Raw genomic sequence first — 288,358 nt, 5'->3', positions numbered from 1 at the left:
TAATGCAGTTTTATTAGCAATGCAATTATTTTTTCATTAAAATCTTTAGCATTACTTTTAAAACATTCATGCGACATGCCATTTTACAATGATCCTCACTTGTACAGTACATTTTGGGAAAGTTCGTTTTGCAACTTGTCGCAATAGTTGCAAGTTGAACTCTTGCGCTGACCGCGAAATAGCCTGCTCAAAGTCTTACATTGCCCCATTGATAGCCATACAGTGCTGTCGAATGTGCTTGCAGCATATATGGGAACCAGTCTGGAGGGCCAGCATGCCCTGGTTCTATCTATCAGCCCAGTTGTAGTGGTGTGGTAGGCAATAGCAATCGGCGAACCAATGTATTCATTATTGGATAATGTATTTTTGGATTGTTGAATTTTCAAGTGTGATACAACATTAAAAGAGAAAGATATAACATCTTTGATTAAGAAACTCTTAAATAATTCTTAAAACTTGCATATACACAGTGTATTTGATTACAACCGACAACATTCTCATATAAATATCCATACTCAAGAATAAAATAGGTTGTACGACCAGGGAGACAAATCCTAGTATACCAGTGCGATTATCCTAATTGTCTTGAAATTATTATATTAGTACTTGTATCATGGCCCTGGCAATAACTTAACTGGATCCATTGTTTATCTATTAAAACTATGTTTCTGAATTTCTTTGTAAGAATAGGTGAAACTAAAGGTGCAATGATAACAATAGTTCATGGCGAAGCTCTCTTTTCCATCTCAAACCTAATTAAAACCATGACAATGCGTGCAACTAGTCCTATTGTCGATCTGGCAGATTGCCAGCATAGGCTCCTTTCCAGGGTCATTATATAGAGCTCTTTTTTATGAAAACAGCAACAAAGCTTAGCAAGGCTACAGTCAACACCTGGCAACCTAATACATTGATTTATTATTCATATATAAAATACTTCTAAAGCAAAATTTAAGGAAGGCCTAAAAACAAAACTAACATTATTGGTTAATTATAGTTTTTATTTTCTACTCTTGGTCTTTTCTTCCACTTTGCATCTCCTCGAGGTGCTGCCGAGCGTGGTATTTCTCCGTAGTAGATGACGGCTCAGTGGAGAAAGCTGCATCTCTACGAATGTTGGCTGCGCTGCCAGGGAGCGAGACGGGGACAGAAGTGGATGGCTCAGAAGCATATGGCCGAGCGTAAGACTATGAAGAATTGACCTTTGAGTCAGCTCTGTTGCGCCTCGCATTTTCATATGGCTATGTAGTGTGTTAAGTCTCAAATAGAGACTCAGCTGCTAGTCATTTGTAATAATGTCTCTCCACATGTCTTTACACAACGACCTTTATTTTCGTGACATTTACTGTAGTCTCTGGTATTAACAGTTCAGCTTGTAGAAGATGACCTCATCGCTGCTATATTTAGGTACAAGGAGAGTAGAGCCAGACACCTCTAAGGAGGGCACACTACCTCCAGCTATATCATCATGTGCCATCTGAGAGACTATATTCCCTACAATATATAATAATAAATACACAGTCAAACTTCCACATATAAATATTAGCTCTACATGGACACTGCTGTCAGGCAGCTCTTCTTGATAGAAACATAAAATAAACATGGAAGCACCACCAAAGCTGACACAAAATTTTATGGAAAACTTCTAAGCTGTAGATACTTGGCTCTCTCATAAACCAATAATAACCACTGTACCATGGAATGACACAAGGGCAGGGCAGCAGGCCCTCCCCTAGAATGATACGAGCATTTCTATATTTATCTCAGGTGTGATAAGAGCTGGGAATGCTATTTTATAACACACAGTACACTCACAAGTGCACTCAGAAGTACTTGATTAGGAAGAACATAGTACAGGATTTCTACAGCAAAATAAAATTCATCACTGCCATCTTACATAATGATAAGGTACTGATACACACTTTCTTGTTGTTAATATAACTCACTGCTTTAGTAGTTTTCATCTTATTTTTCATTAAAAATTATGACAAATTCTGTAAAATTTCAGTTTGGTGTTATGAACATTTCAATAATTTTTAAAACAGTTTTATTCAAATTTGCCTACACTGTGAACTCAGACTAACTTTTGCGAGAGCTCAGTCTATCAACCAATTTTGCTAGTCATATTTAAACTGTACAAATATTGGGCATGCTTCCTTATAACCATGTACACAATTTAACTATAATATATTCCTGCATAATAGCAATACATACAATAATAACCCTGCATCATGCTAATAACTAACCTGTAGTAGAATTAATAATGTATACAGTATTGTTTTTGCATGCAGCCAGTAGAACATATTCACCATAGCTGACCAGCCCTTCAGGGTACTTCACTTCAGTGAGAGTCCACATGACTTCATGGGTGGCCGTGTCTATTTTAAATACTTTGGAATGTCCGAAGGATGATAAGATGAGAGATGAGTTATCAGGGGCGCACATGGTGACATTGCTGCTATTAGTGAGAGGAGGACAGGGAATATGATGTAGAACTTGACCATCTAAGGAGTAGGTAGTGATCCTGCTGTTGGGTGGGTCAGCGATATGAGCCTTGTCTTTAATTATCACCAGCATGTCAGAGCAGTAGCCATGATATGGATGCTTCCAGCTGGTGATGAGTTCTCCTTCCATGCTGTAGACACTGACTGTAAGAGGACTAGTAAAGGACAGAGTGTAGAGTCTGTCCTTGTAGCAAGTGACAGACTCTACTGGACCGAGGGTACGGATGAACTTGTTGATGTTATTATCAATGTCTACTCTGCTGACTGTGTTATCCAATAGTCCAATATAAGTGTTACCCTTATAGTGGCAGATGGAGAGGGGACCGGATGGCAGTTGTATGCTGGACAGTCTGGTGAGGGACTTGGGGAGTGGAACAGGTGGAGCTTTTTGTTCTTCAATTGTGATGTCAGGAGAGGAGATAACTTCTACCTCAATATCTCTTCTCTCACCTGTAGAATATAGAGTGTACATGTGAGAGGCAACAGTTATTAAATATTTTACACAGAAATATTGAATTTGAGAGAAAGATATTAGCTCATAGAAATCAAGTTTCATGTTTTATCACCATCTTCACATTCCTCTGTAGGTTATATTTACACAATAAAACACTCAGAGTTCAGCCAATATGCCAGCGCTGCCATACACCAATGTACAACTATAAACTAATAATTAGTTATATAATACTAATATCAATTGCTATCAGCAGTGTCCAATATTAAGCATTGTTATAATGATTACTTGGAAGCATGCCAACCTGGCTCTTTTTACCCAGCTATTTCTCACCTAAACACCAGACTGTTAACTATTGATATGACTAAAGGTGCTCTATCATTCCATGTAACAATGATAATTATTATGTGAATATGTTGATGGAAGCTCATACAGTGGGACCTGGTTGGGCAGCATAAAGTATAAAATACACTGAGACTGCACATTATTGACAATAAAACCACCAAACTCAGTTAACTGCTACATAAGCTATATTTTAATCACTGGACCTGAGGCTAACTGATCAGTTTTAGCAAACCAAATAACTTGTCGATCAATTTTCAACAAAGAAACGGAGGGTAATAATTATTAATATGGTTTATGACTGAAGAATCTTTAAATATTAGACTTAAAGTTCATCACACCCAATGTTGACCCTATTTCCCAGAAGTTATTTTGCAGACCCTTATAAAACAGGAATTTACCTCAAAATTGAAAATAGGATTTTGTTAAGTAAGATCTGTAATTTCAACAGTTCAGAACATTGAGACTGCTTCCTAAACTCTGACAATTACTATACATGTAAATACATATACACGTCCCTCATTGTACATGTGGTAAATTTGTATAGTAAAATGCATATACAGTGATCCATTAAGGTCAGTTCACACTAAATCAGCGTATGACATAGTGAAGGCAACATAGACTGATGCCATTACCAAGGATATGTCAGGAACAATTGCAGCTGTCAAAGTTGCCCCATATTTTGCTAAACATCTATGACAGCCTGCAACATGTGCAACAATCACTGTTCACTATGTATTAACAATGATTGACTGTCACGGAATGTGTAGTCTACAGTATAGTTGCTGCCTGACTAGTATTTCATCACTTCAATCACTACATTGTGTAATGTGAACATTATGTCAGGGAATATTCATGTTGATGTAAATACTGAAGTTCTAGAGAAAGTGTGAATAATGTTGCAACAAATAATCACCATGTAGTGTAGGATTAACACAGACATACTGTGATACAGTGTGAACCAACCTTTAGAAATCAATGAGAGCTAAACAGTAAAGTGTGGCTGGGTTAAGAATTGACCAGGCCAAGTCAATGACTAATACTGTTCTACCAATCAGGGTTAACATCGCGATGTCACAGAAATTTACCACAGCTGTCTAACATGTTGGTAAGGCACATATAAAAACTTTCTTGTTAGTATTATAAAGCCTGGTTTCCATATCGATTGCGAGACACCTGCAGTGATATTGCGCAACCAAACTACGCTACGCTCGGCAGTTTATGTTTACATGAAGCTGCATCGCTAATAACGGCATAAAAATGTTCTTTCACCACTCCGCTTTGATAAGGCTGACCTTCACCTCTTCAGTGCATTTCGGGAGAGTTTTGCCCACGGCTCATCGCGAGATTAGAACAGCGCTAAACTCTTGCGTTGCCGCCGGCAACCATTACCCGCGGTACTCGGTGCACAGGTTCCCATATCACCGCTAATAGCCTGTGATGCTGTCGCCGGTGCTTTGCGTCGTATTTAAACCTTTAAATTAAAACAAGGGGTCATATTTTTCCTTCTCAATGTCATGTGTTACAAACTGTGCTTGCTGATGTGGCACTGGTTTAATGTACTGTAAACTTCTGTGAGCAAACCACATCCAACTCAACTATGTGAACACTCATTGGCCGATTGCCTTTTAGACGCACAGAATACATTTGGTAAACAAATATTGTGGCTGGGTTAAATTAATGATTGTGAAAATCATGGGTGTTGCTTAGACAGGCTGCATTCCTGAAACTCACAAATAACCTCAAAAAAATTGGTGGGAGGCTTATACATGACGGCGGCAATTGCATGAGAAGTTACATTGCAAAAGAAAGATTTAGCTCAAAGACCTACATGATTATGATTACACCCTCTGAAATGATACCAATATATACAAATGACATCTGTATATATTTACTCAGGGAAATGTGTTTGTTTATATATGGAAAGCTGTTTGTTGTCAGGGAACCCATCAATTGAAAGGTAATCATGAATGCAACCATCACGTATTACATATTAATTAAGTAGAATGAGGGTAATATTTACTATTTCATCCAATTACAGACATACTAGTTTACTTTCTATACTCATTTTCACTAAGATGTCCCTTAAACCATAACTGCCACGAACAACTTTTATCGTATTTACTAGGTAAATCAGACATGCTGATTCCGATTTTGTACTTAAAATAAAGATTAGGCCACTAACTTTCAGAGTAATAAAGGATTTTTTATAGCGTTTTAATATCGGTCTCGAAAACAACACGATCGGCATAACAAGCTCCGCCCATAAATACTTGACGTAACCTAGCTTTTTAGGAACAGAAGTTACATAGAGATGTTTAGACCGATTTAGAATAATAGAGATGGGTGTTTTAAAATCTATTAATATCTAAATCCAGCTTTAAAAATAATATCAGTCTTTTCTGAAAGGTAGATAAGCTATTTAGCATTGCATATTTAAAAAGCGCGATAACAACGCTAGCTCGTGATAAAACCGCGCTTTTTGAGCTCATTTTTCTCGGTGTCCAGCCCATTTAAACGTCATGTAACAAGCTGCGAGCAATTTTAAATAGTTTATATCCCTTTCATAAAAAACTGAAATTATTTTACAGGCTGGATTTAGATAATAATGGGTTTTAAGACACCCATCTCTATTATTCTAAATCGGACTAAACTTTCCTAACTTCCGTTTCTGAAAAAGCTAGGTTTCGTCACATATTTATGGGCGGAGCTTGTAATGCCGATTGTGTTGTTTTCGAAACGGATACTGAAACGCTTTAAAAAAGCCTAGATGACTTTGAAGGTTAGTGGACTAATCTTTATTTTGAGTACAAAATCGGAATCAGCGTGTCTGATTTACCTAGTAAATACAATAAAAGTTGTTCGTGACAGTTATGGTTTAATAAATGAAACATCCACAAGGCATCACCAACACATTGGCAATGTAACAAATTCACTTTGATGGCATATGTGTAGCGAATCTTTAAATCATACGGTCACTGAATGTCACTTGATAACAGCTAATCCCTGGAGTAACGCGATAATTTAACCAAAAATAGATAAAGGGACTGTATAGCCTCATGTTATACCATCAGTACATTAGTAGCCATGCTACAAAACATGACCTTCAGCAGTACACTGAATCATTTAACTTGTTGACACATTCTTTTAACATTTTATGCAGAACCACTATTTTTGAATAAAACCTGAGCTAAATGTACACACTGTACTTGTACTACTGTACAGTGGACCCTCCCCATATGACTTTGATTAGTTCCAGTGCTGACATCAAAAGGTGAAAATGGCGTATAGAGAAGTATAAAAACCTGTAGTGATTATCCACTACCAACACACCCTGGTAAAAGTCGTAAAAACCTTATATACGTACATATTAACATTTGGTAACAAAATAGTATGTTAACCTCAGTAACCATGGTTACCTACAGTTAGTTTAGTGGATTTAGTGGATATGATCCGCAATAAAATGTAACATTACAAAGCACCAGGTGCAGTAGCAGCAGTGCGTACATAGGAATGTCTAACCTTCGAGACAGACGTATAACTCAGATGTTGAATTTAACATGAAAAAGTTTAGCTTACTAGACTTACATAATAAAAGCTAAGGTTCAGAATTAACTTCGCAAAACTTCAACTATTTCAGCATCTAAAATATTATCACCTATTTGTTTCCGGTTTCATTTTCACTCTAACTATTAAAGAATAACCCTGAGCTGAGAGAGATCGAGCATCATATCTCATTCAGGTGTTGTGAGAGGGATTTCAGCGAGTAACATTTTACTATATTTGTTATTACTGTGTATTCAGCGCATAAAATACCTAGTTTTGTTGCTGTAGCGGAAATCAGTCATTGTGTTCAAGTTGCATGTTACACAGTTTAATTCTGTCAGTTTCTTTGAAACTATGAGACAGCAAAAAGGCACCATATTTTGATCTGAATGTTTTGTCAATTTTAATCTTAAACATCCCTGTAAGAAATCACAAGTACTGATACTTTCTGATCAAATCTGTTAGGAACTTGAGTAAGTTCATCTGCAAGAAGAAAGGCAAACGACTGCTGGTATCACTTAAATATTCGATTGAATGAAATGGCAACCTATTCGATTGCTGTTGCCCAAAAGTCCTCAAAATTAATTGTCTCGTGGTAGCAAGGGAGTAATAGCAAATGAAGTTACAACCTTCTGTAATAGAGTTATCTTCAATCAAATATCTAACCTTACAATTGTTTAGCTTCCAGCAAACCATAAAATGCTGACTCCATATGTCATCTGCTAACTAAAGTGGTGTCAACCTTATTAGGAAACATGCGGTGTATCCAGCCCTTTATGAGGGTAGAAAACATATCCATTTATAGTTATTCATACCCGTCTGCTTTAACTGTAGCTGATCTGTGAGTTTGACTTTTGGTAAATATTCTTTAGCAATTCTGTCCAACTCTGCCTTCAACTCTTTGAATCCTCTCACAATTGCAGCCTAAACATAGAGTGATATTAATAAAAAAACTCATATAAAATGACAAATAAATTCCATGTGTTGTGTCAATAACTAATGATATGGTCATCGTATACAGTCATATATCTAAATACGAGTGCCCCAACATATGAGAACATGGAGATGCGATCAGCACTTCAAACAGGCTTCTTCTTGGCGATACGACTAATCTTTGAAATGCGAGAAAACAATATATTTTTCAAAGCCACCGTATGGCCAAATATGCAAGAGACTGGTCTTAAGAACAACATCCCGGTTTCTTCTCGAATCATTTAAAAAAAAAAAGAACTGAGAGGTTCGCTAATGGCTATTTGAAGTTGATTGAATGCATGAAGTTTATTTGTAAAAATATTTCGACGGATGGGGGTGCATAAAAGTGTAAACAACAGCACATTGTGTTCAATTGTATCCCATTCGAACAGTTTTGGAGAGGGATTCCAACCAACAGCGTTTTCGTGATGGCTGCGATTACCTGTTGGCGTTTTGGCTTTAAAGAGCTTAGGACGAAAACATATATATTACACAAACACTAGTACACAAAGGTACACAAAAATATACACACTACACAAGCACTACTATGCATTAGTATACACAAATATATACACTACACAAACAATAGTTCACACAAATATGCCAAAATACACAGACTACACAAGCGCTATTACACGCATATATACCAAAATATACACACTACACAAACACTATTACACATTGGTATACCAAAATATATACACTACATAAGCATTAGTACACATTGGTATACCAAAATATATACACTACACAAACAATAGTTCACACAAATATGCCAAAATACACAGACTACATAAGCACTAGTACACCCATATATACCAAACTATATACACTACACAAACATTAGTACACACAAGTATACCAAAACATACATACTACACAAACACTGGTACACATTGGTGTACCAAAATATGTACACAACAAAAACACTAATACACACATGTATACCAAAATATATATTGTACACAAGCACTAGTACACCCAGGTATATCCATATATACCAAAATATATACAATACACAAGCACTAGTACACCCAGGTATACCAACAGGTATACACTACACATACACTAGTTACTACATGTATACCGGAACATATATACTACACAAGCACTAATACACAAAGGTATACCAAAACATACACACTACACAAGAGCGAGTACACACAGTTATACCAAAATACATACATTACTCAAGCAGCAGTACATACAGGCATACAAAATATATATACATTGCACAAACACTAGTACACTTAGATATGCCAAAATAAATGCACTACAAAAGTACCTGTACATACAGGTAAACTAAAATATATACACTGTACAAGCAGTAGCACGCACATGTATAACAAAATATATGCCCTACACAAGCACCGATACACACATGTATCCCAAAGCATATTAACGACCCAAGCACTAGTACACACAGGTATAGCAAAACATATACACTACACATGTAATTGTATGCAAATGTATACCAAAAAATACATTCTAAACAAGCACTATACACAAAGGTATACCAAAAGATTTCCCCATATACACCAAAAGACAAACATGTACACCAATATATATATATATATATATATATATGAAGTTTATTAAAAACTACAGGTTAAAATCATTACTACTATTAGTTTCATGCAATCGTGTTGCAATCTTCAGGTAGAATGACTAAAATGTATAATGTACAAGCTATAAAATTACTTAATAAAGCTGAGGGCCTAATACTATAGTGTGATATATATATTATAGTATACAGCAAATTATGTAATACATAATTTGCTGTATACTATAATATATATATCACACTATAGTATTAAGCCCTCAGCTTTATTAAGTAATTTTATAGCTTGTACATTATACATTTTAGTCATTCTACCTGAAGATTGCAACACGATTGCATGAAACTAATAGTAGTAATGATTTTAACCTGTAGTTTTTAATAAACTTCATACACAGCTCTAATTGACTCAATTATTGAGCACTTTACTTTACAGTGTAAACCACATATACTATATATATATATATATACATATATTATATATGTATATATTATATATATGTATATATATATTTATATATATATACATATGTATACATATATACCGTATACATTTATATATAACAGGACTAGTCCAAACAGCCATAAACAACACAAGCACTAGTACACATATCTTTCCTAACTATGCACACTAATCAAGCACTAGTACAAAAAAGGCCTACCAAAATATATACACCACCAACCACTATACACAATCACTACCACAGTTTTACAAAAGCGTATAAACTACACAATTACTAGTACACACAAGTATACCACAAAATATACACTACACTAGCACAAGCGGGTACACCCAAACATATATATATATCTCATAAGCACTAGTGCACGCAGGAATTTCAAAAATATACAGTAGAAAAACATCAGCACACAGGTATACCAGAACATACACACTACACAAGTGCTAATACACAAGGGTATACCAAAAATATACACTACCCAAGCACTAGTACACAATCAAAATGTTTTCATGATGCGCAGTATTTCGGAGTTGCGCTATCTTCGAATCATGAAAACGGCATCTTCCCAGTGAAATCACTCCACACTGATCAGTTCGAAGCCAGTGCAAATTTGCAGCAAGGAAACGGCAATTGTGCAGTGACTGTGCATAACTCTCATGCTGTGGAGGCAGATTCATTGTGGCCTATAAACTAGTAGAAAGGTTATCCCACTATCTTTTTTTCAATTCTTCTGATCTTCTTTCACTTAAATTTAATTATGGTCTTCACCCACGAGGATGATGAGATGATTAATTTCCTGGACTTTGTTATCGATACAAACACTTCTAAAAATAGGTGGGAAGTCCTGAAGTAACATTTAAATAATATATTATTTAAAAATACTTCTTAAAAAATATATTACTTAGTAAAAATTGTGCCAAGGGTGATAAAACCTTGTGAATATGTATTGTAAATAAAGGTATAACGACGAAAAAGCATAAAAAGATCGTTTCGGACATTCGGTATACATGATCGATTCCATGTATCCACCCGGTGATTCGATTTGTACAAATTCTCATCTTTGGCTAATTTGCTGAAAACCACTGCGCCGCATGTAAATGTACAATCTCCTCCACTTCAGAGGGAACTGCTTGGAAGTATTGTGCATCATGGAAACATAGTGATAGGTATACCGAAAAATACATACTACACAAGCGCTAATCCAAACTAGCATACCAAAATATATACACTACACAAGTACTAATGCCTACAGGCACACCAAAACACATACAGTACACAAGCACTACTACACTATACCAAGGTATATAAACTACACACATTAGTTTACACAAATATCTCAAATTATATACACTGCCCATGCACTAATATACGCTGGTGTACAAATATATATACACTACAACATCACCAAAATATTTACAAAACAATATATACTACGCAAAGAGCAGTACACATGCGTATACTAAAATATATACACCACACAATCATTAGTGCCTAGGTATACTAAAATATGTACACAACCTAAGCACTAGTACTCACGGGTATACCCAAATATAGAAAGGACCCAAGCACAAGTTCACAGAAGCATACCAAAAGTATATATAATACACATGCACTAGTACGCACAGGTACAAAAAAAACATATACACTACACAAGCAGCAGTACATGCAGGTCTACCAAAATATATACACTGCACAAGTACTAATGCCTACAGGTATACCAAAAGGTATACAGTATACAAGCACTAGTACACTATACCAAGGTATATATACTACACACATTAGTTTACACAAATATCTCAAATTATATACACTACCCATGCACTAGTACACACAGATATAGCAAAACAAATACACTACACAAGCAGCAGTACATGCAGGTCTACCAAAATATATACACTGCACAAATACTAATGCCTACAGGTATACCAAAAGGTAGACAGTATACAAGCACTAGTACAGATGTGTACACTAAACTATATACACTTTACAAACACTACTACAAACAGTTTCTAAAAAATATTTTTGTTACAGAAGCACAAAATGGTATACCAAAAGACATATACAAAACAAGCACCGGTACATACAGTATTGCTAATACATACTATATATAAAATGCAATATAAATATAGTATTGCTAAAATATATACATTGTGCAAGCACTGGTACGCACTGGTATATCTCGAAGTATACACTACACAAACACTGATAGAGGCAAGTATACTATAATCTATACACAACACAAACACTAGTACACATAAAAATACCAAAAATATGATATATTCCAAACATGTAATAGTACAACACAGGTTTTACGAAATATATAGAGTATACGAGCACTAGTTTATATTGGCATACAAGAAAATACCCAGCACACAAGCATTGATGCTTAAAGTTATACAAAAACATAGACGCTACCCAAGCACTAGTACAGTCAGGTATACCAAATTACATATACAAGACCAGCATTAGTACGCACGAGTGTACCAAACTATATATGCTACACAAGCACTAATACTCACAGGTATACCAAAATATATATACTACACAAGAACAAGTAGAAACAGGTATTCCAAAATATATACACTACACAAACGCTAGTACACACAGGTAATACCATAATATATTCACTACAGATGGACTAGTACACACAAGTACATAAATATATACACCACCAAAGCGCTGTTAAGAACAGTGTTAGTAGAATATATACACTACGCAAGCACTGGTACACACATGTATACCAGAACATATATACTACACAAGTCCTAGTACACACTAGTGTATCGAAGTATATACAGTATACTCGCGCTAGTAAAAACGAACACTAATACACAAATGTGAACCAAAATATATAGAGTACGAAAGCACTAGTTAGGACAGGCATATAAAAATATATATACTAGACATGCACTAGTACACACAGGTACACCAAAACACACATAATACACAAGCGCTAATCTACACCGGTAAACAAACATATATACACTGCACATGTACTAATGCCTACAGGCATACCAAAAAGTATACAGTACCAAAGGACTACTACACCCGTGTCTACCAAAGTATATATACTACACACACCAGTCTACACAGATATATCAAATTATATATACTACCCATTAACTAATACGCACTGATATACAGAAAAATATACAATACATCAGCTCTAAAAGGTATAAAACAATATATATACTACACAAGGATTAGTACAAACATGCCTGTATACTAAAAGAGGAATACCGACACAAGCGTTAGTGCCGCGATATACTAAAATATATACACTACTTTAGGCCTAGTATTCACAGGTACAGAAGCTCCCTTACTTACGAACATTCGAGTAACAAACAACGGTACATACGAACATGTATGCGCGTATGTGCGCCGCTAATACTGATGCTATTAGCGGCGGAAAAAGGCGCTACTTGGAAGCACCACCCAGCATCCACCTTCCTCTGCCCAGTTCGTTGCAGTGCATAAGTGCGTGAACATATCTCCAGTGGGCAAAGAAATTTTTTATCTTTACTGTACGTATTGTAAATTAATTTAAAATAAATAAAGAGAAGAGAGTGCGTGTAGTTTCATTCAGCTTTTTATTAGCGAAATAAATTTCACTAGCCGAGGGACGTACAGCTATCTGCTCTGCTCTACTAAATGAACACGCTCCTTTATATACAATATTATCAACCGTTCCGGCTAACGGCGACAACACTGGCTAACGAGGTGAATAAATAGGATCGCTAGTGTGTTGGTATGACAACAATATAAGTGACGAACAAACCAGTTTTTCAGTACAAACCAATACAAGTTACTTATACAAGCCTTAAACGTACTTATATAAACCTTCAAATACTTATATAGGCCTTAAAGATAAATTATAATACAAAATATAGCACTGAAGTAACTTACGAACAAATTCACCTTACGAATGATCATTCGGAACGTAACTCGTTTGTAAGTTTAGGAGCGTCTGTACACCACAATATATAAAGTACACAAGCAGCAGCTGTACACATAGGTCTACCATAATAAATACACTGCACAAGTACTAATGCTTACAGGTATACCAAAATGTGTACGGTATACAAGCGCTAGTACAGATGTGTACACTACAATATACACACTTTCGAAACACTACCACAACGAGTTTCACAAAAATATTTCCATTAGGCAAGCAAAAGTACAAACTGGTATACCAAAATACATATACAAAACAAACACTGGTACATAGAGAATTACTAAAATACATACACTGTGCAAACAATGGTACACACTGGTGTATCTCGATATATATACACTACACAATCATACACAGGTATACCAAAACAGATACCCTACACAAACACTGATAGACGCAAGTATACTACAATCTATACACAACACAAGCACTAGTACACACAAGTTTACAAAAATAAATATATATGACAAACATGTAATGGTACAACGCAGATGTACCGGAATATAGAGTACATAAGAACTACTCCAAACTGGTATACAAGAAAATACCCAACACACAAGCACTAGTACACAAAGTTATACAAAAACATAAACGCTACCTAAGCACTAGTACGACCAGGTATAACAAATTACTTATCTAACACCAGCACTAGTACTCACAGTTTAGTTAAAATATATACAATACACAATCACTAGTACACACAAGTATACCCAATTGTATAAACTACCCAATACGAAAATATATACACTACACTAGCACTAGTACCAACAAGTTTACAAAAAAATATACACTAGATTAGCAATATCACTCAGGTTTAATAAAACATCACACTACACAAACGCTGGTACACAAAGGTATACCAAAACATATACACTGTGCAAGCAGTAGTAAACACTGGAATACCTAAGTATATACACTACTCAAGCGCTAATACACACAGGTATTCCAGAATATATATACTACACAAGTATAGTACATACAAGTATACCAAAATATACACAGTGCACAAGCGCTAGTACACACAGGTATACCAACATGTATACACACCACAAGCCCTAGTGTACACTGGTAAACCAGAATATACACACTACACAAGCATTTGTACACACACAGGCATACCCATATATCTACAATATATCTACAATACCATCATGTCCACGAAATCCTGAACATTATTGAACTTCTGAGTAGCAATCCTGGCCAATAGCTTACCGGGGGATGGCTCTTAGTCCCAGTTTCTAGCAACTCCTTATTGGTCCTCAGGCTATTCCACTGCCTGAGCAGCACATCTTCTATGAAGTCAGCAATTTTAGTCTGTGACTGCTGTCGGTTTTCCAGCACATGTTTCTTTAATGTGTCATATTTAAGTTTAATCTCATTTAGCTGTAACAGGAAATGGTAGAGGAAATACAAATCATAGATAAGCAAACATTCAGGAGTTGTACTCCCTCTTCTTCTCTTTCTCCAATTTTTTGGATATAAAGTTAGGAAAAACAATAGCTGGAGTAAGATTACGTAGCTTATTTTCATAAGTTTCATGAAATTGTAGCCTCTTCCTCATATTACATCAAATGCTATTACGTCACAGCAACTAGTTGAGTATAACAAAATAAAGAAGGCAGCCAGAGTATTTCAACATGAACAATAATTGCAAACCTGACTATCTCTAGTGTCATGGATAAGTAGAAGCATGGCTTGTGTTTCATCATCAAAGTCTGCCTGTAATTTGGATACTTCCTTGAAGAGTTTTTCATATTCCTCATCCTTGGTTGTACACTCTTCTGTTATTACGGTGTTCAACAGGAAGGCTGCCAGATCTTCCAATGGCTGGAAGTCATGTGGTCCACCTGTGCAAGATTACCTTGATTGTTGGAATGGAATAAATACATGAAACACTAGTAGCAAGTGATCAGTAGAAATGTGTCTACAAATTCATACTAATAATAACTTAATTACATCAATAACAATTAATTTTTACACTGTTTCTATTTGTATCAAATTCCGTTCTCCAACTTCAAAGCTTTTCAGCTTTTTCGGTGAATTTTTAAAAGCAACAGCTTAGAAATAATTAGTAACTGCATTAGGCTGATAATCAGGCTGATAGGAGTTGTTTGTTCAATGCAGTCTTGGTATGTCCATTTATGTGAAAATACTCTTTACATTTAACTAGTTTAGCAGGGCGGAAGAAGGGTTGAGATTAGAAGACATTGTGGAAAGTATTAGGCAGCCAAAAGAAACTGTTTGTGCTATCAAAAGTAACAATCAGAATGCAGCTAGCCATGCAAATGATGCAATAATTTGTTTCAAAAAGCTAATTTTTGTTCCTACAGGTAGTATAAGGTATTATAAATATGGCTAATTTTTGCCACTTGTTCTTGAATATGTTTGTAGCATGTGATGGACTTTATATACATAATTTATGAGCTTGCAGATTTATAACATTATTTGATAGTATCATTATTGTTATCTTAACTCAGCTTACAAACGGTCGACACTCATAACTCCACTTCTATTGCACATTAAAAGCTAGTTTTCATTGCAAACTGTAGCAAACATATCAATGAATGCAATGATCTTTTATGCAACCCTGTTAATTACCGTTGTTAAACGAGAAATGTCTTCGAGTTAAAAAAGAAATACATTGAAAGCTTCGGTGCATTACACCGCAAAGCACAGGCTATCAAAATATTGCAGGTTAATTGTAACAGCAGATATCAACTTGCAGTGAGACTCCTCAGATTCCCAATGCATATTTATTTAGAGAGTATGACAAGTTAGAAGTAAGTTAGCAAATTTTATTGCATTCAAAATGGTTAACGTCATCCGCTCGAAGGAGAGTGCAAACTATAGGCAAGATTTGCTTCACACATAGAAGGGTTTAAACAATCACAATTCAGACGAGCTGGTTAAAAATAAAAGGGCAGCCTCTATTTGACCGCCAGCCTCTATTTGACTGCCAGCCTCTATTTGACCGCCAGCCTCTATTTGACCGCCAGCCTCTACATATTTGACTGCCAGCCTCTATTTTACCACCACCATAGGGAAAGGGTTGAAAAATAAAGCACCATGGCATTCAAATAGCCATTTTATGGTACAAACATATTCTCAAAAAGTGAATCAAGTAATTTGATATTGTTCAGATTAGGCAGAAGATAATCTAAACATCTTTGTTTTTAATAGCTTTATCTTTATAGGACTAATTTCAACTCTATAATATTATGTACACTATGTCAAAATGACTACAATAAACACAATCAAACTGAGTAGAAGGGTGACATAAACTGAAGGAAAAGTAGGAGTAACTACTAAATGTTAGTACTAGTGGCAGACACCAGAACCATCTACTTTCCTTTGAAAGGGATGTCAGTCCTCTACTCAAACTAGTAAGACCAACTGGCCAAAATCTGACTGAAGAAAAAATGACCAGTCAGCCGAGCCTGAACCAGAGGGGCGCACCTAACAGAGGAGCGCTCCAGCAAGACAGTTGTGCAATATTGTACTACTCTTACTCTAGTCTGATGGATTTATTAAATACATTCAATCGTAACTAGTAGTGGTGGCTGGTATTGTTAGTATGGAGAAGCAAAGAGTTGCATCAGATCCTTTACACCTTATCAGTTGTATTCTAACACTTGCATTCTGAATTGTACATTTTAGGTACTGGTAATGACTTGACTAATGAAATAATTTTTTTCAGTTTTAATTTATTTATTATCTTAGAGCAGTTCATGTTTTCACATAAAATACCTTCTCAATGATCAGCCTGCTAACCATGACAAAGCAGCAGGTGTAAATATCAAGCACTCTTTGTAGACACTTACCAGCAATTACTACTTAGCATTTACCACCTACATCAGCCCGGCTTGTGAATTTTCTTTTTAATTCTTTCAATGTTTCTCCTGTCTACTTCAGTATGTAAATGTCATTCTGTTATCCACAATAAGTATGGTGTTTACTCAATAAACTTACCTGTCTCACATTTGGTTGAATCCGCTACACATTTCATACAACTGATGGTATGGCAGACCTTACATCCCAACACTAGCGGCTGATTCTCGTGCTTTGTACAGATATCTGGCAGATGCTGGCTCTCTTTTGACAAGTACTGGGTCATGGATATTGTGTGATGACCATCCAGGGCATTGTCGTGGTGCTAAAAAGCAAAACATAATTACAGTATTATTATGAAACAAACCTAGTTACAGCAAAATCTCTGTGCCAGTGGTGTATCTGGCAGTACAAAAATTTAAATATGATGACTGGATTTTCTTATCAAGTTTTATAAGATATTCTACACGTGGAAGGGGAGAAGTTGGAAATCCCATGAGGTAATAAACAAGTTGAGTAGGATCGGTATAAAGTACATAACAGCATGAATGTTGCTGCATCCTTAGAAGCCATAGTGCTAATATTACCATCAAAACTCTTGCAGCAATCTTGTACAGCAAAACATTGCAGAGCAAGGATGGGCAGTTTGCGTTGATAAAATGTAGCATTATAAGTAAAAGCATGTTCAAACTGCTACAGAGAGTGAAGATCATATATAGAATATGACTGTTCTCAACAGAAGTAGATAACCCTGGCTCTTAAAGCCTGGTTCCCATAGCGATTGGGAGACTCCAGCGGTAACTTGCGCAGCAAAACACTTGCAATGCTAAGCTCGGCGGCATGATCGCATAATCAAATAAAATGTTTGCATGCCATGCCATTTCTATAATGGTGACTTTCACCTGTGTAATGCATTTCGGGAAGGTTTCGTCTGCGGCCTTTCGCGAAATTCGAACTGCGCTAAACTATTGCGTTACCGCCAGCAAATAGCGGCGGTAACCCGCGCGTAGGTTCCCAATTCACCTCTAATAGCCTGCGGTACTGTCGCCATTGCTTTGCGATGTATATGAAAACCAGGATTTACAGTACTGACTGCATATTATACTTGCAGTTTCATGGAATATTGTGACATGTACTGACTAGTGAATCCTTTGCTCTTCTACTAATCAGGAGAATCTCAGACAACAGGAGTCACTGTGATTTACAAGGAAGACAAGGAAATAAGAAAATGTGAGATTCATAGTAAACCTCAATGTTTACACTTAGTGTAAACAGCTTGGCCTGAGTGTGACGGTTCCAGTAATAAATGATAAGCATTATCACCTGATGGATTCAACGGTATAACTAAGCGTAAACTGCATAGAATGAGTTCCAAAGTTCAAGTGCTGAATGATCAGCCCTGATAAGCCTCACTCCTTATTACATTAAGGCTACTAATTTGGTAAGTGAATATCTAAAGAGAGAAACATTGCAGCTAGTTGATACAAGTAAACAACTAGACTATTATATTTAAATCTAATGAATAACATAGACAAACAACAGTAACTATGCTGTCATGTTAAATAAACCTGCGCATGACAGTTGAACTCTAAAGCTATGAATGACAGCAGCAACACCCAAATCAACTATATATCTGACATACCTCCAGGTGTTCTTTACAGAATTTCCGAGAGCAATCTGTGCAGTAAGATGTGGCTTGGCGTTTGTGTTGTCCTCTTTTGGTACAAGTGTCGCAGAGCCTTGCGGCATCAACATCATAGTCGGCCAATGATTCGGGTGACATTTTATACACCTTCCTAAAAATCATAGTTTATACATGACAAAATGCAATAACATGTACACATAAATATTATTTAATCATTAAATTACGTGTTATTACATATAAATCTCAATGTTTGTCCATCTGTTATTCCATCTGTCCAGCTCTAGCGATATAGTTTGAATAATAAGATATCAGCTTCAAACTGGATTTGAACTCACAACCAACAGTTCTGCAGAAATACATTTATCCAATATACTACACCGTCCAACTGGATGCACCGTAGAAGATTATGTGGTACACAACATAACAGCTACCGTTAAGCGTAAAGCCATACCAGAAAAAAAAATCCCTGAAGTCATATCAGCAGAAAGATACATGACCACAAATGAAGGAAAAGGTGTAAACTCATAGAGCCAACCAAACCGATGCAATCAGTATAGATATGTAGTAGCCACTGAAGTCGGTATAAATTACCCAGAAATAAAAACCGTTTACAGAAATAACACACTACACAGAAATAAACAAACACTTTCACTTAAAAGTTAGAATCGTAAATCTTGATATTGAATATGTGGATTGAAAGTAAGTTTTCTATACAAAAACCTTTCTACTACCCGTGCCACGCCGGCCATCTATCTAGTATCTCCATATAAGGTAAGTGCTGACGTAAACATGCTAATGTAATAAAATAATACAGAGCAGCTCATTTCTCTTCAATTTAGATTAATTATATGATGAAATATTCTCAATTATCGAGAGTTTTATTGGTCATTGTCCATCTATCTGTTAACTTATTCTGTCAGAAAGCACTATTTATAATTATATAAGCACAATTATTGTTAGATTTTGTTGTTAGAAGAGTTAAACTAAGAAACAGAATTGAAGGAATTTGAACCCTGTATTGACCAGAATTGTAGTCGTGTTATTAAATGTGAGTAAAGAACGTTGTGAGAGCATATTTAAAGCAATTATTATCATAATACTAAAAAATACTGACATACATAATACATTTCCTCAAGTTTAACAATTCAGCTTTGCTTTATAATCCCTGTATTATTACCGATGAATATGTTAGTCACTTTAAATGAATCTCAAATGAAACTGATTTCAGACCACAGTTGTGATGGAACTATGAAGGTTGTCAACTATGAAGGTGTGTGATCGCGTATAATTAATGTTCTCATCAGTTGTTATTAAAATATCTGAGAGAAAATTTCAATAAAAATGGCCTGCTAAAACAGTAGCAGGGCCCAAGGGATGAATGATTCGTACCACCTTATTCCCAAACATATTAAATATTTACAATGAAAGCATCAAAATACTGTTAAATATGACTTACCCGCAGCTTTGAAGGCCGCACCAGCAAATCTTGTTCTTTTCATAGTGTGATGTGAGACACGGCATACAGTGAATGTGGCCACACGGAAGCTGTTTTGGATCCACTATCTTCTCATTCCTCACTCCACAGAATTCGCACTCGATATCATCTGGTGTAGAAGCCATTGCTTCAATGAAACAACAAAAATATGTGATATGAATAAAGTTTAAAGTTTTTTGTGAACTTACATAGTTACAAGCTAACTGTTACAATATAAGGTGACAACAGTATGAATGCTGTAGACTAGCCAATGCTTAAACGCAAGTACACATTTATCGTCGCCCGCATTACGGTTCATCATAAAAAGCCTATCATCTCATTTAATCTTAACTCAAATAAAATTTTTACTTGTAAAATAAGCAGTGTCCTATTATGACTTGTCATTCTGCAGTTAAAAGGTTGATGATTGGTTCACTACATGATAAGACCAAGTCAATGACTCCAAAAATCCCATATCTTCAAATGTGCCAACTAAGCAATGTCTCTAAAATGAGGTTGATTTAAAACTTCAACTTTTCTGTTCATCCTCTCCAACGTAATACTGTAATATACACCTACATCATAGGAAGAGTTCTATTAGCAAAGCAAAGTTTTACTGTGAAAGACAACTGTCCTTAGCATAAGTTTATGGCATCCCTTAGCTGACTAGTAGTCATGCTAATTACATGGTTTATACTTGACATTCTTACTGCTTGAATTGAGGAAAAGTCTGTCTTATCTCCTAGCATAGAGTGATGTAATAAAGAGTAATAACAAAGATCTTATTACACTTCTAACCACACGTCGTGGCCTTTTTGTGGTCAACAATATTCTACTGAAATATTAACCACAATTCTTTGCTCTCAGGCATGTCATCGGGAGTATCACGTATTACATTAGGCAATTGAGCAATCTAGGATAACTTCAGGCAGAGCACGCAAAAGCTGGTCATTGGTTCAGAAACGATCTGCTGTACCTAATAATAATTAGTTTGGTTGAAATTCTCTTACGATGTCAAACAAAAGGCTCCAATATACTTTTTTCGAAAGTGCAGTTTGATTCGAGCCAGGGCGTGTGCCAACTTTGTCAGCAAGCAAAAGTGATCATAAGGGAATGGCCAACATTCCCGCTTATTAAACATTAAATGCATGTTACATAATCGGCCTAAACCACGCTCCACTGAGTAAACAAGCTCTATTAGCTACATCTGATTAAATTTCCCTATCTTAGTACATAATGAAACATACAAATCACTCACCATAAAATTCTCCAACGTTAACTGATGGCGACGAATGCGTAATTGCCGGTGAACTGGAAAGTTACTAGGAGCAGCTCCCTTCTCCGCATGCATTTCACTGCGCACTAGCAACCTCCGGCAAATTATGGTTTGATAGCGCATAGTAACGGTAACGACGCAGTATAAAATCTGTCAAGCTGAAACAGCGCCGGTCTCTACGAGTTTGCTCTTTGATAAGAGCAGACAACTACAACTTTTACATGCTCACAGTTTGCAAAAGGACATTTTGCGCGTTGTAAAAAGATCGATGACTTTATTTTGCCGTTGCGGTTTTCCGAACGTAAGATTATCTTAGGTGGTAGGGTGTGCGGTACACAGTGCCGCTTCCGATTACTTTCAGGTGATGATATTTGCTACGCAGGAAACATATAAATTCAGAAAACGATAAAATATAGTGGAAACGCTAGTATGGATAGCAAAACTCTTTGAAATTCAAGGGCTTCCACGTAGGGCTCGACTTTTACGTAGCTTCTTTAGGAGATTTTACAGCCGAGCCAAAATAGATTTTCTTACAAATTTCTTTGTAAGAATTTCTTTGAAGAAATTTGTAAGAAAACCTATTTAGCTCGGCTGAAAACAAATATTTGAAAACATTTTTGCTACGGTGCCTACGCAATAGATGCATATATAATGCTGGTTCTTGTTAACACAGGTTGGTTGTTAAAGTGTGGATCCATGTGTTTTCACGTATTTTGCTAAGTGTTTATTGCTGCATATCTGTTTTGTTAATACTGCGCTTTTATTTTTGTTCTCTCTCTCTCTCCCTCTTTTGCGGTTTTTATTCCGGCCAAATGTATTTTCATTCCGGCCAAATGTATTTTCATTAGCACGTTATTAAATATTATTGTTCATGCGGAGGTAATACAAGCATATTGTTGAATCAAATCATAGTTTTTAGCTTTCTTTTTGCTAGTTCTGTTTGTCGGAAATAATCGAAGTTATTAACTACTCAGTGAGTAGGAGCTCATTATTAAAGTAGCTATATTCCTGTAAATGTTTCGAGTATACATAAATTTCTAGTATACCATAGTGAGCATTATTTATGCACCTAATAACTCATTTGGATTGGTTTCAACAAATGTTTGTAATAAACCGTGTACTTAAAGGCCGGCTCATAATTTTTATCTTTTACAATAAAGAATTACTAGGTCATGTACCAATGCGCATGTACCAAGAACATGCCAAATTACTGCAATCATATATGTTCTGTTTTTCAATTTTTAGTCATTTATTGACTCAACGTATTTATGCTTTCAGCTCAATGTAAATATCACAGTCCTTTCGTTTAAAGCTGATGAACGGATGTGTTCTGCATCTCTCCATATTTCTCTGTATGGCTTATTTTGCTGTCGCTGATCAACTCTAATCAGTCGAGGATATTGAGAATTATGACATAAAGGGCAGAGGCAGCAACTCATGAAAGTGTGAGCTAATTATGTATCATGTCATTACTTTCATTTGTTTTAGCACCATCTTATCAGTTCCCTTGTTTTCTTTAGATTGTTGTTTCATTGTTTAAGTTTTTGACAACTATGATAATGATTTACTTTTTTGTGGAGGTCAGTATGTTTTAATGACTAATTTCTGCATTTGATGTTTCATTTCAACATCCATGTTTATGAGGAATTTGAACACAGGGTGAACATAATGGATGAACACAATGGATGAAAAGGATATGAGAAAGAACTACAGATTCATCACTTGAAGCTGCATGATTTGGAAAACAACAGCCTCCTAGATACCTCGAGATTATGAAGGAACTGCAAGACAACCATGAACAAGGTAAGTTGCTAGATTTTTGCTCAGGTAAAGATTGCTACACGTAAATGATGAAAATCAGTCGTTTTCATGAAATGATTCAGACTCAAAATACTTGCATATTACCGGAAGAAAGAACTATCTAAAATGTTTCATAAACATTTTAAATTTATGCTAGTAGTTTTCATATATCTGTTACAAAGTTGAATACCCTAGGACACCTATGTATTCACGTGATCTAACGTTCGCATTTTTGCGGAGTCATCCTCTCGCAAAAATTTCATGAGCGAAACTAAACTATCATAACGAACGAGCGAAAACGCGAAGTTAAATGGCTTTATTCATTGATATATACAAGAAAATCGTTATAATAAAAATGCAAACAATTGTCGTGTGTGGTTGGGCTCAATGGGAAATTTCTGGTAAACTCATTATAGCTAATACACCGACTGAGCAGCATGGCAAAGCAAATTAAGAGGATAATATCAGTTTAGTCACCAAATTTGTAACTGATGAGGATGAATGTCTGGTAGGTGAAGTCATAAATTTAAATGATAATTGTTGTAGCGATGAATTTTATTACCAACCAAAAATGATATCAACCCTCACCAGTTATGTAGTTTTGATTGTGAAGTTGGTTGTGATTTATTTTTTTCTTTTTGGGATTTGAGTGTGAAAGATATGTGGAAGTCACGGCGAAAAGGACCTAGACGTCATTGATAGTCCAAGAAACAAATGGCAGCAAGTGATCAAATTGAGTTATCGATCTCGCCCACACATTTCAGCCTGCGGTTTACAAATACGAACTAGTACCAAATTGAAAAATTTGTCTCATTAGCAAACTGGACCTGAGGAATGTAATCTGTGTTTTCCACTGCATTTATTTTCACATCACGGTATTTTCGCACTCATCAGAGCCACGAAATTAGGTTGCAGCGAAATTTTACCCTGCATGCTACACACAAATTTAAACACTAGCGAAATAAAAGTGTCCTAGGGTGTCTGTTCTCTTATATAAATAGTTATTTATGTTAAATGCTCTCATCATTGGGTATCCCAGTATTCATTGTTTGAGAGTGAAATTCAAATACAACTTGCTTTTGTCTAAAATGTTATCCCACTTTTTGGAGCTCATTTTTTTGGTGTTCCGTCTATTAAACATCTTGTAACAAGCTACGAGCAGTGCTCAGTAGCTTATCTACTTTTCATAAATTACTGAGGTTATTTTGAGGCTGAATTTACATAAAAATGGGTTTAACTATGAACACTACTGTACGATTTTACATAGTGGCTAATGGCAGTCTGCGAGACTTGATAGCGACGCGTTTAAGTCTCTCAGACTTTCTCGGTACCAAAAACATTCGTGACGCTACGTAACAGAAACTGAATTTAACTTAACTAGCTTTTTGAATACATTTACAAAACTGAGTTTTAATTATTTACTAAACTTGCTGTCGTTTTAACTTTTTGTTAGCTCATTTCTGTTTGGCGCTTTCTGCTTCACGATTGCTATGACCTTCAGCAAATATTTGAACAACTCTTTCAAAATGATTAGAGAAGATAGATCGAGCGATACTGTTCTCGAATTTGGTCGCTCACATATTTGGCTATATTGTGGTCATCGAGAAATGGGTTGTATGCTTGGATGTGAAAATTTTCTTGTATCTCCAAGAAAAAACTTGTTCGAAATGCTCATCACATCTCTATTTCCTTGTATGTTGGGGCACTTCTTATTAGTGATATTACTGTATACAACGACCATACCCTTAGTTATCAACAAAACTCATAGGATTTATTTGTCACTTTCTATGAGTTCCTCTATTAGGATCACTCTATGTTTAGGCTACAGTTGTAAGGGGATTAAAAAAATGAAGGCAGAGTTGGACAGAATTGCTAAATAATATTTACCAAGACTCAAACTCACAGACCAGCTAGAGTTAAAGCGGACGGGTATGCATAACTATAAATGAATATGTTTTCTACCTTCACAAATGGCTGACTAAACTGCATGTCTCCTCATGATGCTGACACACATTTAGTTAGAAAATGACATGTGGACTAAACATATTAGGGTTTACTGGAAGCTAAATGATAATAAGGCTAGATATTTGATTGAAAATAACTCAATTTCAGATAGTTGTGATTTCCTACTGCTATCACCGTCTTGCTACCACAATATAACTGAGTTCAAGGACTTCTGGTCAATAGTAGCCAAATAGCTTGCCATTTCATTCAACCGAATATCCAAGAAATAGTAGGAATTGTCTGCTTTTCTTCTCCTTAAAGATGAACTTACACAAAGTATTGATAGATCTGATCAGAAAGTATCAGTATTTATTATTGATTTTGGTGTTTGAGGTAATCTGACTTTCAGGGATATTTTAACATTAAAATCATTTAAACATTCATATAAAGAGACTATAGTTCGTTCAGCAGTTCCATGCGCCTTAAGCAACCGTAATGAGTAATCAACACATGTACAGTTAATTCATGAAGTGGTGAGGTGGCTGAAGGGTGTACTGGTTAGAACTCCGAAGCATAAACTGGAGTACCCTTGTTCAATTCCAAGGTGAGGTAACTTTTTTCTAACTCTCTTCGTGTGTCTGAGGACAAACGGGCGCACACTGGTCTTATTAAAATCAATATTCTAATAAATGTAAGGTTGTTGTTTCGAATTACATAAAATCTTCCATATAACGCAAAAAAATCATGTCGGTGCAAGTTTTCAAACTCAATTGGAATAACTATAATTGCAAAGCTAGATTAAAAATATTTTTTTCTGTCTCACTAAACAAAGAGAAAACTACAAAAAACTGTTCTGAATTAAACATCTTGAATATGCTATTAATAATAAGTGTATAGCAATCTATAAATATTTACATTAAAATGTGTGAAAATGTGTTAATACAAAAAAAACAATGGGCAGTTGTATTAAATTATTACTGAATTATTATATTAATTGTCTGAATTTAGTCAAAATTATGCTACTACAGTTACTGTAGTAGCACAATTTTGACTAAATTTTGACACATATATCTGCATAGTAAATCGCTGGCTGTGCTACTACAGTAATACTTCAACTTATGTGTGCTCCAACATACGAGAAACTTGAGGTACGAGCTAGCTTCTAAGCAAGTTTTATCACTAACAGACGAGCCATGATTGAGATACGAGCATGTGAGTCAGTTGCCAAGTATGTCGGAGGTGTTTTATGAGAATAGCATCACTTTGTATTTTTCAACTGCTCTGGTTATATTTTTGTACCGTGCTTTTTGTGTGCGATTTTCAGTGCAGAATTATGTGAATTAAAAGTACTGTGCGTAGCCTGAAATTTTGCCAGTAAAATGAAAGATAATGGAAAAAAAGCAAATAATAACAATTGACGTTAAATGGAAAATTATTGAAAAATATGCAAAACTAGCTTTGCCACCTGGCGTTGCCCATGTAATAGAAAAGTATTTGGACAGAAAATTGATTTTTATTTAGCATATAACAACATTTGCCATTCTAACTTTCAAAGTACTTATCATGAAAAAAGTTTTTTATCTTATAAACAATGAGAAATAGTGAGAGTTTTGCTATTAGCTAGTGTAATAATGTGAGCGAACAGCTTCTTGTGACATTACGCTCTGACCCGCGTATTGATCTGATATAATGACTTATACTGGCAGGCTAGAACTGCGACTTCCGCAGTCCAGTGGTGAGATTGGTCCAGATGAGTCCAGATTGGTGAACGGCTAGGTCCGGGATTAAATCATCTTCGGTACGAATATTTATTCCAAGATTTTAAGATCTATAGCCGGAGTCCTGACGGACTTTGAGAAATATGTATATAGTGCAATTTCCGCATATTTATGGTTCCAAAGAGACGGACAGAATGGAGTCGTGTAACCCTTAATATTTAACACAATAGCAGATTTCAACTATAGCGACATTAGCAATTAGTGACATCATTTCATGCGCCTTTTCATTACAAGTATTTTAACCGCTCTAAAGTTTTGGTTGATTTCAGCCTTGGAATGTCTTTGCAGTCAGATTACCCCAAACATCAAAGATAATCACAAGGGGTAGACAATTACTAATACTTTTTTATAAAAACTTTATCTTTCAAAGCGCTTATTTATTTGGTTAGATTAAAGACAAAGGTTATATAACCGTAATAAAGACAGTGCGCTCCTGGGTAATGATGTCCCTCGTATTCGATCTTTTCTCCTTATGATGGCACACACAATGTTTGTTTGTCCCAGTCATTGAACAGTTTTTTGGCCGCATTATATCAACAAAAATTACTATCGAGATTAAAATTTGGCAGTTTGTCGGCTGGGTTGTACTGAGTTGAACGGAACTAGTTTTTTATGCTAAAGTTTGATACTGCTTAGCGCAGTTGAGACATTTGCACATAAGACACAGGTAATGCCTTTGATGGAAACTTTACCGAGATATAATTGTGTTCCAGGACTATTTGAAAGACAGGTTGATCCATGACACGGCGGATAAGAGAATGCGATGAAATGACTATAGAAATTGTTGTCTTAACACCCATTATTATCTAATTCCAGTCTGTATTATAATCTCAGTCTTTCTTAAATGGTATATACGATATTTAACATTGCTTGTAGCTTGTCACCGGATGTTTTATGCGCTGGTTGCCGAGAAAAGAGAACTAAAAAGACCGCGATTGTATCATAAGCTAGCGCTGTTATTGGGTCAATTGTAGGCTAGGTTACGCCACTGAATTAACGATATCCGCTAAATAGCAACGCGTTCTAAATGACATCGCTTTGGGACTAAATGCAAATTAATTTCACAACTGTTTGGAATGTTTTTTATTGAGGCAATAAACATGAGAAATAGTGTAACCCTAGTGATCAACATAGTTGATTTAGTATTAGAAAAGCTTCTACTCATGATGGTGGGAGTTATGGTTTAACTACTCAGTGAGTGTTAGCTCTTAATTAAAGTGGCTACATCTGTGTATATGTTTCCAATTGGGGAAGCATAAATTATGCACCTAGTAATTAATTTTGATTGGTTTTCACAAACGCTTGCAATAAGTAGTGTACTTAATGGCCGGCCTATAATTTTTATTTTTGTATAATAAATAGTTACTAGGTCATGTACCAATGTGCATGTACCAAGAATACGCCAAATTACTACAATCGTATACGTTATAGTTTTCATATTTTCCCTTTATTGGTCTAACGCATTTATGCTTTATGCTCACTGTAAATATTACAGTCCTTCCATTTTAGGTGATGAACTGATATGTTCTGCAACTCTTTGTATGGCTCATTTTTCTGTGGCTGATCAGTTCCATCCAGTTGAGGATATTGAGAATCATGACATAAGGCAGCAAATATTGGCAGTGTGAGTTAATTATGTATCATATCATTACCTTAATTAATCTGTTTTAGCACCATCTTAGCAATTCCCTTGTTTCCTTTAATTTCAGGTTTCTTTGTTTAATTTTTTTGCTACTGCTAATAATTTACTTTTTATTGAGGAGAGTTTTGGTGTTGCATGAATTTCAATACCTAAACATTCAACTTCAGCTAGCAGTTCTTACTAGTTTATTTGAAGTACAAAATCATATATTAAATGCTATTATGGTATTGCAAGATATAGAATGCTATTCGCCGAATGCCTCAGCTCTCTCCCTCATTTCTGCATTATTCGTCATAAGTTATACTGGAAATGAGACTGTGTACAGTTAGGAGATAAATATATGGCCAATGACAAAGTTAAAGTTTAGTAAAATCCATATTAAAACTTAACTTTGGGTATGTGTTTAGTAAGCTGAACTGATTTAAGTTAAATTCAACATCTATGTTATACGTCTGCCTTGAATGTAAGAACTCTGTACGGTATGTACTGCTGCCACTGAACATGGTACATTACAATGTTACATTTTATTGCAGATGAAAAATAAATATTGCAGACAATAATCACTAAATACACAAACGTTACTGTAGGTAACTATTGTAACTAAGATTAACTCAGTATTTTGTTTTACTTTCAATATAGGCCTACCACGTACAGCATAGCATGTTTATCGAATTTTGATGATTTTAATGGGTGTGTTTGCATTAGATAACTACAAATGACTACATTTGTCCAAATAGGTAGAAAAATAACTGGCATGTCTGTATATGGATGAAATAATAAATTTTACCATTTCCATTTTACCTTATTTTTTTAGTAAGCTGAACTGATTTAAGTTAAATTCAACATCTATGTTATACATCTGTCTTGAATATAAGAACTCTGTATAGTATGTACTGCTGCCACTGAACATGGTACATTATAATGTTACATTTTATTGCAGATAAGAATCATTAAATACACTAAAGTTACTGCAGGTAACTATAGTTACTAAGATTCACTCACTATTTTGTTTTTACTTTTGATGATTTTTACTGGGTGATTTTGCATTAGATAACAGATTACAGACGAATATCTTTGTCAAAATCAGTAGAAAAAAACTGGAATGTCTCTTAATCGGATTATTGTTATTAATAATCAATTATGACTATTATTATTAATTGGATTAAATAGTAAATTTTACCATTTCCATTCTATTTTATTAATTTCTAATACCTGCTGGTTGCATTCATGATTGGCTTCTGATTGATGAAGACAATATGGCTTCCTTGACACAAAGAGCTTCTCATATAAGTAAAAGCATATTTTCCCCAGTAAATATACGTATATACATATGTAATTAATGTAAAAGTAAAAAGATCATTTAAAAGTCAATCATAATAATTCATTTGGTAGATCATTGTGTAAATCTTTGAGGTAAATCTTCTTTCGGTACCGTATATCCTCATGAAAATGCTGCCTTCGTGTATAAGCCTCACACCAAACTTTAGAGGTTGTCTTTGAGTTACAGGAATACAGCATATATAAACTGTACTCATCATTTTCACAGTCATTTAGTTTAAACCATAACTGCCCCAATCCCGAGTAGAAGTTTTGCAAATAGCAAATCAACTATGTTGATCACTAGGGTTACACTATTTTTTATGTTTATTGCCTTAATAAAGATATTGCAAACAGTTTTGAGATAAATTAGCATTTTTTCTCCAAAACGATGTCATTTAGAATGCGGTGGCTATTAAAGGCTGGTTCACACTATATCGTCATACTTCGGTGTTGATGCCACAATACTTCAGCCATCTTCGACGATAAACATGTTCACCCTATCACAAACCCATCCGCGTTTGCATAAGGAAATAGTTTGTAACATTTGATTTTTAAATTTTCACGAAGAAACCTCTTTGTTTTTGCATGCGGAAATAAAAAACTAGTCCCGCAGCCACTATCATAAATGGATATGAATAGATCATGCTATTCACCACTGTGAATTACCATCACCATAATGGTTCCCACTTTAAAGGCAGTCGTCAATGCTTGGCGAAATCAAAAAAGTTTAACAGCTGCAAACTTTCCTGACGTGTCTGCGATGCTTCGTCAATGACATCAATTCATCGTTCAATAATCGACGATCGAAAGACAATGACCAAAATGACAAGCCGAGACATGGCAATATAGTGTGAACCAGCCTCTAGCGCATATCGTTAATTTTGTGGAATATTCTAGTTTACAATTGACCCAATAACAACGCTAGTTTATGATAAAATCAGGCTTTTTGAGCTCATTTTTCTCGGCTTTCAGCTTATTAAACATCATGTAACAAGCTCAAGCAATGTTAAATAGTTTATCTACCTTTCAGAAAAGACTGAGATTATTTTGAAGATTGAATTTAGAGAATATTGGGTTTTAAAACACCCATCTCTATAATTCTAGATCGGACTAAACATCACCAACTTCTGTCCCTAAAAAGCTAGGCTATGTCACATATTTACGGGCGGAGCTTGTTGTGTCAATTGTGTTGTCTGCGAGACCGATATTGAAACACTGTAAAAAGCTTTCATCACTTTGAAAGTTAATTGAACAATCTTTATTTTATTTTGAGTACAAAATCGGAATCAGCTCTCTGATTTACCTAGAAAAGGTCATAAAAGCTGTACGGTGCAGTTCTGGTTTAAACCATAACTGTCACGAACAATTTTTATCGTACTAACTAGGTAAATAAGACACGCTGATTCCGATTTTGTATTCAAAATAAAGATTAGTCCACTAACCTTCAAAGTCATTTAGGCTTTTTTAAAGCGTTTCAATGTCCGTTTCGAAAACAACACAATCGGCATTACAAGCTCCGCCCATAAATATGTGACGAAACCTAGCTTTTTCAGAAACGGAAGTTAGGAATGTTTAGTCCGATTTAGAATAATAGAGATGGGTGTCTTAAAACCCATTATTATCTAAATCCAGCCTGTAAAATAATTTCAGTTTTTTATGAAAGGGATATAAACTATTTAAAATTGCTCGCAGCTTGTTACATGACGTTTAAATGGGCTGGACGCCGAGAAAAAATGAGCTCAAAAAGCGCGGTTTTATCACGAACTAGTGTTGTTATCGCGCTTTTTAAAAATGCAATGCTAAATAGCTAATCTACCTTTCTGAAAAGACTGATATTATTTATTTATGATATTTGAATTTATATATTAATGGATTTTAAAACACCCATCTCTATTATTCTAAATCGGTCTAAACATACCTACGTAACTTCTGTTCCTAAAAAGCTAGGTTACGTCACGTATTTATGGGCGGAGCTTGTTATGCCGATCGTGTTGTTTTCGAGACCGATATTAAAACGCTATAAAAATCCTTCATTACTATGAAAGTTAGTGGCCTAATCTATATTTTGATTACAAAATCGGAATCAGCGTGTCTGATTTACCAAGTAAATACCATAAAAGTTGTTCGTGGCAGTTATGGTTTAAGCTTTCATTTGCTGTAATATACAGTAATTGCTGCTCTAGTAGTTGCCTCTGGTTATTTACAATGTTTACTCCTTTATAGGCTGTCTTCTGGCAGGGCAAGTTGAAACTCTAAACTCTGACATGGTCTGTTGACTGGCATCACTACCTCTGTTACAGCTGATCAACAGATACAGTCCTTTGATGTTGATGTCACAGTAATTGGCATGGAGGCGCTTGTTAATGATTACGTAAACAGATATGTGTAAGGGATATTATATGAGTTTATCAGTGGGCAAGAACCTGTATCGTGTTCTGTCAGAGCTTGGTTATTGACTCGTTAATAATACTGTATGTTTGACATTGAGAAGTGTGTCAAAGGTAAGACAGTCACAATGCTTCGGGTTAATCAGTAGCATGTTAACACATTGTTATCACTTCCTTTTTGTTGAATTGTGTATAAAATTATGTACAAAATGGAAGTCACACCATATGCTAAAGTTGATGCAGTTGTTAAGTGTGTAATGGTTCATGTAGTGGGAATGCCTTTCAGACTTTTTAATATAGTCACTCCATTTAATTGATTATTTGTTGTGTGAGCCGTAATTCAGGTTAATTATTTATTCCTTTTTTCTTTTCTATTTTTAATTGCTGTAGCTTCAAATTTATTTAATTATTCTTTTTCCACCACTTACCTTATTAGACAATCAAAGAAATGCTCAACTAATTGTTTTTCTGTTTATCAAAATCTTGTTACTTGTATCCGCTTCAATGATTGCACTCTCTGCAAATATATTTCATTATTTATAAGAATATACATGTATTATTGCTTCTATTGTGGTTGAAGTAAGATCGTTGATTTTTCATTCGTATGATGCCATGCTGGGTAGTTCAGGAACAAATATCGATGTCTATGGTATTTGAGCTCACAGTTTCTGGCTTGGTAGACCAACATCCCACCACCTATGACAATTGACTGCCTTGCCATGTTATGGAATAGTTTTTCCTTTAGCTATTACACCTGAGGATATCTCGTGGAACACCAGACTGCCAGAGTGTTAGTTCCACCATAACAACAGTGTCCGTCATTTTATAGCCACGGTTCAAAGTTTGGAAAAAATCCAGGGCTTGAGATTTGAACTCATCACCTTCAGCATTATAAACCAGATTGCTAATACATGTGCCAGTCCATCATCACCCAGCCTCTTTTAACAACTCTACATGAAGTTTTTACACTTGACACTGTCTCACAGAGCACTAGACTGCCAGAGTATAGCTATTGGAGTGAACTTTGTACCAGCCTCTCTCACTAATGAGATACACTGACAAGCTTTGCTAGCATCATTAGTATAAGGCTGATGAGCTTGGCAGGTGTCACTAATCAGATACACAGACAGCTTTCACAAGAGCCACTTTGCAAATATTTTGACACGCTACATGTATGTGGGTGCTACCAGTAAATATAGATAAGTTTGGTAGGTGACATTTTTAATATGTAGAAAAGTTATATAGGCTTCAGTAATAAGGCTTGTATAGCTCAGTTGTCAAGCGCCTGGTTTGAAACTTCTGATTGCAGTCTTGAAATTGAATACCAATATTGTAATAGCTATAGCTGGACTTACTGAAAGACATACACAAATACATACAGACATTGAGAGTTATAAATATATTCATTACATTTATATATGAGTATAAACATGCAAATAATTTTTTGTTGGAAACAGAAGAAGTTAGTCCTAGTTGCTTACATAAATAATAATATATATCTGATCAGAAAGATATATTTTTCTGAGAATTATTTTATTGGAAATAACCATGATAATCCACAATCATTACTAAGCCTGAAAAAGTGTAATTTTATAATTTCATAGCTATAGAACAGTAAAAAAAAACTAAAAAGTTTCACAGTAATGTTTTAAAGCATCTACAAGCAATGCACATCATCAACTCACTTAATCTTCTTTCTAGTATCAAACAGTGTTAATTAAATATTACTGGTTTGGTTGACAAGCTGTCCGTAAACACTTCAAATATATACTTTTTAAACATAAGAATCCGTTTTCTAAGTCTATTTTTAGACTTGCATCACTTTGCTGTCAGTCACAAATAGGTCAATGATTTTATTTTTCCTGTCACTAATAGCTCTAGCCAGTTACAAGCACATTGATATTAGTATATGTAGCTAGTATAAAGCTAATTATACACTAATACACTAGATGAGGTTCATTCCTTCCCAGTATTTCCCCAATACAATCATCGGAGAACAAAACTACTATAATCTACAAGTTAATAATACAGTGTTAATAATACATTAACATAAATTGTTAGCTAGCCATTGTTGTTATTTTTACAGGTATATTTTTAATAATTATATTGTGTTTATTTCAGTTTATTTATTGCCTGAAGTACTAGAAATGCAACATTAACATAAAATGCAGAATAATAAATTATAAAATATATTATTAAGGTTGAGATTGATAGCAAAAACTATGAAAACTACTGCAATCCCCAACCTCATAAACCACTTTTATATACTTTAATACTTCAGTCGAATGGCATTAGTCCATTGTAATTTACATTAACTCTTGTTTAAATGTGACACTCCCTAAAATCGCTAAAAAGGTACCAGGTCTGTTTGTTTCTCCATAATCAAACTTACTGTGTTAAGAAAAATGCACGGTGCAAGATTTGAACTCAAATATTAAGTTTTGCAGAATGGCAAGCCAACCCCTGCAACAGTCAGCCACCTTGTATCCGTATAGTATACTTGTGTGCTTAGTTATTACACAAAGTAACCGTCACGCCGCTCGAAATTGGCAGAATAGTAGTATATGATAATAAACAGTCAAATTCATAACCATTATACTGGCAAAGTGCCAAATTTAGAGTATTCCAATTCCCAATTACTAATTCCTATATCAGCTATACATTTATGTATACATGAAAATAAATAAGCCCATATTTCAATCAGAAGCATGATAGGAAATATTATGACTATCTTATCAACCTTATTATAGTTGAGATGAGTGCTTCATAGACTATTATATTACAAGTGAGCTCTTAATAGTCAGTGTGTCTTAATGAACACATCCTGCTCTTGTTTACCTCCTACTAACAACTTTAAACTTTTATTAAAATAAACATAGACAGCTGGTGATACTGCTGCTCCTACTAGAGTGAAAATTTATTTTTATCGCTGCAGTTGTAAAATTTTTATCACTTTTCAAAATAAGTATTTATAAAACTTTTGATTTAAAGCCAATGTGTAAATGAGACTAATTTACCGAAACGAAAAGCTGCCGATGAAACAAAGTTTGGTATAGCCAGTAAACGGTTACTATTCAGGAAGTGGAATAATTCTCCTGAGTGAAAATACATTTTATCACTGCAATTGAGAGCATATTTTTTAAATAAATACTTACACTAGTTTTAACTTAAGTTTATTATGTAAATGTGACCGATTAACCAGGGAGCTAATATTATTTCTCTTAAAAACAGTAGAATAATTTTCACTCAAATGTTGAATACACGTAAAACACCTGAAAGATTAAGTATTGGTATTTTTTGTAGAGATTAAAATTATTAATGAAATATTTGGTAAGGTTTTCATGAAAAAGCTAGCTAGCTTAGTTTAGGCATTTCATTTGTAAATCAGGAAAGTTTCTTATTCTTATTATTGTTTATTAAACATATAATTTTGACAAACTAAATACAAATTAAATAAACTAAAAAAATTACATGGTGTAGTACTAGATCACATTTTAGTTTTAATGACAAACAACATTTCTTGGAAGTTGTGTTCTCCTGCATAGCGAGAATAAATATAGATGGAAAAGTTTTTAGTTACTAAAGTTGTTTAGCATAAGCCGTGTTTTGTTCAGAAAATAATTACAACGTAGTATAAGTAAATGGGCCAGGTTTTGGAACACTGACACGCATAAAGGGCTAATATTAATTGAACCTGCTTTTTCCTAGTCCAGTTATGAAACTAAGCAACAGGAGAAGAAAACTTCTGTTGGGAGCAAAGCAAATTTTTGTAAAATTTGAACTGATGATGTTTGTAAGCCCTTGGTGGAATTTGCAATTTATAGTATTAACTGGGAATACATTGCTATTATTTCACTGTTAATGTTAAGTTCTGTTAATTATACCAACTCTTTAGCAAAGCTTGTGTTCTGTGGTGTACACACCAACTGCTGATAAATATACTATAAAGTTACTTGTGCACTCTTTCATTATGTATTGTGTTTATTTTCAGTTAACAAATTTTGAAACTGTAATAAATTGTAGTTGCAACCTGTTAATGCTTGGTTAGGATATTCAAGTGCGATTTTATCATTCAGTGAACTTAGTTATGTATTTACCTAGGTTCAACTTTTTACCTATTGAGAGGTTTTGCCTTGTGCATTTTTAAATGCATCACTATTATCAGCAAACTTTGCAGTTGTTTAAAAAAACGTTTAACAAAACAGATTTACTGCTGATACAAAAATTTATTTGTTTACTGTAAAACTAATTGACACTTTCTTCTTTCACTAGTATGGTTCATAGCCTGGAAACTGTGATGCTTTAGGTCTGTATTGGCCCTTTATGCCATTTTTCTATTCAGCTTTCAGCCTTATTGCGCTTTTGTTCTTTCACAAAGTTATTTACCAACAGATTATGCGTAAATTTGGACAATTTTTATTATTATTATTAAAATGCAAATTATAGTCTATAAAGCTTTGAATCTTTCAACCTTGCTAGTCAAAAAGAACTAGTCATCGTATTTCAAGGAACTGGAAAGAAGAGAGTTTGTAGAGACTCTTAAGAGACTCTTAATGAGGATTAAAAGTGCACTCATAGAGACTCTGTATTTTTCAAGTGTTACTGTCTATCAGACCTTAACTTATAGCATTTCTTACTATGATAAGACTAAGATATTCTTTTATCTGCAAAAAAACAAACTCTAAGACCATTATGAGAAAAAAAAATGAACTGCACTGAAATCAGACCGGGGTATCAATATTCCCAAACAGCCACACTACCCGCTACACCGCTGAATCACACTGCTGTAACATGACATAATTGTGCATATAGGTATTACACATGATATTATACAAACCACATATTTATTGCTACTGTACCAGCTTTCATAAAAAATTATCGTTTCGTTATGATTAGTTTTATTTATATCTCATTAAATACATGCAGGGACAGGACATGCAAAATATTTTTATTGTAGTTTTGCCAAATGTATGAGTTAGTCAGATTATTCCCACATACATCCATCAATACACAGAGACATGCTAATAAGTATGGCTAACTTGTTTAGGAACAGAAATGTGAGCACCACACTAACAATAAGTACTACCCAATAAAATCAAGCTGTTTATTTGTTACGGCTCAGATGATGAATGCCATCTTCAAACTTAAATACCTCAGTTTTGATTGATAGTTGGATATATTAGTTGTCAAACATCGAGCTTAGACTCCATCCTCGACTATGAAATGTAAAATGAGTATTTTAATTGAAGTGATGGTTTAATGCAGCAGAATAGTAAAGTAAACATGCATGCTTACAGTGCATCTCACTATTCTCCTATTTAGAAAAAATAAGGCTAACTTCTGCACAGTGAAAGTTTTGGTCAATGATCTTAATTGACAGAACATGTATAAGCTAATTTTGATTTAAAATGACCGGAAAATTAATATTCTATATGCATTTCTCCATACTTGAAAATGCACAATGTGTTTTCATGATAGGTATTGAAAGCATTTGGTGTTTCTATCTGCATGTTTATTTGTATGTAATTTGGAGCATACATTAAACTACCTTTGATGAGATGTGGTCAACAAGTAATCTACTTTCTTATCTTCAATTAAGTTTGCAAAATTCAGTAAAAGAAATGGATTATTTTATGTTCCTATTAAATATGATATATTAAAATACCAATGTATTGTTGAATACATTACTTGATTTTGGGTCAAACTTGTGTTTGGATTATTAGTAGTGCTATTTTTTCGTCTTAACTTTTAAAGACACAAAAGGAAGTAGGATCCGGCAAAATTTTAATTAAATTCATTGGAGATACTGTAAGGCTTGTGAGAGTTTACTTTAAAGAATCACTTTAATAATTGATTATTATTGATTATTGGTTAATTATGACAACTGAATAGGACCTTCAAAATTGTTTATGAATGTTTGCTAGCACATTTATTAGTGGTTGTCCACTATGATAATTGGAATTTGGACTCAACTTTCAAATACTTTGCAGACTTGTCAGCAAGTCAACTTTAGGATGGCTGACACATTGAATTCTTTAAAACTGGGTTTGAGCTTTCCAAATGGTAAATCTCTTATATAAATAGTTATTTATGTTAAATGCTCTCATCATTGGGTATCCCAGTATTCATTGTTTGAGAGTGAAATTCAAATACAACTTGCTTTTTTCTAAAATGTTATCCCACTTTTTGGAGCTCATTTTTTTGGTGTTCCGTCTATTAAACATCTTGTAACAAGCTACCAGCAGTGCTCAATAGCTTATCTACTTTTCATAAATTACTGAGGTTATTTTGAGGCTGAATTTACATAAAAATGGGTTTAACTATGAACACTACTGTATGATTTTACATAGTGGCTAATGGCAGTCTGCGAGACTTGATAGCGACGCGTTTAAGTCTCTCAGACTTTCTCGGTACCCAAAACATTCGTGACGCTACGTAACAGAAACTGAATTTAACTTAAATGACTAGATTTCTAAATACACTTACAAAACTGAGTTTTAATTATTTACTAAACTTGCTGTCGTTTTAACTTTTTGTTAGCTCATTTCTGTTTGGCACTTTCTGCTTCATGATTGCTATGAGCTTCAGCAAACATTTGAACAACTCTTTCAAAGTGATTAGAGAAGATAGATCGAGCGATACTGTTCTCGAATTTGGTCGCTCACATATTTGGCTATATTGTGGTCATCGAGAAATGGGTTGTATGCTTGGATGTGAAAATTTTCTTGTATCTCCAAGAAAAAACTTGTTCGAAATGCTCATCGCATCTCTATTTCCTTGTATGTTGGGGCACTTCTATTTAGTGGTATTACTGTATACAACGACCATACCCTTAGTTATCAACAAAACTCATAGGATTTATTTGTCACTTTCTATGAGTTTCTCTATTAGGATCACTCTATGTTTAGGCTGCGATTGTGAGAGGATTCAAATAATTGAAGGCAGAGTTGGACAGAATTGCTAAATAATATTTACCAAGACTCAAACTCACAGACCAGCTAGAGTTAAAGCGGATTGGTATGAATAACTATAAATGAATATGTTTTCTACCTTCAGAAATGGCTGACTAAACTGCATGTCTCCTCATGATGCTGACACACATTTAGTTAGAAAATGACATGTGGACTAAGCATATTAGGGTTTACTGGAAGCTAAACGATAATAAGGCTAGATATTTGATTGAAGATAACTCAATTTCAGATAGTTGTGATTTCCTACTGCTATCACCGTCTTGCTACCACAATATAATTGAGTTCAACGACTTCTGGTCAATAGTAGTCAAATAGCTTGCCATTTCATTCAACTGAATATCCAAGAAATAGTAGCAATTGTCTGCTTTTCTTCTCCTTAAAGATGAACTTACACAAAGTCTTGATAGATTTGATCAGAAAGTATCAGTATTTATTATTGATTTTGGTGTTTGAGTTAATCTGACTTACAGGGATATTTTAAGATTAAAATCGTTTAAACATTCATATAAAGAGACTATATTTCGTTCAACAGTTCCACGTGCCATAAGCAACCGTAATGAGTAATCAACACATGTACAGTTAAATCATGAAGTGGCGAGGTGGCTGAAGGGTGTACTGGTTAGAATTCCGAAGCATAAACTGGAGTACCCTTGTTCAATTCCAAAGTGAGGTAACTTTTTTCTAACTCTCTTTGCGTGGCTGAGGACAAACTGGCACACACTGATCTTATTAAAATCAATATTCTAATAAATGTAAGGTTGTTGTTTCGAATTACATAAAATCTTCCATATAACGCAAAAAATCATGTCGGTGCAAGTTTTCAAACTCGGTTGGAATAACTATAATTGCAAAGCTAGATTAAAAATATTTTTTTCTGTTTCACTAAACAAAGAGAAAACTACAAAAAAACTTCTGAATTAAACATTTTGAATATGCTATTAATAATAAGTGTAAAGCAATCTATAAATATTTACATTAAAATGTGTGAAAATGTGTTAATACAAAAAAAACAATGGGCAGTTATATTAAATTATTACTGAATTATTATATTAATTGTCTGAATTTAGTCAAAATTGTGCTACTACAGTTACTGTAGTAGCACAATTTTGACTAAATTTTGACACATATATCTGCATAGTAAATCGCTGGCTGTGCTACTACAGTAATACTTCAACTTATGTGTGCTCCAACATACGAGAAACTTGAGGGACGAGCTAGCTTCTAAGCAAGTTTTATCACTAACAGACGAGTCATGATTGAGATACGAGCATGTGAGTCAGTTGCCAAGTATGTCGGAGGTGTTTTATGCGAATAGCATCATTCTGTATTTTTCAACACCTCTGGTTATATTTTTGTACCATGCTTTTTGTGTGCGATTTTCAGTGCAAAATTATGTAAATTAAAAGTACTGTGCGTGGCCTGAAATTTTGCCAGTAAAATGAAAGATAATGGAAAAAAAGCAAATAATAACAATTGACGTTAAATGGAAAATTATTGAAAAATATGAAAAACTAGCTTTGCCACCTGGCGTTGCCCATGTAATAGAAAAGTATTTGGACAGAAAATTGATTTTTATTTAGCATATAACAACATTTGCCATTCTAACTTTCAAACTACTTATCATGAGAAAAGTTTTGTATCTTATAAACAATGAGAAATAGTGAGAGTTTTGCTATTAGCTAGTGTAATAATGTGAGCGAACAGCTTCTTGTGACATTACGCTCTGACCCGCGTATTGCTCTGATATAATGACTTATACTGGCAGGCTAGAACTGCGACTTCCGTAGTCCAGTGGTGAGATTGGTCCAGATGAGTCCAGATTGGTGAACGGCTAGGTCCGGGATTAAATCATCTTCGGTACGAATATTTATTCCAAGATTTTAAGATCTATAGCCGGAGTCCTGACGGACTTTGAGAAATATGTATATAGTGCAATTTCCGCATATTTATGGTTCCAAAGAGACGGACAGAATGGAGTCGTGTAACCCTTAATATTTAACACAATAACAGATTTCAACTATAGCGACATTAGCAATTAGTGACATCATTTCATGCGCCTTTACATTACAAGTATTTTAACCGCTCCAAAGTTTTGGTTGATTTCAGCCTTGGAATGTCTTTGCAGTCAGATTACCCCAAACATCAAATATAATCACAAGGGGTAGACAATTACTAATACTTTTTTATAAAAACTTTATCTTTCAAAGCGCTTATTTATTTGGTTAGATTAAAGACAAAGGTTATATAACCGTAATACATATAAAGACAGTGCGCTCCTGGGTAATGATGTCACTCGTATTCGATCTTTTCTCCTTATGATGGCACACACAATGTTTGTTTGTCCCAGTCATTGAACAGTTTTTTGGCCGCATTATATCAACAAAAATTACTATCGAGATTAAAATTTGGCAGTTTGTCAGCTGGGTTGTACTGAGTTGAACGGAACTAGTTTTTTATGCTAAAGTTTGATACTGCTTAGCGCAGTTGAGACATTTGCACATAAGACACAGGTAATGCCTTTGATGGAAACTTTACCGAGATATAATTGTGTTCCAGGACTATTTGAAAGACAGGTTGATTAATGCCACGGCGGATAAGAAAATGCGATGAAATGACTATCGAAATTGTTGTCTTAACACCCATTATTTTCTAATTCCAGTCTGTATTATAATCTCAGTCTTTCTTAAATGGTATATACGATATTTAACATGCTTGTAGCTTGTCACAGGATGTTTTATGCGCTGGATGCCGAGAAATGAGAACTGTAAAAACAGCGATTGCATCATAAGCTAGCGTTGTTATTGGGTCAATTGTAAGCTAGGTTATGCCACTAAATTAACGATATCCGCTAAATAGCAACGCGTTCTAAATGACATCGTTTTTGAGACAAAATGCAAATTAATCTCACAACTGTTTAGAATAGTTTTTATTGAGGCAATAAACATGAGAAATAGTGTAACCCTAGAGATCAGCATAGTTGATTTAGTATTAAAAAAGCTTCTACTCAGGATGGTGACAGTTATGGTTTAACTACTCAGTGAGTGTTGGCTCATAATTAAAGTGGCTACATCTGTGTATATGTTTCCAATTGGGGAAGCATAAATTATGCACCTAGTAATTAATTTTTGATTGGTTTTCACAAACGCTTGAAATAAGCAGTGTACTTAATGGCCGGCCTATAATTTTTATTTTTTATAATAAAGAGTTACTAGGTCATGTACCGATGTACATGTACCATGAATACGCCAAATTACTACAATCCTATATGTTATAGTTTTCATATTTTCCTTTTATTGGTCTAACGCATTTATGCTTTATGCTTTATGCTCACTGTAAATATCACAGTCCTTCCATTTTAGATGATGAACTGATATGTTCTTCTGCATCTGTTTATACAGCTCATTTTACTGTGGCTGATCAGTTCCACCCAGTCGAGGATATTGAGAATCATAACATAAGGCAGCAAATATTGACAGTGTGAGTTAATTATGTATCATATCATTACTTTCATCTGTTTTAGCACCATCTTAGCAATTTCCTTGTTTCCTTTAATTTCATGTTTTTTTGTTTAATTTCTTTGGCAACTATGCTAATAATTAACTTTTTTGTTGAGGAGAGTTTTGGTGTTGCAGGAATTTCAATACCAAAATATTCAACTTCAGCTAGCAGTTCCTACTAGTTAATTCTGAAGTACAAAATCATATATTAAATGCTATTATGTTATTGCAAGATATAGAATGCTATTCGTCGAATGCCTCAGCTCTCTCCCTCATTTCTGCATTATTCATCATAAGTTATACTGGAAATGAGACTGGGTACAGTTAGGAGATAAATATATGGTCAATGAAAAAGTTAAAGTATAGTAAAATACATATTAAAACTTACCTTTGGGTATGTGTTTAGTGAGCTGAACTGATTTAAGTTAAATTCAACATCTATGTTATAAGTCTGTCTTGAATATAAGAACTTTGTACGGTATGTACTGCTGCCACCGAACATGGTACATTATAATGTTACATTTTATTGCAGATGAAAAATAAATATTGCAGACAATAATCACTAAATACACAAACGTTACTGTAGGTAACTATTGTAACTAAGATTAACTCAGTATTTTGTTTTTACTTTCAATATAGGCCTACCACGTACAGCATAGCATGTTTATCGAATTTTGATGATTTTAATGGGTGTGTTTGCATTAGATAACTACAAATGACTACATTTGTCCAAAATAGGTAGAAAAATAACTGGCATGTCTGTATATGGATGAAATAATAAATTTTACCATTTCCATTGTACCTTATTCATTTCCAATACACGCTGGTTGTATTCATGATTAACTTTCGGCCGATGAAGACAATAGGGCTTCCTTGACACAAACAGCTTTTCATATGTGTACAAACATATTTTTCTGAGTAAATTTATACGGAAGTCATTAATGTCAATTGGTATCATTTAAAAGTAATCAGAATAATTCATTTGGTAGATCCTTGTGTAAATCATTGAGGTAAATCTTCTTTCGGTACCGTAAATCTTCATGAAAATGCTGTATGTATAAGCCTCACACCAAACTTTTGAGGTTATCTTTGAGTTACAGGAATACAGCATATATAAACTGCACTCATCATTTTCACAGTCAACTAGTTTAAACCATAACTGCCACCATCCCGAGTAGAAGTTTTGCAAATAGCAAGTCAACTATGCTGGTCACTATGGTTACACTATTTTTCATATTTATTGCCTCGGTAAAAGAATTACAAACATTTTCGAGACTAATTTGCATTTTGTCTCTAAAACAATGTCATTTGGAAGGCGGTGGCTATTGAAGGCTGGTTCACACTACATCGCCGGGTCTTGGTGTTTGCGCCACAATACTTCAGCGATTGTCAATGATAACCATGTTCACATTATCACAAACCTATCCAGGTTTGCATCAGGAAATACTCCATGACATTTATCTTTTTAATTTTTTGCGAAGAAACCTCTCCGTTTTAGCATGTGTGAATCAAAATGTAGTCCCACAGCGACAATCATAAATGGATGTGAATAGATCACGCTATCCACTACCGTGAATTACCATCGCTGAAATAGTTCACATTTGAAAGGCGGTTGCCAATGCTCGACGAAGCATTGGGAAAGTTTGTCAACTGCAAACTTGCTCTGCGTTTCCGCGATGCTTCATCAATGACATCAATTCATGGTTCAATAATCGACGACCACCGTCAACATGACAATGCCGAGATACCTTTAGCGCAGATCGTTATTTTTATGGCATAGCATAGCTTACAAGTGATCCAATAACAACTCTAGCTTATAATAAAATAAGGCCCTTTGAGCTCATTTATCTAGACCTTCAGACTATTAAACATCATTTAACAAGCTACAAGCATTGTTAAATAGCTTATCTACCTTTCAGAAAAGATTGAGATTATTTTGAAGGCGGAGTTTAGAGATTATTGGGTTTTAAAACACTCTTATCTATAATTCTAGATCAAACTAAACATCACCAACTTCCGTCCCTAAATAGCTAGGCTAGGTCACAAAGCTGTGTCAGGAACGTTTTTAGGAACTTCCGTTCCTCAAAACGTCCCATATTTATGGGCGTAGCTTGTTGCGTCAATTGTGTTGTCTGAGAGACATATTAAAACGCTGTAAAAAGCCTTGATGACTTTGAAAATTAATGGACCAATCTTTATTTTGAGTACAAAAGAGAAATCCGTGTGTCTGATTTACCTAGTAAAGATGATGTAGTAAAGATTTAAGGTGTCGTGTGCTGTGAGCTACAGTAATTGCTGCTCTAGTAGTTGCCTCTGGTTATTTACAATGTTTACTCCTTTATAGGCTGTCCTCTGGCAGGGCAAGTTGAAACTCTAATGGTGCGTTTACACTGGCCGACACCGACTCCGATTAGGTGCCAATACCCCGACTCAGACAGGTACCTCCGACATTTCACGCATGGGTGCCGACACCGACTCCCACTTTACATTGCAACGATCAAACGATTTTTGTCGGTACCAACAGCCAATCACAGCGTTTCGCCGTTCTGACCTTCACCCGACCACGCGAAGACGAGTACACATAAAAATCAACGCGCTTGATGTGGAAAATTATATACTAGTACTACACTACTACTACTGCTCCTACTACTACTGCTAGAAGCAACTACTGAATTCCAAGCAATGAATGAATGATGAGGCAATGAAAATCCGAGCAAAGAACTGTACGTACAGTTCTTTCGTTCGAGTACTTATAATAAATAAAATGAATAATGAAGAAGATTGAATGGTGAATGTATATTTGTGGTAGTAGTAGTGTGATGGACGCCGGACCAACACTTTACACTTCTTGTAATTATTTGTTTGTATATATTTTATATGTCTGTAAATATTTTATTATATGAGTTGTCCTTTTTATTCTCTCTTTATTGCCTTTTTATTGTTGGCCTTGTTACTCGTTATGCTATCTATTGTCGTCGTTTATGTTGTCATATCAACGCACTAGCGGGCCTAATTATTGGTCATTTAAACATTGCTAGCCGGTGTTCTCACTCGGTCCCGTTAGCCGGAACGGGCAATTTTATTGTATATAAGGGAGCAACGCTCACTTAGTAGACAGAGCAAATGGCCGTACGCTCCTCAGCTAGTGAATTTCCTTCGCTAATAAAACATTGAATGAAATTACACGCAATGTATTTCTGTATGACATAATCTAAATCGTGCCAAGTAAGGACCGGCAAATTTCTTTACAGTGGTATTTACAGTAGTACTAGTAGTAGAACTAGTAGTAGTCGTACAACTGGCTATTCACTTTTAATTAAATTAAAGAAAAAAACTTGATTTTTGGGTACTCTCGCGTTCACATCGTTGCTAGCCATGCTGGTTCACAATTAAAAAGAGAACGAGGGAAATTTTAATAACAGTCTTCTAGCCTCTCATTAAACCTAGCCCTTTCGTTTCATAAACTTAGCACTGTCATTAAAGCCTAGGCTCATTTAACTAGAGGCTCCTAGCTTCTGATTGGCTGATGAGCGTCCGACTTGTCGGTGCAACCGGGCACTGCTGGGTAGCTCCGACACGGACTTTCAGATCGGTGCCGACACCGATTTTTCTGTTCACACCTACCGACACCGACTCATCAAATTTGTCTGTGCACGAAAAAATCGGTAACAAAATCGGCCAGTTTAAACGCACCATAAATTCTGACATGGTCTGTTGACCTGCATCACTACCTCTGCTACAGCTGATCAACGAATACAGTCCACTGATGATGATGTCACAGCAATCGGTGAAGACGTGCTTGTCAATGATTATGTAAACAAATGTGGGTATGGGAGATTCTATGAGTTTATGAGTGGGCAGGTACCTGTAAGGTGATCTTTCATAGCTTGGTTATTGACCTGTTAACAAAACATTATGTTTGACCTTGAGAAGTGCAACAAAGGCGAGACAGTCACGATACTTCTGGTTATTCCATTGCTTTATAACACATGCTCGTCACCTTTCTTTTGGTAAATCGTGTATAAAATGACTTACAATTAGAAAGTCACAAGGTATGCAAAAGTTGATGGAGTTGTGAAGTGTGTAATGATTCGTATGATTTATGTAGACGGAATACTTTTTAGACTTTTTGACATAGTCACTCCGTTTAAATGATTATTTGTTATGTGAGCCGTAATTCAGGTTAATAAGTTATTTGTACTTTTCTGTTCTATTTTCAATTGTTGTGGTTCCAGATTTATTTTATAATTCTTTTTCCACCACTCACCTTATTAGATAATCAAAGAAATGCTCAACTAATTGTATTTCCGTTCATCAAAATATCGTTACTTGTACTTGCTGCTATGATTGCACTCTCTCTCTTTCTACAAAAATCTTTCATTATTTATAATAATATATTATTGATTATATTGTTGCCAATGTAAGATCTTTGATTTTTCATCCGTATGATACCACTCAGGAAAATTCAGGAAAATATATTACTGTCTACAGTATTTGAACTAGCAGCTTCTGGCTTGGTAGACCAACACCCCACCACCTATGACAACCTACTGTCTTGCCATGGGATAGTTTTTCATTTAATTACTACAGATGAGGATATATCATGGCACAACAGACTGTCAGAGTGTTAGTCTTCACCATAATAATATCAGTGTCCATTCTTGTAAAGCCTCAGTTGAAAGTTTAGAAAAAAATCCAGGGCCTGAGATTTGAACTCTTCACCTTCAGCTTGATAAACCAGATTGCTAACACATGTGCCAGTCTACCATCACCAAGCATCTTTTAACAACTCTACATGAGGGTTTTACACCTGACAGTCTTTCACAGAGTATTGGACTGCCAGAGTATAGCTATAAGAGTAAACTTTGTACTGGCTGCTCTCACTAAAGAAATACACAGACAAGCTCTGCAGGTTTCACTATTACAAGGTTGATGAGCTTGGTAAATGTCACTAGTCAAGTAGTCAAATACACAGGCAGCCTTCACAAGTGCCAATTCAAAAATATTTTGATTTGTCCTATGTATGTGGAGGTCACAAGCAAGTATAGATGAGTTTTGTAGGTACCACTTTCACTATGTGGACTAGTTACATGTATAAAGGCGTCACCAATTACGGAGACAAGCGGTGCAGGTACTACTATAAATATGCACATACATGTAGAAGCGTTATGTGCTGCAAAAGACCAAATTTTTGCACCTGAGTTTTTCATCTCCCTAGTAAAGTAGGGCTCAGTAATAATAGTTTACTACCTGATCAAGTTTCCTTTTTATGTTACATATTGGTTATTCAACCTTTGGAGTTATCTTTTCACTCAACTTTTTTGAGGTAGTTGTTCGGTTGGGCAAATAAGTTCATTATCATGCCCAAAGCAAGAAGCATTGCCAGAAACAGGCTACCAACAGTGTTAGGTGCACTCGATTCTACAGTTGCTATTCAGTAATTTCAACCAGCCACCGATCAGATAAAACTTAAGGTTCAGAACAAATGTAATTGCTGACTTTAACATTTTATACACAGTGATTTTGCCCGACAAATCAAAGTTCCACTTGTCATTTGTGGGTTTTTTATAGCATGTCCTCTCAGTCTCTTTAAATCTATTTTCAATATTTTCTGATCGCCTACCTCTGACTGTATTACAGGAACTACAGTAGCTTTGATCTATATTAGAGAATACCAAGTCGGACGGGGGCTATCGACAGCAGCTAAACAGATAAGCATCAGCACTAGCATCAGCACTATAGCCTGAGATCTTCATGACTAATTTAAAGATGACTAAACACTTTGCTATGATGATTGAATACTTGCCTTAAAAGAATATGGTTTAGTGTTTGCTAAGTTCTTTGTGTCAATTCTCAGGTAACTGATAAAATTATTACTGTTTTGAAAGCAATTCACTGTAACTGCAGGTGTAGAAATCTCGAAGTTTGTGGGTATGTGTGTGTGTGTGTGTGTGTGTGTGTGTGTGTGTGTGTGTGTGTGTATGTGCGTGCGTGCGTGTGTGTGTTAGTGTTCGAGATATAGTTATTAAAATTTAGGATTGAATTATTTGTTTCATGCTGGATTTGATCTTAGATCCTCCCATTTCCAAGCCAATATTGTCCCAATCAAGCTAAGCGAGATTGAATGATTCATTGGGTGACTTATGATGCTATTTGGGTAAAATTTGCATACCGCTCTGCATGGCACAATGTCATATAATGCTTGCTCTTGCGGTGTTATTAGTACACGCCCCAACTAGCCATTGGCTATAGACTAGGCTAATGGCAAATGGACGGCAACCACATTACCTGTCCCTGTTTGTATGCTGATTTTAAAGACTCGTGCAATGTTTGGCATTCCGCTAGCATCTATATATAAAACTAGATGTACCAACCGGCATTGCCCGGGTAATAAAAAAGTTGTTGGATCACAAATTGACTTGTATTTAACATATACCAACGTTTCCCATTTTTACTTTAAAACTACATATCATGAGGGAAGTGTTTTGTGTAGTTGAAATAAATTAGGAGAAAAACAATAAAAAACAACGTAAAGGTTTTCAAAATTTGTCAAGCAACTGTGCCTTTCAAGCTTGTAGCATGACATATTGCCATCGGAAAATTCCACTAAGCTAGGTAATAATGTTAGGCTTCTAATGACCTTAAGCCATGACTTTAATGCCGGAATGAGGATCAACAGACCAGCATATATACAGACATACTGTGAAAAATACATAATATATAGATGAATGTATGTGTGTGTGCATGTGAGTGTGCTTGTGTGTGCGTGTCGGTTTGTTTAGCTATAGCTATAAAGATCTAGGAATGAAATATCTGTTTAATGCTAGATATGATCTCACAGCCCTCCCTTCAACAGGCAAATATTTTACCAAATAAGCAACGGTAGACGTTGTGTGCATCTCACTCTATGTGAGATGCATTGAATTTTGAGGCAATATGAGCTGTTATGTCAGTTAATATAGGCATAGCATTCTTTGTTGCTCAATGTGACTATAGCTTGTTCTCTTGGTTTATATTGGTAAGTTTAGTGCTACTGATAGTAGCATAATCAAATTTTTTTTGGCAATTTGTCAGGCTAATGGCAAGTGGCTGGCAACTAAATTACTTGTACCTGTTTGTAAGCTGGTTTTTAATACCCGTGCAACGTCGTCAGGCATTTGGCTAGTAAATATAGTTGTAAGTAAATATATAAGTATAATTATATCCACTTATTGCAAAACTTTCAGGTAGAATGAAGCTAGTCAAAATACCATAAGAATAATATGATATGTAAATCAAGAATGTTGTGACAACTTTCAATAGAGGTTAATAAAATGACCAGGTCACCATCTGATTGTAGGTTGGCTAGTTGCCAATAAAGCAAAATATGGGTATGAAGCTGATCCACACAAGTTCTGCTTCAGCAAACATCAAGTCTTAGAGTCATTCATATGCCAACTTCAGCTCTACGAGTTTCACAGAAAGACATTGTGGGGTACCGAGTTTCAGGGATTTTAGCAAGTGTATGAATAGGGGAGGCGGAGGGGGTCTTAACCACACCCCATGGGGAGCCCTATCTATTATGATGATTTGCTTTCTGATTCATCTCCAGTTTCTGTGTGTTCCGAGTCTTTGGCTAGCAAAGAAAATGTCGGTCTCTATCAGGTCTTTTCTTTACAGGTATTATATTCTCTAGACTTGCATCTGCTTACCATAAAACCTCTAATTGATTGCCTCCTCCGTTCAACCACCACATTGATGTTCTATAATATTTAAAAACCAGTAAAAACAAGTGTCCAATAGAAAAAGATTCTACAAAATCATATTAGTAATGACTCATATCTAAGTCTCTTTTCCAACTTTAAATCATTTCAGTTTTTTGCTAAAATGCTAAAGCAACACAAAAGACATAATTAATAACCATGTCAAGCTAATAACAGTTCCTTGTTTGCTTTGACATATTTAAAAACAGTTTATATTCACGATGGCATATGGAATGACTCACTTTAGGCTAAAGGTTGTGCTGCATGAGTGTGCACATTTCTAAAATTGAGAATCATTTGTGCGAAATGCAACCAGCAAAGATTTGATCTGCACAAAAGTAGTTTAGATATTATTATCAGCTAATTCAGCAGTGTAAAAATGAGCTGAAATCATGAAACATTGTGGATGGTATTGTGCAGCTACAAAATTGTTTGTTTCATTGTATTGATCAGCTGTAGCAGAGGTAGTGATGCAGGTCAACAGACCATGTCAGAGTTTAGAGTTTCAACTTGCCCTGCCAGAAGACAGCCTATAAAGGAGTAAACATTGTAAATAACCAGAGGCAACTACTAGAGCAGCAATTACTGTAGCTCACAGCAAACGACAGCTTAAATCTTTACTACATCATCTTTACTAGGTAAATCAGACACACGGATTTCTCTTTTGTACTCAAAATAAAGATTGGTCCATTAACTTTCAAAGCCATCAAGGCTTTTTACAGCGTTTTAATATGTCTGGTTAGTTTGATTGTTTGTCTGTTCATTACATGTTAATTGATTGCTTGTTAGTTGTTTGCTTGTTAGTTGTTTGCTTGTTAGTTGTTTGCTTGTTAGTTGTTTGCTTGTTAGTTGTCTGCTTGTTAGCTATTTGTTTGTTAGTAGTTTGCTTGTTAGTTATTTGCTTGATAGTTGTTTGCTTGTTAGTTGTTTGCTTGTTAGTTGTTTGCTTGTTAGTTATTTGCTTGTTACTTGTTTGCTTGTTAGTGGTTTGTTTGTTGTTCGCTTCTTGCTTGTTAGTTGTTTGCTTGTTAGTTGTCTGCTTGTTAGTTATTTGCTTGTAAGTTGTTTGTTTGTTAGTTGTTTGCTTGTTTGCTTGTTAGTTGTTTGCTTGTTAGTTGTCTGCTTGTTAGCTATTTGTTTGTTAGTAGTTTGCTTGTTAGTTATTTGCTTGATAGTTGTTTGGTGGATGTCCTCTGATTGATGCTCTCAATGAATTCTTCTGTCCTTTGCTTAGCTCTACACGAGTACGGGTACCACCGGTAGTTGCCGGCAGCATCGCAATAGTTTTGCGCTGTTCAAATTTCGCAAAAGTCTGCTGGCAAAACCTTCCTGAAATGCGATGTACGGGTGAAGGTCACCATTATAGAAACGACATGGCTAGCGAACATTTTATTTGATTACGCGATTATGTTTAGCAATGCATCTTTTATGTGAACATACGCCTCCGAGCCTAACGTCGCAAAAGTTTGCTGCGCAAGTTACCGCCGGAGTATCGCAATCGATATAGGAACCAGGCTTAAGCCTGGTGATAATCTTGCACAGCAAAAAACTTGTGACGCTGAACTCGGCGGTTTCTCTCTACTTAAAACTGCTTTGCTAATAATGCAGTTTTATTAGCAATGCAATTATTTTTTCATTAAAATCTTTAGCATTACTTTTAAAACATTCATGCGACATGCCATTTTACAATGATCCTCACTTGTACAGTACATTTTGGGAAAGTTCGTTTTGCAACTTGTCGCAATAGTTGCAAGTTGAACTCTTGCGCTGACCGCCGAAATAGCCTGCTCAAAGTCTTACATTGCCCCATTGATAGCCATACAGTGCTGTCGAATGTGCTTGCAGCATATATGGGAACCAGTCTGGAGGGCTAGCATGTCCTGGTTCTACCTATCAGCCCAGTTGTAGTGGTATGGTAGGCAATAGCATTCGGCGAAGCAATGTATTCATTATTGGATAATGTATTTTTGGATTGTTGAATTTTCAAGTGTGATACAACATTAAAAGAGAAAGATATAACATCTTTGATTAAGAAACTCTTAAATAATTCCTAAAACTTGCATATACACAGTGTATTTGATTACAACCGAGAACATTCTCATATAAATATCCATACTAAAGAATAAAATAGGTTGTACGACCAGGGAGACGAATCCTAGTATTCCAGTGCGATTATCCTAATTGTCTTGAAATTATTATATTAGTACTTGTATGGCCCTGGCAATAACTTAACTCGATCCATTGTTTATCTATTGAAACTATGTTTCTGAATTTCTTTGTAAGAATAGGTGAAACTAAAGGGGCAATGACAACAATAGTTCATGGCGAAGCTCTCTTTCCCATCTCAAGCCTAATTAGAACCATGACAATGCATGCAACCAGTCCTATTGTCGATCTGGCAGATTGCCAGCATAGGCTCCTTTCAAGGGTCATTATATAGAGCTCTTTTTTATGAAAACAGCAACAAGGCTTAGCAAGGCTACAGTCAACACCTGGCAACCTAATACATTGATTTATTATTCATATATAAAATACTTCTAAAGCAAAATTTAAGGAAGGCCTAAGAACAAAACTAACATTATAGGTTAATTATAGTTTTTATTTTTTACTCTTGGTCTTTTCTTCCACTTTGTATATCCTCGAGGTGCGCGATGGCGGCTCAGTGGAGAAAGCTGAATCTCTACGAATGTTGGCTGCGCTGCCAGGGAGCGAGACGGGGGCAGAAGTGGATGGCTCAGAAGCATATGGACGAGCGTAAGACTATGAAGACTTGGCCTTTGAGTCAGCTCTGTTGCGCCTCGCATTTTCATATGGCTATGTAGTGTGTTAAGTCTCAAATAGAGACTCAGCTGCTAGTCATTTGTAATAATGTCTCTCCACATGTCTTTACATAACGACCTTTATTCTCGTGACATTGACTGTAGTCTCCGGTATTAATAGTTCATCTTGTAGAAGATGACCTCCTTGCTGTTAAATTTAGGAAGGAATAGGGTGGAACCAGACACCTCTAAGGAGAACACACTACCTCCAGCTTTATCATCATGTGCCATCTGAGAGACTATACTCCCTACAATATATAATAATAAATACACAGTCAGACTTCCACAAATAAATATTAGCTCTACATGGACACTGCTGTCAGGCAGCTCTTCTTGATAGAAACATAAAATAAACATGGAAGCACCGCCAAAGCTGATACAAAATTTTATGGAAAACTTCTAAGCTGTAGATGCTTGGCTCTCTCATAACCAAATAATAACCACTGCACCACGGAATGACACTAGGGCAGGGCAGCAGGTCCTCCCCTAGAATGGTACGAGCATCTCTATATTTATCTCAGGTGTGATAAGAGCTGGGAATGCTATTTTATAACACACAGAACACTCACAAGTGCACTCAGAAGTACTTGATTATGAAGAACAGAGTACAGGATTTCTACAGGACAATAAAATTCATCACTGCTATCTTACATAATGATAAGGTACTGATACACACTTTCTTGTTGTTAAAGGTTGACTTGCAACAAAATTCACATTACAGTTATTTGGTATCAAAAGATTCGCCATGTCTTACACTATTGTGTTGTAAGTGCCAAATATGTGGGAATGTGATTACAAGCTCTTAAAAGCTCAAAAACGAACAGAAAATCGCAGCCACACGAGACCGCCCTAGTTTGGATTCGTTTTCCAAAACGGCTAAAATGTGACGTATGTGTGCTAAAACGGCTAAAATGTGTGCGAGATAGTTTATGTTTACACTTTCATGCATCCTTATTCGTCGAACTATTTTCACAAATATACTTCACGCTTGCGATAAAAACCATGTCTATTGTTCTTACGCGTCTATCTTATCGGCATCGTAATGCTGCAACTTTGAGCACTGATATCTCAAAACATAGCATAAAAATATGTTTAATTTTTTAAGCTTAGCTTGAACGATTGCATATCATTCTCTGATAAAAATGATGAGCTTTTTGGTCCGCTATGATGGTTGAAAAATGCTGTAGAAATTTTTCGCGCCATATGGCGGGAATTGTAAGTCACATGATCAGATAATGTTAGTTTCAGTTCAAGTTTGATCTATCGCAAATGGCAAACACGCTATCTCATATTAAACTTGTTTATTTCAATTCGTCATAATGTCTAACGCGCCACATAGTGTTTGTGCAGCTGCCAAACTGAGAAGCACCTTTTTTTGGCCAAGAGCTGAGAAAAGACTAGACCTTCACCGGGCGTGGAGCAACTGGGTGAAGCTGGATGTGACAAACTTTATTTATTCGTCTGCTTACTCTTACCTTTGTTTTCGCCAGTTCAAAGACGACATGTTTTCTAACCTGTTTGCATACTCCACATATCACCAAAGCACGTGAGTAATTTATTTTATGAACTACTTGTATTAGTAGTTGTAACTCGGGTTATTATCTAGTATTCTCCTAATAGTACTGTATTAATCTATATTTAATATAACAATATTAATGTCATTTAATTGTAATATTATATTATTAGTATTTTATCTTTTTAATTACGTGTATCATTCTTATTATAATAACAAAACTAATTCATACTGCATATCTATCTGTAAAACGTAATATATTAATATATAATTGATAAAATAATGTTGTTTCACGATTAATTTCGCCAAATTTCTTAACCCCACTCACTTATAGATATGTTATATAAAATAGTTATTGTCATTTTCTGGTATCATCGTTAATAGCATATTAATATTATTAGTTGATTATTATTAGATGAAGAGTTTGTGCCAACCACTGAAGACTGGGAAGAGTTTGAGCGCTATGTTGGCCAGCGTCAAACGCTCTCCAATTACATGTAAGATAGAGCTGAACTAAACCAAACTTGACAAAATATAAAAAATATCCATAGAGTTATTACTCACATTTTATGTTTACAATATCATGGATTCTGATAGGGTTTTGTAAAATCTGTGTCATGATTGCATGGCTATATATTTATTCTTTTTCTGATCAAGCAAATATGATATAATAACAGGAAATGATGTTGTACAAATCTTATTGCAAGTCAACTATTGTGTTGTGATTTCAGAACCGAATCCTCCTTCAAAGAGGAGAAAATAATATTAAGTGTGACAGCACTCCAGCCACTATTTCACTGTCACACCTGCGCCCTCCCCTGCTCATTCACGATGGTGCGAGAAGGCGGATGGGTAGAGTTCAAGGTTACATGTGCCTCCTGTCACCGATCGTACACTTGGGAAACAACTGCCAGGGTGAACAGAGCTCACGTCATCAACCCCCTGCTGGCAGCTGCATCACTCTTTTCTGGCGGATGCCTTACACAGAACCTCCGTTTTCTGTCGCTCCTGAACATCGCAATACCAAGCCACAGCGTTTGCCTCTACCAACAAAGAGAATACTTACATGGTGTGAGTGTTAATATTTACTCATAAACTTGAAAAATGTGAGTAAAAGCTTGGCACACTAATTGAATAACAACATTTAGAAACAATTTTTTTTTGAAATGAAAATATGTCATCCTTCAAGCAAAATATATTATAATTCAAAATTCTGATTCATCATAATATAGCACAAAAAGGGGGAAGAGGATTCTACATTCTTAGACTAATGATAATGATACAAATTAATCTTGTATAATGAAGTTTTACAATATTTTACAGTGTATTGCTGAGCAGTACACCCTGCATAACGAGGGATTGATGGCAGCAATCGATTGGGAGCTTGATTTGGCAGGTGACGGTAGATGCGATAGTCCGGGGCATTGCGCACTATACAGAGCCTACACTATGATGGATCAGAGCTGCGGTTTAATAGTCAGCAGCCATCTTGTCAAGGTAAAACTTTGACAGTTTTTACTTCACAGCCTGACAAAAACCCAAATTTTTTAGTAGTTATCAATACATAAACATGAAGTTGCTCATCTAGCTAAATAGTTCATTCAAATAATGTGAAAGTAATTGTTGGTCGTAACTTTCTTTACATTGCAGTCAACAGAGACCACCAGCTCTAACACCATGGAGCTGGAAGGCTTCAAGCGATGCCAGTCCGATCTAATTTCCCACGGCCTGAGAGTGAGGTCCATTACAACGGATGTTGTTACAAAGGTTGTGTGCATACTGCAAGCTTGTGTTTTGGCTTATGCCGCAAATTTGTCGCCGTGAGCGACGGCCTCTACCTGCATGCTTGGTGTCTAAGATTCGGGCTCTTTTCCCACCAACGAATGATGAAGAAGAGTTTGCAGACTTGCAAACAAGATTTGCGGCATAAACCAAAACAAGATTGCGGTATGCACACAACCTTTTCCGAGCATTTGGCGATGGCTCTCCAAATGGGAATAGATTATCTACCAAAACAACTATTGAAAAACAATAATTGCTGATCATCAAAATAATCTCGATCTTTATATAATAAAATCATAAAACTAATACACTCTCTACTGTAGTAAGTGTACAAGCCAAATATACCAGTTCTCGTTGTGTTCCACGAGTTCAGAATATGTGTGTTCAACTGATGCATTAAATGTGTAACACAAGAATTGTAGACAATGCTTGACACATTAGCATAACCTTGGTGTCGTTGGCATTAAATGAATATCCAACTCACTATGATATCGCAGGTAATTATTCCACCTCAACTCAAGGGGTGCAGACGCCACAAATTCGTTTACACCAGGATGCATACGCAGGCATTCATGCTCCCCTCGGTGAAGGAGACAATGCGCAAACTCAGCATAATGGCAGCACAAACATTCAGGAAGAGATGGCATGTCTTGACAACGCTCGCAGGCACAGCACTCTGTAGCCGGTGGTATTAGCTCCTAAAGAAATGAACAGATATGTCTATGCAACCATAGCTAATACATCAGGTCGATGTTATCCAACAGTATGTCAGTGCAGCACTAGATTTAAATATTAAAATTGTTAATGTTGTCATTCGAGAAAAATCTGTAATTATTTTTTCGCAATATTGAAGCGATAATTATCATCATTAAAATCATATATAATAATATTCGTTCTATCACTCTCAAGCTAAAACTATTACTACTAGCTAGCTTGGCACATAAGAGCTGGCTAGTGGCGGTGCTTACTTGCTGGGAGGTTTTATTCTGTTGAGGATTTTCTTCAGATAGAGCGTCATGCTCGAAACGCCAGGGTCTTAACTCTTCAGAATTTGACATTTTTTATGATCGCAACTCAGACATGAATAGTCGAACGGAATGGCCAAGCCGAAACTGTAAAGTAGCGAGCATCTATATTTGATACGGGGTCTTAGGTAAAACCCGAAGTGATTATCATAAACTATTGCTACGATAAGTTTGATATTGAGCTTTTTATTGGCCTTTCAATTCACGCGAGAACATCACGTGACAAGACAATAACCATACAGCGCGGATGCGTCATCGAAATCAAGAGATTCCAATCTACGGCGGCTTTTTGTTTTTGAGCTTTTAAGAGCTTTTAATCACATTTCCACATATTTGGCACCTACCACACAACAGAGTAAAACATGGCGAATCTTTTGATACCAAATAACTGTAATGTGAATTTTGTTGCAAGTCAACCTTTAATATAACTCACTGCTTTAGTAGTTTTCATCATATTTTTCATTAAAAATTATGACAAATTCTGTAAAATTTCAGTTTTGTGTTATGAGCCAATCAATAATTTTTTAAAACAGTTTCACTCAAATTTGCCTACAATGAGAACTCAGACTACCTTTTGCGAGAGCTCAGTCTACCAACCAATTTTGCTAGTCATATTTCAACTATGCAAATAATTGGCATGCTTCCTTATAACCATGTACACAATTTAACTATAATGTATTCCTGCATAATAGCAACACATACAATAATAACCCTGCATCATGCTAATAACTAACCTGTAGTAGAATTAATGTTGTATATAGATTTGTTGTTGCGTGCAGCCAGTAGAACATATTCACCATAGCTGACTAGCCCTCTAGGGTACTTCACTCCAGTGAGAGTCCATAGGACTTCATGGGTGGCCGTGTCTATTTTAAATACTGTGGAATGTCTGTAGGATGATAAGATGAGAGATGAGTTATCAGGGGCGCACATGGTGACACGGCTGCTATCAGTGAGAGGAGGACAGGGAATATGATGTAGAACCTGACCATCTAGAGAATAGGTAGTGATCCTGCTGTTGGGTGGGTCAGCGATAAGAACCTTGTCTTTAATGATCACCAGCATGTCAGACCAGGAGCGATGATACGGATGCTTCCAGCTGGTGATGAGTTCCCCTTCCATGCTGTAGACACTGACTGTACGAGGACTAGTACCAGACAGAGTGTAGAGCCTGTCCTTGTAGCAAGTGAGAGACTCTACTGGACCGGGGGTGCAGATGAACTTGTTGGTGATGTTATTATCAATGTCTACTCTGCTGACTGTCTTATCCAATAGTCCAATATATGTGTTACCCTTATAGTGGCAGATGGAGAGGGGGCCGGATGGCAGTTGTATGCTGGACAGTCTGGTGAGGGACTTGGGGAGTTGAACAGGTGGAGCTTTTTGTTCTTCAACGATAATATCACGGGATGAGATAACTTCTAACTCAATATCTCTTCTCTCACCTGTAGAATATAGAGTGTACATGTGAATAGCAACAGTTATTAAATATTTTACACAGAAATATTGCACTTGAAAGAAAATATATTAGCTCATAGAATTCATGATTCCAGTTTTATCACCATTTTTACATTCCTCTGTAGGTAATATTAAAGTCATTTTTATTAAGATTACATTTTTTCTGAGCGATCCAAGAGCATTGAAAAACAATTATTTTATACCATAAAACACTCAGAGTTCAGTCAATATGACAGCGCTGCCATACAATGATGTACAACTATAAACTAATAATTAGTTATATAATACTAATATCAACTGCTATCAGCAGTGTCCAATATTAAGCATTGTTATAATTATTACTTGGAAGCATGCCAACCTAGCTATTTTTACCCAGCTATTTCTCACCTAAACACCAGACTGTTAACTATTGATATGGCTAAAGGTGCTCTATCATTCCATGTAACAATGATAATTATTATGTGAATGTGTTGATGGCAGCTCATACAGTGGGACCTGGTTAGGCAACATAGAGTATAAAATACACTGAGACTGCCCATTATTGACAATACAATAACATAGCTTAGTTAACTCCTGTGTACGCTATATTTTAAACAGTGGATCTGAGGCTAACTGATCATTTTTAGCAACAGACTAACTTTTCTATCAATTTGTAACCAAAACACCGGGTTATTAATTATTAATATGGTTTATGACTGAAGAATCTATAAATATCAGACTTAAAGGAGTGGTTCATTATACCCAGAAATTGACCCTATTTCACAGAGGTTATTTTGCAGACCCTTATAAAACAGGAATTTACCTCAATATTGAAAATAGGGTTTTGTTAAGGAAGAGCTATAATTTCAACACTTCAGAACATTTAAACTGATTCCTAAACTCTCACAATTACTATACGTATAAATACATGTACGTGTCCCTCATTGTACATGCAGTACACTTATATAGTAAAATGCATATACTGGGATCAATAAAGGCCAGTTCACACTAAATCAGCGTATGACATAGTAAAGGCATCATAGACTGATGCCTTTACTAAGGATATGTCAGAAACAATTGCAGCTGTCAAAGTTGCCCCATATTTTGCTAAACATCTATGACAGCCTGCAACATGTGCAACAATCACTGTTCACTATGCATTAACAGTGATTGACTGTCACGGATTGTGTAGTCTACAGTATAGTTACTGTATGACTAGTATTTCATCACTTCAGCCACTACATTGTGTAATATGAACATTATGTCAGGGAATATTCATGTTGATGTACATACTGAAGTTCTAGAGAAAATGTGAATAATGTTACAACAAATAATCACCATGTAGTCTGGGATTAACACAGACATTCTGTGATACAGTGTGAACCAACCTTTAGAAATCAATGAGAGCTAAACAGTAAAGTGTGGCTGGGTACAGAATTGACCAGGCCAAGTCAATGACTAATACTGTTCTACCAATCAGTGTTAACATCGCAATGTCACAGAAATTTATCACAGCTGTCTTACATGTTGGTTAGGCACATATAAAAACTTTCTTGTTAGTATTATAAAGCCTGGTTCCCATATCGATTGCGAGACACCTGCAGTGTTATATCCAATGCTACACTCGCAACTTTAACCTTTTGAACCCTGGCTGTTCTTGTCAATGCATGTCAGTAACCATGGGAAAATTTTTCCACCCATCAAGAGTTTTTCAACTTTTATTAAGTATATTCAAATGTACTCATAATACAATGGTATTTGGTAAAATACTAGTAAAAAAAAGTCGAGCGACCCACAGTAAATTTCATCATACAGAAAAAATGGTACTTCACCATTATTTGGGCTAAAAATATAAAAGTTAACACGGGTTTTGAAAAAATTAAAAACTCTAAATTAAAGCAAGGCATCATACTTTGCCTTCTTAATGGCATGTGCTACAAAATGTGCTCGCTGATTTGGTACTTGTTTACTGTACTGCAATTTACTGCACGCGTACCACATTTCACTCAAAGGTGAGCACACTCATTGGCCGATTGTCTTTTAGTCAGCCAAAGCATGAGTGTAATGAGGGACACACAGAGTACATTTGTCAAACGACTATTGTGGCTGGGTTAAACTAAAATTATTTTGTGAAAATGATGGGTGTGGCTTATATATGCTTTAATCCTGTAACTCAAAAATAACCTCCAGAGTTCCGTATGAGGCTTATGCAAGATGGCAGCATTTTCACTAGGATTTACAGCGCCAAAATAAGATTTACTTCAATGATTTATAGCCGGAAAACACTATCGCTCAAATCGACGATTAGCGATGCAATAGACTGCAACGATGGACTGCTATGATGTCATTCTGTGATGAGCGGCGTACGCAATCGTTGTTGGTAACTCGTTGCTGGTAACGATGCGATGGACTTTCAACGTGTTGAACTTTGACACCGATGACAGCAACTATTAGCATATTGATCAGCATCAGATACAATCTCAACAGTTATGAAGATTTGTGTCAATTAATAATTGTAAGCATGGCGAAGAACTACGCTCGTAATGAATTGCGTAATCAGATAATTAAAGATAACATAAGGACTTGCAATATCACTGATACAACTTTGTAATTTCTAATTGGCTGTTGGTTAGCGATCACATACAGCTCATCGCTCAAAGTGTGTACACCTTATTGTTGGTGATGACGTACAAACAGCTAATCGTTGTAGTCCATCGCACAGCTAAACATTGATTTGAGCGATAGTGTATACGGGAATTTACACACGAATCTACCAAATAAATTATTCTGAATGAGGTTTAATAGAGACCAATTTATATCAATGATTTTTGTATATATTTACTCAAGAAAATAGGTTTGTACATATATGAAAAGCTGTTTGTGTCAATGAAACCCTTTTGCCTTCATCAATCGAAAGTCAATCATAAATGCAACCAGCAGGTATTGGAAATTAATAAGGTAGAATGGAGATGGTAAAATTTACTATTTCATCCAAATACAGACACACAAGTTCTTCATCTACTGATTTTAACCAATATGACCGTTTAGAAACGACACATACACAAGGCATCACCAACACATTGCAAATGCATTAACAATGTAAGCAATTCATTTTAATGGCATATGAGTAGCTGGTCTTCACATGATACCATCACTGAATGTAACTTAATAACAGCTAATCTCTGAATTACCCAGAGTGTTTAACAAAAAGCTTGGGTAAAGGAACGGCTGTATCACCCCATCTTATCCCTTCAATGTACTAGTAGCCATGCTACAAAAACATCACCTTCAGCACTGCCTACACTGAATAATATTTTTCTGATACTGTTTGTCAACAATTTATGTGGAATCAATATTAGCAAATAATACCTAAGCTACTTATACATACTGTACTTGTACTACTGTACAGTGGACCCCCCAACATACGCATTCAATTAGTTCTAGTGGCAAATTATAGACGAATACTGATACTTTCTGATAAAACTTATTAAACATTCATGTAAGTTCATCTTTAAGGGAAAAAAAGGCTAATAATTGCTTGTATTACTTTGATATTCGATTGAATGAAATGGCAAGTTATTTGGATACTATTCACCAAAAGTCTTTTTGATGAAAAACATATCAATTTTTTAGTGATAAGAAAATGTCTTATATAAAGGTGGTAATAGCAAAAGGAAATCACAACCTTCTGAAATAAAGCTGCCTTCAATCAAATATCTAACCTTACAATCATTTAGATTCCAGCATACCCTAAAGTGCTGACTCCATATGTCATCTGCTAACTAAATTTCTGTCAACCTTATTAGGAGACATGCAGTGTATCCAACCCTTTATGAAGGTAGAAAACATATTCATTTATAGTTATTCATACCCGTCTGCTTTAACTGTAGCTGATCTGTGAGTTTGAGTTTTGGTAAATCTTCTTTAGAAATTCTGTCCAACTCTGCCTTCATCTCTTTGAATCCTCTCACAATTGCAGCCTAAACATAGAGTGACATTAATAGAAAAACTCATGTAAAATGACAAATAAACTCCATGTGTTGTGTTAATAACTAATGATATGGTCATCGTATACAGTAATATCTCTAAATACGAGTGCCCCATCATATGAGAACATGGAGATGCGGTCAGCGCTTCAAACAGGTTTCTTCTCGGCGATACGAGTAATTTTTGAGATGCAAGAAAACAATATACAGACGGTTCCCAACCTACGAACGAGTTACGTTCTGAACGATTGTTCGTAAGGTGAATTTGTTTGTAAGTTGCTTCAGTGCTATATTTTGTATTATAATTTATGTTTAAGGCCTATATAAGTATATTGAAGGTTTATATAAGTATGTGCAAGACTTGTATAAGTAACCTGTATGGGTTTGTACTGAAAAAAACATTTAATAAAATGGAGATAATACTTTGGTGGACGCCGGGCCATGACACTGCATTTCTTATTTATTGTATGTCTTGTCCTTTTTATTATATCATTGTTTAATCGTTATGCTATCACTTATCGTTGTTGTCTTATTTTTTGATTGTGTTGTCTGTTTATTATATCGTTGTTTCACTCGTTATGCTATTGTTATATCTGATATACCGTCATAACGCTATCACTTATCGTCACTTATATTGTTGTCATACCAACAACTTGCGGTCCTATTTATTCACCTTGTTAGCCGGTGTTCTTACCGTTTGCCGGAACGGTTGATATTATTGTATATAAAGGAATGCGCTCATTTAGTTGAGCAGAGCAGATGGCCGTACGCTCCTCGGCTAGTGAAATTTCCTTCGCTAATTAAAAGCTGAATGATACTACACGCACTCTCTTCTCTTTATTTATTAGTATAGAACGTGCCAAGTAAAGGTCGGCAAATCCCTTTATAATACGTCCAGTAAAAATTAAAAAGGTCTTTGTGCACTGCAGATACGTTCACACATCTATGCACTGCAACGAACTGGGCAGAGAAAGGTGGATGCTGGGTGGTGCTTCCGAGTAGTGCCTACACGCAGACCTGTTCGTATGCACCGTTGTTCGTAACTCGAATGTTCGTAAGTAGGGAATCGTCTGTATTTTTCAAAGCCACCGTATGCCCAAATATGCAAGAGACTGCTTTTAAGAACAACATCCTGGAGGCTTCTTCTCGAATCATTTTCAAAAGAACAATTTGAGAGGTTCGCTAATGGCTATTTGAAGTTTATTGAATGCGTGAAGTTTATTTGTAAAAATATTTCGACAAATGAGGATGCATGAAAATGTAAACAAAAGCACATGGTGTTCAAATGTATCCCATTCGAACAGTTTTGGAGAGGGATTCCAACCTAAGGCGTTTTCGCGATGGCTGCGATTACCTGTTGGCTTTTTAGCTTTAAAGAGCTTAGGACGAAAATATATACCTTACACAAACACTAGTACACAAAGGTACACCAAGATATACACACTACACAAACACTATTACACATTGGTATACCAAAATATATACACTACATAAGCATTAGTGCATACAGGTACAAAAAATATATACACTACATAAGCATTAGTACACACAGGTATACCAAAATATATACACTACACAAACAATAGTTCACACAAATATGCCAAAGTACACAGACTACACAAGCACTAGTACACCCATATATACTAAACTATATACACTACACAAACATTAGTACACACAAGTATACCAAAACATACATACTACACAAGCACTAGTACACATTGGTATACCAAAATATACATACTACACAAGCACTGGTACACATTGGTATAGCAAAATATATACACAACAAAAACACTAATACACACATGTATACAAAATACATGTACTACACAAGTACTACTACATCCAAATATACCAAAATATATACAGTACACAATCACTAGTACACCCAAGTATACCAACATGTATACACTACACAGACACTAGCTACTACAGGTTTACCAAAATACATATACAGTATATGATATACTACACAAGCACTAGTACACAAAGGTATACTAAAACATACACACTACACAAGAGCGAGTACACACAGTTATACCAAAATACATACATTACTCAAGCAGCAGTACATACAGGCATACAAAATATATACCGTAAGTCCTTATGCTCAAGCCGCGCGGCTTGTCGATGGGCGCGGCTTCTGGTTCAAAGTCATAGGCCGCGGCTAAAGCCAAGTGTTTAAAACTTATGCAAGTCTTAGGGCAGCTTCTCGATAAATGCGCTCTCTGCTCAGTCCCGCGCTATAACCATAGAGTGACAGCCATGATACACTTTTATGTACGGGATTTTGGCCAGCTACTCGTTTATTTTCGAGGTCATGTTTATGGAATACTTTAGACTAACGAAGAATTTATTGCTAATGTTTAAATCAACACAGTCGTAGGTCATTAAAACCGTTGCTTTCCTGACCGTTTCTTTCCTGACCGCATCTTTCCATAAACGTGGAGCCTCTAACAGTGCAATAAAACTCTAGCTGAGACATGGCAAGTAAGATCTTGATGCAAGGGTTTAAGAATTTTAATTCGAACTTGGAAGTAAAAGAAAATTTTTTCACGAGTACTGATGTAGCCTGTTTTCTTATTCAAGAGAATGGGGGTATAGCGAAACTCTTCTCAACACGCTCCTGAAGGGGGTCAAGGACAACGAAACCTCAGTCATTAGCGGGCATACGCGGCTTGTTGGAGAATTATTTTTTCTTTCGTGAGTCATCTGGTTTTGAGCACAAGCCGCGCGGCTTGAGCATGAGGACTTATGGTATACATTGCACAAACACTAGTACACTTAGGTATGCCAAAATATATGGACTACAAAAGTACCTGTGCAGACAGGTAAACTAAATTATATACACTGTACAAACAGTACCACGCACATGTATAACAAAATATATGCCCTACACAAGCACCGATACACACAGGTATCCCAAAACATATTCACTACCCGAGCACTAGTACACACAGATATAGCAAAACATACACACTACACACTACACAAGCAGCAGTACATGTAAGTCTACCATAATATATACACTGCACAAATAATAATGCCTACAGGTATACCAAAAGGTATACAGTATACAAGCACTAGTACAGATGTGTACACTAAACCATATACACTTTACAAACACTACTACAGTTTCAGAAAATATTTTTGTTACACAAGCACAAATTGGTATACCAAAATACATATACAAAACAAGCACTGGTACATATAGTATTACTAAAATACAGTCAAACATGGATAACTCGAACTTCAAGGGACCGAGCAAAAGTGTTTGAATTATCAGAGCATTCAAGTTATCAGAGCACTGTCACAAGTCCATATATTTACTTATTTATTAGTAGATACATGTACCTATACAGACTATAATATAAATCAAAAGCACAAATGGCTTGTTTCAAATTAAATGCTTCTAATGTAAAGTTTAAAACGTTTTTATGAAAAAGTATAGAGATTTTTCTATCACTTGAGATTGGTTTGTTGTTTGAGGTGATGTTATTGGCAGGACATTTTTCAAATTGACATTGGCAAAACTTGATCGTTGTTGAAATGCTCAAAAGAAAAGATATTTTTTTCTTTTGGGGTTTTACCCACGATCAATTTTGCCGTTTTTTCTTGAAGTTTATGCTAAGATTACCTTACTTTACCTAAGATTCGTTAAGAGCAACACTCCGAGGCAGTTCAATTAGAAGTCTTACGAGGTTTTACGGTACATTCTATATCACTCACGCTTTTTTAATAGATACTTATTGAATGTACACACGTATTCTGTGTTTAGGTCAAACGATGAATAGTTTTTTGTAGCTCAGACAACGTATACGTTTAATTACAACAATTTTTAAGACGTTTTAAACATTCAATATTCCGACGTTGATTCAACACGGAATCAACGTCGGAGAACTATTCATCACGGGCTAGCCGAGTCACGCACTCAAGGATTTTCGCCACGCACATACAAAACAAAAACAACATGTGATTTTTGTTTAGTATGTGCGTGGCGAAAATCCTTGCGCGCGTGACCCGGCTAGCCCGTGCTATTCATCGTATAGCAGTATAAATCAAATTTCACCAAACCTTTAGAAAAGTCGTTGACAAAAATATTTAGCCGATGGTGGTAATAACGACGCTTATGAATTACGAAAAGATAAAGTTTACCTCTATGGCTTTGAATAAAGTGATTTTCTAAAGCGATAACAACCGTTTCGGTAGCCGTTGGGCAAAAAAACAGTTCGAATTAACAGTGTTGAGTTCGAGTTATCTATAGCAATTTATCATTTCGTGGGAACGGACCAAAGGAAATGTTCGAATTAACCATGTGTTCGAGCTATCCGTGGACGAGTTATCCATGTTTGACTGTATATACATTGTGCAAGCACTGGTACGCACTGGTATACCAAAACATATACATAACACAAACACTAGTACACACATGTATACCAAAAATGATATATGGCAAACATGTAATAGTAGAACACAGGTGTACCCTGTACACCTGGAGTACACCAGTACACCAGGAGTACACGAGCACTAGTTCACATTGGTATACAAGAAAATACCCAACACTGCATTGATACATAAAGTTATACAAAAACATAAACGCTACCCAAGCACTAGTACAGTCAGGTATACCAAATTACATATACAAGACCAGCACTAGTACACACGAGTGTACCAAAATATATATACTACACAAGCACAAGTAGAAACAGGTATTCAAAAATATATACACTACACAAACGCTAGTACACACAGGTAATACAATAATATATACACTACAGATGGACTAGTACACACGAGTACATAGATATATACACCACAAGAGCACTGTTAAGAACAGTTTTAGTAGAATATATACACTACGCAAGCACTGGTACACACAGGTATACCAAAATATATACACAACACTAACCCTAGTACAGACAGATTTATCAAACTATATACACTACACCAGCAGTAGTACACACATGTATACCAGAACATATATACTACACAAGTCCTAGTACACACTAGTATATTAAAGTATATACACTACACTCGCGCTAGTACAAACGAACACTAAAACACAAAGGTGTACATAGAGTACGAAAGCACTAGTTAGGACAGGCATATAAAAATATATATACTACACATGCACTAGTACACACGGGTATACCAAAACACACATAATACACAAGCGCTAATCTAAACCGGTAAACAAACATGTATACACTGCACAAGTACTAATGCCTACAGGTATACCAAAAGGTATACAGTATACAAGCACTAGCACAGATGTGTACCCTACAATATATACACTTTACGAAACCCTACTACAAACAGTTTCACAAAAATATTTCCGTTACGTAAGCAAAAGTACAAACTGGTATACCAAAAGACATATACAAAACAAACCCTGGTACATAGAGAATTACTAAAATATATACACTGTGCAAACAATGGTACACACTGGTGTATCTCGAAATATACACTAAACAAGCATACACAGGGATACCAAAACATATACACTACACAAACACTGGTACACACAAGTATACCAAAACAAATATATATGAAAAACAAGTAATGGTACATCACAGGTGTACCAAAATATAGAGTACACAAGAACTAGTCCAAACCGGTATTCAAGAAAATACCCAACACACAAGCACTAGTACACAAAGGTATACCAAAACATAAACACTGTGCAAGTAGTAGTAAACACTGGCATACCTAAGTATATACACTACAAAAGCGCTAATACACACAGATATTCCAGAATATATATACTACACAAGTATAGTACATACAAGTATTCCAAAATATACACAGTGCACAAGCGCTAGTACACACAGTTATACCAAAATGTATCCACACCACAAGCCCTAGTGCACACCGGTAAACCAGAATATACACACTACACCAGCATTTGTACACATACAGGCATACCCATATATCTACAATACCATCATGTCCACAAAATCCTGAACATTATTGAACTTCTGAGTAGCAATCCTGGCCAATAGCTTACCGGAGGATGGCTCTTAGTCCCAGTTTCTAGCAACTCCTTATTGGTCCTCAGGCTATTCCACTGCTTGAGCAGGACATCTTCTATGAAGTCAGCAATTTTAGTCTGTGACTGCCGTCGTTTTTCCAGCACATGTTTCTCTAGTGTGTCATATTTAAGTTTAATCTCATTTAGCTGTAACAGGAAATAGTAGAGGAAATAGAAATCTTAGAAAAGCTATTGTAAGCTATAAGGGAGTTGTAGTCTCTTTCTCTCGCTAAAACTACTGCTTCAATGTCATAGCAACTACTTGGATAAAAAGTTAGGAAACACATTAGTTGGAGTAAGTTGATGTGGCCTCTTTCTATATTACCTCAAATTGTAGCCTCTTTCTCATATCACAGGAAATGTCACTATGTCACAGCAACTAGTTAGGTATAACAAAAGAAAGAAGGCAGCCAGGTTATTTCAACATGAACAATAATTACAAACCTGACTATCTCTAGTCTCGTGGATAAGTAGAAGCATGGCTTGTGTTTCATCATCAAAGTCTGCCTGTACTTTAGACACTTCCTTGAAGAGTTTCTCATATTCTTCATCCTTAGTCGTACTCTCTTCTGTTATTAGCGTGTTCAGCAGGGAGGAAGCCAGATCTTCCAATGCCTGGAAATCATGTGGTCCACCTGTACAAGATTACCTTGGTTGTTAGAATGGAAGAAATTCATGAACCAATAATAGCAAGCGATCAGTAGAAAAATGTTTACAAAAAATACTAATAATAACTTAATTACATCAATAACAATTTTTGCGTTGTTTCTGTTTGTATCCAATTCTGTTCTCCAACTTGAAAGCTTTTCAGCTTTTTCAGTGAAATTTTAAAAGCAACACCATAGAAAGAATAGAAAGAATTAGTATCTTCATCAGGCTGATAGGCGTTGTTTGTCAAATGCAGTCTTGGTACGTCCATTTATGTGAAAAAACTCTTTACACTTTACTAGTTTATCAGTGCAGAAGAAGGGTTGAGATTAGAAGACATTGTGGAAATTATTGGGCAGCCAAAAGAAAATGTTTGTTCTATCGAAAGTAACAATCAGAATGCAGCTAGCCATGCAAATGATGCAATTAATTGTTTCAAAAAATGCTCATTTCTATTCCTACAGGTATTATAAGTATGGCTAGTATATGTCACTTGTTCTTGAATATGTTTGTAGCATGTGATAGACTTTCACTATGTTTCCATGGTGCGCAGTACTGCAAAGCAGCCCCCCTCCGAAGTCGAGGGGATTGTACGTTTCCATGCTGCGCAGTGGTTTTCAGAATTTCAGCAAATTAGCCAGAGAAGAGAAATTGTATAAATCGAATCGCCTGATGGAGAAATAGAATCGATCACGGATACCGGACGTCATAAACGGTCTTTTTAAGATTCTGTCGTCATTATACTTTTATTTACAATACACAGTCACAAGGTTTTACAAACTTTAACACACTTTACAAAGTAATATATTTTTAATAAGTATTTTTAAGTAATATATTATTTATACGTTAATTTAGGACTTGCCACCTATTTTTCGAAATGTGTTGGCATCGATAACAAAGTCCAGGAAAGTAATCACCTCATCATCCTCGTGAATGCAGACCATAATTAAATTTAAGTGAAAGAAGATCGGAAGAATAAAAATAACAAGATTAGCGGGACAACCTTTGTACTAGTTTATGGCCTTCGAAGAATCCGTATCCACGGCATGAGAGCTATGCGCAGCCACTGCGCAGTCGCTGTTTCTTTGCTTCGAATTTGCACTGGCTTCGCACTGATCAGTGCGCAGTGATTTCAGTGCGAAGACGCCGTTTCCATGATTCGGAGATAGCGCAACTCCGAAGCACTGCGCATCATGGAAACATAGTGTTTATATATATAATTTATGAACTTGCAGATTTATAACATATTATGTGATAGTATCCTTATGTTTATCTTAACTCGGCTTACAATCGGTCGACACTCATAACTCTTTTTCTACTGCACATTAGAAGCTAGTTTTCATTGTAAACTGTAGCAAACATATCAATGAATGCAATGATCTTTTATGTAACACTGTTAATTACAGTTGATAAACAAGAAATGTGTTCGAGTTAAAAAAGAAACACATTGAAAGCTTCAGTGCATTACACCTCAAAGCACAGGCTATCAAATCGTTGCAGGTTAATTGTAACAGTAGATATCAACTTGCAATGAGATTCCTCAGATTCCCAATGCATATTTATTTAGAGATTATGACAATTTAGAAGTAAGTTAGCAAATTTTATTGCATCCAAAAGGGTAAACATCACTCCGGTTGAAGGAGAGTGCAAACTATAGACAAGATTTGCTTCACCCATAGAAGGGTTTCAACAATCACAATTCAGACGGGCTGGTTAAAAAATAAAAGGCCAGCCTCTATTTGACCGCCAGCCTCTATTTGACCACCAGCCTCTATTTTACCACCACTATAGGGAAAGGGTTGAAAAATAAAGCGCCATGGCCTTCAGATGGCCATTTTATGGTACAAAGATATTCTCAAAAAATGAATCAAGTAATTTGATATTGTTCAGAGGCAGAAGAAAATCTAAACAACTTTGTTTTTAATAGCTTTGTCTTTATAGGAATAATTTAAACTCTATAATATTATGTACAATATGTAAAAATGGCTACACTAAATACAATCAGACTGAGTAGAAGGGTGACATAAACTGAAGGAAAAGTAGAAGTAACTACTAAATGTTAGTACTAGTGTCAGACACCAGCACCATCTACTTTCCTTTGTAAGGGACGTCAGTTCTAGATTCAAACTAGACAGACCAACTGGACAAGGGCTGACTGGAGAAAATATGATCAGTCAGCTCAACTTGAACCAGAGGGGCGCAGCTAAGAATATGTAAGGTCCAACGGCAATTACTACTTAGCATTTACCACCTGCATCAGCCCCGTTTGTGAATTTTCCTTTTAATTATTTCAATGTTTCCCCTGTCTACTTCAGTTCTTAAATGTCAATCTGCTATCCACAATGAGTACAGTTTTTACTCAATAAACTTACCTGTCTCGCATTTGGTTGAATCTGCTACACATTTCATACAGCTGATGGTATGGCAGACCTTACATCCCAACACTAATGGCTGATTCTCGTGCTTTGTACAGATATCTGGCAGATGCTGGCTCTCTTTTGACAAATACTGGGTCATGGATATTGTGTGATGACCATCCAGGGCATTGTCGTGGTGCTAAAAAGCAAAACATAATTACAGTATTATTATGAAACAAACCTAGTTACAGCAAAATCTCTGTGCCAGTGGTGTATCTGGCAGTACAAAAATTTAAATATGATGACTGGATTTTCTTATAAAGTTTTATAAGATATTCTACACCTGGAAGGGGTGAAGTTGGAAATCCCATGAGGTAATAAACAAGTTGATTAGGATTGGTGTAAAGTATATAACAGCACGCATGTTGCTGCATCCTTAGAAGCCATAGTGCTAATATTACCATCAAAACTCTTGCAGCAATCTTGTACAGCAAAACATTGCAGAGCAAGGATGGGCAGTTTGCGTTGATAAAATGTAGCATTATAAGTAAAAGCATGTTCAAACTGCTACAGAGAGTGAAGATCATATAGAATATGATTGTTCTTAACATAAGTAGATAACCTTGACCATTCACAGTACTGACTGCATATTATACTTGCAGTTACATGGAATAATGTGACATGTTCTGACTAGTGAATCATTTGCTCTTCTACTAATCAGGAGAATCTCAGACAACATGAGTCACTGTGATTTACAAGGAGGACAAGGAACTAAGAAAATGTGAGATTCATACTAAACCTCAATGTTTACACTTAGTGTAAACCATAGATATATATACCACATATATATAGTATATATATCTATGGTGTAAACAGTTTGGCCTGAGTGTGACGGTTCCAGTAATAAATGATAAGCATTATCACCTTATGGATTCAACGATATAACTAAGCGTAAACTGCATAGAATGAGTTCCAAAGTTCAAGTGCTGAAAGATCAGCCCTGATAAGCCTCACTCCTTATTACATTAAGGCTACTAATTTGGTAAGTGAATATCTAAAGAGAGAAACATTGCAGCTAGTTGATACAAGTAAACAACTTGACTATTATATTTAAATCTAATGAATAACATAGACAAACAACAGTAACTATGTTGTCATGTTAAATAAACCTGCACATGACAGTTGAACTCTAAAGCTATGAATGACAGTAGCAACACCCAAATCAACTATATATCTGACATACCTCCAGGTGCTCTTTACAGAATTTCCGAGAGCAATCTGTGCAGTAAGATGTGGCTTGGCGTTTGTGTTGTCCTCTTTTGGTACAAGTGTCGCAGAGCCTTGCGGCATCAACATCATAGTCGGCCAATGATTCGGGTGACATTTTATACACCTTCCTAAAAATCATAGTTTATACATGACAAAATGCAATAACATGTACGCATAAATATTATTTAATCATTAAATTACGTGTTATTACATATAAATCTCAATGTTTGTCCATCTGTTATTCCATCTGTCCAGCTCTAGCGATATAGTTTGAATAATAAGATATCAGCTTCAAACTGGATTTGAACTCACAACCAACAGTTCTGCAGAAATACATTTATCCAATATACTACACCGTCCAACTGGATGCACCGTAGAAGATTATGTGGTACACAACACGGCAGCTAGCGTTAAGCGTAAAGCCATACCAGAAAAAAAAATCCCTGAAGTCATATCAGCAGAAAGATACATGACCACAAATGAAGGAAAAGGTGTAAACTCATAGAGCCAACCAAACCGATGCAATCAGTATAGATATGTAGTAGCCACTGAAGTTGGTATGAATTACCCAGAAATAAAAACCGTTTACAGAAGTAACACATTACACAGAAATAAACAAACACTTTCACTTAAAAGTTAGAATCGTAAATCTTGATATTGAATATGTGGATTGAAAGTAAGTTTTCTATACAAAAACCTTTCTACTACCCGTGCCACGCCGGCCAACTATCTAGTATCTCCATATAAGGTAAGTGCTGACGTCAATATGCTAATGTAATAAAATAATACAGAGCAGCTCATTTCTCTTCAATTTAGATTAATTATATGATGAAATATTGTCTCTTATCGAGAGTTTTTTTGGTCATTGTCCATCTATCTGTTAACTTATTCTGTCAGAAAGCACTTTTTATAATTATATAAGCACAATTATTGTTAGATTTTGTTGTTAGAAGTGTTAAACTAAGAAACAGAATTGAAGGAATTTGAACCCTGTATTGACCAGAATTGTAGTCGTGTTATTAAATGTGAGTAAAGAACGTTGTGAGAGCCTGCATATTTAAAGCAATTATTATCATAATACTAAAAAATACTGACATACATAATACACTTCCTCAAGTTTAACAATTCAGCTTTGCTTTATAATCCCTGTATTATTACCGATGAATATGTTAGTCACTTTAAATGAATCTCAAATGAAACTGATTTCAGACCACAGTTGTGATGGAACTATGAAGATTGTCAACTATGAAGGTGTATGATCGCGTATAATTAATGTTCTCATCACTTGTTATTAAAATATCTGAGAAAAAGTTTCAATAAAAATAGCCTGCTAAAACAGTAGCAGGGCCCAAGGGATGAATGATTCGTACCACCTTATTCCCAAACATATTAAATATTTACAATGAAAGCATCAAAATACTGTTAAATATGACTTACCCGCAGCTTTGAAGGCCGCACCAGCAAATCTTGTTCTTTTCATAGTGTGATGTGAGACACGGCATACAGTGAATGTGGCCACACGGAAGCTGTTTTGGATCCACTATCTTCTCATTCCTCACTCCACAGAATTCGCACTCGATATCATCTGGTGTAGAAGCCATTGCTTCAATGAAACAACAAAAATATGTGATATGAATAAAGTTTAAAGTTTTTTGTGAACTTACATAGTTACAAGCTAACTGTTACAATATAAGGTGACAACAGTATGAATGCTGTAGACTAGCCAATGCTTAAACGCAAGTACACATTTATCGTCGCCCGCATTACGGTTCATCATAAAAAGCCTATCATCTCATTTAATCTTAACTCAAATAAAACTATTACTTGTAAAATAAGCAGTGTCCTATTATGACTTGTCATTCTGCAGTTAAAAGGTTGATGATTGGTTCACTACATGATAAGACCAAGTCAATGACTCAAAAAATCCCATATCTTCAAATGTGCCAACTAAGCAATGTATCTAAAATGAGGTTGATTTAAAACTTCAACGTTTCTGTTTATCCTCTCCAACGTAGTACTGTAATATACACCTACATCATAGGAAGAGTTCTATTAGCAAAGCAAAGTTTTACTGTGAAAGACAACTGTCCTTAGCATAAGTTTATGGCATCCCTTAGCTGACTAGTAGTCATGCTAATTACATGGTTTATACTTGACATTCTTACTGTTTGAATTGAGGAAAAGTCTGTCTTATCTCCTAGCATAGAGTGATGTAATAAAGAGTAATAACAAAGATCTTATTACACTTCTAACCACACGTCGTGGCCTTTTTGTGGTCAACAATATTCTACTGAAATATTAACCACAATTCTTTGCTCTCAGGCATGTCATCGGGAGTATCACGTATTACATTAGGCAATTGAGCAATATAGGATAACTTCAGGCAGAGCACGCAAAAGCTGGTCATTGGTTCAGAAACGATCTGCTGTACCTAATAATAATTAGTTTGGTTGAAATTCTCTTACGATATCAAACAAAAGGCTCCAATATACTTTTTTTCGAAAGTGCAGTTTGATTCGAGCCAGGGCGTGTGCCAACTGTGTCAGCAAGCAAAAGTGATCATAAGGGAATGGCCAACATTCCGCTTATTAAACATTAAATGCATGTTACATAATCGGCCTAAACCACGCTCCACTGAGCAAACAAGCTCTATTAGCTACATCTGATTAAATTTCCCTATCTTAGTACATAATGAAACATACAAATCACTCACCATAAAATCCTCCAACGTTAACTGATGGCGACGAATGCGTAATTGCCGGTGAACTGGAAAGTTACTAGGAGCAGCTCCCTTCTCCGCATGCATTTCACTGCGCACTAGCAACCTCCGGCAAATTATGTTTTGATAGCGCATAGTAACGGTAACGAAGCAGTATAAAATCTGTCAAGCTGAAACAGCGCCGGTCTCTACGAGTTTGCTTTTTGGTAAGAGCAGACAACTACAACTTTTACATGCTCACAGTTCGCAAAAGGACATTTTGCGCGTTGTAAAAAGATCGATGACTTTATTTTGCCGTTGCGGTTTTCCGAACGTAAGATTATCTTAGGTGGTAGGGTGTGCGGTACACAGTGCCGCTTCCGATTACTTTCAGGTAAAGATATTTGCTACGCAGGAAACATATAAATTCAGAAAACGATAAAATATAGTGGAAACGGTAGTATGGATAGCAAAACTCTTTGAAATTCAAGGGCTTCCGCGTAGGGCTCGACTTTTACGTAGCTTCTTTAGGGGATTTTACAGCCGAGCTAAAATAGATTTTCTTACAAATTTCTTTGTAAGAATTTCTTTGAAGAAATTTGTAAGAAAACCTATTTAGCTCGGCTGAAAACAAATATTTGAAAACATTTTTGCTACGGTGCCTACGCAATAGATGCATATATAATGCTGGTTCTTGTTAACACAGGTTGGTAGTTAAAGTGTGTGTTGACTTAGAGATTATAAATATACACATTTATTAGAGACTATATCAGCGAGTCAAGTAAAGCATTCATTCAACAAGACCATGGCCATGGCGTCTGCATTAATATGAGTTACTACAATTCTACAAATACAAATCTACAAGCATCGGTGAGTTAAACCTACCAACAGTTTATATGGTGTCAGAAGAACGAACCTAAAGAAACATGGAACGACTATTTGTACCTGAGCAGCTGAAAGATAGTAACCTGGCAGAAGGATGGAGAAAATTCAAAAGAGAATTTGAGCAATTTTTAGAAGCAACAGAAAAAACTGAAGCTGCGGGTAGGGTAAAAGTAAATATACTGTTGAGGGTTATAGGTGAGCGTGGGAATGATATTTATGAAAATTTTCCGCTCACAGGGACAGACAGGCTAGATTACGCAAAAGTGCTAGCCGAATACAACAAATTTTGTGAGCCCCAAGATGAAAGTTTCATATCTAGACACAGGTTGCTGTGCATGAAACAAGATGGCCTATCGATAGAAGAATTTGAAACAAAATTACGCACACAAGCACGAAAATGTGTGCTCGGTGAACTGACAGACGATCTGACATGTCATGCTTTTGTGGAAGGTGTGGATGAGAAAAAGCTGCGCGACAAGCTGCTAATGAAAGCAATCGAGGGAGGACTAACGCTAGTCAATGCTATCAAAATAGGAAGAGAATATACAGCGGCAACAGAGCATATGAAAGATGTTGGAAAGGAACTAAATGAAGGAGTTCACAAGGTGTATGTGCGCAATGACAAACCAACAGGGACGAGACAGAGCACCGAGCCTGAGCGACAAGACAATGAGAGAAAAGACCAATTGCCATGCAAATTTTGTGGACGAAACCACAGAAGAGGAGCATCTAATTGTCCAGCATGGGGTAAGCAATGCAAATACTGTGAAAGAAAGAACCATTTCGAAGCCGCATGTATGCAGAAAGCTCGGGATCGGAAAACTGGAGACCAGTGTATGACAATGGGAGAACCTACCCGAGAGTATGATGAACTCCTAGCAATCACGGTAATCAAGGATGGCAAGAAGCTGATAGCTAAACTGAATCTGGATGGCAGAGAAGTCAGATGTCAGTTAGATACAGCAGCAGCGAGAAATATTATAACATCGGACTATTATCGGAAGCTGGGCCGGCCAACCATGAAGCCTAGCCCGGTCACCCTTGTGACATATGATGGCACCGAAATACGCAGTGAGGGAAAGGTGCTACTGACGTTTGATGGACTCAAGAGCATAGAATTTGAGGTAGTGTCACCCAAAACGTCCCAGATACCAATTGTCGGATTGGAGACATGTCTGCAATTAGGCCTAATACATACGGCAGCTGAAGTCAAGACAATGCAACAGAAAATTAACATGGAGTGGATAACACAGCACTACAAAGAAGTTTTTACAGGACTGGGGGAGATGCCGGGGGAATATGAGATTCGAATAGATGACTCAGTCAATCCAGTACAACACCGACCTAGACGAACACCAGTAATGTTAAAAGAGGACATCATCGACAAGATCAAAGAACTGGAGAAGGCAGGAGTAGTGTCAAGAGTGGCTGAGCCCACATATTGGATTTCCTCACTGGTGGCCTTTCGAAAACCAAACGGAAAAATACGACCATGTCTAGACCCAAAGGACTTGAATAAAGCCATAGTGAGAAACCACTACCCTATACCCACATTGGAGGATGTGCTGCCAAAGCTGACAAAGGCGAGATGCTTCTCACTGTTAGACGCCAAAGATGGCTTCCTTCAAGTGAAATTAGCTGAGATGTCCAGAAAGCTCACGACATTCTGGACGCCACTGGGGAGATACTGTTGGAACCGCTTACCATTTGGACTAAGTTTGGCGCCTGAAGAATACCAGCGACGATTGCACATGGTGCTGGATGGTCTAGATGGAACAGAAGTTATAGCTGATGACATACTGTTATATGGAGTTGGTGACACCGTTGCAGAAGCACGTCAAGATCACGATGAAAAGTTAGTGAAAGTGCTAGATAGACTCAAGGAGAAAGGTGTTAAAATAAATCGAGACAAGATGAAGCTACACTTGTCTGAAATCAAATACATGGGCCACCTGCTAACGACGGAGGGCATCAAACCTGATCCTTCCATAATCCAAGGATTGCGAGATGTGCCATATCCTAAAGACAAGCAGGATGTGAAGCGATTCCTGGGAACAAAAAACTATCTGGCAAAATTCATACCTCACTTGTCAGAAATGGCAGAGCCCCTAAGAGATATAGCGAAGGAAAGTGCTGAATATAAATTCACAGCGGTAGAACAGAAGGCATGGGACAAACTGGTAGCTACGTTGTCTGAGGACACGCTGCTTAGATATTATGATCCCAACAAACCAGCCGTGATAGAATGTGATGCCTCCACCCAAGGACTGGGAGCCGTACTCCTGCAGGAGGGCAGACCAGTTAGCTTTGCGTCAAGAACCTTGAATGGGACAGAAGAGAAATATCATCCCCTAGAGCTAGAATGTTTGGCTGTTATATTTGCATGCACGAAGTTCGACCAGTATATATATGGAAAAAAAGACATAACTGTGTTGTCAGATCATCGACCTCTGGAGACAACCTCAAAAAAGAGATGAACAAGTCCCCACTAAGACTGCAAAAGATGTTGTTGTCTTTACAGAGGTATGGCCTGGAGCTAGAATACCGCCCGGGACACGAACAGGTGGTAGCTGACATGCTATCAAGGGCAACGCTAAATACGGAAGATGACACAGCCTCTCAAAACAACAAATCAGAAGTATTTCTAATGGGACTTGAAAACAGTGATCCCACCGAATACACAGATATGACAGATGTAAGACTGGACAGAATGAAAGTCAGAGGAGCTGAAGACCCGACATATATACAACTAATGAAAACTATACTAGAAGGATGGCCCAAACGACGTGATTACTGCATCAAAGAACTGCAAAACTATTGGACCTTTCAGGAGGAACTGGCAGTGCGTGGACAGCTGGTATACAGAGGCATGCGGCTTGTAGTACCAGGGAACATGGTGGAAGAGATATGTGACGCACTACATGGTGCTCATCAAGCAGCAGAAAGCATGATGAGAAGAGCTAAAGACATCCTCTACTGGCCGGGCATGGCCGAGAACATACAGAAGACAGCCGAAGCATGCAGACCATGTCAGCTGAACAAACCAAAGAACCAAAGAGAAACTATCAGAATGCATGAAGTTCCGGTGACACCATTTGCTAAAGTGGGGACAGACATACTATATCACCAAGGAAAGCCACATTTAGTTGTGGTGGATTATATGTCAGACTACATCGAAGTGGCCAAATTGGAAGATGAGACAGTCGAAACAGTCATACAGGCGTGCAAAGCAATCTTTGCTAGGCACGGCATCCCCATCTGGGTACAAAGTGACAATGCTCCATATTATGCGAGCAACGAATTTAAAAGGTTTGCTGAAGACTGGCAATTTAAACACACCACTCCATCACCGACGCACGCCCAAAGCAATGGGAAGGCAGAGTCGGCGGTCAAGATAGTCAAGCACTTATACAAGACAGCGGCAGATCCTTGGAAGGCATTGCTGGAGTGGAGAGCATCTCCCAACAGAGACTTCTGTAGTCCCAGCGAACGATTATACTCACGAAAGTTGAGGACCCTGCTAGTGCAACCCGAAGAGACTTACAGGCCCAAGATACAGTCAGGAGAGGAAGTGGCACAAGCAAGAGACATCCGGCAACGGCGGATAGCCACAAGCTACAACAAAAGAAGTCACGACCTAGATCCTCTAAAACATGGTCAGTCGGTACTAATCCGGACAGTGAATGACCGAGCCCAGAGATGGAAACCGGCATCGGTACTAGAACCCCTATCCGATCGGTCGTACTTACTGCAGAATGAGGGTGGACATGTCATCCGGAGAAATCGAGTGGCTATACAAGCAGTACCAGGGGAGACACCCTCTCCTAAACAGAATGCGCCACCTGAAAGACAAGCAAGCAATCACCCACAAGGAAAGAAGAGAGGGGAACAGAGTATCGTACCTGATCAAGATACCCCAGATACGCCAAGGATCGCTAGGTCTGGACGACTAATCAAGAAGCCGTCCTATCTGAGCGATTATGTACAGTAAATCGCACAACGACAATCATTTATATTAACCGCATTTAACCAGATACGAAGGATGGATTTCTTCAAGCTATTATCACAACTACCGAACATTATATTATCACGCGCAGACCATCATCTACACGATCTGCACACATAATCACAAACATTATATGTAATAACACACTTCAAAAAGTGATGGGATGTTGACTTAGAGATTATAAATATACACATTTATTAGAAACTATATCAGCGAGTCAAGTAAAGCATTCATTCAACAAGACCATGGCCATGGCGTCTGCATTAATATGAGTTACTACAATTCTACAAATACAAATCTACAAGCATCAGTGAGTTAAACCTACCAACAGTTTATAGTGTGGATCCATGTGTTTTCACATATTTTGCTAAGTGTTTATTGCTGCATATCTGTTTTGTTAATACTGCGCTTTTATTTTTGTTCTCTCTCTCCCTCTTTTGCGGTTTTTATTCCGGCCAAATGTATTTTCATTAGCACGTTATTAAATATTATTGTTCATGCGGAGGTAATACAAGCATATTGTTGAATCAAATCATAGTTTTTAGCTTTCTTTTTGCTAGTTCTGTTTGTCGGAAACAATCGAAGTTATTAACTACTCAGTGAGTAGGAGCTCATTATTAAAGTAGCTATATTCCAGTAAATGTTTCGAGTATACATAAGTTTCTAGTATACCATAGTGAGCATTAATTATGCACCTAATGGCTCATTTGGATTGGTTTTAACAAATGTTTGTAATAAACCGTGTACTTAAAGGCCGGCTCATAATTTTTATCTTTTACAATAAAGAATTACTAGGTCATGTACCAATGCGCATGTACCAAGAACATGCCAAATTACTGCAGTCATATATGTTCTGTTTTTCAATTTTTAGTCATTTATTGACTCAACTATTTATGCTTTCAGCTCAATGTAAATATCACAGTCCTTTCGTTTAAAGCTGATGAACGGATGTGTTCTGCATCTCTCCATATTTCTCTGTATGGCTTATTTTGCTGTCGCTGATCAACTCTATTCAGTCGAGGATATTGAGAATTATGACATAAAGGGCAGATTCAGCAACTCATGAAAGTGTGAGCTAATTATGTATCATGTCATTACTTTCATTTGTTTTAGCACCATCTTATCAGTTCCCTTGTTTTCTTTAGATTGTTGTTTCATTGTTTAAGTTTTTGACAACTATGATAATGATTTACTTTTTTGTGGAGGTCAGTATGTTTTAATGACTAATTTCTGCATTTGATGTTTCATTTCAACATCCATGTTTATGAGGAATTTGAACACAGGGTGAACATAATGGATGAACACAATGGATGAAAAGGATATGAGAAAGAACTACAGATTCATCACTTGAAGCTGCATGATTTGGAAAACAACAGCCTTCTAGATACCTCGAGATTATGAAGGAACTGCAAGACAACCATGAACAAGGTAAGTTGCTAGATTTTTGCTCAGGTAAAGATTGCTACACGTAAATGATGAAAATCAGTCATTTTCATGAAATGATTCAGACTCAAAATACTTGCATATTACCGGAAGAAAGAACTATCTAAAATGTTTCATCAACATTTTAAATTTATGCTAGTAGTTTTCATATATATGTTACAAAGTTGAATACCCTAGGACACATATGTATTCACGTGATCTAACGTTCGCATTTTCGCGGAGTCATCCTCTCGCAAAAATTTCATGAGCGAAACTAAACTATCATAACGAACGAGCGAAAACGCAAAGTTAAATGGCTTTATTCATTGATATATACAAGAAAATCGTTATAATAAAAATGCAGACAATTGTCGTGTGTGGTCTGGCTCAATGGGAAATTTCTGGTAAACTCATTATAGCTATTACACTGACTGAGCAGCATGGCAAAGCAAATTAAGAGGATAATATCAGTTTAGTCACCAAATTTGTAACTGATGAGGATGAATGTCTGGTAGGTGAAGTCATAAATTTAAATGATAATTGTTGTAGCGATGAATTTTATTACCAACCAAAAATGATATCAACCTTCACCAGTTATGTAGTTTTGGTTGTGAAGTTGGTTGTGATTTATTTTCTTCTTTTTGGGATTTGAGTGTGAAAGATATGTGGAAGTCACGGCGAAAAGGACCTAGACGTCATTGATAGTCCAAGAAACAAATGGCAGCAAGTGATCAAATTGAGTTATCGATCTCGCCCACACATTTCAGCCTGTGGTTTACAAATACGAACTAGTACCAAATTGAAAAATTTTTCTCATTAGCAAACTGGACCTGAGGAATGTAATCTGTGTTTTCCACTGCATTTATTTTCACATCACGGTATTTTCGCACTCATCAGAGCCACGAAATTAGGTTGCAGCGAAATTTTACCCTGCATGCTACACACGAATTTAAACACTAGCGAAATAAAAGTGTCCTAGGGTGTCTGTTCTCTTATATAAATAGTTATTTATGTTAAATGCTCTCATCATTGGGTATCCCAGTATTCATTGTTTGAGAGTGAAATTCAAATACAACTTGCTTTTGTCTAAAATGTTATCCCACTTTTTGGAGCTCATTTTTTTGGTGTTCCATCTATTAAACATCTTGTAACAAGCTACGAGCAGTGCTCAATAGCTTATCTACTTTTCATAAATTACTGAGGTTATTTTGAGGCTGAATTTACATAAAAATGGGTTTAACTATGAACACTACTGTATGATTTTACATAGTGGCTAATGGCAGTCTGCGAGACTTGATAGCGACGCGTTTAAGTCTCTCAGACTTTCTCGGTACCCAAAACATTTGTGACGCTACGTAACAGAAACTGAATTTAACTTAAATGACTAGATTTCTAAATACACTTACAAAACCGAGTTTTAATTATTTACTAAACTTGCTGTCATATTAACTTTTTGTTAGCTCATTTCTGTTTGGCGCTTTCTGCTTCACGATTGCTATGACCTTCAGCAAACATTTGAACAACTCTTTCAAAATGATTAGAGAAGATAGATCGAGCGATACTGTTCTCGAATTTGGTCGCTCACATATTTGGCTATATTGTGGTCATCGAGAAATGGGTTGTATGCTTGGATGTGAAAATTTTCTTGTATCTCCAAGAAAAAACTTGTTCGAAATGCTCATCGCATCTCTATTTCCTTGTATGTTGGGGCACTTCTTATTAGTGATATTACTGTATACAACGACCATACCCTTAGTTATCAACAAAACTCATAGGATTTATTTTTCACTTTCTATGAGTTCCTCTATTAGGATCACTCTATGTTTAGGCTACAGTTGTAAGGGGATTCAAAAAATGAAGGCAGAGTTGGACAGAATTGCTAAATAATATTTACCAAGACTCAAACTCACAGACCAGCTAGAGTTAAAGCGGACGGGTATGCATAACTATAAATGAATATGTTTTCTACCTTCACAAATGGCTGGCTAAACTGCATGTCTCCTCATGATGCTGACACACATTTAGTTAGAAAATGACATGTGGACTAAACATATTAGGGTTTACTGGAAGCTAAATGATAATAAGGCTAGATATTTGATTGAAGATAACTCAATTTCAGATAGTTGTGATTTCCTACTGCTATCACCGTCTTGCTACCACAATATAACTGAGTTCAAGGACTTCTGGTCAATAGTAGCCAAATAGCTTGCCATTTCATTCAACCGAATATCCAAGAAATAGTAGGAATTGTCTGCTTTTCTTCTCCTTAAAGATGAACTTACACAAAGTATTGATAGATTTGATCAGAAAGTATCAGTATTTATTATTGATTTGGTGTTTGAGGTAATCTGACTTTCAGGGATATTTTAACATTAAAATCATTTAAACATTCATATAAAGAGACTATAGTTCGTTCAGCAGTTCCATGTGCCTTAAGCAACCGTAATGAGTAATCAACACATGTACAGTTAATTCATGAAGTGGTGAGGTGGCTGAAGGGTGTACTGGTTAGAATTCCGAAGCATAAACTGGAGTACCCTTGTTCAATTCCAAAGTGAGGTAACTTTTTTCTAACTCTCTTCGTGTGTCTGAGGACAAACGGGCGCACACTGGTCTTATTAAAATCAATATTCTAATAAATGTAAGGTTGTTGTTTCGAATTACATAAAATCTTCCATATAACGCAAAAAAATCATGTCGGTGCAAGTTTTCAAACTCAATTGGAATAACTATAATTGCAAAGCTAGATTAAAAATATTTTTTTCTGTCTCACTAAACAAAGAGAAAACTACAAAAAACTGTTCTGAATTAAACATTTTGAATATGCTATTAATAATAAGTGTATAGCAATCTATAAATATTTACATTAAAATGTGTGAAAATGTGTTAATACAAAAAAAACAATGGGCAGTTGTATTAAATTATTACTGAATTATTATATTAATTGTCTGAATTTAGTCAAAATTGTGCTACTACAGTTACTGTAGTAGCACAATTTTGACTAAATTTTGACACATATATCTGCATAGTAAATCGCTGGCTGTGCTACTACAGTAATACTTCAACTTATGTGTGCTCCAACATACGAGAAACTTGAGGGACGAGCTAGCTTCTAAGCAAGTTTTATCACTAACAGACGAGCCATGATTGAGATACGAGCATGTGAGTCAGTTGCCAAGTATGTCGGAGGTGTTTTATGAGAATAGCATCACTCTGTATTTTTCAACTGCTCTGGTTATATTTTTGTACCGTGCTTTTTGTGTGCGATTTTCAGTGCAGAAATATGTAAATTAAAAGTACTGTGCGTAGCCTGAAATTTTGCCAGTAAAATGAAAGATAATGGAAAAAAAGCAAATAATAACAATTGACGTTAAATGGAAAATTATTGAAAAATATGCAAAACTAGCTTTGCCACCTGGCGTTGCCCATGTAATAGAAAAGTATTTGGACAGAAAATTGATTTTTATTTAGCATATAACAACATTTGCCATTCTAACTTTCAAACTACTTATCATGAGAAAAGTTTTTTATCTTATAAACAATGAGAAATAGTGAGAGTTTTGCTATTACCTAGTGTAATAATGTGAGCGAACAGCTTCTTGTGACATTACGCTCTGACCCGCGTATTGCTCTGATATAATGACTTATACTGGCAGGCTAGAACTGCGACTTCCGTAGTCCAGTGGTGAGATTGGTCCAGATGAGTCCAGATTGGTGAACGGCTAGGTCCGGGATTAAATCATCTTCGGTACGAATATTTATTCCAAGATTTTAAGATCTATAGCCGGAGTCCTGACGGAGTTTGAAAAATATGTATATAGTGCAATTTCCGCATATTTATGGTTCCAAAGAGACGGACAGAATGGAGTCGTGTAACCCTTAATATTTAACACAATAGCAGATTTCAACTATAGCGACATTAGCAATTAGTGACATCATTTCATGCGCCTTTTCATTACAAGTATTTTAACCGCTCTAAAGTTTTGGTTGATTTCAGCCTTGGAATGTCTTTGCAGTCAGATTACCCCAAACATCAAAGATAATCACAAGGGGTAGACAATTACTAATACTTTTTTATAAAAACTTTATCTTTCAAAGCGCTTATTTATTTGGTTAGATTAAAGACAAAGGTTATATAACCGTAATAAAGACAGTGCCCTCCTGGGTAATGATGTCCCTCGTATTCGATCTTTTCTCCTTATGATGACACACACAATGTTTGTTTGTCCCAGTCATTGAACAGTTTTTTGGCCGCATTATATCAACAAAAATTACTATCGAGATTAAAATTTGGCAGTTTGTCGGCTGGGTTGTACTGAGTTGAACGGAACTAGTTTTTTATGCTAAAGTTTGATACTGCTTAGCGCAGTTGAGACATTTGCACATAAGACACAGGTAATGCCTTTGATGGAAACTTTACCGAGATATAATTGTGTTCCAGGACTATTTGAAAGACAGGTTGATCCATGACACGGCGGAAAAGAGAATGCGATGAAATGACTATCAAAATTGTTGTCTTAACACCCATTATTTTCTAAATCCAGTTTGTAGTATGATCTCAGTCTTTCTTAAATGGTATATACGATATTTAACATTGCTTGTAGCTTGTCACCGGATGTTTTATGTGCTGGATGTCGAGAAAAGAGAACTAAAAAGACCGCGATTGTATCATAAGCTAGCGTTGTTATTGGGTCAATTGTAGGCTAGGTTACGCCACTGAATTAACGATATCCGCTAAAAGCAACGCGTTCTAAATGACATCGCTTTGGGACTAAATGCAAATTAATTTCACAACTGTTTGGAATGTTTTTTATTGAGGCAATAAACATGAGAAATAGTGTAACCCTAGTGATCAGCATAGTTGATTTAGTATTAGAAAAGCTTCTACTCATGATGGTGGGAGTTATGGTTTAACTACTCAGTGAGTGTTAGCTCTTAATTAAAGTGGCTACATCTGTGTATATGTTTCCAATTGGGGAAGCATAAATTATGCACCTAGTAATTAATTTTGATTGGTTTTCACAAACGCTTGCAATAAGTAGTGTACTTAATGGCCGGCCTATAATTTTTATTTTTGTATAATAAATAGTTACTAGGTCATGTACCAATGTGCATGTACCAAGAATACGCCAAATTACTACAATCGTATATGTTATAGTTTTCATATTTTCCCTTTATTGGTCTAACGCATTTATGCTTTATGCTCACTGTAAATATTACAGTCCTTCCATTTTAGGTGATGAACTGATATGTTCTGCAACTCTTTGTATGGCTCATTTTTCTGTGGCTGATCAGTTCCATCCAGTTGAGGATATTGAGAATCATGACATAAGGCAGCAAATATTGGCAGTGTGAGTTAATTATGTATCATATCATTACCTTAATTAATCTGTTTTAGCACCATCTTAGCAATTCCCTTGTTTCCTTTAATTTCATGTTTCTTTGTTTAATTTTTTTGCTACTGCTAATAATTTACTTTTTGTTGGGGAGAGTTTTGGTGTTGCATGAATTTCAATACCTAAATATTCAACTTCAGCTAGCAGTTCTTACTAGTTAATCTGAAGTACAAAATCATATATTAAATGCTATTATGTTATTGCAAGATACAGAATGCTATTCGTCGAATGCCTCAGCTCTCTCCCTCATTTCTGCATTATTCATCATAAGTTATACTGGAAATGAGACTGTGTACAGTTAGGAGATAAATATATGGCCAATGAAAAAGTTAAAGTCTAGTAAAATACATATTAAAACTTAGCTTTGGGTATGTGTTTAGTATGCTGAACTGATTTAAGTTAAATTCAACATCTATGTTATACGTCTGTCTTGAATATAAGAACTCTGTAAGGTATGTACTGCTGCCACTGAACATGGTACATTACAATGTTACATTTTATTGCAGATAAGAATCACTAAGTACACTAAAGTTACTGCAGGTAACTAAAGTTACTAAAATTGACTCACTATTTTGTTTTTACTTTTGATGATTTTTACTAGGTGATTTTGCATTAGATAACATATTACAGACAAATATCTTTGTCAAAATCAGTAGAAAAAAAACTTGAATGTCTCTTAATCGGATTATTGTTATTAATTATTAACTATGATTATTATTATTAATTGGATTAAATAGTAAATTTTATCATTTCAATTCTATTTTATTAATTTCTGATATACCCTACCTGCTGGTTGCATTCATGATTGGCTTCCGATTGATGAAGACAATATGGCTTTCTTGACACAAAGAGCTTTTCATATAAGTAAAAACATATTTTCCCGAGTAAATATACGTATTTACATATGTAATTAATGTAAAAGCAAAATGATCATTTAAAAGTCAATCAGAATAATTCATTTGGTAGATCATTGTGTAAATCTTTGAGGTGAATCTTCTTTCAGTATTGTATATCCTCATGAAAATGCTGCCTTCGTGTATAAGCCTCACACCAAACTTTAGAGGTTGTCTTTGAGTTACAGCAGTACAGCATATATAAACTGTACTCATCATTTTCACAGTCATTTAGTCTAAACCATAACTGCCCCAATCCCGAGTAGAAGTTTTGCAAATAGCAAATCAACTATGTTGGTCACTAGGGTTACACTATTTTTTATGTTTATTGCCTTAATAAAGATATTGCAAACAGTTTTGAGATAAATAAGCATTTTTTCTCCAAAGCGATGTCATTTAGAAGGCGGTGGCTATTAAAGGCTGGTTCACACTACATCGTCATATTTCGGTGTTGATGCCACAATACTTCAGCAATCTTCGATGATAAACATGTTCACCCTATCACAAACCCATCCGCGTTTGCATAAGGAAATAGTTTGTAACATTTGATTTCTAAATTTTCACGAAGAAACCTCTTTGTTTTTGCATGCGGGAATAAAAAACTAGTCCCGCAGCCACTATCATAAATGGATATGAATAGATCATGCTATTCTCTACTGTGAATGACCATCACCATAATGGTTCCCACTTTAAAGGCAGTCATCAATGCTTGGCGAAGTCAACAAAGTTTAACAGCAGCAAACTTTCCCGACGTGTATGCGATGCTTCGTCAATGACATCAATTCATCGTTCAATAATCGATGATCGAAAGCCAATGACCAAAATGACAAGCCGAGACATGGCAATATAGTGTGAACCAGCCTCTAGCGCATATCGTTAGTTTTGTGGAATATTCTAGTTTACAATTGACCCAATAACAATGCTAGTTTATGATAAAATCAGGCTTTTTGAGCTCATTTTTCTTGGTTTTCAGCTTATTAAACATCCTATAACAAGCTCAAGCAATGTTAAATAGTTTATCTAGCTTTCAGAAAAGACTGAGATTATTTTGAAGATTGAATTTAGAGAATATTGGGTTTTAAAACACTCATCTCTATGATTCTAGATCGGACTAAACATTACCAACTTCTGTCCCTAAAAAGCTAGGCTATGTCACATATTTACGGACGGAGCTTTTTGTGTCAATTGTGTTGTCTGCGAGATCGATATTGAAACACTGTAAAAAGCTTTCATCACTTTGAAAGTTAATTGAACAATCTTTATTTTATTTTGAGTACAAAATCAGAATCAGCTCTCTGATTTACTTAGAAAAGGTAATAAAAGCTGTACGGTGCAGTTCTGGTTTAAGCTTTAATTTGCTGTAATATACAGTAATTGCTGCTCTAGTAGTTGCCTCTGGTTATTTACAATGTTTACTCCTTTATAGGCTGTCTTCTGGCAGAGCAAGTTGAAACTCGAAACTCTGACATGGTCTGTTGACTGGCATCATTACCTCTGTTACATCTGATCAACAGATACAGTTTACTGATGATGATGTCACAGTAATTGGCATGGAGGTGCTTGTTAATGATTACGTAAACAGATATGTGTAAGGGAGATTCTATGAGTTTATCAGTGGGCAAGAACCTGTATCGTGTTCTGTCAGAGCTTGGTTATTGACTCGTTAATAAAACTGTATGTTTGACCTTGAGAAGTGTGTCAAAGGTAAGACAGTCACAATGCTTCGGGCTAATCAGTAGCATGTTAACACATTGTTGTCACTTCCTTTTTGTTGATTTATGTATAAAATTACGTACAAAATGAAAGTCACACCATATGCTAAAGTTGATGCAGTTGTGAAGTGTGTAATGATTCATGTAGTGGGAAAAAAAATGCCTTTCAGACTTTTTAACAGTCACTCCGTTTAATTGATTATTGGTTGTGTGAGCCGTAATTCAAGTTAATCATTTATTTCCTTTTTCTCTTCTATTTTTAATTGCTGTAGCTTCAAATTTATTTAATTATTCTTTTTCCACCACTTACCTTATTAGACAATCAAAGAAATGCTCAACTAATTGTTTTTCTGTTTATCAAAATCTTGTTACTTGTATTCGCTTCAAGGATTGCACTCTCTGCAAATATATTTCATTATTTATAAGAATATATTATTGCTTCTATTGTGGCTGAAGTAAGATCGTTGATTTTTCATCCGTATGATACCATGCTGGGTAGTTCAGGAACAAATATCACTGTCTACGGTATTTGAACTCACAGCTTCTGGCTTGGTAGACCAACACCCTATTACCTATTACAATCGACTGCCTTGCCATGTTATGGAATAGTTTCTCCTTTAGCTATTACACCTGAGGATATCTCGTGGCACACCAGACTGCCAGAGTGTTAGTTCCACCATAATAACAGTGTTCGTCATTTTATAGCCACAATTGAAAGTTTGGAAAAAGTCCAGGGCTTGAGATTTGAACTCATCACCTTTAGCTTTATAAACCAGATTGCTAACACATGTGCCAGTCTATCATCACCCAGCCTCTTTTAACAACTCTACATGAAGTTTTTACACTTGACGTTGTCTCGCAGAGCACTAGACTGCCAGAGTATAGCTATTGGAGTGAACTTTGTACCAGCCTCTCTCACTAATGAGGTACACTGACAAGCTTTGCAAGTATCATTAGTATAAGGCTGATGAGCTTGGCAGGTGTCACTAATCAGATACACAGACAGCTTTCACAAGAGCCACTTTGCAAATATTTTGACACGCTACATGTATGTGGGTGCCACCAGTAAATATAGATAAGTTTGGCTAGAAGATAAGATATATAGGCTTCAGTAACCAATTGCGTAGACAAGCTGTGCAGGTACTACTATAAATATGCATGTAGAAGCTTTCTGTTTTGCAACACACCAAAATTTTGCACCAAAGTTTTTATGTTTCCCTAGTAAAGTCGGGTTCAGTAATAATAGCCAACTACATGATCAAGTTATTTTACACTATGTCACATATTGGTTATTCAACCTTTGGAGTTGTCATTTCAATCAGCTTTTCTGAGGTAATTGTTTGGTTGAGTGAATGAGTTCGTTGTCATGTCCAAAGCTAGAAGCATTGCCAGAAATAGGCTACAAACAGTGTTAGGATCACTAGATTCTGAATTCGCTATTCAGTAAATCCAACCAGCAACTGATCAGCTCAAACTTAAGGTTCAGAACAAATGCAATCACTGACTTGAACACTTCATTAACAGTGATTCTGCACGGCCAATCAAAGTCCAAACTCATTTGTAAGTTTTTTATAGCCTTTCTCCTCAGACTCTTTTAATTAGTTTTAATGTTTTCTGGTCAGCCACCTCTGACAGTTTTAGGGGAACTACAGTAGCTTTCATCTATATTAAAGAATGCTAAGTTGGATGGGATCTATCAACTGCGGCTAAACAGATAGACATCATCACTAGCTTTAGCCTGAGATCCTTATGACTAATTTAATGATGGCTAAACACTATGCTATGATGACTGAATACTTGCCTTATAGAAAAATGGTTTGATGTTTGCTAAGATCTTTGTGTCAATTCTCAGGTAACCGATAAAGTTTTAACTGTTTTGATAGCATTTCACTGTAAGTGCAGGTGTAGAAGATACCTCCAAGTTTGTTAATATACGTCTTACTAAATAAATGCCTATTGAGTACCATATTTCTAATGGATATTTCCCTGATGTTGTGTCACGTGAATCCTTAGACAAATTGAAAACCTGAAGCAGGTTTAGCTTTCCTAAAACCAAGTAATAGGTAAATTTCTTCTATGTAATATATATAGTGTAAACCTGAAAACAACTGCAAGTTTTGTTTGTACACTAAAGTAGTTAAATACAAATAAATGATTTGTTGAAGCTGCTAAAATTCCTGATTCTGAATTTAATTTGACCTGACGGAAAAAAATTAACCTCTTAATAATTAAACTGTTGTCTTCTGTAAAATATCTTGATTGTCATTTTATTCAAAGCATTTTTCACAAGGCTTGTCAGCCACACCAACTTTTCTAACTAAAAAGATTTGTTCAAAGCATAAAAATGTTTCATATGAGAATAGCCAAAACAGGCGACTGTATTTTTCGTTCACTGCAAAGTTAATGCCTGGGATCTGGAAGTAACAAGTAGATAGTCTTGCTGTTTTTACTTTGATCGTGTACCAGGAGACAATATCTATCGAGCATTCAAAGTGTAACTAAACAAAAATTACCCTTGTCTATATATAAATTTGGAAGTTTGTGTGTTTGTGTGTGTGATTTAAGATCCGAGATATAGTTATTAAAATGTAGGATTGAATTATTCGTTTCATGCTGGATTTGATCTTAGACCCTCCCATTTTCCAAGCCAACATTGTCCCAATCAAGCGGAGCGAGATTGAATGATTCATTGGGTGACTTATGTTGCTAATTGGGTGAAAATTTGCACACTGTTTTGCATGGCGCAATGTCATATTATGCTTGCTCTTGCGGCGTTATTAGTATGTGCTCCAACTAGTCATTGACTACAGGCTAGGCTAATGGCAAATGGAAGGCAACCACATCACCTGTCCCTGTTTATAAGCTGATTTTTAAGACTTGTGCAATGCTTGGCATCCCGCTAGTATCTAGCTGTATATATATATATATATATATATATATATTATATATATATATATATATATACATATATATATATGTATGTATATATATATATATTGCGTAATCTTTCAAGGATTCAATGAATCATACGCTATTAGTAACTCAACCGAAAAAGCCTGGTGTAATATCACTAAACAAAAACAGAAAGCTTGCTATACATGCAATAAAATTTGTCACTCTAGACTCCCTGATAGCCCAGGCAGGCCTAATTGCATGTTACATATATTTATGTATAAATATATTTATAGCCTGTAAGTATATTTAAAGCCTGTAAGTAACCAGTTTCTGAGCGTACCAGCGTTGAGTGGAGCAGTGAAGCTCTTGTCTTGCTGTGCGACCACACGCTTCATCGTGTGTATCAGCTCACATTCTTCTATGTATGCTTGAATACTATCTAAAGTACTGAGCGTATGTAGCCTACTGTGTAGCCTACATGGTAATGGAGTAACAACCGTGTTCAAGCTGTAAACAAACATAATGGGTACTGTAACAGTAGTTTAGGAAATGATACCAGCATTTAGCTCAGACTACTACCAACAAACATCAAAGCTTATTGCATATCTACTGGCAAATGCAATATTGATCTAAAGAGTGATGCTGACAGATAAAAAAGGTGCGTCAAAAATGCAGTCGTTTAAAGTGGGTAATGTTGTGCAAGGTATAATTACTGTTACGTGGCACCCACTTTTGCCAGGGCCTGTACTGATTATTGATTGACTGAGATTTATATTAACCTTTAGTCCTAATAAGTCTACACAGTCACGATCAAAGGTTTGTCACCACAATCAGTCTGCCACACAACAAGCAGTAATATTAACAAGAAAAAAGAGGGTGGGTGTTTGGGATGTTGACGTAAATGTTTCGTAATATAAACATTCTCAAAAATAAATAAGCGTAGTAAACAATAAGACCACTCAGGAGGACCTACCTATCACAGAAGAAGAGCACCAAGCTCAATAACAATTGTTGCTGAACTTTCTGTTCTACTTCTGTGGATGGTTTATTGGTCTAGCCTGTATGCAAGCCAGACTTGGTGTTGGTTTATTATTTTACAACAAATCTCCACTCAATAACTACTTATCTCACCTCGGGCTAGTAGCAAAATAAAGATGGTACACTATTCTGGAAAAATTACGGTTATTTATCATTTCCTATATCAATTACACACAGGATTGGAGTGAGAGAGATTAAGCAGGTTGTTGCAAGACTTTTAGGGTAGTAAATTCTTCTACCGTATACCGTGCACCGGGATCGCAGGACTTTTTTGATAGAAACCAGATTTTTCCTTATTTAAGCTCGGTTGTAGGATCTTCTAGAAGAACCCTGTTTAAAAGTAGAGCAGCTACACATAAGCCCTGAAGTTTGCTAGATCAATACTGAAGATTGTTTTGACTCCACTACATTTTTTTGTTTTCAATATTAGGCGTTTCCTGCGTAGCAGATATCTTTACCTGAATATTATGGAAGGCGAGACTGTGTACTGCTCACCTTTCAGCGTTTTTCATAACGTGACGTTCGGAAAATATCAACGGCTAAACAATACCTCCCTTGATTTTCATACAACGCATCTTCTATTCAAAAAGTACTCAGTTCGACTTGCGATATTTTTAAATTTGTAGTTGTCTGCTCTTTTCAAATATCAACTTTTAATTTGCTCTATCTGTTTCCGCTTGACAGATTTTACAGCGCTTCGTTACTGTTACTAAGCGCGCAATCGAAACATATTTTGCCGGATATTACGAGTGCGCAGTGAAATGCGCGCGCAGGAGGGAGCGGCACACCGGTAACTTCCTAGTTCACGGACAGTAGCAGATTCATCGTAATTATCTCACTTTGGAGAATTTTATAGTGAGTATCATGTTCCATTGGGTGTTAAGCTGCTAAATTTAATTGTATGCAGTTAATGGAGCTTTTTTACTCAGTAAACGTGCTTCAAGCTAATTTTGCTACACATTCTCATGCCTAATATGTGCTATGTGCAGCCCAATCACTTACGATAACTTCTGCTCACTGACTATGTTGGCGTGCGACCATGCTCGATTCACACTGCACAATCAAGAAGATATGATCTATTGGAGCCTATTTATTTGATATATTAAGAGCATTTAAACTGCTATTTAATTATTATTAGGTATAACTGATTGTATCTGAAGCGATGACTAGCTTTAGTGTGCTCTGCTTTAAGTTATCCTAAGTTGCTTGATCGCTTAATGTAATAGGTGATACTCGAGATGAGTTGCGTGAGTGCATAGATATGTGGTTAATATCTGGATAGACTATTGTTGATCTCAAGATGTTAACGATGTGTGATTCGAAGTGTAGTAAGATATTATAGCAGTTCTCTTTGCTATATTACTCTTTTATCACAACATTTTATGCTAGAAGCTGATACCGACTTTTATGCTATTTAAGCAGTAAAAGTGTCAAGTATAAACCGTGTTATGATGACATTTCTATCAACATATCTATCTAGCATAGTTCTATAGTAAGGGATACTATAAGACTATGCCAACTAAAGTTATCTTTGGCGGTAAAACTTGGTTTTACCAATAAACCACTGCCTCCGCTCTAGGGGTATATAACAGTATTATGTAGGAGAATATGACCAAGGAAGTTGAAGTTTTAATTCAGCCTCATGCTAGAGACAGTGAGGAGTTGACATTTTTAAAGACTGCTTTTTTAAGCCATTCATTTTGTTTTGTCATGTGGTGAACCAATCATCAATCTCTTAGCTACAGAATGACAAGTCATCACTTGGATCTTTTTATTTACATGATATAATATTAATGTTGCATGTAACAATCTTATTTTAGATGTAAACGCTATGACTTCATTTATTTAGGTTCTTTAGAAATGCTTCATCCGGTGCATTGTATATAATAAGTGACACTAAATAATGTTCCTAACATTTAAGCATTAGCTAGTCTACAGCATTCATACCGTTATCATCTTATAATGTATTGTTTAGTGTGTAATTGTGTAGGTTCAATAGAAATTTTCAAATTTTATTATCATATATTTTTGTCATTTAATTTTAGCAATGGCTTCTGATTCTCATGATATTGAATGTGAATTTTGTGGATTGAGAAATGAAAAAAATGTTGATCCTAAGCAACTACCTTGCGGCCACATACACTGTATGCCATGCCTTACATCACACTATGAAAAGAACAAGATTTGCTGGTGCGGGCTTCAAAGCTGCGGGTAGGTCATACTCAAAAGTACTGTGATGCTAACATTGTACATATTTAATACGCTTGTGAACAAGCTATTTAGAATGATTGATTGGGCCCTGCTATTGTTCTTGAAGGCAATTCTTATTAAAGTTGTCTCAGATATTTTAATATTAAGCCTAAGTGACGGGTATATTAATTCCATGCGATCACACACCTTTATAATTGACCATTAAGAAACGATGTTTGTACATTAATTGAAATGATTTGTGTACATTTAATTCACTGGAAAGAGTGATCATCATTGGACAGACTACAATTTCCATTGGAACTCTTGTCTCTAGTTGCTTATTAGTTCAACTCTCCAACCATTCACGTCTTTAAAGGTTGACTTGCAACGAAATTTAAGTCTTTAATAATTAACTTTAGATAATTGAGAATAGTTCATTATGTAATTATATTATGGTACCTGTAAACCATGATTTTAGGAAGGTGTATAAGATGTCACCCGAATTATTGGATGACTATGATGTGGATGATGCAAGGCTCTGTGACACTTGCATCAAGATACGACAACACAAACGCCAAGCCACATCTTACTGCACCGATTGTTCAAGGAAATTCTGTAAAGAGCACCTTGAGGTATGTCAAAACTATATTTGATTTGAATGTTGCTGCTACAATTCATAGCTTCAGAGTTCAGCTTGTCATGTGCATGTTTATTTAACATGACAACATAGTTACTATTGTTTGTCTATGTTATTCATTAAATATAAATAGAATAGTCCAGTCGTTTACTTGTCTCAACCAGCTGCATTGCCTCTCTCTTTAAATATTTACTTAGCGTATATATAGCATTATGGTAATTGAGGGTGGGTACCGGTTCTAGATGCTTATCATTTAGCACTAGAGCTTCAGAGCTCAGGCTAAGCAGTTTACGCTTGGTTATAACTTTGAATGCATTAGGTGACAATCTGATGCATATCCGATCACCAGAGGTTTATTATCAAGATTGTCTTTTCTCATTTGTCATTTTTGTGAACTTGTTAATCTTGTTGTCTGAGACTGCCCTGATTTGTGGCCGCTGGAGAGCTGATTTGAAATGCATGCCCATGCATTTCATATTCCAGGAAGTATAGTATGCAGCCAGTAGCCTTTATGTAGGCAGATCTTGCCCTAATTGCATCAAATAGGTAAAAGTCAGTTTAAAACTGATGCTAACTAATCATGCCAATGTGAGGGTGAGGCTCATGGAGTTCTGTCTTCCGTTAAGAACAATCATATTCTATATGATCATCATTCTCTTTAGCAGTTTGGAAATAGTATTATTTATAATGCTGCATTATGCTGAGCCTCGTGCTGCAATGGATTGCTGTACAGTATCATGATGGCTTTCAATGATGCAGCAACATTCATGATGTTATGTACTTTACACAAATCATATTTAACTTGTTTATTACCTCATGGGATTCCCAACTATTTCCCTTCCAGGTGTAGAAAATCTAAAAGCCTACATATCATCCTTAGATAGTAATTGTTGATAAGCAAGGCCTGTTTTAAAATTTTGATTCTTTTGTATTTCTAGATCAACTATTGCAGCAGATGTCTCATTGTGACAGTGATTTCCCTTGTTTTAAATAACACTGTAGCTATGTTTTGCTTTGTTTTAGCACCATGATGTTGCACTAGGTGATCATCATACAGTCTCCATGACCCAGTATATGTCAGGGGAGAGCCAACATAAGCCAGATATCTGTACAAAACATGATAATCAACCACTTGTGGTTGGATGTAAAGTCTGCCATACCATCAGCTGTGTGAAATGTGTAGCAGACTCAACCAAGTGTAAAAAAGGTAAGCTTATTGAGTAAACACTATTTACATTAGATAGCAGGATGGCGTTTACATACTGAAGTAGAGAAATATGGAAGCAATTAGTAGTAGAATTCACAGGCAGTAATATCACAGCTGATGCTAGTCATGAACACTGACATGTTCCAGAAGAGATGTTGTTTGAGAAGATTATTTAAACCTTTTATATTGGTGTAGTGAATCTTGCTTATATTCTGCACTCTCCTTCAGGCAATAAATTTTATGTACAATATAAGAGAAGTTAGGAGTGTTGACCCATTTTACCCTAGTTAGAAAACCGCAAGGATGCTATCAAATAAAATTGTATATATCTACAAGTTCCTACGTTATATAATAATATTAATAATCTATCAAACACTACAAACATATTAAAAAAACAAGCTACATAAGTGGGTCTTACTTCTAATACACTCAGAAACCAAATGAGCATTTTTTGAATTGTTATTTGCATCGTTTGCTCGGGTAGATGCGTTCTGTTTGGTGTTTTCGATGAAATGAACATTTTATTTTGGTTTCCATCACTTCCCACAATTTTTCTAACCTCAACTCTTATGCTGAAACTGTAAAATCTACACCGTTTTTGTCATTCGTTGAAGTAACAAGACCACATCGAACAAGCAACTTCTATTAGGCTGATTAATTACTAATTATTTCTATTGTGTTGCTTTCAAAAATTTACCGAAAATCTGGAAAGCTTTCAAGTTGAAAAAGGGATTGATACGGACAGAAACAGTGTAAAAATTAATTGTTATTGATTTAATTTATTCATTATTAGTACGATTCCGTGGACAAGCTTCTACTGATCAATTGCTATTATCGGTTCATGAATTTCTTCCATACTAACAAATCAAGGTAATATTTTACAGGTGTACCACATGACTTCCAATCAGTGGAAGATCTGGCAGCCTCCCTGCTGAACACCATAATAACAGAAGAGAGTACAACCAAGGATGAAGAATATGAAAAACTATTCAAGGAAGTATCTAAAGTACAGGCAGACTTTGATGATGAAACACAAGCCATGCTTCTACTAATCCATAATACAAGAGACAGTCAGGTTTGAAATTATTGTTCTGTTGAAATACCTCGGCTGCCTTCTTTCTTTTGTTATACCCAACTAGTTGATGTGACATACTGGCATTCCAGTAATATGAGAAAGAGGCTACTATTTGATGTAATATGAAAAGAGGCTGCAACTTCCTCCGGCTAATGTTCTTCCTAACTTTATATCCAAATAGTTTCTATGACATTAAAGCATTAGTTTTAGCGAGAGAAAGAGACTACAACTCCTGAATGTTAGCTTTTCTATTATTTCCATTTACTCTTCTATTTCCTGTTACAGTTGAATGAGATTAAACTTAAATATGACACACTGGAGAAACATGTGCTGGAAAACCGACAGCAGTCACAGACTAAAATTGCTGACTTCATAGAAGACGAGCTGCTCAAGCAGTGGAATAGCCTAAGAACCAATAAGGAGTTGCTAGAAACTGGGACCAAGAGCCATCCCCCGGTAAGCTTTTAGCCAGGGTTGCTACTCAGTAGTTCATTAATGTTCAGGATTTCTTGTATGTGAGTTTGTGAGGGTATTGTGGATATATGGGTATACATATGTGTGCTTGTGTGGTGTATATATTTTGGTATACCTGTGTGTAGTAGTGCTTTTGCAGTGTATATATATATATATTCTGGTATACCTGTGTGTACTAGTGCTTGTGTAGTGTATATATTATGGTATACCTCCGTGTACTGGTGATTGTCTAGTGTATATTTTTAGTATATTTTTGTGGAGTAGCAATTGTGCGCTATTTATACTATTGTATACCGGTGTGTACTAGTGTTTATGTAGTATATATATTTTGGCATACTTGTGTACTAGTGGTCGTGTGGCGTATATATTTTAGTATTCATGTGTACTAGTACTTGTGTAGTGTATATATTTTGGTATACATGTGTGTACTAGTGCTGGTGTAGTGTATATATTTTGGTATAGTTGTGTGTACTAGTGTTTGTGTAGTGTATATGTTTTGGTATCCATGTATGTACTAGTGCTGGTGCAGTCTATATATTATGGTATGGTATATATGTATGTACTAGTGCTGGTGTGGTATGTATATTATATTTTGGTATACCTGTGTGTTCTAGTGCTGGTGCAGTGTATATATTTTGGTATAGCTCTGTGTACTAGTGCTGGTGTAGTGTATATATTTTGGTATACCTCCGTGTACTGGTGATTGTCTAGTGTATATTTTTAGTATACTTTTGTGGAGTAGCACTTGTGCGTTATATATACTTTTGTATACCTGTGTGTACTAGTGTTTATGTAGTATATATATTTTGGCATACTTGTGTACTAGTGGTCGTGTGGTGTATATATTTTAGTATTCATGTGTACTAGTACTTGTGTAGTGTATATATTTTGGTATACATGTGTGTACTAGTGCTGATGTAGTGTATATATTTTGGTATAGTTGTGTGTACTAGTGTTTGTGTAGTGTATATGTTTTGGTATACATGTGTGTACTAGTGCTGGTGCAGTCTATATATTATGGTATGGTATATATGTATGTACTAGCGCTGGTGTGGTATGTATATATTTCGGTATACCTGTGTGTTTTAATGCTGGCACTTGTGTAGTGTATATGTTCGGATATACCTGTGTGTACCTGCAAGACTGAACTCATCAACTTGATACAACCATGTACACTAGTGCTAAACCTTCACGAAAAACCTATAGTGTAGCCTATAAGTCCTCTAACAGCGCAATAAAAATCTAGCTGAGACATGGCAATTAAGTTCCTGATGCAAGGATTTAGGAATTTTAATTCGAACTTGGAAGTACAAGAAAATTATTTTCACATGTACTGATGTAGCCTGTTTTCTCATTCAAGAGGACGGGGGTATAGCAAAACCCGTCTTAATACTTTAATACTCCCGAAGGGGTCAAGGACGACAAAACCTCAGTTGTTAGCGGCGGTCTGTGGGCATATGTGGCTTGTTGGTAAGGGTGGCTATAGATGCCACAGACAGCTTGTTGGAGGGTTATTTTTTCCTTCGTGAGTCATCTGTTCGTGAGCACAAGCCACGCGGCTTGAGCTTGAGAACTTACGGGTAGTGTATATAATTTGGTGTAGCTGTGTTCTATTGTTTGTGTAGTATATTTGATCTGGTATACTATATGAGTACTAGTGCTTGTGTAGGTTATGTATTCTGGTATACATCTCTGTACTAGTGCTCGTGTAATGTATATATTTTGGTTTATCTGTGGTTACTATATATGTATATATATATATATATATATATATATGTATAAATAAAATAAAAAAATTGTTTCCTCACCGCGGATACCCCGTATGGGTGGTAAATTCTGCTCTAACTCGGGTCTCCTACCAGAGACCTGGGAGTTTGAGCACTCGCCTCAAGATCTCAGCTGTTCCCAATAGCGCACTTTTCTGCAACTCACCTGTGTTGATTGTTGTTGGTATTTGGGCAAGCCACATTTTATGCGCTGGTGTTATTGCGCCAAGTGCCCCAATGACTACTTGGATTACAGTTGTTTTTATATTCCAGCATTTTTCAATCTCTTCTCCAAGAGGGAGATATTTCTCTACTTTTTTTTTGCTGGCTATATTGTAGTCATTGGGTACTGCTATATATATTATAACAGCCCTCTTGTTTTCCTAGTCTACCACCACTATATCTGGTTGGTTTGCTAGGACATGCTTGTCAGTTCGGATGTAGAAGTCCCAGAGGATCTTAGCGCGGTCATTTTCATTGACCTTACCAGAAGCTTCCCACCAGTGTTGTGGTTTATTAAGGCCATACTCATCACATAGACTTCTATACACAATACCCGCGACATGATTATGCCGCTCAGTGTATGCGTTTGTTGCTAGCTGTTTGCATCCACTGATGATGTGTTGGATGGTCTCAGGTGCATCTTTGCACAGTCTGCATCTAGGATCGTCTCTAGTGTATATACAGTCAAACATGGATAACTCGCCCACGGATAGCTCGAACACATGGTTAATTCGAACGGTTTCTTTTGTCCGTTCCCACGTAATGATGAATTGCTATAGATAACTCGAACTCAACACTGTTAATTCGAACTGTTTTTTTGCCCAAACGGCTACTGAAACGGTTGTTATCGCTTTAAAAAATCACTTTATTCAAAGCCATAGAGGTAGACCTCATATTTTCGTAATTCATAAGTGTTGTTATTACCAACATCGCAAAATATTTTTGTCAACGACTTTTCTAAAGGTTTGGTTAAATTTGATTTATACTGCTATACGATGAATAGCACGTTGAATGCGTGGCGCAAGAATTTTCGCCACGCACATACAAAACGAAAACAGCATGTTGTTTTTGTTTTGTATGTGCGTGGCAAACTAGTGTATATATATATATATATACACACAAAGTAGATTCGAAAAACAGACATTTTATCTGACGAGTATGATACTTATTGTACCACATGAAACTACTAGTAATAAAATGTTTAGCTTATATAGCGAAGTTCCACTTATACATATTATATATATATATTTTCCGGTTTACCTGTATGTACTTATGCTTGTGCAGTGTATATATTTTGGTATAGCATTGTGTACTAGTGGTTATGTAGTATGTATATTTTTGTATACTTTTGTACTAGTGCTTGTGTAATTTATATATTTTATACCACTATCTACTAATGCTTGTCTAGTGTATATATTTTAGTAAAACCGCTTAGCAAGAGAGAGACTACATAAAACAAGTTATTTTTGAGAAAAACTTGTAGTTACCTTTTTGTTATTTTTCTCAGTAACTTGAAGCTTACAATGTTGTTATTTCAAAGGTTTTAAAATACGGAGTCCTTCCAGTGTTTGAATAACAGTAGTAGTTTATTCGTAACTTGAGATCAGACCTATGGGTACAGAATGTGATTTCATTTATTTAGCAGTTTTTAGCTTTATAGCTAGAAAAAACATAAGTATCAAAAAACATAAATGAATGACAAAAAATATATAGCCTTTAGCTGTTCAATAATGGAATAAGTGATTTTTTTGGCTTTCAAGTATCTCAAAAGTTTGGGTATCTCAAAGTATCTCAAACCTACCTGAGGACGGTTGCTTTTGTTGCCCTTTTAACATGTTGAAATAAGGACGAACACGAGTGTCGTCACAACGGCTAATGCACGACCACTAGCCAACTTGTCCGAGTTTCTATTTTTTAGTCTTCCTAGATGGCACCGGCCTTTTCACATAGCATTGTCTCAGTTACACTGTCGATGGCCAAATGTTTTGTCTTATATCCAAAGCCCGAGCAGTCTATTCATCAGCTATCAGGAAACATGCCGCCGATTGTGAAGATCGCTGCGATGTTTATAAACTATGGTTACTCCTTTTGCAAACTAAATACCTTGCGTTTAATATTTGAGAATGTAATTCTGTCATATTGCTGAGCTAGCTCAATCATACTTTTCACATGTTTTTCAATAATTTCACGTTTGATGTCAATTGTTATCATTCGCTTTTCTTTGCATTATCCTTCATTGTACCGGTTAACTTTCGGTCTGCCTACAGTACTTTTAATTCACATAATTCTGCACTGAAAAACACAGTTGAAAAATACTGAATGATGATGTCCTCATAAAACACCCTTTGACATGCTTGACCACCGACTTGTGTGCTCGTATCTCAAACATACCTTGTATGTTAGTGCTGAAACTTGCCTTAAAGCTGGCTTGTATCTCAAGTTTCTCATATGTTGGGCACTCATATGAGAAACTTGAAACTCGTCAGTTGAAGTATTACTGTGTACTTTGTCATATAGTGGCATTTGAAAAATGGGTCGTAGGCTTGTATGTGGAGAATCTTATATCTACGAGGAGAAACTTGTTCGAAATGCTGATCACATCTCTATTTTCTCATACGTTGGGGCACTCCTATCTAGAGACATGACTGTGTACAATTAAATTACCCTTAGTTATTAACACAACACACAAATTTTAATAGTCATTTTCCATGAGTTTCTCTATTAGGATCACTCTATGTTTAGGCTGCGATTGTGAGGGGATTCAAAGAGTTGAAGGCAGAGTTGGACAGAATTGCTAAAGAAGATTTACCAAAACTCAAACTCACAGACCAGCTACAGTTAAAGCAGACGGGTATGAATAACTATAAATACATATGTTTTTTACCCTCATAAAGGGCTGGCTACATTGTATGTCTCCTAATGATGCTGACACCAATTTAGTTAGCAGATGACATGTGGAGTCAGCATTTTAGGGTTTGCTGGAATCTAAATGATTGTAAGGCTTTGATTGAAGGCAGTTCTATTTTAGAAGGTTATGATTTTCTATTGGTATTACCAACTTGCTACCTTTATATAAGATATTTTTCTTATCACCAAAAAGACTTTTGGTGATTAGTAGCCAAATAACTTGCCATTTCATTCGATCGAATATCAAAGCAATACAAGGAATTATTCGCCTTTTTCCCTTAAAGATAAACTTACATGAATGTTTAACAAGTTTTATCAGAAAGGATCAGTATTTGTCTATAATTTGCTACTAGAACTAATTGAATGTGTATGTTGGGGTCCACTGTACAGTAGTACAAGTAGCTCAGGTAATATTTACTAATATTGATTCTTCATAAAGTGTTGACAAACAGTATCAACAAGTTATATTATTCAGTGTAGGCAGTGCTGAAGGTGATGTTTTTGTAGCATGGCTACTAGTACATTGATGGTATAACATGGGGCTATACAGCCGTCCCTTTACCCAGGCTTTTTGTTAAACACTCTGGTTACTCCAGAGATTTGTTGTTACCAAGTGACATTCAGTGATGGTATCATGTGAAGACTAGCTACTCATATGCCATCAAAATGAATTGCTTACATTGTTAATGCATTTGCAATGTGTTGGTGATACCTTGTGGATGTGTCGTTTCTAAACGAACATCTTGGTTAACATCAGTAGATGAAGAACTTGCGTGTCTGTATTTGGTTGAAATAGTAAATTTTACTATATCCATTCTACCTTATCAATTTCCAATGCACGCTGGTTACATTCATGATAATGGATGTAACCAGGCTTTTGATTAATGAAGGATGAAGGGTTTCTTTGACATAAACAGCTTTTCATATACGTACAAACATTTTTCCTTAAGGAAGTTTATAGTCATTAATATAAATTGGAATCTATTAATAGTATTTCAGAATAATTTATTTGGTAGATCCTTGTGTAAAAGCATGTGCACACTATCACTCAAATCAACTTCCGCTATGCTTACAATTATGAATTGACAAAAAATCTTCATAACTGTTGAGATTGGATCTGATGCTGATCAAGATGCTAATAGTTGCTGTCATCGGTGTCAAAGTTCAACATGTTGAAAGTCCATCGCATCGTCGCCAGCCATGATTGCGTACGCCGCTCATCGCAAAATGACATCATAGCAGTCCATCATTGCGGTATATCGCATTGCTAATGCTCGGTTTAAGCGATGGTGTGTTCAGGCCTTAAATCATTAAGGTAAATCTATTTTTGTCACCGTAAATCTTTGTGCAAAAGCTGCCACCATGTATGAGCCGTATACCAAACTTTGGAGGTTATTTTTGAGTTACAGGAATACAGCATATATAAGCCACATCCACCATTTTACATTTATTTAGTTTAACCCAGCCACCATAGTCATTTGCCAGATTTGCTCTGTGTGTCCATCGTTACACTCGTGGTTTGGCTGACTAAAAGGCAATTGGCCAATGAGTGTGCCCACCTTTGAGTGGGATGTAGTTTGCTTGCAGCAACTTACAGTACAGTAAACAAGTACCAAATTAACAAGCACATTTTGTAGCACATGCCATTGAGAAGGAAAAAATACGATGCCTTGTTTTAATTTAAAGCTTGAAAGTTTTTTTTTAAACCATGTGAACCTTTTAAGTTTTATCCCAAATAGTGGTGAAGTAAGGTTTTTTCTGTATGAAGAAGTTTACCGTAATTGCTTGACTTTTTTTACTAGTGTTTTACCAAATACCATTGTATTATGAGTACATTTAGATATACTTAATAAAAGTTTAGAAACTCCGGATTGTTGGAAAATTTGCCATGGTTACTTACACGCATTGACAAGAACAGCAAGGGTTCAAAGGGTTAAAGCTGCGAGTGTAGCAATGGAAACTACTAACTGAAATGCTGCTGCAGTTTATGCATTAATGAAAATAAACCTAAGGAATGTAATCAAGGAGCGCTTTACATTGGCAACAAGAAAGTTTATATCGCTGCCTCGCCAACATGTAAGATAGCAGTGATAGATTTCTATGGTTTTGCTATCTTGAAGCTATTTGGTTGATTAATATTAGTTATTGACTTAACATCATCAATTTTGAACCCAGTCACACTTTACTGTTTAGCTCACATTGATTTCTAAAGGTTGGCTCACGTTGTATCACAGCATGTCTGTGTTAATCCTACACTACATGGTGATTATTTGTTGTAACATTATTCACACTTTCTCTAGCACTTCAGTATTTACATCAACATGAATATTCCCTGACATAATGTTCATATTACACAATGTGGTGGCTGAAGTGATGAAATACTAGTCCTACAGCAACTATACTGTAGACTACACAATCCGTGACAGTCAATCACTGTTAATGCATAGTGAACAGTGATTGTTGCACATGTTGCAGGCTGTCATAGATGTTTAGCAAAATATGGGGCAACTTTGACAGCTGCAGTTGTTCCTGACATATCCTTGGTAAGGCATCAGTCTATGATGCCTTTACTATGTCATACGCTGATTTAAGGCCGGGCCAGATGTATCGTGTAATTTCAACTAATCTGGGGAATTCCATTCGTACGAAATTTCTGACCTGCCACACGGAGTTTCCCACCACGGATTCGTACGAAACTAACTTTCAACTAGCCAATCATAACGCGGTAATAAATTGAAGCCGATTCCGTTTCAAACATTTGCTTCAGTTCAAACATGCGGGTCAGATCTAAAAAAGAACGATTTGTGAGTTTCTAGCCGCAATTCCTAAATCGGTTGCGGAATGTACACGTAAATTAATTTCGGCGCCTACAATATAACTGCGCTTTAATAAGGTCGTTTCTACGCAACTACAAAACTGCTAATGCTAGTTGCACTGAGTAGTTGTAGTAGGCTGTTGTTGTAAATGGTTTTTAGTATACTTTTGAATAGAGCTTTACATTGATAATACTATTACGAACTATTACGTATGTACTACATTGCAAAACGGTTATTTTGTATGACTACAGCAGGTTTTGGCTTGCCCACAAAACCGTTTTACTTTTTCTTCTAATTATGATACAAATTTAAACCTGACTTTTCAGCAATTATTAGTCTAGCTACAAAACAGTTATATTTCTATTAAATAAATCCATTACGTCCATGGTACTACTGATTACATATTATCGCCAACACAGTTACACAGTTTTCAAACTGAGTTAGGAACTGCGGGCTAGAAACTCACAAATCCGTTATCTTTTTTAGATCTGACCAAACATGCGCAAAAGAAAATGGCCTTCAACATTCAACTAACGTTTTCAACCGACCAATCAAACAACGATTCGTAAGAATTTCCGATGTTTCGTCCAATTCAGGATTCGTTCATCGTGCGCAACCAACGATGGACGAATTCGTCCAAATGTCAATTCGTACGAATCGTTTCGTCCAAATTTTGCCGATTTCGTGAGAATTTTGTCTTGTGTGGCCCTACCTCATGTGTGAACTGGCCTTTATAGATCCCTGTATATGCATTTTACTATACAAGTGTACTGCATGTACAATGAGGGATGCGTACATGTATTTATATGTATAGTAATTGTGAGAGTTTAGGAATCCGTTTAAATTTTCTGAAGTGTTGAAATTATAGTAACTTTGTGTTTTGGTGGAAATTTGATGGAAAAGTTATTTGGTTTACTAAGACTGATCAGTTAGCCTCAGATCCAGTGATTAAAGTATAGCTTATGTAGCAGTTAACTGAGTTTTGTTGTTTCATTGTCAATAATGTGCAGCCTCAGTGTATTTTATACTTTATCCTGCCCAATCAGGTCCTACTGCATGAGCTGCCATCAACATATTCACATAATAATTATCATTGTTACATGGAATGATAGAGCACCTTTAGCCATATCAATAGTTAACAGTCTGGTGCTTAGGTGAGAAATAGCTGGGTAAAAAGAGACAGGTTGGCACGCTTCCAAGTAATCATTATAACAATGCTTAATATTGGACACTGCTGATAGCAGTTGATATTAGTATTATATAACTAATTATTAGTTTATAGTTGTACATCATTGTATGGCTGTCATATTGGCTGACTCTGTGTTTTCTTATAGTGTGAAATGACCTACAGAGGAATGTGAAGATTGTGATAAAACGGGAATCCTGACTTCTATGAGCTAATTTTTTTTTTTCAAGTGCAATATTTCTGTGTAAAATATTTAACTGTTGCTACTCACATGTACACTCTATATTCTACAGGTGAGAGAAGAGATATTGAGGTAGAAGTAATCTCATCCCGTGATATCATCGTTGAAGAACAGAAAGCTCCACCTGTTCAACTCCCCAAGTCCCTCACCAGACTGACCAGCATACAACTGTCATCCAGTCCCCTCTCCATCTGCCACTATAAGGGTAACACTTATATTGGACTAGAGGATTACACAGTCAGCAGAGTAGCCATTGATGATAACATCACCAACAAGTTCATCTCAACCTCCGGTTCAGTAGAGTCTGTCACTTGCTACAAGGACAGGCTCTACACACTGTCCACTACTAGTCATCGTACAGTCAGTGTCTACAGCATGGAAGGGGAACTCATCACCAGCTGGGAGCATCCTTTTCATCGCTACTGCTCTGACATGCTGGTGATTATTAAAGACAAGGTTATTATCGCTGACCCACCCAACAGCAGGATCACTACCTACTCCTTAGTTGGTCAAGTTCTACATCATATTCCCTGTCCTCCTCTCACTGATAGCAGCGATGTCACCTTGTGCGCCCCTGATAACTCATCTCTCATCTTATCATCCTACAGACATTCCACAGTATTTAAAATAGACACGGCCACCCATGAAGTCCTGTGGACTCTCACTGGAGTGGAGAACCCTCAAGGGCTGGTCAGCTATGGTGAATATGTTCTACTGACTGCATACAACAACAATACTATATACATTATTAATTCTACTACAGGTTAGTTATTAGCATGATGCAGGGTTATTATAATATGTATTGATATTATGCAGGAATACATTATAGTTAAATTGTGTACATGGTTATAAGGAAGCATGCCAAATATTTGCACAGTTTAAATATGACTAGCAAAATTGGTTGATAGACTGAGCTCTCGCAAAAGGTAGTCTGAGTTCTCATTGTAGGCAAATTTGAATGAAACTGTTTTAAAAAATTATTGATTGGCTCATAACACAAAACTGAAATTTTACAGAATTTGTCATAATTTTTAATGAAAAATAAGATGAAAACTACTAAAGCAGTGAGTTATATTAACAACAAGAAAGTGTGTATCAGTACCTTATCATTATGTAAGATAGCAGTGATGAATTTTATTTTGCTGTAGAAATCCTGTACTCCGTTCTTCCTAATCAAGTACTTCTGAGTGCACTTGTGAGTGTTCTGCGTGTTAAAAAATATCATTCCCAGCTCTTATCACACCTGAGATAAATATAGAGATGCTCATACCATTCTAGGGGAGGACCTGCTGCCCTGCCCTGCCCTAGTGTCATTCCGTGGTGCAGTGGTTATTATTGGTTTATGAGAGAGCCAAGCGTCTACAGCTTAGAAGTTTTCCATAAAATTTTGTGTCAGCTTTGGTAGTGCTTCCATGTTTATTTTATGTTTCTATCAAGAAGAGCTGCCTGACAGCAGTGTCCATGTAGAGCTAATATTTATATGTGGAAGTTTGACTGTGTATTTATTATTATATATTGTAGGGAATATAGTCTCTCAGATGGCACATGATGATATAGATGATGGAGATGTGCTCTCCTTGGAGGTGTCTGGCTCTACTCTCCTCGTACCTAAATATGACAGCGATGAGGTCATCTTCTACAAGCTGAACTACTAATACCAGAGACTACAGTAAATGTCACAAGAATAAAGGTCGTTGTGTAAAGACATGTGGAGAGACATTATTACAAATGACTAGCAGCTGAGTCTCTATTTGAGACTTAACACACTACATAGCCATATGGAAATGCGAGGCGCAACAGAGCCTACTCAAAGGCCAAGTCTTCATAGTCTTACGCTCGGCCATATGCTTCTGAGCCATCCACTTCTGCCCCCGTTTCGCTCCCTGGCAGCGCAGCCAACATTCGTAGAGATGCAGCTTTCTCCACTGAGCCGCCATCTACTACGGAGAAATACCGCGCTCGGCAGCTCCTCGAGGAGACGCAAAGTGGAAGAAAAGACCAAGAGTAGAAAATAAAAACTATAATTAACCTATAATGTTAGTTTTGTTTTTAGGCCTTCCTTACATTTTGCTTTAGAAGTATTTTATATATGAATAATAAATCAATGTATTAGGTTGCCAGGTGTTGACTGTAGCCTTGCTAAGCCTTGTTGCTGTTTTCATAAAAAAGAGCTCTATATAATGACCCTGGAAAGGAGCCTATGCTGGCAATCTGCCAGATCGACAATAGGACTGGTTGCATGCATTGTCATGGTTCTAATTAGGTTTGAGATGGAAAAGAGAGCTTCGCCATGAACTATTGTTATCATTGCACCTTTAGTTTCACCTATTCTTACAAAGAAATTCAGAAACATAGTTTTAATAGATAAACAATGGATCGAGTTAAGTTATTGCCAGGGCCATACAAGTACTAATATAATAATTTCAAGACAATTAGGATAATCGCACTGGAATACTAGGATTTGTCTCCCTGGTCGTACAACCTATTTTATTCTTGAGTATGGATATTTATATGAGAATGTTCTCGGTTGTAATCAAATACATTGTGTATATGCAAGTTTTAAGAATTATTTGAGAGTTTCTTAATCAAAGATGTTATATCTTTCTCTTTTAATGTTGTATCACACTTGAAAATTCAACAATCCAAAAATACATTATCCAATAATGAATACATTGTTTCGCCGATTGCTATTGCCTACCACACCACTACAACTGGGCTGATAGATAGAACCAGGGCATGCTAGCCCTCCAGACTGGTTCCCATATATGCTGCAAGCACATTCGACAGCACTGTATGGCTATCAATGGGGCAATGTAAGACTTTGAGCAGGCTATTTCGGCGGTCAGCGCAAAAGTTCAACTTGCGACTATTGCGACAAGTTGCAAAACGAACTTTCCCAAAATGTACTGTACAAGTGAGGATCATTGTAAAATGGCATGTCGCATGAATGTTTTAAAAGTAATGCTAAAGATTTTAATGAATAAATAATTGCATTGCTAATAAAACTGCATTATTAGCAAAGCAGTTTTATGTAGAGAGAAACCGCCGAGTTCAGCGTCACAAGTTTTTTGCTGTGCAAGATTATCACCAGGCTTAAGCCTGGTTCCTATATCGATTGCGATACTCCGGCGGTAACTTGCGCAGCAAACTTTTGCGACGTTAGGCTCGGAGGCATATGTTCACATAAAAGATGCATTGCTAAACATAATCGCGTAATCAAATAAAATGTTCGCTAGCCATGTCATTTCTATAATGGTGACCTTCACCCGTACATCGCATTTCAGGAAGGTTTTGCCAGCAGCCTTTTGCGAAATTTGAACAGCGCAAAACTATTGCGATGCTGCCGGCAACTACCGGTGGTACCCGTACTCGTGTAGAGCTAAGCAAAGGACAGAAGAATTCATTGAGAGCATCAATCAGAGGACATCCACCAAACAACTAACAAGCAAACAACTAACAAGCAAACAACTAACAAGCAAGCAACTAACAAGCAAACAACTAACAAGTCAACAACTAACAAGTAAATAACTAACAATCAAACAACTAGCAAGCAAATAACTAACAAGCAGACAACTAACAAGCAAATAACTAACAATCAGACAACTAACAAGCAAACAACTAACAAGCAAACAACTAACAAGCAAATAACTAACAAGCAGACAACTAACAAGCAAACAACTAACAAGCAAACAACTAACAAGCAAACAACTAACAAGTAAATAACTAACAAGCAAACAACTAACAAGCAATCAACTAACAAGCAAGCAATAACTAACAAGCAGACAACTAACAAGCAAACAACTAACAAACAAACAACTAACAAGCAAATAACTAACAAGCAGACAACTAACAAGCAAGCAACTAACAAGCAAGAAACTAACAAGCGAACAACTAACAAACAAACCACTAACAAGCAAACAACTAACAAGCAAACCACTAACAAGCAAACAAATATCAAGCAAATAACTAACAAGCAAACTACTAACAAACAAATAGCTAACAAGCAGACAACTAACAAGCAAACAACTAACAAGCAAACAACTAACAAGCAAACAACTAACAAGCAAACAACTAACAAGCAAACAACTAACAAGCAAACAAATAACAAGCAAACAACTAACAAGCAATCAATTAACATGTAATGAACAGACAAACAATCAAACTAACCAGTAGTTCAATTAAAGCAGTGCTTACAGACAAATCAACTAGCAATGAATAAGAAGATGAGGTCATTAAATAGAGCGTTGTTATTGTTATTGTTAACAATAAACTGACTTGAAAAGTGACCTCAAAAGTACCCTAGGACACTTTTGTGTTCTTTAGGACAGCCAGTTGTGTTCTGATTGTTGCTTCCGATGAAACAAACAATTTTGTAGTTGCACAATACCATCCACAATGTTTCATGATTTCAGCTCATTTTTTACACCGCTGAATTAGTCGATAATAATATCTAAACTACTTTTGTGCAGATCAAAACTTTGCTGGTTGCATTTCGCACAAATGATTCTCAATTTTAGAAATGTGCACACTCATGCAGCACAACCTTTAGCCTAAAGTGAGTCATTCCATATGCCATCATGAATATAAACTGTTTTTAAATATGTCAAAGTAAACAATGGACTGTTATTAGCTTGACATGGTTATTAATTATGTCTTTGGTGTTGCTTTAGCATTTTAGCAAAAAACTGAAATGATTTAAAGTTGGAAAATAGACTTTGATATGAACGGAACAATGAAAAGAACTAATTGTTATTGTTGTCACTGAGTCATTACTAATATGACTTTGTAGAATCTTTTTCTATTGGACACTTGATTTTACTGGTTTTTAAATATTATAGAACATCCATGTGGTGGTTGAACGGAGGAGGCGTTCAATTAGAGGTTTTATGGTAAGCAGATGCAAGTCTGGAGAATATAATACCTGTAAAGAGAAGACCTGATAGAGACCGACACACCCTTTGCTAGCCAAACACTCGGAACACACAGAAACTGGAGATGAATCAGAAAGCAAATCATTATAATAGATAGGGCTCCCCATGGGGTGTGGTTAAGACCGCCTCCGCCTCCCCTATTCATACACTTGCTAAAATCCCTGAAACTCGGTACCCCACAATGTCTTTCTGTGAAACTCGTAGAGCTGAAGTTGGCATATGAATGACTCTAAGACTTGATGTTTGCTGAAGCAGAACTTGTGTGGATCAGCTTCATACCCATATTTTGCTTTATTGGCAACTAGCCAACCTACAATCAGATGGTGACCTTGTCATTTTATTAACCTTTATTGAAAGTTGTCACGACATGCTTTATTTACATATCATATTATTCTTATGGTATTTTGACTAGCTTCATTCTACCTGAAAGTTTTGCAATAAGTGGATATAATTATACTTATATATTTACTTACAACTATATTTACTAGCCAAATGCCTGACGACGTTGCACGGGTATTAAAAACCAGCTTACAAACAGGTACAAGTAATTTAGTTGCCAGCCACTTGCCATTAGCCTGACAATTTGCCAAAAAAAAATTGATTATGCTACTATCGGTAGCACTAAACTTACCGATATAAACCAAGAGAACAAGCTATAGTCACATTGAGCAACAAAGAATGCTATGCCTATATTAACTGACATAACAGCTAGCTCATATTGCCTCAAAATTCAATGCATCTCACATAGAGTGAGATGCACACAACGTCTCGCGTTGCTTATTTGGTAAAATATTTGCCTGTTGAAGGGAGGGCTGTGAGATCATATCTAGCATTAAACAGATATTTCATTCCTAGATCTTTTTAGCTATAGCTAAACAAACCGACACGCACACACAAGCACACGCAGTCTTGTAAACGCATGCAATTGGGGACGCGATATTTTTACCATCACTTTGAGGACATTTTTCATCTATCATTAAGAGCTTTAAAAAATAACATATTAAAACAGTTTTTGTTGGGTTTACAAATGCACTGATTTTTGGAGCTGTCATCTTATCCGTTTTTCAGTTATAGCTCATGAGAATTTAACACTAACTTTGGGGACATCACATCACACACATGTAAGAATTTTTTATCTAATAAACGGGGACTTTTGCGTAGAGAAGATAACTCTGGCTTATTTTTGTTTTTTTCAATCATTTTGGAGTTGTCGGTATGTGATACTTTTCCCACACTTTCGTAAATGTACTTGTAAAAGTTATCCATCACAAAATTTTTCCCCAAATGTCAGCTTAGAAGTTTAATAGTTCTTTATTAAACCTATTTAAAGTACTAATTCTACATATGTATGGTGCGCAAAGGTTGAATCGACCTTAGACTTTTTATGTTTAGTAATAAATTCAGTGTAATCAAGTGCTTCACAGAGTTTACGATGATCTGTTCAAGTTAAGGTTTTGAATTGCAAACAGCCAGGCCTGGGTTGCAGGCTGATGTCTATCTAGATTTAAGACTTTTCAACATTTAACGCGAGTATGTTTAAGGTAAACATTTTAACATAGTTTTCATAGAACTCTTAAGCCCTGAATAGGCAAGAAATTTAATTACTATAATCGATAAAGTATTTTGCTACATCTCATTTTATCACTACCAAAAGCAGCTATCAGAAAATTTACATTGCGCGATCATGAGTTAACTTTTTTTTTAAAAAGTAAAAATAACCAGGCAAGCAAATGTGAGTAATTTTTTTTTAAATCAGGAAGCCAAATAAATTTGGATACAGTTAATTTTAGTCATACTTTTCTGTTTGGTTGCACACGATGATTACCACTTTTAATTTAAACTTTTGTGCGATTCTTCTGTTTGTAAGCCATGCATGAAAAGCCAAGCATAGGCAGAGACATATTAGAATCAAGCTTGGTAAAATCATTTGGTAAAATATTTGCCTGTTGAAGGGAGGGCTGTGAGATCATATCTAGCATTAAACAGATATTTCATTCCTAGATCTTTATAGCTATAGCTAAACAAACCGACACGCACACACAAGCACACTCACATGCACACACACATACATTCATCTATATATGTATTTTTCACAGTATGTCTGTATATATGCTGGTCTGTTGATCCTCATTCCAGCATTAAAGTCATGGCTTAAAGATGTAGATGCGTCAAATTTTAAGTTGATCTTAAAAGCAAGCATTTTTTTTTCTCTATCAGTTGATATGTTGTTTGTTGTGTTACGCGATCGCATTGCCAAGATATTTGAAGATTAAAACCGAAAAAATCTGATTGCCGTAAAAACGCTCAGGCCACCAAAACGTGCCCAGACTTGCCCAAAATGATGTCACGCGTTTGGCAACCTGTCTCTATCTCTCGTATTCACATCGGGTATTTGCGATAAAAGTCTAGTCTTACGCGGCTCTATTGGCATATATCTTATTTTGTATTTGCTCATGTTGGCTAGAATAAAATTTTAAATCCTGCTACAGATGCATTATTATGAATGTTTAAAAGGTCACAAATAACGAAAATTGAAAATTTGTTCTACTCACTTTCTCCAAATGTTGTGTAAACATTTGGGTACCAACTACCAATTCTACCGGTCTACGGTAATTCTGTCTAGTCACTTTATGTAGAACGCGGTCTTTGTATCAGCACAGTTCTGCAGCTACCCATATAAATGATATACAGCCTCCCATAAGCCCCGCCCACATTATGTCGCCTATTACCTATTGCCTACGTACTAGTTTCTTACTAGTTTCTTACTACTAGCAAGCCACCTCTTTGAAAAGAATATAGACAGGGATAGAGTTTTAAGGATGAGAAGTCTGCTGCAAACTGGATTTGAACTCACATTCTCCAGTTCTGTGGACACCCATATACCATATCCGATTCACTACAATATTCTGCAAATCATGTTTTGCATTATCTTCAACAATATTATTTTATTATATAATTTTTACAAGCAAAAATATTTTCATCTCGTCATAAAGCTTTTATTAAAAATATTCATCAAGTCGTGGCCACTCACATAGTATTAGCTGATACAATAAGACAAATTCATCTACTGCAACAAACTCAAACAAAACATCATCCAGCACGCATTCAAGTCTTGCTTTCTCCTTTATAGCAGTTTCCACACTGACAAAGCTTCTTCGGCTGGTGGGACGACATAACCATTCTGTAATCAGTAAAACAAGTAAATGTAAACAAAGTAGATGCAATAAATATGTCATTCATAGATATGTCATTCTAAAGCGTATCTATTGACAGCTTCCAAATTGGGAGTTAAATAGATTGCGAGTGTAATTTTAAAAACGAATAAACATTTAATAAAGGCACAAGTACGCCAAGCCAACGATTCGAAGCTTTGGTTCTGGAAATTAAAGATTTGCAATGATCAATCGATTTTACCCACTTCCTACGAGTGAAAATAATTTGTAATCATGACTCTAATTTACCAAAGAAAATTCGAAAAAAATATTATAGCTAGGTAAAACGGCAGATAAGCTATGAAACGATGATTGGAGATAGCAAAGAATTATCATTTTATTAATTAGTATATGTATTTATGACTATAAAAATATTACATTTACTAAAGTATAGAAGACTCTAAGTTAATTTACCTCTATTCTGTCTTCTTCTGCAGCAAAACGCTGCTGACGCCTGTCAGCTTTGGCCATAGGCTGTCTACTCTAATATTTTACTAAAAGTTGCTCAGATAACTCTGAGTAGCGGTCGCTCGAACTTGAAGCCATTTTAAAACTATGTATAACTTAGTAATTGTTGAAACGCGTTGAATCAGTAACGATGATAATGAATTCTCTAACGATGAGAATCTTCGAGATCACAGACAACGCGTTTTACGAGTGATAGCATTTATTACGGCCTATATAAAAATTTCGCACGCATGATTGGCTAACGAATCGACCTCATATTTATCGCTTGTGGTTTCGTTTCAGATACCAAGTTTGTGACGTCACGAAATAGGCACCCGCTGGAACGTGAGCTTTTTAAAAGAAGGCCTCATTCAAACGCATTTATCTCTGGACAGGGTTGGTCTACAAAAACAAAAATGGCATCAAATTGTAGCTGATGTTTTAGCCTTTTATGGGTCCTAATTTCATTTTTGACGCAACTACATCTTTAAGGTCATTAGAAGCCTAACCTTATTACCTAGCTTAGTGGAATTTTCCGATGGCAATATGCCATGCTACAAGCTTGAAAGGCACAGTTGTTTGACAAATTTTGAAAACCTTTACGTTGTTTTTTATTGTTTTTCTCCTAATTTATTTCAACTACACAAAACACTTCCCTCATAATATGTAGTTTTTTAAAGTAAAAATGGGAAATGTTGGTATATGTTAAATACAAGTCAATTTGTGATCCAACAACTTTTTTATTACCCGGGCATTGCCGGTTGGTGCATCTAGTTTTATATATAGATGCTAGCGGAATGCCAAACATTGCACGAGTCTTTAAAATCAGCATACAAACAGGGACAGGTAATGTGGTTGCCGTCCATTTGCCATTAGCCTAGTCGATAGCCAATGGCTAGTTGGGGCGTGTACTAATAACACCGCAAGAGCAAGCATTATATGACATTGTGCCATGCAGAGCGGTATGCAAATTTTACCCAAATAGCAGCATAAGTCACCCAATGAATCATTCAATCTCGCTTAGCTTGATTGGAACAATATTGGCTTGGAAAATGGGAGGATCTAAGATCAAATCCAGCATGAAACAAATAATTCAATCGTAAATTTTAATAACTATATCTCGAACACTGACACACACGCACAAACGCACGCACGCACGCACACACACATACCCACAAACTTCGAGATTTCTACCTGCAGTTACAGTGAATTGCTTTCAAAACAGTAATAATTTTATCAGTTACCTGAGAATTGACACAAAGAACTTAGCAAACACTAAACCATATTCTTTTAAGGCAAGCATTCAATCATCATAGCAAAGTGTTTAGTCATCTTTAAATTAGTCATGAAGATCTCAGGCTATAGTGCTGATGCTAGTGCTGATGCTTATCTGTTTAGCTGCTGTCGATAGCCCCCATCCGACTTGGTATTCTCCAATATAGATCAAAGATACTGTAGTTCCTGTAATACTGTCAGAGGTAGGCGATCAGAAAATATTGAAAATAGATTTAAAGAGTCTGAGAGGACATGCTATAAAAACCCACAAATGACAAGTGGAACTTTGATTTGTCGGGCAAAATCACTGCGTATAAAATGTTAAAGTCAGCAATTACATTTGTTCTGAACCTTAAGTTTTATCTGATCGGTGGCTGGTTGAAATTACTGAATAGCAACTGTAGAATCGAGTGCACCTAACACTGTTTGTAGCCTGTTTCTAGCAATGCTTCTTGCTTTGGGCATGATAATGAACTCGTTTGCCCAACCGAACAACTACCAAGTGTATTTGACTACTTGACTAGTGACATTTACCAAGCTCATCAACCTCCTAATAGTGAAACCTGCAGAGCTTTTCTGTGTATTTCTTTAGTGAGAGCAGCCAGTACAAAGTTTACTCTTATAGCTATACTCTGGCAGTCCAATACTCTGTGAAAGACTGTCAGGTGTAAAACCCTCATGTAGAGTTGTTAAAAGAGGCTGGGTGATGGTGGACTGGCACATGTGTTAGCAATCTGGTTTATCAAGCTGAAGGTGAAGAGTTCAAATCTCAGGCCCTGGATTTTTCTCTAAACTTTCAACTGAGGCTTTACAAGATTGGACACTGATATCATTATGGTGAAGACTAACACTCTGACAGTCTGGTGTGCCATGATATATCCTCATCTGTAGTAATTAAATGAAAAACTGTCCCATGGCAAGACAGTAGGTTGTCATAGGTGGCAGGGTGTTGGTCTACCAAGCCAGAAGCTGCTAGTTCAAATACTGTAGACAGTAATATATTTTCCTGAATTTTCCTGAGTGGTATCATACGGATGAAACATCAAAGATCTTACATTGGCAACAATATAATCAATAATATATTATTATAAATAATGAAAGATTTTTGTAGAGAGAGAGTGCAATCATAGCAGCAAGTACAAGTAACGATATTTTGATGAACGGAAATACAATTAGTTGAGCATTTCTTAGATTATCTAATAAGGTGAGTGGTGGAAAAAAAAATTATAAAATAAATCTGAAACCACAACAATTGAAAATAGAACAGAAAAGTACAAATAACTTATTAACCTGAATTACGGCTCACATAACAAATAATCATTTAAACGGAGTGACTATGTCAAAAAGTCTAAAAAGTATTCCGTCTACATAAATCATACGAATCATTACACACTTCACAACTCCATCAAATTTTGCATACCTTGTGACTTTCTAATTGTAAGTCATTTTATACACGATTTACCAAAAGAAAGGTGACGAGCATGTGTTATAAAGCTACTGAATAACCAGAAGTATCGTGACTGTCTCGCCTTTGTTGCACTTCTCAAGGTCAAACATAATGTTTTATTAACGGCTCAATAACCAAGCTATGAAAGATCACCTTACAGGTACCTGCCCACTCATAAACTCATAGAATCTCCCATACCCACATTTGTTCACATAATCATTGACAAGCACGTCTTCACCGATTGCTGTGACATCATCATCAGTGGACTGTATTCGTTGATCAGCTGTAGCAGAGGTAGTGATGCAGGTCAACAGACCATGTCAGAGTTTAGAGTTTCAACTTGCCCTGCCAGAAGACAGCCTATAAAGGAGTAAACATTGTAAATAACCAGAGGCAACTACTAGAGCAGCAATTACTGTAGCTCACAGCACACGACAGCTTAAATCTTTACTACATCATCTTTACTAGGTAAATCAGACACACGGATTTCTCTTTTGTACTCAAAATAAAGATTGGTCCATTAATTTTCAAAGTCATCAAAGCTTTTTACAGCGTTTTAATATGTCTCCCAGACAACACAATCGACGCAACATGCTACGCCCATAAATATGGGACGTTTTTAGGAACGGAAGTTCCTAAAAACGTTCCTGACACAGCTTTGTGACCTAGCCTAGCTTTTTAGGGACGGAAGTTGGTGATGTTTAGTTTGATCTAGAATTATAGATATGAGTGTTTTAAAACCCAATACTCTCTAAACTCCGCCTTCAAAATAATCTCAGTCTTTTCTGAAAAGTAGACAGGCTATTTAACATTGCTTGTAGCTTGTTAAATGATATTTAATAGTCTGAAGGTCTAGATAAATGAGCTCAAAGAGCCTTATTTTATTATAAGCTAGAGTTGTTAATGGATCAATTGTAAGCTAAGCTATGCCATAAAAATAACAATCTGCGCTAAAGGTATCTCGGCATTGTCATGTTGACGTTGGTCGTCGATTATTGAACCATGAATTGATGTCATTGATGAAGCATCGCGGAAACGCAGAGCAAGTTTGCAGTTGACAAACTTTCCCAATGCTTCGTCGAGCATTGGCAACCGCCTTTCAAATGTGAACTATTTCAGCGATGGTAATTCACGGTAGTGGATAGCGTGATCTATTCATATCCATTTATGATTGTCGCTGTGGGACTACATGTTGATTCACACATGCTGAAAACGGATTATTCGCAAAAAATTAAAAAGATAAATGTCATGGAGTATTTCCTGATGCAAACCTGGATAGGTTTGTGATAGTGTAAACATGGTTATCATTGACAATCGCTGGAGTATTGTGGCGCAAACACCAAGACCCAGCGATGTAGTGTGAACCAGCCTTCAATAGCCACCGCCTTCCAAATGACATCGTTTTAGAGACAAAATGCAAATTAGTCTCGAAACTGTTTGTAATTCTTTTACCAAGGCAATAAATATGAAAAATAGTGTAACCCTAGTGATCAGCATAGTTGACTTGCTATTTGCAAAACTTCTACTTGGGATGGTGGCAGTTATGGTTTGAACTAGTTGACTGTGAAAATAATGAGTACAGTTTATATATGCTGTATTCCTGTAACTCAAAGATAACCTCAAAAGTTTGGTGTGAGGCTTATACATACAGCATTTTCATGAAGATTTACGGTACCGAAAGAAGATTTACCTCAATTATTTACACAAGGATCTACCAAATGAATTATTCTGATTACTTTTAAATGATATCAATTGACATTAATGACTTCTGTATAAATTTACTCAGAAAAATATGTTTGTACACATATGAAAAGCATAACAAAACCATAACATAACATGAACATAACAAAACCCTATTTTCAATATTGAGGTACTTCCTATCGAATAAGGGTCTGCAACCTAACCTCTGGGAAATAGGGTCAATTACTGGGTGTGATGAACCATTCCTTCAAGTCTGATATTCAAAGATTCTTCAGACATAAACCGTATTAATAATTAATAACCCTGGGTTTTGGTTAAAAACTGATGGAAAAGTTAGTCTGTTGCTAAAAATGATCAGTTAGCCTCAGATCCACTGTTTAAAATATAGCGTATGCAGTAGTTCCCTGAGTTATGTGATTTTATTGTCAATAATGGGCAGTCTCAGTGTATTTGATACTATATGTTGCCCAATCAGGTCCCACTGTATGAGCTGCCATCAACATATTCACATAATAATTATCATTGTTACATGGAATGGTAGAGCACCTTTAGCCATATCAATAGTTAACAGTCTGGTGTTTAGGTGAGAAATAGCTAGGTAAAAATAGCCAGGTTGGCATGCTTCCAAGTAATCATTATAACATTGCTTAATATTGGACACTGCTGATAGCAGTTGATATTAGTATTATATAACTAATTATTAGTTTATAGTTGTACATCGTCGTATGGCAGCACTGGCATGTTGGCTGAACTCTGAGTGTTTTATGGTAAAAAATAATGGTTTTTCATTGCTCTCATATCGCTCAGAAAAAATGTAATCTTAATAAGAATGACTTTAATATTACCTACAGAGGAATGTAAAAATGATGATAAAACTGGAATCATGAATTCTATGAGCTAATATATTTTCTTTCAAGTACAATATTTCTGTGTAAAATATTTAATAACTGTTGCTACTCACATGTACACTCTATATTCTACAGGTGAGAGAAGAGATATTGAGTTAGAAGTTATCTCATCTCCTGATATCATCGTTGAAGAACAAAAAGCTCCACCTGTTCAACTCCCCAAGTCCCTCACCAGACTGTCCAGCATACAACTGCCATCCTGGCCCCTCTCCATCTGCCACTATAAGGGTAACACTTATAGTGGACTAGGGGATAACACAGTCAGCAGAGTAGACATTGACAATAACATCACCAACCAGTTCATCTCAACCTCCGGTCTAGTAGAGTCTGTCACTTGCTACGAGAACAGGCTCTACATTCTGTCTGGTACTAGTCCTCTTACAGTCAGTGTCTACAGCATGGAAGGGGAACTCATCACCAGCTGGAAGCATCCTGATCATCGCTACCTCTCTGACATGCTGGTGATATTTAAAGACAAGGTACTTATCGCTGACCCACCCAACAGCAGGATCACTACCTACTCCCTAGATGGTCAAGTTCTACACCATATTCCCTGTCCTCCTCTCACTGATAGCAACCAGCTCAACATGTGCTCCCCTGATAACTCGTCTCTCATCTTATCATCCTGTCAACATTCCAAAGTATTTAAAATAGACACGGCCACCCATGAAGTCCTGTGGACTCTCACTGAAGTGAAGTACCCTAGAGGGCTGGTCAGCTATGGAGAATATGTTCTACTGGCTGCACACAACAACAAGACTATATACATTATTAATTCTACTACAGGTTAGTTATTAGCATGATGGAGGGTTATTATAATATGTGTTGCTATTATGCAGGAATATATTATAGTTAAATAGTGTACATGGTTATAAGGAAGCATGCCAAATATTTGCACAGTTGAAATATGACTAGCAAAATTGGTTGATAGACTGAGCTCTCGCCAAAGGTAGTCTGGGCTCGCATTTTAGGCAAATTTGAATGAAACTGTTTGAAAAAATCATTGAAACGCTCATAACACAATACTAATTTTTTTTACAGAATTCTTCTAATTATTTTGCTAAAAATAAAATGAAAAACACTGAAGCAGTGAGCTATATTTCTAAACAAGTGTTTATCAGTTCCTTATAAATATGTTAGATAGCAGTGATAAATTTTATTTGCTGTAGAAATCCTGTACTCTGTTCTTCCTACTCAAGTACTTCTGAGTGCACTTGTGAGTGTACTGTGTGTTATAAAATAGCATTCCCAGCTCTTATCTCACCTGAGATAAATATAGAGTTGCTTGTACCATTCTAGGGGGGACCTGCTGCCCTGCCCTTCTGTCATTCGATGGCACAGTGGTTATTATTGGTTTATGAGTGAGCCAAGCATCTACAGCTTAGAACTTTGCCATGCAATTTTGTGTCAGTTTTGGCTGTGCTTCCATGTTTATTTTATGTTTTTATCAAGAAGGACTGCCTGACAGCAGCGTTCATGTAGAGCTAATCCCACGACCAAACATAGCGAAGCGATTTGTTGGGAGATTTATGATGAATGCACATGTGCACACAACTCCCGAAAATTATTCATAACCACTAAGACGAACCCTTGTATCAAAATGTCATCAACAAATTTGACCATCTTTTTGTAGAGTCATTAAAGTATAATAACAATACAAAACACATACAAACCTATTTTAATATGTTACCAAGTCTTTGTAAACCGTCGTTATTATCTTAAAACTTACCCATCTGATCGGATTATACACAAATAGATTTATTTGGACGAAAATCGTTATTAAAACTTGCCAAGCCTCACTTTTATCAAAGTTACGACCGGATATTGAAATGTCTAGCGACAAAGAATTGAACGATTAAGTTGTGCGCATTTCACGAAAAAATAACGTGCACTTTTCACCAGTCTATAGCATTGTCGAATTGCCGAAGGTTTTGGTAATTAACGTAGGAGTACTGAAATCATTTCATTTTGCCGATTTCAAAATAACTGACATTTCAGACACATTCGAGTACTTTGGTATTCTAACTGATGTCCAACGCAGTGTAAGTAAAGGAAATGACGAAGATACTTTTTTTTAACGATTTTTATGAGATTGTGATATTTAATTATAAGCTTGGATATTCTTTTGATACTTCTTGATAGTGTTAGCTATGACGTTTTGAAATGTAAACAAAATTGTGCATTGGTTTTCCATTATTACTGTATTACTATTACTAAGTTTGGATATTATTTTTGATACTTCTTGATATTGTTAGCTAAGACGTTTTTAAATGTAAACAAAATTGTTCATTGGTTTTCTATTATTACTGTATTACTATATTAATAATATTGGTTATTCTAATAATATCAGTGCATTTTACTTCTAATATTGCATTTCTCCTATTGCAGGAGGAGAGATATAAACATATACTATTTTCCTTTCATTATTGCTGTTTGTCATGACCAAACACTTTTCTAAATAGATTTTCTAAAAATCTATATAAATATCACTTGTTGATATTGTTAGCTATGACGTTTTGAAATGTAAACAAAATTGTGCATTAGTTTTATATTATTACTATATTAATAATATTGGTTATTCTAATAATATCAATGCATTTTACTTCTAATATTGGCCAATATTGCATTTCTCCTATTGCAGGAGAAAGATATAAACATAGAATCTTTTCTTTAATTATTGCTGTTTGTTGTATATAATAACACCCACACCCAGTGTTGTATAAATCAATGTACTCACATGTACTGATGCGAAGATGAAGAAGAAGCCTCCGTCTTTCGTTACACTTCCTTATATTCTCCCCCATACTGCCTTACACTAGCTAATCTACTAGCTTTACCCACTAGCTTTATCCAGCTTTATGCACTCACCGTAATTACCAAGACCACCTGTACTGCCTTAAGCTCAAACACCAATATCGCTTGAGCCTAACAAATGTCATAATACCGGTCCCCCTCAAGCCTAATTATACTATTGTCCCTGTATCTACTCAACTTGTCTCTCATCTCACGGGGGCTTTTTCTGCCCCTGTACCTCTCCCTACTACTATCCCTGATACCATATCACTCATAGCTATTATCCCGACTACCTCCTGGCCTCCTGCTGCTACCTCGTCTGTCGTAACCTACATCTCCTTCCTTATCCCTACAATAACAGGATTCATGTCCTCGCCGTCCACAAGAAAAACATTTAATGTGGGGACAACTCCGCATCTCATGGCCACTACCTCTGCAATTATAGCAAACTCTATCTCTACTTTCTCTACTGTTTTCTCCATGTCTAGAGACATACCTTTCCCTGCTATTGTCTGTATACTTCCTACTGCCACTGTCCTTGTTATACTCCCGGCCTCTTGTCCCATATCTACTAGTATCATGCTCCTCACTACCGTAATACCCTCTGCTACCTTTAGGGGAAGATCTACCTACTGAATCATAGCTTCTATCTCTATCATTACTCCTGTACTGCGCTCGGCTATCAAACTCTGATACCTTTGCTACTTCTCCCTTCACCTCACTTTTCAAATCAGTACTTCTACCCTCATTTCTCAGAAATCTATCCGAGTTGTTGGCCATTTCACAAGCCCTCAATGCCTCATGCAATAACGCCCAAGTGAGATTGGCATTCTTCATTAAATCTCTGCTTACTTCTCTATCTTTCAACCCGTTAACCGCCACTATAAGGGCAAACTTTACCCTATCATTATTGTTAGCCACCTCTGCATATCTGCTCAAACTCTCTACCCGTTGTAAACATTCTTTATCATTTTCTCCAAGTGCCTGCTTAGCCGTCAGAAACTTATGCCCCTTTACAAACATACTATCTTGTCTACCATAATAATCCTGCAAAACCTCTACTGCCCCTTCATAAGTAAAATTTACACCATCTACCTTAAACCCTGCACCCCTCAATACTTCTCTACCACTGTGCCCAATAGCTCGCAATAGTGGCACTAACCTAGCTCTACCTCTCATAATAGATACTCTATTGCCATCTTCATCATTTACATAACCTCTCCTCTCGACAGCACTCTCAATACACAAATTCATCTCCTCTATAAATCTCTCCCACGACCCATCACCGTGCTCACCGAACACCAGCTTTGGAAAACCACTCTCCATCCCAACTCAACACAATATATCTCTCGCCACAAATTTACTCTACCCCACTCGTATATATTTAATGTTATTCTCACCTCCGAACACGTAATAAATATCCGCACCTCACCAACACCAATGCTTCACCGCTACAACACCTCACAACACCACCCTACCTCACGCCACCTCACCTGCACGCCCGTGAAAGGGTCTAATCAACCGTTTAAACTCAACCCCGTAACCAGAAAAGTTATCGCTAATGATTACTCAAGAAGAAAAAAAATCAGAATTTTTTCAACTGCGACATGTTGTATAAATCAATGTACTCTCATGTACTGATGCAAAGATGAAGAAGAAGCCTCCATCTTTCGTTACACTTCCTTATATCCTCCCCTATACTGCCTTACACTAGCTAATCTACTAGCTTTACTCACTAGCTTTATCCAGCTTTATGCACTCACCATAGTTACCAAGACCACCTGTACTGCCTTAAGCTCAGACACCAATATAGCCTGAGCCTAACAAATGCCATAATACAACACCCAGTACCTTACAGTTACCATTGCAGTTATCCTATTGCACTGCAGTTTCATTTGACTGTTAATATTGCATTTCTCAACCATCAGTACCCTTTCTTTTTTCCAATATCACTTTGGTCGTGGGCTGTATGACAGTGGAATTTCTAGTATTTATATGTGGAAGTCTGACTGTGTATTTATTGTTATATATTGTAGGGAATATAGTCTCTCAGATGGCACATGATGATATAGCTGGAGGTCATGTGTTCTCCTTGGAGGTGTCCGGTTCCACTCTACTCCTACCTAAATATAACAACAGGGAAGTGGGCTTCTACAGGATGAACAGAGACTACAGTCAATGTCACGAGAATAAAGGACGTTGTGTAAAGACATGTGAAGAGACATTATTACAAATGACTAGCAGCTGAGTCTTTATTTGAGACTGTGAGTAACACTAGACATAATTACTATGAAAAGACAAGCCGTAACAGAGTTGACATGAACCCCAAGTTCTCATGGTCTTAAGCCGGTCGTGTTCTTCTAAGCTCCCCACTTCTGTCACTCGTCTCACTCCCTCGCAACGCAGCCAACATTCAAAGAGATTCAGCTTTCTCCACTGAGCCGCCATCTACTACGGAGAAATACAGCGCTCGGCAGCCCTTCGAAGAGACGCAAAGTGGAAGAAAAAAAACAGTAGAAAAGAAACTATATTTAACCTATAATGTTAGTTTTGATTCTTAGGCCTTCTTTACATATTGCTTTGGAAATATTTTATATATGAATATAAAACAATAGATTAGGTTGCCAGGTGTTGACTGTAGCCTTTCTAAGCCATGCTGTTGTTTTCATAAAAGAGCTCTCTATAATGACCCTTGAAAGGAGCCTATGCTGGCAATCTGCCAGATCAACAATAGTGCTGGCTGCGTGCCTTGTCATGGTTTTAATTTGGCTTGAGATGGAAAAGAGAGCTTCGCCATGAGCTATTGTTATCATTGCACCTTTAGTTTTACCTATTCTTAGAAAAAATTCAGAAACATAGTTTTAAGAAATAAACAACGAAACCACTTAAAATTATGCCAGGGCCATGCAAGTAGCCTACTGATATAATAATTGCAAAACAATTACAATGATTGTGTCTAAAATATTATGATTGGTTTCCCTTGTCAAACAATCTATTTTACTTTTAGTGTGGATCATTTATATGAGAATTGTTTTGTCTGTAATGAAATAAAATGTGTATACCCTAGGAAACTTATATTTCGCTAGTATTTAGTTTCGTGAGTAGCACACAGAGTAAAATTTTGCTGCAACTTAATTTCGCGGCTCTGATGAGTTCGAAAATATAGTGATGTGAAAATAAATGCAGTGGAAAAAGAACGGATTACATTCCTCAGGTCCAGTTCGCTAATAAGAAAAAGATTCAATTTGGGACTAGTTTGTATTTGTAAACCACAGGTTGAAATGTGTGGGTGAGATCGGCAATTCAATTTGATCACTTGCTGCCATTTGTTTCTTAGACTATCAATGACGTCTAGGTCCCTCCCACCGTGACTTTCACACTCGAATCCCAAGATGAAGAAAATAGATAAGTAACAACCAACTTCACAACCAAAACTGTATAACCCTTACGCTGCCATAAACGCATTTATGCGTTTTTTAGGGGCCACTGCCATAAACGCATTTTTGGACTTCCTCAGCAATTGCGTGGTAACCTGATTTTATTATTTGTTGACCACATAATCCACGGTCTTTAAGAGTTTTATGAGATTGACTGTGTTGTCAGAAGATTTCTCTATGAAATCAGCCTCAAACAACGAAGCAATTTTAAACTTTTGTTTGAGGATTTCTAATCTAAAAACAAACATTTTTCTGTGAGTTCATTAACTACCCCGCGCAAGTCATAAAACAGGTAATTAGTTGTTTATGGCATAATAGCCAATTTAGATTTTTGTGATTATGCAAATAATTAAAGTAGAATTTGAAAAAAATACTGTATACATATCATGAAGCAATATCGGCAATTTCAGTAAAATGGCTGGCACTAGGCCGGTAGCGACTTTGTACATGGTTGGCAGTAAAAGAGATAATGTGGTTGCACCTGATGAGGGTTGATGTTGTTTTTGGTTGGTAGTAAAATTCATCACTATAATAATTATACTTCAGTTTCATGACTTTACCTACAAGACTTTCGACCTCATCCGTTACAAATTCGGTGACTAAACTGATATAATCTTAATTTGCTTTGCCATGCTGATCAGTCGGTGTATTAGCTATAATGAGTTTACCAGAAATTTCCCATTGATCCCAACTCCAGACGAAAATTGCCTGCATTCCTAATATGACGATTTTATTGTGGATATCAATGAACAAAGCTATTTAACTTTGCGTTTTCGCTCGTTCGTTATGATAGTTTAGTTTCGCTCATTAGATTTTCGCGAGAGGATGACACCTCGAAAATGCAAAAGTTAGATGCCGCAAATACATAAGTGTCCTAGGGTAAGGTAATCTTTGCATAAACTTCAAGAAAAATCGGAAATTGATCGCGGGTAAAACGCTCAAAAGAAAAAGATGTCTTTTCTTTTGAGCATTTCAACAACGATCAAGTTTTGCCAATGTCAATCTAAAAAACGTCCTGGCAATAACATCACCTCAAACAACAAACCAATCTCAAGTGATAGAAAAATCTCTATACTTTTTGATAAAAATGTTTTAAGCTTTACATTAGAAGCATTAAATTTGAAACAAGTCATTTGTGCTTTTGATTTATATTATAGTCTGTATATGTACATGTATCTACTAATAAATAAGTAAATAAATGGACTTGTGACAGTGCTCTGATAACTAGAACGCTCTGATAATTCGAACACTTTTGCTCTGTCCCTTGAAGTTTGAGTTATCTGAGTTACACTGTACTCATATACAGAAACGCCTCGACCCTATTTAAATCCGCATTATTACCGTTAGTGAAAAGTAAAAACATGGTTTGAAGTTGATCATAATATGACGCAGTACTACTAGTGACTAATATGACACATTACTAACAGTGAGTAATATGACACAGTTATACTACTAGTGACTAATATGACAGTACTCACAGTGACTAATATGACAGTACTCACAGTGACTAATATGACACTGTACTACCAGTGACTAATATGAAAGTACTAACGGTAACTAATATATCACAGTAATACTAGTGACTAATATGACACAGTACTACTAGTGACTAATATAACACAGTACTACCAGTGACTAATATAACACAGTTATCCTCACGATTTTCGCGAGAGGATGACACCGCGAAAACGCGAAAGTTAGATGCCGCAAATACATAAGTGTCCTAGGGTATGCAAGTTTAAAAAAAGTTAATTAGGCGTTTCTAAATCAAAAGTATTTTATACTTCTGTTTTAATGTAGTATCACACTTAAAAGTTCAACTGTTCCAAAAATAAATTATCCGTTTGGTCTGCATGTTGGAGATCTGCATAGTTGAGTGCCACCTCATGAACACATCCGGGTCGATGGATAGAACATGTTATATTCATGTTGATAGGAATGTTGACTGATTTTGGTTGTGTGAAGGCTTAAAGGGAAAGTAAACACAATTTACTGATGAAGGCCAACTTTTACCCTAATTGTTTTGTGTAATTTACTATGTATAGCAAAATATAAATTATTTCTTACAGCAGGTAAATACTCATAATAACATTTTAAAAACGAAAAATACCCGTGCATTCAGATATAACTGAGTACAGAGTCTTTTTCCAACTGCATATTTTGCGAAAATCGGTTAAATAACGCGCATTGCAAAAATGTGTGTGAAACGGACTCACCACTGGAAACACTGATTCTTAGTCAATCATCCAATCACGCGAAACGTTGCTTTTGACTTCATTCGTAATTATCTTACTTGATGGAGACTGCACGTCCCCGCATTTGTGACAACCGGGAAACAAGTGCTCATATAGGACACAATCTATGATCGTCTTTGCTAAAGTGTATCGCTAAAAAAATTTTAACATAATTTATTTCTATCATTCTTTTATTACGTTCACAATACGGCTCAAAGGCTCACTGCTGAAACAACTTCTCCTTGCTTGTCTACGGGTACCGAAGAATAAACCGAAAAGTTATTCCTTCACACGTGTTTTTACATAATGTTGCCTGATTCAAATGGCAGTTATGCGGGCTTCAAAAATGTAGAATCAGAATATGATGATCAGAATGACGCAGATAAAGTGAAGCTTTTTATTATTGATGAAGTAAATCTATGTAAGTTCAGTTGTGAGTTGAGAAAAATATAGTTTTCAGAAATATTTTAACTGAATCTGACAGCTTCTTTACTTAGCTGATGTTCGTGTCTGGTACAGTGAATAAGTGATTTTAACAAAATAATACAATCATAATGTGTGGTTTGATGAATATTTCAATTTTTTGATTTGCGCCATGACATAAAAACACCACATTTAACAGCTTAAGTTACATAAATCTAAATCATGCTATACGAAAAACAGCATAATATTTATAATTTAACTAGCCTGTTATACCTATATTAATTTTATCAAAACGATATCTCATATAAAACTAAGGATTGTGTATAACTTTCATGTGAATCTTGACCTGTGCATTTCCATGACTGTTCTACCATGGCTTTGTAAGATGTTTTGAATGTGGAGCTGCTCTACTAGAACTACTGATATTCCTTGTAAAGAATAAAATTATTAGAAAGGTTTGGTGATCTTTTTTATGAATACACTTGCTAGTTTAGTTCAGGAGTTTTATTTGTAAGCCATAAACATTATATTGCTAAATTATTTTCATAAGTGAACAAAAAACAAAAAGCATCATAGTGTACTACTAACAATACGAAATGTAGATAGTTCACATTTGATATTGGTAGCAATAAACAAAATTTTTTTGAAGTTGTTATCTCCTGCACAGCCAAATCTGATATAGATAGAAAAAACTATTAGCTAGTTAATATGATTCACCAGAAGTAGATTTTCTTTGATAAAACTTTTTGACATCTTTTAATTTGATGGGCTGACCTTTGCACACTGGCGCGCATTAATGTCAGATGTAATCTTGAGCCAGCTTTTTCCTAGCCAAACTTTGAAAGCTTAATGACTGCTCATACCATTGAACTTTGCACCAGTTATAGTGAGAATAGTTATATGACAGGGGAAGACAACTTCTTTTAGATCTCAAGCGAAAAAGTTACAAACTTCTTTTAATTAGCACTAAACATATTAGTAAAACATTGTGAGAATATGCAGTTTATTAGTAGTAATTGTTAATAAACTGCTATTATTCACCTACAATACATATTCAATAGAATACATGTGTATATTACAATATTTCTGTGTTTTTCTGATATCCTCAGTTATTATTATTATTATTATTGTAAAAGGTTTTCTTCACAGTCGTGTGATGGTAGGTGACTGGTTTTAGTCTGTGTCTAGTCCGGGTCTTAACCAAAGGTCAAAGGATCCAACATCTTCCTCAATTTTACCAAAAGTGGACCTTCATCAATATATTAGCTGTTCCTAGGATGGCTGTCTTCTGTATAATCTCATAAGACATGTTCACCCCCACCTTGGCCAAGTATGCTATATGCCTCATTGATATTGTTCTGAGTGCACCGATTACTATTGGTATCACTTCGATCTTCACCTTTGACAGTCTGTTTATCTCGAACCCAAGCTCTTTGTATTTAGCATTCTTCTCATCTTCATTCTGTACAACCTTTGTGTCTCCAGGTATTGCTATGTCTATGACTTGAAACTGTTTGGTTTCACTGTTTATTAGTATTAGGTCTGGTTTTCTAGCTTCAATAATCTTGTCTGTCTGCACATTGAAGTCCCATAGCAGAGTCACTTTCTCATTCTCCAATACAGCTTCTGCACAGTGGTTGTACCATTTTTCTGTGTGGGGCTACTCATGTTTCTTGCATATGCTCCAGTGCACTGCTCTTGCCACTTTGTCATGCTGCCCTTTATATTATGACTGTGCAATCTTACTGCATTTGCTGACTATGTGGAACACTGTTTCATCTTTCCGCTTGCACAGTCTGCATTTCGGATCATTTGTTGATTTTTCTATCTTGGCCTTCCGATTGTTGGTTCCCAATGCTCGATCCTGGGCAGCAATGATCTGGCTTTTGGTCATTCATTTGAGACATTATTATTATTACAGCTAGTTTTAGAAAGTTCTGTTCAAAAAGCACCAACCTTTGTATTTATTATCTTAGTCCATTTTTGGACTGGCGTCATAGTTCAATCCTATACCAAAAATTCAATAGTTTTATATTTTCCTGTCACCAATAGATATAGCCAGTTACAAGCACTTTGATAAAATTATATGCATGTTGCTGATTCTACACTAATACACTAGAAGATGCTTCTTCCTTTCAATCGTATATACGTCTAAGGCTTCTCTATCAGGATCTTCAGAAAGGAAACTGCTAATAATCTTCAGAAAGTCAAGTAATAATTTTTTTTAGCTAGCCATCGTTGATATTTTACAGGTACATATCTAATAATTATATTGTGTTTGAATCAAATTATTTGCTTTAATGAAGTGCTAAAATGCAACATCAACTTAAAATACAGGCTCATGAATGAAAAAGTATATTTTTAATTTCAAGTTTGCTGAGAAAAATAAACTGAAAAAATACTGTAATCCGAAACCTCAGAAATCACATTCGCACACTTTGAGGGTTTCACATACTTTACAATTTCATATGCTCAAGGTTTGAGTCTGAATACATTAGGTACTTGTAATGTACAGTAACTATTGTTAAGACTTACACCCTTTAACATTGTTAAAGAGGGTGCAAGATATGTTTGTCTTTCTGAAGCCACTCATATGGCTTTAAAAAACTGTAACCTGCAGAATTTGAACTAAAATGTTAAGTTTTGCTGACAGGCAAGTAAACCACTAGAGCATTATGTTATGGAGTAGTTATGCACCAACGTATTACACATTTCATATATTTTAGTGATAAATGAGATTTTTTGGAAGTTGTTATCTCCTGCAAGACCAAATCTAGTAAAAATATAATAAATTAGTAGCTACTAACACTGTCTAGCAGGCGTTGTTTGTGTTTAAAAATTGTTTGATATATTTTATTTTAGATACTGTGAGTTTTGCCAAGCTGACACTCATAGAGGTTTAATGTCATATTGAGCCTGCTTTTTCCAAGTCCAAACATAAAAGCTGGATGTCTGATCATAACATTCAGCATTGCAGCAGTTTTAATAAATTCAATTATATCCCAAAAAAAACTTCTTTTAGAAGCAAGGCTTGAAAGTTACCGCAATTTTTAACATCTGTAATTGTCATGTTAGTAATTGTTAGAATTGACAGTTTATTAGTAGTAGTTGGTAATACACTGCTATTATTCACCCACAATACATATAGTATGACATACCTGTGTATATTATCATATTTCTATGTTGTCCTGACATCCTCAGTTATTATTATTATTCCACACTGTTTTAGATACACTGTACCCACTACCCCACTCAATCACATTGCTGTATCATGGAACAGTAAGATTATATGCATGAAAATATACATGAGGAACCTTTGTGGGAGTATGCATAGGATCAGACTAATGACATGGCAATGTTTAGCAAAACCTTTAATAGGAAACTTTCACAAATCATTTTTATATGAACTTGCTTCATTCCTTTTAACTATTTTCAAACACAAAAATAAATGATTGTCTTTGAAGTCATACCAATGCTCATCATTATTGTGCTATATCAATCGAGTTTGAAGTTTCCCCCTTTGAACAGCTGTATTTCACATTATGTGTTTCTATTTTAAGGTTACATATTTTTCAAACTCACAATCTGATTCATAAAAAAACAGGAAGCAGCCATGGTAGAAAAATAATTTTATTATCTTGATTCCAAGAATAAAAAGCTGTCAGATTATTTGTTAAACAACATTTGATGTATGGCATACAAGGCTTGGTCATTTGCCCTGATTGTTCCTAAAATAAACTTCATGGTATGACCCGATTGAACAGTTGTTGGTCTTTACTATTAGGTCAAACATTTTATCTAACGTTTGAATCAGTTGAAGTATCCAGTTCCAAACTTTATGTCAAAGCCTCTTTTTGTTCCCATAATTTTTTACAAACAATAGAGACCAATGAACTTGAAGCAAATATTTAAACTGAATGTTAGATTGAGCAACTCATCAAATGGACTATATCCTAATATATAGCAAACAAGCAATTACTAACTATTTCCAATTCCCTATATTCCTGAGTACAAGAGGTAGACTGTTGGTACATTGTAGCTTTTTAAACTTTGGTTGCCTTTAGAAAAAGCTTGTTTAGTATTGATTTATATTTAAATCATCAGGTGAACCATTGCTAACAATTAGACCGTATGTAGCACATTGAACGAAGAGATGATGCATCTATGTTTGAAAGATTCATAAAGTGTTCCATAATATATTTGTACAGCTGCTCATAGCCTTACTGCTAAAAAAAATTTTGGTTTGGTAAAAGAGTTGTTAGAGCTCACAGACTAAACAAGAAATTAATCATGTTTCATGATATTGACAAGTAGCTGTCAGCTGCCAAAAAGATCGAAATACCCATATTAGTTTCACATGTACCAAAAATATTCCATTCATTTCATTCTTTAAACTCAGCCGAAAACACAACAGTGAAATAATATGTTCCGAATTTCAATATTTTTGCTAAATTTAATTTGCTTACAACTAAAAAGTTTAGCCAAGAGAACGCCTAACTTTAATCATTAATAAAACCACATTAAATTAATAGGTAGAGTTACCAGAGCTTAGATAGAAGCACCGATAGCTTTCTTTTCATCAGTTCACAAGTGGTAGGCTGCTGATGCAAGAACTAAACCTTAACATAACTGTGATGATAGTTTTATTTCTGGAATTTGATTGTTTTTAATGCTTGCAGCAATATCATTATTTTCTCATCAGTCAAAAAGTAGCAAGCTGCTGATGCAAGAGTGAAACCTTAACATACATGTAAATGTGATGAGGCCTTTATACAAACTAAATTCATTCCGAAAAGGCACTAAGAGTTTTGTTATTGTCATGCACTTAAATTATACTAATTTAATAACAATTAAAACCATTTCCATGGTGTCATACCACCTCTACAACACATTTGTTTGTATAAAGTTTTAAGGCTTTGATGCTTCAGTGTGAAAAACACATTCACAAGTGAGCAGAAAACATCTGTTGCATTTTGGCATTTATACCTATACATAGTATTACAGGTTGTTGCACTATGTGCGTACTGTTTTTTATATGTGTATATATAAAAGGTGCCAAAATTCTGTGCCTGTGGGCCATTGATTTACTCCTGGAAGCTTAGTGAGTCAATTCAATGAAACTTGTTAGGTTATTAGCTTTATAACTGAAGGGACTAGAAGGTAGCCAATACCAAGCTTTATAATTACCAGATATCTATGAAGCTCATAACCGAAACAGGTTAGTGCATAGATATCTTATAGATATGTTTTGTTAAGCGAGGAGTGTTAAAAGGGTATCGATAAAATTGAATTACGCATCAGCTTATCCATTTAGCATTCAGGATTCAGCCCCAAAAGATATTGTGGTTTGCTTACGGTTCAATTTTTAACCAACATGTATTACAGCCCGGCTATTTGGTCTATTTTCTGTTAATTAACTGTTAGCTTGTTATAGTTTTATTCAAGACGAATTCAACTTTGTAAATGCTGTTGTTAACAATTTTTTATTTTAACATAAAAGTTCATTATATAAAGGGTAATTTTATTTTTTGTGCAACCAAAACTATTTGGAAGAGTCTACAGGAAAAATAACCTAGGTTTTAGGATAATCCTACAAAAATTAATGCTGTCGATTCAATGCATGTTCATTGTTCGAGAAAGGTTAGTAAGTTATGTTATACATGTACATATCAGTACCTTATGTGAGGAAGGTTAGTCAAAGATGTTATACATACTAGTAACCTGTGTGAGAAAGTTAGTAAGATATGTTATACATACTAGTACCCTATGTGAGAGAGGTTAGTAAGAGATGAAATATATACTAGTACTCTATGTGAGAGTGGTTAGTAAGATATGTTATACATACTAGTACCCTATGTGAGGGAGATTAGCAAGATATGTTATACATACTAGTACCCTATGTGAAAGAGTGAAGAGTTACTATTACCCTAGTAAGAGATGAAATACATACTAGTACCCTATGTGAGAGTGAAAGAGTCACTAGTACCCTAGTAAGAGATGAAATACATACTAGTACCCTATGTGAAAGAGGTTAGTAAGATATGAAATACATACTAGTACTCTATGTGAGGGAGATTAGCAAGATATGTTATACATACTAGTAACCTATGTGATAGAGGTTAGTAAGAGATGAAATACATACTAGTACCCTATGTGAGGGTGGTTAGAAAGATATGTTATAAATACTAGCACCCTATGTGATAGAGGTTAGTAAGAGATGAAATACATACTAGTACCCTATGTGAGGGAGATTAGCAAGATATGTTATACATACTAGTACCCTATGTGATAAAGGTTAGTAAGAGATGAAATACCTACTAGTACTCTATGTGAGAGGTTAGTAAGAGATGAAATACATACTAGTACCCTATGTGAGGGAGATTAGCAAGATATGTTATACATACTAGTGCCCTATGTGAGGGGGTTAGTAAGATATGTTGTACATACTAGTACCCTATGTGAGAGAGGTTAGTAAGAGATGAAATATATACTAGTATGCTGGTGGGCCCATTGACGGTGAGAGATCACCTGATTCATACAAATATTCTAAACAAATGATGAAGGTTTACAATGATAAACGTTTCAAGCCATGACCAGCAACTTAGCTAGATTTTGTTATTCTATATTTATTAGATGAAACCAGAAATATCCTTTGTACTTGTAGTTTGTTTTAATAGTAGTACATCAACTCATCTCTAATAATCATGGTCTTCTGTTACCCTTGTTTTCTCAGATGGTTGGGCTGATAATAACTCATCGTAAAACCCATATCTCTAAAAATCTGACTTTAGTATCCCTAAAAACCTGAATTTTTTTTTAATTATGTGAGCATATTACAGAGATGTTTGACAATATTTCTGTATCCTGTAACACACATGTGTCAGCCATTTGTATGCCCTATTTGATTAGATAGTTGATCCCTTTATGATCTTTATGATATCATCATGCAAGAGGAAGTTTATAAAGTTCCTTTTTGATTTGCAGCGTAATAGCCATATCACAGTGCATTTTCCTCCTCCCTTCCAACAACTGTGATTTTATTCTGACATGTGCCATATTTGTTTTAGCTATGCTGCTACAACTAATAAATATTTACAAAATATGTATCTTTTTTCTCAAGTCAATTTAGCTGCAGGATATGACCATTTGACACTTGCGGCCTGTTTGCTAGTTTTTAATGTGTTTGTGTACCAGAATCTTTCAACCATTTTTGGCAGCTTTTTGTTCTTGAAAACATCCTGATTCAAAGAACAAAAAGCAGGCAGACTAATTAATGCACAACATTTAATGTCGTGCATCTGAGGCTTGGTCATCCACCCTGATTTACTCCAAAAATGAACTTACTTTTATGACCCAATTTAAAAGCTGTTGATTTTCGCTATCAGGTCAAACATCTTATCTAACATTTGAAAAAGTTGGATAATCCAGTTCCAAATTTTATGTCAAAGCCTCATCTTGTTGCCTGGTTTTTACAAACATTTGAGAGACCACTGACTTCCAATCACAGATATACACTAAATGCAAGGTTGAGCAACTCATGAACTGGAAAAATATCTTAATTGATAGCAAACTATCAATTACTAACAAGAACAATTATCTATATTCCTGATTACAAGTTGTAGGCTATTGGTACATTGTGGCAATTTAAATATTGATTGCTTTTATGGCCAGTTTGGTTATGAAAATGTCTGTAAATTGGATTGACACATTTAGTGATGCTTTTATGAAACAAGTCCTTACTATAATAAGCTAAGTGTTTGTCTGTGTGTTCAACTGAACTTAGATGTCAGGAGAAAATTTTCAAAATTATGTTTGAATTCAAACAATGAATCTATCTTAGCAGCTAAGAAAGCGCCAGCTGAGTCACACTAACATCTCATAGCATGCCAGACTATTTGTGAACATAGTTATTACACCAAAAGATTGCGTATTTGACTGAATGTTTGGTGCAACTAAAGTTTATCATTGCCAAATCATGAGTTTTTTAAAAATTCTAATAGTGAAACAATGCTAACAATTAAACTGTACATTGCAACACTTGAGTGAAAGCACGTTGAGTAGGTGAGTACTCAAAGTGCTTTATATTTGTTGGTGATTATGAAATTTTTTAAAGTTGCAATCTCATACAAGACCAAAACCAGTACACTTAGAAAAAAACTAGTAGCTACTAAAGTTTTCTAGCAGACATTATTTTTGTTTGAAAACTCTTTGACACATTTTAATTTGATGGGGCAAGTCTTGGTACATTGGCACTAATAGAACTCAAATGTCATCTGAAGCCTTCTCTTTCTAGTAAAACTTTAAACGCTCAATGACTGCTCATAGCATTGAGCATTGCAGCAGTTTTATTGAAGTCAATTACATAACAGGGGAAAACAACTTCTATTAGAAGCAAGGCAAAAAAGTTACAATAATTTTTACCACTTTTAATAATTATATTTATAAGTAATGGTTTGAATTTACAGTTTGTTACTAGCAGTTGACAATACAGTGCTATTATTCCTTTACATTACATATAGAATGACATACATGTGTATCTTAAAATATTTCTACATGTATGTTGTCCTGAAATCTTCAGTTATTATTATTGCTATTATCCCACGAGCAAACGAGCAGAGCGATGTGTGCGAGTTTTTATGATAAATGCATGTGCACACAACTTACGAAAATTATTCATCAACAATGAGACGAACCCTTGGCTAGAAATTTCATCAAGAAATTTAAGCATCGGAATGTAAAGTCGTTAAAGTATAATAACGATACAAAACACATTTAAACCTATTTAAATATGTTACCAAGTCTTTGTAAACCGTCGGTATTATCTTTAAACTTACCCATCTGATCGGATTATACACAAATAGACAGATTTATTTGAACGCAAATTGCCACAAAAAGCTTGAAAAGCTCGGTTTAATAAAAGTTAAGACCGAAAATTGAAACGCCAATAAAGCCGTGCGACCGATTGTAGAACTATTTAGTAGTGCGTATTTCACGAGAAAACCGTGTTCATTTCACCAGTCTATGGTGCTGTTTACTTGTAATCGAATTTATTCGAAGGTTTTTGTAATAAACGTAGACCGTTTGAGGCGTAGACCGATTTACAGGTAGGAAATTGTGGTACACCGTTTATCAGCCTATGTTTTTTTGTCCAATCACCGAAGGTTTCATTATTTAAAACGTTAGCCGAAATTCTTTACAACTTACGTACCAGCTAGGGCCGAACTACAACGCCCGTTTATGACAATAACATTTTCTTTATTTTGCTGCAGTTTGCAGAAAACTTTCAGAAGTGTGAACGCTCATACTTGCTTTCTGTTAAAGATCGCTATCAACACCATTCCACATTCAACGCAACCAACTTTCAACTGTGTATAGTACACAGTAGCTTGCCATTTTACTTCTAATTTTGTATTTCAGAGTTATAATAAACATATTTCCTTATTGCTAAGTGTTGTTAAGTTACATTATTAAACTAGAACTTCCATTAACATTATTAAATTAATTATTAAATTACGTTATTGTTAAGTTACTTATTGTTAAATTACAGTAGGTTAGGCCTACAGCTTTAATTAATATTTTTTAGTGTTGTTAAACAGGTTTGAGATAGTAGTAAATTAGGTGTGATTTATTGTTGTATTAAATCAAGTTTTTTAACTGTTTTGTGGCGATTTTCAGTAAAATCGGGTTGTAGACCATATCTTTGGGATAGTAGTGGATTAGGTGTGATTTTTTTACAACCTTTTGTTTTGCATAATTGACTTTGAATTTAATTTCAAAACAACTTGACAACTGCCATGGACATACAACTTCCCATAACACCACGTCGCGGCCGACGCAGTGGCCGTCCACGTGTCTCTCAATTATTACAGCGCATTAGGGGGATAACTAGGATAAATAGGAGGATAAATAGGTCCTCACAGCAACCATCTACATCAAATGCTAATGTTCAACAACACGCTACTCAAATTAATAACAACAACTCATCTGATTCAGATAATTCTTTAGTAGATGTTGTAGGCGATGTAAATGACATCGACTTGACAGCCCCTTTGTTTCCAGATGATGATCATGATTTTATGGACATCATTGACAATGAAAATATTGCACAAAACAATATTGCTCCTCCCAATAATGCCCCCCTTCATCACATTCCTCATTTTCAATCTTTAGATTGTCCTGCTTTTCAAGAACTGCGTAACAACTTTTTAGGCAGACTTGAGAACAACATATCATAGCTCACATGTACTGAATGTAATGAAAAACATTTTATTACATACAATGCTCAGATACAACTATGTCATACGTGTCAACAAGTTAGACCTGACACTGTTAATAAATTCAGTGCAGTCAACAATATGGACCCAGGTCCATCTGTTGAATTGTTATCTTCTCTTACACTTATAGAACAGTTACTCATTGCTCAGGTTAATCCTACAATGTCTATATTCCGTCTTCTACGTGGTGGCCAATTTGGGTTCAGAGGTCATGTCATCGATTTCCCTCAGAACGTAAATGACTTTGTAATAAATTTACCTCGCCAATTACAACAAATTGACATCATTGTCCTTCGCCGACGCGTTGACCAAGTTGCCTTGCCAGCCAATTTCTTTACAGTTCGCCGTCAAAGAGTTCTTGCCGCGCTCATTTGGCTTAAAGCTAACAATGAATTTTATCGTAACATAAACATTATCCAGGAAAACATAGATGCTTTGCCACTTGATGACATTGTGGAATTACCTGACCATCATATAGTACAAGAGTTAGATGCTGACCTACCTCCATCACCTAATCCAGATAATGGCGCCAACAACCCAAATGAAGCCAACAACAATGAACCTAACTTGCAACGTCAACAAAATATCCCAAATGACCATATCATTCCAAATACATTTGCACCTGCACAAAGGCCCGCACCAAATGAAAATCAAGCTATTCAAGCTGCAATTGATAACAATGATGTAATTGATTGGCCTGCAATACAAGGTGAACCTATCAACGAGTTCAACACTGTTGGCTACATAGCAAGAGCATTTCCTGTTTTGTTCCCGACAGGTGCCGCGGATTTATGTGCACCCCGTGCTAAACCTGTTTCCGCGCGTGACTACTTCAAACATCTTCTTTACTACAAAGATGGTCGATTTCAAGCTGATCCTAGATTTGTTTTCCTTGCTTATAATAGTACACTCCGCTGGCAATCCATTCAAGTAGGTCAAGTCTTCGTACAGAACAACCCAAATGAACGTGAAATGTCTGTTGCCGATATTCGCCAACTTGTCAATGAAAATCAACGAAACTTGAGCAACAAAATTCTTAGATTCGGTTCCCAAATCAGGGGTACTGCTCAATACTGGTATAGCCGACGCAATGAACTTCTCGCAATGAACAAACAACTCGGAAATGCTACTGCTTTCTTCACATTTTCAGTTGCTGACATGCAGTGGCCGGATCTTGCACGTTTCCTTGATACTGACGATAGAACCATTGCTCAAGCAATTGCGCACTCACCTCTTACTGTTGACTCATACCTAGGTGTTAGATTTGACACATTCTTCAAACATTTCCTTACACCTTACTTTCTAATTGATGACTATTGGTACAGATTTGAATGGCAACATCGAGGCAGCTTGCATGTGCATGGCCTAGCTTGGTTACAAAATGCCCCAAATACACAAACTTGTACACAACTTGAACTAACATCGTATTGGGATAAATATGTATGCACTTGGAATCCTGCCATTGAACATAGCCAAAATCCAGCTAATTTCTATTGGGATGTTCGAAACCACCCATGCTCATTAGGAGGTCAAGATGTAGATAACTTAGAAAACTACTTGAAAGACCTTGTCAACATTTGTCAAAAACATACACGTTGCAATCCGGGGTACTGTTTGCGAACACAGCCAGATGGCACTCAAAAATGCCGATTTGGCTTTCCGAAAGAACTACAAGCACGAACATCTGTTGATTTTGTTCTAGATGAACAAGGTCGTAGAACATCTATGGCTATAAAATCTGCTACTAATGACCCTCTCTTGAACAACTATAATCGCAGATGCATGGTTACATGGACTGCAAATCATGACATTTCATTGACTTTTGACATAACCGATGCAGCCAAATACATTGCCAAATATACTTCAAAAGCTGAAACCGCAAATACTGACTACACGCAAGTTTATCATCAAATTATCACACAACAGCTTCCTCCTGAAGCCAACATACAACGCACTGCAACTGCTTTACTACTCAACACTATTGCTAGAGATGTTTGCGCACAAGAAGCAGTTCATGTCGTTGCTAGCTTACCTCTGTATCACTCTTCACGCAGCTTTGTCACTCTTAAAGTTGATGGTCAAACAATACAGGACAACTTACCTGGACAAGGAAACTCTGATATGCGAAAATACATGGCCCGTCCTCCTGCCTTCCAAGCCATGTCTTTCTTTGCATTCACAAAATCATTCAGACTTATCCAACACCGTAATGCAAACTTCCTTACAGCTCATGCCCGTATTGGTGGTGATGCCATCATGCAAATCTTCCCCAAATACAGCTCAGATCCAGTAAGTGACACATTTGCCAAGTATTGCATGCAGTTTTTAGCTCTGCATAAACCTTTCACCCAGTGGAACCAATTGCTCGCAGGCTTTGAGAACCCAGTCGATGCTTACACACAATTCATTCATGAAAACCCCCTACTCGTTTACCAAGAGCAACCACTTGAAAATGCAGTGGAACAAGCGGCGGCCCAACTTGCTCAAGATGCAGAAAACATTCCTGAATATCCTCCTCATGAACGTGAGCCCTGGATGGGCCTACTTGACCAAGAAGACGACTTGCCTTTCGCTCAACCTGCTTTACACGCCAATCCGGATTTTGACTGGGTTGCCGATAGCCAAGATCTCCTACATCTTGTCCCACACGCTCCTACTTTTCTAATTGATGCTCAAAACAATTACAACCCACCTCCCATTGAAATACCTCTTGTTGATATTGCCCAACTAAACAATGAGCAAAGGCAAGTCTATGACCGCATAGAGAACCATTCCCAACTTCCCAATCCTCTTCCACTCAGAGCACTTGTTCTTGGTTCCGCTGGAACAGGTAAAAGCTTCCTAATTCAAGCATTGCATCAACTACTCAGTAAATGTTGCAAAATTTTGGCTCCTACTGGTGTTGCAGCATTGAACATCTCTGGTTCGACCATTCATTCTTTCCTACACTTTGCTAAACCTACTGACACTCGGCAGCTAAATGGCCCTGCTTTGCAAATTCTTCAAGCTAAGTGTCTGCAAATTAAATACATTATAATTGACGAACTTTCAATGATTGGCTGCCGCCTGATTAATGCAATTGATAAACGTTTGCGACAAGCCTTCCCTGAAAAATCAGACCAGTTTTTTGGTGGCTGCTCCATAATCATGTTTGGCGACTTTGGTCAACTACCGCCTGTTTTAGATGCCAGAATGTTTCAGCCCAATGTCAGGAGTGCTGCTTGTTTGCATGGCCACTCAGCTTACCAAACCTTTGATACTGCGTTCTTCTTATCCCAATGTATGCGCCAAGCAAACGATCTAATCTTCCGCGATCTATTACTAAGACTCCGTGATGGAGAGTCGACAGAGCAAGACTATGAACTCCTGTCGCGGCGATTTCCTGGCATTGCTGATCACGATCCCGTCTTCGATACTGCTACTCGTCTATTTCCAACATGTCAATTGGTCCACGACTACAACTCAAACAGACTTCTATTACTTGGCAATCCCTTTGGACAGATTAACTCAAAACACGCTGGCCGCAATGCTCACTTAGCATCTTCTAATCTTGCATGCGGTCTTCAACGCACTGTATTTCTATCAGTCGGTTCGCAAGTTATGCTTAGAGCAAATCTTTGGGTTGAGAAGGGATTAGTCAATGGTTCAATTGGTACTGTTTTGCGTATCATATACTGTGCAAATCAAGGCCCTCCTGCATTACCCGCTTTCGTTGTCTGCATATTTCCAGACTATACTGGTCCAAAATTTCTTCTCGAACACCCCAACAGTTTTCCAGTTACTCCTATCAAGCGTACTTGGACTGCTGGCCATGCCACCCTCAGCCGTACAGGCATTCCTCTCGATCTAGCATGGGGTTTGACAATACACAAGAGTCAAGGTCTTACCATGGCTAAAGCTGTCATTGATATAGGCCATCTTGAAATGACCGCTGGAATATCGTTTGTTGCTCTCTCTCGAGTTCGAAACATTAATGACTTACTTGTTAACAACTTTGCTAGGGGGCGCATCACTCGATTAGCTATCAATGACCAAATATTACAACGCAAAAGAGAGGAGACTAGACTGCACGACCTTTAACAGATGCTGTATACTTATAATAATCCCACGAACACACGAGCGGAGCGGAAGTGTGGGAGTTTTTATGATAAATGCATGTGCACACAACTTACGAAAATTATTCATCAACAATGAGACGAACCCTCGTCAAAACATTTCATCAAAAAGTTTAAGCATCGGAATGTAAAGTCATTAAAGTATAATAACGATACAAAACACATTTAAACCTATTTAAATATGTTACCAAGTCTTTGTAAATCGTCGGTATTATTTTAAAACTTACCCATCTGATCGGATTACACACAAATAGACAGATTAATTTGAACGAAAATTGCCACAAAAAGCTTGAAAAGCTCGGTTTAATAAAAGTTAAGTTTATTTTTTTGCCAATATCTCTGGCCATCTCTTTGGTCGTGGGCTGTATGACAGTGGAATTTCTAGTATGTATTTATCGGCATTGTAATTTATCTGTAAACTAGAGCATAAATGGATTGTCATTAATGGAAACATATGTAATGTATACCTCTATGCAAATATACACAAGGTATATCTCAGGAATTAAACACAAGGTATCTTTAAGGACATATACAAAATGTACCTTTGTGGGACTATACACAAAGTATCTCTATGAAAATATGCACAAGGTAGTTCTACAAAAATCCACATGAGGAACTTGTCTGGAGATATACATAGGATCAGACTAATGAATTGGCAATGTTTACCAAAACTTACAATAAGATACATTTTGGCCGTGAATCTTTTTTTACTTTTGATGTGAACTTTCCTTATTCCTTTGGGTTATTTTCTAACACCAAAATATTTTTGTCATAGCAATGCTTGTCATTATTATGCCATCTCAGTCCAGTTCAAAGTTTGCCCCTTTGAACTGCTGTATTTCACATAATGTGTTTCTATTTTAAGGTTACATATTTGTCAAACCCACAAGCTGATTCATAATAACAGGATGAAGTCATGGTAGAAAAATCATTTTATTATATTGATTCCAAGAATAAAATGCCGTCAGATTAATAGTTAAACAACATTTGAGGTCTGGCATATGAGGCTTGGTCATCCGCCCTGTTTGTTCCTAGAATAAACTTCATGGTATGACCCGATTGAACAGTTGCTGATCTTTACTATTAGGTCAAACATTTTATCTAACGTTTGAATCAGTTGGAGTATCCAGTTCCAAACTTGTTGTCAAGCCATCTTTTTGTTTGCTCCCATTATTTTTTACAAACAGTAGAGAGACCAATGAATTTGAAGCAAAGATATAAACTGAATGCTAGAATAAGCAACTCATCAACTGGATTATATCCTAATAGATAGCAGACTAGCAATTACTACTTGTTAACAGTTCCTAATATTCCTGAGTACATGAGGTAGGCTATTGGTACATTGTGGAATTTTAAATTTTGGTTGCCTTTAGGGAAAGCTTGTTTAGTATTGATTTATATTTGGTCCATCAGGTGAACCATTGCTAACAGTTAGATTGCATGTAGATCATTGAACGAAGAGATGATCCATCTATGTTTCAAAGATTCATAAAGTGTTCCATACTATATTTGTACAGCTGTTCATAGTCTTAGTGCAAAAGATATATTTTAGTTTGGTAAAAGAGCTGTTAGAACTCACAGACTGAACAAGACCTTAAGCATGTTTCATTATATTGACAAGTAGCTGTCAGCTGCCAAAAAGAAATACCCAAATTACTTTTACATGTATCAATAATTTTTTATTCACTTCGATCTTTAGATTCAGCCGGAAACACACCAGTGAAAAAATGTGTTGTGAATTTCATATTTTTGTTAGATTTAGTTTGCTTACAGTTCGAAGGTTTAGCCAAGAGAACGCTTAACTTTAATCACTAATAAAACCACATTAATATAACAGGTAGAGTTACCAGAGCTTAGAGAGAGCAAAAACTAAACCTTAAAATAACTGTGATGATAGCTTTATTTCAGGAATTTGATCGTTTTAATGCTGCAGCCATATCATGTTTTTTTCATCAGTCAACAAGTAGCAAGCTGTTTATGCAAGAGTAAAACCTTAACATACATGTAAATGTGATGAGACTTTTATACAAACCAAATTCATTCTGAAAAGCCACTAGGAGTTTTGTTATTACCATGCACTTAACTTTTACTGATTAAAAAAAAACTTTTCCACGGCGTCATACCATTTCTACAACACATTAGTTTGTGTACAGCTTTAATGCTTGACGCCTCAGTGTAAAAAACTCATTCGCAAGTGAGCGGAATACAGTCGTTGCATTTTGGCATTTATAACTATACATAGTATTACAGGTTGTTGTACTAGTTACATACTGTTTTGTATATTTTTATCTATATAAAATACAGAATTTTGTGACTGTTTGTTGTTGATTTACTCCTAGAAGCTTAGTGAGTCAAGTCAAAAAAACCTGTCAAGTTATTAGCTATATAACTAAAAAGACTAGAAAGTTGCCAATACCAAGCATTATAATTACCAAATGTCTATAAAGTCCACAACCGAAACAGGCCAGGGCATAGCTATCTTATAGATATGTTTTGTTAAGCGAGTAATGTTAAACAAGCCATTATTAAAATTGGTTTGCCATCAAGTTATCTATTTAGCATTAAGGATTCGAACCCAAAAAATGTTGTGGTTAGTTTACAGTTCAAAGTTTAACCAAGATGTATTACAGCTCAAGTTATTCGGTCGATTTTCAGTTAGTTAACTGTTAGCTTGCTTTATTTTTATTCAAGATGAATTCAACTTTGTAAATGCTGCTGTTGACAATTTTTTTACTTTAACATAAAAGTTAATGCTTAAGAGAGGTAACCCTCTAATAACTGTTATAGGGGGTAAATTTTTTGGTGCAACCAAAACTATTTGGAGCAGTGTACAGGAAAAATTGACCCATGTGTCAGGATAATACTACAAAAGTTAAAGCTGTCAATTTAATGCATATTCACTGTTTGATGAAGGTTAGTAAGATATGTTAAACATATCAGTACCCTATGTGAGAGAGGTTAAAAAAAGAGGTTATACATACTAGTAGTCTGTGTGAAGGAGGTTAGTAAGATATGCTATACATATTGGTACCCTATGTGAGGGAGGTTAGCAAGAGATGTTATACACACTAGTACCCTATGTGAGGGAGGTTAGTAAGATATGAAATATATACTAGTACGCTGGTGGGTCCATTGATGGCGGAGAGATCACACTATCCATACAAATATTCTAAATGAACTATGAAGACTTACGATAATAAACGTTTCAAGCCATGAACAGCAACTTAGCTAGCTGTTGTTCTTCTCTATTTATTGAATGAAACCAGAAATATTCTTTGTATTTGTAGTCTGTTTTAATATTAGTACATCAACCAATCTCTAAGAATCATGGTCTTCTGTTACCCTTGTTTTCTCAGATGCTCTGGCTGATAGTAACTCATTGTAAAATACATATCTCCAAAATTCTTATTTTAGATTCCCTAAAAATCTGCTATTTTTCTTAATTATGTAAGCATTATTGAAACTCATATTACAGAGATGTTTGAGAATTATTCGGTCTCCTGTAACACACATATGTCAGCCATTCGTATGCCCTATTTGGTTAGAAAGTTATTGAGTTGCTGATAGTAATCATATCATCATGCATGAGGAAACTTATAAAGGTTCTTTCTGATTTGTAAAATGGTAGCCATATTGCAATGCATTTTCCTCCTCCCTTCCAACAACTGTCATTTTATTCTGACATGTGCCAAATTTGTTCTAGCTATGCAAATAACACTATTAAATCATTTACAAAACAAGTATTTTTTTCCTCATGTCAATTTGGCTGCAGGATATGACCCTTTGACACTTGCGGCCTGTTTGCTAGTTTTCAATGAGACTGCCTTTCAGAATCTTCCCAATTTTTGTGGCAGCATTTTGTTTTTGGAAACATTTTGATTCCAAGAACAAAAAGCTTCCAGACTAATTAATGCACAAAATTTGACGTCGTTCATCCGAGGCTTGGTCGTCCGCCCTGATTTACTCCAAAAATGAACTTACTTTTATGACCCAGTTTAAAAGCTCTTGATTTTCGCTATCAGGTCAAACTTCTTATCCAACGTTTCAAACAGTTCGATAATCCAGCTCCAAATTTGACGTCGGACCCTCATCTTGTTGCCTGGTTTCTAGAAACAGTTGAAAGACCAACGACTTTGATCAAAAGATTTACCCTGAATGCTAGGTTGAGCAACTCATGAACTGGAAAAATATCTTAATTGATAGCAAACTATCAATTACTAACAATGAACAATTATCTATATTTCTGATTACAAGTTGTAGGCTATTTGTACATTGTGGCATATTAAATATTGATGGCTTTTACGGCCAGTTTGGTTATGAAAATGTCTGTAAATTGGATAGACTCATTTAGTGATGCTTTGATAAAATGAGTCCTCGCTATAATAAGCTAGGTTTTTGTCTGTATGTCCAACTGAACTTAGATGTCAGGAAGAATCTTTCAAATTTATGTTTGATTTCAATTAATGAATCTAGCTTAGCAGCTAGGAAAACACCAGCTGAGTCACACTAACATCTCATAGCATGCCAGACGATTTGTGCACCTAGTTATTACACAAAAAAATTTTGCATTTGACTGAATGTTTTGTGCAACTAAAGTTTATCATTGCCGGATCATGAGTTTTTCAAAAATTCTAGTAGTGGATTGTGTTTGGATCATCAGGTGAAACAATGCTAACAATTAGACTGTACATTGCAACACTTGAGTGAAAGCACGTTGAGTAGGTGAGTACTCAAAGTGCCTTATATTTGTTGGTGATTATGAAATTTTTTAAAGTTGCAATCTCATACAAGACCAAAACCAGTACACTTAGAAAAAAACTAGTAGCTACTAAAGTTTTCTAGCAGACATTATTTTTGTTTGAAAACTCTTTGACACATTTTAATTTGATGGGGCAAGTCTTGGTACATTGGCACTAATAGAACTCAAATGTCATCTGAAGCCTGCTCCTTCTAGTAAAACTTTAAACGCTCAATGACTGCTTATAGTATTGAGCATTGCAGCAGTTTTATTGAAGTCAATTATATAATAGGGTAAAACAACTTCTATTAGAAGCAAAGCAAAAAAGTTACAATAATTTTTACCACTTTTAATAGTCATATTTATAAGTAATGGTTTGAATTTACAGTTTATTACTAGCAGTTGACAATACACTGCTATTACTCCTCTACATTACATATAGAATGACATACATGTGTATCTTACAATAATTCTATGTTCTCCTGATATCCTCAGTTATTAGTATTATTATTATTATTATTATTATTATTCCACACTGTTTTCAGGTAGTCCGGTTCAAAAAGCACTAACTTTTGTATTGTTATAATGTGGAAGAAGAAAGAGTGTGGTGGAAACTTTAAGAACTAACTTATAGGAACCCTGTGCTTATCAGTCATTACTGTATATCAATGCTTTACTTATAGGGCTCTTTGCTGTAATAAAGTCCAACTCTGTCACTCTGTCTTTCAGAAGTCACGCTAAGAGCATTATGTGAAAGAGTATTGAACTGCATGGAAATTAAACCGATATATCCTGATTCCAATACGGCCACTCTATCCACTACCCCACTCAATCACATTGCTGTATTACGGAATAGTTATGCATATAGTTAGTACACATGATTTGCATTTACTTCTATACGGCATTCCTATTGCACTAAATTTTATAAAAAAAGATTATTATTACATTGAGAATAACGTCTTTTTTAGAATTTTCTAAAATGCATAAAGAAAGTGTATAACATTGAGGTTAAACTCGAGCCGCAACTATGAAATACCTAAAAAATATTTTAATTTAATTGTTAGTTTAAAACTACATAATGTTTAAATAGAGATTCTCCCTTTTTATTGTAAAGTCAATTTTTTCATAGTAGGTTCAACGCTGTAATAATAATCTAAAGTTTTTTACAATCACATTAATGAGGCTTGTTTTGTCCAGTGTGGTGGTTAAGATCTAGACGGCAGACAGTTGTAAATGACCAGGAGCATCAATATTATTAACCCCAAGCTTGCTTAGAGTACACCCCACAATTCTCTTCTTTTGTCAGTGTGAGGTTACCTACAAGTTACCTTCTGGACAGTCTCATCTTTACTCAAAGGTCGTACTCCATAGAACAGATGTAAACTAATTTTGAGTTGAGTAATAAGAAGAGGAGAATAATCAGTTAAATGCATCTCTCCATAATTCAATATTCCTGCTTTGTTCTCCAGCAGGTATTAACAGAATTATATGTATTTATCGGCATGGTAATTTATATTCAAATGGTCACATACATGTATATAGATTGATCTTAATGGAAATATACATAATGTACCTCTATGCAAATATACACAAGGTATCTCTCTGGAATTAAACACGAGGTATCTTTAATAAGGACATATACACAATGTACCTTTGTGGGAATATACACAAAGTATCTCTATGAAAATATGCACAAAGTAGTTCTACAAAAATCCACACGAGGATCTTGTCTGGAGATATACATAGGATCAGGCTAATGAATTTGCAATGTTTACCAAAACTTACAATAAGATACATTTTGGCTTTGAATCTTTTTTTACTTTTGATGTGAACTTTCCTTGCTCCTTTCAGTTCTTTTCTAACACAAAAATATTTTTGTCATAACAATGCTTGTCATTATTACGCCATGTCAGTCGAGTTCATAGTTTGCCCCTTTGAACCGCTGTATTTCACATAATGGGTTTCTATTTTAAGGTTACATATTTGTCAAACCCACAAGCTGATTCATAATAACAGGATGCAGTCATGGTAGAAAAATCATTTTATTATCTTGATTATAAAAATAAAACGCCGTCAGATTATTCGTTAAACAACATTTGATGTCTGGCATATGAGGCTTGGTCATCCGCCCTGTTTGTTCCTAAAATAAACTTCATGGTATGACCCGATTGAACAGCTGTTGATCATTACTATTAGGTCAAACATTTTATCTAACATTTGAATCAGTTGTAGTATCCAGTTCCAAACTTTATGTCAAACCATCTTTTTTTTTGCTCCAATTAATTTTTACAAACAGCACAAAGAACAATGAATTTGTAGCAAAGGTATAAACTGAATGCTAGAATGAGAAACTCATCAACTGGATTATATCCTAATAGATAGGAAACTAGCAATTACTAACTATTAACAAGTTTCTATACTCCTGAGTACAAAAGGTAGGCTATGGGTACATTGTGGAATTTTAAATTTTGGTTGCCTTTAGGGAAAGCTTGTTTAGTATTGATCAATATTTGATTCATCAGGTGAACTATTGCTAACAATTAGACTGTATATGTAGCCCATTGAACTAAGAGATGATGCGTCTATGTTTGAAAGATTCATAAAGTGTTCCATATTATATTTGTAAAGCTGTTCATAGCCTTACTGCTAAAGAAATACTTTAGTTTGGTAAAAGAGCTGTTAGAGCGCACAGACAAAACAAGACATTAATCATGTTTAATGATATTGACAAGTAGCTGTCAGCTGCCAAAAAAAAAATTTCTTATTAGTTTCACATGTATCAAAAATATTCTATTCATTTCGATTTTTAAATTCAGCTGGAAACGCGCTAGTGAAAAAATATGTTCTTAATTTCAATGTTTTTGTTTGATTTAATTTGCTTACAACTTGAATGTTTAGCCAAAAGAACGCCTAACTTTAATCACTAATAAAACCACATTAATATAATAGGTAGAGTTACAAGAGTTTAGAGAGAAGCACAAATAGCGGTTTTTATCAGTTCACAAGTAGTAGGCTGCTGATGCAAGAAGTAAACCTTAAAATAACTGTGATGATAGTTTTATTTCTAGAATTTGATTGTTTTAATGCTTGCAACAATATCATTATTTTCTAATGAGTCAAGAAGTTGCAAGCTGCTGATGCAAGAGTGAAACCTTAACATACATGTAAATGTGATGAGACTTTTATGCAAACCAAGTTCATTCTGAAAAGCCACTAAGTGCTTTGTTATTGTCATGCACTTAAATTATCCTAATTTTTAAAAAACTAAAACCGTTTCCACGGTGTCATATCATTTTTACAACACATTTGTTTGTGTACAGCTTTAAGGCGTTGATGCTTCAGTGTGAAAAACACATTCACAAGTGAGCAGAAGACATTAGTTGCATTTTGACATTTATACCTATACATAGTATTACAGGTTGTTGTACTATGTACAAACTGTTTTGTATATGTGTACATACTATATATACATAAAGTACAAAATTTTGTGCCCGTCAGTCATTGACTTACTCCTAGAAGTTTAGTGAGTCAATTCAGTGAAACCTGTTAAGTTATTAGCATTATAACTGAAGGGAATAAAAGGTGGCCAACACCAAGCGTTATAATTACCAGATATCTATGAAGTTCATAACTGAAACAGGGTAGGTCATAGCTATCCTATAGATATGTGTTGTTAAGCGAGTAATGTTAAATAAGCCATCATTAAAATTGGATTATGCATCAGCTTATCCATTTAGCATTAAGGATTCATACTCCAAAAATATTGTGGTTTGTTTACAGCTCAAAGTTTAACCAAGATGTATTACAGCTCAAGTTATTCGATCTATTTTTAGTTAATTAACCGTTAGCTTGTTTCATTTTTACTCAAGATGAATTCAACTATGTAAATGCCACTGTTAACAATTTATTACTTTAACATAAAAGTTCATGTTATAGCAGGTAATTTTGTTTTTCGTGCAACCAAAACTATTTGGAGCAGTGTACAGGAAGAATTGACTTAGTTTTCAGGATAATCCTACCAAAGTTAAATCTGTCGATTTAACGCATATGCACTGTTTGAGGAAGGTTGGTAACATATGTTAAACATATCAGTACCCTGTGTGAGGGAAGTTATTAAAAGAGGTTATACATAGTAGTACCCTGTGTGAGGAATGTTAGTAAGAGATGTTATACATAGTAGCATCCTGTGTGAGGGATATTAGTAAGATATGCTATACATACTATTACCCTGTGTGGTATATTTTGGCAACATATGTTATACATACTAGTAACCTATGCGAGGGAGGTTAAAACGTTATGTTATACGTACTAGTACCCCATGTGAAGGATGTTATTAAGATTTGTTATACATACTAGTACCCTATGCGAGAGAGGTTGGCAAGATATTTTACACATACGGGTCCCTTATGTGAAGGCAAGTTAATAAGATATGTCATACATACTAGCAATCTATGTGAAGGGGTTAGTAAGATATGTTATACATACTAGTATCCTGTGTGAGGGAGGTTAGTTAGATATGTTAGACCTACTAGTACCCTATGTGAAAGCAGATTAGTAAGATATGCCATATATACTAGTACCTTAATGAGGGAGGTTAGTAAGATATGTTATAAACACTAGTACCCTATATGAGGAGGGTTAGTAATATATGTTATACATACTAGTACCCAATGTGAGACAGGTTAGTAAGAGATGAAATACCTACTAGTACACTGGTGGGATCATCGACGACGAGAGATCACATGATGCATATAAATATTCTAAACGAATCATGAAGTTTTACAATGATAAAAATTTCAAGCCATGAACAGCAACTTAACTAGCCGTTGTTCTTCTCTATTTATTGGATGAAGCCAAAAATCTCCTTTGTATTTGTAGTCTGTTGTAATATTAGTACATCAACTCATCTCTAAGAATTATGGTTTTCTGTTACCCTTGTTTTCTCATATGCTTTGGCTAATAATAACTCATCGTAAAATACATACATGTATCTCCAAAATTCTGACTTTAGATTCTCTAAGAATCTGCTAATTATCTTAATTATGTGAGCATTATTAAAGCTCATATGACATATATGTTTGACAATATTTCTGTCTCCTCTACCACACATCTGTCAGCCATTTGTATGCCCTATTTGGGTAGATAGTTGATGAGTTTCTGATATTGATGATATCATCATGCATGAGAAAGTTTATAAAGGTTCTTTATGATTTGTAGCATAATAGCCATATAGCAGTTTTTAACCTAATAGCCAAATTGCAGTGCATTTTACTCCTCCCTTCCAGCAATAGTGATTTTATTCTGACATCTGCCAGATTTTTTTAGCTATGCTGATAAAACTATTAAATCATTTACAAAACATGTATTTTTTCCCCGTGTTAATTTGGGTGCAGGATATGACCCTTTGACACTTGTGGCCTGTTTGCTAATTTTCAATGTGGCTGTCCACCGGAAACTTTAATTATTTGTCTTTAGCAAGTCGCAAATATGATTCATTATGAAGTTTCCAATGTGAGTGTCAATTTGTCAGCTCCACACAGTTATGTCAGCCCACACATGTTATAAAATAACAGCGTGCACTGCAAAACAACTGGAATATTTCGTCATGAAACCATTTAAGTGATGCTCATTGTGAACATGTAAAAGCATGATGCCCGATATGGAGGTATAATTGTATGCATTAGGCAATTATTTTTCCATAACAACTTTAGCATGAAAAAGTTGTTATTCATCTGTTTAACTGTGTATCAGGAGTTCTATGGTTATGTTTCTGCATAAAGTGCATATAGCCCAGCATTTTATCTACCAAATTTTATTTCTGATTTCTTTGGGCCATTTAAAAAAATGTATAGTTTCAATAATAATATAACATATGAAAGCTAAAGCATGAACTAAATTTTAACAGGCTTGTTTGAGCGATCAATAACAGAAAGAAGCCATTTTATAGTTTACACAAACTTAAATTATAAGTATTTTGCCAAAGCCTCTCTTGACTCTGTTACCAGACCTTATAGAGATCAATGTTTATGCTTGGTTCAGCATGAAGTGTTGAACGTTGTAGTCAGTGTAAAAAATCAACATATTTTAACTTTTCCTCGCAGCTGAAGATCTTACGAAAACATGATATAATTTTTTGTTTTACGTTTTTGTAGTTTAGCACAAGTTAAATTTTTCATAAATTAAACTAGTTGATTTTGTAGTAGAACCAAAGTTATAAATGTTGCACTGAAATGTCAACCTTAAATATAGGCTTTTATATTTGGTTAAAATGTAAATGTTTTTATTCTCATGCAACAGGTCATAAAACTTCAGGATTTGTTGGAACTTAAATGCTAGAGTCACAGAAGGACTATTGGTTGTATAAGCTAAATAGTATACAGATGGCAAACCAATGTTTTTGGTATCTCTGAAGAGTAATGGACAATCACAAACTACTAGCTTATATTATATTTATTAGAGATGATTCAGCTTTCAGTAGATTGTTTCAAAAGTTATACATAGTTGCATAAGGGCTTTAAAAAGCAGACTGATTGAATTTATTTTAGGATCTTAAATGTATTTCCTTTCTATTGCCTGTCATGAATCAACTTTTGTTTTCCTAAAATAGACAATTTGGAACAAATTTGCTTTCTATAATACAACAAAACCGACAAATGAGATATCGATCATACACGCATTACTTTATTAGTTATTTGCTCAATAGCAAATCGCAGCTGTCTCGTTTCTCTAGAATCAATTGGCTGCTGAGAACTCATGCTGCAAATAAAGGCTCTATTTTGTTGGCTGTCAGGTAAACAAGACTAAAGAAGATGAAGGAGCAAACACCTACATAGAAGTTAGAAAAGTTATGACTTACATAATAGCAGGTAACAACATTGATCTGATGTTTAGATATTGCTTGTTTGGTAGATCTCTTTTGCTGCAGTTTTAAAATTTTCATCATTTAGATTCATGCTGATCAACATTGTTATTGTATGAGTCAATTATTTATTTCTAAAGTTAGCAGTAATTCCCTGTTAGACTTCAGAGATGTCATTCTGATGTACTGAAGAGCATAACATAATTTGTTTGTTCATTTTGAGGGGACAAACTACGTTATCAGAGTTTGATTGCATTCAATTGACATCAAGTTTAAGACAAAAAGTACACCTTTATGACATCACTTTGTTTAACTTCTTTGTCTTTGCATGATTTTTTTAACCCTAATTTCTGTAATCATTCTTAGTTACTCCTGTTGTGACTTTTCTGTGTGGTTCAATGAAAAATATTACTATTGGGTTTGTTGCTGCTTATTTTAATACTTGAGGATAAATTATCAAGTGTCTATCAGCCTTTGTATTGGTCAACCTTTTAGAACTAGTACTTATAAATAGATTAATTACAGTGTCTGAGAAATACCCGTTGGTTGCTTTTCAGATCATACTAAAACATCTTACCAAGCCGAGTTAAGAAATCTCTTCAACCTTTATTACAACAAAAGAATTACATGCATACTAAAAAATCATGCCATACTGATACAGAATATCAAATAGATAGAGAAGTGAAACTTGTTATTATTGTTACCCTAGTCAACTGTTAAACTGTTGCTGAGCTGTAATTTAAATGCCTAGTTCATCCAGACATAATCAGTAAAAGGAGTGAGTTTCTGCTGCCTAATATTGTATTATATTTAAGTTTTAAAGATTTTAAACACTTTTCTTCAGTCTCTACGTTGCTTTCAGTGGTTTTATATTGTGAGGAAAGTTTTATATAGGTTAAAACTGCAAAAAACTATAGCCAACATGAATATAACATTAAAATGACGGGACACAATAGACCTGTTCTAAACTTTCAAAGCTTACGCTGTTTTATAGGATATCAATTTGTTATATGAGCTTTTTGCAAACTATCCATGGTGATCATTATATTTAAAACTTTAAAACTACTAAGTTTCTGAGCTGCTCATCTTTTACATTCTTTCTCGCTACGAATTTCAGTCCATGTTTGGTTAGTAACCTTACTGATAATTATAAACTAAACTAAAATATGGATGTAAAAATATGCTTCTGTTTATTAGAGTGGAATAAGAGCAGCATACCATATATTCCCACACATAAGCCTATCTTGAATATAAACTGGCCTTGAAAAAGCAGCCTTAATCTAAGAAAAAGCATAAAAATTTGCATATAAACTTACATCATACTTAAATCATAACGTGTTACACAAACCTATTAAAATAAAATAGTTCTGTTTTTACAGGCTCATTATAAAATGTTTTTTATTAGTTTTTTTTTATATAAATAACAAGTATAGTTTCGTTTAATCAAAAAACCACAGTCACTTGTTTGTGTTGAGCCATTAAAAACCCTGTTTACATTTCACGCTGATGTTAGTTTTGCAATGCAAAAATAGATCGGTAAAGTTGAGTTAGTAAATGTTTGAGTTGTAGATGCAATTAAGTTAATATAATGTTATTCTGTCTGCTTTTAGTGAGAATCGCAGTAAGTTTAAGCTGGACGCTTATAATGATAAACTATTTTTGCATTATTGAATCGGCATAGATGCAGGGATATACAGTACTTTTAGTTTTCTGACTTTCAAATTTTGATGCATTTTATAGGCTGAGATTAACATAACCTAAGCTTTTAAGCAAGTCAGAAGCGTTTTTAAAGCCAATGCAATGCTAAAATACAAGCTGTGCTTGGTACTAAGTCTTAAATTTGGTGGGCGTAGCGTATCAAGGACCCTATATTAGTGATTCCCAATGACTGGCATCTTCAGTCTGTGCCAACCTTCACAAAATGGCCTTTCTATCGAGTCTTGTACTATTTGTTCTTTTAGTTACTGCTTCAAACGCTCGTCTCGTCAGGCTAAATGGAAAAGGTCAAGAACTGTTCCAATTGCGACAAAGTATCTACGCAGCTCGTGAACTTTTGCAGAATGAGTGTCCAACAATTTTAACACTTAATCATGAAATTTTTGACGACAGCGCATTTCCGTTTCATCTTGAAGTCACTACCATGTTTCATAGAAAACTGCTTGAGAGCTTGGCTGAGTGCCTGACGGGTCGAACTTCAGCTGAGAACATGACAGCCCAGACTCCATCAAACCAAAGCCCAACAGCAGACAGAGTGTCTTCAACACCACCAGCAAGTCAACAGTTGTTGACAGAGCAGTCTACAACTGAACAATTTGTGACTAGCGAGATGCCGCTACCTCAAGGTAAAACTGTGATATAACCATAATCAAGTGTTTATAGCAATGGTTTCTTTGTACTGAGAGACTGTTGTACACTTGTACATATCTTAACATCAACTGTAATTGAACTATTTTACATGAGTGTTTTGTTGAAAGCTTTTTAAACTTTGAAACTTGTGAAAAAACTAAATGAATTCTTATGCAAGGTTTGTCATTATTTTTTATTCATCTCTAAAAAAGTAGACATTGTAAACCTTTTATTGCTAAAAGAGCAATATTGGAAGTAAATTCAAGAAACTAATGGATTGATATTTACAATACTAATAATCAATCTATTAGTTTCTATTTATTGTCTTTAAAAAAACAAATAGAAAAAAAATGAATCTTTTGCCTTACATAAATTAAATGTTTCTCTATTCTGATCTTTAGAAAGCTATTTGTCAGATTTATTTTAACCATTGCGCTACCATGAGCCCCACAGTACGGCTCGGCAAAGAGTTTGTGTGTGGTCCAGAGCAATCAGGTGTGGTTTAGTAAGCATCCTACAAACCTATTCGGATTGCTAGTTAACTACCCATCATATGTGTACTTGAGCAAAAGAAAACAATTATATGCTTGTGGTGAACCAATAGAAACAATGTTTAGGCCTACCACCTATCTAAAAAAGAGTATTTCTTTCCAAAACATTATTTTTTCCATTGCATTTTCTTCTTGACCAGTTGGGTCAAGCGCATACAAGTGCGAGGGTTCCACTACATACAGATCTATGGATTTTGAGTTACTTTTATCGAAAAATAGTACTAATGAGAAATATTTTTGTTTCTATAATAAAAATAATAGTTTTGTTAGCTTTTATTATATTGATAAATCATCTGACTTGAAAATGCTCACAGTTGTAGCTAAAGGGGTCAAAAAGTGTCTGAGCCCTTTTTGAATCACATTTGTGGGTTTTTTATGGTGTCAGCTGATGTATAATTTTATGCTCGTTATTTTGACACTAAAGTATTTTCACATACCAAGTGGTTCAAAGGTTATGACAATTTATGCCCACCTTTGTCAAATGTGGGGTTTTACCACATTTGCTTTTATTTTCCGGTAAAGATATTAATTTTGTAGCAAAAGATTTAATTAAAATAACATAAACTTTTTGTTAATACAGATTGTCAAGAGCTGTATGAGCAAGGAAATAGATGTTCCGGAGTTTATCAAGTCAACCCACCACATACAGATGGTGAACCATTTCCTGTCTGGTGTGACTTTTTTGATGGCCGAGGGTGGACTGTGTTTCAAAGAAGAGTAAATGGATCAGTCAGTTTTAATAAAAATTGGACAGATTACCAGGCAGGATTTGGTGAGATAGCTGGAGAATATTGGTTGGGTAAGTAGAAAACTATGTTTTGTGACAAAACTTTTTACCACCTTACATTTTATTTCACGTTTGAAAATCCATTAGACAAGTTTACTGTTAATTTATCTACATATTCTATGATAATGCAAGTGCACCAAACTGCAAATTTTTGTCCCACCAAAATTACTAACAGAAAACAAAATTAACTTTCATACCTAAATGCTAGATGTTTTTTAGACGAACACAAAAACATATTATCATAATGAATTTTGTGTTGTTGCAGTAATAAATGTCCAAACTGGTCCTATGATATGATCTGGCAATTGTTTAAATCCGCTTTCACGATACAGCAGTTGTATCCATACAGCATATGAATCATCAAAATTAAACATAACAATAGTTTATCTCAGGAAAATTTTGTCACGTATGAAGTAGTTTAGAGCTGACAATACAGCATATTTCAATTTCTGAAGTACTACCTTGCTGTATTTATTTGTTTGTTTACATAGACAAGTTGTTAGAAGTGTTGTACTATTGCTTTGTAGCTTCAAAAAATTATTATTTTTCATGTATTTACCTCCTTTGTTAAGGTTGTGATGGCGATACTGTGAAATTTAATTAGATTTACCTGCCTACAAGTGGCAACAAAAGCATTATTAGATATTAGAAAACTATTTAACTCTCTTTTTTATCCTTTGTTATATTTTATGGAAACTTTTCAGGTTTAGATAAAATCCATGCTTTGACCAGATCAAACACCAAACTGTCCATTTTTCTCCGAGCAGCTAATGAAACTACTGAATCTGGAGTCTGGCCAAGTTTTTAAATAAATGGTTTGGCAGATGGCTACAAATTAATAGTAAGTATTTACATTGCATTAGATAATATCAGTCGAACTGATTCAGCCAAAATTTTAAACCTTCAATTTATGTTAATGTTAAAAATATTTTCTTAAGAAGCTACAAAAGTTAATCCGAATTACAATTTTACCAAAAAGTATTGATTACCTAAATGATTTGAAGAAGTTGCTTTTACATTAAAATACCTATCTCAGTTCATTTTTGCTCAAAGTTCTACAATCTAGTAATAACACTAATAATATATCTAAATACTATTATTTTTCCATTAAATAATTGAGGCACATTAAATTTGGTCTCAAAAGGAAATCTAATTTAATGTGACACTTTATATCATTTCATAAAAACTGGTAAATGAGGAGTTGTCTTTTTCTGACTGATTTGCCTAAACAGTAATTTTTGAAGAAATTTTTCAATTAAGTTTTAAGGAAAAGATGAGAAAATATGAAATGATAAGAACTTTAGCTTTAGAAGTTTGGACTTCTAAGGCTAAAAATAAAATGTTTCACAGATTTGTGGCTTCCAGATATTGATACTGAAAATAACTGAAAAAGTTTAAATTATAACTTTAGGTTTCTTTTTGGAGTGATTCAGATTTTCACACACTTTACCTGATAATCTGCTCATGTCCTTAGATATGGCTATTATTGCATAATTGTAAATGACTAAGCAGTTTGTTAAAATTTTTCTAAGAAACTTTCACAGTTTGCATAAATTAGAAGGAATATATATAATATGTATTAGTTTGTTATTGTCTATATAGCATATAGCCTAGATATGTATAAACCATGATCCCGGTCCCGAATATTGACCCTTATTGACATGATGATAGTAGCATGTCTTTAGATTACTACCTCAATTAGAGTTTAGCGATATTTGAATGTGGTAATCTAAACAAAATTCATGATAGAGAAACAGACACGTGTACTTATTTAAGAGACAGTTTTTACTTATGTTCTGTTTCAGTTCAATTTTTAAACATTTCTGATGGCATAAATTTTTTTCTAAATTTGATAAAGGTTTAGTGACTATTTCACGACTTATAAAATTTTATTTGATGTACAATTTTATGTTTCTAATTACTTTATTGGGAAGCTAAAAAAGTGTGTGCGAAATACTATCTCACTAAAAAATATTGACTACTTGAGTTATTTATAGAAGTTACATTCTGGTTAAAGTACCCATCATAATTCATGCTTATTCAAAGTTTTAAAATCTACTAAAAGTCTATGTAAATATTCTTATTTTAAAAATACAAATATTGAATTTCCAGGATTTATCTTCAATGGCGCAGCGATTTTTAGCCATTGTTGAAATACTTTCTGTATGAACTCATAGTTTTATTCAAAACGGAATTTACAATTAATGTTACAAGTTACATCATTTGCTACAAGCAGGTCAATGAGGAGTTTGTTTCTTGCTCACATTAATTGCCTTAACAGTAAATTTTTGAAGAAAAAAATCTCAATCCAGTTTCAAACAACAGATAATTACAAAACTGCAAAGCCATAGTTTACCGGTGGCTGACCAAAGACAAATATTTACGAACATCAAACAGCGGTCACTAAGTTATGGTTGAATTAAAAAACTAGATTGAAATTCTTTGAAGAAATGTTATCATTAAAATATATAACTTTGGATTTCTAAAGCAAAAAAAGATTACGAGGTTTGCAGACTGGTGGCAATCAAGACTTTGGTATCCGGACAATTGAATTACTGTTAAATAAAACTTTAGGTTTTTGAGTTATCCAGATTTTCACAGTTTACTTGATTATCGGCTGTGGTAGTTGAAGATTGTTATTATGGCGTAATCATAATTATAAATGATTTAGCAGCTTTGCTGAACTTTATTAAAAGTTTATACAAAAGTTATTTGAAGTTTACACCAAATCTTTAACATTTTGTTATAAGGTAAAATGAATATCATCCTTCTTGGTTGTCTCTGTATTTTATGCAGTCCAGATACGTATTAACCATTGTCATCTTCCCGTACAATGACCTTCAATGAAGCGACGATGGTTGCATGTTTTAGGATTAAAATCTCAGTTGTAGTCTCACACTACTTAAATCTGCAAATCTAAAAATGTTCTTGAGTTTATTTTGATAACATTATAGAAAAACAGAGAAATGTTCTTATTAATTAGGAGACGGCTTTTTCTTATCTTCACTAACAGATAAGTGATGATGGATATCGTGGAAGTTTAGATGGCTCTAGACTGATCTCCCATAATGGTATGAAGTTCAGCACTCCTGATCGGGATCAAGACCCCCATCCATCATTCAACTGTGCTCAAAGTGATAAAGGTGAGTCTGTTTTTGCAAAAGATTGATCAGTCCTTCACAAACTCTTTTTGTGTCGTATTCATACATTTGGTGTTGCTTCTAAGGACTCTCTTATTGCTGTCTGTCAACAGAATAATATTATGTAGCTCTTTAACATAAAAACTCAATGATTTTATTAAAGCTTACTAAAAAAAGTTTGTAAACATTTATTTGATGTTGAAAATTTATCCACCATAACTCTTAGAAATGTAAACCTGCTCTAAAGAGTTTTTCCTCAAAGGACTTTGATAGCATATCATATTGGAAGAAGATAACATTAACTCATTAACTTAACCTTTTGATGACCAGAGTCTATATCCATAGCTCAATTTTTCTATTCTTCTGCTATCATAGTCATAAAAAGTGGGTAAGAATACTTGGCTGGCATAGAACTCAGTCTCTTCAATTCCCACATTTTATTATCTAAAGGTTGCTTTTCTGCATAACACACATTCCAACTTCAGAAAGTCATCAATGAAAAATTTACATGGGTTTTTTGCATTTACAGTAGGTTATTACAGAATAAAAAAGTTACTTAATTTGGATGATTATGAAAACTATTTGGAGAAAGAGATACGATTTATACAGAACGTTGACTATTGAAAAAATTAGAAAAAAAATATAATAAAACTTTAAACACCATAAGAAGCCAACATAAACATAAAAAACCAAGTCATCAAATTTTACTGGTAAAACCAAAAAAATTCATCATCATTACCACTACAACATGATAACTCACCATTTTCATCGTCATGATATCGTGATTTTTTTTCATATCCTAATTAATTTTAATTCAACTGCCAAAAAATATTCATTTTTTCAGTAAGAGAAATAACCAAAAATTTTCAGTAATCAAAAATAACTCGATTAAAACAGCTCTATTTACGAATGTTTATTTTTTACAAAAGGCCTGTTGGCAAATGAGTATTTTGCCAACAGATTCTGACAATCTTGTCAATAAAATTCTGAAAAAATTATCATGGCCATTTTTTGTAACCATAATCACAGTGATAAAGTTTAGTGCATAAGGATGTTGTCACGATTATGTTTTTTAGTACAACGGTTTCAGTCCCTAGAATGTTAGTCTAGATGAATACATCTATGGGACATATTCATGTCAAAACTCTGCAAAAAATCTTTGAAGGCTTTATGATTTATGTGATTTAAGGACATAAAACACCTTGGCATTTTGAGACAACTTTTTTAAATAGAAAATTATATTTTGTAGGCTGTCAAATCTAGTATGTAACCCAAGATTCACAACTACTGGCAGAGAGAACTTTAGGTAGTTTCTATAAAAAAACAACTGGGAAACTGCAGATTAAAATAGGTTTAACATTGGTGAGAAAATTGGCAGAATTAATACGCTGTACTACGGAATCTATCTTGTTGGCTAAAAAAGACACAACAGTATTTTGTTGGCTTTGAAAGGTATATTTACAGGCTTCGTCTGTATGAATGTTTTTAAGGGTTAGAAGAAGTGGGGTTTGTCTGCTTTAATGGATATGTAACCAACATGACCTTTTAACTCTCTATAACACTGAAGTAAATAGTGCTCAGCAGAGTGAGGTTAGACTAATTATATTTAGCTCACTACAATTCAGTGTGTAGATACAGATAACAAGCATTACAATAGTTTGCAAGGTGCTACAGGAAGCACTTAGAAGGTTCACTGTAACTACTTTTACATGTATAATACACTGAAAGCTTGAAAACAACAAACAATGGTGATTTTTAACACTTTCAGTTTATTTTTTAAACTCATTTCAGTTGATAAGCAAATCAGAACTGCAGCGTGTTTTATCATAACACATTTTTAATAATAATTCTCTATCAATTTGTTGTATTGTAGCTGGCTGGTGGTTTAGAAACTGTGGCTACGTCAGTTTGAATATATTACAGTCGAATCGAATATATTGGTATCACCCGTCTTCCAGTTATTTCATTGAATCTGTGATGAGAGTAACCAGAGATTAAACAATATGTCACCTTTTCGTACAGTAAATAATTCCACCTTTAGAAGAGAGTCAATAGCACTGGGGACAGTACATCTCAGACCATGATGTTGGCTTCCTCCAATAAGATTACAGTAATCAAGTGCCTTCTGTTATTCAAATAAATACTTATAGATAGTGATACTATTAAAATATCTTTAATTATTTGAATGTACAATTGTTATAGAATGTTGTTATGCTTGTCATGTGAAAATGAAATAATTTTTATTGTATTAAACAGTCAATTGATAAAGCAGTTGACTCCTTATTAAATGACCATTGTTACATCAGATTCATCAATTTTGTAGTAATGTTTTCAATACTTGAGCTAAATAATATTTTGCATTTTATTACTCAAAGTAGGTATAGTTAATTGTGCTGCTAGTTGAGTTCTTGTGTGCCATATTATTACTTATAGAATGTTTGGAGTTCTTGTGTGCCATGTCATTACTTATTACTGATATTGCATAATTTCTGGAGGTTTTAGCAATTATTCTGATGTTTCAATTTGAATATTTTATTATGAAGTTTTACAATATTCTGTTATAAACTGCTGAATGAGGCAAATGATTAAATACATATTTTAAATAATAGTTGAAATTGGAGCATCACTAGTTCTTTTTAATTACCTTAATTGAAATTTGCTCATCCACTTGCACATATGTTGTCTACTAACCATCAACATGCACATTTATGGTTGAGGAAAACAGCAAGAGGTCTTTAGCTAACACATAAGTTTCATCAAAACTTAAAAGCCCACATGTTACTACACAGTAATAAAATATATGTTCATCTTCACGTGTTAATCATAAGAGCTGAAGTGACAAACTCAAATTTATATAGAATCATGTGTTTTTAAAAAACTCGTACTATAATAAAGACATGTAACCAGTTATACAGTAAACACCCGTTATACAGTATACTCTAGTTATACAGTATACTCCAGTTATACAGTATACTCCAGTTATACAGCATAAAACGGTTTTACGGTATACACCAGTTATACAGTAAACACCAGTTATATGGTATTCACCAGTTATACAATATACACAATTTATACAGTATACTCTAGTTATACAGTATACACCAGTTATTCATTACACACCAGTTATACATTATACACCAGTTATAGAGTATACACCAGTTATACAGTTTATACCAGTTGTACAGTATACACCAGTTATATGGTATTCACCAGTTATACAATATACACAATTTATACAGTATACTCTAGTTATACAGTATACACCAGTTATTCATTACACACCAGTTATACATTATACACCAGTTATAGAGTATACACCAGTTATACAGTTTATACCAGTTGTACAGTATACACCAGTTATACAGTATACTCCAGTCATACAGTATAAAGCAGTTTTAAGGTATACTCCATTTATACAGTACACATCAGTTATACAGTATATCACAGCTATATGGTATACACAAGTAATATGGTATACACCAGTTATACAGTATACACCAGTTATACAGTATACTCCAGTCATACAGTATAAAGCAGTTTAATGGTATACTCCATTTATACAGTACACATCAGTTATACAGTATATCGCAGCTATATGGTATACACAAGTAATATGGTATACACCAGTTATACAGTATACACCAGTTGTACAGTATACTCCAGTTATACAGTATACACAAGTTATTCAGTATACGCCAGTTATAAACCTGGTTTACACCAGTTATACAGTATACACCTGTGATACCGTATACACCAGTTATAAACCTGGTATGCACCAGTTATACAGTATATACCAGTTATACAGTATACACCCGCTATACAGTATACAACAGGTATAAACCTGGTATACACCAGTTATACAGTATACTCATGTTATACAGTATACACCAGTTATAAACCTCGTTTACACCAGTTATACAGTATACACCTGTGATACCGTATACACCATTTATAAACCTGGTATGCACCAGTTATACAGTATATACCAGTTATACAGTATACACCCGCTATACAGTATACAACAGGTATAAACCTGGTATACACCAGTTATACAGTATACACCAGTTATACAGAATACACCAGTTATACAGTATACACCAGTTATAAACCTGGTATACACCAGTTATACAGTATACACCTGCTATACAGTATACCCCAGCTATACAAATAAATTTATTGCACAAGGAGCATGGCTGTTCTAATCTATTGTCAAATGACTGTAGTCATTTTTCTTACTCGTTAGAACTAACATGAGTGTGTGTTTGGTTCATCCCACAATTATAATTAAATATAATCTTATTTGTATTAATTATGACATTTCGCTCAACCTGCTCTACGACAATTTTTTAAATAACTTTCTAAAAATTACAAAAGAGTCCAAGTTATTCTTTGGAATTATTTAAAGGTTGTGTTTTCTATATTATCCATGCTGTATAAGGATGAATGGTACACACAATTTTGAGAATTCTGACGGCTGGTTTGTTTCAAATGCATTTCTAAATTAACCACACACCTTATTGTGACTGCCACAGTTTGTGGTTCGTGGATATTCATGGAATCATTATGCACAAAAAAGTTTGCTATTCTAAAATAATTTGCTTATTTCGCAAAACATATTTTATGTATTTACCATCTAGCTGTGCTTTTCTGCTTCTCTATTGTAACCGCCGGAATTATCATGAAATTGTGCTGATGCTTGCTTTATTCAAACTGGTTTAAATCACAGGCTATGACCACTGACTTATCGCTTTATAGGACTTTTGTCCTTGTTGTTGAATTGGTCTATCTGACAAGGTATTCTGTTCATTTACTTTAGCTTGTAGCAAAAAACTCTGCTGGTGAGTTTTGAGGCTGGGTATCGACTTAAAAATCAGTTTCAATTAAATATTCTATACAAACCAATTTCCTCTGCAAAGCATCTAACGGTTTTCTATTGCCATGCACTTAAATTATAGTAATTCTGAACATTTAAAACAATTTTCAAGCTGTCATATCATTCAAGTCATATCTACAAGATGTTTTCATGTACAGATTTAAAACTTTTATGCTTAAGCTTAAAAAAACACAGTTACAATTGAGCAGAATACAGTCGTTGCCTCTTGGTATTTATAAGTATACAAAGTATCGGTGGCTGTACTATGTACAGGTTATGCATATTTATGAACTACATATTACTGTGTATTTTGTTCATTGATTTACCCCTTGAAGTTTAATGAGCCAATTGAACCTTGTTATTATTAACAATATAACTGAAGGGAACTAGAAGGTGACCATTACCAAACACTATAATTCCACGACCAAACAAGCGGATGCAAAGTTTGATAGTTTTTATGATAAATGCATGTGCACACACCTTACGAAAATTATTCATCAACAATGAGACAAACCCTGGTCTCGAAATCTCATCAAAAAATTTACCCATCGTTTTGTAGAGTCGTTAAAGTATAATAAAGATACAAAACAAATATAAGCTTATTTAAATATGTTACCAAGTCTTCGTAAATTGTCGAAATTTTCTTAAAACTTACCCATCTGAACAGATTATACACAAATAGACAAATTAGTTTGGCTGAAATTCTTCACAAAACGCTTGACAAGCTTGGTTTAATAAAAGTTAAGACAGGAAATTGAAACGCCGAGCGACCAAAAATAGAATGAGTAAGTTGTGCACATTTCACGGAAAAATAATGTGCACATTTCACCAGTCTATAGCATTGTCGAATTACCGAAGGTTTCAGTAACTAACGTACATGTAGGAGTACTGAAATCATTTCATTTTTGCCGATTTCAGAGCAACTGACATTTTAGACACTTTTAATACTTTGGTATTTTAACTGATGTCCAACGCAGTGTAAGTAAAGGAAATGACGATGATTTTTTTTTTCTAACGATCATCATGAGATTATTACAGTATTTAATTATAAGACTGGATGACTACAGAACAATGACTACGTGTTACAGATTTTCGAAAAATCTATAAAAATATCACAACTTCTTGATATTGCTAGCTAAGACATTTTGAAATGTCAACTAAATTGTGCATTGGTTTTATATTATTACTATATTAATAATATTGGGTTTTCTAATAATATCAGTGCATTTTACTTCTAATATTGGCTAATATTGCATTTCTCCTATTGCAGGGGGAGAGATATCAACATCATCTTTTTCTTTCATTATTGCTATTTGTTGTGTATAATAACACCCACACCCAGTACATTACAGCTACCATTGCAGTTATCATATTGCACTGCAGTGCCATTTAACTGCTAATATTGCAATTGTCAACCATCTGTACCGTTTCTTTGTTTCCAATATATCTTTGGCCGTGGGCTGTATGACAGTGGAATATCTAGTTACCAGATGTTTATGGCGTCAATAACAGAAACAGGCTAGTGTTGTTTTTAGTCTATTCATTGGATAAGACCAGAAATATCCTTTATGTTTGTAATGTCTCCTAATACTAGCACATCAACTCATCAGTAAGAGCCATTGTCATGTGTTTCCTTTGTTTCTTCAGATGCTTGGACTAATCGTAACTCGCCATTAAGAAAAATATCTCTGAAATTCAGATATTAAATGTCCTAGAAATTTGCTATTTTTATCGATTATGTGAGCATTTTGAGAGCTCATATTACAGAGATGTTTGACAATATTTCTGTGTCTCCTGTAACATGCATCTGTCAGCCATTTGCATGCTCTATTTTGTTGGGTAATTGATGAGTTGCTGATCTTTATGGTATCATCATTCATGAGGAAGTTTTTGATGCTCTTTTTTTGTAGCATAATAACCGTAGTGCATTTTCCTCTTCCCTTCCAACATCTATGATTTTATCCTGACATTCAGCAGATTTGTTTCAGCTATGCGACTAAAACTATTAGATCATTTACAAAATATGTGTTTTTTTCCTCTTGTCAATTTGGCTGCAGGATATGACCCTTTGACACTTGTCACCTGTTTTGGTAACTTTAAATGTGGCTGAACTTTGAAATTTCCAATCATTTGTCTTTAGCAAGTGTCATATATGATTCATCAATGATTTTTAGTGTGAGTGTCAGTCTGTCAGACCCAGACATTTATGTCAGCCCAAACATGCTATAAAATAACATGTTTGTTATAAAATAACAGCGTGAACTGCAAAACAACTGGGACATTTTGTAAATTTTGTAATATTTTTTGAAACTTTTTAGGTGATGCTCATTGTCAATATTTGGAAGCATGTTCGTGTTAGGTTATGATTTTTAGCACATCTAGCATGAAGTTGTTATATCTCTGTTAAACTGTGTTACACAAGTTGTAGGGTTATGATGCTGCACAAAGTGCATAAAGCTGAGCATTTTATCTACTGACTTTTATCTTTAACGTCTGTGAACCAATTCTAAAAATATAGTTTCAATAATGATATAACTGATGAAGGCTAAATCATGAACTAAATTGTTACAAACTCATCTGCACAATTGATAACATAAATAAGCCGGTTTATAATTCACCTTGACCAACCTATGTTATACGTATTTTACGAAAGCCTCTTTTAACGTTTTTGGTAGTCGTTGCAGAAGCTAATGTTTAAGTTTTTCTAAGCATCATGAGATTAATGTTGTAGTCAGTGTAAAAAAATCAAAATATTTTAGTTTATGCTTGCAGCTCAAGATCCTACTAAAACATGATGTAATTTTTATTTCATGTTTTTTGTAGTTTGCGACAGGTTCAATTTTTCATAAATTAAACTTGTTGATTAGTTGATAAGTGGAACTTTAGTAGAACCAAAGTTATAAATGTTGCACTGAACTATCGACTCTGAATATTTCTTTTATATTGGGTTTAAATGTGAATGTTTATATTCTTGTGCAACACGTCATAAACCTTCAAGTTTTGTTTGAACTTAAATGCTATTGTTACAAAAAGACTATTTGCCGGTGTAGGTTAAATATTATACAGATGGTAAACCAAAGTTTACTGAGCATCTCTGAAGAGTAATGGGCAATCTCCAACTAGTAGTTTATGTTATATTCATTAAAAAGGCTTTAGCTAGTAGATTGTTTCAAAAGTTAAACCTAGCTACTTAGGAGCCTTGGAAACAACAGTCTGATTGATATTACTTTAGGATCTTAAACGTTTTTGGTTTCTATTGCCTGTCATGAATCAACTTTTTTTTTATAAGTAGACTATTTTGGAAAAAAAAATTGAAATTCGCTTTTTAGAATACAAGAAAAACGGCTATAACACCCTGATCATACACACGTTATTATATTAGTTATTTGCGCAATAGCACATTGCATCTGGTTCGTTCATTGAAGATCAATTGGCTACTGAAAACTCATGCTGCAAGTAGAGGCTCTATTTCATTGGCTGTGAAGGAAACAAGACTGGAGAAGATCAAAGAGAAAATACCTAAATGGAAGTTATAAATGTTAAGACTTGGATAGTAGTGAGTGACAATATTGATCTGATGGTTATATATTGCTTGATAAGTAGAATCATTTTGCCGTTTGAAATTTCCTTTGCTTAAATTCAAGCTGATCGACATTGTCATTGTATGAGTAAATTCTTTATTTTTAAGGGTAGCAGTAATTCCCTGTTTGACTTCAGAGATGTCATTCTGATGTATTGAAGAGCATAAAATACCTTGTTTGTTCATTTTACGGGGACAAACTACGATATCAGAGTTTTATTGTGTTCAATTGTCATCAAGTTTAAGACAAAAAGTACACCTTTATGACATTACATTGTGTAACTTCTTTGACTTTGCGTGGTTTTTGTAACCCTAGTTTTTGTAATCATTCTTAATTATCCCAGTTGTTACTTCTCTGTGTGGTTCTATAAAATTGTTATTGTTTGCTTTATATCTGCTCATTTTAACACTTGAGGTTACATTATCAAGTGTCTATCAGCATTTGTACTAGCCAACCTTGAAGGACTAGTACTTATAAATATAGTAATTATAAGTTCTGAGAAATACCAACTGGTCGTTTTTCAAAACTTACTAAAACATATTACAAAGCCGAGTTTAGAAATATCTTCAACCTTTATTACAACAAAAAAATTACATGCATACTAAAAAGTGATGCCGTACTGATACAGAATATTAAATAGGTAAAGAGGTGAAACTTTTTGGAGTAGCTAATGCAGATGCGCAGCCGATTAGTTCTTTTTATATAGTTCACTTACATCACATCTTTGATATTTGGGGGTTTAAATAGTCAGATTTTGTTTTTATTCGTTGAAGTTTAGATTACATACAACAAATCCTGTTTTTTTTGCCCGTCATACCAGTTTTCCACATATAAAACGGTCAATACTTATGTTTTTTGGTCGTAATGACTATGATGTTGGTGTTATGAGCAAGAAATATAGCGTAATAGTGTGAATATTATTGTTACCCTAGTCAACTGTTAGAGTGTTGCTGAGCTGTAATTTAAATGTCTAGTTGTTTCAGACATAATCAGTAAAAGGAGTGGCTGTCTGCTGCCTAATATTGTAAATTATTTAGGTTTTAACGATTTTAAACTTTTTTCTTTAGTCACCACATTGCTTTGACTATTTTTATATTATAGAGAAAGTTTCAGATAGGTTAAACCTGCAAACAACTATAATAGCCAACATAAATATAACATTAAACTGACGAGACACAATAAACCTGTTCTAAACTTTCAAAGCTTAGGCTGTTTTATAGGTTATAAGCAGTTTGTTATATGAGCTTTTTGCAAACTATCCATGGTGATCATTATATACAAAACTTTAAAAGTACTAAGTTTCTGAGCTGATCATCCCTTACATTCTTTCTTGCTACGGTTTTTAGTCAATGTATGGTTAGTAACCATACTGATGATGATAAACTAAACTAAGATATGGATGTAAAACTATGTCTCTGTCTATTAGAGTGGAACAAGAGCAACACACCATATATCCCCACATATAAGCCTATCTTGAGTATAAGCTGGCCTTAGAAAAGCAGCTTTAATCTAAGGAAAATCATGAAAAATTTGCATATAAACTTACACTATAAATCATAACATGTTACACATACCTATTAAAACAAATTCTGCAAAAGTAGTGCTGTTTTTACAGGCTCATTATAAAGTGTTTCTTATTAGTAAATTGTTATATAAATGGCAAGTCGAGTTTCTTTTAATCAAAATACTACAGTCACTGTTTTGTGTTGAGCCATTAAAAAAATCTGTTTACACATCACACGGTTGTTAGTTTTGTAATGCGAAAATGCATTGGTAAAGTTGTGTTAGTAAATGTTCGAGTGGTTGATGATGAAATTAAGTTAACATAATGTTATTCTGTTTGTTTTCATTTAGAGTAGAAGTACGTTTAGGCTGGATCCCTTATAATAATAAACTATTTTTGCATTATTGAATCGACATAAATGCAAGGATATACCGTACTTATAGTTTTCTGACTTTCAAATTTTGATGCATTTGATAGGCTGAGATAAACATCACCTAAGTTTTTAAGCAAGTCAGAAGTGTTTCTAAAGCCAATGCAATGCAAAAATACAAGTTGTACTTGGTACTAAGTCTTGAATTTGGTGAGCATGGCTTATCAAGGGTCCTATGTTAAGGATTCCCAAAGACTGGTATCTTCAGTCTGTGCCAAGCTTCACAAAATGGCCTTCTTGTCGAGTCTTGTACTAATCGTTCTTTTAGTTACCGCTTCAAACGCTCGTCTCGTTGGGCTAAATGAGAAGGGTCAATAATTGTTTCAATTGCGACAAAGTATCTACGCAGCTCGTGAACTTTAGATAAAAATAGATTAATTATAATTTCTGAGAAATACCAACTGGTCGCTTTTCAAAACTTACTAAAACATATTACAAAGCCGAGTTTAGAAATATCTTCAACCTTTATTACAACAAAAAAATTACATGCATACTAAAAAGTGATGCCGTACTGATACAGAATATTAAATAGGTAAAGAGGTGAAACTTCTCGGAGTAGCGAATGCAGATGCACAGCCGATTAGTTCTTTTTATATAGTTCACTTACATCACATCTTTGATATTTGGGGGTTTAAATAGTCAGATTTTGTTTTTATTCGTTGAAGTTTAGATTACATACGACAAATCCTGGTCTTTTTGCCCGTCATACCAGTTTTCAACATATCAAACCGGCGATACTTATGTTTTCCATTGTATTGACTATGATGTTGGTGTTATGAGCAAGAAATATAGTGTAATAATGTGAATATTATTGTTTCCTAGTCAACTGTTAAACTGTTGCTGAGCTGTAATTTAAATGTCTAGTTGTTTCAGACATAATCAGTAAAAGGAGTGGCTGTCTGCTGCCTAATATTGTAAATTATTTAGGTTTTAACGATTTTAAACTTTTTTCTTTAGTCACCACATTGCTTTGACTATTTTTATATTATAGAGAAAGTTTCAGATAGGTTAAACCTGCAAACAACTATAATAGCCAACATAAATATAACATTAAACTGACGAGACACAATAGACCTGTTCTAAACTTTCAAAGCTTATTATATATTATATAATAAGCTTATTATAGAGCTTATTATATAATAAGCTCTAAAACTATAAAGTTTCTGAGCTGATCATTCTTAGCAATATTTCTCTCTACTAATTTCAGTCCATACTTGGTTGGAACCTTACTGATGATAATAAACTAAACTAAAATATGGATGTAAAACTACACGTATGTCTCTGTTTAGAGTGGAATAAGAGCAGCATATACCATATATCCCCACATATAAGCCTATCTTGGAAATAAACTGGCCCCGGAAAAGCAGCCTTGATCTAAGGAAAATTATACAAATTTGCATATCAACTTACACTATAAATCATAACATGTCACACATACCTATTAAAACAAATACTGCAAAAATAGTGTGGCTTTTGCGGGCTCATTACAAAGTGTTTCTTATTAGCAGATTGTTATATAAATAGCAAGTCGAGTTTCTTTTAATTAAAAGACTACAGTCACTTGTTTGTGTTTAGCCATTAAAATATATGTTTACATACCACGCTGTTGTTAGTTTTGCAATGCAAAAATGCATTGGTAAAGTTGAGTTAGTAAATGTTTGAGTACTAGTTGATGAAGTTAAGTTAACATAATGTTATTATGTTTGCTTTCATTTAGAGTGGACGTACGTTTAGGCTGGACATTTTATAATAATAAACTATTTTGCATTATTGAATCGGCATAAATGCAGGGATACACAGTACTTATAGTTTTCTGACTTTCAAATTTTGATGCATTTGATAGGCTGCGATAAATATAACCTAAGCTTTTAAGCAAGTCAGAAATGTTTTGAAAGCCAATGCAATGCTAAAATACAAGTTGTGCTTGGTACTAAGTCTTAATTTTTGTAGGCATGGCTGACCAAAGAACTTATATTAATACTTTTTAAGTACTGGGATCTGCATTCTGTGCCAAGCTTCACAAAATGGCCTTCTTATCGAGTCTTGTACTATTCATTCTCATAATTACTGCTTCAAACACTCGTCTCATTGGGCTGAATGAAAAAGGTCAAGAACTGTTTCGATTGCAACAAAGTATCTACGCAGCTTGTGAACTTTTGCAGAATGAGTGTCCGACAAACTTAACGCTTAATCATGGAGTTTTCGATCACAGCGCATATCCGTTTCATGTTGAAGTCACCAACATGCCTCTTAGCAAACCGCTTGACAGCTTGGCTGAGTGCCTGACGGGGCGAACTACGGCTGAAAACATGACAGACCACACTCCATCAAACCAAAGTCCAGCAGCAGACAAAGTGTCCTCAACACCACCGACAAGTCAACAATTGTTGACAGAGCAGTCTACAACTGAGCGGTCTGTGACTAGGGAGATGCCGCTACCTCAAGGTAAAAATGTTATGTATACCATAATCAAGTGTGTAAAGCAATGGTTTCCTTTTACTGAGAGACTGTTGTACACTTGTACATATCTAAACGTCAACTGTAGTTCAACTATTTTATATAAGTTCTTAGTTGAAAGTTTTTTATACTTTGACACTTGTGAAAAAACTGAATGATTTCTTATGCAAGGTTTGTCATTATTTCATAAAAAAGTAAACATTGTAAACCTTTTACTGCTTAGAGAGCAATATTTGAAGTAAATTTAATAAACTTTGATGATTTGATCTTTATAATACTAATAATCAATCTGTTAGTTTATATTTATTGTCTTTAAAATTAACAAATAGAAAAAAAAGAATCGTTTACTTTAGATAAATTAAATGTTTCTCTATTATGATTTTTGGAAAGCTATTTTTCGGGTTTATTTTAACCATTGCGCTACCTTGAGCTCCATAGTACGGCTTGGCAAAGAGTTTGTGTGTGGTCAAGGGCAATCAGGTTTGGTTTCGTAAGCATCCTACCACTATTTTCAGATTGGTTAGTAGCTATAACTAGTCAATCATATGTGTTCTTGAGCAGAAAAAAAAACAATTAAATGCATGTGGTGAGCCAAGAAAAACATTTTTTGGGCCTACAGCCTGTCCAAAGCCGCGTATTGCTTTTCAAAACAATACATTTTTTTTCCATTGCACTTTTTTCTTGGCAATGACTGGCTGTGTGAAGCGCATACAAGTGCGAGGGCTCCACTAGATACTGATCTATAGATTTTGCCTTATTTTTATGGAAAAATCGTACAAATGAGAAAGATTTCTGTTGCAACAATAATAATAATAATTTTGTAAGCTCTAATAATATTGATAAGTCATCTGACTTGAACATGCTCACAGTTGCAGCTAAAGAGGTCAAAAAGTGTCTGAGCCATTTTTAAAGTACATTATTGGTCTTATTTAGAGTGTCAGCGGGTGTATAATTTTAGGTTAGTTATTTTGACAATAAATCATTTTTTATATGAAGAGGTACAAAAGTTATGAAAATTTCTACCCGCCCTTGTCAAATGTGTGGTTTTACAACATTTGCTTTCATGCGCCGGTAGGAATATCAATTTTGTAGCAAAAGATTTAAATAAAATATCATAAGCTTTTTATTAATACAAATTGTCAAGAGCTGTATGACCAAGGAAATAGATGTTCCGGAGTTTATCAAGTCAACCCACTACATACAGATGGTGAACCATTTCCTGTCTGGGGTGACTTTTTTGATGGCCGAAAGTGGACTGTGTTTCAAAGGAGAGTAAATGGAGCAGTCAGTTTTAATAAAAATTGGACAGATTACCAGGCAGGATTTGGGGAGATAGCTGGAGAATATTGGTTGGGTAAGTTGAAAAAAATCTTTTTTTGGAAAACCCTTTAACACTTTACATTTCATTTTATGTTCGAAAATCTCAAGGAAAAGTTTACTGTTAATGTATCTACATATTCTATGATACTGTAACTGTGTCAAACTGTAAATTTTCATCGTACAAAAATTACTAACTAAAAACAAAATTAACTTTCATACCTATATGCTATATGTTTTTAGATGAACACTAAAACAAACTGTCATATTTAATTATGTGATGTTGCAGTAATAAATGCCTAAACCGGTCCTATGATATGATCTGGCAATTGTTTAAATCCGCTTTCATGATACAGCAGTTGTGTTTATACAGCATAAGAATTATCAAAATGAAACATAACAATAGTTTATCTTTGTAAAAATTTGTCATGTATGAAGTAGTTTAGATCTGACAATGCAGCGTATTTCAATTTCTGAAGTACTACCTTGCTGTATTTACTTGTTTGTTCACATAGACAAGTTGTTAAAGTATTGTACTATTGCTTTGTAGCATCAAAAAATTATTATTTTTCATGTATTTACCTCCTTTGTTAAGGTTGTGATGGCGATACTGTGAAATTTCAATAGATTTACCTGCCTACAAGTGGCAACAAAAGCATTATTAGATATTAAAAAACTATTTAAAGAATAGAGAAAGCATAATATTATTATGCTTTATTATTTATCTGGAAGTGTTGACTGATGTTCTAAAAAAAGAATCAAGGAGATTGACCAACCAGAAGCTGAGATATAGCCAGCCAAACACAGGTCTCCCAAAAAACAAAAGTGTTTTGGTAATCATCAATATATGACATATGAAATCGACTTGTGTGTCATTGGTCAATTAAGTCAACTAATGCGCTCTCCTATAACAATCACGGCGTTTTAATTGGTTTAATCCCTGGAAGTATAGAACAATCAAATTGGGCCTAACAATCATCGCTCCTAGAATTCCGAACCAGTCCCTCTGATGTGTAGATTAGTTTTAGCATAAAATAATTACACGCATCTATTATTTCGCTATCTTGCTAGTTCAGCTCAGTTTTGTTGTTCTCCTACTTAGCTTCCCTATTCAGACTCATCTTTAGCGTTGTTCAGATTTTTCAACTATAGCTAATAAATAGAATCAATTACATCAATCTCGGTTATCATTTGGAATTTTCTACAAATTATATTAGTTACATCATTTATTCTATACGCAAGTATATTATTATTTTGTATAATATGCATTATGAATATTATATAAATCATAAAAAATAATCATAGATAAGATAATAGATCAATAGAAAAATCAAAGCAAAAGTTATCGTTTTCTTTTCTTATAGCAAGAACAGCACGGTCAAGTTAGTCTTTTTAAGATTATGGCTGTAGTGAACTTCCAGTCTGTTAATAGTGACGATAATCATGAAAATCAACTGAATGCTGCAGTAGATACACGGTAGAAAAATGATGAAGCAACAAAAAGTCCCATTCCTATTTCGTATTCTAAACAAACTGCAATCGCGGATATCGCATATAGACTATACACGCGCCGTTCGTTGAACAGATGATCTTCGGAGCATATCCGTGGAGATCGAGTTAAAATTTGAAGCACAATAGTCAAAATCTGCTCTTCTGCTTTAAAAAAATCATGGCGAGGGGTTGTTGGCAAATGCCTTTACCACACAATGTTTGGATGATTTTCCTGAGAAACCAGAGCTAGTATGTAAATTATTTACTATCGCGAGAAGCGTTTCACATCTCGTAGCCAAAACAATCATTATAAGTAACGGCGGTAAGGGTGCGCAACTCCGGCACATGACCATTAAGTCGATTTTATACGTCATAGTTTTCGGGATTTTCGAAGGGTTTTCCTCTGATTCTTTATTAGGTAGACCTGTGTTTGGCTGTCTATATCTCAGCTTCTAGGGGGTCAATCCCCTTGATTCTTTTTTTAGAACATCAGTCAACACCTCAAGATAACTAATAAAGCATAATAATATTATGCTTTCTCTATTCTTTAACTCTATTTTTTCCCTTTTTATATCTTTTGAAACCTTTTCAGGTTTAGATAATATCCATGCTTTGACCAGATCAAACACCAAACTGTCCATTTTTCTCCGAGCAGCTAATGGAACTACTGAGTCTGGAGTCTGGTCGGGTTTTATATAATTGGTTTGGCAGATGGCTACAAATTAATAGCAATTGTGTATACATTGCGTTAGATAATATCAATTTTACTGATTCAGCCAAATTTTTACACCTGCAATTTATATTAATATTGCAAATATTTTTTAAGAAGCTACAAAAGTTAATCCAAATTACAATTTTGCCAAAAAATGTTTATTTCCTAAATTATTTGAAAAAAGTTGTTTTTACATAAAAATGCTTATATCAGTTCAATTTTGCTCAAAGTTACATTAACTTTGTTTTTAAAAGGAAACTAAATTTAATGTGACACGTTATATCATTTCATAACAGCTGGTCAATGAGGAGTTGTCTTCTTCTGACTGTTTTGCCTAAATAGTATTTTTTTAAGAAATTTGGCAATCAAGTTTTAAACAAAAGATGAGAAAATATGAAATGGTAAAAACTCGCTTTAGAATTTTGGACTTCCAAAGCTAAAAATAAAATGTTTCACAGATTTGTGGCTTCAAGACATTGATACTGTAAACAACTGAAAAACTTTTAAATATAACTTTAGGTTTCTTTTTGGAGTGATTCAGATTTTCACACAATTTATCAGGTAATCTGCTGATGTCTTTAGATATGGCTATTATTGCATAATTGTAAGTGACTAAGCAGCTTGTTAAAATTTTCAAAGAAACTTTCACAATTTTTTATAAATTAAAAGGAATAAAGATCATATGTATTATTTTGTCTATATAGCGAATAGCCCAGCTATGTATTAACCATGATCCCTGTCCCGAATATTGACCCCTATTGAAACGATGATAGTAGCATGTCTTTAGATTACTACCTCAATTAGAGTTTAGCGATATTTGAATGTGGTGATCCAAACAAAATTCATGAAAACAGAAACAGAAAAATGCTCTAATTATTTAAGAGACAGTTTTTACCTATCTTCACTAACAGATAAGTGATGATGGATATCGTGGAAATTTAGATAGCTCTAGATTAGTCTACCATAATGGTATGGAGTTCAGCACTCCTGATTGGGATCAAGACATCACCTCAGGCAACTGTGCTCAAAGCAATAAAGGTAACTCGGCTTTGTAAAAAAATTATCATTTCCTTAGAAATGTTTTGTGTTGTATTCATTCAGCGCTGTTTCAAAAGACTCTCTTATTGCTGTTCGTCAACAGAATAATATTATGTAGTTCTTTAACAAGAAACTCGATGATTTTATTAAAGCTTACTAAAAGATAGTTCATAATAAATTACTCGATGAATTTTTATCCACCGTAACCAGTAGATACGTAAATCGGTTGTAATGAGTTTTTTCCCCAAATGGCTTTTGTAGCATAACATATTGAGATAAGATAACATTAACTCATAAACTTAACCTTTTGATGACCAGAGTCTAGATCCATAGCTCAATGTTTATATACTTCTATTATCATATATATGAAAAGTGGGTAAACATACTCAGCTGGCATAGAAATCAGTATCTTTAATCATTATGTTTGATTACCTAAAGGTTGCTTTTCTGCATAAGACACATTCCAAGTTCAGAAGGTCATCAATAATAAATTTACATGGATTTTTTGCATGTATTTTAGTAGGTCATTACAGAATAAAAAGTTACTCAATTTGAATTATTATGAAAACTATTTAGAGATAGAGAAACAATTCATACAGAAACTTTACTAATAAAAAAACTAGGAAAATAATATAATTAAATGTAAAGCATCATAACAAGTCAACATTAACATAGAAAATCATCATTCCTCAAATTTTACTCGTCAAACAAAAAAAATTTGTCATCATTATTACTACAACGTGATAACTCACCGTTTTCATCGTCATGATATCATGATTTTTTTTCATATCTTAATTAATTTTAATTTAGCTGCCAAACGGTATCCGATGTTTCAGTAAAAGAAGGCCAACAATAACTCAGTTAAAACTACCTTTTTGTAAATTTTCATTGTAACAAATGGCTTGTTGGCAAATGTGTATTTTGCCAACAGGTGGTGACAATCTTGTCAATAAGATTCTGAAAAATGATTGGGGCCATTTTTCGTAACCATAATCACAGTGATAAAGTTTACTTCATAAGGATGTTATCATGATTATGTTTCTAAGTACTACAGTTTCAGTCCCTAGAATGTTAGTCTAGATAAATACAACTATGGAACATATTCATGTCAAAACTCTGCAAAAACTCTTTGAAGGCTTTATGATTTATTTGTGTTTTATGGCAGAGGGAACTTTAGGCAGTTTCTAGAAAAAAAGAAACTGTTAAACTACAAGATAAAATGGGTTTAACATTCGTGAGAATATTGGCAGAATTAATATGCTGTAATACGGAATCTACCTTGTTGGCTAAAAAAGACATAACAGCCTCTTGTAGGCTTTAAAAGGTATACTGAACTTTTCGGTATGCATGTATTTAAGGGTTAGCAGCTGTGTGGTTTGTCTGCTTTAAAGCATGTGTAACCACCATGATTTTTAACTATCTATAGCACTGAAGTAAATTATGCTCAGCGGAGCGAGAATAGACAAATTATATTTAACTCACTGTATATCAGTGCATTGACACTGAGAACAATATTTACAATAATTTGTAAGGTGCTAAAGGAAGTACCAAGAAGGTTCACAGTAACTACATTTATAATACACTAAAAACTTGAAGAACAACAAACAATGGTAATTGTTAGCAACTTTTAATTTTTTTAAAACTTATTTTGATTGATAAGCAAATCAGAGCTGCAGCGTGTTTTATAATAACCCATTTTGAATGATAATTCTATATCTATTTGTTGTATTGTAGCTGGCTGGTGGTTTAATAACTGCCAAAAGGTCTTACTGAATGCATTAGAGGAGAATCAAATCGAGTGGTATAACCCACATGGCAGATACTTCGTTGAATCTGTGATGAGAGTCACCAGAGATCGAATATTACATTGAATCTGTGATGAGAGTCACCAGAGATTAAACACTATGTCACCCTTTTGTACAGTAAATAGTTCAACCTTTAGAAGAGAGTCAATAGCACTGGGCACAGTACATCACAGACTATGAAGTTTGCCTCCTCTAATAAGATTACAGTAATCAAGTGCCTTCTGTTATTCAAATAAATACATGTACCTATAGATAGTGATACTATTAAAATATCTTTAATTTGTTGAATGTGGAATGTTATGGAATGTTGTTATGCTTATCTTGTGAAAATGAGATATATTATTTTTGCTTTCAACCGTTCAATTGATAAAGCAGTTAGCTCATTATCAAATACATGCTGCAGCGTGTTCTATAATAACCCATTTTGAATGATAATTCTATATCTATTTGTTGTATTGTAGCTGGCTGGTGGTTTAATAACTGCCAAAAGGTCTTACTGAATGCATTAGAGGAGAATCAAATCGAGTGGTATAACCCACATGGCAGATACTTCGTTGAATCTGTGATGAGAGTCACCAGAGATCGAATATTACATTGAATTTGTGATTAGAGTCACCAGAGATCGGATAATTCACCTTTTCGTACAGTAAATAGTTCAACCTTAAGAAGAGAGTCAATACCACTGGGCACAGTACATCACAGACCATGAAGTTTACCTCCTCTAATAAGATTACAGTAATCAAGTGTCTTTTGGTATTCAAATAAATACTTATATATAGTGATACTATTAAAATATCTTCAATTCATTGATTGTTCAAATGTTATGGAATATTGTTATGCTTATCTTGTGAAAATGAGATAAATTATTTTTGCTTCCAACCGTTCAATTGATAAAGCAGTTAGCTTATTATCAAATGACCATTGTTACATCAGATTCATCATTTTTGTAGTAATGTTTTAAATACTTGAGTTAAATATTATTTTGCATTTTATTATTCAAAGTAGGTAGAGTTAATTGTGCTGCTATTTGAGTTCCATAATGCCATATTTTTACTTCTTAATCATCTTGTAGAATTTCTGGAGCTTTTAGCAATTATTCTGAAGATTCAATGTGACTATTTTATCCTGAAAGTATTATGATATTCTGTTATAAGCTGCTGACTAAAGTATATGATTAAATAGATGTATATTTTAAATAATAGCAGAATTTTGAGCATCGCTAGTCCTTTTTAATTACCTTAATTGAAATTTGCTCACTCACTTGCACATATGTTGTCTACTAACCATCAACATGTACATTTAGGATTGAGGAAAGCAGCAAGAGGTCATTAGGCAACACATAAGTTTCATAAAAAACTTAAAAGCCCACCTGTTACCGCATAGTCATAAAATATATGTTCACCTTCACACAATAGATCTGTTCTAAAATTTTAAAGTTTACACTGTTTTTTTTAAGATATCAGTTTGCTATATGAGATTTCTGCAAACTATTCATGCTTATCATTATATAAAAAACTTTAAAACCATGAAGTTTCTGAGTGGATCATCCCTTACATTCTTTCTCTCTACCAATTTCAGTCAGTCACTATGTTTCCATAATAAGCAGTACTTCAATGCTGCCCCCTCCGAAGTCAAAGGGATGGGATTTTTTAGCCAATTAGCCAGAAAAGAGATAGTGTATAAATGGAATCGCCGGATGGAGACATAGAATCGATAATGCATACAGAACATCAGGAACGGTCTCTTTATGGTCATTTTTTCGTCATTATAATTTAATTTACAATACACATTCACAAGGTTTTACTAACCTTGACACAAGTTTTACAAAGTATAATACTTTTAATAAGTATTTTTCAAGAATATATTATTTAAATGACACTTTAGAAATTGTCCACTATTTTTCAAAAAGTGTTGATTTTGATAACAAAGTTCAGAAAAGTGATCACCTCGTCATCCTTGTGGGTTCATACCATAATCAAATTTAAGTAAAAGAAGATCTGAAGAATAGAAAAAAAACAAAATAGGCGGGATAACTTTTGTACTAGTTTTGGCTCTCGATGAATCTGCCTCCACAGCAAAAGAGTTATGAGCAGCAACTGCACAATTTCTGTTTCCTTGCTGTGAGACTGCACTGGCTTTGCACTGATCAGTTCACAGTGATTTCAATGCAAAGACGCCAATTCAGTGATTTGGCCAGAGAGCAACTCCGAAGTACTGCACATCATGAAAACATAGTACTTGTTTGGTTAGTAACCTTACCGATTATAGTAAATTAAACTAAAATGTGAACGGGAAACATTGCCTCTGCTTATCAGAGTAGAACAAGGGCAGCATACCATATATCCCTACATATAAGCCTATCTTGAATAATAGCCAACCCTAAAAATACAGCATTGATCAAAGGGAAATTATAAAAGTTTGCATATAAACGTACACTATAAATCATAATGTGTCACACATACCTATTAAAACAAATGCTGCAAAAAGAGTGCAGATTTTCAGGCTCAGTACAAAGATTTTCGTCTTGGTAAGTTGTTAAATAATTAACAACTCGTTTTACTTTCAGTCAAAAGAATTCAGTCACTTGTTTGCATTGAGCCATTAAAAACATGTTCGCATCTCACGCTGATGTTATTTTCGCAATGCAAAGACGCATTGGTAAAGTTGAGCTGGTAAATTTTCTAGTTGTAGATGTTGAAATTAAGTAAAAATAATGTTGATCTGTTTGCTTTCAGTACGAGTTGCAGTACATTTAAGTTGGACTCCTTATATTGGTACAGAATGGTAAACTATAAGCCTATTTTGACTATAGGCTGACTCTAGAAAAGCAGCCATGATCTAAGGGAAATCATAAAAAATTTGCATATACACTTAAAGTATATATCAAAACACATAAATATCACACATAAATATTAAAACAAATGCTGCAAAAATAATTTGGGTTTTACAGGCTCAGTACAAAGAGTTTCTTTTGGGTAAATTTTTACATAATTAGCAATTTGTGTCTCTATTAATTGAAAGACTTCAATCACTTGTTTTCATTGAACCATTAAAAACATGTTCGCATCTCACGCTGATCTTACTTTTGAAATGCAAAAACACATTGGTAAAGTTGACTTGGTAAATGTTTGAGTAGTAGATGCTGAAATTAAGTATGTTGAACATAATGTTATTCTGGTTGCATTCAGAAAGAGTCGCAGTAAGTTTAAGCTGGAACGCTTTATAATGGTAAACTATTTTTGCCTTCTTTAATCAGCATAAATTTGGGGATGTACAGTACTTATAGTTTTCTGACTTTCGATTTTTGATGCGCTTGATAGGCTGAGAAGAGCATAACCTAAGTTTTCGAACAAGTCAAAAAAATTTTTAAAGCCAATACAATTTTAAAATACCAGTTCTTCTTGGTACTAAGTCTTAAATTTTGTGAACGTGGCACACTAAGGAACCTATATTAGTAGTTCCCAAAAAATGGTATTTTCATTCTGTACCAAGCTTCACAAAACGGCCTTCTTATCGAGTCTTGTACTGTTCATTCTCATAGTTACTGCTTCAAACGCTCGTCTCGTCGGGCTGAATGAAATAAGTCAAGAACTGTTTCGATTGCAACAAAATATCTACGCAGTGCGTGAACTTTTGCAGAATGAGTGTCCAACTTTCTTAACACTTAATCATGGAATTTTGGACAACAGCGCATTTCCGTTTCATGTTGAAGTCACTTCCATGTTTCATAGCAAACTGCTTGACAGCTTGGCTGAGTGCCTAGCGGGTCGAACTACAGCTGAGAACACGACGACCTAGACTCAATCAAATAAAAGTGCAGCAGCAGGCGAAGTGCCTTCAACGCCACCAACCAGTCAACAGCTGTTGACAGAGCTGCCTACAACTGAACGATCTGTGACTAGTGAGATGCCGCTACCTCAAGGTAAACATGTGATGTAAACCAAAATCAAGCTAGTATGGCACTGGCTTCTTTTGTACTGATAGACTATTGAGCACTTGTACATATATTTTGAGCAAGCATGTGAAATGAAGATTTCACAAAGTCATCTGTAATGCAACTATTTTACTTAAACTTTTGTTAGAAGCTTTTTTAAACTCTAAGACTTTTAAAATAACTAAATGAAGTATTATGTAAAGTTTGTCATTATTTCTATTTCAGCTGACTTAAAAAGTTGACATATTAAAACTTAGATTGCTGAAAACAGCAAAATTTTAAAGTTAATTTGAGAACCTTTGTTCGATATATTGTTATAATTTCAATAGGCAATCTATTAGTTTCTATTTACATATACTTTCTTTAAGAATAAAAAAAAAAGAAAAAAACCAAATTTCACTTTATAAAAAATATATGTTTCTCGATTCTGATTGTAAGGAAGTTATTTGTCGGGTTTATTTAAACCATTGCGCTACCATAAGTCCAATTGTATGGCTCGGCAAAAAGTTTGCGCATAGCCAGAAGCCAAGAGATGTGGTTTAGTAAGCATCCTACATATCTTTTCAGATTGGGGAGTAGGTAATTAACTAGCCCATCATATGTAAACTTGAACAAAAGAAAACGATTATATGCTTGTGATGAGCCAAGAGAAAAAATGTTTGGGCCTACATCCTATCCAAAGCCGTGTATTGTTTTCCAAGACATTATTTTTATTGCACTTTTTTCTTGGCAATGACTGGTTGTGTCAATTGCATACAAGTGTGAGTGTTCCACTAAATACAGATATATAGAATTTGCGTTAATTTTATGGAAAAAATAGTACAAATGAGAAAGATTTTTTTTGCTATAGTAATAATAATTTTTTAAGCTCTATAATAATATTGATAAGTCATCTGACGTAAACATGCTCACAGTTGAAGCTAAATGGGTCAAAAAGTGTCGGAGCTCTTTTTGAATTACATTTGTGGCATTTTTTAAAGTGTCAGCCAATGCATATTTTTATGCTGGTTAGTTTGACATTAAATTATTTTTTATACCAAGTGGTTCAAAGGTTATGACAATTTATACCCGCCCTTGTCAAATGTGAGAGTTTACCACATTTGCTTTCATGTGCCGGTAATGGTATTAATCTTGTAGCAAAATATTTAGATAAAAATCATAAGCTTCTTGTTGTTACAGATTGTCAAGAGCTTTATGAGCAAGGAGATAGATGTTCCGGAGTTTATCAAGTCAACCCACCACATACGGATGGTGAACCATTTCCTGTCTGGCGTAACTTTTTTGATGGCCGAGGGTGAACTGTGTTTCAAAGAAGAGTAAATGGTTCAGTCATTTTTAATAAAAGATGGACAGATTACCAGACATGATTTGGGGAGATAGATGGAAAATATTGGTTGGGTAAGTTGAAAAATATGTTTTGAAGTAAAACTTTTAACATTTCATTTCACGTTTGAAAATCTCTTCGGCCATTTTACTTTTAATGCATCTACATATTGTATGATACTGTAAGTGTGTCAAATTTCAAATTTCTGTCTTACCAAAACTACCAACAGAAAATCAAGTTAAATTTCATACCTTTATGCTAGATTTTTTTTAGATGAACATCAGAACAAATTTCCATAATGAATTTTGTGTTGTTGCAGTAATAAATGCCCAAATTGGTCGTATGATACGATCTGGTAATTGTTTAAATCTGCTTTCACAATACAGCAGTTGTGTCCATACCACATATGGATTATTAAAATTTAACATTTGAAGGCAAAATTTCATTGCAGGTAATTCATAGCAGGAGGCGGACTTCATGGCCTGTGATGTACAGTGCCCAGTGATAAAATTTTCTTCTAAAGGTCAACCTTGTATTAGTTTCTTATTTTCAAGTCAGTAAATTATTTACTGTATCAAAGAGTGACTTTTTGCCTAATCTCTGGAGACTCTCAGTACAGATTCAATGAAAGCAGTGAAAGATGGGTTATATCAAATCATCTTTTTCCAGCCCAAAGAGTTCAGTAGGGAATGGTAGCAGTTTCTAAACCACCAGCCAGCTACAATACAACAAATTGATAGAAAATTATTGTTCAAACTAAGTTATGATAGAATACGCTTAAGTTCATATTTGTCTATGGACTAAAATAAGCGGAAAATAAATTAAAAATTTATTTAAAGTTACAAAATTTTTTTTTTGTGCAAGTTTTTTGCGCATTAAAAATGTAGTTGCAGGGACCGTTATCAGCTACTTTCTGCAGCAAACTACAAACTATTGTAATATTGTTATAATATCTAACGTATCATTATATTATTTTTTTCCAAATCAGGCAATATTGCATGAAGTTTTTTTTAAATTATTCTCTTTCATTCTCAAATAGTTTTCTTAATCATTCAACTTGACTAGCTAAACTTTATGATTATGTTAAAACCTACAAAAATAAATATAAAACTCTATGTATGCTTTTTCCATGGCTAACCTTCTGAACTTGGAATGTGTTCAAAACAGAAAAGCATCCTATAGGTCGCAAGTTTCCAACCTTGGAGGAATTATCCCTCGGTGGGCAAATTGAATATACAAGGCGAAACAGAGATGTGTCTGATTTGATGAAGTTTTATTCATTTCCTGCAGTGTCGCGTGAGTTTGGGTTTCATCTATTGCCATTTTGGTTTTATCTATAACACTAGTTGCTAATAATGAGCTATACTAGTCAGAACCCAGATATATATGAACATATCCATCCAGACTTTGATTGGATATTAAGTTAACCTAGTCATAAACCAATTCACCGCCATGCCAAAGGTTATGTATCGTTTTGCCCTATAAGCGGGCTGTATAAAAAATTGATAATATGTATTTACATGCTTAGATATGTACAATTTAGTAGAATTACATTTTGTACCAGTTGTTTTAGTGATGTAAGTTAAAAATGTGTGGGAAATCAAATTTATAAAAAGGCATATGAGGGAAATGAATGAAAAAGGTTGGGAACCCCTTCTATAGGTCATCAAATATGGTAAATAAAGAGTCTGACTTCTATGCCAGATGAGATTTCTCACACGATTCCCATATATACTTTATACTTTAATAGCAGAAGGATAAAACCATTGAGCTATGGCTGTACACTCTAGTTAACAATTGGTTAAGTTCATGAGTTGGTATTATACTTTTCAAGATGTTATACTACATAAGGTATACATATTAATGGGAAGAACTCAGTCTAGCAGATTTACGTATTTAAGGGTTACAATGGACAATAGTTTAACATCAACTAAATGATTACAAACTATATTTCTGTAAGTTTTCATGAAATAATCGAGTAATTTTCCAAAGAAATACAGAAAATTGACCTGTTGAATAACAGTAATAAGAGAGTCCCTAGAAACAACACCAAATGCATGAATACTGCCTAAAGGAGTTTATGAAGAACAGATATATCTCTAGCAAAGGCAGACGCATCATTGAAGAGTTGAGCGCAGTTGCGTGAAGTGGGGTCTTGATCCCGATCAGGAGTGCTGAACTTCATACCATTATGGTTGACCAGTCCAGAGCTAGCTAAACTGCCACGATATCCATCCTCACTTACATGTATCTGTTAGTGAAGATAAGTAAACACTGTCTCTTAATTAATAAGAACATGCTTCTGTTTCTCTATTATTTAATTGAAATAAACCAAATAATTTTGTTTAGACTAATACAATCAAGTAGCGCTAAACTGCAATTAAAACATTACTCTAAAGCAGGAGTGTGCAAAAAGCGGCCCACGGGCCACAATCCGGCCCACAGGCTAAGATAATGCGGTGCATGCATTGCGGTGCTGGTGTTTTAGATTAGTAAAAAAACTCTCATTCACCTAGCGCCTACGGAATAGCCATGAGATCATCATCGCATTAACGACAATATAATAGCTTAGTTATTGATGTTTTTTTATATAACCTATGCTTGTAGATTGCACTGATGCTGCCTATGAATTAAGTTGACCATTTTAATTCTTTTTTGTGTATTTTAGCTAAGCTAGAAAGATTCATAGCTCTTGCATTGCCATTTTGCAATACATGGTATTTTTTATGTTATAGCCAACAATATATAAACTCTGCTGATTTGTACTAAGCTATTTTATACCAATTAGCTACTCTGCTAGTTGTCAGCATGTAGTTTTTTAATATTTACTCTTTATCAACAGTCATAGCTTGACATACAAATGATCAAGTCTTTTTACTGCCTTACCTGGGTAGAAGGCCAAATAAGTATGCAATTTGTATTATTAGCAATCATTCATGTAATTGTTGTAGCATTTGCATGTTATAGAACTTATATATTATTGATTTTATATTGCTTAGAGTTGTGCAAATTGTCTACTTATATAAGCTTATATAAACCCATGTCAAAATGTTTTATGTCATTATGTTATGCTTTTATTTTAGTCTTCCCGGTTTGCGTTCCAAATATACAATATAAAACTGAATTAGTTAGACTCAGGTATTTAACACCGTGAAGACAATACACTCCGTTGATAAAATAAAATTGGGAAAGATTATTACTGGTAAGTGCTAACCAAAAATAAAATAAATTTTTTAGGTAAGTTGAACAATCTGGGCTAGATTTGTTCTCCAATATATTTTTATTACGATATTTTAAAAGGTTTTTTAAATTTATATCCCAAATTTAAATGAAATTTATCAACTCTACCCAATTGTGTGTCAGCTGATTGTACTCATTAAAGTTTTCTTGCAATGGTAATATAACGGTCAAGAAAATTTGTTTTTTTGTAGCTAAACATTTATGCTACTAAAAAAAGAAAAGTTGACGTTGAAGGAAGAGTTTTCAATAAATATTGGAGTAAGAAATATTCTGTTGTTGAGCACAACAAATGTGTTATCTGTGTAATTTGCCAAGCTACAATCGCTGTTTTGAAGGCATACAACACCCAATGACATTACACATCAATACATTCAGCCGCGTATGATACCTCGTTAGCCCAAGCTAGATTAGACAAGCTGGAACAGATGACCGCGGCAATTAAGAAGCAACAAGGGGTGTTTACTTCAGATAAGAAAGACTCTGAGCGCGTAACCAAACTTAGCTTTAAAGTCTGAGTGACTTGCAGGAAAAGGGAAGCCATTTACTGATGGAGAATATGTAAAAAGTTGCTTGGGTTTATTCACTGATTTTGCCTGTCCTGAAAAAAACAGCTATTGCAACAAACCAGTTTGTCTCGTTTTATTGTGGCACAAAAGGATTAACCAGCTTTCGGATAACATTGAAGAGACTTTGAAAAAATGAATAAAGAGATGCACATCATATTGCTTTGCTCTGGATGAAAACACAGATGTTAGTGACACTGCCAAATTGGTTGTTTTCACAGATAATTTTGAAATAATTGAATAATTTTATACATGGCCACTACGACAACCACTGGACCAGACATTTGCAATCAAACAGTGAAGCTGATGGACATGTTTAAACTGCACCCTTCTAGGAATCTGAGAAAGGAGATTTTCTGATTTTCTGATTTCCATGGTTAATAAGCAGCAGGATGTTGCTAGTTTAGCTAATGCTGACTCGTTAAATGACCTTTTCTTCCTAACTGACATCACACAACATCTTACTGAATTTAATGTTAAACTACAAGGCAAATTTCAGTTGATAAACAAGATGTTGGAAAAGATATATGTTCCATTAAATAGAAACTTCAACTGTTTCAGAATCAACTGAGTAAAACACAACTTACTCATTTTCCTTGTTTAGCAGTCACAAAAACAAAACTGCCAGGAATAGATTGCTCCAAATATACTGAACAACTTGACAAGTTTCATTCCGGATTTTCAACGAGGTTTGCTGATTTTAGGAAATTTAAACCCAAGTTCAAACTAATTTCTCAGCCCTTTGACATGGTACCTGAAGATGGTACTGACCGCTATCAAATGGAGATGATATACATGTAATTACAATGAGATGCTGATTTGAGGAGAGCATATACTAATAATGATTTAGTAACTTTGTATGAGAAAGATGTATTTGAAGAGTAACCAAATCTAGAGCTGCATGCTAGAAACATGTTTTTAATTTTTGGCAGTGCGTATTGTTGCAAACAGTTTTTTGTTAAATGATGTTCACTAAAGACAGGTACCAAAGTCAACTCACCGATGAACACCTGACCAGTCAACTTTGAGTTGCTACCAAATCAGTAAAAGCGGACATTGAAAAGTTGTGTAAAAACATAAATTACCAAGTTTCACAATAATTATCTTATATGCACTTGATTTGTTTGTCTCAATTTCTTGGTCCAATATTACAGATTAATTCTAATAAAAGTTTGTATTCATTGTTTGCAAGAAATTTACTTATTTGTATTATAATATTCTATCAGTCTCCTCAACTCGACACACAATTTTCTTTTAGATTACATTATTTTGGGTTTCTGGCCCTAGGTGTAGTTCAAATATTGAAAAGTGACAGTCAAAAAAAGCATGCTGCACACTCCTGCTCTATAGGCATATGCTACTACTATCGTTTTAATAGAGGTCAATAATCAGGACAATGAATTTGGCTAATCTGTATCTGGACTATGTATGCTTTATAAACAATAACAAAAAAGGCATATTATTTATATTTTTAGTTTATATAAAAGGTTTTGTACAAAAGTTACATAACTTTTGTATGTTTTAAACAATTCACACAAGCCAGTAATTCATCAGTAATAACAATCTCTAAGTACGCCAGCAGATTGTCAAGGAAATTGTGTAAAAATCTGGATAACTCAAAAACCTAGTTTCTTTGAAAGTGATTCAACTACTCACAACACCAGAGTCTTGATTGCCACCAATCTGCAAAATATTGTATTATTTTGCTTTCAAACTTCAAATTTGAATACTCAATTATTAGCCTTCATCTTCTAACCTTTTAACAATTTTAAAATTAATCATAACATATTGCCCCTCATTTAATGTTCATAAAATTTTGTTCCCGGACAGCATTTGGTAATTGACAATTTATAGTTTTGCAATTAACTTTCGTTGGAAACTTCGTTGAGGAACATCTCTCTAAATAGATTAGTGTTAAAGCAAAGAAATCACAAGAAGCCAACTCTTCATTAATCAGCTTCTAGTAAATGATGTAACATGTAAAATTTAAAGTAACTTATTTTGTCAATGAAACTATAAATTCAAAGAGAAAGCAGTTTAACAATGGCTAAAAACTCTGCTACTTCTTAGATGAGTGTAAGTTTAATCGTTTCTGGAAAAATAATAATAATGGTAGTTACAAAGATTATTAGTAGTTTTAGTAGATTGTAAAACTTTCAATAAACATAATCTAAAGTGCGTATTTTAACGAGAAGGCAACTTCTATAAAAAAAAAACTTGAGTAGTAAATATTTTAGTGAACTTGTTTTTTGCATTAACTTTTTTCAACTCATTAGAAAAATATTTTAAAAATTAGTCTATTATAAAATTTTCAAGTCTTTGAACAGCCACAGAAGCTCTCATGGTTTATAAACTTTTTATACTATCATAGGTGTTTAAAAATTTAGCCGAAACAGTAGAATTGATCCTATATAAAGCATTTTAAATACTTACTGTTAACTTGTAGCCATCATCCAAACCATTTATATAAAAACTTGGCCAGACTCCAGACTCAGTGGTTTCATTTGCTGCACTAAGGAAAATGGACAGTTTGGTGTTTGATCTGGTCAAAGCATGGACTTTATCTAAACCTGAAAAGGTTCCATTAGATATATAAAAAAGGAAATAAAATAGAGTTAAATAGTTTTCTAATATCTAATAATGCTTTTGTTGCCATTTGCAGTCAGCTAAATATATTTAAATTTTACAGTATCACCATCAAAACCTTAACAAGGGAGGTAATTACATGAGAAATAACAATTTTTATGAAGCTACTAGTCAATAGCACATTACTTTTAACAACATGTCTATGTGAACAAACGAGTAAATATATACATTGTCAGCTCTAAACTACTTCATACGTGACACATTTTTACAGAGATCAACTATTTTTATGTTAAATTTTAATAATCCATATGCGGTATGGACACAACTGCTGTATTGTGAAAGCAGATTTAAACAATTGCCAGATCGTATCATACGACCGATTTGGGCATTTATTACTGCAACAACACGAAATTCATTATGGAAATTTGTTCTGATGTTCATCTAAAAAAAATCTAGCATGAAGGTATGAAATTTAACTTGATTTTCTGTTGGTAGTTTTGGTAAGACAGAAATTTGACACACTTACAGTATCATACAATATGTAGATGCATTAAAAGTAAAATGGCCGAAGAGATTTTCAAACGTGAAATGAAATGTTAAAAGTTTTACTTCAAAACATATTTTTCAACTTACCCAACCAATATTTTTCAGCTATCTCCCCAAATCATGTCTGGTAATCTGTCCGTCTTTTATTAAATTTGACTGAACCATTTACTCTTCTTTGAAACACAGTTCACCCTCGGCCATCAAAAAAGTTACGCCAGACAGGAAATGGTTCACCATCCGTATGTGGTGGGTTGACTTGATAACCTCCGGAACATCTATTTCCTTGGTCATACAGCTCTTGACAATCTGTAACAACAAGAAGCTTATGATTTTTTATCTAAATATTTTTCTACAAGATTAATACCATTACCGGCACATAAAAGCAAATGTGGTGAAACATCACATTTGACAAGGGCAGGTATAAATTGTCATAACCTTTGAACCACTTGGTATAAAAAATAATTTAATGTCAAACTAACCAGCATAAAAATATGCATCGGCTGACACTTTAAAAAGTGTCACAAATGTAATTCAAAAAGAGCTCAGACACTTTTTGACCCATTTAGCTTCAACTGTGAGCATGTTTACGTCAGATGACTTATCAATATTATTATAGAGCTTACAAAATTATTATTACTATAGCAAAAAAAAATCTTTCTCATTTGTAATATTTTTCCATAAAATTAATGCAAATTCTATATATCTGTATTTAGTGGAACACTCACACTTGTATGCAGTTTACACAACCAGTCATTGCCAATAAAAAAGTGCAATAAAAATAATGTTTTGGAAAACAATACGCGGCTTTGGATAGGATGTAGGCCCAAACATTTTTTCTCTTGGCTCATCACAAGCATATAATCATTTTCTTTTGTTCAAGTTTACATATGATGGGCTAGTTAATTACCTACTCACCAATCTGAAAAGATATGTAGGATGCTTACTAAACCACATATCTTGCCTTTTGGCTATGCGCAAACGTTTTGCCGAGCCATACAATTGGACTTATGGTAGCGCAATGGTTTAAATAAACCCGACAAATAACTTCCTTACAATCAGAATTGAGAAACATATATTTTTTATAAAGTGAAATTTTTATTTTCTTTTTTCTATTTATTCTTAAAGAAAGTATATGTAAATAGAAACTAATAGATTGCCTACTGAAATTATAACAATATATCGAACAAAGGTTCTCAAATTAACTTCAAAATTTTGCTGTTTTCAGCAATCTAAGTTTTAATATGTCAACTTTTTAAGACAGCTGAAATAGAAATAATGACAAACCTTACATAATACTTCATTTAGTTATTTTAAAAGTCTTAGAGTTTAAATAAGCTTCTAACAAAAGTTTAAGTAAAATAGTTACATTACAGTTGACTTTGTGAAATCTTCATTTCACATGCTTGCTCAAAATATATGTACAAGTGCTCAATAGTCTATCAGTACAAAAGAAGCCAGCGCCATACTAGCTTGATTTTGGTTTACATCACATGTTTACCTTGAGGTAGCGGCATCTCACTCACAGATCGTTCAGTTGTAGGCAGCTCTGTCAACAGCTGTTGACTGGTTGGTGGCGTTGAAGGCACTTCGCCTGCTGCTGCACTTTTATTTGATTGAGTCTGGGTCGTCGTGTTCTCAGCTGTAGTTCGACCCGCCAGGCACTCAGCCAAGCTGTCAAGCAGTTTGCTATGAAACATGGTAGTGACTTCAACATGAAACGGAAATGCGCTGTCATCAAAAATTCCATGATTAAGTGTTAAGAATGTCGGACACTCATTCTGCAAAGGTTCACGAGCTGCGTAGATACTTTGTCGCAATCGAAACAGCTATTGACCTTTTTCATTCAGCCCAATGAGACGAGCGTTTGAAGCAGTAACTAAGAGACCGATTAATACAAGACTGGATAAGAAGGCCGTTTCGTGAAGCTTGGCACAGACTGAAGATACAATTATTTAGGAACTACTTATATAGGTTCTTTAGTGTGCCACGCCCACAAAATTTAAGACTTAGTACCAAGAACAGCTGGTATTTTAGAATTGTACTGGCTTTAAAAAAGCTTTCGACTTGCTCATAAACTTAGGTTATGCTCTTCTCAGCCTATCAAGTGCATCAATAATCGAAAGTCAGAAAACTATAAGTACTGTACATCCCCAAATTTATGCTGATTAAAGAAGGCAAAAAATAGTTTACCATTATAAAGCGTTCCAGCTTAAACTTACTGCGACTCTTTCTGAATGCAACCAGAATAACATTATGTTCAACATACTTAACCCTGGAAAGCCCATTGTAACATATATGTAACATGAACTTTGTACCTTTAAATCAGGACTTAGCAATGCTTTCCATCAGCTCATGCTTATGTTTTCATAAAGTGCCATGTGCTAGTTAATCAACAAACTTACTGCAATCTGATTGGACAGTAACTTCCCATGATCCTATTGAAAAAACCAACATGGCTTCCAGCATGGTTTTTGAACAATAGAACAGCTTCTTCTTTTTTCCCAAAACTGTACACAAGGTGAGTACCAGTTTGTTAATGATTAATTATTTTGTATACAGTTGATGTAGATACACCTAAAAATTTCAATTTGTGAAAATAATAACTTTGCTGAGCATGTTGTAATGATACTCCTATACCATGTTACGCCAGTGTAACAATGGGCTTTAGTGGCTAAAATTTTGACTAGGGTTGCCAAATGCTATTTTTCAGCTATGGCCAACTCAAAGCATCTCTTTGATCATCACAAAGTTCTTGACATTTTGGAAAGTATTGATTGTAATGAAAGTGAAGATGGTGGAGGTGATGACAGTGAAATTGATGAAGACTTTAGACCAGATGAACTGAACGAAGAGGTGAGTTTGAAGCTTAGTAGTTCACTAGTATCTATTTTCTTGCAGTTTGTTTTACAATAACTTGTACAAAGCAGTAATAAAATGGCAGGCACTATAGCTAAGCTTTGTAATAGTTACCACACTGCAATATCTTTACTAATAAAACATTATCATGCTTTTTAGGAAGATTCAGAGTGTGATGATGATGAGAATGTACCGCTTGCTAAAATATTGACAAAATCGTCTACCGAGAACATGGAAACGCCAGTTTTTACATGGGTAAACAGAAAGTTCAAACCTCCTGATAGTCAATTTACTGGAACCAAAGTTGCTGCTCCTGATAGCCAAAAAACTGACACTCCCCTTGGTTACTTTCAAAGGTTTGTGACGCAAGAAATGATTGAAAACATAGTGAATCAAACAAATATGTACAGCGTCCAGAAGAATGGAGTTTCAATCAATACTACGTCTAAAGAAATTGAGCAAGTCTTAGGCATGTACTTTCACATGGGCCTAGTTCGCATGGATGGAGTTCGGCAATATTGGGCAGCTAACACTCGATATGATCCGGTAGCTAGTGTAATGAGTCGCAACCGGTTTCAGCAAATTCTTCGAACACTACACTTTGTGGACAACATGGCTGTGTCTGATTGTACTAAAAAGAAAGACAGGTTGTGGAAGCTGAGGCCTTGGTTACATAAGATGCGTGAAAACTGTCTCAAGCTCACGCCATCCGAGCACTGCAGCATTGATGAAATGATGTGTGCTTACAGGGGAAAAACTAGCTCCATACGGCAATACATCAAAGGCAAGCCTCATCCATGGGGGTTCAAAATTTGGGGTCGAGCAGATCCAGCTGGAATGCTCTATGACTTTGATGTTTACCAAGGAGGAAGTGGCACAAGGACCAAACTTGGGCAAGGAGGGGATGTTGTGATGATGCTTACTTCAACACTGGAAACTGGCAGAAATTACAAAATATATGCCGACAATTTATTCACAAGCTTGCCATTGATGGTTGAGCTAAAGAAAAAATGTATGTTTTACACCGGGACAGTGAGACAAAACAGAATGGGAAAATGTGAGTTAAAATCTGAAAAAGAACTTAAAAAACAAGGTCGCGGAGCTAGTGATGAAAGAGTCGAAAGAACGCACAACATCAGTGCTGTACGCTGGTTTGATAATCGTGCTGTCACTATGCTTTCCACCCTGACTGGCTGTGAGCCAGTTGTCTCTGCTAAACGCTGGGACAAAACTACTAAACAACAAAAAGATGTTACCATGCCATCAGTTATAGGTGACTATAACCGTAATATGGGGGGAATTGATCTGCTTGATTCTTACTTGGCCAAGTACAGGTACAAAATGCGATCTAGGCGGTGGTATATGTATATATTTTGGCACTTCGTCAATGTTGCTTTGGTAAATGCGTGGAATATGTATCGTAGAGAGCATTCACTATTGAAACTGCCAAAAGATGATCTTCTTCTTCAGCGTCACTTCCAGTCAACACTTGCAAACAGTCTAGTGCACGTTGCTGCTCAACGTAAACGGGGTCGGCCCTCAGAAGCATCTTGTATTTCAACTGTGGTAACTCCAAAACGGCAAACCCGGCCTTCCTATGACACCAGTCATGATAATCATGATCACTGGCCACTAAAAGACAGTAAGAGAGGAAGATGTAAGCTCTGCTCTATTAATCTCACTAATACACAATGCTCCAAATGTGCAGTGAAGTTGTGCTTCACTGAAGGACGAAATTGCTTTTTTGACTATCACCATTGAGAACTGTTGTTTTGCATTTGTAACACTGTCATAACCAGAATTGTTTTACCAGAATTTGTTACATTATTTCATGCTGAGTCAAGTTTTCTATAAAGATTATTGATATGTTCAATAAAGGCTAGTAAAACCCATTGTTACATGCTTTAAATGCTGACCAACCAAGACATAATGACCCAATGTTACATATATGTTACAAAAATTATTTTCATCGAAATAAACAAAATGCGAAAAATAATAAATGGATTACCATCAGTAGGCCTAAAATAACAGCCTACAACCAAAAGAAAAAAATATACTGATGGTTTTCTGTATTTGGGCTCTCCAGGGTTAATCTCAGCATCTACAACTCGAACATCTACCAACTCAGCTTTACCAATGTGTTTTTGCATTTCAAAACCAAGATCAGCGTGAGATGCGAACATGTTTTTAATGGTTCAATGAAAACAAGTGACTGAAGTCTTTCATTTAGTGGAGACACAAACTGCTGATTATATAACAAATTACCAAAAAGAAACTCTTTGTACTGAGCCTGCAAAAGCCAAACGATTTTTGCAGCATTCGTTTTAATAGATATGTGAGATGTGCTTTGATATATAATATACATGTAAGTGTATATGCAAATTTTAATGATTTCCCATAGATCAAGACTGTTTTTTACGGTCAGCTTATAGTCAAACTAGGCTTATAATTTACCATTATTTACCATTATAAGGGATCCAGCTTAACCGAACTGTGACTCGTAATGAAAGCAAACAGATCAACATTATTTCTACTTAATTTCAACATCTGCAACTCAAACATTTACTAACTCAACCTTACCAAAGCGTTTTTGCATTACCAAACTAAGATCAGCGTGAGATGCGAATATGTTTTTAATGGCTCAACGCAAACAAGTGACTGAATTATTTCGACTGAAAGAAACACAAATCGTTAAATATATAACAACTTACCAAGAAGAAAATTTTTGCATTGATCCTGAAAAGTCGCATTCTTTTTGCAGCATTTGTTTTAATAGGTATGTGTGACGTGTTATGATTTATAGTGTAAATTTATATGCAAATTTTTATGATTTCCTTTAAATCAAAGCTGTTTTTCTAGAATCAGCCTATATTCAAGATAGGCCTATATTTGAGGATATACGGTGTGCTGATCTTGTTCCACTCTAATAGGCAGAGACATTGATTCCCGTTCACATTTTGGTTTAGTTTTTTATCATCAGTTAGATTACCAACCAAACAAGTACTCTGTTTTTATGATGTGCAGTACTTCAGAGTTGCTCTCTCGTCAAATCATGGAAACGGCGTCTTTGCGTTGAAATCGTTGTGAACTGATCAGTGCAAAACCAGTGCAACCTCGCAGCTAGAAAACAGAAATTGTGCAGTGGCTGTCCATAACTCTTTTGCTGTGGAGGCAGATTCATCGAGGGCCAAAAACTAGTACAGGAGTTATCCCGCTTATCTGGTTTTTTCTGTATTCTTTTGATCTTCTTTCACTTAAATTTAATTATGGTCTGCACCCAAAAAGAAGACGAAGTGATTACTTTCCTGAAATCTGTTATCAAAGTCAACAATTTTCAAAAAATAGTTGGCAAGTCCTAACATGACTTTAAATAATATATTCTTAAAAATACTTGATAAAAATATTTTACTTTGTAAAAATTGTGTTAAGGTTATTAAAACCTTGTGAATGTGTATTGTAAATTGAATTATAATGACGACAGAAGCATAAAAAGACTGTTTCTGATGTTCTGTATACATGATTGATTCTATGTCTCCATCCGGCGATTCAATTTATACACTTTATCTTTTTCTGGCTAATTGGCTGAAAAACACTGCTGCGCAGCATGTAAATGTACCATCCCTTCGACTTCGGAGGGGACAGCATTGAAGTACTGCCTATTATAGATACATAGTGACTGACTGAAATTGGTAGAGAGAAAGAATGTAAGGGATGATCCGCTCAGAAACTTCATAGTTTTAAGGTTTTTTATATAATGATATGCATGAATGGTTTACAGAAAGCTCATATAGCAAACTGATATCTTAAAAAACAGTTTAAACTATAAAAGTTTAGAACAGATCTATTGTGTCTCGCCATTTAATGCTTAAAGTGAAAGTAAACACATAATTTTAAAAATGTTTTACATAATTGGTAACGCATGATACTATGTTAATTGAACAAGGAAACACAATTCTAGTAGATATTTCAACTAGTTTAGCAAGTTAAAAGTTGAAAATATTTTTTTGTGCATTCACATGTACATCGGCACCTCACTGATTCTCATTTCAGCCGTTTCCGATAACTTATCCCTTAGTGAGATAATGTCTAACGCATTTGAATTTTTTTGTTTTGTCAGTTAGTGACAATAGATAGATGTACATGTATCTTTAGTCACAATCAGTTAGTGACAATAGATATATGTACATGTATCTTTAGTCACAATCAGTTAGTGACAATAGATAGATGTATCTTTGCTAGAATATGACACTAGAGTTTGTGGCATAACTTCTTTTAGAGTGCCTGTGTTTCAGTCGCCAAATTTAGCAAAATTGTGGCTGTCCAAGGCAAAGCGTACCGATTTAAATTTTTGCAGACTACCTTTTAGTGTGGTCGTGTGCATTAGGCACTTCCATGAAAGTCAGCTTTATTCTAAAAACTTTTAGAACAAGCACAAGATTAAGGGTGAAAAAGGGAGAAGTTCCATTCCTTAAGGGTGTTGTAGTATACAGAAAGAGGGCATCATCAAACGGGAAAACTTCAACTGTAAGTAATTTACTAGAAATCCCATTGTCATACAGCCCACGACCAAAGTGGAAAAAATAAAGGGCACTGACGGTTGATAAATGCAATATTTGCAGTCAAATGGAACTGCAGTGCAATAGGATAACTGCAATGGTAGCTGTAATGTACTGGGCGTGGGTGTTATTATATACAACAAACAGCAATAATGAAAGGAAAATATTATATTTTTATATTTCTCCACTGCAATAGGAGAAATGCAATATTGGCCGATGTTAGAAGTAAAATGCACTGATATTATTAGAATAACCAATATTATTAATATAGTAATAATATAAAACCAATGCACAATTTTGTTTACATTTCAAAATTTCATAGCTAACAATATCAAGAAATGATATTTATAGAGATTTTTAGAAAATATATTTAAAAAAATGTTTGGGCATGACAAACAACAATAGGGAAAGGAAAATATTATATGTTTATATTTCCCCCTGCAATAGGTGAAATGCAATATTAGAAGTAAAATGCACTGATATTATTAGAATAACCAATATTATTGATATAGTAACACAGTAATAATAGAAAACCAATGAACAATTTGGTTTACATTTAGAAACGCTATAGCTAACAATATCAAGAAGTATCAGAAAGAATATCCAAACTTATAATTAAATATCGTAATCATCTTATAAGAATCGTTATAAAAAATATCATCGCCAGTTCCTTCACTTACACTGCATTGGACATCAGTTAGAATACCATAGTACTCAGAATTGTCTAAAATGTGGTTACTTTAAAATCGGCAAAAATGAAACGATTTCGGTACTCCTACATTAATTACAGAAACCTTTGGCAATTAGACAATGCCATAGACTAGTGAATTGTGCACGCTATTTTTTGGTGAAATGCGCACGACTTAGTCGTTCCATTCTCTATTGCTCGGCGTTTCAATTTCCGGTCTTAACTTTTATAAAAGTGAAGCTTAGCAAGTTTTAATAACGATTTTTGATCAAATAAATCTGTCTATTTGTGTATAATCCGATCAGATGGGTAAGTTTTAAGATAATGTCGACGGTTTAAAGAGACTTGGTAACATATTTCAATAGGCTTATATGTGTTTTGTATCGTTATTATATTTTAACGACTCTACAAAACGATGGTTAAATTTGTTGATAAAACTTCGAGACAAGGGTTCGTCTCATTGTTGATGAATAATTTTCAGGAGCTGTGTGCACATGTGCACTTATCATATATCTCACCAACCAATGGTTCCACTCGTGGTTGGTAATGGATAATAATTTTAAATAAATATTAATGACCAATAAGGTAGTTTCATAATAACAATTATTAAATATAATTATTAAAAATATTTAGTACTGTACATGAGTACAAAGCAATGATTTAATATGACTGGGTTACAATAAGACTCAGGCTGAGTTTAATACGTTTGATTCACTTGAATTAACTTGAATTAACTTGAATGAAATTGGCCAACTGAGTTAAAGTTAGTCAGAGAATATAAACTTTCTTTTTGGTCTGGAATGTCAGAAACGCCCTAATTGTTCAGAAAATACATGACTAATACAATCATAAAAATCGGATAGCATTACTATTTTTATATTCATGCTACAATTATTAAAATAGGCTTCACAGATTGCTTGAAGTGATTAGCCTATACTTACAATCAGGTATAACTTTTTAAGTATGTGTAGTGTCAGCATGTGTTGGTGATGGTGGTAGATAGCGGCTAATTAAGGTGATAATGTTTGTGGTAGTAATGGTGACACTGTATAGGTGATAGTTTAGAAGCAATTCATACATATTAACTTTAGTGTTATTTATTATTATTTTTTTGTTAGCATCTGTGGCGTTGGACCAAAGATTTGTCCAAAAATCTGACTAGATCAGATCTGGAAGATCAACAAAGGTTGCTCCCTTGGGTAAAGGAAATAAACAATCATGAGTTATATTCTGTAATTCAATGTAAAGTTGATGCTGAGCTATTGGTTGAGATGGTACTTTGCATAATAAACCATGTTGCTAATATTCATAGGAGCTTTCCAGGACACGGCAAGTTCATCCACTGCTCTCATGAATCCATTGATATGTGAGCGATGACCAAATATATTATAAGCACTCAATGTTGCCAGGAAAGCTGTACGTTGAATCTTGTAAAATATTCAGAAACAACAAAGCACAGGAAAATGTGTAATATAATGTTTTATATTATCACTTACAATACCTTTGGTTTGTGATGTAAAAAGATGTAGTCATGACTGCATTTATTGCATAATACTAAACAGAGATTGTACAAAAGGTAAATACACTGCAGCTGGTTGACATTTGAAAAACAACAGAAACTTTGCAGATTTATATTTTGAAAAAATTACAACGAATATTTTGATATGTTCACAAGTAAATGAAAAGAATGGTGAAATGGTTAATTAACAAAGTTATTGCGTTTGATGCTTCCACCACAGAGTGATGTGTTAGGGCAAATGAGACAGGTAAACACATTGTGTCTGTTGAGCTATGGTCAACACACTTGTGCTTTAGGAAACCTCCACAGTCTCATATTAAGTTATGCACCAAACTTAATTTAGTTTCAGTGCTCCCTTTTTAAAACATCCTACAGAAGCAGATGGTTGAACAGCAATAGAAATGCACAGGTCAAGATTCACATAAAGATTTTACCCAATCCTTAGTAGTTTTATATGAGGTATCATTTTGATTAAATTAATATAACAGGCTATTCAAATTATAAATATTATGCTATTCTTTGTATAACATGATTTAGGTTTATGTAAATTAGGCTGTTAAATGTGGTGTTTTTATGTCATTGTGCAAGTCATATAATTAAAAAAATAATTATTCATCAACCTATACATTATGATTGTATTATTTTATTAAAATCACTTATTCACTGTACAATACATGAACATCAGCTAAGTAAAGACGCTGTCAGGTTCAATTAAAATATTCCTAAAAACTATATTTTCTCAACTCACAACTGAACTTACATTAATTTCCTTCACTCATAATAAAAAGCTCTATTCCATCAGCATCATTCTGATCATCATCTTCTGATTCCACATTTTTGAAGCCAACATATTTCCCATTACTCAACATTAAGTAGGGTACAACGTATGAAGGTTAACTTTTTGGTTTTTTCTTCCAAGGTACCAATAGATGAGCAAGGGGTAGTTGTTTTAGCAGTGAGTCTTTCAGCCTTTGTATTGTGAACGTAATAGAATAACGATAGATATAAATTATAGTTGAAACTTTTTAGCGATACAGATTAGCCATGATGATCATTGATCGCGTTCTACATGTATATGTGCACTTGATTTCAGTTTGGCACAGTTGTAGGGGACGTGCGGTTTCCATCACATCAGATAACAATGAATCAAGTCAAATGCTATGTTTTGCGTGATTGGATGAATGACTGAGAATCTGAGTTCCCAGTGACGAGTTCGTTTCTCGCTCATTTTCGCAATGGCGTAATCTATCCGATTTTTGGAAGTATGCGGGTGAAAAAAATAAAAGATACTAAACTAAATTTAGTTGCGTAGCATGTAGAGTATCTTTGAACCAGTCATGTTTTATTCCTTACCGTGCTAAATAAATTTATTTACAAATTGTAATTTATTTAGTTTTGGCAACTGTTTCGTCGCTTTGCATTTTTAGCCTTTGCACATACATTTGCTAAAATGCCATATAGTCTATCGTATTTGTTCTGCATTGCATTGATATGGTGCATTTGTTGTCCATTGCCCTTTTCAGTGCAACTATCTAATTAAAGAGATCAGTCGACATATTCTGCAATCTAGCATATTTATTTTCCATGATTTGCTCTATCTAGTCATAATAATTGTTGCTTCCTGTCTTTTGCTGATTCACCAAATGTGTGAATACAGGCTCACCACTCATTTCTTCTTGTACACAAAGAGTTATTTTTAGCTGAAGCACAGGTGAGTCTCTGCAATGAGTTGATATGAAAAATTGATACATACATGTAAGTACATGTATAAGTTTTCAAGAAACACATAATAATATTTTGATAGCAAAAAACCACTGCTAATTTATAGATCTCTAGTGGCAAACATTTTGCAAGCTGTCTTAAGGAAAAAGTCAGTCTGTAGAAAAATAGCTCAGCTGTCTAATACAAGATTATTTATAGCTCCATGTGAACTGCATGTAAGTTATAGCAACGTTTAGGCGACAATGTCAGGCATTCATTTTTTGCTAGATTTGTGGGTCACTCAGGGGGAAATTCGAGTGGCGCTTCCGCAATGCATCGGAGTTCATAACTCAGCTTTCAGGGCTCTTAGACCAATCTTTCTTGCAAACTGCTATGAGCCTATAAATCCTTGCAAGTAGTGTTTATACAACATTGTCAATTACCCTTAACAATTTGAAAAATGCAATAGAAGATGCCGCATGAAAATTAAAAAATCATCGCTTCAACATATTGACACATTTGCTGGAAAGCATTTGCAAGCTAACCTTATACGAAAAATATAGGCTTGTAGAAAATTTTATCAGCTTTTTTGTGCATGTTAATTTATGTAATTAACACAATTATGATGTAAGCTGCAGCAGTTTTTATGCAGTCATGTCAAAGGGTCAAATCACCCTAGTAATTGCCCCCGTCCGCTTGTACTTTCCCAGCCGTAAACGGGCCATCACCAAAGGGTTAAAATCTTCAGAACTTAAATATTTTGCACTATTAGGCAGCAGAAATTTACTCCCTTTTGACTGCCTGACACTCCATGTATCAAAGTGTGATGTAAGGGAACTATTTTAACAGAACTAATGGGCTGTGCATCTTCATTAGCTACTCTGAATAGTTTCACTTCACTATCTATTTAATATTCTGTATCAGTATGACATCGCCTTTTTAGTATGCATGTATTTTTTGTCGTAATAAAGGTTGAATATATTTCTAAACTCAGCTTTGTAAGACGTTTTAGTATGTTTTGAAAAGCGACCAAAAGGTATTTCTCAGACACTGTAATTAATGTTTTTAAAAGTACTAGTCCTAAAAGGTTGACTAATACAAAGGCTGATAGACACTTGATAATGTATCCTCAAACGCAAAAATAAACAAATAAAAAGCCATAAATAATATTTTTTTGTTGAAGCGCACAGAGAAGACACAACTGGGATAAATAAGAACAATTACAAAAAATTAGGGTTATGAAAACCAAGCAAAGACGCACAAGTTACAAAATGTGATGTCATATAGGTGCAATTTTTATTTTACACTTTTTATCCAAAGAATACAAACAAACTCTAGTAATTCAGGTTGTCTACCTTAAGTATAAAAATAAAAACTTTATTCTCTTTGGTACATCAGCATGGCATCTCGAAAGTCCAACAGGGCATTACTGGTATCTTTAGAAATAGCGAATTTACCCATACAAAGACAACGTCAATCAGCATGAATCGAAGTGATGAAAATTTCTGGTCTGCAGGAAAAGAGCTCTACCAAACAAGCACTATCTAAACATCAGATCAATATTGTTACTTGCTACTATGTAAGTCATGACTTTTCGAAGTTCTATGTAGGTGTTTGCTCCTTCATCTTCTCTAGTCTCGTTTCCTCAACAAAGCAGCCAATGAAATAGAGCTTCTATTTGCAGCCCGAGCTCCCGGCAGCCAATTGAAATGAAATAATGTGCGTATGATCAATGTCTTATTTGTTGTTTTGTTGAATTATAAAAATCAAATCTGTTCCAAATAGTCTATTTTAGAAAAAAACAAAAGTTGATTCATGATGGGCAATTGCTAGCAGATAATTCTAAGATATCAGAGTAATTTTAATCAGTCTGCTGTTTAACCGTTTACAATCTAAAACTGAACTTTATTGGTTTGCAAGGAATGTCTCAGAGTACTAAAACCGAAAATCCCGACATTTTTATATTTTCATAGACCTTTTTTAAAACGCTTTATTTCTTTTAACAGCGGCATTAAAATTTTAAATTAATACTTTGAGTAGTTTCAGTAAGTTTTGTACTACTGTTTTGAGGCTAAAAATAATATCTTATGCGCATGTGCAAAAAGAACACGTTGTTAAGATTTGATCGTTTTTATGGAAAGCTGATCAACATGGATGGACGTGATTATTTGAACTTGGCTAAAAAAATTGGTTTAGAGGATGATATCGACTGGTTCGAAAGTGCAGAAGAGGATTTCAGGTAAGAAAAGGATGAAATTGAAAAAAGAAGATCAACAAAGTGAATCTGATTGTGAAAGTGAGAGTGAAACCACCAGATTGAAATGTGGATGAACCAGGAGTAATTTCGGATTTCAAAGAGGAGCTGATCTAAAACCAAAATAACTGCATTTTGATGAGAGCTTAGCAGGAGTTCAAAGTCACATTACTGGACAGATAATTATTTTCAAGTATTTTAAACATTTTGTTACATCGGCCATCATGAATGATATAGTTAACGAAAAAATAGATATGGCCTTCAAAAACATGGCGATGTCTTGGAGCCCGTCGATGGCGAAGAAATTTGCAGAGTTTTAGGTTTAGTTTTGCTCATGGGTATTGTCGAAACGCCTATACTTTGCTGTCGTATTGGTCTTCCAATACGTTAATAACAACGCTAATGTTTAGCTAAATGATTTCAAAGGAAAAGTTTTAATGGTTTTGAACAATTTGAATTTCACTGACAATTCACATAACCCTGCTGGCAATAAATTGTTCCACCTAGGAAAGGTTTTAGCCATGACATCTGACCGGCTATTTTCTGTTTAGCTGCCTGATAAATCTATATCTATATAATAATGCTTGTTGGCTTGGAAAGGACGGCTCAGCTGCAGGCAGTATATTCCGTCTAAAAGAACTAGATTTGTAATAAAGCTATTTGCTCTCTGCGATGCTGTCTCTGGCTATGTGCACAAGCTGTATGCAGCCATTGGTGATGAGCAAGAACACACGGAAGGAACTGGTAGAGGAATCTCACACAACATAGTGAGGAAATTAATGAATCATTTGCTTAATTCAAGTCATTTTTTATATATGGATAATTACTATAATTCGCCAGAGTTAGCAGCTGAACTTATAAAAGAATAACACGCACATTTGCGGAACTCTGCGTCCAAACAGAAAAGGTGTTCCTGAAGATTTGAACGTTTGCAATAGAAAAGCTATTAGAAAAAGTGAAACAGCAAGATTTTTTAATGGAAGAAGTATGATTGGCTGTTGGAGAGATAAAAAATATATCTCTGTAATTTCAACTATGCATAAAAGTTTGGAAGTCGTGGATACAGGCAAAATAAACTATTAAGGGGATAATTTTTGCAAACCAGCTGCTATTTTGGAGTACAACAAATATATGAGATAAATTGACTAATCTTATCAAAATTTGCATTATTCTAACGCTTCGCGTAAAACCATGAAATGGTACAAAAAACTATTTTTGTTATTTATTAGATGTTTTTCTGTGCAATGTAGCTGTAGTTTATAGAATACATAGCGGTTGTAAAATAACTGACTTAGAGTTTCGACAAAAATTAATTGATCAAATATTTGAGTATACTGGATCTTGCTGCAAAAACACTTTTCCCCGCGCTTCAACTTCTTCCACTCATCGATTAGTGCTAAATAGTCAAGGTAAAAGTAAACAAGCTAAATATAGAATTTGTAGGCAGTACCCAAAGCGAGCTAATGAAAACACCTGTAAGCGAAACAAAGCTAGAAACAAACAAACAAACAAACATGCCTAGCATATGGAGTACTTTTACGCAAACCATTTTTTGACCCTTACCATGCTACAGTGTAGATAAATTTCAAAATTGTATTTAATTTAGTTTCGGCGAATGTTTTGTTGTAGTGCTAGCTATTGTACATACATTTGCTGAAATGTCAAGATGTTTTGTATTTGTTGTGCATTGGTTAGTTATGTGGTATCTGTTGCCACGACTATTTTCAGGGCCCCATGTAATCAAAGATTACAGTTCTCATATTGTTCTGCCATCTGGCAGATTAGTTTCTCCTTCATTTTCTGTTTCTGCTCACAATAAATGTTGCTTCCTGTCTTTTGCTGTTTCACCAAATGTGTTAATACAGGCCCACCGCCCAATTATTCTTGTGCACAACCAGTTAATTTTTGCTACAGCACACGTGTGTCCATGCAATCAGTTTGTGTGCAAAATTGTTAGATGAATCTATAGTTTCAAGAAATACAAATAAATCTGACAGCAAAAAATCATAACTGAATACATAGATCTGAAGTTGCCGTCTTTGCAGACTGCCTGGAGGAAAATATTTAAGTCTGTAGGAAAATATCTCAAGTTTCAGATGCATATTCATTTGCAGATTTATGTCAATTTTCGCGAAAGTAATGGAGAGAGTTTGAAGAGTCTGCTTATCTGCTTGTTGAGCCGTTATTGAGTCTGCTTGTTTGGCACTGCTAATCGACATGGCCCCATGAGCATTTCAAAAGTCTGCACATGGAATGTACTGGGGAAGCTAACTCAATTTTGATGCGCTTAGATAACCAATTTGTTTTGCAAACTTTTGTAAACATACGACATCATGCAGATGCTTATCATTAATTGGTTTTGGCAGAGATTGCATCTAAAAATATAATCGTTATCGATAGTTCATAGTAGCGGTGTCAAATTTAACCATTGACTAAAGTGCTTACAGCTGATTAACAGGATACAAATGGTTGTTTGTTGAGCAATTTCTAAGCATTCAAATGCATATTCATTTATAGCTCAATGCCAATTTCCATGCGAGTTATCACTAAGTTTAGATGGCCATGTCTAGCCTCCATTATTCACAGGTTAATTGTTAGGGTCACGCACAGAAAACTTCAAAAGACGCTCCTGCATTGCAACAAAGCTTTTAACTCAATCTTCAATGCTCTTCGGCGATATTTTTTTTTGCAAATTGTTGTGAACGTGAATCCATGCAAGTATTATTTATGTAACATTGTCAATTACTTTTATCGATTAAAAAAATACGATGGAAAATCACCTACAAAAATTAATAAAGTCATAGCTTCAGCAAACTGAGACTTTTTTTGGTATATATTTGCAAGCTATCTACAAAGAAGAAGCATCAGCTTGTAGAGAAATTAATCAGCTTTGCATGTTAATTTATGTAACTGCCACAATTTTTGTGTGGGTTATTGCAGTTTTTATGCGGTCATGTTGAAAGCTCAAATAGCGCCAGTTATTGTCTGGTACGCTGGTGGTTTTTCCATCGTAACCTCGTGATCGCTAGAGGATTAAAGTCTCTATGCATGCAGCTAGGTTCAACCTTTGAAGCAATCTACTGAAAGATAAATCATCTGGAATAAATATAATATAAGCTAGTAGTTTGTGATTGCCCATTACTCTTCAGAGATACCCAAAACACTGGTTTACCATTATTATATATACACTATAACAATTTTTTTCTGTTAGTAATTAGGAAAGCAATGGAAATGGCTGTTTGATGTGATTATTTTCCAAAATATTTGCCCTTTTACGCCCCCAGCATTTCATATGTAGATATGACCAGGGTGAACTTGTCTAAGAGATTAGAAAAGTGAGAGAAATTGAGCGTGAAAAGAAATTTAAGGTGTTATAAAATGTGACCGCAAAAGCCATTTTTCAATTTACCTAACCAATATTTACCTTCTATTTCACCAAGCTGTTAGGATATTAAAAATACCACCTAGCCACAAGTTCTCCTGCACTAAATTGCTATGGAAGACATAATTGACAAAAGATTAGAGGCCTACCTCTGCTAACCACTAGAGTAGCTTACAACATCCAATAGTCTTCCTTTAACTGTAATATTTAAGTTCCAACAAAACTTGAAGTTTTATGACCTGTTGCATAATAATATGTGGTAAGCTGCTCTTTTTCACTCTGATTAAAAGAGGCATATTTTTCCAACCATATTTTAGTTTAGTTTATGATCATCAGTATGGTTACTAGCCAAGCATTGACTACAACTGGAATAGAGAAAGAATGCAAGGAATGATCAGCTCTGCAGGACTTTTGCCTGAAAGCTTTCTATTCAATGATCAGCATGAATAGTTTTGTATATAGCTTATATTACAATATATATTGTGTCAGCTCGTCTGCAGACTTTTACAAATTCCCTGGTTTCTGTGCATTTTTCTATGTTTGGTCTATACGTTAGTTAGACCTATATACAGAGACGTATAGTATTTGGATTTAGTTCATCAGCAAAATTAAATTGGTTTGGTCAGTTTTTTATGAAGGATTCTTACATTTTTGCTTAAAAATCCTAGTTGACTGATCTTTTTTCTAAAATGTTAAACTTTAGAATATCCTTAAGAGCTAATAATAATCCATCTTAAATAATGCTGCACCCATAACAGTTTTTAATAAGTTTAAGGATGATGACAGTGACTATGATTATCTAAATATAAAATTATTTTTATTTTTTCTAAAAGTTTGGTGAAACAAAAAAGGAACTTTCTTTTTCTAAAACATTATCATTGGTTGAACTGCCAGATTTTACTTCACATCAGTGTAACATAATTTTATGTCTAAAATCTGATAACAATTATTGTCACCTTGCAGCTTTCGAGGGCTCAGGTTTAGGTAAGTTGAAATAAAATTATGGAAAGTGAACCTTCGTTTTATCGCGCCTCACCTATCACGGCTTCGCAAAAATCTTTTTGTGCTTGATTTTTTGCAGAAAATCCTGATTGGCTTAGGGGCATTACTGTTGCCTACAAGTAAAAAAAGTATATATCGGTTTTTTATTACACCCATGCCAAAAGTATTTGTTTCTATACATTCTGTCAAGTTTATGTTCTCAATTTTTCTCTGTGACAAAACCCACAATTTCAAAGAAACGTTCTGTGCAAACAAAGAGGCGTCCAGAAACGGCAAAGAGGCTAACTGCCAAAGATTTGATAGTATTGTTGGATTTCCCCTACTAGTTGGGTTATTTTAGGGACGTATCCCCCACGATAAATGAGCATTCATTGTGATCTATGAATGTATAGAAAGTGTATGATGCAGCTTTTTCTATTGATAGCTATTTCTATTGTTTACTCTCAATGACTATTTTTATTTTTGCTTTTTTATAACAATGTTCTGGTGCATTGCCGAATGCCTGATAAAAAAAACCTTTCTTGAAGGTTACAGAAACAATAAATAATAATTTTACCCAATGATATATAATAAGGGATCAATTGTAATATATGACCAATTATAATATGCGACCAATTATATTATGTGACCAATTATAATATATGACTAACTAAAATACGTGACCAACTATAATATGCGACCAAATACAATATGTGCAGAAGCTAAACACTTAAACTGTTTCAGAGATCAGATAAAATGTTTGACTGGAAATATTAACCGCTGTCACATTTGTTCAGACCGTGAAGTTTAATTTAAGAGCAAACACTGTGTGGATAAGCCAGCATCAGACACAATAATTCAAATGCTGTTTATTGATTTATCTGAAAGTTTGGTGTTTTTGGAATCAGGATGATAAGTTGATTATTGTAACATTGCGGTTTACTACCATTATAACTAGCTTGAGAGATTGACTGGTTTGTAACCACAAAAGAAGAGCTAGCATATAAGGTGAAATACAGCTGGTACCACAAGAAATAGGGAAACTTTCAACGAAACTAACATATGACACAACAATGACAAGCATTGCTATGATATAAATCTGTTTTGTTTGAAAAGAAATGAAAATATCAAAGCAAGTTCATATCAAAAATAAAAGTTATTTATGAGCATAGTGTCACCTATTGCAAGTGTTTGTTTACAGGTATAAAATCATAGATGTATCATCATTTTGCTAGGTTTGGTAAAGTACAGTCTAATTGTTAGCAATGTTTTACCTGATGATCCAAATACAAACCAATGCTAGAATGTTTGATATACCCATGAATTGGCAATGATAAATTATTGTTGTACTAAACATTCAGTCACCTGTACAATCCTTGGGTGTAATAACTATGTGCACAAATAGTCTGACATGCTATGAGATGGTAGTGGGACCCAGCCGGTGTTTTCCTAGCTGCTAAGCTAGAAACATGAATTGAATTATAAAGTGATGCCATTTTTGTAGACCTCTAAGTTCAGTATTTAAAATACAGGTAAACGCGTCTATTGTTAAAGTTAGGACTAGTTCTATTAAAGGGCTAATGCATGTTTAAATCTAATTTAATTAAATTTACATAGCCAAAATTGCCATGAAAGCATCCAATGATTAAAATTCCACATAGTACAAATAGTATAAAACTTTTCCTCAAGAATATAGGAGATTGTTAGTTGTTGGTAATTGTATGTGGTTGTACGTAATTGGTCGTACGTAGATATCAATAAAGATAATGTCCTGTTTGTGAGTTGCTCTACCTAGCATTCAGTGTATATCTCTGTTTCAAGTTCATCGAAATTCTTATTGTTTGTAAAAAAATAGGACACCAAGATAAGGCTTTTACATAAATTTTGAAATTAAATATTTCAACTGTTTCAAACGTCAGAGAGAACTTTGGACCTGACAGCAAAGATTATCAGCTGTCACATTGAGTCATACCATGACTTTTATTTTAGGAACAAATACTATGAGGATGGCCAAGCCTTAGACAGAATACTTGAAAAATTGTTCATTGATTAATCTGACAGTTTTTTGTTCTTTGAATCAGGATTAATAACTTATTATTATCCGATGGTTGTTTCCTTTTATTACAAATCAGCTTGTAGGTTTTACCGGTTTGAAACCACAAAAAAGAACATGTAAAGTGAAATACTGCTGGTACTACAAGAAAGAGAGAAACTCTTGACTGACACGCCACAATAGAGATAAGCATCGATATGATATAGATCTGTTTTTTGTTTGAAAATATTTGACAGGATTAAAGCAAGTTCAAATAAATAAACAGATTTTCATGACCATGTATAATATTTATGTCTTTGTAAAAATTGCCAGTTCACTCATCCGATCTTATTAATATTTCCATAGAAATTACTGGTTTATAATCTAGAATAGATTCATTGTGTATATTCTCAAAGAGACGCAATTGTATATTTTCAAAGAGGTTCCTTGTGTATATTTATATTATATATGATATATGATATTATATATTTATATTATATATATTTATATATTTATATTATATATATATTATTATATATATTAGAGGGGCCTTATGTTTGCTTCCATAGAAATTCCATGTGTATGCTTTCACGCTAAACCTTAGAATTTATACTTCATGTCTTCTTTAACTTTTGTCGCACGGTACTCCGCTTTTTATTTTTGAATAATCAAGACAGGAATACACCACTAATAGTAAGTCAAACACATTTCAATTCTCAGCAGCAGGCAATGCATTGTTTTTTTTAGTGTTGTTGTGTATCATATTTAAAGTGTTAGTGTAATAACTTCCTTATTTTATTGAATCGTGCAAACTTAACTTAATATAGAAAAGTAAATTACTAGATGACTAACTCTCATCAAAAGTCGATCAATGTACGCTACAAATTATGTTTAGAATGCCATGCAGATAAAAAACGCTGGTAATACCTACATTGTGCATATTTGAGTAAGGAGAGATGCAATTAAATAATAATTATTGTGTTATTGTTATTCAAAATAATTTTATATTTGTTTTCTAAATTCAGAATCTTGAAAACTGGTGATAGATAATAATATTGAGGCTTTAGCTCATGTACATTTATCACTTGCCTAAAGTTATTAAAACATTGCTTAGTTCATGAGTTGCTTAACCACAATGTAACAATAGCCTGCTATTTAAATAACCATGAACCCAAGAACATTGAGACTGGTTAATTTTTAGTAATTGCTATGGTTGGATGTCTATCAAGATATTGGCCAGTTCATGAGTTGTTCAACCTAGCACTCGGTTTATACCTTGAATTCCAATTCAATGGTCTATCAAACACTTGTAGAAGACTGAGCCAGCAAGATGAGGTTTTGACTTAAATGTTGAATAACAATAATAATTTACCAACTATAATAAGTGACCAGTTATAATATGGGACCAGTTATAATAGGAGACCAGTTATAATATGTGACCAATTATAATATGTGACCAATTATAATATGTGACCAATTATATTATGTGACCAATTATAATATGTGACCAATTATAATATGTGACCAATTATATTACGTGACCAATTATATTATGTGACCTATTATACTATGTGACCAATTATAATATGTGACCAATTATATTATGTGACCAATTATAATATGTGACCAATTATAATATGTGACCAATTATAATATGTGATCAGTTATAATATGCGACCAATTATAATATGTGACCAATCATAATATGTGACCAATTATAATATGTGACCAATTATATTATGCGACCAATTATATTATGCGACCAACTATAATATGTGACCAGTTATAATATGTGACCAGTTATAATAAGTGACCAATTATAATAGGGAACCAATTAAAATATTTGTCTAATTATAATAAATGACCAATCATATTAAGTGACCGATTATAATAAATGACCAATTATAATATGTGACCAATTACAAAAGGTGGCCTATTATAATAGGGGACAATTATAATATTGTAAAGGATCTGACCCCGGTAGCTGAGTCAGCTTTACTTCCTAACAAGGGAGACGCAACCTGAGCTACTGGCCAGCCTTGTCCGAGGCCTGATTGACTTGCCTGTGGCGGTCAAGTCAGTCCAAGACAAAAACCTAGCAGCCAGGCCTGGTCTAAAACCAAACCCCCGTCCTGCCTTCTGGATCTCTATCTCAGGCTAGTCCGGATCCACTAGTGGCTGGTCTTAGGACTGGATCTCTTGTGCCATGGCACTCCCGATCAAGTCTAGACAAAAGAAGTGGATCGCCTCCTATCCTTTTAGAGTCACCCTAGCAGTTCCATCTTATGGTTACAATGAGCTTGTGCAATCGGTGAGCCAACCAGGCAGGCGCCAATACAATCAGTTCGTACAAGTATGTAATAGTTTAATTAATGATAGCTTCAACACAAGTGTTCACAAGTATGAGTGGTATCAAGCGCACTTGCCTACTCACTACGCTGGCTTATATAGCCAGCACACTATGGTGCAGCTCCGCCCATCAATCTATTTGTAGCACAAAGGATGTACAGGATATAATAAGATTAGTACAGAATAAGCATACGATTATATAACAAAAAGGCAGTTCAGGAATATGATTATATAACAAAAGGGCAGTTCAGGAATACGGTTATATAACAGAAAGGAAGTACGGGAGGTTCGGGCAAGTGCTAGTGAGGATATATATATATATATACATATATATACATACATATATATATATATATATATATATATATATATATATATATATATATATATATATATATATATATAGGTAAGTGTGCAGTAATTGATATATGTCCCGGTCCTCCACAATATGTGACCAATTATAATATCTGACCAATTATAATATCTGACCAATTATAATATGTGACTAACTATAATGTGACCAATTATAATATGTCACCAGTTATATTATGTGACCAATTATAATGCGACCAATTATATTATGTGACCATTTATAATAGGGGACCAATTATAATATGTGACTAATTATAATATTTTATCAATTAAAATAAGTGACCAAATACTATAACTGACAAATCATAATATTTTATCAATTATAATTGATTCTTTCCAATAGCAAATGCAGGTAGCAACTTTAACTGTTCTCATAGGTTAATTCCCAATCTGTGTCAGCTAAATGGGTAATAATTGCTTTAATATTTCTTTGATTGTTTCCATAAAACTCAGAGATGCAAACAGTACGCTAAACATGGCAATTATTGGCACTTTGTAAATATTCATAGTCTAGACGAAAAGGTTAACGAGATAACAAAATGCCCAGCTGTGAGTTGAGATTGTTTAGTTAAAATGATACTTTAGATTTATGAGTTCTAAAATATTTAGGACGATTATGAAAGGACTTCCTTGATTGAAGTTTCAGTGGTGACAAGAAAACCTAATTTTGAAATTCAAGTTTGCTGACATAAAATTAGGAGAGCTGTTTAGGCTGATACCTGAACTGACAACTCACCTTTGGAGAGTAATTAGTAGAGAGTCAATGAGCAAATGACATTGACATACTCAGTCTACTTTTAGACCGAAATCCCAAAAGTGCATAATGACAGGTAATTTGTGTGTGCATGTGGTTAAGAAAGCAGCGATTAGCTTTACTAAGAGATTGTGAAGTGATGTTTATCTGTTGAATGCAGTGAATGATAAATAAGCGGACATTTTTCAAAAGATAATTTACATGAGTTGTCTTATTAGGTCATTTTAGAAGATGGTTAAAAGGTAATTAATTTCCAACAAAAATTGAAACCTTTTGATTGCTGTGAACAAATCTCAGCTGGAGTGCACAAATTTTTTATAAAACTGTGAATTGGCCAACCGGCGTCTAGAATGCAAAACATATCTTGTTAACAAAATAACAAAATTTTGTCTAACAAAATAATAGAGACAAAGTAGACAGCCCAACATTGTTTAGAGTTTTACTGAAAATTAAGACAAAACTTCTTGTACACAACTAAAACACATTTCAGTGGTACACGAAGAAAATGTCTGCTATAACCCTTGCATTCATGTTAAGCTGACAAAGATTTAACTGCCACATTTGCAAAGTTGAATTCATCACAAAATTAAGCAATACTAAGCAAACATTTAATAATGAGAAACAAGCTGAATAAAAGAAGCTGTAATACATATTAGTTAAACTTTAAACTGGAAACCAACCAAAATATGTTTGAGTAGCAAATACTGTGTGTTAATTAGCTGGCCTGATGCACTATCCAATTATAGTGATGGCTTATTTAACACAATTCACTTAACAAAATAGTTATATAAGCTAGTTACGTACTAGCATGTTTCAGTTAGAGACTCAATAGACATCTGGTAATTGTAATGCTTGGTATCGATCACCTTCTCGTCTTTTCGGTTACATGGGTAATTATATCATTGGTTTTGTTGAGTTGGCTCACTAAACATCAATTAGTAAATCAATAACAAAAACGCGCAGAAATATTTTTATACATACATGGTTACATGTACATAGTACAGCCACCCGTACTTTATATAGCTATGAATGTTAAAAAACAACAACTGTATTTTGCTTGCTGGTAGATGCGTTTTTCACATATCGCCGAATTCTTAAAGCTGAACATAGAAAAAAGATTATGTAGAAATTATACGAGCGCTTAAAAATGGTTTGGTATTTTCAGAACTAGTATCATTTGAGTGCATGGCATTGACAAGTTTTACTTGCTTGGCAAAGGAAACTGGTTTGTATAAAAGTTTTAATTAACAGTGATTGACAGGATGATACGCAGGTTAAATCTCATCAGCAGAATGTTTTTGCTACAAGCTACAGCACAATAATGGATCACCTTCTCAGATAGGCAACTTCAATCACAAGGGCAAAGGCATCAAAATCGATAAATCAGTGGTCATAAGCTGCAGGTTAAATGTCGCTTGAAACCAAACCTGAATCAACGCAATGTTGCATTAAGTCTGGCGGTTACAATAGGGGAGAAATATACAGCAACATGGTAAATACATAAGATAAGTTTCTTAGAATAGCAAACTTCTGTGTACATAATGATTGCACAAAAGTCTGCCAATTACCAACTGTGTCAGCTACACAATACATGTCATTGGTTGAGAAATGCATATAATAGCAAAGCTGCAGTCGACATTTTCTAAAATGTGTGTAACATTTACCATTATTCAGTATGGGAAGTAGAAATTATCAGACTTGTTTAGTATTGGTAAAAAGTAATTTAACAATTTTTTGCTAGTTTTGAGAAGTTAGTTTGAAAAATATTACCATAAAAATTGTTGGACAAAAGGCCAGAATTATTACAAGTAAATTCAAATTTAATTATTGTTGATTTGACCAAAACACAGACTCATGTCAGTTTTAAACAGCAAAAAAAGACTAGACTCATTTGTTAGGCTGTCAATAGATTAGAGCAAGAATGCTTGTAAAATAAGTCTAACTGCAGACCAGCTGTATACCAAGTGTATTTATAGTGTATACCTGGTGTATTATAACTGGAGTATAGGTTATCCACCTGCTGAGAATATCAATAGTCAAAAGAGAGGTGACTATAACACTATGTAAACATGAACAAACAATATATTTTGAATTTAGAATACTGAAAAAATATTTTCTTAGCTAAAGCTAGATGACCTCCAAAACGTTTGCTAAAAAATATTGTATTAGTTTGTGTTCTGTGCATAATTATTCTTGACAATGTTGATTTTTGTGTGATTTCACTTAATAAAGCAAGCAGTAGCTATACTAATAGACATTCTATTATGAATTGACTGTTATCTACTGGGTACAACTGTGTATCACATAGACATTAACTATCAATATAAACAGCTAGCAGTTAGCCAGACAATTATCAGTGTTGAGTGATGAATATAAACACTTTATGTAATATTACAGTTGGTATTGATAAAAGCCAACTTTTACTAATATTCACCATATATATTAGTTTCTTTCAATAGAATCATTTTTTGCTAATAAGAAAAGTTTTTCTGACCATGCCCAGTTATTAACTAACAATATGTACAGTAAATGAAAGGTATGCAGTTGAACATGAGTAGCAAAATTTGACAATTAATGCTTAAGTAACATTATACTTTGTATTAATAAAATCCAACAATTAGCAACATGTACAGTATAGTTTCCTATAATATAACCATTGGTTGTTATGATTTAAAGTTTTTTTGAGCACACTCATTTATTTTCCATAGAACTCCAATGGCTGGAAGTTTATTACTGCTGTATAGCAAGAAAAGTCAAAAAATTTTTGTTCTTGTAATTTCATTACAGCCCTGTGTATCTACAATTAAATCAGCATATATATTGATGTTGAACAAATATATGCAAAGGGGTGAACTTTAGCAAGCATTTAATCTTTAAGCATTAAATCAAATTTCAGAAAGAAAGTTATCATCATGGTTATGTTAATATTTTAATCTTGCACCAGAAGCCTTGTACTTGTTGACTGATGAGTATAAATTATGATGCTGCTTCTGTCCGAGCGCTAGTAATTCTAGCTATTAACTTAATGTAGTTTTAAATTTGAATAAAGTTAGATTTTTTCTTGGCTAAATTTTGAGGTGTAAGGAAACCAAATTTTTCTAAGATACTTCAATACAGAGCATACATCTGCACCGGTCTGTTTCATCCTGACACTAAAAATTAAAATTAATTAAAATCATAGATGAATCTGAAAAACTAAATTAGTACTTCTTAAAATAAACGTTCTTATTTTCCCTTTGGTAGCTGGTAGCTGATTGTCAACATCATAAAATGTGATAGATATATCACTTAGTCTACACACTTTTACAGCTTATTTACCCAACCGATTTTTTTTTCAGCACTAATGCTATGAACAGATGTGCCATTATAACATGGACCACTTTCTCAATTAATATGTTTCATAAATGCAGCATCCTTTTGTTCAGTGTTGTTACATACATTCTAATTGTTAGCATGGTTCACCTGCGGATCCAAATACAAACAAATACCACAAGTGTGGAAAAACATGGATCGGCAATTATAAATTTTGGTTGTGTTAAACATTTAAGCAAATGTGCGATTCTTTGGTATAACAAATAAGTGTAAACTAGTCTGACATGTTGCAAGAGGGTAGTTTGACCTGAGTTAGTGTTTGCCTAGCTGCTAAGCAAGGTACACGAGTGAAGCAATGCACTTTTTCCTGAACTCTACTTCAGCATTAGACACACGGATTTAGACGTCTTGTGCTACAGTAATGACCATTTCTATGAAAGCATTCTTTTATGTTAAAAGCCAATTTAGCTACTATATATAATTTGTATGTATTTAGTTACCCTCTATGTAAGCGCTATTGTATGTTTAAATCCAATTTAAATAAATTTACATAGCCAAACTTGCCATGAAAGCAACCGATGAATAAAATGCCACAATGTACAAATAGCCTACAACTTGTACTCAAGAATATAGGAGATTGTTAATCTTTGGTAATTGGTAGTTTGCTATCAATGAAGATATTGTCTAGTTTATGGATAGCTCAAATTAGTATTCAGGTTATATATTTGATCAAAACTCAGTGTTTTTAATTGTTTGCAGAAATCTGAGGCAGCAAGATGAGGCTTCTACGGAAAAGGTTTTAAATAAATAATCAAACTGTTTCAAACAAAAGAGACTATATTTGACCTTATAGCAAAGATCAACAGCGGTCACAATGGGTCATACTATGAAGTTTAATTCAGGAGCAAATACTGTGTGAATGAGCAAGTGTCAAGCGCAATACTTGAAATGTTGTTCTTGGATTAATCTGACAGTTTTTTGTTCCTGGAATTGAGATGAAAATTGATTGTTCAATCATGGCCGTTTACTGTCACCAGTTACTGCCGCCAAGTAGTTTTTAACCAGCTTGTGAGTTTGACAGGTTCATAACCACAAAAGAGAACCACATAATGTGAAATATTGCAGGTACTACGGGAAAGAGAAAAACTTTCAACTCGACTGACATGATGCTATAATGACGAGCATTGCTATGACAGAAATCTATTTTGCATTTGAGGAGATCGGAAATGGTAAAAGCAAGTTCAATTAAAGAAATAAAGTATTCACGATCATAATTTTCCTTTAAAAATATTTGTTAAATGGTCAATTCATCAGTCTGATCTTATGTATATTTTCCTTCAGAGATTCTTGTATACTTTTCATAGAGATTCATTCCATCAATTTTCATGGATAATCCTTGTTTACCTTTCATAGAGATTCATCGTGTATATTTTTAAAAAGTTGTTTTGTGTGTATTTTCGTAGTATTTTCATAAATTTTAGATTTCTATAGTGATTCATTGTGTATATTTTCAAAGAGTTTCTCTATGTATACTTTCAGAAAGGTTACTTGTGAATATTTTTATAGATATTATCTGGGTATATTTTAAAGAACATTTATTGTGTATATTTTCATAGAAGTTCCTTGAGTATATTTCCTTGCATATTCATCATGTATATTTCTATAGAGGACCATTGCGTATATTTTTATAGACATTCCGTTGTGTGTATTTTCATGGAGATTCCTTGTGTATATTCTGATAAAGATTCCTGGTAAATAATTTCATAAAGTTTACCTGTGTGTATATTCAACGAACTTCATTGCGTATAATTCTATATAGATTGTTTGCATATATTTCAATAGCGGATTGCTATGTATATTTCCACGGATATTCTTCTTTTGTACTTTTCATAGAGGACCGTAGAGTATACTTCTATAGAAGTTTCTTGTTTATAGTTTCATAGGCATTCCTTGAGTATATTTGCATAGCAGTTCATTGTGCATATTTTTACAGAGAATAATTGTGTATAGTTTCATAAAGGTTTCTGGTGTAAGTTTCTATAGTTTCCTTGTGTATATTTTTATATAAGTTATTTGTAGGTATTTTAAAAAGAGATTTTGTGTGAGTTTTTTTAGTAGCAAATTCTTGTGTATATTTCCTAAGACTTCCCGTCTGTATAATTTTATATAGGTTTGATATGTATATTTCTATAGAAGACGGTTATGTATGTTTCTATGAATATTCCTTATGTATATTTTAATAGAGGACCGTTGTGTATATTTGCATAGAAGTTCCTGGTGTATATTTTGATTGACAATCTATGTATATATTTTCATAGACATTCCTTGTGCGTATTTTCGTACATATTCCCTTTGTAAACTTTCATAATGATTTATTTGTCTATTTTCATATATATTCTTTATGCATATTTTCCTAGAATTCTCTTTTATATACCTTTATAGAGACATCTGTTTATTGCGTATACTTTTAAATTGATTTGTTATCAAAATATTTACTGAGATTCCTTGTGTATAATTCCCGAGATGATGTTTTTGTATATTTTTGAGGAGGTCTCATGGATATCCTTGAGAGAGATTCCTTTGGAGACCTGTCTCCTGTCCTAATTTAAGTCATACCATTGCGTTTATTTTAGCAGCAAATACTGTGCGAATGGCCATGCTTCAGACACACTACTTTGAATGTTGTTCACGGTTTAGTCTGTCAGCTTATTGTTCTTAGAATCAGGGTGATGAATTGGTTGTTTTATCATGGCGGTTTACTGTCATTATAAATCAGCTTGTGATTTTGACAGGTTTGACAATCACAAAAGAGGACCACAAAATATGAAATACTGCTGGTACTACAAGAAAAAGGAAAACTTTCAACGCGACTGGCATGGCGCAGTAATGATAAGAAATCACTATGACAAAAATGTATTTTTGTGTTTGAAAATAACTGAAATGGTTAAATTAAAATCATATTAGAAATAAACTGATTCATGACCATGATTTATCATCTTAAAAAGTTTAGTAAACTTTTCCAAATCATTAGTCTGATCTTGTGGTTATTTTCATATATCTTTTCTTGTTTAAGTTATATAGAAATTCATTTTTTTATATTTTTATAGAGGACCGTTGTGTATATTTCCATAGCCATTGCTTGGTTATATTTCCATAGAACTCTGGCATATATTTATATACATTGAGATTTCTTGCATACATTGACATAGAGATACCTTGTGTATATTTTCATAGATATTCCTTGTTTACCTCATAGAAACTAATAATTTGAATATGCCAGACTAACCAAATTCTATGTTTGTTTAAAACACAAACATTCTATTTCAATATTTACTTACTATGTAAAAAGCTTCTAGTCAGTCTTAGATTAGTTTAATGCGGCGGCCTTCCTTGCCTTGAATTACTGACCAGTCTGTAAAATATTTACAAAATGGAGACAGAGTTCCACTTATTGTGATGCTGATAATGTAAAATATTTCAACATTGGTAATTTTGATAAATGTACTACCAAGCATTTTTCAAGATGCATTCAAGTAATTATTCTCCTGTACCTTTTAATCAACATAATTTTTCTATTTGTTCTATCAAATAAAATATTTGACATAAGATGCAACCATGCATAAAGTAGCCTTAAATTTATGAAAAAGGGAATTGTGGGGTTTACTTTAAGCAAGCCCAGATAGCGAAGATAGCGAAGATCAACAGCTGTCACAATGTGTCATATTATGAAGTTTAATTCAAGAGCAAACACTGTGTTGATGACCAAGTGCCAAGCGCAATACTTGAAATGTTGTTCATGGATAATTCTGACAGTTTTTATGTTCCTGGAATTACGAGGATGAATGAATTATTCTATCACCACGGTTTACTGTCACCAGTTGCTGCCAGTAAACTATTTATAACTTATAAATATAAATTTATAGTTTGTGAGTTTGGCAGATTCATAACCAAAAAATGACCATATAAAGTGAAATACTGCAGGTACTATAAGAAAGATGAAAACTTTGAAGAAAAAAGAACCACATCATGTGAAATTCTGCAGGCACTACGGGAATGAGTGAAACTTTCAACTCGACTGACATGATGTAATAATGACGAGCATCGCTATGACAGAAATCTTTTTTGCGTTTGAAGAGAACTGAAATGATAAAAGCAAGTTCAAATATAGAAATAAAATATTTATGACCATAATTTTTCTTTAAATTTTTAATTAAATTGATCGGTTCATTAGGACCATCTTATGTATATTTCCCTTCAGAGACTCTTGCGCACCTTTCATAGAGATTCATTCCGTCAATTTTTTATAGATAATCCTTGTGTATATTTTAAAGAAGATTTTTTATGTATATTTTCCTTCAGAGATTTTTGTGTACCTTTCATAGAGATTCATTCCGTCAATTTTAATAGCTAATCCTTGTGTATATTTTCATAGAGATTCATTCCGTCAGTTTTAATAGATGATCCTTGTGTATATGTATTTTTACAGAGATTCATTCCGTCAGTTTTCATAGATAATCCTTGTGTACCTTTCATAGAGATTCAATCCGTCAATTTTCATAGATAATCCTTGTGTACCTTTCATAGAGATTCTTTCCGTCAATTTTCATAGATAATCCTTGTGTACCTTTCATAGAGATTCTTTCCGTCAATTTTCATAGATATTCCTTGTGTATATTTAAAGAAGATTTTTATGTATATTTTCTTAAAAGTTCTTTGAGTATATTTCCTTGGATATTCCTCATGTATATTTTCCATAGACGACCATTGCACATATTTTTATAAAGGGTCTTTGTGCATATTTTCTTAGACATTTCGTTGCGTTTATTTTCATGGAGATTCCTTGTGTATATTCTGATAAAGATCCCTGGTACATAATTTTATAGAGTTTACCTGTGTGTATTTTTACAGAGTTTTATTGTGTATAACTCTATATAGATTGTTTGCATATATTTCTATAGAGGGTTGTTATGTATATTTTCATGGATTTTCTTTATTTATATTTTTATATAGGACCGCAGAGTTTACTGCTATAGAGATTTCTTGTCTATATTTTCATAGACATTCCTTGAGTAGATTTTCATAGCAGCTCATTGTGCATATTTTACAGAGAGTAATTGTGTATCGTTTCATAAAGGTTCCTGGTGTATGTTTCCATAGTGTGTATTTTCATAGCAAATTATTGTGGATATTTTCTTAGAATTCCCATCTGTATAATTTTATGTATGTTTGAGTTGTATATTTCTATATAATATGGTTATGTATGTTTCTATGAATATTCCTTATTTATATTTTCATAGAGGACCGTTGTGTATGTTTTCATAGAAGTTCCTTGTATATGTTTTCATAGACATTCCTTGAGTATATGTACATATATATTCTTTGTGCATACTTCCTATAATTTTTGTGTAGCTTTATGGAAACACGACATATATATTTTTAAATTGATTCATAATATATATAATTACTGAGATTCCTTGAGTATAATTCCATAAAGGTTGTTTGTGTATAATTTTGAGGGGATTTCATAGATATCCTTGAGAGATTCTTTTAGAGACCTGTATTTCCTGTCTTAAATTGAGTCATACCATGGTGTTTATTTTAGGAGCAAATACTGAGCGAATGGCCATGCTTCAGACACACTACTTCGAATGTTGTTCACGATTTAGTCTGTCAGCTTTTTGTTCTTGGAATCAGGATGGTGAATTGGTTGTTTTATTATGGCTGTTTACTGTCATTATAAATCAGTTTGTGATTTTGACAGGTTTGACAACCACAAAAGAGGACCACAAAATGTGAAATACTGCTGGTGCCGCAAGAAGTAGGAAAACTTTCAACACAACTGGCATGACACAGTAATGACCACAAATCGCTATGACAGGAAACTATTTTTGTGTTTGAAAATAACTGAAAAGGTTAAATCAAGTTCATATTAGAAATAAAATGATTCATGACCATGATTTATCATCTTAAAAAGTTGAGTAAACCTTTCAAAATCATTAGTCTGGTCTTATGGTCATGTTCATATATCTTTTCTTGTTTAAGTTAGATATAAGTTCATTTTTTATATCTTTTTAGAGAATCCTTGTGTATATTTCCATAGATTTCTTTGCATATATTTCTATTGATTTCTCGCGTACATTGACATAGAGATACATTGTGTATATTTCCATATAGGTATTTTGCAAATATTACATAGGTATACATTGTGTATATTTTCATAGATATTATTTGGTTACCTCATAGAAACTAATCATTTGAATATGCCAGGTTAACCAAGTTATATGTTTGATTAAAACATGAACGGTATATTTCAATATTTACTTACTATGTGAAAAGTTTCAAGCCAGTTTTAGAATGGGTTAATGTGGCAGGCTTCCTCGCCTTGACTTACTGACCAGTCAGTAAGATATTTACAAATTGGAGACAGAGTTCCACTTATTGTGATGCTGATAATGTAAAATATAACAATATTAATAAGTTTTGATAAATGTACTACCAAAAATTTATCAAGATGCATTCAAGTAATTATTCTCCTGTAACTTTTAATTAACATAAGTTTTCCATGTGTTCTATCAAATAAAATATTTGACATAAGATGCAACCATGCAGAAAGTAGCCTTAAATTTATGAAAAAGGGAATTGTTGGGTTTACTTTAAGCAAGCCCGAAAGTAATACTTCTCAGGTTTTAGGTCATGTACATTTATTAGTTGTCTACATGTTCATCTCCAAATTTGACAAGAAAAGACTAATTGGTGCAATTTTGAGAAAAAGGATAATAACATTGCAACCGTTAAAAAAAACTTTTAAATAAGTTAATATTCTTATAAAATCATCATAAATATATGTTTAAATGTTATTGTATTGTTATTGTATTAAGCTAACATTTGAATTATAGTATTTCTTATACTTTTCAATGTCGTTGGTTGATGTTAAGCTGGATGTTTGACAACTATCTGGGCCAATTATTACTTTAAACCAAATTATTCAAGTTTAAAAGTTGAACTTATCATCACATCTGTAACAATTAAACTGCTTGATGTTATTGAGTGATATTGATTGTTAGTGTGATGCTTACATTTCCATACATAAACAAGTTAGCCACAGTCATTAGCATGTCGCTGCCAATTGAGAGATGTAAGCAGGAATAATCTGACTAGCTATTATATCTGGTAAAACTCAAAAGTAGAATTTGCATACAGTGCCTGTTTATGTATTTAAGAAAGTTTAACAAAGGCTAACATTAGTGCAATAATAAAAGGTTTTCGATAAAAAGTAGTACATTAGCCATACAATGTTGGCTATTGTATTATAATTATTGACTAAGATTATTGACAACTTATAAAATTGTGCAGATCATCCATGGTCCTCTTATACTGAGCAAAAAGCACACATGTGGAGTGAATTCTAAGCGTGCCGAGAACTAATAATATCGAGGCTTTAAGTCATGCACATTCATCAGCTGTCTAGATTTTCATCTCCACTCATTAATAAGAATGGACACACGAATTCGGTTGTGATAAATTTGATATTATCATTGTAACTTTCGAACCTTGCTCTAAATATAGTAATAGTTATCATAAAAACACGTTAAACCTCTATTTAAACATTATGCTGCATCAAACCAACAAATATTGTTTCCATGAAAACTAGTGTGATAGCCATTTTGTGTGGGATAAAATCATTTGCAATTATTGTTTGCATGTTAATGCCAAGATATAGCAATTTAATTGAGTTGAGCAGTAGGTAGTATTGCTGTTTGGGAACCTGGAAATCCTCGTTTGATTCCAGTTCAGTGCAATGCTTTTTTTTATAACAAGTGTAGCCTAGTTTTGTGAAAATGAATGAACGGCTCTTATCATAGTATAGACTGCGATAAGTCAATCACTAATAGACAGTAACACTTGATAGATGCAGTGTTTCTATGATAGCATTATTAAAGTCTCTAGAGCATTATTTTTTAAATTTATAGCAATACCCAGCTAAACCATCTGGGCTTACACAAGATAGTAGGGCAACATAGCGGTAATGCAACGTACACATTTGTATTCAGTTGATAATCAGTCAGTGAGCTTTGAAGACAATATTTTGGAGGTTTTTAATAACCTGCATATATAATGTGATAATACATCCATAAATGTTACGTATAATCAATTAGTTAGCAAGTAGCCTTGTTAAAGAACACAAGGCTAATTAGTCTAAAAGCTATGAAAAGCACCCATACAGACCATATCAAAAAAGAGGCCTAATGAAGCTAAAAGCTTCAAGAAGGACCCATGCAGAACTGTAGCTTTACAGTTTTTAGGCTACAACCATATTAATGGAATCAAAATAAGTCAAATGTTTTTTTACGGTGATTGATTAAACTTTTTTGATTAGTGGTGACTCCCTTTTATAAATTAGTTTTTTGGTTAATTACTCCAAATTTTGCTGCGCAGGAAATAATGCTGTTGAAAATTCAGAAGGAAAAACTTCTCAATAGGCTACATATAAAATGTTAAAGGTAGTGAAGTATGTAACTAACTTCATTATAAGTGATTTTCATAAAGATTCCTTTTGCATATTTTCATTGAGGTTCCTTGTGTATATTTTCATAGATATTCCTTGTGTATATTTTTATAGAGATTCATTGCCTATATGTTCATAGAGACTCATTGTGTGTACGTATACTTATGTGGAGATTCTTCGTGTATGTTTTCAAAAAGATTCCTTACGTATACTTTTATAGAGATTTCTAGCGTATATTCTTGTGGCGAAACCTTGTGTATCTGGCAAAATAAAGCTTTGAATATGTCAAGCTGACTAGTTCTGATGGTTATTCTGAACATAAATAATCTATTTCAATTTTCACTGACCTATTGAAAAGTTTTAGGCCAGTTTTTGAATGGGTCAATGTGTTGGCATTCTTACCGCAGACTAGCTAACAAGTCTTTAAAGTATTTAAAAAGTTTAGCCAGAGTTAAACTTATTATTATAGTTTCAATAACAAATCTACCAATAATATAAAATCAAAATCTAACAATAAAAGTACTAACGAACATTTACCAAATTTTTTGAACATTTTATTCAATCGTCATGAATCACAAATCAATAATTTGAATACTTTTTTGAAAAGTTTCTCACCAGCCCAGCTATGCCTTATAATATATATTGATGGTCTTTTATTTAAATGCCTTCATATCCTACTTCACTTTTTGTTTTAAGTAATTAAGACAGAAATATACATGTAGCTATATTAATAAATCAAACCAATTTCACTCCTCAGCATCATCAAGTATACTTATTAATGTATTATGTGTATTACATTACCTATTTAATGGGATACCATAATAACCCATCTATCTTACTTAATCTTTCAAACTTGACTGGAAATAAAAAAGTAGATTACTAATTGACTAATTATCCTCGAAGTTTGATCGATGTATGCTCAAATTCAATATAAATTCACACATAGATAAAACATCACATTGTATTAACACCTACCATAAAAAATGATATTGAAGCATAGAGAAATGTTTTTAAATAATAATTTTCCTGTCATTGTTACTCAAAATTAGTTTGCATGTTTATTTGTTTTATCAAATGAGATTCTTGACAACTGATGCAAGTGTGCAGAAGGTCATCTGCGTGTCATCTTATACTGACCGATGAAGAAACTTGTGGAATGCTTTACACGCAAGTCTAGAATTTACCAAATGGGGGTTTTAGCTTGTGTATATTAATCAAATTTCTAAGTTTTTTTAAGACATTGTCTAGTTCATGAGTTATTTAACTACGATGTAACAATAACCTCTTATACCACTAACCTAGAGATTTGTGGGTGCACTACAAGCAAGCCCAGAACTAACAACCTTTACTTCGCGTAAATCTTTCAGTTGTTTAAATCTATTAAGACATTGTCAAGTTAATGAGTTGCTCAACCACATTGTACAAATGCCACTGTGTACGAATAGTATAAAACTTGTACTAAGAAATATAGAGAACAGTTAATTGTCAGTAATCGGTAGTTTGTTATCCATGAATATATCATCTTGTCCAGTCCAAGATCGGCTCAACCTAGCTTTCAGTGTATATCTTCATTTCATATCCATTGATCTCTCAATTGTTTGTAGAAAACCAAGGCAGCAAGATGACGCTGTGACTTAAAGGTCGACACAGCATGGATACTCAGAATATTTCAGGTGTCAGATAAAATGTTTGAACTAATAGCGAATATTGACAGCTGTTATTTAGCGTCATACCCAAAAGTTCCTTTTAGCAGCAAATATTGTGCGGATGACCAAGCCTCAGATGCAAAACTTCAAAATTTTGTTCATTGATTAATCTGAAGGTTTTTGATCATGGAATCAGCATAATAACTTGATTACTGTTTAAATCATGACTGTTTACTGTTATTATAAATCAGCTAGTGAGTTTGACAGATTTTTAACCACAAAAGAGACCACATAAAGTGAAAATCTGCTGGTACAATGAGAAAAGAGAAAACTTTCAACTTGACTAACATGGTGCAATAATGACAAGCATCACTTTGACAGAAACTTAGTTGTGTTTGAAAAAACTGAAATTATTAGAGCAAGTTAATATAAATCATAGACTCATGACCAAAATGTATCTTATTTAAAGTTTTGGTAAATATTGGCAATTCATTAATTTGACTCTATGTGTATTCTCATACATATGTTCTTGTTTATGTTTTATAGAGATTGTTGGTCCATATTTTCTTAAAGATACCTTGTGTATATTTTCATAGAGATTACTTGTGTATATTTTCATAGAGAGTATTTGTGTATATTTTTGCAGATATTTTTGTGTACATTTTCTAGAGATTCCTTGTGTATATTTCTGTAGATATTCTATTCGTACATTTTTATAGAAAATCCTATGGTATATTTTCAAAGAGGTTTCTAGTGTATGTTTTCATCAAAGATTCCTTGGGTATTTTATAGAGAGTATTTGTGTATACTTTTGCAGATATTTTTGTGTACATTTTTTAGAGATTCCTTGTGTATATTTCTGTAGATATTCTATTCGTACATTTTTATAGAAAATCCTTGGGTATATTTTCAAAGAGGTTTCTAGTATATGTTTTCATAAAGATTCCTTGGGTATTTTATAGAGATTATTTGTGTATTATTTTATAAAAAATATTTATGCATACAAACATATTGATTCCTGTGTATACTTACACAGATATTCCTTATATATATATTTTCATACAAATTCCTCGGGTATATTTTCATCAAGATTCATGGTGTATATTCTCATAGATTTTTCTAAGTGTATACTTTCATAAAGATTCCTACTGTATATTTTCAAGGAAATTCCTTGTGCATGTTTCCATAGAGGTATTTTGTGTATCTGGTAGAAAACAAAGGATTGAATGTTCCAGGATGACTGAATTCTATGTTTGATATATACTTATATTAGCTATTTCAATATTTATTGACCATTTGCAAAGCTCAAACCCAGCTTTAAAGAATTCAATGTGTCAGCCTGCCTAAAGTTGACTTGCTGACAAGTTTGCAAACTATTTGAAAGTTGAGTCCGAATTCCAATTATCATAGTGGAAAACCACTAATAAATGTGCTAGCAAACATTTATAAACAATTTTTGAAGATCCTATTCAGTTGTCATAATTAACCAATAATCAATAATAATCAATAATTGAAATATTTCTATAAAGTAAACTTTCACAAGCCTCACAATATCTCCAATGACTTTAATTAAAACTTTGCCGAATCCTACTTCCTTTTTTGGTCTTTAAAAATTAAGACGGAAAAATAGCACTATTAACAATCCAAACACAATTTTGACCCCAAAATCAAGTAATGTATTCAACAATGCATTGGTATTTTAATATAGCATATTTAATTGGAACATAAAATAATCCATTTATTTTACTGAGTTTTGCAACCTTAACTGAAGATAAGAAAGTAGATTAGTTGTTGACCACATCTCAGCAAAGGTTGTTTAATGTCTGCTCCAAATTACATACAAATTAACATGCAGATAGAAACACCAAATGCTTTCAATACCTATCATGAAAACACATTGTGCATATTCAAGTATGGAGAAATGCATATAGAATATTTAATTTTTCTGTCGATTTAAATCAAGATTAACTTATATATGTTTTTTCAATTAAGATCATTGACCAAAAATTTCACTGTGCAGAAGTTAGCCTTATTTTTTTCTTAATAGGAAATGGTGATATGCACTGTAAGCATGCATATTTACTTAGACATTCTGCTGAATTAGGCCAACACTTCAACTACATGTACAATACTCATTTTACATTTCATAGTCGAGGCTGGAGTTTAAGCCCGGGTTTGATGACTAATTATTTTTTCCTGCTATCAATCAACACTGGATTCTAAGCTCGATGTTTGACAACTAATTTATCCAACTATCACTCAAAACCGAGGTATTCATTTTTGAAGATGGCATTCATCATCTGAGCCGTAACAAATAAACAGCTTGATTTTATTGGGTGGTACTTATTGTTAGTGTGGTGCTCACATTTCTGTTCCTAAACAAGTTAGCCATACTTATTAGCATGTTGCTGCAAATTGATGAATGTAAGTGGAAATAATCTGACTAACTCATACATTTGGCAAAATTTCAGCAATAAGATTTAGCATACCCTGTCTCTGGATGTATTTAAGGAGATTTTAATAAAATTAATCATAAAGAAACGATAAGTTTTTTTTATAAATACTAGTACAATAGCAATAAACATGTGGTGTAGTATAAATATCATACGTAATACATATATGCACAATTATGTCATGTTACAGCAATGTGATTCAGCGGTGTTGTAGGTAGTATGGCTGTTTGGGAATATTGATAACCCGGTCTGATTTCAGTGCAGTTCAAATTTCTTTTCTCAAAACGGTCTTAGAGAATTATTTTGAGCAGATGAATGAACACAGCTCTTATCATAGTACAAAATGCTATAAGTCAAGCATTGATAGACAGTAACACTTGAAAAATACAGAGTCTCAATTTTTGCATTCTTAACTTTATTTAAGAGTCTCTTAAGAGTCTCTACAAACTCTCTTCTGTCCAGTTCCTTGAAATACGGTGATTAGTGCTTTTTGACTAGCAAGTTTGAAAGATTCCACGCTTTATAGACTATAATTTGCATTTTAATAACTCATAAAACTTTCCAAGTTTACGCATGATCTGTTAGCAAATAACTTTGTGAAAGAACAAAAGCGTCTTAAGGCTGAAAGCTGAATAAAAAATTGGAGAAAAATCACCAATACAGACCTAAAGCATCACAGTTTCCAGGCTATGAACTATACGAGTGAAAGAAAATAAAGTCAATTATTTTTACAGTAAACAAATAAACTTTTTGAATGAGCAGTAAATTGATTTAGTAAAACGTTTTTTTTTTGTTAAATAGCTGCAAAGGTTGCTGCTAAAAATGATGCAGTTGAAGTGATGCATAGAATGCACTTATGCATTATTCATGCATAAATGCATGAATAGTGATGCATTTAAAAATGCAAAAGGCAAAATCTCTCGATGGGTTAAATGTTGAACATAGAGAAGTACATAACTAATTTCACTGAATGATAAAATTGCACCTAAATATCCTAACAAAGCATTAACAGGTTGCCAACTACAATTTATTACAGTTTCAATTTTTAAACTTAAAAAAATACAATATATAATGAAAAAGTGCTCAAGTAACTTTGTTGTATATTTATCAGCAGGTGCCGTGCACACAACAGAACACAAGCCTTACTAAAGAGTTTGTATAGTCAGCAGAATTTAGTGCAGGTAAAATAATAGCAGTGTATCACCAGTTAATACTAATAAACTGCAAATTCTACCAATGGCCTACAAACATGATTAGTTCAAAATTTACAAAGATTTTATTTGCTCCCAATATAAGTTTTTTTCTCCTGTTATTCAGTTTCAAAACTGGGCTGGGAAAAAGATGGCTCAAGGTAATAGTTGACCTTTATGCAATTCAGTGTGCCAAAACCTGGCCCATCTACTTAATACTACGTTGAAATTATTTTCTGAACAATAGACGGCTTATGCTAAACAACTTTAGTAACTCAAAACTTTTCAATCTATACTCGTTCTTGCTATGCAAGAGAACACAACTTCCAATAAATGTTGTTTATCACTAAAGCTGAATTGTGCACTACTACACCATGTAATATTTTTGTTTGTTTTGCTTTTTTAAAATAATTAGCAATAGCAAATTCATATATGTGATAAAAAATGAGATATATATGACAATTTATGTAGGCAACTAGGACTAACTTCTTCTGTTTCCAACATAAAGTTAGTGGCATATTAAACACATACATGTATATAAATGTAATGATTATATTTATAAATCTCAATGCCTGTATGTATTTGCGTATATCTTTCGGTAATTCTAGCTATAGCTGTTACAATATTGGTATTCAATTTCAAGATAGCAACCACAAGTCTCAAACCACACGCTTGACCACTGAGCTATACAGGCCTTATTATTCCACGCCCTTATCATATACCAAACCGCGCATGCACATGCTCCATGATGTATTATTTGAGCAATGCGCCTGCGCGCTACAAAGCACTCATCGTAACTGTTTTTGCCTAATTCTTTAAAAAGCAATGCGTTTTCGTTATTTTTTTGTTAAAGCGATTTATGATTTTGGTTCAGTACCATTGTTTTTTCCCATAAAGATCTGAGCATAGTTTTGGACGAATGAATGAACATGGATTTTAGCATAGTATAGATACCTTCAAGTCCAGCGTCGATAAACAGTAACACAGGATAGATACAGTGTCATTATGATTGCATTCCTAAAGTTCCCACAGCACTCTTCTTTCTTCCACATTACAGCAGTGCAAAACACCGTGCTTTTTGAGTAGTTGGCTGAACAAAGAACTGTTGGTACTAACCAAATATAACAAAACAATGAAGCAGTTTGGCTACATATACATGTATTAATTTGATCATCAGATTAAAATTTGGATATACAACGGTTTGCATTTTTAATATAATGTACAGCAAATAGTCAAATTGAAGAAAGAAAGTGTAATAAGGCTGAAAGCTGCCAAATTTCCTCATACAGACCTAAAGTGTTACTGTTTTTTAGGTTAATAAACATATTAATGAAAGCAAAATAAGTCAAAAGTTTTCTAATGTAATGTAAATGCTTTAACTTTTTGGATCAGTGGTAAATCTGTTTTGTTAATTAGTTTGCTTCAAATAACTGCAAAAATTCTCTGCACACAAAAGGATGCTGCTAAAAATGCAGAAGACACACAGTCTCAACATATTAAATTGAAATGTAGTGAAATACACAATATTTCCTACTAAAAGTGATAAAATCATGCCTGAATATCATAACAAAACATCAAGAGACATTATAGATTCTAACTAGGTTTGATTACAATTCCAATGTTTGTAATTAAGATATAAAAGAGAAACTTAATGAAAATGAAACATATAATAAGGTAGTTTTCATTTTACTGTATCATACATTTGTCTGCAGTTGCTGTGCAATAAGCAAAACATACGCCTTATTGAAGAGTTGGTAGGGTCAACAGTGATAAGGGTAAGTGGATTAATAGTAGTGTATCACCAGTCAAAATTTAAAAACTGCAAATTCTAACAATGGCTTACACAAATAGTTGGTTCAAAATTGAAAAAATTATTGTAATTTTTTAAACGCACCTACAAGAAGTTGTCTTCCCCTGTTTGATATGTAAAGTCTAACATTGCTTCAATGTTCAATGCATTGAGCATTCATCCAGCGTTTAAAGTTTTACTAGGAAATAGCAGGCTTATGATGACATGAGACCTTGATGATTGTCATTGTGCTTAAAGTTGGCTCAACAAATTAAAAAGGTTAAAAAGCATTTATATAAAAAAGGAAACCTCTGCTAGAAGACTTTGGTAGCCAATAAATTTCTCTATCTGCAGAAGTTCTGGCCTTCCAGGAGAGAACGACTTCATAGAAATGTTACATATCACTAACAAATATAAAATATTAATCTTTACTCGGGACAATATTTTGTTGTTTTTTTAACTTTTTCAAAACATTTGACAATAAAATTGTTGTGATTTACCAATAAAACTTGTAAACTAAACTTTGAAGTATCTTCATAAAACGACTACAAAATCACTTAATAATAACGTATATTTAATTTAAATTAAAAGTGTTGTAAATACTTACTCTGAAAAGTGAGGAAATGTTCTAAATTGCAGGGATAAATGAAATCTTAACTTCAGTGGAATCAGCAGTAATACCAGTTATCTATTTTTTAATAAAAGTTCAAATTTGTTGGTAGGGGGAAGACACACTGAGTAACAAAAGCTCACTTTTAATATAATAATCGATGAAACACTCATATCAACTATTATAAAGTGATAATATATTCATAATATTTCCTATTATGCTTCTGATTGAAATATGGGATTATTCCTTTCCTTGTAGACATAAATGTACAGCCGATATTGTGACTAGTAATTAGGAGCTGGAATACTCTAATCTTTTGCACTTTCCTAGCAATAAAGTTATGCAATTTTAAAGCCAACTTATAACTAGATATAAAAAAGTTTAGTGCATTTTTAGGTTGTCGTTTCCTATTTCCCTTTTAGTCTTAAAGTAATTGAGATGGAAAGACAGCACTTTTGCTAAATTCAACCACATTTCAACACTTAGCATCAATTATTGTCTTTATTATTGTACTGCATTGCTACATATCATGTTTAATAGGAAAATATAATAACCTGTTATTTTTACTGAGTATTGATAACCTAACTGAGAATAAAGAATTAATTACAAATAGATCAGTTCCCATGAAAATTTGATTAATATATGCTCCAAATTAAATATAAGGTATCATGTAGATAAAAACACTAAATAATGTTAATACCAACCATGAGCATACGTTGTGCATATTAAAGCGTGGAAGAATGTGATTAAATAACCATTCTCCTGTCATTGTTATTCCTAATTAGTTCCTATCCTTTTTTTTCAGTAAGTTTCTTGACAATTGAGACTACTGTGCAGGAGGTCACATCTAGGTCACCATATACTGCACAAAGGAGAGACAGGGTGAGTGCCCTCTAAGCAAGCTGTTAACAATATTTATGCTTTTGTTCATGAATGTTTATCAGCTGCTCAGATTTTCATCTCCACACTTTGACAAGGAAGTGTGCTTGAGAGCGATTGTAAGAAAATGGAGATTATTATTATAACTTTAACAACCATATAGTTTGAACCATAATGAAAAACTTGACTTTATGAGAGGAAAGTTAAAGCTGTTAAATATTGTTTATGCATGTTTAGTTGAGTTATGACCTTAAGTTCAACGCATTAGAAATATCTTAGCCAATTATTACTCAAAACCGACTTGTGTAAATTTGAAGATTATTTCAAATCATTACCATCTGAACCAAAACCAATAAAATGGTTGGATTTAGTTTTTGGTACTTGTTTGTTGTTATTTTAAGTGTGATGATCACATTTCTATTTACTAAAAAGTTAGCCACACTCATCAGCACGTCTATACCAATTGAGGGATGTAAGCGGGAATAATCTGAAGAATGCATACATCTGGTAAATTCAAAATTTAAGATTGGCATGAATCGCGTTTTTATGTATTTAAGCCAAATTTAAAAAAGGCTATCCTTAATGCAAGAACAGTGTTTTTAATAAAAAACTGGTACATACAATAGCCAAGTACTGTGGGATAACATGTGTCATAATTATATGGGTATTTATTCCATAAGACAGTAATGCGATTGAGTAGGGTAGTGGGTAACATGGATGTTTTGGAGTCTGGATGTATTGATTTTAATCCCTGTGAAGTACAAGTTTTTTTTCTCAAAATTATCTTAGTATAGGTTTAGGCAAATTAATGAACCAGCTCTTAGAATAGAAACTAAAAATTACGATGCAGACCTTGCCCACACTCTATATTTCTTGATGTGAATAAAACCACCACAGGAAAGTCCTAGTCGCATAATCTCAAAATCATGTTTCGGCCTTGACACCACCGAGACCAGTCAACATTGCTTGCGACACTTGTGACACAACAAACACTTGTGACACTAAACTTGTGACACTAAACTTGTGAAGCTTCTCTTCACATAAAACTGTATTGCTGATAATGCAGTTTTATGAGCAATGCAGCCATGTATCTATTAAAATTTTAAGCATTCTTGCTTAAAATCGCTTCAAGCTGTCTTAAACATGATCTGTCTTTTAAAAAAGGTTCGTTCGAAATGCTGTTTTTTTAACATGATCCACTCTTGCACAGCATAATTTGGAAAAAGTTTTATTTGCATCTGTTCACGAAGGTTGCACTCTTGTGGTGACCAGCAGATATTACGATACCTGCCACATGTGATTGTTGCATGAATGGAAAACAGGTTAAAGGGCCGACATGAACTGTTCCATCCATTAAGTCAGATGGGGTGGTGAGGTTGCTCAATAACGGGCCCTTGACAAGACCGGCGGGTAATGTATTTTTGGAAGTGTTGAAATTTCAAGTGTGATACCTCATTAAAACGGAATCATATAACATCCTTGATTAAAAAACCCTCAAATAGTTTTTAAAATGCATATACACATTTTACCTTATTACAAATGAGAACATTCTCATTGAAAATGATCTACACTAAAAAAATAGGTTATATGTCAAGGGAGACAAGTCCTAATATTTCAGAAACGATTATTCTAATGGTTTGGCAATTATTATATTGTTTTAGTACTTGTATGGCCTTGGCAATAATTTAACTGGTTCCATTGTTTATTTACTAAAACTATATTTCTGAAATTCTTTGTAAGAATAGATAAAACTAAATGTGCAATGACAACAATAGCTCATGGTGAAGTTGTCTTTTCCATTTCAAGTCAAATTAGAACCATGACAATGCATGCAACGAGTCCTATTGTTGATCTGGCAGCGTGCCAGCATAGGCTCCTTTCAAGGGTCATTATAAAGAGCTTTTATTAAAACAGCAACATGGCTTAGAAAGGCTACAGTCAACACCTGGCAACCTAATCCTTTGATTTACTATTGATTTATTATTCATATATAAAATATTTCCAAAGCAAAATGTAAGGAAGGCGTAAGAACAAAACTAACATCATAGGTTAAATATAGTTTTTCGTTTCTACTGTTTGTCTTTTTAACCACTTGGCGTCTCCTTGAGGCGCTCTCGAGCGCAGGTATTTTTCGGTAGTAGATGGCGGCTCAGTGGAGAAAGCTGAATCTCTATGAATGTTGGCTGCGTTGCCAGGGAGCGATAGAAGTGGATGGCCCAGAGGGACACGACCGAGCGAAAGACCATGCAAACTTGGCTTTCATGTTAACTCTGCTACGGCTTGTCTTTTCATAATAATTATGTCTTGTGTTACTCAGTCTTAAATAGAGACTCAGCTGCTAGTCAATTGTAATAATGTCTGTCGACGTGTCTTTACACAACGACCTTTATTCTCGAGACATTGACTGTAGTTTCTGGTATTAACAGTTGACAAAAATTGACAAAACAGTTGACAAACAGTTGACAAAACAGTATTAACAAAAATCATTGTGCGACTTGCAGAAAGATTACTCTGACCAGCAACCATCTACTAGCTCGTTGACAAAGCTTTCTAAATCCATTCAACTCATAGAACAAGAAAAATTCAACAAATCACTTATTCTAGACGGAATTCCAGTAACAAATAAGGAAAATCTTCACGCTATTATTGAGAAACTTTCTGACAGCCTTGACCTTAGCTATAATGAACAAGACATTGACGGAATTTTCCGAACCAAACAGTCTGGTGAAAATACTAAGAGAGCAATTATTATAAAATTCAACAAGATGTCTGCAAGAGATGCGTTCTATGATGGAAGAAAGAGTATGGTAAAAAAATCAATTACTACGAAGTCTCTGGGATATGAAAACTCAGACAAAATCTTCATCAATGAACAGCTGCCTAAAACAACACAGGAGCTGTTTTATAAAGTCAGATGTAAAAAAAGAGACTTAAATTATAAATATGCTTGGACCTATCATGGAAACATTTTCATGCGTAAAGAAAAAACTTCAGAAGCAATTAAAATTTCTTCCGACAAAGACCTGATAGACTTGAACTAATCATTTCCATAATTTAATGTGGTTTTTCTATTACTAGCGCAACTATACCAGGCTTCGACGATACACCTGATTTACTAAATATTCATCATAGCGCTTTGATCAAACCTAATGCATTGAAGAGCATAGTACTAAAAAACTCTATAAACATTCTGCATATAAACATTCGCAGCATTCATAACAAGTTTTCTGAATTTGAGCTTTTTTTGGCCCATCTGAATGTTAACTTTTCTCTTATCGTTATATCAGAATCTTGGCTTGGTGAACATTCATATATTAACAAATTTATTTAAAAAAATTATCGATTGCTTTGCAGTTCACGGCCAAATGAGGGAGGTGGAGGAGTTTGCGTGTATGTGGCAGATGGTTTTGAGGCTAGAGTTTTGGCGGCTACACTGGCTGGGGCGGAAGCGGTGTTCGCGTCGGTGCATTCTTCGGGGCGCCGGATTTTCTCGGTGTTGGCGGTCTACAGGGCGCCCTCGGGCGATCTGCCGTCTTTTCTGGAGGATCTCGGAGCTTTGATCCCCACATTACCACCGGACACAATAATTGTAGGTGACATTAATATCGATCTCGGACCCGAAAATATTCTTGACATAAACTCATTCAATTATGAAAACTTGTTAACATCATATGGTTTTTGCAACACAATTTTAACTGCGACTAGACTAGGTGGTACCAAAAATAGCCTTATAGACCACATAGCAACTAACCGGGTTGACTCTAACATAAACTCTGCAACAATAGATTTTAATATTTCTGACCATCAACCAGTTTTTGCATCAATTGAGTTTAAAATCAAAATTCCCAAGCGTTCAAATTTATCCATTTTCATTATTGACTATGATCAGCTAGCAATCAAGCTTGCTGAACAAGATTGGCAGGCGATAATGGATTGCTCTGATGTTAACAAAAGCTTTGAATCCTTTTCTTTATCGTTCCAAAATTTAATAAAAATAGCTGGGAAGAAAAAATTAATTTCCACAAATCAGAAAAAGCTCAACTTTTTAAAACCTTGGATGAATCACCATCTACTTAAACAGATAAATAAGCGAAGAAAATTGCACATTAAATGCAATAAAGAACCTTTCAATACTTCGCTCCACACCTCTTACCACAGTTTCAGAAATTTAGTCACAAATGAAATTAAAACTGCGAAGACTAAATTCTATAAAAAAGAATTTGACAAATGTAAAAATAATCAAAACGAAAAGTGGAAATTCATAAACAGATTGTTAAATAGAGACTCTAAAAATTCAGATAGCCCAACGAGCATAAACAAAGATGGAAAACTCCTAACAGACTCGCAAGATATAGCTGAGACCTTAAATGATCATTTCGTAAATGTTGGTAATAAACTGGCCAATGAGTTGCCACTTTCCGATATTCACTTTTCTAAATTTATGGACAACTGTGTAAATGATATTGATTTTAGCTTCCAGATAATTGACCCCTACCAAACACTGCAAATAATTGATTCTTTCAGTCTTCCTAAAGCAATCGGCTATGATAGGATTTCTCTCCGTGCAATAAAAGAAAATAAACTAGTCCTAATTCCAGTTTTAACACATCTTATAAATCTTGTTATACAACAATCTAATTTCCCAAATTGTTTAAAAATAGCTCGCGTGACTCCATTATTCAAAAAAGGAAATAGATCAGATCCATCTAATTACCGGCCCATTTCCATTCTTCCTGCTTTATCAAAAATTTTAGAGAAATGTTTGTCTTTGCAAATACGGGATTTTTTAGAAACCAATAACATCTTGTCGCCTAAACAATTTGGTTTTAGAAAAGGTAAAAGCACCACTACAGCAATAAACAGTCTAATGGAATTTTTATATACTAATTTAGATCAAAGTAATATAACTCAGGGCGTATTTTTGGATTTTTCAAAGGCATTCGATACGATTAATCACAAAATTTTAATTGACAAACTTTTTTACTACAATTTTAGTGTAAAGTCTTCCACTCTTATTCAAAGTTATCTCCAAAACAGATTTCAATTTACCAAAACAGATACTGATTGTTCGCAAATGAGGGCAATTACGATTGGTGTCCCACAAGGATCAATTTTAGGACCCCTCTTATTTTTAATTTTTATAAATGACTTAGTAAATGCTGCACCTGCTTTGGATTGTATTTTATTCGCAGATGACACCAATATATTTTCAACAGATAATTCTAAACTCCAAGAGGAATTAAATATTATTAATGAATGGTGCCTATCAAACAGACTCATTTTAAACAACAGTAAAACATTTCAAGTAGTTTTCAAAAATCCGTCTAAAAACACTCAAAATTATAATCTAAGCCTTTCTTTAAACAATTCTCAACTACAAATCAAAGATTCGACTCAATTCTTAGGTATCACGTTAGACAACAACTTGACTTTTAAAAAACACATCCAAAGTCTCATCAAAAAACTTAATTACATATTACTAATATTTCGTTTCATTCGCCCCTACCTAGACAAATCAACCATGATCAATTTGTACTACAGTTTTTTCTATTCTCTTTTAATTTATGGAATCGAGTTTTGAGGCCACGGCAACAAAACTGATTTAAACAAACTTTTAATCATGCAAAAAAAGGCAATCAGAATAATACTCAATTTTAAACCAAATCAAACAGTTTCCAAAAATTTTAAAATTTTAAAAATAATGCCAATTGAAATTTTATTCCAGTATCGCCTGCTAATGTTTTTAACAAATTCTTTCCCCATGGAAGAGTTGCAAGATTTTATGATAGATCATTGTCAAGATACCCGTTTAAAAAGTAAAAATCAATTAAAGTTGAAAAAGTGTTTGTCTTCTAAGGGACAGAGATCGATATTTTTTAGTGCAATGAAATTATATAATAAATTTTTGAGTGATTGTGCGGGCTCTGCTCCGGGTCAGCTGAAGGCGAAGTTGGTGGAGCGCCTGTGGGCGTCCTGGGACTGTCCTTCCTGACTCTGGTGCTCCGGAGTGTGCGCTTATCGCTGGTTCTGTTTCTTTTCCTACTGCTTGCTGGGGCTGCCTTGACTCTAGCCTCTGGCTATCTGGCATGTCCTATTGCTACTCTGTGTATTTTTTTTACTCATATTGTCATGTTATTATTACGCAATAAAAATCAAATCAAATCAAAAAAATCAAAATCAAAAACAGTTCATCTTATAGAATATGACTTCCTTGCAAGTTGAACTCTTGCGCTGACCGCCAAAATAGCCTGTTCATAGTCTTACATTGCCCCATTGATACCCAGGGCTGATACTCTGAAAAAAACACCCACCTGGATAGGCCAAGACTTGGATATTGCACCCCCAATCACCTGGTTGGTCAATTTGAATTTGGATATTGTACCCCCAATCACCTGGTTGATCAATTTGAAATACACCCCCTAAACACTGAGAGTTCCCTAGAGGGCGCCCTGGTTCCACGCCCCGCTAAACATCCAATATGATTCATGCATTAATGAAGAAAAAAAAAGCTACAAACAAAGTTTTCAATTTTATTTAAATACGTTTTTATTTCGGATTTTTTGTTTGTTTAGTATTGCAAAAACGATCGTTTTTTCTTCTACAAACGGCTTATTTTTTGTTGCTAACAGAGACAAACATATTGTAGTTTACTATTGGTAAAAAAATTAAACAAAAAAAGCAATTAGCTAACCATAAATCAATTTATATAAACCGTTCGTGTGGCGACATAATAGTTGCTCTGCCAACTAACATTAATATCGCAAATCGACAAAATGTCGCTATGCCTGCAAAAAGGTTAATAAAACTGATTCCAAACAACCATCAGATGATCATTCTCATTTACAAATAAAAACATAATTAATATCAATGAAATAAATATCATATCATTCTTTTTGAATATATTGCTAAAGGGTTGCTAAGATGATGCAGTGTCGACTGTCTCTTTTCCCTTCCTGTTAGCAATGATATACAGCCCCCATGTATATCATTGCTTGTTATTGGGGGCTGTATATCATTGCTGTTAGCAAGCAAGCAGCAGTAATCTGCTTTAAAATGAAGACTGGAATTTCGGTGCAATTTCTCGGTATTACTTTGGCTGAATAAAACCTTAATGAGCATGGGCCCTTTTACTGGCTTGCTTCTAAAGTAGCAAATTCACTGACAGTGCCCCATGGTCTGAAAACCCCCCTAAAACGTGATTTTGGGCCGAACCTAATGGGCCTTTTAGGGGGGAGTATCAGCCCTGGGCATTGATAGCCATACAGTGCTGTCAAATGTGCTTGCAGCATATATGGGAACCAGTCTGGAGGGCCAGCATGCCCTGGTTCTATCTACCCTGGTATCAGCCCAGTTGTAGTGGTGTGGTAGGCATTAGCAAACGGCGAACTAATGTATTCATTATAGAATAATGTATTTTTGGATTGTTGAATTTTCAAGTGTGATACAACATTAAAAGAGAAAGATATAACATCTTTGATTAAGAAACTCTCAAATAATTCTTAAAACTTGCATATACACAGTGTATTTGATTACAACCGAGAACATTCTCATATAAATATCCATACTAAAGAATACAATAGGTTGTACGACCAGGGAGATAAATCCTAGTATTCCAGTGCGATTATCCTAATTGTCTTGAAATTATTGTATTAGTACTTATATGGCCCTGGCAATAACTTAACTGGATCCATTGTTTATCTATTAAAACTATGTTTCTGAATTTCTTTGTAAGAATAGGTGAAACTAAAGGTGCAATGATAACAATAGTTCATGTCGAAGCTCTCTTTCCCATCTCAAGCCTAATTAGAACCATGACAATGCATGCAACCAGTCCTATTGTCGATCTGGCAGATTGCCAGCATAGGCTCCTTTTCAGGGTCATTATATAGAGCTCTTTTTTATGAAAACAGCAACAAGGCTTAGCAAGGCTACAGTCAACACCTGGCAACCTAATCCATTAATTTATTATTCGTATATAAAATATTTCTAAAGCAAAATTTAAAGAAGGCCTAAAAACTAAACTAACATTATAGGTTAATTATAGTTTTTATTTTCTACTGTTTGTCTTTTCTTCCACTTTGCGTCTCTTCGAGGTGCTGCCGAGCAAGGTATTTCTCTGTAGTAGATGGCGGTTCAGTGGAGAAAGCTGCATCTCTACGAATATTGGCTGCGTTGCCAGGGAGCGAGACGGGGGCAGAAGTGGATGGCTCAGAAGCATATGGCCGAGCGTAAGACTATGAAGACTTGGTCTTTGAGTCAGCTCTGTTGCGCCTCGCATTTTCATATGGCTATGTAGTGTGTTAAGTCTAATATAGAGACTCAGCTGCTAGTCATTTGTAATGATGTCTCTCCGCATGTCTTTACACAACGACCTTTATTCTCGTGACATTGACTGTAGTCTCTGGTATTATGAGTTCATCTTGTAGAGGATGACCTCCTTGCTGTCATATTTAGGAAGGAGTAGGGTGGAGCCTGACACCTCCAAGGAGAACACACTATCTCCAGCTATATCATCATGTGCCATCTGAGAGACTATATTCCCTACAACGTATAATAATAAATACACAGTCAAACTTCCACATATAAATATTAGCTCTACATGGACGCTGCTGTCAGGCAGCTCTTCTTGATAGAAACATAAAATAAACATGGAAGCACCACCAAAGCTGACACAAAATTTTATGGAAACCTTCTAAGCTGTAGATGCTTGGCTCTCTCATAAACCAATAATAACCACTGTACCATGGAATGACACAAGGGCAGGGCAGCAGGTCCTCCCCTAGAATGGTACGAGCATCTCTATATTTATCTCAGGTGTGATAAGAGCTGGGAATGCTATTTTATAACTCACAGAACACTCACAAGTGTACTCATAAGTACTTGATTAGGAAGAACAGAGTACAGGATTTCTACAGGACAATAAAATTCATCACTGCTATCTTACATAATGATAAGGTACTGATACACACTTTCTTGTTGTTAATATAACTCACTGCTTTAGTAGTTTTCATCTTATTTTTCATTAAAAATTATGACAAATTCTGTAAAATTTCAGTTTCGTGTTATGAGCCAATCAATATTTTTTTAAACAGTTTCATTCAAATTTGCCTACAATGTGAACTCAGACTACCTTTTGTGAGAGCTCAGTCTATCAGTCTATTTTGCTAGTCATATTTCAACTGTGCAAATATTTGGCATGCTTCCTTATAACCATGTACACAATTTAACTATAATATATTCCTGCATAATAGCAATACATATTATAATAACCCTGCATCATGCTAATAACTAACCTGTAGTAGAATTAATAATGTATATAGTCTTGTTGCTGAATGCAGTCAGTAGAACATATTCACCATAGCTCACCAGCCCTTCAGGGTACTCCACTTCAGTGAGAGTCCACAGGACTTCATGGGTGGCCGTGTCTATTTTAAATACTTTGGAATGTATGAAGGATGTTAAGATGAGAGATGAGTTATCAGGGGCGCACATGGTGACACAGCTGCAATCAGTGAGAGGAGGACAGGGAATATGATGTGGAACCTGACCATCTAAGGAGTAGGTAGTGATCCTGCTGTTGGGTGGGTCAGCGATATGAACCTTGTCTTTAATAATCACCAGCATGTCAGAGCAGCAGTCATGATATGGATGCTTCCAGCTGGTGATGAGTTCCCCTTCCATGCTGTAGACACTGACTGTAAGAGGACTAGTAGTAGACAGAGTGTAGAGCCTGTCCTTATAGCAAGTGACAGACTCTACCTCACCGGAGGTTGAAATGAACTTGTTGGTGATGTTATTATCAATGTCTACTCTGCTGACTGTGTTATCCTCTAGTCCAATATAAGTGTTACCCTTATAGTGGCAGATGGAGAGGGGATTGGATGGCAGTTGTATGCTGGACAGTCTGGTGAGGGACTTGGGGAGTTGAACAGATGGAGCTTTTTGTTCTTCAACGATAAAATCACGGGATGAGATAACTTCTAACTCAATATCTCTTCTCTCACCTGTAGAATATAGAGTGTACATGTGAGTAACAACAGTTATTAAATATTTTACACAGAAATATTGAATTTGAGAGAAAATATATTAGCTCATAGAATTCATGATTCCAGTTTTATCATCATTTTTACATTCCTCTGTAGGTAATATTAAAGTCATTTTTATTAAGATTACATTTTTTTCTGAGCGATACAAGAGCATTGAAAAACAATTATTTTATAGCATAAAACACTCAGAGTCAGCCAATATGACAGCGCTGCCATACAATGATGTACAACTATAAACTAATAATTAGTTATATAATACTAATATCAACTGCTATCAGCAGTGTCCAATATTAAGCAATGTTATAATGATTACTTGGAAGCGTGCCAACCTAGCTATTTTAACCTAGCTATTTCTCACCTAAACACCAGACTGTTAACTATTGATATGGCTAAAGGTGCTCTATTATTCCATGTAACAATGATAATTATTATGTGAATATGTTGATGGCAGCTCATACAGTGGGACCTGATTGGGCAGCATAAAGTATACAATACACTGAGACTGCACATTATTGATAATGAAACAACAAAACTCAGTTAACTGCTACATAAGCTATATTTTAATCACTGGACCTGAGGCTACCTGATCAGTCTTAGTAAACCAAATAACTTTTCAATCAATTTTCAACCAAAATACAGAGTTAAGAATTATTACTATGGTTTATGGCTGAAGAATCTATAAATGTCAGACATGAAGCAGTAGTTCATTATACCCAGTAATTGGCCCTATTTCCCAGAGGTTATGTTGCAGACCCTTATACGACAGGATAAGATATTTTCAATATTTTATCTAATAATTCCCACCTACCAAAACTCTATTTCCAATGTTTTCAATATTAAAAATAGAGTTATCTTAAGTAGGAGCCATAATATCAACATTTTAGAACATTTAAACTGCTTTCTAAACTCTCACAATTACTATACATGTAAATACATTTACACCTCCTACATTGTATATATGGTACACTTGTATGGTAAAATGCATATACAGTGATCCGTAAAGGCCAGTTCACACGATATCACTGTATGCTATGGCTGCTATATCAGTGATTGTTTGTTAATTACGTACATAGTAGACGGATACCATAACCAATGATATGTCAGAGAACATTGCAGTTGTCTAAAGGCGTGGTCACACGAGCACCGAACCGAACTAAATGACGCAAAACGACGTCGCTCTCAGCTGTAAAAAGTTCGGCCGAAGACATTTCTAGCCGAAACTAACTATTTCGGTACTGCTCGAAATTTCGTGCCGAACCCTTGCTCTTATTGGCTGGTTAAATTTCTAAAATTCTAGCGAGCACGCGTCACATTTCTCCTTACGTGCGTGTGAGTAAAGTTAAAAAAGCAATAGGACGATACTTTTATTTCGTTAAATAAACAACATGAAGCAATTTACGACAAAGTTCACCCGGACTTGTGATTGGGTTGCATAAATGTAAGATGTTGCACTTAAGTTTTGCATAAATGTAAGCGAATGGTTGTGATTTTCTTTCGTGTAGAATATAAGTAATGTGTCATATGCATCCTGATGAAGTATCGTTGACTGATTTATTTATGTAAAACCACAGTACTATGATAAAAACTGTTTTTGTTTGTTATGTACTCAGCATAGAAAAACATTCATATGTTAATAAAAAAATATAATTAAGTTGATGGGAAGGGTTAGCAAAATCTTTGTATCGAGTGATTTATTTTGAGCAACCGAACGATCTTCTGATAAATCTGCTGTGTAATTATAATTTATAATTGTTCCTCAAAGTTTTTTTGTTTACAATAGAAATATTTAACTCAAATACATAACAACTACTAATGAAACCGTGTCCTGTCTCTATATGTATGGTATCTAGGAAGCGAAGTTACTTTGGTGGCCATGTGACATGTGCCACGAACCGAACAAGCCTCCGAACCGATCCTAAGTCGGTTCGGTGCTCGTGTGATCACACCTTAAGTTGCCCCATATTTTGCTAAACATCTATGACAGCCTGCAACATGTGCAACAATCACTGTTCACTATGCATTAACAGTGATTGACTGTCACGGATTGTGTAGTCTACAGTATAGTTGCTGTAGGACTAGTATTTCATCACTTCAGCCACTACATTGTGTAATGTGAACATTATGTCAGGGAATATTTCATGTAATTTACCAAATACACTGAGACTGACCATTATTGACAATGAAACAACAAAACTCAGTGAACTGCTACATAAGCTATATTTTAATCACTGGACCTGAGGCTAACTGATCAGTCTTAGTAGACCAAATAACTTGTCGATCAATTTTCAACAAAGAAACAGAGTTAATAATTATTAATATGGTTTATGACTGAAGAATCTTTAAATATTAGACTTAAAGTTCATCACACCCAATTTTGACCCTATTTCCCAGAGGTTATTTTGCAGACCCTTATAAAACAGGAATTTACCTCAAAATTGAAAATAGGGTTTTGTTAAGTAAGGCCTATAATTTCAACACTTCAGAACATTTAAACTGCTTCTTAAACTCTCACAATTACTATACATATAAATACATGTACGCGTCCCTCATTGTACATGCAGTACACTTGTTTAGTAAAATGCATATGCAGGGATCAATAAAGGCCAGTTCACACTAAATCAGCGTATGAGATAGTAAAGGCATCATAGACTGATGCATTTATTAAGGATATGTCAGGAACAATTGCAGCTGTCAAAGTTGGCCCATATTTTGCTAAACATCTATGACAGCCTGCAACATGTGCAACAATCACTGTTCACTATGCATTAACAATGATTGACTGTCACGGATTGTGTAATCTACAGTATAGTTGCTGTAGGACTAGTATTTCATAACTTCAGCCACTACATTGTGTAATATGAAGATCATGTCAGGGAATATTCATGTTGATGTAAATACTGAAGTTCTAGAGAAAGTGTGAATAATGTTACAACAAATGATCACCATGTAGTGTAGGATTAACACAGACCTACTGTGATACAGTGTGAACCAACCTTTAGAGATCAATGAGCGCTAAACAGTAAAGTGTGGCTGGGTTCAGAATTGACCAGGCCAAGTCAATGACTAATACTGTTCTACCAATCAGGGTTAACATCGCAATGTCACAGAAAATTACCACAGCTGTCTTACATGTTGGTTAGGCACATATAAAAACTTTCTTGTTAGTATTATAAAGCCTGGTTCCCATATCGATTGCGAGACACCTGCAGTGATATTGCGCAACCAAATTACGCTACGCTCGGTGGTTTATGTTTACATGGAGCTGCATCGCTAATAACGGCATACAAATGTTCTTTCGCCACTCCGCTTTGATAAGGCTGACCTTCACCTCTTCAGTGCATTTCGGGAGAGTTTTGCCCACAGCTCATCGCGAGATTAGAACAGCGCTAAACTCTTGCATTGCCGCCGGCAACCAGTACCCGCGGTACTCGGTGCACAGGTTCCCATTACACCGCTAATAGCCTGTGATGCTGTCGCCGGTGCTTTGCGACGTATCTAAACCTTTAAATTAAAACAAGGGGTCATATTTTTCCTTCTCAATGGCATGTGTTACAAACTGTGCTTGCTGATGTGGCACTGGTTTAATGTACTGTAAACTTCTGTGAGCAAACCACATCTCACTCAACTATGTGGACACTCATTGGCCGATTGCCTTTTAGTCGGCCAAAGAACGAGTGTAACGAGAGACACACAGAATACATTTGGTAAACGAATATTGTGGCTGGGTTAAATTAATGATTGTGAAAATCATGGGTGGGGCTTAGACAGCCTGCATTCCTAAAACTCACAAATAACCTCAAAAAATTGGTGGGAGGCTTATACATGACGACGGCAATTGCATGAGAAGTTACATTGCAAAAGAAAGATTTACCTCAAAGATCTACATGATTATGATTACAAGCTCTGAAATGATTCCAATTTATACAAATGACATCTGTATATATTTTCTTAGGAAAATATGTTTGTTCATATATAATAAGTACATATTACCATTTGGTAACAAAATAGCATGTTAACTTTAGTGACTATATATAGTTACCTACAGTAAGTTTTGTGAATTTAGTGGCTATGATCTGCAATAAAATGTAACATTACAATACTCAGGAAAATATGTTTGTTTATATATGGAAAGCTGTTTGTTGTCAGGGAACCCATCAATTGAAAGGTAATCCAGCGGCATGCATTATAAATTAATTAAGTAGAATGAGGGTAAAATTTACTATTTTATCCAATTACAGACATACTAGTTTACTTTCTCTACTGATATTCACTAAGATGTCTGTTAATAAATGAAACATTCACAAGGCATAACCAACACATTGCAAACACCTTGACAATGCAAGGAATCATATTGATGGCATATGAATAGCTAATCTTTAAATCATACGGTCACTGAATGTCACTTGATAACAGCTAATCCCTTGAGTAACCCGAGAACTTAACCAAAAAATAGATAAAGGGACTGTATTATAGACCCATGTTATACCATCAGTACATTAGTAGCCATGCTACAAAACCTGCCCTTCAGCAGTACAGCGAATCATTAACCTTGTTGACACATTCTTTCAACACTTTATGTGAAATCAATATTTTTGAATAAAACCTGAGCTAAATGTACACACTGTACTTGTACTACTGTACAGTGGACCCTCGCTATATGATTTTGATTAGTTCCAGTGCTGACATCAAAAGGTGAAAATGGCGTATAGAGAAGTATAAAAACCTGTAGTGATTATCCACTACAAACACACCCTGGTAAAAGTCATAAAAACCTTATATACATACATGTTAACATTTGGTAACAAAAGAGTATGTTAACCTTAGTAACCATGGTTACCTACAGTTAGTTTAGTGGATTTAGTGGATATGATCCGCAATAAAATGTAACATTACAAAGCACCAGGTGCAGTAGCAGTGCGTACATAGGAATTTCTAACCTTCGAGACAGACGTATAACTCAGATGTTGAATTTAACATGAAAAAGTTTAACTTACTAAACTTACATAATAAAAGCTAAGGTTCAGTATTAACTTCGCAAAACTTCAACTTTTTCAGCATTTAAAATATTATCACCCATTTGTTTCCGGTTTCATTTTCACTCTAACTATTAAAGAATAACCCTGAGCTGAGAGAGATCGAGCATCATATCTCATTCAGGCGTTGTGAGAGAGATTTCAGCGAGTAACATTTTACTATATTTGCTATTACTGTGTATTCAGCGCATAGAATACCTAGTTTTGTTGCTGTAGTGGAAATCAGTCATTGTGTTCAAGTTGCGGGTTACACAGTTTAATTCTGTCAGTCTCTTTGAAACTATGAGACACCAAAAAGGAACCATATTTTGATCTGAATGTTTTGTCAATTTTAATCTTAAATATCTCTGTAACAAATCACAAGTACTGATACTTTATGATCAAATCTGTTAGGAACTTGTGTAAGTTCATCTGCAAGAAGAAAGGCAAACCATTGCTTGTATCACTTAAATATTCAATTGAATGAAATGGCAAGCTATTCGATTGCTGTTGCCCAAAAGTCCTCAAAATTAATTGTCTCATGGTAGCAAGGGAGTAATAGCAAAGGAAGTTACAACCTTCTGTAATAGAGTTACCTTCGACCAAATATCTAGCCTTACAATCATTTAGCTTTCAGCAAAGCCTAAAACTTTGAGTCCATATGTCATCTGCTAACTAAATGGGTGTCAGCATCATTCATCATTAGGGGACATGCAGTGTGTCCAGACCTTTATGAGGGTAGAAAAAACATATCCATTTATAATTATTCATACCTGTCTGCTTTAACTGTAGCTGGTCTGTGAGTTTGAGTTTTGGTAAATCTTATTTAGCAATTCTGTCCAACTCTGCCTTCAATTCTTTGAATCCTCTCACAATTGCAGCCTAAACATAGAGTGATCCTACTAGAAAATGACAAATAATTTTATGTGTTGTGTTAATAACTAATGATATGGTCATCGTATACAGTCATATATCTAAATACGAGTGCCCCAACATATGAGAACATGGAGATGCGATCAGCACTTCAAACAGGTTTCTTCTTGGCGATACGAGTAATCTTTGAAATGTGAGAAAACAATATATTTTTCAAAGCCACCGTATGGCCAAATATGCAAGAGACTGGTCTTAAGAACAACATCCCGGTTTCTTCTCGAATCATTTTCAAAAAAAAGAACTGAGAGATTCGCTATTGGCTATTTGAAGTTGATTGAATGCATGAAGTTTATTTGTAAAAATATTTCGACGAATGAGGGTGCATGAAAGTGTAAACAACAGCACATAGTGTTCAATTGTATCACCTTCGAACAGTTTTGGAGAGGGATTCCAACCAACAGCGTTTTCGTGATGACTGCCGTTACCTGTTGGCGATTTGGCTTCAAAGAGCTTAGGACGAAAACATATATATTACACAAACACTAATACACAAAGGTACACCAAAATATACACTCTACACAAGAACTACTATGCATTAGTATACCAAAATATATACACTACATAAGCATTAGTACATACAGGTATACAAAAATATATACACTACACAAACAATAGTTCACACAAATATGCCAAAATACACAGATTACACAAGCACTAGTACACCTATATATACTAAACTGTATACACTACACAAACATTAGTACACACAAGTATACCAAAACATACATACCACACAAGCACTAGTACAAATTGGTATACCAAAATATGTACACAACAAAACACTAATACACACATGTATACAAAAATACATATACTACACAAGCACTAGTACATCCACATATACCAAAATATATATTGTACACAAGCACTAGTACACCCAGGTATATCCATATATACCAAAATATATACAATACACAAGCACTAGTACACCCAGGCATACCAACAGGTATACACTACACATACACTAGTTACTACATGTATACCGAAACATATATACTACACAAGCGCTAGTACACGAAGGTATACTAATCTAAACCAGTAAACAAACATATATACACTGCACAAGTACTAATGCCTACCGGCATACAAAAAAGTATGCAGTACCAAAGGACTACTACACCCTTTATATACAATAATATTAATCATTCCGGCTAACGGCAAGAACACTGGCTAACGAGGTGAATAAATAGGACCGCTAGTGGGTTGGTATGACAACGATACAAGTGACGATAAGTGATAGCATAATGAGTAAAACAACGATGTAATAAAAAGGACAACACATACAATTAATAAGAAATTCAGTGTCATGGCCGGCGTCCACCAAAGTATTATCGCCATTTATTAAATGTTTTTTCAGTACAAACCAATACAGGTTACTTATACAAGCCTTAAACGTACTTATATAAACCTTCAATATACTTATATAGGCCTTAAACATAAATTATAATACAAAATATAGCACTGAAGTAACTTGCGAACAAATTCATCTTACAAACGAAAATTCGGAACATAACTCGTTTGTAGGTTGGGGAGCGTATGTATACCAAAAATATATAAAGTACACAAGCAGCAGTACACGCAAGTCTACCATAATATATACACTGCACCAGTACTAATGCCTACAGGTATACCAAAATGTATACAGTATACAAGCACTAGTACAGATGTGTACACTACAGTATATACACTTTACAAAACACTACTTAAAACAGTTTCGCAAAAATATATCCATTACACCAGAAAAAGTACAAACTGGTATACCAAAAGACAAATATACAAAACAAGCGCTGGAATAGAGAATTACTAAAATATATACACTGTGCAAGCATTGGTACACACTGGTATATATCGATATATACACTACACAAGCACACACAGATATACCAAAACATAGACACTACACAAACACTGATAGAGGCAAGTATACTACATTATATACACAACACAAGCACTAGTACACACAAGTATACCAAAATAAATATATATGATAAACATGTAATGGTACAACACAGGTGTACCAAAATATAGAGTACATAAGAACTAATCCCAAATATATCTAGAAAATATATATAGAAAATACCCAACGCAGAAGCACTAGTGCACAAAGTTACACAAAAATATAAACACTACCTAAGCACTGGTACAACCAGGTATAACAAATTACTTATATAACACAAGCACTAGTACTCACAGTTTAGTTAAAATATATACAATACACAATCACTAGTACACACAAGTATAACCAATTATATAAACTACCCAATACGAAAATATATACACTACACTAGCACTAGTACCAACAAGTTTACAAAAAATGTACACTAGACTAGCAATATCCATCAGGTATATCAAAACATATATATACACAGTACACAAGCGCTAGTACACAAAGGTATAACACAACATATACACTGTGCAAGCAGTAGTAAACACTGGCATACCTAAGTATATTCACTACACAAGCGCTGATACACACAGGTATTCCAGAATATATATACTACACAAATATAGTACATACAAGTATACCAAAACATACACAGTGCACAAGCGCTAGTACACGTAGTTATACCAAAATGTATACACACCACAAGCACTAGTACACACAGGTAAACCAGAATATACACACTACACAAGCATTTGTACACACACAGGCAGACCCATATACAGTCAAACATGGATAACTCGAACTTCAAGGGACCGAGCAAGTGTTCGAATTATCAGAGCGTTCAAGTTATCATAGCACTGTCACAAGTCCATATATTTACTTATTTATTAGTAGATACATGTACATATACAGACTATAATATAAATCAAAAGCACAAATGGCTTGTTTCAAATTAAATGCTTCTAATGTAAAGTTTAAAACGCTTTCATGAAAAAGTATAGAGATTTTTCTATCACTTGAGATTGGTTTGTTGTTTGAGGTGATGTTATTGCCAGGACGTTTTTCAGATTGACATTGGCAAAACTTGATCGTTGTTGAAATGCTCAAAATAAAATACATTTTTTTCTTTTGGGGTTTATGTACACAAAGGTACCCACGATCAATTTTGCCGTTTTTTCTTGAAGTTTATGCAGATTACCTTACTTTACCTGGGATTCGTTAAGAGCAACACTCCGAGGCAGTTCAATTAGAAGTTTTACAAGGTTTTACGGTACATTCTATATCACTCACGCTTTGTAATAGATACTTATTGAATGTACACACGTATTCTGTGTTTAGGTCAGACGATGAATAGTTTTTTTGTAGCTCAGACAACGTATACGTTTAATTACAAGAATTTTTAAGACGATTTAAACATTCAACATTCCGACGTTGATTCAACACAGAATCAACGTCGGAAAACTATTCATCACGGGCTAGCTGGGTTACGCCACGCACTCAAGGATTTTCGCCACACATATACAAAACAAAAACAACATGCGATTTTTGTTTTGAATGAGCGTGACGAAAATCCTTGCACGCGTGACCCGGCTAGCCCGTGCTATTCAACGTATCGTAGTATAAATCAAATTTCACCAAACTTTTAGAAAAGTCGTTGACAAAAATATTTTGCCGATGGTGGTAATAACGACGCTTATGAATTACGAAAAGATGAAGTTTACCTCTATGGCTTTGAATAAAGTGATTTTCTAAAGCGATAACAACCGTTTCGGTAGCCGTTGGGCAAAAAACCAGTTCGAATTAACAGTGTTGAGTTCGAGTTATCTATAGCAATTTATCATTACGTGGGAACGGACCAAAGGAAATGTTCGAATTAACCATGTGTTCGAGCTATCCGTGGACGAGTTATCCATGTTTGACTGTATCTACAATACCATCATGTCCACGAAATCCTGAACATTATTGAACTCCTGAGTAGCAATCCTGGCCAATAGCTTACCGGAGGATGGCTCTTAGTCCCAGTTTCTAGCAACTCCTTATTGGTCCTCAGGCTATTCCACTGCCCGAGCAGCACATCTTCTATGAAGTCAGCAATTTTAGTCTGCGACTGCTGTCGGTTTTCCAGCACATGTTTCTCTAATGTGTCATATTTAAGTTTAATCTCATTTAGCTGTAACAGGAAATAGTAGAGGAAATACAAATCATAGATAAGCAAACATTCAGGAGTTGTACTCCCTCTTCTTCTCTTTCTCCAATTTTTTGTATATAAAATTAGGAAAAACAATAGCTGGAGTAAGATTATGTAGCCTCTTTTCATAAGTTTCATGAAATTGTAGCCTCTTCCTCATATCACATCAAATGCTATTATGTCACAGCAACTAGTTGGGTATTGCAAAGGAAAGAAGACAGCCAGGGTATTTCAACATGAACAATAATTACAAACCTGACTATCTCTAGTCTCGTGGATAAGTAGAAGCATGGCTTGTGTTTCATCATCAAAGTCTGCCTGTAAATCAGATACTTCCTTGAAGAGTTTTTCATATTCCTCATCCTCGGTTGTACTCTCTTCTGTTATTACGGTGTTCAGCAGGGAGGCTGCCAGATCTGCCAATGCCTGGAAGTCATGTGGTCCACCTGTGCAAGAATACCTTGATTGTTGGAATGGAATAAATACACGAACCAATAGTAGCAAGGGATCTGTAGAAAAATATCTACAAAATCATACTAATAATAACTTAATTACATAAATAACAATTAATTTATACACTGTTTCTGTTTGTATCAAATTCTGTTCTCCAACTTCAAAGCCTGTCAGCTTTTTCGGTGAAATTATAAAAGCAACACCATAGAAATACTTAGTAACTGCATCAATAATCACGCTGATAGGAGTTGTCTGTTCAATGCAATCTTGGTACGTCCATTTATGTGAAAAACTCTTTAACTTTTACTAGTTTAGCAGTGCAGAAGAAGGGTTGAGATTAGACTACATTGTGGAAAGTATCGGGCAGCCAAAAGAAACTGTTCGTTCTTTTGAAAGTAACAATCAGAATACAGCTAGCCATGCAAATGATGCAATTAATTCTTTTAAAAATGCTCATTTTTATTCCTACAGGTATTATAAGTATGGCTGGGTTATGTCACTTGTTCTTGAATATGTTTGTAGCAAGTGATGGACTTTATATATGTATCATGAACTTGCAGATTTATAACATATTATGTGATAGTATCCTTACGATTATCTTGACTCAGCTTACAATCGGTCGACATTCATAACTCTTTTTCTACTGCACATTTGAAGCTAGTTTTCATTGCAAACTGTAGCAAACATATCAATGAATGCAATGATCTTATATGCAACACTGTCGATTACAGTTGTTAAACAAGAAATGTCTTCGAGTTTAGAAAGAAATACATTGAAAGCTTCAGCGAATTGCACAGCCAAAGCACAGGCTATCAAATCATTGCAGGTTAATTGTAACAGTAGATATCAACTTGCAGTGAGATTCCTCAGATTCCCTGCATATTTATTTAGAGATTATGACAAGTTATAAGTAAGTTAGCAAATTTATATCATCGGAAAGGGTTAACATCACAAAGGAAGGGTTAATGTCACAAAGGAAGGGTTAACGTCACAAAGGAAGGGTTAACGTCACAAAGGAAAGGTTAACGTCACAAAGGAAGGGTTAACGTCACAAAGGAAGGGTTAACGTCAGAAAGGAAGGGTTAACATCACAAAGGAAGGGTTAACATCACAAAGGAAAGGTTAAGGTCACAAAGGAAGGGTTAACGTCACAAAGAAAGAGTTAACGTCACAAAGGAAGGGTTAACGTCACAAAGGAAGGGTTAATGTCACAAAGGAAGGTTTAACGTCACAAAGGAAGGGTTAACGTCACAAAGGAAGGGTTAACGTCACAAAGGAAGGGTTAACGTCACAAAGGAAGGGTTAACGTCACAAAGGAAGGGTTAACGTCACAAAGGAATGGTTAACGTCACAAAGGAAGGGTTAACATCACAAAGGAAGGGTTAACATCACAAAGGAAGGGTTAACATCACAAAGGAAGGGTTAACATCACCAAGGAAGGGTTAACATCACAAAGGAAGGGTTAACATCACAAAGGAAGGGTTAACATCACAAAGGAAGGGTTAACGTCACAAAGGAAAAGTTAACGTCACAAAGGAAGGGTTAACGTCACAAAGGAAGGGTTAACGTCACAAAGGAAGGGTTAACGTCACAAAGGAAGGGTTAACGTCACAAAGGAATGGTTAACGTCACAAAGGAAGGGTTAACGTCACAAAGGAAGGGTTAACGTCACAAAGGAAGGGTTAACATCACAAAGGAAGGGTTAACATCACAAAGGAAGGGTTAACATCACAAAGGAAGGGTTAACGTCACAAAGGAAGGGTTAACATCACAAAGGAAGGGTTAACGTCACAAAGGAAGGGTTAACGTCACAAAGGAAGGGTTAACGTCACAAAGGAAGGGTTAACGTCACAAAGGAAGGGTTAACGTCACAAAGGAAGGGTTAACGTCACAAAGGAAGGGTTAACGTCACAAAAGAAAGGTTAACGTCACAAAGGAAGGGTTAACGTCACAAAGGAAGGGTTAACGTCACAAAGGAAAGGTTAACATCACAAAGGAAGGGTTAACATCACAAATGAAGGGTTAACATCACAAAGGAAGGGTTAACATCACAAAGGAAGGGTTAACATCACAAAGGAAGGGTTAACATCACAAAGGAAGGGTTAACATCACAAAGGAAGGGTTAACGTCACAAAGGAAGGGTTAACGTCACAAAGGAAAGGTTAACGTCACAAAGGAAGGGTTAACGTCACAAAGGAAAGGTTAACATCACAAAGGAAGGGTTAACATCACAAAGGAAGGGTTAACATCACAAAGGAAGGGTTAACATCACAAAGGAAGGGTTAACGTCACAAAGGAAGGGTTAACGTCACAAAGGAAGGGTTAACATCACAAAGGAAGGGTTAACGTCACAAAGGAAGGTTTAACGTCACTCCGCTCGAAGGAGATTGCAAAATATAGGCAAGATTTGCTTCACCCATAGAAGGTTTAAACTTTCAAAATTCAGACAAGCTAGTAGTATATAGAGAGCAGATCTACACATAAAAGTGACGGATCCAGCGGGGGGATAGAAAAAGGGGGTTGTGAATTAAATTGGCTAGGGGTGTAGATTGAATCGTGTGGAGTTGAATGAGATGTTGGGGTTTGGGGGGAAATTGTGGTGTAGAGTAGGGGGTTGAATTCGAGGGGTTACGGATCCGCTCCTGGCGTAATCGGCGGATTATCTGTGGATGAGTCATCGGATTAGCGGGGGATGAGTCATCCAATTGAACGCGGATTATCGCGGGATTAGTCGGGGGAATCGTCGCGGATTAGTCGGGCGAATCGTCGCCGATTATCGGTGGAATAGTGGGGGTGAATATCTGGGACATCGAGGGCTGGATGGTTTTCCGGAGTGGATCTCGCGGATTATCGAGGAGAGCGAGAGATTACCTAGCGGATGAGTGAGGGGGTTAATATCTGGGACACCGAAGGGTTGATTTTCCGGAGATTGTTATATATTTGGTTGAATGAGAGAAAAGTTTTTATTATAAAATATAAACTATAAATGTTACAAAAAATTCAAAATCATTCTGTCATTCGTTTTAAAAAGGAAAGTTTTGGAATACATCTTTCATCAATTTCTGTGTCACATCGAAGAACTAAAATAAGAGTTGATTTTCCCAAAGAATTGAGAAACTGAACAGGAAGTAACAAATCTAATCCTTCATTATTTCCAATATTATCATATATGAAGGTATCTTTAGGTGTAGTAGAATTTGAAATAGGTTGAAGATTACAGATAAAGTCAATATCTTGAAAATTCGATCCTGGAGGACATTGCAACAATGAAAGAGTAGAGTTATATCCACATAATTCTCCTCTGTAGAATAATTTGAAATCAATTAGAATATCGATTGTGGAATTTTGAACTGAATATTCACATTCAGAATATGTTAGAACTTGCTCCGATGAAGCTGACACTATAGGATTAAGGTATAGGTTTTTTCCATCTGTTTCATCTTCATTTAGTAGTTCTTTACACGCAAATCTGTGATTGCCTGGTAATGGATAACCACAATGAATGTAGTCCAATGGAAATATTCTTCCGCATGTTTCATTATTCTTGTGATATAAAGTAGTTTCTTCGAATGGAAGTAGTAATGAAACTTCAAATTCATTGAGTGTTCTGCTTAAGGAGTTATTCGCATCGGTAACATATTGAATTCTTTGATTTCCATTTATTATTCCCGTAAAGCGTAAAATGAGAAATATTATAATGTGCAAATTCATTATAGTCATAGTGTCTTTTTAAAATACTACTCTCTTGACTGAAGTAGGCAAAGAAAATGCATAAAAAAATATGTCAATATAATATATATAGTTCATTCTTCAAAATTATCTTGAAATACTATACAAAAAAAAAAGTTATTCAATTCTATTTGATGAGTCAATCCTTCTTGGATATAAAGTGATTAAATATAAAGAAATATGCAAAGTCTAACTGTGATGATTATCAATTCTTCCCATTGATATGTAGGAGTTCACTGAAGTAACGATTTGTAGCATGTTGATCATTGGCTTCTCCTCTCAAATATGGATAAAGTCTTGTTTCGGTTAATATTATGTTTGAAGGTGTGTTCCAATCAAGTGAGGATAATAATGATAGTTGGACTTTGTCACTCCTTGGTCCGATTTGAGCAGATTCCAAACACGTTCCAATATCGAGTTCGGCAAAAGTCTCATGAAGTTCTTGTCGAGTCAATCCTTCATTTCCATATCGTATTTGCATTATTCTAATACAATATTGACATCCTCGAGCTCCCTCGAAGCATCCACACCGACTTTCTAAATATGTTACGAAACGTTTATAGATATAGAATCCGATAACATAGTAAAAAGTTTCTTCAGTAACTCTTCTGATGAATTTTTTTGTGTTTTTCTTTACAACCACTCTTGATAATTGTCCATCCTTAAGATGAGCTGGAATAAACTCCTCTAGAAATATAACCGACATTGTTTCTGTTTTCTTCGTTTTTTTTTTTTTTGGTTCCTTCACCAACAGAGCTAAATTGAAGAATGGTGGAGAAATCTAGAGGAGTAGACTTAATATCATTCCGAATCTTTTTTTTTTTATTTTCATCCAACAGATTTTTCATCTATAATTACATCATCAATTTCATGCTCGATTTCCTCTTCCACGCTTTCTCCGATTAATGGAAATTGTGCTATATGAATGAGTCTTCTGAAGAGCAGTTGTTTCGTTTCATCACGTTGAGTAGGATGAGTCATGTAGTGCCGAATTCTATTCCAAAACACGGTTTCAAAAATCGTTTCTTCCATCGTTTTAAAATCGGTCGCGATAAATCTGTTAATCCATTCTAAATCAACCTCTTTTCCAATTTTACCTTCTCGAATGGTAGCTTCAAGATCAACCCATTCAAAGGTCATCTTCAAATCTGAGGGTGTTATCGATATTTCTTTTACACATAATGTTGATTCCAAACATTCCCTGCATTCCAACGCACTGCAGACACAGTTGGACTTTAATCTTTTCAATGACACAACTTTTCTAAAAGCAGCTGTTCCTAGAATGTAGTATAAACATTCCTCGGTAAGATGTGTATGAATTTGTTCATTTTTGTCAAGATGAACCAAGATGTTATCTGGGATTATTTCTGCAACCTCGAATGGAACAAAATCTTTAATCAGAATGTTTTGAGTCATGTTACTATGAGAAAGTCTACATTCGAAATGGTTTTACATTGGATAGTATATTGAATTTATATGAGCTTAGTTATATATTATTGATATTGTATATACGAAAAGAAGAGCCAATGAAGAAAATAAAATTTTATAGTAATAATACATCGAGGAGCAAAACTCTACTATCATATATACTTAACAACAAATTCACTTCTAAAAATTATGCTAAAATATATTCTGTGCTCACTCCATCGTTACATACTCTTCTTTTTGAATAAAAATATGTTAATCCAGTTCTAAGTTGAGTGTATGAGAACACTCTATTGTCTTTTTTTACAAAACCTTTGTTTACCCCTTCCTTAGGAGATCTTGAATGTAATACTTTAAAAAAAGTGTCTTTTGTAAAACTATTCGTAGTTTTACTTAATCCTTTACTGCTATGCTTTGTAGAATGAGTTTCATCATTCCAGCAAAAGTAAGTCTTAGAATTTAAGGCTACTATTCCATGTCCTGAAAATTCTACTTTGAATAAACCAGGAGTCCTTATATCATATTGATATACTTCTTTGCAACAATTTTGTAATTCCCACAACTTTGTAGGAACAGATTTACAGAGTTGGAAATCATCCGCGTGTCGATCGCAATACATCCTAGGAAACCATTTTCCATATTCTTTGTAGTATATATCAGCGATCTCTTTTCTAACGATATTATCCATAGGTGCTGAAAGAGCCATGTAGGCACTATCTGTATCCATCGCCACATACTGGAAGTCCTTTCTGTCGAAGTATCTAAAATAAAAAAATTTCAATCCTTAATTCTTGTTATCTTAGTATTATAATACTCCCATTTCAAAAATTATCATTCAAATGTTTACCATTATACATATTTTTTCTAAAAGATACAAATGAGATTACTTACCTATCCATGAAGTCATAGTAGAACTCCAACATCCGAAGTTTAGCCAGTTGTAATATGGAGAATCCGATATGTACAGGTATATCCATTTTCATCTGAATAAATATATATACAGTCCTATTAGATTCCTTTACATATATTAGCTCAAGTAAATTTTTCATTATGATTCAATTATATCAATAAGATAATAAATATATACTACTAACCGAAGGCTTGTGTTGAGTCAACTCATAGAAGCTATCATCGATTTCCTCCAAAGATTCAAATCTGTGTGATCGTATTCTCAAGGATGCTTCATAATCTCCTTGAATATACTTGACATTTCGATGTTTTAATTTCTCAGTGATTGTTTTCCCGTACGATGAATTTCCAATGAGTTTATTGGTTGTGGCTATCAACTCTTGGTCAGGATCTTTGTCACCAGCTCTTCTAGCATTTGAGACAGATTCTCCAAATGACTGGAAAACTCTTCTAGGGGTGTATTCTATGACTTGATATATTTTGGTTATAATCAATCCATGATTAAGATACCATTTTGCTAAAGTGGTGAGTAGTAAAATTTTTTCTCCAAACATACTCCCCACCAAAGTTCGTTGTTCTTGAGGTAGCATTCCTTCCTTTTCAGCAAATTATTTCATACTTTCACTAAGATGATTTCTATTCAAAGATGTATTCTTGAAAATGGGGCTCATTTCTGAAAACTTTTCGTATAAGTTTTCAGGAACAGATATATCGCATTCAATGAATCCATATATCTCCCCTTTTATAATCTGCTGAATAATCTCATCCTCGGTGGCAAAGGAATTGGAAGGATAAAACTCTTCGTTGAAGATACTAATAAAGTTCTTAATCTCGGTGTTATCCTCAATCATCTTGTTCCATTCACACTCCCAGATTCTTACTAAACGATATCCAAGTTCTTTAACATATTCTTCCTTCTTTATCGTTTCCTCCAGAACTTCACTCATGGGTCGATTCTTATATGGATGTATACTTATTCCTTTGGTCTTGTTACAGTTATGTCCATGCCAGAAACATCCATGAAATTGAAACACTGTATTCGATTCTTCACAATATCCATCAACAGGAAGATTATGTTGTCCAATTCTAAATTCTTTATCGTTGTTTTCATGTAAGATTTGAATATTGTCCTTCCAAGTCAAAAATTGTAACCATCCATGAGCAGCCATGCTATTTTTTCGAAAATGAGTGTATGCAAATCCATTTTCGAATCGTCTTATTCTAGGGTTTCCAGTAGGCATTTCTTGCATCATACTCCACAAATATAATGCATTTGCATCAACTCCTAGAATAAGTTCACAAAGTTTGGATTCCTTTCCAAACTTTCTTTCTCGAATCAGTGTTTTCTTCGACTCATGAAGTCTGTGAAAAACAATCCTAGGTCCACCTACGATATTGTCCTTGATAGTAAAGTAAATATCTTTATCACTTTCCTTGATCAGACAGACAGGTTGACAAGCTTTGAAATGATGTGATGAAATTGTCTGATGATGAGAACTCATAGGATGAGGAGGCGAATCTGAAAGTTTCAACATCCATTTTACTGCCAATCCAAGAAGTGAAATGGCATCTTTCAACATATCGATTCCCATGGTTCTGTAAACTTCTTTTTGTTTTTCTACAGCTTCAACAAATGGTACTACATCGAGATTGTTGTACCATACTAGAAAATCTTTTAACGTTTTCATCTTCTCTTGTTTCCAAATGTTTAAACAGATTTCATAATCAGCATCCGAAATATGTTCATCTCTCAAAGAACTGTAAAAGCATTCTTTAGCTGGTAGAAACGGTTGTTTCAACTTCTCAAGATCATCCATATATTCATAAGGATAGAATCCTTTTTGTTGAGAGCATTTGAAAGCTTTGAGATACTTTGCATAGGAAAATCCTGGAGCAATGAAGTTGGAAATATCCAAGAATTTGAATCTTCTTGATTGAATACAGCTCATCTTGTTTGTTCTTTTCACTACAAAATCAAAATCTTCGTCTTCTGTGTCTTGAAGACATCGAAGTAGAGGTCCTTTCATCACATTCAGGTCGTAGTTTTGTGAATTAAATCCTAGAATCGGAATACATGAGATGAATTTGTCGAAACGATTAAATAAATGACAAAATTCCTCTCTTGAATGGTATACTCGAGGATTGGAAAATTTGCAGGATTTAAATCTTTCTTCAACTTTTCCTTGCTTTTCAGCTTTTGCCTTCATCAACTGTCTAATGTAGTAAAGTTTTTTTTCAAGGATATCCCGGGCTTCATCAGCAATTTGGGAAATATACTGAACAAAAGAAGATATACAAGAATCAGTATCTCCCTCACTTACAAAACACTTTGGATCCTTAAATCCGGGTACATTTGAACAAACTGATATACTCATCAATTCGTGTCTCGATGTGAATGTAACCGAATTGGAATTTGGTGGAAGGTCGGATTTTGGAAGATAACACTCGATATCATAGGTGATTAAAAAGGGATAATAAGTATCTTCCTCAGCCACGGATATTCCTATCTCTCGTTTCAGTTGTTCGAAAATTGTAGGTGTTGCCTTAAACTTTCCTCCTTCGAAGATGAAGTTTGTTACTACTTCTTGACTACATTTATGTCTATTGAAATTTCCTCTTTTTGTAAAGCTCACTTCACAGGAAGGACAACTAAACCCTTTAGTATAAGCATTAACATCCTTGATGAAACTGAAATGAGAGTTCTGCAAATCGAGGAAGAGTTCCTTTCCCTCTTTTTGGGACGATGTCCAGATGACTGTTGAGGTTTCATCAGCATTCAGAGAAAATACGGTTATACGGAGGTCAAAACATTTCTCAAGAGAAATTAAGTCTCCTAACTCAATTCCAGGAAAATTATTCATCAGAACTTTGTTGGATGAGGAAGAAGAAATGTGATTCGAGTACTTTTGAAATAGCACCTTCACAAGTAGCTGTTTTGGTCTTTGTCTGGTGCAACTACATCGGTTTGAACACTTACACATTTCCTTCAATGCTAAACATCTGAAGAAACAGAGATTGTCTGTGTAAGGAGTGCAGCTCATAGTGATTACATGTCGATTGTTAAGAATGTGAGACGGAAGATCTGAAGCCACTCCTATTTGCCCCATTCCAATCAATTTATAGAAATAGAATGAAATATTGGTAATTACATTCAATTTCCAAGCTGTATTCGGGCGTTCTCGAATCGCTATAGCAGCAAGATCTTGTCTTGTCAATTCTTCAAAAAAATTCTGTAGTTCCTGTCTTGTTGTAATCAGTTTTGCTTTTTTGAAAATTGTAGCATTATTCGATGAAGCATGAAAATATCTTAATTCTCCTGAGGCTTTATGTTCAAGAATGCATCCCACACTACAATTTAATTTAGCTCTTGTTTGTAACCCATTCCAAGTTGTCAACATTTCGTTCCATATTCTTTCCGAATGGTTTGGAGTTGGAAGTTCTGCTTGAGGAATATTTCCATTCCATAAATTTACGTTTAACGTTTCAACAACTCTTCCTCGTCGTCTTTTTGTTTTCATAGCATTCCAATATCTTCTTATTAACTCATCCCATGCCTCATCATCATTAACAGTAATGATATCCTGATTAACTTGTTCTCTTTCATTTCCGATAGGAACGATGGGCTCGACTCTATCATTAATACCAACAAAATTGTCATCATCAGCGTCCACTTCATTTTCGTTTCTTTCGATTTGATTTGTAGGTTGATCAGATAAATATCTATTTTCTTCGATTTCATTTGTATTTTCTTCTTCTGATACATCTGATTCATCGGATTCATCATCAGCAAGATTTCGAGTAATAGGAGTTACTGTTATCTTAGATCGTCTAAGATCTCCTCTTCTAATTTGAGTTGAAGCGGAACGAAATGAAGAATGATGAGAAACAATCTTTACTTTTTCGAAAATGAAAGGGGGATTGGAAACTTGTATAATAATCGAGGCATCTTCATCAACATCATATTCGTGATATTGTTCCGAAGAATCATTAGTTGATGTTGTAAACGATTCTGAACTTTCATTCGATTGGAGATGAATGTGTTTAACATGTCTTTTGAGGATTGATTTTTTGTTAAATGAAGTCGAACATTCTAAGCAGATATATTTATTAGCTGAAACGGATGATACACTTCTTTCCCTACTTCTGCTTCTTTCTCTATTATCAATTGAAGTGGAAGGAGCAGAATTTTCCGATGAAATTAAATTATGCTCTCGTGAAAGCTTGAACATCTTTGAGGAAGATTTCCAGCTGCCAAGAATTAAAAATCTCATTTTACTATTCTCTCTACATTTATTCATTCATTAAAAATTTTTTCCACCAATTATTGTAAATCAACTCACCTCATCAGATTTGCTCCAGTCTCCTTCTGAATGGGAAGATGCCGGATACATTTCCTTGATGTATTCAAATTTCGGAGATATATAATCCAGTGAAACAGAGATAATCCAAAGTTCTGAGAGAAGATTATACATAGATATCCAAATTGTAGAATTAATCCAAACTTTTGTGAGATATATAATCCAGTTAGTTCGGAGAAATATAATCCAGTGAAACAGAGATAATCCAAAATTCTGAGAGAAGATTATACATAGATATCCAAATTGTAGAATTAATCCAAACTTTTGTGCGATATATAATCCAGTTAGTTCGGAGAAATATAATCCAAAGTTCTGAGAGAAGATTATACGTAGATATCCAAATTGTAGAATTAATCCAAACTTTTGTGAGATATATAATCCAGTTAGTTCGGAGAAATATAATCCAAAGTTCTGAGAGAAGATTATACGTAGATATCCAAATTGTAGAATTAATCCAAACTTTTGTGAGATATATAATCCAGTTAGGTATAGAAATAGTTCGAAAAAAACTCTCGATAATGGTGAGTCCATCAAACTTGACTGTATTTATACTAGTCAAGTTCAAGGAGGTGGAACCTGCACAAAAGCTATAAATCACTTCTAATCCAACTTGTCTCACTCAACTTTCGCGAAATTTGATTTCGCGAAAGTGAATTTCGCGAAATTGGATTTCGCGAAATAATTATCGCGATATATCGCGATATTATCGCGATAAGAATATTGCGATATCGCGATAATTATCGCGATAATATCGCGATATCGCAATTTCGCGATATTATCGCGAAATTATCGCGATTTCGCGATATAATTATCATATATATTATATAATGTGTAATTTCGCGAAATTGAATCTCGCGATTTTCAATTTCGCGAAAAGTCTTCTGATATTATGGATGATGCAACTAAATTTATCAAAACTCATTAATCATTTGATGAGGAGAATTGTATATAACCAGCAGAATTTTACTAAAACGATATCAGTTCTTCATTCAAACTCAGAGAATTAACACACTACACAACTATGGAGGATAATACTCAATCTGGAGTGATAAAACCTGGATCGAATAGTTCAGTAAAGATGACGAAAAAGAGAATTTCACCTGTAACTCTTTCTAACACGGCTCCTTCAACGAAGAAGAAGAAATCCAACCAAATCGAAACGAATTTGGAGCAAAGGGTAAAATATGTGGCAGACAAGTTAAGAACATTAAGTAAGGCTACTTTAATGGAAGCAAAATCACTGCAGAGAATGTCAGATCTTTCAATAGGATTGATTATGGAGGTGACAAAAACGGAAGAAGCTCATTCGATCCATGGAGCGTGCTGTATCATTCACTTCAACTATGTGGAAAATGGGATTAGTAAATCTACTGCTGTATTTGCTCCAAAACGATTTCTGGATGGATCGCTGTCTTATCCAAGTATTATGGTATATCTTGGATTAAAACCTAAGGCTAATGGACAGGGAAGTTACCATGATTTAAGAAGAGTAACAGAAGGAACCTCAACTCCCTCAGATATGAAACGTACTCTAGCCAATCTGAGATCGAAGAAACTTGAAAAACTTATACAACATTTCGAGATTCGTCATCTCAAGGAGTTCAAAGCACCATCTATTTTCCACTATCACAATGTTGGAGCAAGTGAATACAAAGATGGTGAAGGCAATGTGGATGTGGTACCAACTGTAGCATTTTCAACCAAAGTTGATGGAGAGGAAGTTCAAGGAACTTTAACGATGCCTTCGAGATGTGCCCTTTCGTTGAAAGAAAATTGTCCGGGTATCATTATATACAAGGGGCTAGTAACATCTCACAATACTCTCGAATACTACGATGTAGTAGTCATGGGACATGAAGAAGCAAGCAGATTTTACGAGAGTTCGGTACAATGCAAAAAGGATCCTTCTATCTCACTTATTTCCGATGACGATGAGTGATTGATGAACAACTCGATACAAACTTCGTTTTAAAGAATGTACATGTTCATTTTCTTATATATATTCAATGTTTCATTTATACTATATTATCTTTATTCTGACTTATCTACTTGTACACTTCGTTTTAAAGAATGTACATGAACATTTTCTTATATATATTCAATGTTTCATTTATACTATATTATCTTTATTGTGACTTATCTACTTGTACATTTCATATATTTCAAGTTAAACATAAACTATTTTATTTTTATTGAAACGAAATGATGATGGAAATAATGAATAATACATATAAATATATCTTTTAAAGTGAATAATTTTGTAATAAAACTGATCTTTCATTCAACATATATGAAAAACCGAAAATAAAAATCCTTAAAATTCTTAACCATTCAAGAGCTTCAACATTACAAAAACATCAAATCTTCAAAAAAAATAACTTTGTACATAAACACTTTCTCATATATATTGAACGTTCTCAAATATATAACATTCTCCACTTTGCACATAAACACTTTCTCATATATATTCCATGTTTCAAATATATAACAATCTCCGAAAAATCAACCCCTCGGTGTCCCAGATATTAACCCCCTCACTCATCCGCTAGGTAATCTCTCGCTCTCCTCGATAATCCGCGAGATCCACTCCAGAAAACCATCCAGCCCTCGATGTCCCAGATATTCACCCCCACTATTCCACCGATAATCGGCGACGATTCGCCCAACTAATCCGCGACGATTCCCCCGACTAATCCCGCGATAATCCGCGTTCAATCGGATGACTCATCCCCCGCTAATCCGATGACTCATCCACAGATAATCCGCCGATTACGCCAGGAGCGGATCCGTAACCCCTCGAATTCAACCCCCTACTCTACACCACAATTTCCCCCCAAACCCCAACATCTCATTCAACTCCACACGATTCAATCTACACCCCTAGCCAATTTAATTCACAACCCCCTTTTTCTATCCCCCCGCTGGATCCGTCACTTTTATGTGTAGATCTGCTCTCTATATACTACTCAAGCTAATTAAAAAATACAAGCCAGCGTCAATATGAAGGTCCCCTATATATGAAGGCCCCTCTATTTGATCGCCGCTATAAGGAAAGGATTGAAAAATAGAGTGCCATGGCATTCAGATGGAAATTTTATGGTGGAATGATATTTTCAAAAAAAAAGAGTCAAGTAAATTGATTTAGCTCAAAGGCAGAAGAAAACACAAACCACTTTGTTTGTAATCGCTTTATCTTTATAGGACTAATTTAAACTCTATAATATTATGTACAGTATGTAAAAATGGCTACACTAAATACAATCAGACTGAGTAGAAGGGTGACATAAACTGAAGGAAAAGTAGGAGTAACTTCTAAATGTTAGTACTAGTGTCAGGCACCAGCACCATCTACTTTCCTTTGTAAGGGATGTCAGTTCTAGACTCAAATTAGTCAGACCAACTGGCCAAAGGCTGGCTGGAGAAAACATAACCAACCTGAACTAGAGGGCGTACCTAAGAATATGTAAGGTCCTACCGGACATTTGCTAAACACACTACCAGAGGAGCAGACAGACAAGACAGTTGTGCTATATTGTACTACTCCTATGCTAATCCGTTGTATTGATTAAATACCTTTATTTGTAACTAGTAGTAGTGGCTGGTATTTTTAGTATGGAGAAGTAAGGAGTTGCATCAGATCCTATACACATTGACAATTGTATTCTAACACCTGCATTCTGAATTGTACATTTTAGGTACTGGTAACAACTTGACTAATAAAATAATTTTGTTCACGGTTTTAATTTCTTTATTATCTTAGAGCAGTTCATGTTTTCACATAAAATACCTTTTCAATGATCAGCCTGTTAACCATGACCGAACAGTGTGTAAATATCAAACACCCTTTGTAGACACCAGCATTTACTACCTAGAATTTACCACCTGATGCATGTAAATGTCATTCTGCTATCCACAATAAGTACAGTGTTTACTCAATAAACTTACCTGTCTCGCACTTGGTTGAATGCGCTACACATTTCATACAACTGATGGTATGGCAGACCTTACATCCCAACACTAGCGGCTGATTCTCGTGCTCCGTACAGATATCTGGCAGATGTTGGCTCTCATTTGACATATACTGGGTCATGGATATTGTGTGATGACCATCCAGGGCATTGTCGTGGTGCTAAACAAAAGGAAAGTGTAGTTACAGTGTTATTTCGAAACAAAGCTAATTACGTTTACAGCGGAAACTCCGCCCCAGCGGTTGACCTGGCAGTACAACAATTCAAATATGATGACAGGCCTTTCTTATTAAAAGTATTATAAGATATTCTACCACTGGAAGGAAATTAGTTGGGAATACCATGAGGTAATAAACTAGTTGAGTAGAATTGGTGTAAAGTACATAACAGCACGCATGTTGCTGCATCCTTAGAAGTCATGGTGCTACTATTACCCTTAAAACTCTTGACAGCAACAATGTGCAGCAATCCATTGCAGCACGATAATGGGCAGTTTTGTTTCTTCAACATAGTACATACGATGCAACTGCTTAGATTGCGCTATTGTTGGTATTGATCGTTTATACACCATTGCTACAAATCTTCTATTTTTTTATGATAAAAATTCCTTTTTAACAGCAAAATTTTTGTGGTAAAAAGTATTGCCGTCTTCAGTGCAATAAAACTAGTTGGATCGTATTTACTATAGTGACTTGCCATTTTTTTCTTGCGTGTCACTCATGTGCTTCCAACTACATAAACTTTGAAAGTTGCTAGAATCGTGCTCGCTGACGAAAAATAACTCAATGTTAGCAGTTACATCATGTGAACTATGTTGAAATGCATCAGTAACTTTATTGTGTGTCGTAATACACCCATCTTGGACTAATTGCTAATGCTGCTAGAATCATGCTCGCTAATAATTTGTTTAGCTAGTTAAAAGCGTTTGGTTGATGAGTTCGGTGGGCATGCACAGCTCAGATAATTCTGTAAATATTGACAAAATAATTCTGTGTTTTTCGGTCAGAACTTAGAACCAACGAAAAGTTTGCTACGTATAACTGTAACTTACTTCAAACAACCTACTTACACAATCATCGTCGCCTCGTCAACGTCACCTACAGTGATAAATGGTCGTCTCGTCTGTCACTTTTTAAATATCCTTGTGGTCGGGTCATCAAAATCGTCACAAAACATCGGAGGGTCCCCAATATAATCAAAGGACTTTGAGCAACCCTGCAAGCAATGCTAAGATTTAACAATGTAGTTTTTTCATTATGTTGTAATTAATATTTCAATCATTTTGCTAACATATCAGCCTAGCTAAGGACTAGTAGAGGTCTAAGAGCCTCACACAATATTAAAATTTACTAATTTGTTTAAAAGTTAGGATGCAAGGGTGTCTGTAGGCTTGCAGCAATCGTAGGTTTCCAGCAATCGACACCTGAAAAAAATTCTCAGCGATCGTTACAAATATTATGATACATAATGCTAACTAAATACTGTTTTTATTCTTAGAGTTTCTAATAATTAAACTGTCAGATATTCTTTTCCCTCTTGATTTGGCTAGAACTGTTGTTATAGGCCGCTGCGATCTGTTGTGGAACCGGCTTGCGTCAATAATTATTGCTCTCATGTCTTTGGTTTATTCTGTTGAAATCCAGCACACTTTTGGCTCTCCACACTCTCCACCAGAGTCACAATTACTGTCTTGTTTCTTTAAAATAGTAACAGATAGGAGAAGATGGCCTTGCATTTAGCTTCAATGTGAGAGTCTACTTGATAAAAGTCAGCCGGGTAGCAAAACCATAGAACCCGGTATCTGTACTAATTTTATTTATAAAACTACAACATGCCATAGAATTTTGCCTATGAAAAACATTTAAATATGTTGGTTCTGTTTGTCTTTCCCCAAAGTGACAACGATAATAAAATAGCATGTATTTACTTGGTTAACTAGTAGATGTAAATAAGCAGTGCATATGACAGCCAATAGCTCGGCTAGTATCGGCTCACGTCTTATGGCGAGTGTTGACACTATTTTACCATTGTTACTCTGCATGTTTTTGGTCTGCACTAACTAGTATATCCTTGGCTGTGCTAATGCAGTAATACTTCAACTTACGTGTGCCCCAACGTACGAAAAACTTGAGGTACGAGCCAGCTTTTAAGCAAGTTTTAGCACTAACATACGAGCTTCGTTTGAGATACGAGCACTTGAGTCAGTTGCCAAGTATGTCGGAGGTGTTTAATGAGGACAGCATCACTCTGTATTTTTCAACTGCTCAGGTTATACTTTTGTACCGTGTTTTTTGTGTGCAATTTTCAGTGCAGAATTATGTGAATTAAAAGTACTGTGCGTAGACCGAAAGTTTGCCAGTAAAATGAAAGATAATGCAAAGAAAAAGCAAATGATAACAATTGATGTGGAACGGAAAATTATTGCAAAATATCCAAAACTATAGCTGTGCCACTTGGCGTTACCCGTGTAATAGAAGAGTATTTGAACAAATCATCGATATTTATTTAACACATAACAACATTTGCCATTCTAACTTTCAAACTACTTATCATGAGAAAAGTCTTTTGTCTTATAAACAACGGAAATTAGTGAGAGTTTTGCTATTAGCCAGTTTAATAATGTGTGCAAACAGCTTCTCGTGAGGTTATGATATGACCCGCGTATAATTGCTCTGATATTATGACTTATTTTGGCAAGCTAGCAATGCGACTTCCGTAGTCCAGTGGGCTAGGCTAAAGTTTGGTGAACCGCCAAGTTCGGGATTAAATCACTATTGGTACGAATATCTATTCCAATATTTGAAGATCTATAGCCGGAGTTCTGACAGACTTTGAGAAATATATATATAGTGCATTTTCCGCGTATTTATGTTTCCAAAGAGACAGACATAATGGAGCTATGTAACCCTTCACTATTAACACAATTGCAGATTTCAACTATAGTGACTATAGCAACTAGTGAGGTCATTTAATGTGCCTTTTCCTTGTGAGTTATTTAACTGCTTTAAAGCTTTTGTTGATTTCAGCCTTGGAAAGTCTTGGCAGTCAGATTACCTCAAACATCAAAGACAGTCACAAGGGGTAGACAATTACTAATATTTTCTTATTAATACTTTATCTTAAAATGTGCTTTTATTATAGGGTTAGGTTGTAGACAAAGGTTATATAACTATAATACATATAAAGACAGTGGGCTATAGGGTTACGATGTCCCTCATATTCGATATTTCCCCTTATGATGTCACACATGATGTTTTTTCCCCAGCCCTTGAACATCTTTTTCCGCTGCATAATATCCACTGGTTGTATAATGCAGATAAGAGAATGTGATGAAATGATTGTATGGAAATGGGTGTCTTAAAGTCCATTCGTTTTTTAATTCTAGTCTGTATTATAATCTCAGTCTTTCCTAAAAGGTAGATAAGATATTTAACATTGCTTGTAGCTTGTTGCAGGATGTTTCATGGGCTGGATGCCAAAAAAAGATAGCTAAAAACAGCGATTGCATCATAAGCTAGCGTTGTTATTGGGTCAATTGTAAGTTAGGTTGCACCACTAAATTAACGATATCCACCAAATAGCAACGCGTTCTAAATGACGTCGTTTTGGGGGCAAAATACAAAGTAATCTCAAAACTGTTTGGAATGGTTTTTATTGAGTCAATAAATATGAAAAATAGTGTAATCATAGTGATCAGCATAGTTGATTTGCTGCTTGAAAAACTTCTACTCAGGATGGTGGTAGTTATGGTTTAACTACTTAGTGAGTGTTAGCTCATAATTAAAGCGGCTACATCTGTGTATATGTTTCTAATTGGGAAAACATAAATTATGCACCTAGTAATTAATTTTTGATTGGTTTTCACAAACACTTGAAATAAGCAGTGTACTTAATGGCCGGCCCATAATTTTTATTTTTTATAATAAAGAGTTACTAGGTCATGTACCAATGTGCATGTACCATGAATACGCCAAATTACTTCAATCCTATATGTTATATTTTTCATATTTTCCCTTTATTAGTCTAACGCATTTATGCTTTATGCTCACTGTAAATATTACAGTCCTTCCATTTTAGGTGATGAACTGATATGTTATGCATCTCTTTGTACGGCTCATTTTACTGTGGCTGATCAGCTCCACCAAGTCGAGGATATTAAGAATCATGACATAAGGCAGCAAATATTGACAGTGTGAGTTAATTATGTATCATATCATTACTTTCATCCATTTTAGCACCATCTTAGCAATTCCCTTGTTTCCTTTAATTTCATGTTTCTTTGTTTAATTATTTTGCTACTTGCTAATAATTTACTTTTTATTGAGGAGAGTTTTGGTGTTGCATGAATTTCAATACCTAAATATTCAACTTCAGCTAGCAGTTCTTACTAGTTAATCTGAAGTACAAAATAATATATTAAATGATATTATGTTATTGCAAGATATAGAATGCTATTCGTCGAATGCGTCACCTCTCTCCCTCATTTCTGCATTATTCGTCATAAGTTATAGTGGAAATGAGACTGTGTACAGTTAGGAGATAAATATATGGCCAATGAAAAAGTTAAAGTTTACTAAAATTCATATTAAAACTTAGCTTTGAGTATGTGTTTAGTAAGCTGAACTGATATAAGTTAAATTCAACATCTATGTTATACGTCTGTCTTGAATATAAGAACTCTGTATGGTATGTACTGCTGCCACTGTACATGGTACATTATAATGTTACATTTTATTGCAGATAATAATCACTAAGTGCACTAAAGTTACTGCAGGTAACTATAGTTACTAAGATTCACTCACTATTTTGTTTTTACTTTTGATGATTTTTACTGGGTGATTTTGTATTAGATAACAGATTACAGACGAATATCTTTGTCAAAATCAGTAGAAAAAAACTGGAATGTCTCTTAATCGGATTATTGTTATTAATTATTAATTATGATTATTATTATTAATTGGATTAAATAGTAAATTTTACCATTTCCATTCTATTTTATTAATTTCTAATACCTGCTGGTTGCATTCATGATTGGCTTCCGATTGGTGAAGACAATATGGCTTCCTTGACACGAACAGCTTTTCATTTAAGTAAAAGCATATTTTCCCCAGTAAATATACGTATATACATATGTAATTAATGTATAAGTAAAAAGATCATTTAAAAGTCAATCATAATAATTCATTTGGTAGATCATTGTGTAAATCTTTGAGGTAAATCTTCTTTCGGTACCGTATATCCTCATGAAAATGCTGCCTTCGTGTATAAGCCTCACACCAAACTTTAGAGGTTGTCTTTGAGTTACAGCAGTACAGCATATATCAACTGTACTCATCATTTTCACAGTCATTTAGTTTAAACCATAACTGCCCCAATCCCGAGTAGAAGTGTTGCAAATAGCAAATCAACTATGTTGATCACTAGGGTTACACTATTTTTATGTTTATTGCCTTAATAAAGATATTGCAAACAGTTTTGAGATAAATTAGCATTTTTTCTCCAAAACGATGTCATTTAAAAAGCGGTGGCTATTAAAGGCTGGTTCACACTATATCGTCATACTTCGGTGTTGATGCCACAATACTTCAGCGATCTTCGACGATAAACATGTTCACCCTATCACAAACCCATCCGCGTTTGCATAAGGAAATACAGTCAAACATGGATAACTCGGCCACGGATAGCTCGAAAACATGGTTAATTCGAACGGTTTCTTTGGTCCGCTCCCACGTAATGATAAATTGCTATAGATAACTCGAACTCAACACTGTTAATTCGAACTGTTTTTTTGCCCAACGGCTACCGAAACAGTTGTTATCGCTTTAGAAAATCACTTTATTCAAAGCCATAGAGGTAAACCTCATCTTTTCGTAATTCATAAGCGTTGTTATTACCACCATCGGCAAAATAATTTTGTCAACGACTTTTCTAAAGGTTTGGTCAAATTTGATTTATACTGCTATACGATTAATAGCACGGGCTTGCCGGGTCACGCGCGCAAGGATTTTCGCCACGCACATACAAAACAAAAACAGCATGTTGTTTTGTATGTGCGTGGCGAAAATCCTTGAGTGCGTGACCCGGCTAGCCCGTGACGAATAGTTTTCCGACGTTGACTCCGTGTTGAATCAACGTCGGAATGTTGAATGTTTAAAACGTCTTAACATTGTTTTTATTAAACGTATACGTTGACATAGCTAAAAAACTATTCATCGTTTGACCTAAACACAGAATACTTGTGTACATTCAATAACTATCCATTCAAAAAGCGTAAGTGATATACAATGTACCGTTAAACCTCGTAAAACTTTTAATTGAACTGCCTCGGAGTGTTGCTCTTAACGAATCCCAGGTAAAGTAAGGGATTTTTCTTTGGTAACTTTTTCTTGAAGTTGCATAAACTTCAAGAAAACTCGGCAAAATTGATCGTGGGTAAAACGCTCAAAAGAAAAAGATGTATTTTCTTTTGAGCATTTCAACAACGATCAAGTTTTGCCAATGTCAATCTAAAAAAAACGTCCTGGCAATAACATCACCTCAAACAACAAACCAATCTCAAGTGATAGAAAAATCTCTATACTTTTTGATAAAAACGTTTTAAACTTCACATTAGAAGCATTTAATTTGAAACAAGCCATTTGTGCTTTTGATTTATATTATAGTTTGCATATGTACATGTATCTACTAATAAATAAGTAAATACATGGACTTGTGACAGTGCTCTGATAACTTGAATGCTCTGATAATTCGAACACTTTTGCTCGGTCCCGTGAAGTTCGAGTTATCCATGTTTGACTGTAGTTTGTAACATTTGATTTTGAAATTTTCACGAAGAAACCTCTTTGTTTTTGCATACGGGAATAAAAAACTAGTCCCGCAGCCACTATCATAAATGGATATGAATAGATCATGCTATTCACCACTGTGAATTACCATCACCATAATGGTTCCCACTTTAAAGGCAGTCGTCAATGCTTGGCGAAGTCAAAAAAGTTTAACAGCTGCAAACTTTCCTGACGTGTCTGCGATGCTTCGTCAATGACATCAATTCATCGTTCAATAATCGACGATCGAAAGACAATGACCAAAATGACAAGCCGAGACATGGCAATATAGTGTGAACCAGCCTCTAGCGCATATCGTTAATTTTGTGGAATATTCTAGTTTACAATTGACCCAATAACAACGCTAGTTTATGATAAAATCAGGCTTTTTGAGCTCATTTTTCTCGGCTTTCAGCTTATTAAACATTATGTAACAAGCTCAAGCAATGTTAAATAGTTTATCTACCTTTCAGAAAAGACTGAGATTATTTTGAAGATTGAATTTAGAGAATATTGGGTTTTAAAACACCCATCTCTATAATTCTAGATCGGACTAAACATCACCAACTTCTGTCCCTAAAAAGCTAGGCTATGTCACATATTTACGGGCGGAGCTTGTTGTGTCAATTGTGTTGTCTGCGAGACCGATATTGAAACACTGTAAAAAGCTTTTATCACTTTGAAAGTTAATTGAACAATCTTTATTTTATTTTGAGTACAAAATCGGAATCAGCTCTCTGATTTACCTAGAAAAGGTCATAAAAGCTGTACGGTGCAGTTCTGGTTTAAGCTTTCATTTGCTGTAAGATACAGTAATCGCTGCTCTAGTAGTTGCCTCTGGTTATTTACAATGTTTACTCCTTTATAGGCTGTCTTCTGGCAGGGCAAGTTGAAACTCTAAACTCTGACATGGTCTGTTGACTGACATCACTACCTCTGTTACAGCTGATCAACAGATACAGTTTACTGATGATGATGTCACAGTAATTGGCATTGAGGCACTTGTTAATGATTACGTAAACAAATATGTGTAAGGGATATTATATGAGTTTATCAGTGGGCAAGAACCTGTATCGTGTTCTGTCAGAGCTTGGTTATTGACTCGTTAATAATACTGTATGTTTGACATTGAGAAGTGTGTCAAAGGTAAGACAGTCACAATGCTTGGGGTTAATCAGTAGCGTGTTAACACATTGTTGTCATTTCCTTCTTGTTGAATTGTGTATAAAATTATGTACAAAATGGAAGTCACACCATATGCTAAAGTTGATGCAGTTGTGAAGTGTGTAATGATTCATGTAGTGGGAATGCCTTTCAGACTTTTTAACAGTCACTCTGTTTAATTGATTACGGTATTTGTTGTGTGAGCCGTAATTCAGGTTAATCATTTATTTCCTTTTTCTGTTCTATTTTTAATTGTTGTAGCTTCAAATTTATTTAATTATTCTTTTTCCACCACTTACCTTATTAGACAATCAAAGAAATGCTCAACTAATTGTTTTTCAGTTTATCAAAATCTTATTACTTGTATTCGCTTCAATGATTGCACTCTCTGCAAATATATTTCATTATTTATAAGAATATACATGTATTATTGCTTCTATTGTGGCTGAAGTAAGATCGTTGATTTTTCTTTCGTATGATACCATGCTGAGTAGTTCAGGAACAAATATCGATGTCTATGGTATTTGAGCTCACAGCTTCTGGCTTGGTAGACCAACATCCCACCACCCATGACAATCGACTGCCTTGCCATGTTATGGAATAGTTTTTCCTTTAGCTATTACACCTGAGGATATCTCGTGGAACACCAGACTGCCAGAGTGTTACTTCCACCATAATAACAGCAGTATTCGTCATTTTATAGCCACAGTTCAAAGTTTAGAAAAAATCCAGGGCTTGAGATTTGAACTCATCACCTTCAGCTTTATAAACCAGATTGCTAACACATGTGCCAGTCCATCATCGCCCAGCCTCTTTTAAAGATGTAGTTGCGTCAAAAATGAAATTAGGACCCATAAAAGGCTAAAACATCAGCTACAATTTGATGCCATTTTTGTCTTTGTAGACCAACCCTGTCCAGAGATATATGCGTTTGAATGAGGCCCTCTGTTAAAAAGCTCACGTTCCAGCGGGTGCCAATTTCGTGACGTAACAAGCTTGTTATCTGAAACGAAACCACGAGCGATAAAAATGAGGTCGATTCGTTAGCCAATCATGCGTGCGAAATTTTTATATAGGCCGTAATAAATGTTATCACTCGTAAAACGCGTTGTCTGTGGTCTCGAAGATTCTCATCATTGTTTCTGATTCAACGCGTTTCAACAATTACTAAGTTATACATAGTTTTAAAATGGCTTCAAGTTCGAGCGACCGCTACTCAGAGTTTTCTGAGCAACTTTAAGTAAAATATTAGAGTAGACAGCCTATGGCCAAAGCTGACAGGCGTCAGCAGCGTTTTGCTGCAGAAGAAGACAGAATGGAGGTAAATTAACTTAGAGTCTTCTATACTTTAGTAAATGTAATATTTTTTATAGTCATAAATACATGTACTAATTAATAAAATGATAATTCTTTGCTATCTCCAATCATCGTTTCATAGCTTATCTGCCGTTTTACCTAGCTATAATATTTTTTTCGAATTTTCTTTGGTAAATTAGAGTCATGATTACAAATTATTTTCACTCGTAGGAAGTGGGTAAAATCGATTGATCATTGCAAATCTTTAATTTCCAGAACCAAAGCTTCGAATCGTTGGCTTGGCGTACTTGCGCCTTTATTAAATGTTTATTCGTTTTTAAAATTACACTCGCAATCTATTCAACTCCCAATTTGGAAGCTGTCAATAGATACGCTTTAGAATGACATATCTATGAATGACATATTTATTGCATCTACTTTGTTTACATTTACTTGTTTTACTGATTACAGAATGTTTATGTCGTCCCACCAGCCGAAGAAGCTTTGTCAGTGTGGAAACTGCCATAAAGGAGAAAGCGAGAATTGAATGCGTGCTGGATGATGTTTTGTTGAGTTTGTTGCAGTAGATGAATTTGTCTTATTGTATCAGCTAATACTATGTGAGTGGCCACGACTTGATGAATATCTTTAATAAAAGCTTTATGCCGAGATGAAAATATTTTTGCTTGTAAAAATTATATAATAAAATAATATTGTTAAAGATAATGCAAAACATGATTTGCAGAATATTGTAGTGAATCGGATATGGTATATGGGTGTCCGCAGAACTGAAGAATGTGAGTTCAAATCCAGTTTGCAGCAGACTTCTCATCCTTAAAACTCTATCCCTGTCTATATTCTTTTCAAAGAGGTGGCTTGCTTATTTCATTAATTTAGTATTCGGTAAGAATACTACTAGCAATGATATACAGCAATGTATATCATTGCTACTAGCAAGAAACTAGTACGTAGGCAATATGTAATAGGCGACATAATGTGGGCGGGGCTTATGGGAGGCTGTATAGGGTAGCTGCAAAACTGCTGATACAAAGACCGCGTCCTACATAAAGTGACTTGACAGAATTACCGTAGACCGGTAGAATTGGTAGTCGGTACCCAAATGTTTACACAACATTTGGAGAAAGTGAGTAGAACAAATTTTCAATTTTCGTTATTTGAGGCCTTTGAAACATTCATAATAATGCATCTGTAGCAGGATTTAAAATTTTATTCTAGCTAACATGAGCAAATACAAAATAAGATATATGCCAATAGAGCCGCGTAAGACTAGACTTTTATCGCAAATAGCCGATGTGAATACGAGGGATAGAGACAGGTTGCCAAATGCGTGACATCATTTTTGGCGAGGCTGGGCACGTTTTTGTGGCCTGAGCGTTTTTACGGCGATCAGATTTTTTCGGTTTTAATCTTCAAATATCTTGGCAATGCGATCGCGTAACACAACAAACAACATATCAACTGATAGAGAAAAAAAAATGCTTTCTTTTAAGATCAACTTAAATTTTGACGCAACTACATCTTTAACAACTCTACATGAATTTTTACACTTGACATTGTCTCACAGAGCACTAGACTGCCAGAGTATAGCTATTGGAGTGAACTTTGTACCAGCCTCTCTCACTAATGAGATACACTGACAAGCTTTGCAAGCATCATTAGTATAAGGCTGATGAGCTTGGCAGGTGTCACTAATCAGATACACAGACAGCTTTCACAAGAGCCACTTTGCAAATATTTTGACACGCTACATGTATGTGGGTGCCACCAGTAAATATAGATAAGTTTGGCTAGAAGATAAGATATATAGGCTTCAGTAACCAATTGCGTAGACAAGCTGTGCAGGTACTACTATAAATATGCACGCAGAAGCTTTCGGTTTTGCAACAGACCAAAATTTTGCACCAAAGTTTTTATGTTTCCCTAGTAAAGTCGGGTTCAGTAATAATAGCCAACTACATGATCAAGTTATTTTAGACTATGTCACATATTGGTTATTCAACCTTTGGAGTTGTCATTTCAATCAGCTTTTCTGAGGTAATTGTTTGGTTGAGTGAATGAGTTCGTTGTCATGTCCAAAGCTAGAAGCATTGCCAGAAATAGGCTACAAACAGTGTTAGGATCACTAGATTCTGAATTCGCTATTCAGTAAATCCAACCAGCAACTAATCAGCTCAAACTTAAGGTTCAGAACAAATGCAATCACTGACTTGAACACTTCATTCACAGTGATTCTGCACGGCCAATCAAAGTCCAAACTCATTTGTAAGTTTTTTATAGCTTTTCTCCTCAGACTCTTTTAATTAGTTTTAATGTTTTCTGATCAGCCACCTCTGACAGTTTTAGGGGAACTACAGTAGCTTTCATCTATTTTAAAGAATGCTAAGTTGGATGGGATCTATCAACTGCGGCTAAACAGATAGACATCATCACTAGCTTTAGCCTGAGATCCTTATGACTAATTTAATGATGGCTAAACACTATGCTATGATGACTGAATACTTGCCTTATAGGAAAATGGTTTGATGTTTGCTAAGATCTTTGTGTCAATTCTCAGGTAACCGATAAAGTTTTAACTGTTTTGATAGCATTTCACTGTAACTGCAGGTGTAGAAGATACCTCCAAGTTTGTTAATATACGTCTTACTAAATAAATGCATATTGAATACCATATTTCTAATGGATATTTCTCTGATGTTGTGTCATGTGAATCCTTAGACAAATTGAAAACCTGAAGCAGGTTTAGCTTTCCTAAAACCAAGTAATAGGTAAATTTCTTCTTTGTAATATATATAATGTAAACCTGAAAACAATTGCAAGTTTTGTTTGTACACTAAAGTAGTTTAATACAAATAAATGATTTATTGAAGCTGCTAAAATTCATGATGCTGAATTTAATTTGACTTGACGGAAAAAAATTAACCTCTTAACAATTAAACTGTTGTCTTCCGTAAAATATCTTGAATGTCATTTTATTTGAAACATTTTCAATAAGGCTTGTCAGCCACACCAACTTTTCTAACTAAAAAGATTTGTTCAAAGCATACAAATGTTTCATATGAGAATAGCCAAACAGGTGACTGTATTTTTCGTTCACTGCAAAGTTAATGCCTGGGATCTGGAAGTAACAAGTAGATAGTCTTGTTGTCTTCACTTTGATCGTGTACCAGGAGACAATATCTATCGAGCATTCAATGTGTAACTAAACAAAAATTACCATTGTCTATATATATATTTGGAAGTTTGTGTGTTTGTGTGTGTGATTTAGTATCCGAGATATAGTTATTAAAATGTAGGATTGAATTTTTCGTTTCATGCTGGATTTGATCTTAGACTCTCCCATTTTCCAAGCCAACATTGTCCCAATCAAGCGGAGCGAGATTGAATGATTCATTGGGTGACTTATGTTGCTAATTGGGTGAAAATTTGCACACTGTTTTGCATGGCGCAATGTCATATTATGCTTGCTCTTGCGGCGTTATTAGTATGTGCTCCAACTAGTCATTGACTACAGGCTAGGCTAATGGCAAATGGAAGGCAACCACATCACCTGTCCCTGTTTATAAGCTGATTTTTAAGACTTGTGCAATGCTTGGCATCCCGCTAGTATCTAGCTGTATATATATATATATATATATATATATATATATATATATATATATATATTGCGAAATCTTTCAAGGATTCAATGATTCATACGCTATTAGTAACTCAACCGTAAAAGCCTAGTGGAATATCACTAAACAAAAACAGAAAGCTTGCTATACATGCAATAAAATCTGTCACTCCAGACTCCCTGATAGCCCAGGCAAGCCTAATTGAACATTATATATATTTATATATAAATATATTTATAGCCTGTAAGTATATTTAAAGCCTGTAAGTAACCAGT

General features: G+C 34.8%; 2 protein-coding genes and 3 long non-coding RNA genes across 11 annotated transcripts; 4 read left to right on the top strand and 1 right to left on the bottom strand.

The window, feature by feature from the left end:
* The first annotated feature begins 22,537 nt into the window (after positions 1 to 22,537).
* LOC137396319 (uncharacterized) lies at positions 22,538 to 43,332 on the top strand. 4 transcript variants are annotated; one of them, XR_010978529.1, is made up of 5 exons: positions 22,538 to 22,685; positions 23,325 to 23,457; positions 23,671 to 23,815; positions 39,792 to 39,900; positions 43,253 to 43,332. It is a non-coding gene; the product is annotated as an uncharacterized lncRNA (long non-coding RNA). The 4 variants fall into 4 exon arrangements; XR_010978527.1 differs by having other exon boundaries at positions 43,214 to 43,293; XR_010978528.1 differs by having other exon boundaries at positions 23,291 to 23,457; positions 43,214 to 43,293.
* Positions 43,333 to 53,789: 10,457 nt separating this feature from the next.
* Positions 53,790 to 249,800, bottom strand: LOC137396317 (uncharacterized). Of its 2 annotated transcripts, none has more exons than XM_068082539.1 (2): positions 249,552 to 249,800; positions 53,790 to 54,160 (listed from the first exon to the last, which is right to left on the bottom strand). In XM_068082539.1, the coding sequence occupies exons 1-2, from the start codon at positions 249,748 to 249,750 to the stop codon at positions 54,027 to 54,029; spliced, it is 333 nt and encodes a 110-aa protein (XP_067938640.1). In that variant the 5' UTR covers positions 249,751 to 249,800; the 3' UTR covers positions 53,790 to 54,026. The 2 variants fall into 2 exon arrangements, with proteins under 2 accessions (XP_067938640.1, XP_067938639.1); XM_068082538.1 differs by lacking the exon at positions 53,790 to 54,160 and adding an exon at positions 248,624 to 248,799.
* LOC137396321 (uncharacterized) lies at positions 77,210 to 88,267 on the top strand. 2 transcript variants are annotated; one of them, XR_010978532.1, is made up of 5 exons: positions 77,210 to 77,367; positions 82,490 to 82,622; positions 82,836 to 82,980; positions 84,803 to 84,910; positions 88,211 to 88,267. It is a non-coding gene; the product is annotated as an uncharacterized lncRNA (long non-coding RNA). The 2 variants fall into 2 exon arrangements; XR_010978533.1 differs by having other exon boundaries at positions 82,456 to 82,622.
* LOC137396315 (angiopoietin-related protein 3-like) lies at positions 160,123 to 164,993 on the top strand. The gene is made up of 4 exons (XM_068082531.1): positions 160,123 to 160,546; positions 161,682 to 161,900; positions 162,593 to 162,729; positions 164,902 to 164,993. The coding sequence occupies exons 1-3, from the start codon at positions 160,126 to 160,128 to the stop codon at positions 162,694 to 162,696; spliced, it is 744 nt and encodes a 247-aa protein (XP_067938632.1). The 5' UTR covers positions 160,123 to 160,125; the 3' UTR covers positions 162,697 to 162,729; positions 164,902 to 164,993.
* A 29,440-nt stretch (positions 249,801 to 279,240) lies between the features above and the next one.
* LOC137396322 (uncharacterized) lies at positions 279,241 to 283,569 on the top strand. Of its 2 annotated transcripts, none has more exons than XR_010978534.1 (2): positions 279,241 to 279,356; positions 282,934 to 283,569. It is a non-coding gene; the product is annotated as an uncharacterized lncRNA (long non-coding RNA). The 2 variants fall into 2 exon arrangements; XR_010978535.1 differs by having other exon boundaries at positions 279,274 to 279,356; positions 282,857 to 283,569.
* The last annotated feature ends 4,789 nt before the right edge of the window (positions 283,570 to 288,358 follow it).

The sequence above is a fragment of the Watersipora subatra genome, chromosome 5, assembly GCF_963576615.1.
Source record: "Watersipora subatra chromosome 5, tzWatSuba1.1, whole genome shotgun sequence".
In the NCBI taxonomy this organism is placed as follows: Eukaryota; Metazoa; Bryozoa; class Gymnolaemata; order Cheilostomatida; family Watersiporidae; genus Watersipora; species Watersipora subatra.
The sequence above is the reverse complement of the archived record's forward strand: the minus strand, read 5'-3'. Positions and strand labels throughout refer to the sequence as shown.

What these genes read in the sequence shown, in the direction of transcription:
- LOC137396315 (XM_068082531.1), top strand. Translation starts at nt 160,126, where the DNA reads ATGGCCTTTCTATCGAGTCTTGTACTATTTGTTCTTTTAGTTACTGCT. An exon ending in CGAGATGCCGCTACCTCAAG is followed by an intron (nt 160,547 to 161,681) that starts GTAAAACTGTGA and finishes TTGTTAATACAG; the next exon opens with ATTGTCAAGAGCTGTATGAG. An exon ending in AGCTGGAGAATATTGGTTGG is followed by an intron (nt 161,901 to 162,592) that starts GTAAGTAGAAAA and finishes GAAACTTTTCAG; the next exon opens with GTTTAGATAAAATCCATGCT.
- LOC137396317 (XM_068082539.1), bottom strand. Translation starts at nt 249,750, where the DNA reads ATGTGCGCCCCTGATAACTCATCTCTCATCTTAACATCCTTCATACAT. An exon ending in CATTATTAATTCTACTACAG is followed by an intron (nt 54,161 to 249,551) that starts GTTAGTTATTAG and finishes TATATATTGTAG; the next exon opens with GGAGTATAGTCTCTCAGATG.